This window comes from Mastigoproctus giganteus, chromosome 8 (assembly GCF_048544385.1).
Source record: "Mastigoproctus giganteus isolate SK-2022 chromosome 8, ASM4854438v1, whole genome shotgun sequence".
Classification (NCBI taxonomy): domain Eukaryota; kingdom Metazoa; phylum Arthropoda; class Arachnida; order Uropygi; family Thelyphonidae; genus Mastigoproctus; species Mastigoproctus giganteus.
Window position 1 is genome coordinate 206,390,583 of NC_143582.1, and position 262,981 is coordinate 206,653,563.

Here is a 262,981-nt window from a genome sequence, read left to right on the forward strand (position 1 = left end):
ACATCTGCATAATGTGTTTAATCCTATGAGTTTTATCTGTTCCTGAAGGAGTAATTTGAGCAATTAGTGATTTTCTATTGTAAAGGAGTTGACTAACTTCCCAGCAACTGTTAATTTTAGCTTCCAGCAGTTTTAGGTTACCAGGGATCAAAGTGTTCTGTTCTGGAAGAAGAAAATACTACAATTACATCACATCACCCTTTTTATGCTGGCCATTTTGCACCATATTTAATGTCTGTAAATTGTGTGTTGTATGGTCAATTTGCTGTTTGCTGGATGAAAAATCAAGCTACCCTCGCCAAGACAGACTAACTCAGTTCTGAAAGAGGCCCATAAAAATTCCTCACGTTATTGATGCAGGCTTCTATTGTAAAGAACTTGACTAACTGCCCAGCAACTGTTAATTTCAGCCACATTCTGAGAGGCTCATAAAACTTCCTCAGGTCTACACCCACCTCTTCTATCTGCTCTCCCTCCCCTGCCTAAACACCTGTGTTTAGGCGGGGGGTATTTTCTGTTGTGAAGGGCTTGATTAACTTCCCAGCAGCTGTTAATTTTAGCTTCCCATAGTTTCAAGTTACCAGGGATCAAAGTGTTCTGTTCTGGAAGAAGACAATACTCTTTTTTTCATTTCATGGATAGGTAAGATTTTTTCCTCCAACACTTACATTAGATCTCCCTTTTAACACTGGCCATTTTTCACCATATGTAATGTCTGTAAATTGCACGTTCTGTGGTCAATATGCTGTTTGCTGGATGAAAAACCATGCTACCCTTGCCGAGACTGACTAACTCAGTACCGTTCTGAAAGATGCCTTGTGTCATCAATGGGATTCGAACTTGGGTCTTTTCCATCCAATGTGGGGAAGACCGATTACACCAACTATGCTGCTGTGCACGAGGACTTCTATGTACTTTAGAAACATTTTTGACACTGATACATTGCAAGTATACCAAAAATAATTCAACGTTCCACCAGAAGTTTTTAATTATATGAAAATTCTGATGGTATGTTAGATTATTAGGTGTAGAGCAATTATCTGACACAACTTTTTTGTTTCTTAGCTTTAAGTAAGTGGAAAATGCAACAGTACACAAATTTTTGTTTCTGACCAAAGACATTAGAATTCATAGTAGTCATACAGTGCAAGAAAGCCAAAGGCTTTTGCTGCACCAACCAAAAAATTAAATAAGTATATATCTTGTTACAGTCAATGGTCACTGGGGTTTTCAGAAACTGAAAAATGATATATAGCTTTTTATTTATTTTTATTTTATTAATTAATTAATTAATAAAAAAAATAATTAATAAATTAATAGAATCATGACTCAGACCAGAGCAGCAAAGCAAAAGGCTCAAGCTAATGGAAGCGCTGTGGCTCAGAGCAGAACTGAGGGGTGTAGTTGTCCTCTGACTCACAGCCTTATAAAATGCACTGTTTGCTTGATGTTTGCAGAGCAATCGGGTACGGGACATGATACTGCCAAGGGGGATGTCTTTGTGTGTGCGCGATGCAAGGAGTGTATCGATATCAGGCAACAACTCGGCGTTCTTGTGGGCCTATATGAGAGCTTGAAGGACAGGGTGGATGCCCTCGAAGAAACTAAATTGAGGGGCCCATCAAGCTCTCAGCTGCCCACATCAACGCCAGAGCTTGCACTTGGGCATCGCGTGACACAGAGACAACCCCCAAGGCAGAATGCGCTGGTCCCGAAGGAACTAGTAGTTGTTGGTGACTCTATTGTCAGGGAAACGGGGAACATGCTTTGTAAAAAAGATAGGTGGAACAGGACCAGGGTATGTCTGCCAGGGGCAAAGGTTGATGACGTTGTAGAGCGAATATCATCTTTTAAGCGCACAAAAGGTGATATAGTTGTACACGTTGGCACTAATGATATTAAGAGTAGGAGACCGGCAGAATTACTCAACAAGTACAGGTCACTGTTGAAAAAAAGCCGAGAATTAGGGTTGAATTTGAAAGTGTCTGCAATTCTGCCCAGACACGATAGGAGGGAGTATATGATGAGAGCCTTGTCGATCAATTCGGCCCTGGAAAGATTGTGCAAGGCCCAAGGGGTAGAATTTTTTTCAGCCTGGACTGTACTTGTTAACAGGAGAGATTGCTTCTACAGGGATGGGATACACTTAAATAGAAAGGGTGCAAGAATATTTGCTGATGCTATCGAGGCAGTGTTAGGTGGGTCGGAAAACTGCTAGCTTGGGGGGAGACAAAGACCAATAGATTGACAGTAGCCACTGGCAGAGGTGAAAGAGATTCTTGCACTGCTTCTATTAGAATGAGCAGAAGCCTGAAAAACAAGATGCATGGTATTTCAGAGACTGCTGGGAGCCATTGCGGTACAAGTAAACACATGGGTTGTGTTAGGATAGCTAAGAATAGAAACAGGTGCAGGTATACTTGCGTGTACACCAATGCTAGGAGTTTAGTAAATAAATTTGATGAATTTGAGGTATTGATCAAAACATCAAAGGCAGATATTGTTGGGATATCAGAGACGTGGTGTCACACAGATATAAGGGATGCAGAACTGCAATTTGGGGAGTACAACGTCTACAGAAAGGATAGACAGGATAGGAAGGGGGAGGGGTTATGCTATTAGTTAAGAAACACATAAAAACCAAGGAAGTGAAGCCAGTCGACATCGCTGGACAGTGCAGTGTTGAGTCAGTTTGGTGTGACATAAGCATTGGGAGATCAAAATTGAGAGTAGGAGTGTGCTATAGGCCTAATGACTCTGATGAGTATAATAAGGAACTGTACAGGGAAATAGAGTGGGCCAGTAAATCAGAGAGTCTTATAATGGGAGATTTTAATTTCCCAGATATTGACTGGATTTTGGGGGCTGGTTACTCACACACTAGCAGGGCTTTTGTGGATTTATTGGATGATTGTTTTCTACATCAGCATGTTCGGGAGGCAACTAGAGGGAGTAATACTCTTGATTTGATTATCAGCAGTGATTCTTCATGCATTAAGAATCTGCAGATAAATGAACCACTAGGTGGCAGTGATCACAGTGTGCTGAAGTGGGATTTACTGAAAGAGGTAACTACCATTAGGGGTAAAAGGGAAGGGTTATTGCTTCCGTAAAGGCGACTACGATGGACTGAGACAGTATTTAAATTCTATACAGTGGGACCAACTGATGATGTTACCAACAGCAAATTCAAAATGGGAAGCATTCAAAGAACTTATCTTGGAAGCTACTAAGCTTTACATACCAACTAAGAAATATTGTTCAAGGTTTAGGCCAAAATGGATGTCAGATGAACTAATGAGGCATATGGCAGAGAAGAAAAAGCATGGGATACTTACAAATTAACACATGACACAGAAGCCTATGATAGATACAAGTTGATATGCAACCAAGTTACAAAGGAGGTTAGGTAGGCGAAGGCAGATTACGAGAAATCCTTGGCAAGGGATGCAAAGAAAAACAGCAAAGAGTTCTTTACTTATGTAAACTCTAGAAGGAAGGGGATGAATCAGATTGGTCCACTTGATATTGATGGGTCAACTGTTGATGATCCTGCTCAGGTAGCTAACAAACTAAATGAATATTTTGCATCGACATTCACACATGAGGAGTTATTCAGCAAGGGGAATGCCAGAGGTGTATTCAACTCTAGCAGTAAGCTACAGAATCTTGAAATAACTGGGAGTAAAGTGGAGGAGAAACTGTTGAAGATAAACACAAGAAAGGCACCCGGGGTGGATGGGATCTATCCAGTTATATTAAAGGAGGCAGCAAAGGAAGTAAGCAAACCCTTAGCCATAATTATGAGAGCTTCCTTGGACTCAGGGGAGGTACCCATAGACTGGAAATGTGCAAATGTGACCCCAATTCACAAAGGAGGATCAAAGGCTGACACAAGTAATTATAGACCTGTGAGCTTAACTTCTGTTCCAGGAAAATTAATGGAGGCACTGGTTAAAGAAGCACTGCAGGATCATTTAGACAAGACTTCAGTTATAGCTCAGACACAGCATGGTTTTGTTAAGGGGAAGTCTTGCCTGACCAACTTGATTGGATACTATGATGCAGTCACAAAAGAACTAGATGCAGGGAATAACTGATATTATATACTTGGATCTTAGAAAGGCTTTTGATACTGTTGCACATGGAAGACTGCTACACAAATTGGAGCAGTGTGACATTGGAGGCAAATTGCTGCTATGGATAAAGGGGTGGTTGAGGGGGAGAAGACAGAGAGTGGTAATCAATGGACACTGCTCATCGTGGACTAATGTTATTAGTGGAGTCCCTCAGGGCTCGGTGTTGGGTCCATTGTTGTTTTCTGTATTTATAAATGATATTGATGATGGTGTATCAGGCTTAATGTCCAAGTTTGCAGATGATACAAAGGTTGGCAGGGTTGTCAAGGACACTACTGACACTATGCTGCTGCAACAGGATCTGGAAAGGTTGAGCAGATGGGCTGAGAGGTGGCAAATGAAGTTTAACATTGACAAATGTAAAGTACTACACATGGGAAACAGCAACCCCAGAGCAACGTATCAACTCTGTGGTACTACACTGACAGTGGTAGAGAATGAAAGGGACTTGGGGGTGATTGTGCAGGCAGATATGAAGTTCTCTGAGCAGTGCAGACGGGCTGCAAGAGTAGCTCATGGAGTATTGTCAATGATATACAGGAATTTTTCCAGCAGGGATAAGGAGGTGATTATTCCATTGTATAAGGCAATGGTCAGGCCACACCTAGAGTACTGTATACAGGTCTGGAGGCCTCATTTCAAGAAGGATGTAGAGCTGGCTGGAATGAGTACAGAGAAGGGCAACAAGATTAGTGAATGGAACAAAGGGGTGCTCTTACGAAGAAAGGCTTAAGTTTTGCAAATTACAGTGTCTGGAGACTAGGCACCAGCGAGGTGATCTGATAGAGGTGTATAAAGCCTTGAATGGTTTAAGCATGCTCAATGCTGATGGGATTCTTCCTCTAGCTCAGAAAAATCACCTGAGAGGGCATAAATTCAAATTGAGGAAAGACAGATGTAGGATAGACGTGCGGAAATTTGCCTTTAGCCAGCAGGTGGTTGGTTGGTGGAACAGACTGCCATCCCTTGTGGTGGAGGTTGATAACCTAAATAAGTTTAAGGCTCAGCTGGACAGGTATTTTGAACGAACAGAGGGGTGAAGTGGAAGTGGGTTTTTTTTTTTTTTTTTTTTTTTTGGCTGATGCTGCATAAGCTTGCTTTCTTGCATCAAATGCCTCTACTAATGCTAATGCTAATTTGCCATTTCAATACATGATGGAAATGTTGAAAGAATTATGTTCAGAAATAAATGTTCAGTGTTTAAATGAACATACCAATGATGTAAAAACCAGTAATTCCATTGTGTTATGTAAGTAAACTTAAATTTAATGTGTACAGATTTTTATAAATAATAAAAAGCAATCATCTATAACAATAGAAACTGATTGATCAAATATGGCTTTTGGCCAAGGACGTGTTATACCCTCATGAGGCTCAAGGCAAAATGGAATTTGGCAGCCCCATATAAAGAACATTTTCAATTTCATTTTATTGTGACAAAAAAAAAAAAAAAATGAGATAAGAAAATCTAATCGAGAAGAATAATTCAGAAATTAAACTAATTAATAAACCAATAAGTAATACACTTAAACTAATAAGTATTTTTATACTACTTTATATGGACTTTGTGTTTTGGGCTGAGAAATGGTATATCAGTTCATTATAATCAATCCTGTTTGTGATATTCTCAATACAAATTATTGCCAAATTACTTAATTTTTCTTGTCCAAGTGAATTTCTAATATAATTCTTAACTCTTTTAAGCACAGAGAATGATCGTTCTGCTGGTGCGTTCGAAACAGGAATTGACAAAAATATTTTTAAAATTATGTTCACATTAGGAAAAGTTGATATTAGTCCTACTTGAATTGCTTCATACATTAAAGGTGAATATAAATTTTCATTTTTTGAAAATTGTATAAAATGAATTAATTCTTTAAAAACATTAGTGTCATTCTCATCTGAATAAGCATTTATTAAAATACAGTGGCGGACAAAAAAACTGCATCACTTTTGAATTTTGCAAATAATGTTTTGCGCTGCTTGTCGGTTTCAGAAATGTTCGAATTGCATTTGTTAGATGGGATATATATATCTGTGAATGAAATCCAATAAAAAGACTCCACCTGATATACCTAATTGCCATAAATATCTTTCCAAAGGGTAAAATGCATAATTAATGGAAATATGAGAAATCATGCAAATGGCAATCATGACAACCAAACATACATTTTATTGCATTTACATGTACAAACTGAAATGACAAGTTAACGAAATAGTATTATGTACTGTAAATCAGCAAAATAAGTGCTCAATATTTTGTTGTTCTCCCTGGAGTTGCAATTACAGCCTTGCAACGATTAATCAACTTCTGGATATATCTTCTGGAGTTAATCAACTTCTGGATATATGGTTGCCCAATTTCGTGGTACCACACCCTTACAATGCTCTCCTACAGCTGGATCTTACTTGTTGACTTCTTCTGACCAATTTTAGATGACATTATGTACCAGAATTTTTCAATAGGGTTCAAATCTGCACTGTTGCTGGCTGGGCCAGTCCAACACTGTAATGCCAGCATTTCTGAGGTATAACTGCACCTTAAGGAAGAAAAACAAGGGAAAATATTGGTGTAAACATGTTTTAAGCCTTGTGAGACAAGAAGACAAACTCATCGTTAAATCTAAATAGTAAAAAACTTACCAATTTTGCTGAGTCCTGTTGAAAAATGCAGATTTAGACGTCTGTGTGATTATTCTTAATAATGGATTTCAGGCACTCCAAGATAGCAGTTTAGGTTTCTGCATTCACCGTTCCGTTAATAAAACTTAATTTGCCCGAGCCTCACCCCTTTGCTTGTTATGCATCTCTACAACCATCTGACCAGCGGGGAACTTTACAGTCGGTGTTATGCAGTCAGGATGGTATGCCTCTGATTTTCATCTTATCACATATCGCTTCCCATCCGAGTCATGCAGGTTGAATTTTGTCTGTGCGGGTAGCATAATGGTATCTTCACTTTCCACCGCACACCGGGTGGAAAAGCCCCGGGTTTGAATCCTGTGGATGACACGAGGAATTTTAGTGGACTTCTTTTCACTCCGTAGCTGGGTTAGTCGGTCTCAGGCATACATAGCAAGGTTTTTTTTCCCCAGGAACTGGGATTTTTTAGTCCAGTAAACGAGCAGATCGACCAGAAAACACAAGCAACTTACAGACAAAATAAATATATGGGTAGACTTAATCATTTACGGGGGACCCTAAATATCAATTTTTTTTTTTTTTTTTTTTTGCGGGTTGAATTTCGATTTGTCAGAAAAGATGACAGTGTCCCATTGCTCTTTTGTCCATGAAAGATGGGTTTTAGCCCAAGAAAGTCGCTTCTTCATTTGTTGGGTCAACAAAGGCTTCTTGGGCCAATAGGCATATAGACAACATTCTGAAAGCCGTCTTTGGATAGTTTGTGCACTTGTTTTAACACCATCTCAAAGTCCAGTTTTAGATCAGGAGCACTAGCATGGCGATTACGAAGTTTCAAATATCGATCTTGGAAAGGCGTAGTCACTCTCTTACGGCCTGATCCAGGTCTTCACTTCACATCACCGATTTCACGCTTTAATTTCAGCACCTGGGATACTTTTGACTGGTGGCAGCCTATTTTATCAGTGATAGCACACGTAAAAAGCCCTTCCTGGGACAGAGCAATAGCTACACTCCAACTGAACACATGGAGCCACGCTTACACCTCCGCAAGACAGGATACTAATGAGCGTGTATACCATTCCAATGCCGTATTTATATAAACGGCTGATGCAATACCTTGTAATTACTGTCTGATGCAATAGAAGCATTATCTGACCCAATACCTTTGCTTTGCGACAAACAAAATGACTGTAATCAAAAAATATGTTATGTTCAACTACAAATGTTAAGTTTTTTTTGTCTGCCACTGTATATAATGACGATTTTAAAAGATTTACAGCATGTTGTAAATTTGAATCTTTATTTTGAAGATTTTCAAATTTGTTTGCAAAAATATTTTTCTCTTCCACTTTCAATTATTATCATAGCTTGTGAGAAGCTTTAGCTGAATTTCGCTGCTAGTTACAGATAAGCGTTCACCTGCGTTCTACGTGGGAACACCCTTATGCATAAGGCTGTCAGGGGCACTGGTTCCATACAAGGAAGTCTTTACTTTTTCAATTAATTCAACTATTTAAGGAAGAACTAAATATAAAATTTCATCAAAATCGGTGAAACCATTTTTGAAGAAAATGTAATTTTCAAATTAATCTTCAAGTTAATTGACCTTCAGGTAGAAAGTGAGTTTCTGATAAAAATCAGTTAAAAATATTAGTAAAAAACAGCAATTGGTGCGATGCACTAAAACATTTTTTTATTATTTTATTTTTATTTTTTTGAGCACTGTGTGTGAAGACAGCAGGGGTTTCAAGGAATAGGTACATTAGCTACGACTTGCAAAACATCTGTTTATACCTATTCTAGTTATTACTTGAATTTTATGATTTTTGGTTGATTTTTTTTTTTTTTTTTTTAATTTGGAATCTTGAAGTGTCCTGGTTAATCTGCTTCCTAATGAATCGAGAGTCTGCTGTATATATTTTCAACATCATTTGCTGACTTAATTTAGAACTGATTCCTTTTCTTCTCATTCAAATGGCTTTAGTTTTAATTGTAATAAGTTACCTTTTTTGTGACAGTAAAAAATAATGGGTTTCAGAATTTTTTTTTTTCAATGTCTTTATTTTATACTAAACAAATAAATTATATCATACTAGTTTTATATGGCAGTTCATCATCACAAATTTACTCCAATCCACACTTTTTAACCCTAAAAGGGTATAGATTTTGTTCACAAAGGTATGGATTTTATATAATCTGTACATAGACAGATTTAACTAAGCCAGAACTGCCATACCACATGAAAATTCCATTTTTCATTTTTTTTAAAAAATACATCATTAAATACCCGTATAGACATTCTAAATTTCCCTACATTTTCTGACATATATACTGTGGCTGTGTATATACACACCCTTCCAAATATAACAGCTAAATCTATACAAAAATAAGCTTGAAACAATTAATCACATAAATCATCCCAAACATAATTGCACCCTAGTTATGTACAAGTTCTCATCAGCCTATTTACATATATCTACAAAAAAAAGGAAAAGAAAAACATTTAAGTAAAAACTTACATTGCACTTTTAACAAACATAACATGTTCCATCATTTTTCTTTCAAAAAAGGGAACAGAATATAGTAAACAGCTCTTCTTGCTCAAAATAAAAAATTTACATCACATTAATATTCATATTACATCGAACCTGTAATATGGCTATACAAGCTTAATATTGAACATTATCACAGCAAATATAACATGAAACTGTTTAACAGTAGTGTGCAAGTGTAAATTTATTATCAAGTCGCATTATAACCTTTTTAAAACCAATTACATATAAAAAGCCATTTTGCATCCACTTTTTTTCTCTTTATCACATTAACAAGATAACCTATCATTAAAACTGTATTCTATCCAAAAAGGCTTAGAATATAAAATGTGCAGTTTTCTGTAATTCTAGCTACTACTATAACTTGAATAAATCAAGTTAAGACAGCTAAACTAGGCTAAGTATTTTATGATGGTTACACTGAAAATTTCAAAGTGCATATCCTCCCTTTCTTAAGGAATGAAGAGTTTTTAATGGTCCTACTGTATTTAAACCTAAGTATCGGAGACTATTAAGTTGTAAAATGGGATTGGGCATGTAAGAAAGGGGTGGTGATATAACTGGTGTCATATTTCTGTAGCATTCCTTTTGGGTTACCAACTTTGGCACAAATCCCCAGGGATGCTGAAGGGCAGATGTATCATTTCTGTTAAGAGTAGAACCAGCACACTGTGCATGAATATTTTTATTCTTAATGACATTTGCTTTCATTATTTGTTCATTGATCACAGAAGGTCCTGTGGGAGACATACCAAGGAATGTGTGAACTGCAGATAAAGTATTATTTATAGAACTGTAACTAATTTTGGCTAGTGAAAGTTCAGAATTAGTTTCACATTTGTTCAAGGTACTTCCTGTTTTGCTTCCAGATCCATTATGGAGTTTACCAAAAGCCGATGAGAGACCAATGGAAGATACTGGTCTATAGTAAGAATGCAAAATATTACTTCCCTTTGGAATTCTTAAGTTTCGGAGCAAATTAGGGGCACTATAAGACTTAGGAATAGGTGATAAACTTCTTTCTGGTGAAGGCGGAGGAGTTTTAGGAGTTTCCTAAAATAAAAATAATAATAATAATGAAATAAGTTATTTGATATACAAGGTATTCAAATTTTCCCCATATATTCAGGTGTGCAGAGGCACATGACACTGTATTCATTGTTTCCCCCCCTTTCTTTTACCAGGCAGAGATGGCTTGATGATTTGCGCCACTCTTCTGGGTACAATCCAGAAAGGGAAACTGTGCATGTCTGTAGAAACGTTTGCTCTTGGGGGGGGGGGGGACAGTTTGCATGATGGGACTAGCTAACAATAGCACCCAAAATGTGTGTGGGGGTAAGAGAGAGAGACTTTATAAGGTCTCTCTCTCTCTCAGGAATTAATCTTCAGACATCTTCCAAATGGATAGCAGGGCACCTTTCTGTGTGCAGGCAGAGAAGTGGTGTAAATCATAACCTCATCTTAATTGATGAAAGTGAACATTACAAAATCATGTGACTCTGTACACTTATGATCTATCTGCACCTAAATGTCTAGGTCAAATATGAATCACACTTATGTACTGATTCAAATATTTTTAATTAAATATGTTTCAGATATTAATAGAATTAAAGGAAAAATAGTCTTGCTTATACAGTCGGTCCTCGTATAACACGTGTTTGCATTACACGGATTCGATCATACACGATTTATAAATAGAGGAACGTTATCTTATATAACACGAACCGAATTCGCTTATACACGATTCGCCTTTGTGTTTACAAGAAATGGCAGTCGAATGCGGAATCACCCCAACTGAATGCAACACGACAGGAACGAAGAAGATTCAGAAAATGTATTTATGTGTTTTATATCAGTGAAGGGGAAACACATTTCACCATAATAACGTAAAAACCAACACAATTCCAGCTATTGATATAATCGCAAATGCAATTAGATGAAGTTTACTACCAGTTTATAACAGATTCCACTAGCAGAAACGCAACTGGAAATTGTTTTTATTGTTTTATGGTAGTAACCCCCAGAAATGTGGTTTAGTAAAATGTGAGGTGTTAATAGTGTATCTCAGCCTTTACGGTGTTGTTTATTCAGTTGCTACACGCGCGCAGCTTTGTTTATGTGTATCAAGCGTGCCTCCTCGTTTTGTAATTGTGCTTTATTCCCTAAAAATGAGTAAAATACTTAAAAGGTGTGAAAAGGAAGCTTCCTGGCTAAGACACTGCAGATTCAGAGAGAAAAAAAAAAAAAAAAAAGAAGCAATATCGATAAACAGAGGCAGACTGGGTCAAAAATTCTTACCCGGGAAAATTTATAGTGGCCTCATACTACGGTTTATGGCCAAAATCACACCGGCCTCCGGCCCACCGTGGTTTCCCCCGTAAGGCTTATGGCCAGTCCGCTTCTGTCAATAGAGAAAAAATATGAAATTGTGAAACGCTTTGAGCGAAATGAAAGACCATGTGATATTGCACGTGCTGCAGACCTAAATGAGGCAACGCCGAGAATTACAAAGAATGCGGAGAAAATAAAAACTTTCATAGCGGAAACAACACAAAGTGTAATTAAATTCCATTAGATTAAGACACAAAGAATTGGAAGAGATGGAACGGCTGTCATCTCTTTGGATAGAAAATCAAACAAAAAGCAAGTTTGCTTACGATAGAAGCAAAAGCATTAGCAATATTTTATTACGACTATTTTATTTAATATAATAATTTTTTTACGAATAAAATACGTATTTTATTCGTAAAAAATATTTTTTTAGTATTAAAAAATACTAAAAATACTTTATTATAATATAATATTATTTTTATTACGTATTTTAATCGTTATAAAATACGTAAGTATTTTATAACGATTAAAATTACCCTATTATTTATTGTGTTTGGTAATGTTTTGGTTCCAAATGTGTGTTCAATCTTGGGTGGTCGGCACCTAACCCTACTTTTCCCATAGGGCCTGTTGTTTATATTGCACGATTTTGCACTGCACGAGGATTTCTAGGAACGCAACTATCGTGCTATACGAGGACAGACTGTATTTCTATATTTAATACCCATACTGCTAATATCAATGCTAAAGAGGATATAAGGAAAAAGAGAACTTTCGTATTATTATGATCTCTAGATAAAAAATGAAAAACAAAAATGCATAACAGATGTGTTTCATGTACAGTTCTGTAAATTCTGTGCTCTTTGATCAAATATACTCCCAATAATTTTGTCAATAGTTCTTTTAGTGCTATTTCTCTTAATTTTTTTATTCTCCACCATAGTATTGTGCACTGTATGGCATAAATTTACCTAAGCTTCTGTAATGGAATGATGTTTAATGTAATATCTAATATTTATCTCATGAATACAATGCAAAAATTTTAAATTCATATTCTTCAAACAGCACTGGATAGGAATTTAAGTCTCTATCAGGTGCATTAGTAAATGCATTAATCAATCAGACTTTTTGGGGAAAAAAAAACAAGAAATTGTTTAAAATGGGAATCCACCATTCTTCTAGGTTAAGTAAAAGTAACTCTTAACATTTATAACACACATTCTCAAATATCTTTGAATATAGTCAACAAAACATTTATTATCAAATTAAATTATCACAATTACCAAACCAGTGTACTTTAAATTATACCAATGTACAGGTAAGATTTAAAGTAACACCTTGTTATTATTAATATGATTTAACTACTACCAATTACAGTTGCTCAATCGATTCAAAGCTTTAAATACCTCAATAAGATCACCTCACAAGTACCCAGTCTCCAAACACTGCAGTTTGCAAAATTGAAGCCTTTCCTAGTAAGGGCACCCTTTCATTTCCTTGATTAATCTTATTTATCTGTACCCATTCCAGCAGATTCATGTTTTTCCTAAAATGAGGCCTCCAGATCAGATCTCTATGCAGTACTCAAGATGTGGTCTGACAACAGGATAATCACCTGCTATTCCCTGCTGTCAGAATTCCTGTATATCATTGACAAAACCCAATGAATTGTCCTTGCATCCTGTCTGCAGTGCTCAGAGAACTTCATATCTGAATGCACGATTACTCCCAGGTCTTTTTCATTCTCCACTACCCAGGGTATGAAACGAGTCATAAAAAAAATAAAAAATGAGTTTGAAATGTTAAGGAAGGCTTATGACATGTCCAGTGCTGACAAGATATTGTCTTGTCTAAAATTTTCTTTGTTCCCAAAGGCTGTTACTCAGTTTCTTCCATGCAGAATTATACCTTGTCAAATGATGCAAAGTACCACTACTAAACACTCGACAACTGAGGTAGATGATAAAGGTTAAACTTATAAGCATGTTAAGTGTTCGGATGATATCATTGCAAAATAACGTACTGCTTCACTGATTTTCATTAGAAAGTATCCAAATGTCCACTCCCCCCACCCACTACACCAAGACCTTTCTACTTGTGATTTCTATATTCTTCATTCCTTGAAGAAAATCTCTGAAAGGTAAGCATTTTCACATGGATCAGCTGGTTTAAATTAGCTACTTTATGAGCAAATCATGAAGGGCAGAAAAGAATGTCTGTTGTAATTCACTGGTAGTTAAAACAAATCAGTATTGGGACCAATTTTCAACTATGTCAAACAATATGAAATCTATATTACACTGGTCAACGCATAAAATGTTAAGAAAATTAAAATACCCAATCTTGACTAATTTCATGTTGCTGAACACGAAAATCACATTAAAATTCCTCAATTGGCTCTTGTTTTCAAATTACAGTTAGGGTCTCATATTAGCGAGTTACTCTACATTACTAACTATGGCTCTCTGCAAAATGCATGGCAACACTGCAGTTTCAGTTCCACCATGCTCTTATCATGTGATTGGCAACTGCTGCCTCGCTCTGCATCACATGATAAGTTGTTGCCTCAAATGCATCTTCAACTCTGTTGCAGTAATCCTCGAATAAGGCTAGGTACTGGGTGATTTGTTCTGTTAATGGTTGTTCTCTGTGAGATGCCTATTTTTGCACAGTATTTGTGTCATGTAAGATTAATATGCCCCGTAATTGTGTGAATAGTCCAGATGACTTCTGTTACACATGTGAAGAAGCCACATTAGCTTCAAGAAAGTGTCCCTTAACTGAAGCCATGAAAAAGGCCTACTTCTTGTACTTTGGGTGTAAAGTAGACGACCAGGACAAGAACTGGGCTCCACACATATGCTGCACTACCTGTTCATCAAAACTCAATGTGTGGGTGAATCGAAAGGGACGTTTTATGCCTTTCGCAGTGCCCATGATATGGAGGGGGCCAACAAATCACATCACAGACTGTTACTTCTGTATGGTGCCTCCTATTAGAAAAGGGATGACAATGAAGAAAAAGTGAACAATGACATACCCAAATATACCATCTGCAATTTGTCCCATGCCTCACAGTGAAATATTACCTATTTCTGAACCACCTGACTGTTTTTCTGTACACTTTGATGAAGGTGAAGACACTGATGAACATCAACTTGATATATATGAAGAAGTACAGCAGCCATCTACGTCAAGGGATCCACCATTTTGCCCAAACCTTTACCCTTCTGAACCACATAAGATCATAGAAAGTTAGCTATAATGACCTCATCAGGAATCTCGAATTGCTGAAGAATAACGCAGAGCTTTTGGCTTCCACAATGGAATCATCTAGCACAGACAAGGCCAATAACAACTTCAGTATTATCTGCAAAAAATTCTACACAGACACACTCAAAAAAGAACTGAAAAACAGCGAAACATATAAAATCACCAACTCCACCCACAGCACTATTACCAAAAAACTAATAGCCATGCATAAAAAAGTTAATTTAAAAATCGATAACACCAGATTTCCTTTTGTTTACTGGGTCCCAAAATTCCATAGTTCCAGTAGGCTGCAGAATCATCACCACATGCAGGAACAGCTATATCAAAAACCCCAGTGAAAAACTAGAGGCCAAACTGAACACAATATCCACCAATCTCACCAACGCCAAGTTCATTTCAGACAATAGAAAATACATCAAAAATAATAAAATCAGCAAAGTGTACACCTACGACTTTAAAAACCTATTCACCAGCATTTATGCGTGTATGTATACCAATGCTAGAAGTATAGTAAATAAATTTGATGAATTTGAAGTGTTGGTCAAGACATCAAAGGCGGATATTGTTGGGATAGCAGAGACGTGGTGTCACACAGATATAAGGAATGCTGAACTGGAATTTGGGGAGTACAATGTGTACAGAAAGGATAGACAGGATAGAAAGGGAGAAGGTGTTATGCTGGTAATTAAAAAAAAACATAAAATCAAAAGAAGTGCATCCAGTTGATATAGATGAACAGTGTACTGTTGAGTCAGTTTGGTGTGACATAAGCACTGCGAAAGCAAAAATAAGAGTAGGAGTGTGTTATAGGCCTAATGACTCAAATGAGTACAGTGAAAAATTGTACAGAGAAATAGAGTGGGCTAGTAAATCGGAATGTCTTATAATGGGGGATTTTAACTTCCCAGATATTGACCGGAACTTGTGGGTTGGTCACTCACACACTAGTCAGACTTTTGTGGATTTATTGGATGATTGTTTTCTGCAGTAGCATGTTCGAGAGGCAACCAGAGAAAATAATACTCTTGATCTGGTTATCAGCAGTGATCATTCGTGTATTAAGAATTTGCAGATAAAGGAACCACTAGGTGGCAGTGATCACAGTGTACTGATGTGGGATTTACTTAAAGATTACCATCAGGGGTAAAGGAAAGGGTTTTTGCTTCCATAAAGGTGAGTACAGTGGTCTCCGACAGTTTTTAAATTCTGTACGGTGTGATCAACTGACGATGTTACCAACAGTAAATTCTAAGTGGGAAGCATTCAAGGAATTAATCGTGGATGCTACTAAAAGTTTCATACCTATTAAGAAATACTGTTCAAGGTTTAGGCCTAAATGGTTATCTAATGAACTAATGAGACTCTTAACAGAGAAGAAAAATACATGGGATGCATATAAATTATCAAGCGACTCAGAAGCCCATGGCAGATATAAGCTAGTCTGTAATCAGGTCACAAAGGAGGTTAGGCAGGCGAAGGCAGATTATGAGAAATCCTTGGCAAAAGATGCTAAGAAAAACAGCAAGGATTTCTTTACTTATATAAACTCTAAAAAAAGGGGGATGAATCTGATTGGTCCACTTGACATCGATGGTTCGACTGTTGATGATCCTGCTCAGATAGCAAACAAACTGAATGAGTATTTTGCATCTACATTCACACATGAGGAATTATTAAGGTTTGAAAATGGCAGAAGGTTATCAAATTGTAGCAGGATACTTAATGCTTTTGTAATAACTGAAAGCAAAGTGGAGGAGAAATTGTTGAAGTTAAACATAAGAAAAGCACCTGGGGTGGATGGGATCTATCCAGTTATATTAAAGGAGGCGGCAAAGCAACTAAGCAAACCCTTAGCCATAATTATGAGAGCATCCTTGGACTCAGGGGAGGTTCCCACGGACTGGAGATGTGCAAATGTATCCCCAATTCACAAAGGGGGATCGAAGGGTGACACGAGTAATTACAGACCAGTTAGTTTAACTTCTGTTCCGGGTAAAATAATGGAGTCACTGGTTAAAGATGCATTGCAGGATCATCTAGACAAGACTGCAGCAATAATTCAGACACAGCATGGGTTTGTTAAGGGAAAGTCTTGTCTGACAAATTTGATAGGATATTGTGTGGTTACAAAGGAACTGGATGCAAAAAATAATTTTCATATCATATATTTGGATTTCACGAAAGCTTTTTACACTGTTGCGCATGGAAGACTATTGTACAAATTGGAGCAGAATGGTATTAATGGTAAATTGCTACAATGGATAAAAGGATGGTTAAATGGGAGAAGACAGAGGGTGGTAATCAATGGCTGCTGCTCTTCGTGGACTAATGTTATTAGTGGAGTCCCACAGGGTTCGGTGTTAGGTCCACTGTTATTTTGTATATTTATCAATGATATTGATGAAGGTATATCAGGCTTAATATCGAAGTTTGCAGATGATACAAAGGTTGGCAGGGTTGTTAATTACAGTAATGGCAGTGTGCTACTGCAACAGGATCTAGATAATTTGGGCAGATGGGCTAAGAAGTGGCAACTGAAGTTTAACCTTGACAAATGAAAAGTACTGCATATGGGTAGAAGTAACCCCAGAGAAACGTACCAACTGTGTGGTACTTCACTTAAGGTGGTAGAAAATGAAAAAGACCTGGGAGTAATTGTGCAGTCAGATATGAAGTTTTCTGAGCAATGCAGACAGGCTGCCAGGGCAGGTCATGGGGTTTTGTCAATGATATATAGGAATTTTGCTAGCAGGGAGAAGGAGGTGATTGTCCCTCTGTATAAGGCAATGGTCAGGCCACGCCTTGAGTACTGCGTACAGGTCTGGAGGCCTCATTTTAGGAAGGATGTAGATTTACTTGAAGGTGTACAGAGAAGGGCAACAAGATTGGTGAGGGGAATGAAGGGATCCTCTTATCAAGAGAGGCTTAAGTTCTGCAAATTGCAGTGGCTGGAGACTAGGCACCTGTGCGGTGATCTGATTGAGGTGTATAAGGCCTTGAATGTGTTGAGCACGCTGAATTCTGATGGGATCCTTCCACTTGTTCAGATTACGAACCTAAGGGGACACAAATTCAAATTAAGAAAAGACAGATGTAGAATAGATGTGCGGAAATTTGCCTTTAGCCAGCGGGTGGTTAATTGCTGGAACAAACTTCCATTTGTCGTTGTGGAAGTTGACAGGTTAAATAAATTTAAGGAGGAACTGGACAAGCATTTGGAGGGAATGGTGTGATTTTTTTTTTTTCGCTGATGCTGCATAAGCTCATACACTTGCTTTCTTGCATCACATGCCACTACTACCTACTACTACTATTTCCCACAATAATTTAAAAAGCGTGCTTACAGACTACTATGAAGAAAACTGGGAAGTCTAGGCTGCAGCAAACAGTACTGGCTAGACTTAATAAACTTATGCATTATCAATAATTACCTACTCGTGGGAGACAACATATACATGCAAAGTGGGGGGGTGGCAATGGGAGCAAGCAGCTCGAGTTCCATTGCCAACCTTTACTTTCACCACTACGAAAACAAAATTAAAGATGACATAATCTTCTTCAGATACATTGATCACGTCTTAGTTGTCAACTGTGATAAATTCGACAAATTAGCACTAGAAATATATCCCACAGATCTGACCATCAAACGTACCAACCCCAAAAGCCATCTACAAGCCATATACCTCGACAGCGAAATAACCATCAAAGGAAATAAAATTTACACAAACATTTTGATAAAAGAGACCATTTTAACTTCCAAGCCATTAGACTCACAAAGTGGGAGACCAATTTAGCTAAACAAATACATGTTAATATAATCAGAAATCAGACTAAAAGAATAATACACATCAGTAGTAACCAGGAAAACATACTGGACGCATTACAAAAACTAAAAACTAATTTAATTCAAAAGAAAATGCCTGTCAAGTTCATCAGACACCATGTTAAAACAGCCATTCAAGCCAATTTAACCTTACATCACTCAAACTAATGCTTATAGGGTCACAGATTAATTGTTTGGGTCCCTATTAGACCCCTGGGTTCACTGCACTCAGACAAGGCTCATTGTCTGACCGCACTGAAACCCGTAAGTCCAAATTCAACCCCTAATTACAACAATAACTATAATAGCAATTCTCATGCTGATCCAACTATATTAAACCCCATAACTATCTCTACGCTTCTTAGCACAAACCTCGCTGGATATTTGACATTAGACAACAAAAGCTAACACGCTACACCACACCTACAGCTTATAATAAAATCCAAAGCACCACAAGGTTAAAATCACCGAAGGGGGTATTATAAATATGTATATAGTTATCCCACTGGGCATACACGGGCTATTATGCTGTAGAAAGGTTATACCAGTCCTTGTCCAGTGGATAACATTGCAAAAAAAAAAACTGTAATGTAATCCTTAATCGTAATCACTAAAATGTAATCCTTAAAATCACATTTACCTAAAAATCAATATAGGTATTCACCATAATCCCTAAACATCGATTAAAAATTGAATACAGGTCACCTAAGCACAAATTAACCCTCCCTTAAACACATTTTAAAAATATACCAACCAACAAATCAAACCAGATGACACCCTGGCCTCCTATAAAGCAGCTCCAGGGCGACTTGCACTTCCCGTCTATCACCAACCTACAGCCATACTGATCACAGGTAAACACCTATATACTTTTTATATTAAATCTGATGCATACCCATCGGGCTTTGGGTCTCAATCCCAGTTTGCAGCTAATAATAACTCAAAATTTAAAACTAAAGTTAACCAAAAATTAACAATTACAATTTATATTTATTTCATTTACTTGATTAATTATTTCATTTTATTAACTTAGGACAATCACAACTTAACATGAGTACTTACAAAGCAAAAAACTGTTACTGAGACCACAGAAACGGGTATGCTCATGGCATTCTTTTAGTATGGCTATCTATCTGCTCAAAGCCCCCGAGGAGGTAGCAGAGAGATGGCCATGTGAAAGAAAGTCACCCTCCTATTTTATATTTTTATTAACTTGATCCAATGTTAATAGTTAACATGGACTTATAGGCAATCCAACAACTGCTAGTGCAACTACAGCTAGCCAGTTAATTAGGCCTTAATTACCAGTAATACCTCCCGCCAAAACAAAAAAAAAAAAAAATTCCCCACCACTCGCAAACCAAAATCTATCAGAATCTTGACCTAATATATCAATGCACGTATAATGTTTAATTGTTCATCCTACAACAGCATTAACGCCGCATAAGCGCAATATTGCTAGAAACAAATATAGAACATTGGCTTAAAAGTAATGTTCAAATATATATATAAACCAACCTTCAGAGTGTCTTCTTTTGTGCTGAAAATGAATCAATCCCTGTACGAAGTATTAAATACTTTTAACCTTTTTCAGAGTATGTATGTTAGGCATATTTTGAGTGTATATATATCTTCCTCTGATGAAAATGGATATAGTGGTTGTTTTTATTTGTTCCTTGTGGTTTTGTCTCATGTCTATCTTCTTTAGTAGTAAGTTCATTATGTCTCTTTTATGATATTTCACATTATTTTGGCTTCTGCATTAACAAGTACACACCGGTCTAAATTTAACATTTATTGACATTAATTTGGCTTTATTTGCCCTATATTTAATATTTCAAAATTTTTATACATGTTTTCCTATTACATATCTTCATTTTTTCTCTTCTGTATGTGTTATTTATCTGTTTTTTTTTTTTATTCTTTCATTTTTTTTGTCTAATTTACATTTTATATATATATATATATATATATATATATAAAAATAAAGTGTGTGTGTGTGTGTTTCAAGATTGTTTCTCATTCATTTTAAACAGTGTGTCCATTTATTCACAAACTGTCTTGAAATCTTCCAGTAAGTGCAGTGTCTCTTTATCTGTTGTGTTTCTAATTGTAGATATAGTTTATAACAGATGGCAAAACAAATATAGCTTTTAAAATTGGAGAATATTTTAGCTGTCAGCCATTTTTCTCCAATTCTGACTTAAAAAAGTTGAAATCCTCTGGAATTTATATCCAGAAGTTGATGAAACTGGATTATTTATCTAGGGATAGATAAATATGATAGATAAGTATATGTAGAAGATAACAACATTACATAACAGAAGTGATGATTTTTTTTTTAATTTTCTAATTTGATTACTGAAATAATTTCACCCTAATATTAAGCAATCAAGTTAAAATAAGAAAAAAAAAATATTTTTAATTAATATTTAAGAGCATTTATGTACACATTTTCCATTTTTATGAATTTTCAAAATTTCTCTAATCAAAACACTCCCAGAGGCCATGACCAGAAGAAAATTATTTCTAGAGCACAGATATGTTCAGGAAGCTCCAGGAAAGTTTAATCAAAAATTAAGTTTATTTTAAAGTATGACCTTGAGAAGAAAAACCTGAGATCTGATGAAACAGTCTGCAAATAGAAACATTGCTGCACTTACTGTTAACTATTATATTTACTGTAGAGCCAAAATCTGATAACACCTATTATCTTTTTATTTTCATTATTATTATTTTTTTTTTTTTTCAAACATTTGAACCAATCCCCCTTCACTTTCCTCTGATAAGGCAGAAGAAAGTGAAGAGGAGTGGTTCCAAAATATCACAGTTAATTAATTTGGAAACAAAGTTCCAGAAAGAAGAAAAAGGATGGATATTAATTTGCTAATGCACAATACTTCATAAGAGAACTCAAAATTTCACCTTTAAGTCATATGACCTAGTTGTTGGTACTGCACCATGTATTCCCTGTTCAGCTAGGAGTTTGTTCAATTGAGAGGATAAGCTAAAAATGTTTCCAAGGTGTGAGCTTCGGGAACTGCAACTTAAAAAGAAAACTTATTCAAGCACAAGTATTATATAAATTATTCTCATTATTATACAAAAACATATGTTCATCTTTCCTGTGATATTATTAAACAATGGTTATTACAGTAACATATATAAACAGATATTTAAAAGAGTAAGAGATTACCTCAATCTTTTGTGTAGCATGCTTCCAGTCAATGCTCTCCAAATGTAAACGAATAAAATAAACGGATAAAATAATTTTAATGAATTCTTTCACTCATAGAGACATGACCATTGTTGTTGTTGTTGAGTTTAACGACACATAGGCTGCTGGGGCCATATTGTGTCTTTCTAATGGTGAATATGAAACATAACTATATTTTATGGTATATTCCTATCCGATTTAAGAAAGTAAATAGTTCCTTTTTATTAGGATCATCTCCCAGGATCTGCATTAAATTTACTGATGACTGTGTATTAGAAATTGACTTAAAGATGCCTAAGTGGATGGTTTGAAAGTGGGGACAGTCCACTAGCAAATGGCAAATGGTCAGTTGAACTTGGCATGATGTGTATTGGGGAGAGCTGTCATTATTTAATAGATACAGGTGAGTGAGGTGAGTATACCCAATCCTTAGCCTTCCTAAAATTGTTTTTTCTCGTCTATTTTTCCGGAAACTGGAGAGCCACAGCTTTGGTTCTGGTTTTATTTGGTATAGTTTGTTTCCTGGATAACCTCTCCAGATCAGTGACCATCTATTGTAACATGCTTTACGAATGATATGTTTGAAATCGGAATACGGAACTTGACAATTCTGTAAAATATTGGTATCTGGTTGTTTGGCGGCAAGATCTGCTCTTTCATTTCCAGCTATACCAGAATGCCCTGGTATCCAACAGAATGTCACAGTTTGGTTTGACTCATTGCACACAAGTAATTTGGAATGGATTTGTTTGATAACAGGGTGAGAGGAGGTGGTATTGCTATTTATGGCAGAGACAGCACTGAGCGAGTCAGTGTATATTAAGGCAGAAGAAATCAGAAGTTGAGTGAGTAATGTGATCTAGGGCCAAGTTAATAGCATAAAGCTCTGCAGTGAAGATACTGCATTCTACAGGTAATGAGATAGAAGTAGTGAATGAAGAGAAGATTGCCGCAGCGCCTACTTGGGTCTCAGTTTTTGATCCATCTGTATAGATCTTACAGGCCTGTGAATTAGAAGCAGAATGAGTTTCATGTAACTGTGCGATATTGAAGGGTTTTTTTTTTTTTTTTTTTGATTTGGTAGTTGTTGGCGCATCGGCTTCTGTGGCCATATTGCACCTCCCAAGGTTTTTGCAGTACTTTGATCCAAGTCCGAGGCGGGAATCGAACCCGCGACCTTTGGGTTGCCGGGCAGGTACTTTACCCACTCGGCTAGCCCGGTCGGCACGATATTGAAGGGAGACAAGGTGTTCTTTCCCCACTGTTGGAAATAGTCATCGTAAATTGCACAGATATTTGTCCCTGGTGAATCAGGCGGTGTTATGTCCTGATATAGATTGCTGATTTCAATATTCCACGTTTGAGTTAGTTCTTTAAGTCTAAGTGCAGCAGGTTTGTTTTCATTTGGTTTACTGTTGAAGAATGACTCCCATTCGGTATTGTACAGACATCTCCAATTCGGGTGAGAGGGAAGACTGCGGATTGTTGCAGCATACATCAAAAGCAATGTTTTCCTCCGAAGATGTAAGGGAGGTTCGTGGGCTTCAACGTAAAGGCTCTGAACTGGGGAGGTTCTGAAATCCCCTAGAGAAACTCTCAGAGCACTGTGCTCAATCTTGTTCAATCGCTCTAAAATAGTTTTCCTAGCAGAGTCATACACTGGGGGGCCATAGTCTAAACGGGACCTGATGAGAGCTCGATAGAGATGGATCAGGGTATGTCGATCAGCGCCCCATGACATAGATGACACACACCGGAGGATATTCAATTTCTTCAAGCAGATGGTCCGAAGGTAGGTCACATGTGCTTGAAAGTTTAGTTTCCTATCTAGCACCAGGCCAAAAACACGGACAGTGCAAGTAAGAGGTATTGGCATGTTATTGATCTTTAGCTCAGGATCAGGATGAAGTGATCGTAGTTTGCAGAAGTGAGTAGTGGTGGATTTCTGTTCAGCAAGACGATATCCATTGCATAAGGTCCAGGTTTCTATTTTGAATAGAGCAATTTGCAACTGTCTTTCGATAGTATTCATACTTTGTGATTGGCAGGATATAGTGAGGTCATCTGCATACATATAAATTTGAATGGTTTTTGGAAGATCTTCCAATATTTTGTTGACTAGAATCACAAATAGGGTAGCACTCAGTATTGAACTCTGCGGGACACCCTCTTCTTGAATGTGAGATGCTGACAGCACGTTTTGATATCGAACTTGAAAGGTGCGTAATTTTAAAAAGTTCTGGATGATTTGAGGAAGATAGCCTCTCAACCCCAACTGATGCATATCTTTAATAATGCCATGATGCCAGGTAGTATTGAATGCTTTGTGAATATCTAGGTTGACCATCACTAGGTGCTGTTTCATGACGAAGGCATTTCGTATGTTGCACTCAAGTTTTACAAGTAAATCTAGGGTGGATTTGTTTTCACAGAAGCCATATTGGTGATCAGAGAGAAGATTCTGGGAGTCTAGAAACCAGGTGAGCCTCTTATGTACCATCCTTTCAAAGATTTTGCCTAAACAGCTTGTTAATGATATTGGTCTGTAGTTCTGGACCAGAGTGGGATCTTTGCCTGGTTTTGGAATAGCACAGATATAGGAATGCCGCCAGGACAGAGGATAAGTATTTTCTGAAAAGATACGGTTATAGAATAGTAATAATATGCCAAGGTCAGATTCACATAGATGCTGCAACATACTGTAGTGAATACAGTCTGGTCCTGCTGCACCATTTGACGATTTGGTTAAGCATTCTTTCAGCTCGACTAAAGTAAAAGGCTGGTTATAAGGAAGTGAGAGTCTAGTTTGAAAATTCAATTTTTGACGTTCTTCATTAGTTTTAATGTGTTGAAAGGATGTCACATAAGAGGATGAGGTGGAAATGTTATAAAAAGACTGATAGCGCATTTGCAATATCATTAGGGGAAGATAATTCCTGCCCATTCCATTGTATTATTGGTGATTGCAACGGTAGAAATTTCCCATTGAGTGCTCGTATTTTTTTCCAAATAATTTGAGTGTCAGTATTTTTGTTAATGGATGAGGCGAAGTTAATCCAGGATTCATGTTTTGCTTTTTTTCGAATTTGTCTCGCTTTAGCTCTGAGTTTTTTGTGAACAATTAGGTTGGCAGTAGTTGGGAATTTACGAAAGTGGTTCCAAGCTTGGTTTTTATCACGCTTTGCTTTGGAGCATTCTTCATTCCACCACTGATTTTGGTGTACACTCTTGTGCAGGTTAGATTTTGGAATGAAAATTTCTGCTGCAGATAATACATGGCTGGTAATGTGGTCAGTTACGTTATCAAGATTCTGTTGCTGTACATATTGCTTTTCAAATATAACACAACTGGAATAGGTTTTCCAGTCTGCTTTTTGGAAGTTCCAAGAAGTACGGCCTTTACGGTATGACATGACCTGTGTTTGAATTGAACTGATGATAGGGAAATGGTCACTGTGGAATGGATCATTTAGCACTAACCATTCCATGCTTGGAAAAAGAGATGCTGAACAGATGGATAGGTCTATCGCAGATGTTGTACCAGCAGGTAGTTGAACATGAGTTGGAGAGCCAGAATTTAAAAGAGTCAGGTTATGGTTATCCAGGAATGTTTCGATTAGTTTGCCTCTACCATCCATGGTGGAGGATCCCCACAATGGATGGTGACCATTGAAATCACAAAGTAAACAGACGGGAGGTGGAAGTTGCGTAATAAGACTGTCCAGTTCAGTCTGGGAGCAAGGATAATTCGGTGATATATAGATGGATGCAAGCGATAACGATATTCCCATTGCTATCCAGACTGCTACAACTTCTAAGGAGGTTTTTAGTTGGAGATGTCTTGAGGGAATTGTAGATTTCACAAGTATAGCTACCCCACCATGAGCAGGAGAGTTAGAAACCCTGTCTTGCCTAAACATAGTATAATTTTTGATTTTGACGGAAGCGTGTGGTGATAAAAATGTTTCCTGTAAGCACACACCTACTGCATTAGTTTGAGTTAGTAAATCACTGAGGTCATCTATATTACTGCGTAATCCTCTACAGTTCCATTGTAGGAATTTATTCATTGGTTGGATTTGTTTGAGGAAGATTGATCTGACTGTTTTTTCTAGACGGTTTCTGTCTGCTTGGTTTTGGTTTCTCATTTCTGAGAAAGATTGGGTGTCCTGTATACATGATATCACTAGCATGTAACTCTAATACTGTGTCGTCATCCTCTGATTGAACATCAGTTTCCATGTTGATATTTCGTGGCTTCACCTTTTTCTGATTTTCAACGGTAGTTGATTTTGTTGTTTCGGGCAAGGTTGAGATAGCATCAGTTGGGATGCTGATCGGCGTATTGTTGGTTTCGTTGACTGTAGGTTTCTTATTGCATGATAAAACAGTTTTGGCCCAGGTGGCAAAGGAAATTCTCGGTCCTATGGACACATCTGTTTGAGTTGCAGCTGAGCGGCTGGTTCTGGTAACAGATGCGTATGATCGGCTAGGAATGGTTAGTAGCACTTGCTTTCTTGCTTCAGGGTAAGTGACTTTATGTTCAACTTTATATTTCTGGATTTTTTTTACCTGTTTTCCAAAGGTCACATGCTTTAGAAAATGTAGGGTGGTTTTCCTTACAGTTTGGACAAATAGGAGTGGAAGCTGTACAGTCTTCTTGAGAATGCTCCTTGGAACCACAAAGAGGACACACAGCATCGCCTCGGCATGCTGTTTGAGAATGACCGTACTTCTGACATTTAAAGCAGCGAATGGGGTTTGAGATGTAAGGACGAATCTTGCAATTTAGGTAACCTGCTTTAACAGAAGATGGAAGAGTCGGGGTACTGAAAGTTAAAATGATGGACCTGGTTGGTAGTAGGTTGCCATCTTTTTTAGTCGTGATTCTCCGTGCATGAGTCACTTTTTGTTCACTAAGCACTTGTATTATTTCTTGTTCAGAGACATTTAGTAAGTCCCATTCGCTGATGACACCTTTAGAGGTGTTCAGGGTGTTATGTGGCATAACTGACACTGGAATGCTGTTAAAAGTTGTCAATTTTAACAATTTTTCTGAATGGCTTGGCTTGGAAGCTTCAATTAAAAGGTCTCCAGATTGAAGATGCTTCACCATTTTAGGAGATCCAACAACCGATTCTAAACATTTCTGTATTAGAAACGGCGATAACTTGCCTACAGGTTGTGTGAATAATGAGTGCATTATTAGAAATGCTGGCATATCTGCACTCTGTTTTTCAGTCCGCTGTCTCTTCGGATGATTCAAGTCATGCTCTGAATCAGAGTTGACAGGTCTGGAGCCCGTGGGCTCTGGCGGTGGATATGCATCACAATCCATCGTTGCTCCTTTCAGCCATGGAAGAGGGAATTCCTTCTCCCAGGTTACCGACCCCGCCACGTGGAGGCAGGAGCGGTGCCAACCAGTGACCAAGCGATCAGCAGAAGAGACATGACCGATCCGACGCACAATGGAATTGAAAGCTGAGTGCCCCAACCCAACCCTGAAACACCATCAAACCAACTCAGCAAAAATCATGAGTGCTAGAAGACATTCTGTCAGAATAATTAAAATAAAGTCAGAAAACTGTATACGAGAATAAATAATTAAAATCATGATTATAAAATTTGGATAAACAAATTGATATACAAATTAAATGAAATTCATTGTATTTTCCTCCTTAATTTGATATTTGCAGTTGCTAACACAAGGTTAATGTTTAAGGTAAATGCCAAGGTCAAGCGGCATCACTATATCACTTCTGTAATTGACAGTACATATAGAAAGAAAATAACTTGTGCTTCCAATGCATTAGATTAGCTAAGTGAAAAAAAAAGAGCCTTCATAGGGAATTCCTTCAGTCTAAAATGGGACCCAAACCACTGACCTTTTACAATGAGTGGAAATGTGATATATCTACTGGACTTCGTGAAACACACTTAAGAAAGGTCACAACAATATGCAGTGTAATTTGAACAACATTGAAAAGGATATGATCACAACTTCTCAAAAAATAAATTTGGGAGCTATCGAGAGAGCACAGATGGCAATTTATTCATGTATTCATGTGTAGTATTCATGCAGTAAACATCACTAGGTTATGAGCCCATTGTGCATGACTACTATGGGTACATAACCATCATTAATGACTGCAATGTCAAAAGTTAGGAATGGGATGGTATAATAGTCTTACGAGAAGATACGGTAATCTTTAGACAACGGCTTCAATACCTATGAAATAATACGGAGACTACTCAACTGATCAATCTGTTACAAAAAGTAGCAGCAACGGCCACCAGGACAGCATATCAATCCCACCAGTCCCTCGAAGCATGATGAAGAAATAAAAATTGTCCTCTCACTTGAGCCAAAAATATGTGCTGGTAAATTGGGCTGAGTTTAGTATACAAATTTTTGTTTTTCCTTAATTTATTTAAATACCTTGTAACTTTTAATTTTTGTAATTTTATAAATTTAATTTTCGGTAATTTTGTGAAGTTATTTTCTGTAAATTTAATTTGTACCTTTTCTAAAACTAATTCTGCTAAGTTACATTCTTTCCAGTATCTTTAAGCTTATATTTTTAAGTTCAGTAGTAGATGAAGTTTTGATAACTGCTCAATATTTTGTTAGTTTAATACTTACCTTAATAACATTTGCTAGATCCACTTCAAATATTTCCTCCAAGGTCATGATTCAGATGGCTTAATAATATTTGCTAGATCCACTTCAAATATTTCCTCCAAGGATATCATGATTCAGATGGCAATGGCCATAGGTAATTCCTGTGTGTCATGAGTTCATCACTTGCATAGCCTGTGGTATATATTCAAGTCTAGTAGATAATTCTAGCCCAAATGGCGATTATTTTTTTTTGTTCCTGTTATGAAGAGTGTACTGATCTCAAATTAAAATGGTGCATTTCTTGATCAGTTTGAGCCACAGAAGAAATGAGTAATTGTCTCAGATCCACTGGAGACTCAAGTATCAAGTGACCTGTCAGGTGATGCACCCTTCATTATAGTCCCAGAACATAATAGTCAAGTGCATATTGCTCTGGCTCAAGAGGACTTAGTTTTACTGGGAGACTACCCATGTCAGGGAAACTGGTAATATAATGAGCTAGCTAGTCTCAGAGAGCAGAAAAATGCATAGGAATGTTACAGAGCAATGAAAAATGCTGAAGCTAATAACAGCTACAAAGTGTTCTCTAATAGTACCACAGAACAGGTTAGGCTGACAAAGTAAGAGAAGTCACTGGCTAAGAGAGCAAAGAACTCATTATTTGGTAACAAAAGGAGTTTTTCATATATGCAAATACAAAGAAGAAAACAAATCAGATAGGCCACTCATGTAATGGGCATGAAAAAGTCTTAGACAAACCCAACTGATGTTGCTGATGAACTGAGCAGGTACTTTACATCAATCTGTACTGAAATTATAGCTGTGTTTATTATAAAAACTTTAAACCTTAAAGGCAAGTAAAACTAATGGAGTTGATGGTATATAAACAATAATTTTGAGGGAGGTGGCAAAAGAATGCATTGAACTAAAAGTAAAAAAGTAAAGTGCAGCCATATGAACCCACTGCAGGATGGAAGCCTCCTCAACAATTCATGCTGAGGGAAATGGACCATAATCTGCCACGCTGGTCCAGTGCGGGTTGGCAGATCGACCGTATTCAGCAGTCAGGGGCTTGAACCCCGGTCTACTCAAAGAGCGTGTGCTACTGCACTCCTGCTCCTGCCCACTTGGCTACGGAGGCCTTTTTTTTTTTTTTTTTTTTGCATTGAACTATTAAGGTTAATTATGAGGCCATCACTGGAAAAATTGCTTTGGACTGGAGAAGAAGGCAGTTCTAGAGCAAAGTGGATCATGGAGACAATGATAAAGAGTGCAATGTAGGATCATTTACATAAATATGGAATTCTGAATGATACACAACATGGTTTTGTTACAGGAAAATCATATTTAATTAATCTGGTTAGCTATTTTGACACAGTTACTCATGAGTTGGATTCATGAAATAACTTGGACAATGTTTATTTAGATTTTAGTAAAGCATTTAACTGTCTCTCATGAGTGGTCACTTTATAAACTGAACATGTTGGGATTACATGTCAGTTCCTATGAAGAATTGCAGGGTGGCTACAGGGTAGGAGGCAAAATGGTTACCCTTCACACTGGACTGAAATTAAGAGGTGGGTGTCCACCAAGGATCAGTTCTGGGACCACTACTGCTTGTGATTTTCATAAATGACATTAATGAAGGAGTAGAGAGTATGATGTCAAAGTTTGCAGATAATGTGGAGATTGGGAAAGTGGTAAATGACCAGCAGTAAACTGATGATGAAACTGATAACAATAATTTAAAACCAAAAATAGATCTTCTTATCAAAAACTGGCCTTGTGTATACAATAAAGAGCTTATAAAAAATAGCATTGAAATTGGCAAAAATTAAAAAATTGGCTAGAAGAAAACATTTAAAAAATACAAGAAATAAGAATAGTAAAACAGGGACTAACTTTTGTCGAAATATATAAAACCACCATCCCACGTCAATGGAGATGTTGCTGCATTTACATTGAAAGTATTATAACCTCCTTTCACTCTAGGTTTCAGAAAAGTAAAAGTACATTACATATGGCTTTAAGGAACTACAGTGCTTGATAAACAATAAGTTTAAGTTAGAAATTAGTGCAACTTTGTCTGAAGAGTGGACTCTTCATTCTGTATTCTATATTTCCTTTAATACTGAGGGACACGATATCAACCCCATTTCACTAGCCTGCCCCCCACCCAGGACCTCAAGAGGACAAGTAGTCACATGTGATTTCTGAGTGGGACAACTTTACATTCTTTCTTATAATTGCTTTTTGATTTGCTTATTTTTAAATTGTTTCTCTACCCCAAATTATTAGGAAACAAGGGAGAGGAGATTCTTCTATCATCTTTTTTTACTTATTTCATCTTGACCCCTCATCTTCCCCATTACCTGAAGCAATGCATAAAATGTACCATGGCAATATAAATAGCAGTGGAGCATTGTTCCTTACTTTTTTGAAGAGGGTATTAAAAAATGATTATCTTGCTTCAGATTGCCCCTCATCTGCTTATATGCCTCTTCAAAAAGGAAGGCTTCTTGTTTTTAAGTGCTGATGTTTGTTATTTGGTTTTTAGGAGCATCAGCAACTAAGGCCATATTGCTCCGGGGATATGGCGGTGGTCATTCCATGACCTTTCCGCATCCTCCATATTTGGTGGTCATGGGCTCGAACCCGGTCTAATCAAGAAGCGTGTGCTACGCACTGCTGCTCTTGCCCACCTGGCTACGGAGACGCCGTTTTTAGTGCTGAGAAATGAGATTTAATTCAATTAATTGCAATGAACTGGTTTACTTTGGTTTTGGTCTTTATAATGGAAAGGTTCAAAGAACCTGTTTAATTCAAAAAGGGTGGTTTCTTTGGTTTTAGTTCACATAATGGGATGATAAAATAGTTCCTGTTTTCCCTTGAGAGAAATGTCACCTTTTCGGAAGAAATTTTAGGTATATTTTCTTTCACCTTTTATTTTGTATATTTACTTGGTATTTTTCTCTTTTCCCCTTTTCTTCTTTAATTTCTTAGTTTAAGCATTTTAATATAAGTTTTTGGTTAACAATGTGGCCAAGAATACATTTTCTTCTTTTTTAATGGTGAGCTTGTCTTGGGGATCATATCCTCTAAAGCTTTTCTTCTAATAGTAATGCAGTGCACTGAACTAGATTGAACATGTGTCACTGTCAGTGCACTACATCTCTGCTGCTACACATTACTCCATGCACATGTGCCCTATTGTTCAAGTGGTGTATGATTCAAATTTAAACAATCAAAACCCTATTTTCATTTGGCTCAGCCTTGTATTTAGATTTTTCAAAACAAAACCTTGTAAAATCACTATAACACATATAATTAACATTATAAAATTGAACTCTTCAATTTTTCTTTTAAATAAACTATATAATAAAATATATTTAAAATAAAGAAAGCTTAAATAGAGAAAAGTCAATGCTTACAAAGAGTAGTCAGTTGCATCAGAGGAAGGATGCATGACGGTAGTATCTGTGTAAGTATAGGAGTAATTTGTCTCTGTAAAACTCTTCACCGGTAAAGGCTCTAGAATATCAGAAATTAAGATGATATATACAAGTCTTTTCATAATACAGATTAAGATTAGGCCAATATTATATCTAAATCAATATTAGATCAAACCAGTACTAAGTATTATTAGCATAAAAACATAACACAGTTTTTTATAATTCACTCAATTAAAAAGCTTAATATGAAATTACTGTTACAGTTTGAACTCTATGTAAAATAATATTATTTATATATTATATTTGAGAGATTACATTATGAAAATGTATAATATCAAATAACCATCTTGACACTTTAAGATTGGGCCCAACCATAGGCATCTCTCTGGATTGAATCTCTCTCTCTCTCTCTCTCTCTCTCTCTCTCTCTCTCTCTCTCTCTCTCTCTCTCTCTCTCTCTCTGCGTGCGCATGTGTGTATATGTGGATGACACCAATGTGCATACCACAGGCAGCCAGCCAAACCTTTTTATGTGTAGGAGGCCCCCCCCTCCAGATATAAGAAGTAAAAATGAATGGTAATAGTCCCCAGAGCCTGACCAAAAGGAGGGTGAATTAATGGTATCAAGCAACTACTAAAAGAAAAAGGGCTTGTTTTGGCTAGGGTTAGAGATCTAATGGCAGACAAGCAGTAGGTAACCTACTTACTAATTTCATTTGCAATAAAGTCAGTACCATCATCCATAATAAATGAACAGTAAATTGCAGTATACAATGCAACCTTGATATAACATGCCTCTTTATACTGCAGTTTCGAATATACCACAGGTATGATCATATCCCCCAAAACGAATTATGAAAAAAAGTAGTGTTTAAAGAACCAGCAATTCATATTGGAAACTGGAAAAAGTGAATACTGTATATACCTGTATGTATTGTACATCCTACTAGCTGACCGGGCTAGCCAGGTGGGTAAAGTGCCTGCCTGGCAACCCAAAGGTTGTGGGTTCGAATCCTGCCTCAAGCTTGGATCAGAGTAAAATGCAAAAACTTTGGGAGGTGCATTATGGCCACAGAAGCTGATGCGCCAACAACTAACAAAAAAAAAAAAAAAAAAAAAAACGTCCTACTACTGTATATCCAAGAGGGAAAATTAGCTAAAAACTGGCTGCATATTTGCTTCGATATATTCAGTATTCAAGTTCCAGAGTAATTTTTGTAAACAACAGTACTTGTCAGGGACTAATTACTATAGACACCCAGTTTCTCCTCTCAGCTAGAATGCAAAAAAAAAAAAAAAAAAAAAAAAAGTATATCACTGGAATGCTCATTACAACCAGCTACCTCTGGAGGGAAATATGGCTACCATCCATCAAGTGCATTACATGGGTTAAGTTATAAAATAAATTCTTGTAAACTTGACATACGTTCTTCAACTAGAAGTTACACTCAGGATAGCAAAAATTGCTAAGGGCTAAACTAGACAAAAATATACATGAACTGGCAAGTGATTTATGGAGAATTCATTTGACTTCACTTCAGCACTATGATAGGCTGGACAGTTTGATTTTGATTTGGTTTTCTCAAAACCCTGAAATTCTAAGGCACCAGAAGTAAATATAAGACAAAATTAGTAATTCAACAGGACTGAAGTAATGGCCACCACAATTAAAAATTATACAGTTGAAGAAAAGTTCAAGATTTTCGAAAGAATTAAGAGTGGCAAAACAAAATGCAGTATATTTTGAGTGTGGAATTCCAGAAGGAACAATCCATGATTGGATGAAAGAGGAAGAAAAATTGCATCCATTCATAGACTCCTTAGAAGATAAAGTAGGCCTCCAAAGAAAGAAAACTAGACTTTGTGAAAACAGTGATGTGGACCAATCCTTATACATGTGGTTTCAACGTTAGTGTAGTGAAGGAGTACCAATAAATGGGGTAATTTTGAAAGAATAGGCACTTAAATTTTATAAGCTACTTGGTGGAGATGACACATTTAAAGCTTCTGAAAGGTGGCTTTGGAGTTGGAAAGCTCATCATGGAATATCCCAAGTTAATCAATCTTGTTGGGATTCTGCATTTGGTGACACTGCAGTAGCAGAAGTATTTCTTGAATTTCTGTGTAATATGCTTCAAGATGGTGAATTCACAGATGAACAGTTGTACGACTGTGATGAAACAGCATTGTACTATAAATTTTTTGACAAGTCACTGGATATTAAAATGGCACTCAAAGTGGGCAACTCCACAAGCAAGACTGGAAATCACAAGCTAAAGCCATTGCACATCAATAAAAGTCCCTGTTGTTTTAAGCATGTCAACATGAAATCTCTACTTGTGATTTATAAAAATAGCTTGAATGCTTGGATGATGAGTGATATTTTTGCTTCATGGTTTGAAAGTGAAATTGTACCATCAGTGAAACGGCACTTGCTTTCCAAAAAACTTGCAGAATAGGTTCTGTTACTGTTGGATCACTGCCCAGCTCATCCTTTGGCTGATGTCCTGAAATCAAATGATGGCAATAGCAGAGTCATGTTTCTGCCAAGGAACGCAGCTGCACTAATTCAGCCCATGGATTAGGGCATTATCCGAGCCTTCAAAGCCTACTATCATAGTGAGCTACTTGCTGATGTTGATTCCAAATGAATGGATTAAGTGAAGAATTTTTTTTGTCACCTCAACAAATCTGGTTGCAGTGCACCTAAAGCAAAGGAGGAAGGAAGTCATCAAACAATGATTTAAACAACAAAAATACTTTTATGAGCAGGGCATAAAAAATCTAGTGTACATGTGGGATAAGTGACTAAACTATGATGGATTTTTTTTTAAAAAACAAAATACCAGTTATTGGTAAAATAATGTTTGTTTTCATTTGGTTCACCATATTTTAACTACAGTATGAAAACCACTTAGAGAACAATGCCAAAAAATGGGAGAGTTTTGGGAGAAAATGGGAGATTTTCATTTTATATGAAAATACTGTAAAAGAAACTGAAATTAACCTCCTACAAGAATTCATAAATTTCTTAAAATGAATTGAATAATATTGTATTATAATACCTGTGTGTATACATATGCAACCCGGTGCAGAGGTCTGAATTATGAATGCTACTTTTAACAATAAAACACATTAAAAGAACATAAAAGCATTTAAAATACAATAGAAAAATGAGCATGTTAGTAACTTTATCACTTATCTGCCTAAAGCATTAAATTAAAAAGATAATGAACATAGACTGAAAAACTACAGATGAAAGTTAATTAAAGATTAAAAATCTATCTTACTTATTGTCCTTTTGGGTAATGTGCCTTAATTTACCATCTAGCTATGAACACACAGAAAGAAGCTGACTAACGAGACTTCTCAGTATGTATTAATACATCTCAGTACTACTCAACTGTTGAATCATAATCCCTTTAGCTCTTAATTCGCACTTCCTACAGCAAAAATTTCTGAAATTGCCTAACGGCCAGAGGTGCGAATATGCTGTGTCGGTAAATAGGAAGTCTGTTGCATGCACACTTTATTCTGCTTCATAATTCAGTGCTTTCATGTCAACTTGGATGTGTTTTTCATTCTTCTGCTACTTCTTATATTATCATTGTTTTTAAGAATTAAAAAAATATATATTTTACCATGGACAATTGGGTAATTAGAACAAAACGGTAGAGGAGTGAAGAAAATAATGTTGCTACAGATACTTTTTATGCATGGAGAAAAGTACAGCAACGATTTAAAAACCATTCCCCTATCCAGAGTCTCACAGTTATCGAGGATAACATAAAATTCAGTTTATTAAATCGATTGAGGGAAAGTCCAATTTTTGCAAAATAGTTAGATGAATTCACAGCTTTGTTGGTTTTCTTTTACGCTCTCGGTGTTACTTTTCTTCCAAACAGCTGTTCACTCTGTACAAATCGCAAATTCGCCCTACCATAGAATATTGTTCCCACATCTGGGGTGGTGCCCCCAAAACCTCTCTCAGGCTTCTTGATTCCATTCAGAAGAGGGCAGTTAGGTTGATTAATGATTCGTCTCTAACAGAGTCTCTCCACTCGCTGTCTCATAGACGTACTGTTTATGCTGCATGCCTCTTCTACAGATATTTCCATGGGCACTGTTCTTCTGAATTGGCTTCTATAATGCCCGCTTTCTCTTTCAAAACAGTCCGAACACGTGCTGCCACCAGCCAACATCGATTTACTGTCCAACTTCAAACTCACAGAACCAACTTTTTATCTTCCTCGTTTATTCATTCAACTGCCATTTTCTGGAACAACCTTCCTTCATATGTATTTCCTGAAAATAACAGTCTACAGAAGTTCAAGTCCAATGTCAACAAATATCTTCTTTCGTCTTCTCAACCTCCAACCCAAGCACGGTACCAAGTACTATAGGTTCTAATACCTCTCGTGTTTGGGGTTTACATAAAAAAAGAAAGAAAGAAAAAAAAAATGTAAAACCTTGCTCAACTTATTGTATATGTGAGATACTGCTACGAGGAAGATATTTTAGAGAATTTTCTATTTTGCAAAGCTTTGGAAGGAAGAACGATGGGCAAGAAGATTTTTGATGTTATAAATATTTTCTTTCAAACAAATAATCTAATGTGGAACAACTGCTTTGTGATTTGTACTGATGGTGCAAAAAAGCAAAGTAAAGGAAATTATGTTATGTTATTTGGTTTTTAGGAGCATTAGCAACTAAGGCCATATTACTCCGGTGCGGTGGTCATTCCTTGACCTTTCCGCATGCTCCGTATTTGGTGGTGACGGGCTCGAACCCCGGTCTAATCAAGAAGCGTGTGCTACGCACTGCTGCTCCTTCCCACCTGGCTACGGCGGCACCGTAAAGGAAATTGCTCCAAATATAGTTTTGAATCATTGCATTATACAGTACATAAGAAAGCATTAGTAACGAAGGAAATGCAAACTGATTTGCACAAAGTTTTGAAAGATGTAATAAGTGTGATCAACTTTATTAAAAAAGCAGAAGCTTAAATAGCACTTTTCACAATGTTTTGTAATGAAATGGGATGAAACGCTTCTTTTATATAAGAAAGTGAGGTGATGATAAAGTGTTGTGACATCTTTTTTGACCTGAAACATGAAGTTTTATTGTTTTTATCGGATAAAAATGAGAACCTTGCTCAATTGATTACAAATCAAAAATAGCTTGGTAAACTTAGTTCCCTTGCTGATAAACAGTATTTGAAAAACTTAATGATTTAAATTTAAGTCTTCAAGAGCAGGGAACAAATATATTAATACTCAGTGATAAAATAGAAACTTTCAAAGGGAAGCTTAATCTTTGGAAAACTGAATTTGAGTGTAATACAGTAAACCCTCGTCAATCCAGTTATAGTTAATCCGGATCAAAATATGAAAAATTCTGTTCACAGCTGAGTACTTTGAAAGACTCACAGGATTTAAGAAAGCAGATGAATCACTTTGACTGCGCACAGAGAGAGAGAGAGATGGAGCATACATTACATTGTCTTGTGTGTTGTTAAGTATCATTGTTAACTCTGAGTTGGATAGATATTATTGCTTATATCACTTCATTTGTGTACTTCTTTATACGTATATAGGTACATAAGTTGACATATTTTATACAATTATAGGTTCTAAAGAATTGAAAAGTGGAATAAAAAGAAAACACTTTACTTTAACTATCATTAACAAGCTCAAAGCGATAGAATAACTTGAAAATAGTGTTCCTGGGAAAAAAAAAAAATTGCTGAAGAATTTGGTATTGGCCAACAGACTGTATCAGATATTAAAAAAAAAAAAAAAACAAAAAAATCTATAAAGACATTTCCTTTAAAATTTAATGTGGGGAGTGATAAAAGCGACGTATCAAAGAGACAAACATTAAAAAAGCCAAAAGAAGTGTTGCTGGAAGAAGCTGTATTTAAGTGATATTCACAGCAACAATCAAGTGGTGCCAGAGCCACCTGATAAATGTATAAAAAGACAATACATTTAATCCATCGATAGATGGATAAATGTATTGTCTTTTTATAGTTTTTAAATACAGTGATTTTTTTTAAATTTATTTCATCAGCACTACCTATATTTTATTTATTAAATTCCCATGCTTTTCTGATTTTGTTATAATATTGACATTTTACAATTTAGAGATATCATTGCCACCCACCTAACAATGCTAATTAACATTTTTTTCAAACAATTTAATGTATCTCCAGAAAAAAAGTTGTATTGGATTAGTGATCCCTTTGCTTTTGAAATTTCTTCACATCCCAAAATTATCATTCAGCAAAAGGAAGATCTTATCGACCTGTCGTCTCACAAAGCCATAAGTTCTTGTTTCAAGACCACAACTTGTGAAAAATTTTGGTTTTCTCTTCAAGACAAGTATCCACAATTATCAAAAATATCGAAAACACGAGATTAGTAATTCCAAACATTGCTCAAAATATGGACCAAATATTATCATTTTTCCAGACTCGTCCTTCTTATTAATTGTTTTGATTTATAATTGTTAATTTTTTTATTGTTTTGTAATCTTAATTGAAGAATAAGAATTTGATTTGTTGTTTTTGCTGTATTCAATTAAAATATTAAACAATTATTTTAATGTGTAAATTAAAATGGAAACAATTCTTTTATTCATTTCTCAGTACTCGAATAAAATTTTCTACTATATAATTTATAAAATGCCAGTTTGCTTCTCTAAAAATCTGGTCATCCTACCTCGGGGTTTACATTGAGGGGTCGTGTCAATTTTATGTTTAATAAAGGGTGTCGTGAGAGAAATAAGTTTGTGCGCCACTGGCATATACCACCAATAATTAGATAATATGCTTTAAAAATTCTTAAATAATTAATGAGATCATTACCTTCATCCTCCTCAACATCACTAAGGTTGTAAACCTCATCTAAACATTGAATTTTCTGTTCTCCCTTCACCTGTATACCAGTTCGTTGTTCAAATATTTTGTTCAAATTGGGAACAGCTAGTTTCTGCCAATGATGGAGAGTCTGAGAACCTATAAAGTTTTAATTCATAACTTTATAACATTTTCCAAAACATTAGTACTTGCTAAAGATCAAGTTCATTAGCCAAGATAGTATTATGATAGCAAAATGTAAATTACAGTTGATTTCTAGTTTTTGAACAGGGTATTGCTTTTCTTTTGTTATTGGAAATTTTTTTAATTAATTACCAAATTAGTTCTACCTTAGGCTATGTTAGCTATAATTTCCTCTTCCACAAAGATAATTCCTAATATGCAGTAGTAAAAAACAGTGGATAGTTGTAATTAGGATTATTGAAATTATACAGGCAAATTTTTTTAAATGTAATATGTGCTGTTTCATTATAAATACTATGCACTACTGTGCACTTCCTGCTCAGTACTTTTCTCAATCTATAGTCAATTTCACAGTTCCTCCCTGATGAGAGGAAAGTGTTACTAGGCTGCATTGCTGTACATCATGATGACCATCCCAACACTTCTGACTGGATTTTAACTGTTATATTATTATTTTATTAGTTTCTGATTTTATCTTCAAATAAACAAACCCCTCCAATTCTATCTGCCGTAACCTGTTTTTATATTAATCACACATTATTCTGGGTAAATAACCTAAAGCACAGAAACAAGCTGTTGACATGTAAACAGTATGTGTGGAGCAGGTGATATTAGCAACTTCCAAAGGGCCATATTTATGGGGTTTATGCATCTGAAGCATGTCTATAGGCAACTTCTACATTAGGAGATGTGGTAGTGAAGTGTATGTATGGTGTTCTTTGCCTGGACAAAACAGCAAAAATTCTGGCTGAAAGACAAGAATTCAATAATAAGGGCTGAGGTCTGATACAAACTGCTGCAAGAAATATGTGAGCTGTGGCAGTATTATCACTAAAGAGTTCAACATGAGTCATGAACAGTCTGTTCAATGAAAAAAGTGCATCAAAATCTGCATAACTGAGATATTTACAGCCATGTGCCATGTGGTTATTCAAACACATCAAGATTCCAGCTACTCCACAATGATGGAAGGGCGAAATTTGAAGACAGCTTCATTAAAATTTGAATCCAGCATATACTGCCGGGTGGTGGTGCTTCAACTGTGGTGGATCAGTCATGCTTCAGAGTTTTGTTGTTGCTGATTTTGTTTGGTTTTTGCACCAAAGCAAATAAAAGCCCATAAAAGATCACCTCATCTTAACAAGGCCTTTTCCACACAGTGTGGAAGAACGTCAGTCATAATCACTGTAACATAACTAAGACAAAGTTCATATCGGCAAGTCTATTCCGAAGGTGATGGAGCCTAACAGAATGACAATGCCACTGTCCATCATTCCAGGTAAGCAAATAAAGAAACATTTTTGGATTGAATAAAAAATTAACAAAAAATACAATTGGTGCAAAATCATTACTGAGTATTTAGTATTATTATTAATAGAGCCAACTAAATGATAGGGTCTTTATCTGTGGTCTCATACTGAAGTTAGGATTCTGCAGATGAACTGCAGATACATTTTATAAAAACAAAACATGTATGTGAAAAATCCAAAGTTCATGTTTTTCTGGCAGTCAGAAACTAATCAGTTATATTTTTGGACAAATATGCACTTTTTATTATATAGAACAGCTAATTGAAAACTGAGCAAAAAAAAAATAATAATAATAAATAAATAAATAAAATAAATAAAAATAAAAATAAATTATTTATTTTTATTTTTTTATTTTTTAAAACCAATCCTACAATATGGTTTAACTTCTGAATTTGCAGCTAACTCTGTTATATCCAAAGTTATAATTATAAAATTAATTGTATGAAAAATTCAGAAAAAATAACATGTAAATCTTGTAATAAAAAGCTAGATAGTGCAGACATGGAAGGAAGGACTACACTCTTGTTCTGCTCCCAAAAAAGGCACTGAAAGGTTACTTCATTCTGTGAGCAACATGGATACATCTAAATGTACCCAGCACATGGTGATGTTAGCCTTTTTATTGATACATGAACTAACCAGTGATGTCACAATTAGTGCCCAATACCACATCAAAAACTGGGGTAGTTACATTATAAAGGCAAAGTAGCTGGCCAGCTTAACAAGTGTTATCCCAATACAATGCAAAACCCAACCCAACCCAACCCAGCCCAGCCCTAACCTGTTGGCTTTGCAACTATATCTTCATCCCTCCCCAAAGTAGTAGTAGTGGCATGTGATGCAAGAAACCAAGTGTATGAGCTCATCAGCCAAAAAAAAAAAAAACACACCATTCCCTCCAAATGCCTGTCCAGTTCCTCCTTAAATTTATTTAACCTATCAACTTCCACAACGACAGATGGAAGTTTGTTCCAGCAATTAACCACCCGCTGGCTAAAGGCAAATTTCCGCACATCTATTCTACATCTGTCTTTCAAGGCATTCAAAGGTCACTGCTTTCACTTGAACAATAAGATAAAGGAGACCACAATGATTTCACCAACAGCCAGTGGAGTTCTGTTGTGCCTTACTTAGTAATATAAGGAAACCAATGTCTCAATGTTGCAGGTTCTTACTTTTAATCAGCTACATCTCCAAACAATTCATTCTGTAAGACTGTTTCATTTGAATGATCCTTATATTTAGAATCTCAAATATATGCTTTGGAATATACAATAATACTGATTACCTTCCATAATATTAAATACTTACCTTCCAGTGGTTTAACAATCTGTAACTTTTCAGGGATGCTATAATGTTTAATCATACTTGAAGTTCTAGAACCACTGCCACTCCATACATTTGAGTGCTGAATGTAAGAAAACGATGTTCTACTTTCTGATGGAGTTGTTATACACACATTCTTTAGTCTTTTCAGGGCAATATCTAAATCAGATGTTCCCGGAGTTCCTGGTACACCTAAACTACCTAAAGATCTAACAACAAAATAAAAAAACAAAAGTAAAAAATATTATTACTTAAATTTAAAAAGCCATATTTTATTATTTATTCAGATCAAACAAATAATAAATGTCAATAGTGTTAATTTCTAAGTTTTGTAAACTAAAAGATATACACATTTCTATTTATGCAATTTCATTACAATATTATAAAAATTTTAAAATGTGCCCAAATTATTTATCTGCACAGTGATACAGACTATGTCAATTTGTTGTGCTGCAATGCAGCATTACATGTGGAATAATTATGTACCAGTTCCGACAGTTTGTTATACACTGTAATAGTAACAATATACAAATTGTATATAAATTGCCCAAACCCTGCAGATATTAAAAGAAAATTTTATCATTTTACAAAATTGATGTTAAATTCTTTTAATTAATTTTTAATCGTGTTCAATCGTTTATAATTGTGTTCAACCGATTTTTTAATTGTTTTCAATTTATTTTTTACTGTAATGTTATATTCGTTTTAATTTCTGGAGAGTATCATATGGAAGTGTTCTATGTATCATATTGAGGTAAACTGCTCTTATTCTTTTACAATTAAAAAAAAAAAAAAAAAGAAAAGAAAATTTTATATATGCATTAATGGGAGAGGGGGGAATTACAGAAAGTAATCTGTTTAGCAATTTAGAAGTAGTGGATTCACCAAAACATGATGAAAATGGATCTTCTATTTAACTTGGCAATCTAGTTGACATTTGCACTAAAAACTGCTACCAAACAATTTCAGAGTTACGGCAAGTGGACCAGGGTGTGATTATCATGTTGAATATCATGTATGATTATCACTGCTACCACTGCATCATAAACTAACTGAACACTAGCACAGAGAGTGACATACCTCTCTCTCTCTCTCGGGGTAATTCAGAAATTTTCTTTTTGGCTCGTGCAGCATAAGCTTCGGGCTTCCTTGCACCATATGGCTAATGCTAATAATAATAATATAATGGCCTAATGCAAAATCTCACTGACAGGTCCCATCCAGATGAATATAAAATGTTCATCTAGATGGGACAATGCAAAGTATCAATTTGCCCAAGACATTTTGTAAAACGTCGAAGCTGATGAAAATTACCTTTGGAGATGGAGATTTAGTGATGAAGCAACGTTTTACATATCAGGGAGGGTAAATCGCCATAATTGCAGAATATGGGGATCAGAAAAGCCTCACACCATTCGAGAATTCGAAAGAGATAGTCCAAAGGTCAATGTCTGGTGTGCTTTATCATGTTTGGGGCCCTTTTTCTTTGCAGAAAAAACAGTGACAGCAGTGACCTATCTGGACATGCTACAGCCGTATCTGTCATGGAAAATCATCAGCCAAATGTGGTGCACCGCCACATTGAGCTCTTATTGTCCGAGAATTTCTTGACATGCATTTTCTGGGTTGGGCGTGGTGGACCAATTCTGTGGCCTCCACGCTCACCCGATCTTATGCCACTTGATTTCTTCCTGTGGGGATACGTGAAGGACATTGTGTACAAGACCCCTGTGACTCCCCTCGATGAACTGAAGCTCACAATTGTTGCTGCGATCGAAACAGTTATACCGCTAATGCTGGAGAACACTTGGAGGGAAATTGAATATCACTTGGACGTCTTACATGCCATGAAAGGTGTGCATGTTGAAGTTGTTTAGCATTCTGCAGTATTGATTCTATAAGTAATAAAACTTTGAGTTGCACTTTCATGTTCTGTAAGCAGTTGTATTTTGTTATTTCCAGTTTGAAAATTATAGGCCACGGAAACCCCAACAATTATTTAGAATCACCCTGTATATCCATGATTCCTTGTAATCAAGAGTAATAACTTGTAATAATAACTAATAATAGTAATAACTAATAGTAATAAACAAGAGTAATAACTAATAATCCTTGTAATAACCTGTACATTATTTATATGTATTTGCCAATATTTATCTTTAGGTAGCCAAAATGTATTTCTCTGAGATCTGTTAGTGATGAACCAGACTTGATAAATATGATATATATTTGTTAAACATGAAAACTGTACACGTGTAATAGTTACTTTGGCAACCAGGCATCTCAGAGGTGACCTGATTGAAGTTTATAAGGCTCTGAGAAGGATTAGTAAAATGAATGAAGGTGGAATTCTCAGTGTTATAAATAATTCCAGAACTAGTGATCATAAATTCAAACTACAAGAGTTGAGGTTTAGATTAGATTGTAAGAAGATTTCTTTTAGCCATGAGTTGTTAATTGCTGGAACAAGTTGCCCTCACAGGTGGTTCACAGTTTGAATAAATTCAAAGGTCAACTGGATAGTTATGTATGTGATGTGAGGAGGAAAGCACAATTTATATTTTCTTATCTATTTGTTTATTTTATTTTATTTTTTTGCCAGTGCAGCAAAAGCCTGTGACTTCCTTGTACTATATGGCAAATACTATTACTATTGTCAAGTGCTGACTTTTATTTCCTTAATTCTTATAAATAATTGATGTACTAGGCCTATTTATCAACTAGTAAATAAGCAGTTACATATCTATAAATATTGTAAGTACATTATAATTTACTTACAATATTTATTACATTATATGGTGTCTTTCAAAAAAAAGAAGCTCCAGTTTTGATCATTTATAATATTATCGAAACCATTCTTGAATACATTTTTGTTCATTATTTATCTTTGTGGATGCAAAATTCATTGTCCTCAAGATTTGCATATACAAAGATAAATCATATGTGATTTGAAAAGTCTCAACCAGGAATCGAGTTTATGACAAAAACCAGAATTTAATGAGTTACTTTTAAATAAAATATCCTAATAAAGGAGTGTATTTTATTTTATTTTATTTTTTTTTTTTTTAAATTTTTCAATGCAGTAGTTGAAATAATTCAATAAATAATGCTATCATTGCATTAAAATTCTATCTGTGATGTTATTCAATTGAAAAGGTGGTCTGATTCCCTGGCTAACATAATTCTAGGAGTTAACACCAATGGATTTTTTTCCCCTTTAAGGCTCTTTCATGATTATTTTCTGCTGATCATTACCAGAAAATTTACACAAACTGAAGGAAAAATCAGAATTGTTATTGGTATGGCAGGACATGGACATATCTAGGAATGTATGCTGCATGGCTGTATAGTCACAATGAGATGTTATGGTCACTAATAAAAATATCAAGACCACAGCTTTCATTTAGTTCTCAGTATATTTCACTAAGTTCATAAAGCAAGTTACAAATTTATAAAGTTGTGTGTGTGTGAGAGAGAGAGAGAGAGAGGAAGAGAAACTTTATTGCAGAGAACTTAATGTTGCAACTGTCACAGCACACAGGCCAGGGGTTAACAATGCCAAATCATATAATGTGAAGTTAAAAAAAAAAAAAAAAAAAAAAAACAATCCAACTAACATCACTGAATGAAAGCACCTTCTTTCTATATATTTTATCACATGCAAATTTGTTAAGATCAGCATCAAGATTGTAGACCGGGAAGAGCATCTGAAAAGGGAGGAATCAGCCTGTCAGGAAAAGTCTCGAATTCCGGACAGTCAGTCTAGGGGTTGTCTGCAAGGCAGAGATAGGGATTCTCCAGCAGCATACATTCCATATGGATGGCTCGGAGATAAATCCCACAACCATTTTCACTGCGACAACCAACCTCTGGGAATCAATACGCTCAGAGAGACAGGGAACCCCCATTGCATTTGCTAATGCTGTTGTTCTAGTTTGTGGTGGCAGATTAGATTTCCAATTGGTCCATTTCAGTAGCCAATATTCAGATTCAATGAGGCTTTTTAGTCGTTTGGGTGGCTGAGGCCCAGACTTCCGATGTGTACAGTAAAGGTGGGTAGATAATTGTTCTGATGTATTTCTTGATTATTTTAGGATCTTTAATTTGCAACAAATTTTGTTTTGTTGTCCAACAAGACTCTGAGCCCATGATGGAAGTTTATCCAGCTGCATATTAAAACAGAGTTTAGGGTCAAACATTACACCTGTCAGAATGTGAAGTAACACAACAGGGATTTGGGTGCTACCAAAAGTGGGAGCAATCACAGAAGGATTGGAACATCATCATCTTGGTCTTCCTGGAATCGATCATCAGGCCAAAGTGCTGTAGAAAGGATGCTATTTCCAAAAGACTATTATTAATGTGGTTAGTGGTCATGATGAAGTTGGGACTGGGCCAGATCGGGGTAAGAAACTTAATGTCATTTGTAAGTAAGCATTTACTTACAAATTATGCATATTTGAACCATTACTGTATAATGTTGCTTTCAGTTGAAAGAAACATGTTTCAAAAAAAACCTGCAACCATTACTTTTAGGATAACTGTTGACAACATGATCAGATAGTGTGTATTTTTTTTGATAGTAGATGACCCAAAATTTTGAGCTAACTACTAACTAGCTAGCTAACTCAAAACAATCATGGTCCTTGAGGTTGTCGCAGACATTCTCTCAGATATGCCAGACTAAAATGCTGATAGAACTGATATTTGGGTGACACTCAAGTCAAGTGAACCCAATTTCAGCAAAGTCTGGAAAGTCTGTGACAGTCAAATCCTCTGCTTGTATCTTCAACTTTAATTATATGTGCATGTAAATGATAATATAAAACTTAATACCTTACACTAAAAAGGAGAGAGGGAAGAAATGGCACAAGTCTGAAATGAAAAAACATACACAGTTTGCTTCCAACTCCAACTCTGCACATGTTAAATAAAAATACACTAATTCCCACTGTTTTAAGCTGCAAATGGTATGCATTAAAGGAACAAGGCTCAGGAATGGAGAATTCAGTCACACTGTAACTGAAATAGCATGAAAACAATAATGCATGTGACATGAAAATCAAAACTGTATATCAGGTATACTTTTAATTTTCAATGGCATAATAAATAAATTTTCAATGTCATTCGCAAAGAGGAAGGGAGGGGAGAGAAAGTGATTTATATTGACATATTTTTAATCCTTTCCAACTTTAATTTTTTGGATATACAAGCCAAGCAAAAAAAGATTATGCCAATTATACTTTTTTTTTTTTTTTTTTTTTGGTAGTTGTTGGCGCATAGGCTTCTGTGGCCATAATGCACCTCCCAAGGTTTTTGTAGTACTTTGATCCAAGCCCGAGGCGGGAATCGAACCCGCGACCTTTGGTTTTTTTTTTTTTTTTTTTTTTTTTTTTTTTGATTTGGTAGTTGTTGGCGCATCGGCTTCTGTGGCCATATTGCACCTCCCAAGGTTTTTACAGTACTTTGATCCAAGCCCGAGGCGGGAATCGAACCCGCGACCTTTGGGTTGCCGGGCGCGCCCTTTGGGTTGCAACCAATTATACCTGTGAGCTTCTGATATCAAGTACCTAAAATGTCTTATATTAGAATATCTATTTAACTTTATATGAGGAAAAGAAAAAAAAATAAATAATAATACATACGAATATTGACTATCATCATCATCAGCATGATATGTTTCTTCACAAGCTGGTTCTGTGTCAGAATTTTCAAGTGATAATACTGATGAACAGGATGACAACTGGCTAAGTGAGCCTCTTGGGCTAGAAAACAGAGAAGAACTTGTAACCGAACTCTCTAAGCGAGGCCTGTTACCATACCTCACAGTTTCAAAAATTTTCCTTCTATGAGAGCTATATATAAAAGAAAAGTTACAAAAAAAAAAAAAAAAAAAAAAAAATTATTTATGATTGTGAAGGTGACAAAAAAATTGCTTTCACATAAAACTATGACAATCTATGACCTTGAGAATTTAATATGGCAAAAGCTATACAGTCTGTAAAATAAATTAGACTATCATGTCCTTCTATATATGTAAATAATTTGCTAATTTATGGTACTAGATTTAGCCAAGCTGAAGTGGTTAAAAAAAGCTAAAAAGCTATACTCTTTTTCTCACTCTCTTCAAAATAACTATAAATATATTTAGTATTCATTCTACTTATTATTACTATACAAAATAAGAAAATGCATAAATTAAGTAGATTCATTATATAATTACCAAGGAAAGAAAGAAAAGAAAAAAAAAATCAGATTATTTTAATATAAACTATAAAAAAAAGGTAAGAAATTTTTTCTTACTTTTTATAAGAAAGTGGAACTGGATCCAGTAAAGAACTTTCTAGCTCGGAAGCAAGAGAATCAGGGGATGTATATCGATTATAGATTCCAAGGCCATATTTTGTTACACTGGGAGAATAACTTTGTAGTTTTCTAACTTTTTCTTGAAGTTCTAAAAAGGCATCATGAAGTTCTTTATATTTAATTTTTAAATCCATCATTTCTGTGGCCAATTCATGTTTGCATATCTCAGCTTTTTGAAGTTTAGTTTCAAGGACAGAATTTTCTTCCAAAAGCTAAGTGTTAAATAAAAAAAAATCAGTACTATGCAGAAAAAAGGCAAAAGGGAAGAATTTAAAAAGGAAGAGTTAAAGAAACTGGCCATGAACACTTATATTTAATGTTGGTAAGGCAATAAACATGATTTTAATGAATTACTTACAGATTTAAAACACATATTCATGTTTTCCAGTTGTAAAGCAAGTTCTGAAATTTCCTCTTCTTTGTTTTTGACCTCATCTTCGTTTCTCACTTTTTCCTCTTGAAGGACTTGTATTTGTTCGTTGACTTTGTCTTTATAATGGAAAACATTTGTTTTTAATAGCAGAAGTATTTTTATCCTAAATTTAACTTATGAAATTCATCAAAACTTTACAAACATTTTTTTAAAAATTTTTTAAAGATATTTTACGCTTTCTATGCTAACAGAATGGGATGTGACACACTCAACATGAATTTAATATGGCAAGTTTCAAAGAAATGTTTAATTATTAAGTAATAATAAAAAATATAATTTGGAAATGATACTACATGATGATTATCCATAGATTAATTTTTGTAAGGAACCTATTAATTTTTGTAACCAATTTTTTTTTACTATGTGGATAATACAAAGTTAGTTTATAATTAGTTTATTAAGTGCTCATTTATTAAGATTGCTCATAATAATACAAGGATACCTTCATGTATGGTCTAATGATAGGAACTGTCAAAGATCCTGAAATTTCTTTAAAACAAAAACTGTTGTGTTGTTTGAGAGCTATTGGCACAAGAGCAACTTAGGCTATAATGTACCTGGCTTAAATTAGGAGGGTTTCGTATGATCAGTATAAAGAACTTAATAAACTAACTTTGTGTTATCCACATGGTAAAAGAGTGATTTATTAAAAAAATGAATCGAAGAATAATAAAAAAATAAATTTCCATTTATATTCTGTATGGTTACAAAAACCAGAGGAGCTTAAAACTTCGCGGTGCAGCATGTGGGCATGATCTTATAAACATGCATTCATGTATGAGATGGTGTGCCACACGTGTAGCAAACCATCTTATTTTATTAATTAATGTATCCCATGAAAAAACATTTTGAAAATAATATAAGATAACTTTAAAAAATAAAGAAGATACTAATTTTTAGATAGGGAATAAACTTATTCAGAAAGAAGTAACTTTTCTTTCTACAGCAAAAGGGATCTATATTATAAACACATTTAGGGTCTGCTTTTACAAATTCCAAAAGTTGTGTGTAATTATTTTTGTATTTTTATGAAAGTCCCAAATTTGAAAGGTATTAGAACCTACAATACAGAAGATACTTGTTGACATTAGGCTACCTGAATTTCTGTAGATTACAATTTTTGGGAAATACATGGGAAGATAAAGTTGTTCCAGAAAACAGAAGTAGAAGGGATAAATGAGAAAGAAAAAAAAAAAGTTGATTCTGTGAGTTTGGAGTTGGACAGGGAATGATGCTCGCTGGTTGCAGCATGTGTTCAGGTTGGTTTGGAAGAGAGTGGAGGAATTACAGATGCCAAATTGGAAGAATAACACCCATGGAAAAATATCTATTAGACAGGGAGTGGAGACACTCTGTAAAAGATGAGTCATTAATTAACCTGACTGCACTCTTTTGAATGGAGTCAATAAGCTTAAGAGAGATTTTGAGGGCATCACCCCAAAATCTCTCTCAAACTTCTTGACCCCTCTTAATTAGCATTAGCAGAGGCATATGACAAGAAAGCAAGCTTATATAGCATAAGTCAAGAAAAACCTTCCCATTTCACCCATCTGGTCACTCTAAATGTTTTTATAGTTCAGCCTTAAATTTATTTAAGCTACCAATTTTCACAACAAAAGATGGAAGTCTGTTCCAGCAATCAACTACCTGCTGGCTAAAGGCAAACTTCCGCACACTATTCTACAACTCTCTTTCCTCAATTTGAATCTATGGTCCCTCAGGTTCTTAATCTGAGCAAGCGGAAGTATCCCATCAGCATCAAGCCTGCTCAAACCATTCAAGGCCTTATACACCTCAATCAGATCACCTTGCAGGTGCCTAGTCTCCAGATGCTGCAATTTGCAGAACTTAAGCCTGTCTTGGTAAGAACACGCCTTGTTCCTCTCACCAATCTTGCTGCCCTTCTCTGTATTTGTTCTAGCAACTCTACATCCTTCCTAAAATGAGGCCTCCAGACCTGTATGCAGTATTTAAGGTGTGGCCTGACCATTGCCTTATACAAAGGGATAATTATTAAGCCTCTTCAAAAAATCTCAAGTTGTGGGAACAATATTGCATGGTATGGAAGATTTTAGATTTGTACAGAGTGAGCTGAGAACAGTAACAGTGAGAGCAAAAAAAAATCAATTTTTTTTTTTTTTTTTTTTTTATGTAAAGGAAGCAATATTTGTGATGTTCTTATGGCAAGAGAGATTAGAAGTCAGGATAATCACTAATCAAGATATGTGATCCTGTCTAGAACTAGTACTTATAATAAAATGATAACACTTCATGGCATTATATAACTAGCAGCATTACTTTGTCCATTTATTCATCTGTCTGCATTTTTACCATGGCACTGTTATGGCTGAACAGGTTTTTATGAAATTAAACTTTGCAACCAAATTTAACTTTTATATACAATATATAATTTGGAATACCACTTTCTTGTATATATTTTTATCCAGTTAAAAATAAGAATTCTCATATACGTTACAGTAGTGATTAACATCTAGATGTGTAGAAGTATTGTATATGCTTGGCAAAGTAGAAGTCATTACATTTTTTCAATTTCTAGTACAAGTAGACAATACATCTACTGTATTTACAGTTACTACTTTACTATTAGCATGCTGATTCTATGAAGCAAACAAAGCTGCATGATTTGTTGTGAAATATACCTATTTATTATAAAGAAAAGTACATGTTTACTAAATTGTTCAGTTCTTGTGAATACCGTTGAATAAAATATCATTCAACTATTTTCTGCTCATTTTCTTCATTAAAGCACAATTATGCAAGATATAATGTAAGTCAAAAGCATTTTACTTTCTTTTTTTCAATTCCTACTATTAGTTCACACTCTCCCTATATATATATTTATATATCTTGTTCAAATTTTCAATCGTTAATAAAATACTTTTTATTCATCCACTGAAGTTCAAATAATTTTTTTAAACTTGTAGTGGATGACACTTGATGGTTAATACAGTTTTTTGAAATATTAATTTATTAATTAAATTTAATTAATTAATTTTAGTTTTACATGGGAGAAAAAAATTTCTCTTATATAAGATATTTAGCAGGATATAAATTTAGGAATAAAATTAAAATCAACAGGCAGTAGCTCAATCGGTAAAATGCAAGGATTTCAGTATTTTTCACGTGAAGAATGGGAGTTCAGTTCTTGCGAAAATCAATAATTTTTTGATAAATTTTTCTTATTCATCCACTCAAGTTCAAATACATTTTTTTAAACTTGTAGTGGATGACACTTGATGTTAATACAGTTTTTTCAAATATTAATTCATTAATTTAATTTAATTAATTAATTTTAGTTTTATATGGGAGAAAAAAATTTCTCTTCTATAAGATATTTAGCGGGATATAAATTTAGGAATAAATACCGTCAGTGGCGAAGCGTGTAGATCGCTGGAAAAAAATTTCTTTTTCAGATTCTTTTTTCATTCTGGGTTCTAGTCTGAGTCAAGGAGGGAACAAAATGGAAAATGAAACATGGGAATAAAAATAATAGTCCAACACCATATATAGAAAGGAAAATGGAAAATTGCAAGGAAATTCGCTTTCTATTTTGCCACTTAATATTGTGATTCTGTCATATGTATATACATATTTATATTAATTGTAATTATTTAATAAAAAGTAACTAAAATAAAATTTTTCTTCTTTGTTGACCTAAGTAGGAATTGACTTAATTTTTTTTTTATATTACTTGTTTTAATATTTATTCTCAGTATATGTTTAGAAAAATTATAAATCTTTGAAACAAAAAAAAAAAGTCTTTCTGAAATAAGTCCTTAACTAATATTTTAATCATTTGTTTTTAAAGTAATAAAGTGAAACTATAACTCAAGTAAAACATAATTCCTGCAGATTTCTTAACTGATAACTAAACTTACAATTAACATAAGACAGTACATCATTACTGTGCAAACTGCAAGTTTGTCAATGCCTACATCATTGTCAGAACTTATGAGATCCTGCCTTGACATTTATTAAAATTTTTCCCTTTGTAATTTTTTTGTTTTCCTATTTTAAACATTCTTTTATTTGTATTTTTTTTTAATGTTAAATACATATATTATTACTTACTTAGCTGTTTAATTAAATCACCAACAAGCTGTTTTTCTTTTCTTTCAGCATGTTCCAAATCAACTGCTTGTGAGGCTGTCTATAAAAATTAAATATAAATAGAATGCCTGTCAAAGTTGCTAAGTTAACTCTTCTTTGAGATGATTTTATTAAATGAAACTGGGTAAAACAAATAAAAAGATAAGTAAATATTAAAATTTTTATATTAAATCCCTATGTACAAAAGTATTAAAATTTAATTTCAAAATGCGCTACAGTTAGTTGAGAAAGCATCAGTCTGCAAAGAGTTCCCAGCATTCAATGTAGACATTTTTCACCTTTGTTTTTTTCCTTTATGTATCACAATAAACAAAACTTTTAACATGTATATATCTGTGTATTACTTAGCTCTGACATTTTCAATAGTCTTTGGATTTTATGTGCTCTCATTCCTAAGGAGGCAATGCATTTTACTGACAAAAAAAGAAAAAAAAAAATAGCTTTTTCACTGAAAATGAACTTTTGCTAGGAAATTTATCTTGAAAGCCATCCTGATAAATCACAGAAGCAAATTAACCCTTCTTTCCTGATCAGTCAGCTTGAAGGCTTACTACAAGTGAAATTTGTAATTTCTTGAGGCAAAACATTAAGAATTATTTTTAATCTCACTGTATAGGGTGAGAAGACATTTAGAGTATTGTATCCAGGTATAAAAATCACAGCTGAAACAAGATGTTAAGTTTCTCGAAAAGGTCCAAATATGGGTGATATGCTTGGTGAAATTGGCAAAAGGACACCCACAAGAAATGATTTTGAATATGCTACAGACAAGGCTCTAAGAGGGGATGATAAAATGAATCAAGGAAATATTTTCATGATTATATGATACTAGAACTAGGGGACATAAATTCAAATTTTGGGGAAAGAGATACAAGGCCACATCATAGGAAGTTTTCTTTTAGCTAATGAGTTGTGAATCACTAGAATAAGTTATATCCATGGTAGCTGAGGCTGACAGGTTAGGAAAATTCAGAGATTAGCTGGATCAGCATCTATGTGAGTAATGGAACGTGTAAGAAGGGTTTTTTTAATTATTTTTATTTATTTTATTTTGCTAGTGCAGCAAATGCCTAAACCTTCCTTGCATCACATAGCAAATAATGATGTCTGTGAATCCACATAATACTAATCCTAAATACATTTGCCTAATACTTTTTATTAATATAACCTTTAAGATGGATCATGATACCCAGTCTGTGCCAAAATGTTCACAATTCAAGTATACTATTTTATGAAGCCTAAACTATCATTTATAGTTAATAAGTCTGCTGCAGCCCTTTTATCTCAGTATAAAATAATGTAAAATGCAATTTGCTGGAATATGGTCCTTGTGCACCATTTCAGCTTTCCTGTACCACTGGAACTGATGCAAAGTGCGATTAGAGGCCAGCTGTTGTACAGCATACAAACCCAAAACACAGGGTGGTTATAAACGGCCAATGCTTTTCTTGGACTGATGTTATTAGTGGAGTCTCTCAAGGTTCCGTGCTGGGTCCCTTACTGTTTTCAATATTTATTAGCAATATTGATGAAGACATATCAAGCTTACTGTCTAATTTTGCAGATGATACAAAGGCTGGCAGGGTGGTTAATGACAGAAATCAAAGCAGGTAACTGCAACATAACCTAGAAAAATTGGACAGATAGGCTAAGAAGTAGCAATTGAGGTTTAACACTGGCAGCAATAACCACAGAATAACACCAATTTACTGGTACCACACTTAAGGTGGTGGAGAATGAAAGAGACCTAGGAGTACCTGTACAGTCCAACATGAACTTCTCTGAAAAGTGAAGACAATTTGCTAGGACAGCTCTTGGGATTTTGTCAATGATATACAGGAATTTTGCTAGCAGAAACAAGGAGTGATTGTCCTATTGTATAAGGCATTAGTTAGGCTGCATCTTGAGTACTTCATACAGGTCTAGAAGCCTCATTTTAAGAGGGTTATGGATCTGTTAGAACAGCTGTAGAAAAGAGCAAGATGAGTCAAGAACACAAAAGGACACTCTTACCATAAAATACTTTGGTTTTAAAAACTGCAACTAGAAACTAGGCACCTGTGAGGAGACCGCCTTTATGTTATCCACATGTTTTTAAGGCTTTAAATGGATTGAGTAAACTAAATGCTGATGGCACCCTCTTGTTTCTCAGACAACACATGTAAGAGACATAGATTTAAAGTGAAAAAGAATGGTTGTAGAATATACTTGCAAAAATTTGCTTTCAGCCAGAATTACTGATTGTTAGAGCACACTTCCATCCGGTGTTATGGAAGTGGGAATTAGAGAGAATGGAAAGATAAGGTGGGGTAGTTTTTAAATTCTGAAATATCTGTTCCTCTACACAAGATAAGTCAACTTTTTCTCTTCTGCATCCACATATTATTTTCCATTGGTGCTGATCTTATTTTTGGCAGTCACAGCCACTGTACTTACATGAGAGATGTATTTTTTCCCTCTGTTAAGTTCCATGCATGTTGTTGTTGTGTTCGGATTTAACAACACAACACATAGGCTGCTAGGGCCATACTGTCTTTCTAATGGTTAATAGGAAATGCTAACGTTATTGTGATACCTGTTATATTTTATGGTATATTCCTATGTTATTCGGGAAGGTAAACAGTTCTTTCTTATTAGGGTCATCTCCAAGAATCTGCAATAATGTTAGTGATGACTGTGCATTAGCACATGATTTAAAGCTGTTTGAGCAGATACTGAGAAGGTGAGGACAGTCCACTAATAAATGATAATTAGTCAGTTGCACATGACATGTGCATTGAGGAGTGCTGTCACTCCTTAATAGATAAAGGTGTGTGAGGCAAGTATGTCCAATTCTTAGCCTTCCTAGAATTACTTATTCTCGTTTGCTTTTCCAGAAGCTGGACAGCCACAGCTTTGGATCTGGTTGTATTCAGTAAAGTTTGTTTCCTGGATAACCTCTCCAGATTATTGACCAGCTATTGTAACATGCTTTAAGGTATATGGAACTTGACAAGTCTGTCAAATAAAAGTATCTGGTTGTTTGGCTGCAAGGTCTGCTTTTTCATTTCCTGCTATCCCAGAATGGCCTGGGATAGAAGGAAATGAAACAGAATGCCAGCAGAATGTCAGTTTGGTTTGACTCATTACACGCAAGCAATTTAGAATAGATTTGTTTTATTACGGGGTGAGAGGAGTTGATATTACTATTTATAGCAGAGACAGCACTGAGTGAGTCAGTGTATATTAAAGCAGATGGAATTAGAGGTTCAATAATGTGATCCAGAGCTAAATTTATAGCATAAAGCTCAGCAGTGACGATACTGCATTCTACTGGTAGAGACAGAAATGGTGAATGACAGGAATAGTACTGCAGCACCTACTTGGGTTTCGGTTTTTGATCCATCTGTGTAGATTTCACAGGCCTGTGAAGGAGAAAGAGAGTAAGCTGCATGTAACTGTGTGATATTGGGGGGAGATAAGGTGTTCTTTCCTCACTGTTGAAAATAGTCATCATATATTGCACAGATATTTGTCCAGGGTGGATCTGGTGGTGTCATGTCCTGAAATATATTACCAATTTCTGTATTCCATGATTGAGTCAGTTCCTTAAATCTAAGTGGAGCAGGTCAGTTTTCATTTGGTTTACTATTGTAAAATGACTCCCATTTGGTTTTGTATAGACATCTCCAACTAGGGTGAAAAGGAAGACTGTGAATTTTTGCTCTATACATCAAAAGTAATGTTTTTCTGTGAAGATGTAAGGGAGGTTCATGGGTTTCGACATAGACTCTGGAGGTTCTGAAAGCCCCTAGAGCAACTCTCAGAGCATTGTGCTGGATGGTGTTTAATCACTCTAAAGTACTTTTTCTCACAGAGTCATACATGGAGAACCATAGTCCAAGCAAGACCTGATAAGAGCTCTATAAAGATGGATAAGGATATGTCGATCAGTGTCCCATGACAAGGATGACACACACCGGAGGCTATTCAACTTCTTCAAACAGATAGTTCGAAGATAGGCCACATGTGCTTGAAAGTTCAGTTTCCTATCTAGTATCAGGCCAAGAAATCGGACAGTGTGAGCAAGAGGAACTGGCACATTATTTATCTTTAGCTCTGGATTAGGATGAAGTGACCAAAGTTTGCAGAAATGAGTGGAAGTGGATTTCTGTTCAGCGAGATGGTATCCACTGTATAAGGTCCAGGACTGAATTCTGGTTAGAGCAATTTGTAGCTGTCTTTCGATAGTATTCATACTTTGCGATTGGCAGGATATGATGAGGTCGTCCAGCATACATGTATACTTCAATTGTTTTTGGAAGATCTTTCAATATATTGTTGACCCTAATCGCAAATAGGGTTGGACTCAATATGGAACCCTGTGGGACATCCGCTTCTTGAATGTGAGATGCTGACAGCATGTTTTGATATTGAGCTTGAAATGTGCGCAATTTTAAAAAGTTTTGAATTATTAAAAGGGAGGTAGCCTCTCAGTCCTAACTGATGCATATCTTTAATGATACCATGATGCCATGTGGTGTCAAATGCTCCATGAATATCCAGGTTGACCATCACTAGATGTTGTCTACTGACGAAAGCGTTACATGAATGTGGATTCAATTTTTACAAGTAAATTGAGAGTGGACCTGTTTTTACGGAAGCCATATTGGTGGTCAGAAAGTAGATTTTCGGAGTCTAGAATTCAGGTGAGCCTCTTACGCACCATCCTTTCAAACATTTTGCCCAAACAGCTTGTCAATGATATCAGTCTATAATTCTGAATTTGAGATGGATCTTTGCCAGGTTTTGGTATAGTGCAAATAGAGGAATGATGCCAAGAGAGAGGATATGTATTTTCTGAAAAGATCCAGTTGTAAAAAAGCAATAAAATGCATAGATTGGCTTCACATAGATGCTTCAGCATACTGTAGTGAATGCAGTCTACTGCTGTGCTAGATGGAGATCTGCTCAGGGATTCTTCCAGCTGGTTATATGGAAGTGAGCAAATAGTTGAAAAATTCAATTTAATACATTCTTTATTAGTTTTAATGCATTGAAGGAGGTAACATAAGAGAAAGAAATATTGTAGAAAGATTCTGCTAAAGTATTTGCAATATCAGTAGGAGAGGATAAGTCCTGCCCATTAGATTGTATTTTATTGGAGACTGCAACGGTTGAAATTTCCCATTGAGTGCTTGTATTTTTTTCCAGATAATCCTTGGTTAACATGGCAGGGTTAACAGTATTTGCTTCCTTGCTTCAGGGTATGTGACTTTATGCTCCACTTTATATTTCTGGATTTTTTTTTTTCATGTTTTCCAAAGGTCACATGCTTTAGAAAATGCAGGATCGCTTCCTTTACAGTTTGAGCAAGTGAGAGTGGAGCCTGTACAGCCTCCTTTGGAATTCTCCTTAGAACCACAAATAGGACACACAGCATCCCCTCGGCATGCCATCTGAGAATGGCCATACTTTCGGCACTTAAAGCAGTGAATGGGATTTGGGATGTAGGGCCAAATCTTGCAGTTTAAATAACCTGTTTTAACAGAAGATGGAAGAGTCGGACTGCTAAATGTCAAAATGATGGACCCTGATTGGTAGTAGCTTGCCATCTTTTTTGGTCATTATTCTCCTTACATGAGTCACTTTTGTTGTCTGAGTTCTTGTTGCATTAGCATTAGTTGAGGCATATGATGTAAGAAAGTAAGCTTATACAGCACCATACAAAAAAAAAAAATCCCTTCCCATTTCACCCATCCAGCCACTCGAAATTTTTGTCTAACTCAGCCTTAAATTGATTTAAGCTATCAACTTCCACAACAACAGATGAAAGTATGTTCCTGCAATCAACTAACAGTTGGCTAAAAGCAAACTTCCACACATCCAATCTACAACTGTCTTTCCTCAATTTGAATCTATGCCCCCTCAGGTTCTTAGTCTGAGCAAGCGGAAGTATCTCATCAGCATTGAGACTGCTCAAACCATTCAAGGCCTTATACACCTCAATCAGATCACCTCACAGGTGCCTAGTCTCCAGATGCTGCAACTTGCAGAATTTAAGCACTTTCTTCAAAAGTGCACCCCTTTGTTGCTCTCACCAATCTTGTTGCCCTTCTCTGTACTCGTTCTAGCAACTCTACATTCTTCATAAAATGAGGTCTCTAGACCTATATACAGGTCTGGAAGCCTCACTTTCACGATGCACCTTCTCGATGGTGGGACTGTTAGCAAGTGATCCTGTTAGTATAACCCCCCCATGCGTAAGCACACTGTCGGTGACCACCCAGGTGTGAACCAACATAAGCAGGGGTAGAGGTGTGGCACCCACACCACATGGAGGAATGCTGCCTCTCTGTGTTACTAGGCAATATTATAGGGTAGATGACTCTTATCAACCGGTGCAACACCACCACTTTGCTTATTGGAGGCTTGAAGTGGTGGAACCCATATTTAGTCTCAAGAGCTAAGTTCCGGTCAACCCTTCTCCATCTCTTCCATCATGCAATATGACTGATGTCTTTTGAGGTTATGACTGACATCATGGCTAGATCCAAACTTCCTTACATTTCAAGGGTACAGATCTAAAACGGTGTTTGCAAGCGGGCCACTAGTTACTACACTGGACCAAACCTATTGGTAACTCTCAGGGAGGCTACCGGATCAGCTAGTGTATAATCTTGTTATCTCTACTCTTCCATATAGTGACTGGAGGGAGTCCGAGTAGTGTGTATGCGGGGAGCATTGTCGAGGCCACGTTATGTCAAGGATCTGGGTATATTCTTAGCATGTGTACACCATATCAAAAATTTCATTACTTCATATAGCATGACCCCCCCATTTTTTATTACTATTGAATACACCATGAATTGTCAAACTAATAGAGTAAGCTTGTCTGCGAAAAGATCTAAACCTCCCAAACACTTCCTTGTCCATTTCACAAATATACACAGTCTCAGTTCTAATCTCAACAATGTCCATTTCCACTTGCAGTCTGCCAAACCCCATGTACTTTTTCTGACTGAATCTTTCGTCTCAAAGGTGTTACCTTGTGCATATGTCCATTCCGAAATTACCAGTCAGAGACTTGGTAATTTGGAATCTCCTCTTTTCAATCTTCTCTGGCTTAAAATCTCTCTACCTCATTCTGCCAGATTCATCTGTTGTCTCTACCGTTCTCCCAACTTCACTAATCACTTGGAGCTCTTTGACTTCCTCTCTTTGCAACTTGACTTTCTCCAGTCCAACTTTCCTAACAGTGAGGTAATTTTGCTCAGTGATTTTAATGTTCACAACTCCAACTGGCTTCCGTTCTCTAGTCACCCAGACCCAGCTGGTAGAGATGCTGAGGCTTTTGCAATTACTAATGCCCTCGCACAGATTGTTCATTTACTGACCAGAATACAGTACAATCTTAACCATACAGCCAACACAACACACTTGATCTTTTTCTCACAAACAACCCTTCTAGGTGCACGGTAGAGGTGAGTGGTCCTCTAGTTACCTCAGATCACAACTTGGTGATTGTTGTTGTTGTTATTTGGTTTTTAGGAGTATTAGCAACTAAGGCCATATTGCTCCGAGGATATGTGGTGGCCATTCCCTGACCTTTCCGCACCCTCCGTATTTGGTGGTCATGGGCTCAAACCTCGGTCTAATCAAGAAGCGTGTGCTACGCACTGCCGCTCCTGCCCACCTGGCTACAGAGGTGCAACTTGGTGATTGTCTCTTCTCCAATAGAGCTTTTATCTCATGGCTATTCCCAAACTCATGTTGTTTGGCATTACAAGAATGCAAAACGGGATGACCTCAGAGATTTCTTTTCTTCGGTCAGATTACTGTTTAAAAACTTCTGATGTCAACATTTGCTCAGATTGTGTCAGTTAAATTATTCTTGTAGGAATGGAATTCTTTATTCCACACTCCACTTTAAAATCTCGTCCTTCATGTAAACCTTGGTTTTCCAATGAATATGCTAAGGCTGTTCAAGAGAAGAATGTTGCACATTGTAATTAGCTTGTTCCCAATTCTCCCTACACCAAAGCTCGCAACAATTGTAAAGCAGTTATTAATCAGTCCAAATGGGATTTGAACAGGCTAAGGGTAGAAAACTTGTTTCTTGACTTAATGGTAGCCGAGCATTCTGGTCTCTTGCCAAAGCTATTAGCTGCAACTTTTGCTCATCTCTGCTCCCATCTCTGTCAAAACCAGATGGTTCTGTTGTCACTTCAGCCAAGGATAAAGCTGACCTGCTAGCATCATATTTTTCTTCCAACACAATAGATTAATGATCTTGGTAAAACACCTCCCACCATTCCCAACATGCTCCATTCAATGCCTCCTGTGGTCCTCTGTCAAAAGGATGTCAGAAGGATTTTAACAAAACTTGATGCTCAGAAAGCTCCAGCTACTGATGGTATTTCTCCACTTGTTCTCAAAACCTTTTACTCCTGTTCTTTGCTGCCTTTTTTCACTTCCTTTTTCCAAAAGATGTTTTTCCTTCTTGGAAATTTGCTCATATCCGGCCAGATCCTTAAATGCTGATCTCCAGGTAATTCTCAAGTGGGGCAAAGATGACTTAGTTGATTTCAATCCTTCTAAAACTCAGTCTTGTCTTATATCTCGCAAAAAAGATTCTTCTGCTGCTATGTTTATCTTTGATGACACTCCGATTTCTAGGCAAGATGATATATCTGTTTTGGGGATTAATGTGACTTCTAATCTCTCTTGGCACAAATACATTACAAAATTGCTTCCTGTGCTTCTAAAAAACTTGGTTTTCTCTTTCGCTCTTGGCATTATTTTTCTTTCAAACAGCTGTTCTCTCTGTACAAATCGCAAATCCACCCTACCATGGAATATTGTTCCCACATCTGGGGCAGTGTCCCCAAAACTTCTCACAGGCTGCTAGATTCCATTCAGAAGAGAGCAGTTAGGTTAATTAATGACTCATCTCTAACAGACTCTCTCCAGTCTGTCTCATAGACGTTCTGTTTCTGCTGCATGCCTTTTCTACAGAAACTTCCACGGGCACTGTTCTTCTGAATTCGCTTCTTTAATTCCTGCTCTCTCTCTTTCAAAACAGTCTGAACACGTGCCACCCCAACCAACACCTATTTACTGTTCAACTTCAAATTCAGAGAACCAACCTTTCATCTTCCTAGTTTATTCATTCAACTGCCGTTTTCTGGAAAAATCTTCCTTCATACCCCAGGGGCTCACATTTGGTGAGTGTGGGCTTGGAACACCCAGGGTCCTGAGCTAGATATCATAATTCTTCTCTTCTTGGCGATTCTCTTCTCTCTCTCTCTCGGGGTAATTCATAAATTTTTTTTTGACTGGTGCAGCATAAGCTTCAGGCTTCCTTGCACCATATGGCTAATAATAATAATAATAATAAATAATTTCCTGAAAATTACAGTCTACAGAAGTTCAAGTCTAATGTCAATAAATATCCTCTTTCATCTTCTCAGCCTCCAAACCAAGCATGGTACTAAGTACTATAGGGTCTAATACCTCTCGTGTTTGGGGTTCTCATAAAAAAAATATATATATACAGTACTCAAGGTGTGGCCTGACCACTAGCTTATACAAAGGGATAGTCACCTCCTTGTCTCTGCTAGCAAAATTCCTATATATCATTGACAAAACTCCATGACTTGCTCTGGCAGCCCATCTGCACTGCTCAGAAAACTTCATATCAGACTGCACAATTACCCTCAGGTCTTTTTCATTCTCCACCTCCCTGAGTGTAGTACCACAGAGTTGGTACATTTCTCTTGGGTTACTGCTACCCATGTGCAGTACTTTGCATTTGTCAATGTTAAACTTCAGTTGCCACTTCTCAGCCCATCTCCCTAATTTTTCTAGCTCCTGTTGCAGTAGCATACTGTCTTTAGTGTCATTAATAACCCTGCCAACCTTTGTATTGTCTGCAAACTTGGACATTAAGTCTGATATAACTTCATCGATATCATTGATAAATACACAAAACAACAATGGGCCCAGCACCAAACTCTGGGGGATTTCACTAATAACATTAGTCCACGTAGAGCAGTGTCCATTTATTACCACTCTCTGCCATCTCCCACTCAACCATCCCTTTATCCATTGCAGTAACTTGTCCTTAATGCCATACCACTACAATTTGTAGGGCAGTCTTCCATGTGCAACAGTACCAAAAGCTTTCCTGAAATCCAAGCATATGATACAAAATTATGTTTTGCATCCAGTTCCTTTGTAATCACATCGTAGTATCCAATCAAATTGGTCAGACAAGACTTCCACTTAACAAACCCATGCTGTGTCTGAACTATTGCTGCTGTCTTGTCTAGGTGATCACATATCACCTCTTTCACCAGTGACACCCTTTGAACTCCCTTTGTGAATTGGGGATACATTTGCACATCCAGTCCATGGGGACCTCCCCTGACTCTAAGGATGCTCTCGTAATTATGGCTAAGAGTTTGCTTACTTTCCTTGCTGCCTCCTTCATTATAACTGGACAGATTCCATCTACTCCAGGTGCATTTTTTATGTTTAACTTCAACAATTTCTCCTCCATTTTGTTCTCAGTTATCACAAAATCACTTAGCTCCCTGTTAGAGTTTGATAAACTTCTCTCATTTCTCTCCTTGAATAACTCCTCATGTGTGAATGTAGATGCAGAATACTCATTCAGTTTATCAGCTACTTGAGCAGGATAAATAGTCGAACCATCTATGTTAAGTGGATCAATCTGATTCATCCCCTTCCTTCTAGAGTTTACAGAAATAAAGAACTCTTTGCTGTTTTTCTTTGTGTCCTTTGCCAAAGATTTCTTGTAATCTGCCTTTGCCTGCCTAACCTCCTTTATGACTTAATTACAGATTAGCTTATACCTCTTCAAACAGGCCTACGGATGTGTCACTTAAGGATGTGTTATTGCACTAATAGTACACTGTTGAAGAAGGAGACAGCAGTCTCCGAAAGCTTCAGGTTTTATAGCTTTTAATCTAATTTATTTTAGATAATTTTATTGCTTCGGTATATTTTTAACTATATTTTTAAAGTTTTATCGTAGTTTATTTTATTGTAATTTATTGTGATATTTTAGTTTTCCGATAGTGTATCACAGTATTTCATTATATACTGTATATTTTATTTTTGTAGTAAAATTTTTAATTCCTGGCTGGTGTTGGTCTTAAATTATTGCAGTATAGCTTATATCTGTCGTAGGCTTCTGTGTCGCCTGATAATTTATATGCATTTTTCCTCTCTGCCACAAGCCACATTAATTCATTCGACATCCATTTAGGCCTGAACCTTGAACAGTATTTCTTAGTTGGTATGAAAAGCCTAGTAGCCTCCAAGGTTAAGTCCCTGAAGATTTCCCATTTAGAATTCACTGTTGGTAACATCATCAGTTGATCCCACTCTATAGAATTTAAAAACTGTCTGTCTGAGACCTCTGTAGTCCCCTGTATGAAAAGGAAAAAACCTTTCCTTTACCCTTGATCATAGTTACATCTTTAAGTAAATCCCACATCAGTACACTGTAATCACTGTCACCTAGTGGTTTCTTTATCTCCAAATTCCTAATGCATGCATCACCACTGCTGATAATCAGATCAAGGGTATTACTCCCTCTGGTTGCCTCTCGAACATGTTGCTATAGAAAACAATTCTCCAATAAATCGACAAAAGTCTTTCTATGTATGAGTGACCAACCGCAAGTTCAAGTCAATATCTGGAAAGTTAAAATCCCCCATTACAAGACATTATGATTTACTGTCCCATTCTATTTCTCTGCACAACTGTTCATTGTACTCATTAGCATCGTTAGGCCTATAACATACTCCTACTCTCATTTTCCCTTTCCCAGTGTTTGTCACACCAAACAGACTCAATATTGCACTGTCCACCCATGTCAACTTGATGCACTTCCTTAGATTTTATGTGTTTCTTAACTAACAGCATAACGCCTCTTCCCTTCCTACCATGTCTGTCCTTTCTGTACACATTGTACTCCCCAAATTCCAATTCTGCACTGCTTATATCTATGTGACAGTGTGTCTCTGATATCCCAACAATATCTGCCTTTGATGTCTTGATCAGCACTTCAAATTCTTCAGTTTTATTTACTATACTTCTAGCATTAGTGTACATGCAAGTATACATGCGCTTGTTCTAACTCTTAGTTATCTTAACACAGCACATGTATTTACTTGTTCCATGATGATTCCCAGCAGCTCTTGAAATCCCGCAACTTGTTCTCTAGGCTGCTGCTCATTACAATAGAAGCAGTACAAGAATCACTTTCACTTCTGCCTCTGGCTACTGTTAATCTTTTAGTGTGTGAATCCCCCCTAAACTAGCAGTTTCCCGACTCACCTAACACTGCCTCGATAGCATCAGCAAATATTTTTGCACCCTTTCTATTTAAGTGTATCCCATCCCTGTAGAAGCAGTTTCTCCTGTTAGCAAGCACAGACCACGCTGAAAAATATTCTACCCCGTGAGCCTTGCACAATCTCTCCAGGGCTGAATTGATTGACAAGGCTCTTGTCACATACTCCATCCTATCGTGTCTGTGCAGAATTGCAGACACTTTCAAATTTAACCCTAACTCGCAACTCTTTTTGATTGACAAGGCTCCCATCATATATTCCCTCCTATTGTGTCTGGGCAGAATTGCAGACACTTTCAAATTTAACTCAAACTCAACTTTTTTTCAGCATTGACCTGTACTTGTTAAGTAAATCCACAGATCTCTTAAGGTCATTATTGCCAACGTGTACAACAATATCACCTTTTGTGCCCTTAAAGATGATATCTGCTCTACGTCATCAACTTTTGCCCCTGGCAAACATTTCTGTATTAGAAAAGATGATAGTTTGCCAACATGTTGAGTGCATTATAAGAAATGCTGGCACATCTTTATTCTGATTTTCTGTCCATAGTCGCTTCGGAAGATTGGAGTCATGGTCGATATCAGGAATTTCTGATCTTGAGCTTGAAGGCTCTAAAGGTGGATAATTACTTATATCAATGATGGCTCCTTTTGGCCCTGGGAGTGTTTTTACCACCCAGGTTACCAGCCTTGCCACAGGGAGGCAGGAGCAGTGCCTGGTGTGACCAAGCGTAAAGTAGTAAGGGTTAGTAATAGAATTATCAGAAAAAGAAAGGTGGCTATCCTTTCTTGCCCTGTACAAGTACTTTTGTAACAAGAGCTGTTATTAAATAAACATATTGCTTAACGAGAGGAACATAAAAGAACAATAGATCACTATTAGGAAATCGCACTTAAAGCACAGAAATCACTTAGTCACAATTTCTTGGCACCTGGGGCTTCCATGCATGATTATAAACTCTTTTAACCAAGCTTCTAGACACCATTTTCAAAATTTGTGGGAGTAATTTATTATATATAGCATTAGTTACACCACTCTGCATAACTTTTAATGTTTGTAAACTAATAGCTGATTTGAACTCAGTTTTTTACGCTGATTTCATAAATGACATTCGTTTTTTTTCTATCACATACCATTTTTTCACAAATCACTGAAGTTGATGTCAAGTTAGGAGTAAATGCTGGGAATTTTTAAACTACATTTTCACATGTTGGCAACACTGCGTTCAGTCATTTGTTTCTTGACCTTGAGAGCACCACGCAGCAGTGTTTATCAGTGTGAGCTCAGTTTATCTGAGGTTATCGTGTCAGATTTATGCTGAAAAATTAGTAAAATGTCTTCATGCAAGCATTTCAACAATCCAAACTTATTTTGTTATATTTGTGGAAGTTATGTCATTCTCAATCTAAGGCAAGATATTACAGAATTTGTAAAATGTGTACTTATTTTGGGGTTTTGGAGTGAAACTCGGTGACTAAGATAAACAATGAGCTCCACATAATGTTTGCCAAGCCTGTGTTGAAGCATTGAGATTGTGGAAAAATGGTAAAAAGAAAGCTATGCCATTTTGCAATTCCCATGATTTGGTGGGAGCCTAAAAACCACTGTGATGACTGTTACTTTTGCTTAGTTAATGTAGAGAGATACAATGCAAAGAGTAAGAAGGACATTGTGTATCCTAATATTCCATTTGCCATCAGACCAACATAGAGATAACCTGCCAATTCCATGCCCTCCGCTTATATTGGAGAATGTAGCAGCAGAAAGTGCTGAAAGTGAAGCTTCTGAAGATGAAACTGTACTCTACGCACCTGGAGACATTGAATCCAGCCTCAACTGTTTTCAGAGCATGAACTCAATAAGCTGGTAAGAGGTTTAAATTTACCAAAGGAATCTACAGAACTCCTTGGTTCCAGACTTAAGTCAAAAAAATCTAGCACATGGGATGTTTTTCTCATGGTACAGACACAGAGAATGAGAACTAGCCCCCCTACTTTTCCGAGGACAATTCTATGGTTTTTGCAGCAATATGACTTAATGAACTATTCAGGAATTAGTTTCAATCTTACATAGTGGAGTCCTTTTATTTACTCATCAAAGAGTCTCAAAAGTGTATTGTTCCATAAAGGAAATAAATATGGGTCAATTGCAGTAGTTCACTCTGTGCATTTGAAAGAAACATGTCAGAACTTGAAGTTGTTTGCAAAAGTGTTCCATTCCGCAAAAGTACCGCAATGCATGTTCCCTTCAAAATACGGCGCCTGCGCGTGCGCACTTGCTGGGGGAAAATTTCTTGACTTCCGTGGACTTTTTTACCATGCTGTCATTTCTAAGTGTTTTCAATATGTATTTAAATATAAAAGTCTGATAAAAGTAGCATTTCATTATAATTTCAGTACACAAATTATGCCAAAATTAATAAAAATTTGTGAAAAATCAAATTTTCTTTCATAATTTTTGAAGAAACCTGATATGATGGAAACACGAAGGTTATTTTTGAAATCAGCATTAGAAAATGATTCATAAACATCCTTTTCTGAAATTCAGAAACACACCCTTTTCCCTTTTCTGAAAAAGGGCATTTCTGAATCATCAGTGATTTTTTTTTTTTTTTTTTTTTTCAAAATGTAGAGCAGCTTATCACTGATAATCCCAGTATACCAAAGATTGAATCACGTGCTTTGAGATTCCAAGATAGAAAACTCATGCTTCCAATCTAATGATCCACATGGTGACCAAAACTTAAGTTGCATTCAAAATATGTTCCACTTGAATGTTATATTTAATTTGAGATAACAGATATCGGGACTTAGGTGATTGTGATCACTGTGAACAGACCGTTAGAGAAACTGTCGTTCCTGGATTTGAAAAAGGCATGAAGTAACTAATGAGATTTATCCAATAACATTAAAGGAAACAGCAGAATAGATTGTCAAATCTCTATCTGTTATAATGCACACATCTCTGGGGTCAAGTGGGATTTTAGCAAATTTGAGATGTAAAAATGTCCCTCCAATTTAAAAAAGTGGTTTCAAAAGTGAAATGGGTAATTACAAACCTGTAAGTTTAACCTCAGTGGCAGGGAGAAATGTTGAACAGATGTCCTTGAACTATATATGATACACACAGGAATTTTATTTTATTTAACTTGAGGACAATTTCGTATTGGCAGGATAGCTGATCCTGTAGTGTGAAATCTTTTAACAATGTGTCAAATTAAAAACTGTTGGAATGCCTCTCTGAAAATTTGTCATTAGAGTTACTCTTCCATTCTTAAATTAAGTTAGTTTTAAAATAATATCTGATTTTATAAATAAATCTTTGTTGAACTGAATATACCATCCTTTGTTGGGTCACAAAATATGAAAATAAAAGTAAATTACAAATACATATCACATTTTAACCATTAATAATAGCCGGACCTATCCTACTTGTGATACTCTATAGTACACCATCTATAAGCTTGCTCAAATTCATAAAAATTTTGATTATTATATGAAATTTCTGATTCCAAAACAAAATTTTCCTTTAAAAATACTTACTTTTGACCTTAAGTTGTAATTTTCTTGCTCTATAGTCTGTATTCGTCTATTCAGTTCTTCTAAATTTATGGTGACATTTACAGCTTCACTATGAATCGAGAAAAAAAAAAACAAATTCAGTTATACAATTTGTATTTTTCCTTAAACCATAGGAAAGCAGGAATGAAGAGATTTCAATCTGAGAAGAAATTTTTAAATTTATATAAAAAGTGTATAGCAGAAAGCTTATGCAAAAAAGCTAATAACTATAAATAATTTTATACATAATAAACATATATAAAAGGATAAATTATACCACTATATTAAAAGCTTTGTGTCTGTCTGGCACAATGGGGGAAAAAAAAGTTTATGTAAGTATGATGAACAGTATGGGAAGTTTGTTTGTTATTTGGATTTTGGGAGCATTAGCAACTAAGGCCATATTGCTCCGGGATATGCGGTGGTCATTCCCTGACCTTTCTGCATCCTCTGTATTTGGTGGTGATGGGCTCGAACCCCGGTCTAATCAAGAAGCATGTGCTACGCACTGCTGCTCCTTCCCACCTGGCTATGGAGGCACCTCAGTATGGGAAGTGAGCAGCCAAGTGGTGTGTGTAAGAAACACACAATTGTGTTTCAAAGCAGAATTATTTTCTCAAACTATTTCAATACCTGCATTAAATTGTATTCCATCTGTTTACTAAGGGAAGGGACATTAATAAATTAACACCCAATAAGAGGGGATATATCATACACATAATGAAAGTTACATTTTCAATTTGAATTTTTCTTCTGCACACCACCTGGTTACTAACTTAGATTTGATAAATTTATTTGCTGCTTGACACAACGTCACTAATAGAAGCTAGCTGTTATCTGATTATGAAACCAAAGAGTTCTGAAACCAGTCACAACAGTGACTTGGAGTTTTTAATTAAAAATGTGAATTCACCTTTTTTGGTAATATTATTCAATTAAAAATGATATTAGTAACTTCAGATAGCTCTTGAATAAATGTAGAGAAGCATAATAACCATACAAAACCTAGTCATTTTTAAAGATCATAAGCCCAAGCTCTATCACTGTTGCAGAATGGAAAATAATGTCTCCAGACAGTAAAGACAGAAAACATAACAAAATATTATTTTCTCAGACTCTATGTTAACATCATAGTTTAATTACTAAAATGAAATATAAACAATACTTGATTCATCCATTATATTGTATATAATGGACATTAGCATCATAACCTAATTACTAAAATGAAATGTAAGCAATATTTGATTCATCCATTATATACAATATAATGGATGAACTAAAATAACTACAGTAAAGCAACAGTAACCAGAACAGAAAAGATAATAATTAAAATAATATAACAAAAAAGAAGACTAACAATTCTAACTCTATAGCAGGAAGGCTAGCTAACAAAAGTTCTGCCACATTCAGCTTAAGAAAGATATCTATTTTAATATTAACATTGCATGAAAGCAGCAGACATTGTACTACAGTGTTATTTGTCACTGCTACTGTCAAGTGTTTTCGGGTAGTCCATTAAAAGTAAGACCAGGTCAGTTACAGAAGAACAATTATGGCATTTGTGACTACAGCTTTCACAACAGAAGTTGCCACTCTGCATAAATATACAAAAAAAAAGTTTGGCATACATAAATAAAAATTAAACCTACACTGGATAATCATCCTCCTCCAATTCAGTATGTTCTGTGTACAAATGCAGAAGGCTGGATTTCTGTGCAAGTTCATGTTTTAACTGGGTAACCTAGAAGAAATTAGGGCAATATCAAAAAAAATCTCAATAAATAAGATTTCTGTATGAGAAACTAAATATGTTGAATATTAGAGTAATTTTCATACATTCAGTTCTGATCAACATGTTGTTGACCACTGGAATAAACTACCTACCTGGGTAGTTGATATTGAAAGTAGTGAAATTTAAAAGGTGGCCAGATAATGACCACCTTTTTGCTGATGCAGCAAATATCTGGCTTCCTTACATCTGTTGGCCATTATTAATACCAAAAATAGATATATATAAAGAGTGCCAGGTCCGGGCCTACCTCATTAGAACAATTTCCCGACTTAAAATCCTGCATGCCACACAGTATATAATACCATGCAATGAAAAGGAGAAAACAAGTTAAGAGAAGTACCACACAGAAAATAATAAAATATACTCTTTATGACTGTCTAACCTAAGAGGCTTTTTAATGGTATTATAGTACTGTACTCCAGTGCTTCCCGACCTTTTTCATGACAAGGCACACTTGGAAAATTATAATTTTTGTACATCACATAGAGATAAACTGGGGCAGATTTCGGGGTGTTTATAAGGACTTTGTTAAAAAATTTATTACATTTGTGTTCGTGATTAGAGTTAGCAAAAGCTTAAAATGCCGAAGTTCATGACAAGGAATATGTACTTAGTCAAAGCTTAATAAAAAGATGGCACTCACCTCAATAATCCATTATGGTTATATGAATTATGAAACAGTGGTGTGGGAAATCTTTGATTGAAACTAAAATTGGAAGTTAAGAATCGTGATTAAAAAAACGTAATTTAAAAAACTTAGCCCAGAGGTGGGGGAGGTGCACCACATCATCCTCTAGTTGTCAATAAAATTGACAACTAGAGGATGATGTGGTGATCTAGTTGTCAATTTTGACAACTAAAGTTATGTAGTTGTAATAAAAGATATTTATTTATACAGTATTGTAATTAACAACTAGAGGATGATGTGGTGCATCTCCCCCCCTCCTCTAGGCTAAGTTTTTTAAATTACACTTTTTTTAATCACGATTCTTAACTTCCGATTTTAGTTTCAATCAAAGATTTCCCACACCACTGTTTCATAATTGATATTACCATAACGGATTGAGGTGAGTGCCATCTTTTTATTAAGCTTTAACTAAGAACATATTCCTTGTTGCATTTGTGTTATAATATATATGTAATTATGATAAGAAAAGTAAAATATAAATACTATGGAAGGTATTAAATATTTAATACTAAATTCATACAAAACTTCAAAATAAAATCTTTCCAAATTTTTTTAATGAGAAACTTGTTTGTTATTTGGTTTTTAGGAGCATTAGCAACTAAGGCCATATTGCCCCGGGATATGCAGTGGTCATTCCCTGACCTTTCCGCATCCTCCGTATTTGGTGGCGACGGGCTCGAACCCCGGTCTAATCAAGAAGCGTGTGCTACGCACTGCTGCTCCTTCCCACCTGGCTACGGAGGCTCCAATGAGAAACTTATAATAAGCTTGCTTCTGTGAACATAACATTTTTATATCAGGTTTTATTCTTGAAACGGCTACAGATAACTCCTGAGCCAAGCTTTTTAATGATCTCTTCATATTATTGATAGTCACCATTGACAAGAAACTTTGTTCGCACAGATAGGTGGTAGTAAATGGAAGAAGAGTGTCAATTTCTTTTTCTCCGATTGAAGGGAACTCCTTTCTCACCATTAACCAAAATTCGGAAAAATATTTCTTTAAATTGTATTTGAAGAGTGCAATCATTTCTTAAATTAACAGCTCTTCTTTTTATTTCACTGATAAATGTAATGCTGGAATTTCTAGTGATAATGTGAATGGATTTGAAATACAATCATTTTTTTTACATCAAGTATTTTCAAAACAGTGATGAAGTTCTTTCTCAAACAAACACAAAATGATGCTCTACTAATCCCAATAATTCTTTAGGATTTAAATTATAACACCAATTAAACATCATTAGTGATCAGTTTTTTCTTTGAATCCAAAGACTTTGTCCATATACATTAGTATGTTTTCATGTGATCCTTGCAATTTTTGATTTAGCTTATTCAGATGCTCAAAAATATCAGTTAAGTAAGCTAGTTTTTGGAGCCAATAACTATCCTTCAATTAAATCTGCAAAGTAAGAATTATTCACAAAAAAAATTTAACTCAAACTCTTGATAAAATTCTTCCTTTGGACAGCCAACGTATTTCAGTGTGAAATAGCAGAGAGCGTTATTCCGATCCCACAATTCATTCTAATTAGGCTCATATCTTTTCATATAATAAAATTACAAACCAAAAAAATTTCAGATGGTTGTACAAATTCAATTTGATTTTTTATAACTATGAAAATTTTATAAAATTAAATCTTTCATGATACACCAGTTCGGAAGGTCTGCCGTAGTCAATCAAAACAAATATTTTGTGTTAACTCATCAATTAAAACAATCTGGAAATTCTAAAGCATTTTACTATTCATGGACTACTTTTGTTGACCAATTTTTGGATCATTAGAACCTGAAGCTTATTTAGATAGAGGTATTTATTTTTAGAGGCCCACAAAGTACAGTCAAAAAATTGTTGAATTACCTTATGGCAACATAATAGTATGCACATAACCAACACTATTTCTTTTATATCAAGTAATCTATACTTGCATAAATTGCAGCAGCAGCTCAGCTAGTTTTGGGACCATATATGAAACCAATCCGAGTTTTTTTGAAGCAACATGACCTGGCTGAAATTATTAACCACCCTTCCCACCTTAAAATTGCCAGCAAACTTTGACAATTTACCTTGAATATCCCCATCATTATCATTTATGAAAATTAGAAATAGGAGGAGACCTAATACTAATCTCTGAGGGACCCCCACTTGTTATGCTGGTTCACCCTGAAGAACAACCAATTATGACAACCCTCCTTACCCTATCTTTTAGCCAGCCTACAATCTAACATGGGATCTTACCAGCAACCCCAACTTATTCCAGTTCATAAATGACAGCATTTCAAGAGGGCAGCATCAAAAGCTTTACTGAAGTCCAGATGTTAGAATTGTTACTCGAATCTAACTGCTTAATGACTACAGCACAGCAGTTTACCAGATTGGTCAGGAATGACCTCCCTTAAACAAACCCATGCTGGGATCTATTCAAGATGGCCCTGAATCATAACCATGGGTTTGTAAATAAGTCATGCATCCCAACCCCCAGCATAACAGAATTAAATTCTGGGTGTAATAGTTTTTTTTTTTTTTTTTATCTTAAAATTTAATACTTTGTTGAATTCACATATCTTGTTGTAGTTTGCTATATTTCCTAAGGCCCTCAGAAGAATGGAGTATATCAGTTTCCAAAATACCCCACCCCTATTATTACTTCTTTTGATGTAATGCTTTAATTTGAAAATTCATGTTTTATAAATAATTCTGTGTTCTTGTTTTAGTTAAAAAAAAATAAAAAAACCAAAGTTAGCATGCAAGAGTCAACACTCACTTTGTTTATTATTATTTTTTTTCCATTGTGTAGTTTTTAATTTCTGCTTGTGTGCAAGTTGCAGTTTGCATCAATTCTCATATATAGCATAATAGTGTTATATCATTAGTTGATTCCACTACATTTAAATTTTTAATTAATTCTATATGATCTTATAAAGGGCTGATTCCCACCAGCCAAACTAATATCACCTATTCAAAGTGCCAACATATTTTGTATTTAGAAGAAACTATATACAGAAAAAAAAAAAAAACACACCTTGCTTTCTATGTAGGGATAGTTTCTATGAAGAAAAATTAACAACAATAACCACAATGCTATTCAAGCATAATGAAAGAAAAAATATATTCAAAAGATTTAGTTACCATATCCAAAGCTTCAGCTAATTCATTTTCTATTATTTCATTCTGCTCTTTTAACTTCTTGTTCTGTTCCAATAAGGATAAGCCAATGTGGGCTGCTAATTCACAATCAGTCTCTTTCTGAGGAGGCAAAAGAATTACAAAACATTTTAATATTTATAAAATTCTATTTCTTTTGTTCTTAGTTATTTTCATTCCCAGTTTTCTAAGTACATCAAAAATTTTATTTCAAAAGGAAGACTCGAATCAACTTAGTTTAATATATTCTCATTATATAATTAGTCTTTATACTAGTTCTGTCAAACATGTAGCCCACTGTGTTAGGTTTGCTAATTTTTTAAATGTAATTCTCATTTAATCTGCAAACTACACTATACTTTGAACGTACTGGACATGTTTGCTTGACCTCTTCCCAATCATAGTAAAGCAGTGACAATCAGTCCTATACAAAGTAAGAGTAGCTATAAAAGTTAAGAGCCCTTTGGTCCTTGAGTTTGTCACAGCCATTCTCTCAGATATTCCAGACAAGCTGTACTTGCTACACGGGAGTCTAAAACACTGATGGAACTGATATTCGGGTGACACTCAAGTCAAGTGGACCCAATTTTGGTGACCGGATGGTCTGTGACAGCCAAATCCTCTGCTTGCACCTTCACGATAGTGGAACGGTTAGTAATCTTGAGTATAACCTCCATGCACAAGCACTATGGGTAACCACCCAGGTGTGAACCAACGTAAGCAGGGGTCGAGGTGTGGTGCATACCACCCACATGGAGGAATGCCACCCCTCTGTGTTACCAGGCAATACTAGGTGGTAGATGACTCTCATCAACTGGTGCAATACCACCACTTTGCTTATTGGAAGCTTGATGCGGTGGAACCCATGTTTAGTCTCCAGAACTAAGTTCCGGTCAACCTTTCACCATCTCTTCCATCATGCAGTATGACTGATGACTTTTGAGGTTATGATGAACGTCATGGCGAGATCCAACCTTCCTTAAATTTCGAGGGTACAGATCTAAAACAGTGTTTGCAGGCCGGCCGCTAGTTAGTACACTGGACCAAACCAATTGGTAACTCTTTAGGAGGCTTTCAGATCAGTTAGTGTATAATCTTGCTACCTCTACTCTACCAGATAGTGACTGGAGTGAGTCCGAGTAGTGTGTATGCGGGGAGCATTGTCGAGGCCACGTTATGTCAAGGATCTGGGTATATTCTTACCATGTGTACGCCATATCCAAAAATTTCATTACTTCATACAGCATGTCCACCCCCCCCTCCTCTTTTTCTTACTATTGAATACACCATGAATTGTCAAACTAATAGAGTAAGCTTATCTGCGAAAAGATCTAAACCTCCCAAACACTTCCTAGTTCATTTCACAAATATACGTGGTCTCAATCCTAATCTCAACGATGTCCATTTCCACTTGCAGTCTGCCAAACCCCATGTACTTTTTCTGACAGAATCTCAGTAATTGGTTGATTCAACTACTGCTCATCTCTGCCCAAATTATTCGCTCTATGATTTTTTTCGCCTCAAAGGTGGTACTTGTGCATATGTCTGTTCCGATATTCCCTGTTAGATACTTGGTAATTTGGAATCGCCTCTCTTCAATTTTCTCTGGCTTAAAATCTCTCTACCTCATTGTGTCAAATTCATCTATTGTCTCTACCATTCTCCCAACTCCACTAATCACTTGTAGCTCTTTGACTTCCTCTCTTTGCAAACTTTTTTCTGCAGTCCAACTTTCCTAACAGTGAGGTAATTTTCCTTGGTGATTTTAATGTTCACAACTCCAGCTGGCTTCCATTTCCTAGTCACACTGACCCAGCTGGTCGAGATGCTGAGGCTTTTGCATTTACTAATGACCTTGCACAGATTGTTCATTTACCTACAACGAATACCAGACAATCCTAACCATACAGCCAACATGCTTGATCTTTATCTCATAAACAACCCTTCTAAGTACATGATCGAAGTGAGCAGTCCTTTAGGCACCCCAGATGACAACTTGGTGATTGTCTCTTCTCCAATGGAGCCTTTATCTCATAGCTATTCCAAACCTAGTGTTATTTGGCATTACAAGAATGCAAAATGGGATGACCTGCGAGATTTCTTTTCTTCTTTTCCTTGGTTGGATTACTGTTTCAAAACTTCTGATGTCAATGTTTGCTCAGATCGTGTCAGTGAAATTATTCTTGTACGAATGGAATCCTTTATTCCACACTCCACTTTAAAATCTTATCCTTTATTAAACCTTGGTTTTCCAATAAATGTGCTAAGGCTGTTCAAGAGAAGAACATTGCATATCGTAATTGGCTTATTTCCAATTCTTCAGTTTCATTTTCTGCCTACACCAAAGCTTGCAACAACTATAAAGCAGTTATTAATCAGTTCAAATTAGATTTTGAACAGGCTGAGAGTAGAAAACTTGCTTCTTGCTCTAATGGTAGCCGAGCATTTTGGTCTCTTGCCAAAAGCTATTGGCCGCAACTTTTGCCCATATTTGCTCCCACCTATTTCAAAACCAGATGGGTCTGTTGTCACTTCAGCCAAGGATAAAACTGACCTGTTAGCATCCCGTTTTTCTTCCACTTCATGTATTAATGATCTTGATAAAACACCTCCCACCATTCCCAGCACTCCATTCAATGCCTCCTGTGGTCTTCCGTCAAAAGGATGTCAGAAGGATTTTGATGAATCTTGATGCTAAGAAAGAAAGCTCAAGATCCTGATGGTATTTCTCCACGTGTTCTCAAAACCTGTGCTCCTGAACTTACTCCTGTTCTTTGCTGTCTTTTTTCACTTTCTTATTCCAAAGGTGTTTTTCCTTCTGCTTGGAAATTTGCTCATATCCAGCCAGTTCCTAAAAAGGTTGACAAATCCCACCCATCCAATTATCGTCCCATTGCAAATACTTCTACTCTTTCTAAAGTAATGGAGAAATCAATTAACCGCACACTTAAACTACCTAGAAACCTTCCATCTGATCAACGATCACAAGTATGGATTCCATCAGTGTTGATCCACTGGTGATATTCTCGCTTATGTTACCCATTTATGGACTAATTCAATGGAAAAGTTTGGTGAAACACAAGCAGTTGCTCTTGACATCTCAAAGGCTTTCGATCGTGTTTGGCATAAAGGTCTTCTGAACAAGCTTCCATCTTATGGTTTGCCAACTGTTTTTTGTAATTGGTTATCCAGTTTTCTCTCTGATCGCTCACTGAGGGTGATGGTAGAAGGCTCTGTGTCTTCTAACTTCTCCACTAATGCTGTTGTCCCCCAAGGTTCAGTTCTCTCCCCCACTGTTTTCCTCTTGTATATTAATGACCTTCTTCCATTGACTGGAAATCCTATCCATAGTTTTGCCGATGATAGCACATTGCATTCTACTTTTCATTTTGAGAAACCTTGCCCTGCTCAATCAGCTTCAACTTTTCGAATATCTGCTACCAATTCCTTAAATGCCGATCTCCAGGTAAGTCTCCAATGGGGCAAAGACAACTTAGTTGATTTCAATCCTTCTAAAACTCAGTCCTGTCTTATATCTTGCAAAAAGGATTCTTCTGCTCCTATGCTTACCTTTGGTGACACTCCGATTTCTAGGCAAGATGATATATCTCTTTTGGGGATTACTCTGACTTCTAATCTCTCTTGGCACAAGCACATTACAAATATTGCTTCTTCTGCATCTAAAAAACTTGGTTTTCTCTTTTGCTCTTGGCATTACTTTTTTTCCAAACAGCTGTTCATTCTGTACAAATCGCAAATCCGCCCTACCATGGAATATTGTTCCCACATCTGGGGCGGTGCCCCCAAAACCTCTCTCAGGCTTTTAGATTCCATTCAGAAGACGGCAGTTAGGTTAATTAATGACTCCTCTCTAACAGAGTCTCTCCACTCGCTGTCTCATAGACGTAGTGTTTCTGCTGCATGCCTTTTCTAGAGATACTTCCATGGGCACTGTTCTTCAGAATTGGCTTCTATTATTCCCGCTCTCTCTTTCAAAACAATCCGAACACGTGCTGCAACCATCCAATATCCATTTACTGTCCAACTTCAAACTCAAAGAACCAACTTTTCATCTTTGTTTATTCATTCAACTGCTGTTTTCTGGAACAACCTTCGTTCGTGCATATTTCCTGAAAATTACAGTCTACAGAAGTTCAAGCCTGATGTCAACAAATATCTTAATTTGTCTTCTCAACCTCCAACCCAAGCACGGTACCAAGTACTATAGGTTCTAATATCCCTCATGTTTGGAGTTTTCATAAAAAAAAAAAAAAAAAAAAAAAAAAAAAAGAGGTGGGGGGGGGGGGGAGAGATACCACAAATAACAGCAACAGCCATGGGTCATAGTAGAGAGCCTATGAAGTTTTAAAAAAAGGCTTTCCTGACAGAATTTTTAAAAGGGGTAATATTGTATAGCGGGCACTGTTCTTCAGAATTGGCTTCTATTATTCCCGCTCTCTCTTTCAAAACAATCCGAACACGTGCTGCAACCATCCAATATCCATTTACTGTCCAACTTCAAACTCAAAGAACCAACTTTTCATCTTTGTTTATTCATTCAACTGCTGTTTTCTGGAACAACCTTCGTTCGTGCATATTTCCTGAAAATTACAGTCTACAGAAGTTCAAGCCTGATGTCAACAAATATCTTATTTTGTCTTCTCAACCTCCAACCCAAGCACGGTACCAAGTACTATAGGTTCTAATATCCCTCATGTTTGGAGTTTTCATAAAAAAAAAAAAAAAAAAAGAGGTGGGGGGGGGGGGGGGAGAGATACCACAAATAACAGCAACAGCCATGGGTCATAGTAGAGAGCCTATGAAGTTTTAAAAAAAGGCTTTCCTGCCAGAATTTTTAAAAGGGGTAATATTGTATAGCGTGGAAACCATTTTACCCTTCAAAACTGAATTGTAGCCAATGTTTCTAAAAGGATGGTAATGCAAAAATCAAAGTGTTCAGTATACCACCAAGAATATATATATATAGAGAGAGAGAGAGCAAGCAAATAAGGATCTGCGAATTACTTTATTCTGACAGCTCTCCATTAATGACAAGGCCAGAAGCCTAGATAACAGGGGTGTCTGTAAATGCAACCCTTATCTATAAAAAGTTGCATATCCTCAGTTTCTAAGGTAGAGCTTCAGTTCATAAATCTGACATAAAATTAATATGTTAACTGCATCGACATGTATAAGCAGTGGCATAGGAATGCCTTAGCATTGGGGCAGGTGCCAAGGGCACCGACAGGACAAGGGCGCCACTGACAGACTACATCAGTACAATGTCAAGCTACTTCGACACCCGAGGCTAGCTGATGAAATGGCACCCCTTGATGATGTCGAATCAAGATGACAGCACAAGGAGGGTGAAAATTAATTTTCGCATGGTGATTCAAGCCTGCATGCATCCTTACATCTGAGTACATACTGCATAGCATCATAGATCTATTTGCTGTCCAGAATGTAACTTTGAAGGGATCAATCAGGCGATCGCTTTATCAGCGTATGCTCGAATGCATAGTAGTTCGCAATTCACGCATTGTGTACAAACTGAATAAGTTAGTGTTTTTGTGATTGCTATATAAACAGGTAATCGTGAATACTGTGATTTATAATTTAAATAAAACGATAAAGGCAAAATTAATTTTAGACATGCCACCAAAGAAAAAAGTGGAAAGACTGCATAAAGAGGAAATTATAAAAAAACATTCTGCTAGTTTACAAAACTGGCTTACAATAAGTCACTCCAAATCTGAAAGTGACAAAGAAAACGAACATGATTAGAATGAAGATGAAACAAATGATGATGCCATTGAAATGGAAGTCCAAGAAAAGTTCACAGTTGAAGTTATTTTCAAAGAATTAGAAAGTGTGGACAATACCAACAACAGTTGGCAGAAGAAAATGATGGCAGCAATAATATTAACATGGAACATGTAGGTCTGAATTTTAATGATCCGACCACATGGAACTTGAATACCCACAAAAATAGATCTCTTATGGTGCAACACGGTCCTGAACATATAGTCTTAAATATGTATCCTGTCACTAATGGCCAATGTTTTAATAATTTGTGGGAATACAAAAATGAAGGTATTGAAAAAAAAAAGAGGAAATGGTTATTTTATTGCAAAAACAAAGATGCAATATATTTTTTTCCATGCCTCTTATTTGTATCTGGCACAAATAATGTTCAATTTTGAAGTTCAGATGGATTTAAGGATTGGAAACATCTAAATCCAAACATTCTTTTTCATGAGAATTCATTACAACACAAACAATTTCACAAAATGGAAATTATTAGAAAAGGGTCTTCAAAAAGGATGGACTAATTAACGACGCTGCACAAGCAGCACTAAGAAGCGAAATTTCGAAATGGTGTCATATTTAAAATAATATTGAAATGTATATTGTTCTCTGCTGAAAATAATTTGGCATTTCGTGGACATGCTAGTAATATCGATACCGAAGAAAAAAAATTGTGGCGTATTTTTAAACTTGATAAAATTGTCAGCCAATTTGACGGTGGTTTGAAAAATGCTCTGGAATCGCATATTAAACACCACACTAATTATTTATCTCCAGAAATTCAGAATGGATTTATTAATTTGTTAGCAACAAAAGTATGAAGTGAAATAATTTTAATTTACTAAATGCAACAAGGCATAATATGTTAAGTGTAAGAGTTTTATATCTATATAATATCGGTGTAGATACACCATAGATAACTCTTAAGAAAAAACTACGATAGTAGTGTGGGAGGCATCATTTCCTCTGTATCTCATATTGTGCTCGATAATAGGCCAACAGCTTTGAAACAGTGCCATTTCACTTCCACAAAACAACAGATGATCGCTTGTTGGGATAAAGGGAAACCACTCTCTTCTAAATCTCTAATAGGGTGATTACAATAAACCAAAGCCTATTGTCCGAATGTTTAATACACCTTGGTCTGCCCACTAGCTATGGATACACAGAAAGTAGTTGACCAGCTCGACTTCTCGGTATGTGGGACAGGTTGTCGGATAAGTTTTACAGGTCCCATTGAGTTGCAGATGGTAATCTCTTTATCTTTTAATTCGGGCGTAACAAGAGCACTATTGCTTGCTTGAAGGCAATTGGTGTGAACGATGAGTACTCAGTTAAGTCTCGTAATGCAGTCGTTACATGGAAAATTTTCATTTCCATAAAACGAAGAAATAAAAAAATTCGATAAAGAATAAAATTCTATTTAGCGAATTCTAAAAATATTCGGCAAAAAGAAAACATTTATCACTAAATAGAAAAATTCTCTATAAAGAAGTTTGTTAAACAGAGATCCGACTGTACTTATTATTTATGATTTTACCAATTATCGAAAAAAGCGCATAGCCACAAATTTGCCAAGGGCGCCGAAAACCTAGCTACGCCTCTGTGTATAAGTATTCAACAGTAACCTAAGTGCTGTGCCATAACACATATAAATGTTACAGCACAACACAGCACAGCAACCAATGTGCCATAAAGCAGGGGTTCTTAAACTGTGGGTTGTTGCGACCCCCAAAATCTTTTTGGGGGGGGATCACAACAGACATTAAAAACTTGAGTAAATTAAATATTTATTATAGAACTATTGAAATTATTATACGCCAGTGGTTCTTAAATAGTGGTTGCGGCCCCTCCAGAGGTAATGAAAAAGATTCTGGGCTCCAGTGGCACATTATCCTATAGGAAAAAAAGACATCTGCCTAGGACTCCAATCAGAGAGGATCCCCCAAAATCAGTTTCAAAATCTCATTATTTAAGTGATTTTTTTTTTTAATCGGAAACTGATCTTTCTATCTGCCAAGGTCAATGAACTTTAAAAGGATGTTTCTAGGATGTTGTTACTTTGAAAATTATGTTTTTTTTTTTTTGTTTTTTTTTACCAAAAATGGTTTTGCTGATTTTGATGAATTTTATATTTAGTTCTTATGTAATATAATTTGTTTGTTTTGTTGCCCCAATACAATGAAATTTAAAATGTTCTTTATTAGCTTTTTCTTCAGATGGGGCACCCAAATTCCATTTTGCCTTGGGCCCCATGAAGGTATAACATGCCAATGCTGGGGTCACTAATAATTTCATCTTATGAAAAGGGGGTAGCGATAAAAAAATGTTTAAGAACCTATGCCATAAAGCAGGGGTGGCCAACAAGTCGATCACTGCTTTAATTTCGGTCGATCACAACGAATTTTAAATATATATAAAAACAGATTAGTCAAAATATAAATATTGTTATTATGCGCCCCACTTATATACGCTTATTACAAATCCGCCGAACCACCTGAGTACTCTTGTCGCTGCACTGCCTAGGCTTGTCTAGTGAAAATGCACGCAGTTATGTTGTGGAGAGCATAGTGTATGCGTCGAATTGTTATTTAGCTTATTTATATTAATAACTGGACAGTTCTTATACATTAATTTAATAACCTTTGATTTAAAATTAATACAGTACTACGAAAAAGAGCAAAACGTATCATTTTTCTCAAGAGTGGGAACTAGAATACTTTTTTGTAATGATAAAAGAAAAATGTTTGATTTGCAATGCTTCCGTGGCTCTACCCAAAAAAGGAAATTTAGAAAGGCACGCACTGATTAATAGTATTTCTGCATATCAATATCAATTCTTGGCAATGGCTAAGGATCTCAAAGAAAAAAAAAAAAAAAAACGATCATTTTCAAAAATGTCCTGTTTTTCAATTTAATAGTAAGAAATATGTTTCTGAAATTGAGAAAGTTGTGGATGATTTTGAAACAAGATTCAGTGATTTTAAAACAATTGAAGACATTGTTCAATATATTTCTTATCCAGTGGCGTAGCTACCATGTAAGCAGGCAAGGAAATTGCCTCCGGGCCCGAGCGTCTTTGGCTGTCTCCTGTTTTTGCAATTTTCATTAATTAAATAGGGGCCCGAACATGTTCTTTGCCTCTGGGCTCAAAAAAGGGTAGCTATGCTACTATTCTTATCCATTTAATACTTTAAGACTTAGATACGAAACAAATTGCAGAAAAAAAATCTGCTGAGATTTTTCAGACGGACAAAATATTACTTGAAAATGAAATTATTACATTACGAAATGATATCTGCCTAAAAGCCAGACCATCAGAAGATGACATTTGGAAATATGTTTGCTGAGAGAAGTACCAAAATGTAAAAAAATGCAGTGAACTTTTAAATTCCTGTTTTGGTTCCACATATCTATGTGAATCGGCCTTTTCATATTTGAAACAAACAAAGACGAAGTCGCTCTACTGTTACAGACTTCCATATGGAAGATTCTTTACAGTTGGCCTTATCACGGTATATCCCAGATTTTGAAAGCTTGGCAGATGACACGAAGACACAAACTTCGCATAAATTAAAATTTTAAATACTTATGAATTTAAAATAAGAATTCTGAATGTATTTCATTTCAAAATTTATAAACAATATTTTTTAATATGTGTTGATTAACTTTTTTAACCATGCGCAATGAAATTCTTGAGATGGTAGATCGCGGCACATTTTGAAGAAAAAAAGTAGATCTCATCACAAATTAAGTTGGCCGCCCCTGCCATAAAGCGTACAAGCAGCCTTTCTTAAAGTGGTCAAAGGCACAGCATAAAAGTAAGAGTGCATGAAATGAACTGCTCGATTCTGTCAGCATGCTGATTGAACCCTGGACTATTAGAATGAACAATTCATTTTTATTTACAGCTTGGTAAACTTTGTTTTTTTTTTTTTTTTTTTTTTTTTTTCCTTGTGCTGAGATTAGTTTATGTACATAGAATAAACTTTCGATAAAATTGAGTTTTGTTCTGACTTACAGTGCTCAGCCCAAACATAAGTGTTTGTTTCTAGCTATGAATTTTAGGCTTTCACTTTTCAACTATTATTTACAAGTTTACAGTACATTGTTACCTCTCAACATTCTTAAAATTATGGCACATTGAATGGGCCTCTCAAATATAGGTGGAAGCATATGTGTTAAAGAATTTTGAATGTCACTCACCACATTTTAGCAAGTACTGAACATAGCCATAGCTGACTATGTCTTGACAATTTGTTACTGAATGCAAAGCACCTTGTATTTTGTATCCAGTAACAGTTCCAACTGGATGGTCCCACTTCTTAATTTGCTCTCATGGTATGCCAAAGAGCATGAGTAATGAAAGCTCTGTTACATCAAAATTCATGCTCTTTAACATAACCCTGTGCTTCTAACTCCTCTATTACTTTATCTCATTCAGCTGAATAAAAAAACATATGATTATTATTTTCCCTTAAAATTATTACCAAGAGATGAGAAGAAAACTCTTTACCAAAATTTGTTATTTTTGATCTATCACAGATGTTCAAAATGTTCTCTGATCCATATGCATTGTTCCACACAATTCTTCAATTCATTTCTGACAGATGCTGTGATTTTCTGAAGAACATGAGCACTACAGGTTCAACTATAAACACATGCTGTTTAATGTGAAAAATGCTGTTGCACTAGCTAATTACCTGTATTATAGAGATTTTTTTTGTTCCACCTAAGCTTTCACTGAAGAATTAAAAATGCTTAAGTAATATGTGGGAATAGCTATGAAACAGCAAAACTACTATAATTAGAATATTGTAAGCATGAAAATAATTACAGCATACTCTCTTAGCATGCATCTACTTAAAACTATTAAGGAAATTAAAAAAGAGAAACAAAGAACAGGATACCCTATCTGTTAGAATTTGTGATCATGCTGTGACATTGTGACATTCAAAGGAGCAGCATGCAATATTAATAAGCGGAAACTCGTTTAAAACAAAATTTATAATAATATGAAAAAATAATAATATAGGATAAAAAATCTTAGGCTCTGAAATGCTGTTTGGAGATATGTAGACACCATACTTAAAGGGTTTAATAAACTAATTAATAAAATTTAATTCCACCAGAGAATGTAAAGAAATTGGCAACATACAAATGGAAAAGAAAAAACTTCATAGAATACATTATGTATTAATGTATTCTAGGACAGACTATCACTTTTACATAGTAATATGGCTAAAGGGCAACCAAGCAGGAAGTGACAATGAGTCAGCTCCATCATAATACCACAACTGTGAGGAATGGCTCTGTTGTTGTCTTGAAATCTTACTGGGTAACAAAGTTATAATTTAACAGACTGATTTGTGATATTTGATATTCTTATATAATAAAAGGGACATTGCACAACATGTGAACAAAGACTCAAAAGGTTGGACACATTATGCTATATTACAATTGTTAAAAATGATCACAACATAAGTTTTAACAACACAGTTGTAATTTATACCAATTTTAAGAGGTAATATAGTAAGTGTCAATATTGTTGCATTGATAAAGTAAATGCAAATATTGTGCTCACCTCTCTCAGTAGGTTTTTTATAGCTTCTACATCATTGTAAGTCTTAGTCATCTGGGTTAGCCGATCTCCACATTGAACTATAAAGATATAAATAGTTGATCAAAATATACTATACATTGACATAAAACTTGCTTTAACATATTATATAAATTTCATTGCTCCACAATAATGTTATCTTACTTGGCTAAACAAAATTTATAAGATAGAAATAAATTATTATTAAAAATTCTATCACAGGCCTGAAATTGAATGATTAAACCATTATTATATACTCTTGCTCATTATTAAAGTATAGACACTCCTGTAGCTGTGGTAGTGTTACAAAAGAAAAAAAAGAAAAAAAAAAAAAAAAGTGCCCAACATGAGCAGCATTGAATTGTATGCAAAATACTGCATGCTGTGGTATTAAGTAGGGATAATAATAGGTAAGGACAATAATTTACAGACTTTAGAAGGGACAAGGCTATGGGTACCAAGAGGATGAGTATCACTGTTGTAAATACAGCACAGATAATGGATTGTTTACATACAGCTGCTGTGCAGGTATACAAGGACTAGCAAGCAAAAAGTAAACATGCAGCATCACAAGTAGTGCAGTAAATAATGGAAGATCACTTTATAAAGGAACAAGAAAAAGTTATAGTATATTGTTCAGTTCAACAGGATTGTCACAATGAAAGAAATCTGGAAGAATAAAGTATTTCAGGGAAGCTGTGAAGTGTTCATTTCCATATGGCAAACCCACAACTAATTAGGAGCAATCAGATACTCATGAGCCTCCTCTGCCTGATCCAATATTAGATTTATGTGGCACCAGAGTAATATCAACAAACAACAAAAAATTATTTATGCTGATGGATTGTAATTCTTTTTTTTTTTCTGCACTATACTCCAGAAGATATGTTACGTGGCAGAAAGTGTGAGCCAATGAATAGAATGTGATGAGTGGAGTGTTGCATAGTACCCACTATAACATTAACCCTATGACCTGTTAGAAAAAAGGACAGGTATTTCGAATGAACAGAGGGGTGAAGTGGAAGTGGTTATTTTTTATTTAACTTTATTTTTTTTTTTTTTTGGCTGATGCTGCATAAGCTTGCTTTCTTGCATCAAATGCCTCTACTAATGCTAATGCTAAAAATAAAATTATCATCCCCGAGGATTTTGCCATCAATCACCCTCTAGGGGTTATTTTCTACAAGTCTTTAGTATGACGACTGAAATCTTACTCCATTCCTCCCAAAAGGTCATAGCTAGTTCTTTACTTGAATTAGGACATCTTGTTGTGGCTCTCAATTGTTCAAAAACATTCCAAAGGTGCTGAACTGAATTAAGATCTGAATTGTATATGGCAGATTCAGCACACCATTCTCTTCAAACCACTGTTGTATTAACCGTGTTTTGTGACAAGTGTTGTCACACTGGCACAAAAGTGTCCCACCCCAAAAAAATTTAATCTATAACTGCTGTTTTCTTTACTATAATGCAATATTAGATTATATTAGGGTAAAGTATAATCTTTACTCAAATCTATATTTCTTTACTCTTAACATTCCAATACTTTTTTGATAACATATAACCTTAGCATTCAAATAATATTCTGGTAACAAAGTTAAATATAAACATTCACCTGTTCATATATTTATTAAAGTGATTATACAAACCTAAACTACTTTTAGGTTTATTAAAGTAGTATTATATTGAAAATGTCATAAAAGATGTTTCTTGTGGTAGCATTGTGGTTTCACCATGTATTACTCATTTGAAGAGGTCAGAGTTCAAATTCCATAACCAAATGGAAGAATTCTGAAAGACTTTTTTTTTAATATGGAAAAAAAAAAAAAAAAAAACTTACTGATATTTCATTATTATATTGTGCTTAAAAGGTATTTCAATATTTTTTTAAGTAAAAAAAAAAAAAATGTTTTTGAAGTTACAAACAAGCTGCATCCTGTAACTAGGGATATGATTAATAAAAAAGTTTCTTTATTGCAACGTTCCTAGTAATATTTAATAATTATCATCTAATAACACTATAATCAAATTTCATGACTCTTTTCTCAAAATAAATAGCAAAATATTAATAAGATAGCTCAGTAATAAGGACAATACTACATCTTCTCCAAACAACGCTACATTTAAACATGTAATTTTTAAAAATATATTATATCACTGAACTGTAATGAACAGCAAATATACATTTAAAAAAAAAAGTATCTTTTTTTAGTATTAACCCACATGGAGATTTAAGACAGGAAAAGTCTGCCTATGCTTTAATATTCTTCATCAAATTTTAATTCCGTGTTTCAAGTTCTCTCTCTCTCTCAAGATTTCATTAATAATTCTATCAATACTATCATTTATCTTCTACAGTTCCACCTGCTAGTATCTGCCACGAAAGAAGCACAGGGAAATTTGTACATGTAACCTATCAATCAATTATGAATTCCCGATGTTCACTGGGATTTATGAATATATTAAGAGAGGAAAGTTTAAAAAAAAAATTATCGAGCTGACAAGTTAACAGGTACAAAACTGTTAATCAGAAGAACATCACCATATGTAACAATGTGCTACTAATTTTTAAGACAGATTTGGAGTTCACTGGTGTTGATTAGCACAACCCAGTCTCATAACTTCTTTGATAGTACACTAAACTTTTTAATTTTTGCTCAAAATAGTCTGCTATTCCATGTAATTCCCAACTAATAATTTTTCTAATGATCACTATTAATTTTTCATGATTTTTGTTAACTGTATATCAATTTTTAAAACATAAAAATTAATTTTAAATTTAATGTTATCACTTTCCTAATTATTCTGATAAATAAATATAAAAATTATTCAAGTAAATAAATATAAAAACCCTTTCATTAACAACGATTGTATTATATAGTTCCATCTTTATTGTAATCTTACTCTATATCAAACTATCCATTGTAATACAATCATTACTATAATAATATATTTTGTACAATCATTAAGTTAAAAATTTATTGTAAAAAATTAATAAAAAATTCAGAATCATTGTAATCTATGGTCAAATAACATATCCCTCTCTCATCCAGTAAAGACACAAACTTTTGCAAAAGGTAACAGCAAAATACATTTTGTGAGGCCAAAATCATAAACAAAACAACTTGAGCATGAGCACAGAAGACAAAATCCCTGTTATCCCCTTATTCTGCTAGCAACCCACCCTTCCCTTCACCATTCTTATTACAATAAAAAAAAAATTTTTAAAAATTTCAACTCCCAGACTTCTCTATTTCTGAACAAAGGAGAAGTTACAGAAAGTAAATTAGAACCCAATATGGTTCAGAGCTTCAGTATAGAATGTTCTCAACAAAAAATTATCACTTGGATAAAGTATCAAGTTCACAGCTCAGCGAGTTCATTCTTTTTAATTTTATTAATTTTAAACCAAGTAAGTGGATAAGAAAGCAACTTTATAAACAATTCATAATATATTCTGAATATATTAAGATAAGAATATAATTAAAGAAACATACTCAGTACCAATAACTTACTAAAATAATTGAAAGTTTCCTGGATGTACTCAGAACTAAGATCGCACACAGCATCAGGGTGAACAATTGGGGTCTCTATACACCAGTCTTGATTACAATATCCTGTACGAAAACAATATATGCCAATTAACTTAAAAGGAATCACAAATGATATCTGAAGTTACAAAATTATCTTGAGAAAAATATGATAAACCAAGAATAAACTTAATTCAAAAGTATCATCATAAGAGTTAAATTAGATAATACTAAAGACTTAATAAAATGAAAGCTCTTTAGAAATTATCACTAAAAAGCAAATCAAAATTTAAATCAGAATTTAAAAAAAAAAAAAAAAAAAAAAAAAAAAAATCAAACAGGGTTATATACTTTTAATTTTAGAGTGTTTCCAACCTAATAAGGATAAACTTTTAATTTAAATTGAAGTACACTCTTGAACTTTTTCTCATTTCAGCTGTTTTAAATGTGGGAAAGATGCAATGAGTACATGGAAACCACTCGTATGCTTAATGAGGAGTGAAATTAGAAAAAGAGCAACAGAATTTTACACAAGGAACAAGAATGTTGATAGCTAATCAAAAGTACAATATTATTTAAACATGCATTTAGTTCATTTACCTACTAGAATAACTGAAAATTCTAACCACACACTCCTCTCTTGCTGTGCTTGGTAAATCTCCTATTTTGAAAGAAAGAGATTAAAAGATCTCCAGCTGTTCTTAAAACCTGATCTATACAGTTAATCCTTGCCGCCGTAAAACTTCTGTTGTGTAAGAGGGGGAAACAACAGTCATTAATCTTAAGCCACATTCTGAAACCTCTTAAGTCTCCATATGAAAATAATGATATATTTTGAATTTTATGTACACTTTTAAAATAAAAAATACTTTTAATCATTATACATTTTGCTTCATTAATTCTTCTGATTACGGACAGGGCAAGGAAAATATTTACAAAATATATTATGACATTTAAAGTTCAACAAAATCTATTTTGTATTTGCATTCGTACCTGACAACTCAGTTATAGAATCAACTCTTAATTTGTAATGTGGGATCTTCTCCTCAACTAGGGAAATCAACTCCACTTCATCCTCAAACCTGTTGTATAAATCTGCATCAAACAAAATTTTAAATTATAAATAAATCTAAAATAATCTAATAAATTAAACATCTCAAAAAGAGATGAATGCACAGGTTAGAATAAAATCATTTCTATAACATATGATATTTTTTGCAATGCTAACTGCAAAATAAACGCTGCTGCAACAGGATCTAGAAAAGTTGAGCAGATGGGCTGAGAGGTGGCAAATGAAGTTTAACATTGACAAATGCAAAGTACTACATATGGAAAGCAGTAACCCCAGAGTAATGTATCAACTCTGTGGTACTACACTGACAGTGGTAGAGAATGAAAAGGACCTGGGGGTAATGGTGCAGGCAGATATGAAGGTCTCTGAACAGTGCAGACGGGCTGCAAGAGTAGCTCATGGTGTCTTGTCAATGATATACAGGAATTTTTCTAGCAGGGATAAGGAGGTGATTATCCCCTTGTATACAGCAATTGTCAGGCCACACCTTCAGTACTGTATACAGGTCTGGAGGCCTCATTTTAAGAAGGATGTAGAGCTGTTGGAACGAGTACAGAGAAGGGCAACAAGATTAGTGAATGAAACAAAGGGTTGCTCTTACGAAGAAAGGCTTAAGTTTTGCAAATTACAGTATCTGGAGACTAGGCACCTGCGAGGTGATCTGATTGAGGTGTATAAAGCCTTGAATGGGTTGAGCAAGCTCAGTGCTAATGGGATTCTTCCTCTTGCTCAGAATAATCACCTGAGAGGGCATAAATTCAAATTGAGGAAAGACAGATGTAGGATAGATGTGCGGAAGTTTGCCTTTAGCCAGCGGGTAGTTGGTTGGTAGAACAGGATTCCATCCTTTGCTGTGGAAGTTGATAGCCTAAAAAATTTAAGGCTGAGCTGGACAGGTATTTGGAACAAACGGAGGGGTGAAATGTGAGCGTTGTTTTTTTTTTTGGCTAATGCTGCATAAGCTTGCTTTCTCGTATCATATGCCTCTACTAATGCATATATTCCACTCTGATAATTCTTGATGGAGACTTCATAATCAGAAATCTATTTCTGATCTACTTTAGTTCAAAACATCTTTACTGCAATCTGTTAAATTCAGTATCTCTATTGCTTCCCGAACCTGTAAATAACTCAAAACTTTGACTTTCTTTCTTTGAAACTGTGCTTTTCCAATCCAACTTTGTTGCCAGTAAAGTAGTTTTCCTTGCTGACTTTAATTCATAATATTAGTTGGCTTCAATTTCCTACTTGTACTAACCCAAATAACAGAGACAATGAATGTAAAACATTGAATATAGATTTTGCTATTAATAATGATCATCTTACACAACTTGCTCATTTACCTACTGGAATACCGGACAATCTTAACCACATATCCAACAAAAAATTTTAATATTTTCCTCATCAACAACCCTTAAGTTTATTATTATTAGCCTTATGGTGCAAGTAAGCCTGAGGCTTATGTTGTGCCAGGCAAAAAAAAAAAAAAAAAAAAATCTGAATTACCCTGAGAGAACACACAGAAGCGGACATAAAACACACAGAAGCGAGCATTAAAAATTGTTATAAAAAAATGCATGTCAGAGGGGATTTATTTTTAAAAATTTATTAAAAATATACATTTTTCAATATAAAAAAATGAATTTTTCACAAATGTGCTTATAAAAGATTGAAAATTAAAATGCACCATAAAAGTAAACAATTTTTAATTATTTCATGTCTTTATTCCAAGCATGACAATGGTGGAAAAGTCAGGTGTCTGTTAATGTTACTTTTCACATGCCTGATAAAGGGTTAAGCACATTGAAATCAAATTTATAAAATATAGCGTTTCGAAGTGCAGATTTTCGCGTTGGCTCATGCGCGATTTCATCTGCGGGTAACACCAGGTGAACATAAAACCCAGCACCAAGCTGAATGTAGCGACCTGTGCAGCAATAATAATACATGTTTACGAAGCTTAAAAAATGTCAAACGTCAAATGTGTGAGAGCTATATTTCCCATTTACTGTAACTGTATTGGTCGGAGACATCGTTGTCATTCTCTGTGTTCATAAGACGTTTTGTTCGAACAGAAATTTCATGAGACAGGATAGCATAAATGGAGGAGCACATTTCTGGAGGTCACTACCATAAAACAATAAAAACAATTTGCAGTTCCCAAATTATTGGGCTTCTCTGTTAGCGCAGTCTAATTATAAACTGGTAGTAAACTCTATCTTACTGCATTTGCAATAATAGTGGTAGCTGGAATTCTGTGGGTTTTCACGTTAGGTGAGATGTGTTTCCCTTTCCTCTTCAACAGTGGCGTGTTATCCTATAGGCAAAAAATACATCTGCCTAAGGCTCCGATCAGAGGTGGGGCCCCAAAATCACTGTTTCAAAAACTTATTGCTATTTTTTACTAATATTTTTAAGTGATTTTTTTCAGAAACTGAACTTTCTACCTGCCAAGGTCAATAAACTTGACTCGAAGATTAATTTGAAAATGTTTTTTTTTTTCAAAAATGATTTTACCGATTTTGATGAAATTTTGTATTTAGTTTTTATGTCATTTAATTTGTTTGTTTTGTTGTCACAATAAAATGAAATTGAAAATGTTCTTTATAAGTTTTTTCTTTAGATGGAACCCTCAAATTCCATTTTGCCTTAGTTAGTCCCCATGAAGGTATAATGCGCCACTGCTCTTCAATCATATAAAAAACATAAATAAATTTTCAGAATCTTCTCTTTTGTGTGTGCAGTGTTCGTCTTTATTGATTGCTTATCTTTTTACTGTTTTAAATTTTACAATCAAAAAAAAAAAAAAAAAGAAAAGAAAAGAATCTGTGAACAGAAATATCAATTAGTATGTACAGGGTTGTTAAAATTAAATTATCCCTATTTAGAGGGCTCTTCAGCGTGTTCTAAGGCTCGTACTGAAGAGAAATTTGGACAACAGGTACAATAAAGAATGTGCTCACTATTTATTGGAAAAAAATAATTAGCTACAAAATTTGTCACTGTATGGCATGTAACTATCTTAGTTACAATTATGCAAATAACTTACGTTATTTGCATAATCGTAAGTTATTTCCACAGCGCCACTACTCAGCTCTACTGTACTGCATAAAAGCAAAGCAGGCTCTTCAAAATCATACAGTAGATGTCTGCCTGCACTACAGCAGCAATGCCAACAACATTGCAGGAAAAGCCACTATTAGTGAAGCTGTACTATCAGAACAGCAACAATGCAGCTGCGGCTATCAGACAATTCCAGTGTCAGAAGCGCATAAGATGTGGACCTATGACTGTTTGTGCTGTCCACAAAATGATTGAGAAATTTAAAGCGACAGGACACCTCGATGTTCAACCAGGTAGAGGTCAAAAACGAGTGGACTCCTCTCGTGTTGAAGATGTGGCTATGGCTGTCGTGGATTTATCTAGTCAATCTCCATGTGGTAGTGCAAGTGTGCCAGCTGTTTCTCGTGAAGTGGACATGCCGTATTCCACTGTAAGGCTAGTAATGCGTCAAGTGTTGCGATACTATTCTTACAAGATGCACATGCTACAGCAGCTAAAGTATGGTGATGCAGATATTCATTTCACATACGCACTTCAGTTTCTGGCACGAATGACAGTGGATATCACTTGGCCGTGAAACATCCTTTGGAGTGATGAAGGCCACTTTTGCTTAAATGGACAAGCGAATACGCACAGCTGTCGCATTTGGGCAACAGAAAACCCTCAAGTTATTCAAGAGGTCCCATTGCATTCTCCAAAAGTGACAGTGTGGTGGGATTTACGGCCACATTCATGATTGGGCCATATTTTTTTGAACAGGTAACACCGACTGGACCTTGCACCTGTTCCGTCACTGGACAGCAATATTATGAAATGTTGGCAAATTTCACAATACCAGAGATGCAAAAACGTGTGTGCCTTCAGGATACCATATTCATGCAAGATGGTGCACCACCCCACATCCACCGTTGTGTCCAAAGATTGCTAAGGCAACACTTTACAGACGAACAGGTCATCAGCCATTGTTTCCAGGCATCTTGCCCACCCCATGCGACTTCTGATTGTGGGGTTTTTGAAGAACCAGATGTATCGGGAAGGATGTCAAACTCTGGCAGATCTGATGGACAGTATTAGACGTTATGTGCTGGCTATTCTAGTTGACATGTTACGTTCTGCTGTAGAAAATGCTGTTCTTCGAATGGAAACTGTTGTTGACCAAAATGGAGGACACATTGAACAATTGTAGTGCTGTTCAAGTGATTTATATTGCCATTGTGCCATATAGTGACAAATTTTGTTAAATAATTTTTTTCCCAATAAATGCCAAGCGCATTCTTTATTGTACTTGCTGTTCAAATTTCTCTTCAGTATGAGCCTTAGAACTCATTCCAGAGCCCTCTAAATAGGAATACTTTAATTTTAACAACCCTGTATATATTACAGTAATAATTAAACTATGTAAGTAAACATGCATAGTCTCCGACCAATATAACTAAATGGGAAATATAGCTCTCACACATTTGAAATTTAACATGTTTACACATGCCAGCTCAATGTATGAGGTGGTAAGTGTGTTTCTGCCTTAAAGGCAGAAACATACTACATATTCTCACCTTACACACACACAAACCTCATGTATCTCTTACCTCAGTTCATCCGCGTGCATTATCCTACAAGTGTGTGTCTTGGACTGTTCTCCTGCATTTGTTAACTTTTCTTTATAAAAAGTATATTCATACAGCATCCCAGACATGGGTAAGCATCCTGGTTCCAAGAAGCTAAGCAGTGAGTGCAAAAGGAAAGCATTAAGTATAGAAGAGAAACTTGAAATAATAAAACGTTTGAAAGAAATCAGAGAACATGTGATATCTTTAGAGGAACAGGCTTAAGTTAACCTACATTTCGCACCATCAGAGACATTGCCACAAAAATAAAAGCTACATTTATAGCTGGAACAACTTCAAGTGCCGCAAAGTCAATTAGAACAAGACCTAAAGAAATAGAAAGGCTGCTAAGCATATGGGATTGAAGACCAAACAAAAAAAAAAAAAAAATGGAAGCAAGATTTCTCAGAGTGAAAGAGAAAATACTAGTTATATATGAAGACCTTAAAAAGAAATCGCCAAATCTTGCAGAAGTAGCTCCTTTTAATGCTAGTAGTGGCTAGTTTAGTGGCTTCAAACACCCCTAATCTTTTTCACAACGTTAAGTGGTCTGGCAAAGCCGCAAATGCAGATGAGGAAGCCTCAAAGGCATTTCCACATGTGGTACAGAAAATAATTGAAGACTGAGGCTACACATTGGATCAGATTTTCAACCTGGATGAAACAGGCCTCTATTGGAAACATATGCTTTCAAAGACCTACATCTTTAAAGCAGAAGCACATGCCTCAGGATTTAAGGCTGCAAAAGATCATTTAACTGTGATGGTTTTCCGCCAACACCAGCAGAGACTTGAAGTTAAAACCAGTAGTGGTTCATCACTCTGCCAATCCGTGAGCTTTAAAAGGAATTGTGAAATCCAGCCTTGGTATTCACTATAGATCTAGCAAGAAAGGTTGGATGACTGGGCAAATATTCACTGATATTTTAGTTGAAGCTTACCATAATGCTTTCAAGAATTATTGCAAGAAAAACTTAGATTTTAAAATTCTAATAATTCTTGATAATGCACCAAACCATCCTCAGATGGTTGCTGAACTCTCTCTAAATATCAAATTCATCTTTTTACCTCTGAACACAACTTCTCTACTACAGCCCCTTGACCAGGGTGTGATAGCAGCATTTAAGGCAAACATTCAAGATGTTAATTGCTGCTACTGAAGGTGACAAGGCACAAACTGTTATAGAATTTTAGAAGAGATTTAACATCAAAGTTGCCATTGATATGATTGTAGAAGCCTGGAATGATGTTACAAAACACTGCTTGAATTGTGTGTGGCTGAAACTTATTTATCCCTCATTTAATTCGCAATTTTGAAGGTTTTGAACCTTCAGAGCAACTAAAACAAATCAAAGCAGGTTGTGTTGCTCTTGCAAAAGAAGTTGGTTTTGAGGAAGTAAAAAATGAAGATGTAGAAGAGCTTCTAGTCTCACAATGAGGATCTGTCTACTGAAGACTTAGGCGCCTCCGTAGCCAGGTGGGAAGGAGCAGCAGTGCGTAGCACACGCTTCTTGATTAGACCGGGGTTCGAGCCCGTCACCACCAAATACGGAAGATGCGGAAAGGTCAGGGAATGACCACCGCACCGGAGCAATATGGCCTTAGTTGCTAATGCTCCTAAAAACCAAAAAAAACCAAATAACAACAACTGAAGACTTGCAACAACTTGTTGCAGCCAGTCAAATGGAAAGTCAAGATGAGGATGACACCGAAGTCTAGCAGGTTGCCCCACGAGAACTTAAAACAGGGAGTTATCAGCTGCTTTAAGTGGAATTGAAAAGCACCTGCAGTGGATTGAAGGAGGCAGGAAAAGGAAACAAAAGCTAGATAGCTATTTTAAACCAGTGCAGAAGAAAGAAAATCAGGACAGTGAATCACACCCTTCCACATTGGGTATAACAATATTTCGTCCTAAGTATGATAACCCTCCTTCTACCTCTTTGCTATAACTCACCCGCTACAACCCTTCACCACACCCACTTCAAACAAGCAAACTTCATATCTTGTCAAGGTAAAGTGCTATATTTACTGTAATATTTATTTATTAGGAATTTAAGATGTTTAAACCTGTGTTAGCAATTTTATTGGGTTTCTATCTTTTTTTTTAGTGTTTTACTTACCAGACTGAACATTTGTTTTTGAGTGCTCTGTTCCTATCCCTGTTGTTAATGCACGAAATGCCATAACATGCAGATTTTTAGGAACATGTTCCGCATTATAGCAGAACTGACTGTATTTGTATTTATGTTTTTATTTTTTTTTATTTTTTTATTAATTTTATAATTTTATTAATTTTACCATACAAAACTCCATAGTCATTTTTTAACATGCATAGCTCTGTAAACATTCAAAATTAGACATGTTTATATCACTTTTTTTTTTTTTTTTTTTTTTTTCTTACTTTAAACCACACAATGTTTCAAAAATTTTTTGCATATACTTTTGAAATGCCTTGTATCCTTCAAATACAGAATGAACTGGCATAGATGGGATTATCATACACTTTAAACAAGTTATAGCCTACTGCAAAAACTTGAAGATCTCTCCACAGTTTTTTTTTTCTTTTTTAAATTAATTTCTCCATCAAAGCAAGCAATTTACTAGAATAAATCAATTGTAAAATGCTCGGAATAAATTCTAGAACTCACTACACATTTGTTATCGCTTAATTCAAATGTGACTTTTTTTTTTAGATTAAAATTAGTTTCCTAATACAATATCTAGATTTCATAAATAACTATGACTTAAATGTTTTCATATTCTTACTTGTTTTTCAAAAAAAAAAAAAAAAGCAAGCAATTCATAAACTATTAATAAGTTATTTTGATAAGCCTTAACAATTTTATAGTCTTTTTAACTTGTCTGCACTATTTATTACTGATGAACTTGTATCAATTCTCTGTATTGACATTTTCAGTTGGGATTTGCCCTCGTTATGCAGATTTGTAAATAAATAACAATAATAACATCTTCACCATCTCCAAGCAAATAACTGCCACACTACTTGAAATCATTATAAATTTTAACAGAAGATCCAGAATCAAGTGTTTTTCATTTTGGGACTTAAAAGTGGCCAAGATGAGAAATGTGGTTAAAGTTAAGGTTCATTATCTGTTTTCCCATCCTTGCATGTTTGTTTGTTTAAAGTGGGGTGGGATATACAGTTAGAGGATGAAAATATTTTTTTTTTTTTTTTTTTTTGTGTGAAAACCTCTGATAACTCATGAATAGTAATATATAAAATTAGGAAATTATTGCTTCCTAAATTCAAAGTAGCACAATTTTTTACTGGTAGAAAAACTATGAAATTATCATTTTAATAACAACAGTTTTCCTTTTTAAATTCATATATTCATATGAAAACATGACTTCATTTATACAAATTTAAACTTAATGCAAGCACACAAATATTAATTACATACCTGTTAACGTTGCTACATCACACCATTCTGTTTCATTGCCATTCACTAATGGTTCTAAAAAATCAGAACTCTCACTTACTGATGAACCTAAAACACTATCATCATAATCACTCAATGATTCTTGAAAGCCACAACTATCAGATTCCCAACCGTCTTCAATTATTTTAGGCCAGAATACAGCCTTTGAAGACCAGTCATCATCATCTTTGTGATCCTGAAACAAGAAAAAAAAATTATTTTATCATAACTAAATAAGCATAAAAGAAAATATAAATGCAGTATGATATATAAACATACAATGTAAACAAAACTTGTTATCAAAATATAAAATACTTTAACTTCCATAATGTCTAAAGAGATCTGTTGAAATATTCAGGTTAAAATTCCATGAATGCAAAATTATTTTGGTTCATGCTAATAAGAAAACATGCTTTGCACAGTTTAGACTGTACAAAGTTAGTGGTAAATGATATTAAAACAAGGAGTCTTCCCAAACTAGTTTGACACTTTCTTTAAATGGCATATTGCCAGATATGGCAGGTCATCAAAACAAGTTAAATGTGATGGCACTATCTGGCATCTTTCCTATTCATAGGTGAAGCCCAATATTAATTATTAACAGTAGTTAGTATTAATTGAATATAGTTTATACAAAAAATACCTTGCCAGCTGGGAACCAAACTCAACTTGCTCCATTTGGATTTGTTGATTGTGAAGACCTTTAGGAATGTAATCCCCATAACCATTGAAGTTCTACTGTATTTGATACCAAATTGATGACATTACTATAGAAGAGATAGTAATTAGTATATTCATCAATTAGCATCAAATACAGAAGAGTTTTACTGCATTTGATGATAACTGGTGACTGATTGGCATTAATAATTAATTAGTTGTCTATCTAGACACTATGTGCCTAAAATTAGGCATTTACTATATATACTGGATACTCCCATTACTAAGACATGCTTCTTACATGCATTACTTCAAGTGTCATACCAATTTCAGTGAAAATTAAAAAATCAAAACGTATCTAAAAAAAATATCACCAAAGATCAATTTAATGCCAAAAAATAAGCCTGTTTGTTTTTTTTTTTTGTTTTTTTTTCATTGAAAAAAGGTAAAATTGAACATTACCTTTTAAGCATCAAAAGTTGGTGGCAGATTTTGATTGTCACTAATAATTTCATTTAATTGAATCCTGTCAGTGATACTAGCCATATCACATTTACCACAATTTTGGATAATTTAAATAATATTAATAATTTTATTAAATTTATTATTAATTTTATTAATAATAAAATAATATTAAAAATAATATTTTATTATTTAAATATTTTATTGAATAATATATGTCATTCAGTAAAATATATCTCAAAATGATCCTTTATTTACAAAATATGTAATATACATATTATTATAGTTGTTGCTCTTATAATAAACATTAAAAATATTAGAATAAAACTAACACTCTGGGAAAAGTTTACATGTGATGTTCTCCACATATGGGTTTATGGCAATCCAGCAATTGCAGAATTTCCACAAACCCATTCAGACTATAATGGCCTATTTCACACTAAATCCAAAGTAGAACTTCAATACCTAATGCATGTTTGATAGTTAACTTCAGGTCCCAGTGTAATTTCTTCTTTTTTAGGCTTGTTGTTTTTTCATTTATATGTTAATGTAAATGAAATTGTGATGTTATTTCCTTCACAAGGAAATAACATGTAAACCAAATTGATTAAATCTATGAAGCAAAGTGATTGTGAACTACAAATCAGATTTACATACATCACCATTCTAAGATATATTTATTAATAATTATTTGTTTAATCAAGTTTCTGTTACTCTATCGTGAAATTTAACTGTCTTTTTTTGAGGAATTTGGATGATGCATTTACCTCTAAATATCAAATTATAGCATTTCTGGCATATAAGCAGTTGTTGTTCAAGTTGGGTTTAATGTCTGCTTCAGTGGCATGGGCAATGATAGTCTAAACAAATGTTTAGCATGCTACTGGAGTGTCACAGAACAAAACAAAATAACTTCAGTAATTGGCAAACCTGCAAAGATGTGTAAATAATGAAGGTACATATGGAAAAGACCTACCAATAGTTTGGAATCATAAGATAACATGAATGACTTCTACAATTTATAAAGGCTGAGAAAAAGGTATAAACCAGTAGATGAACAAGATAATGGGTTACTTCTATTGAAAATGCAACAAGACACCATACCACAAAAGAAAACAATAAAGATTAAATTTTGCCTCTCATCTTAACATCAGTGATTCAACTTCCTGAATTGGAAGGAGATCATTATTGTACTGATAAGATGCACAGTCATCACAGACTAACTAGTTTCAAAGGCTGAATTGTGAAATAACATTGGACAGCTTTCCAAACATATCTTTTGTTAGATGCAGTTGTGGCTAAGTAGCACTTAACAAATCATTCAAAGCACTATTGTTAAATACCATACTTTCTACAAGTCATGGGAAGAAAAACTTTCAATTAACAAGAAGATAGGTGCCTGCCTGTTTCACTGTTCAAGAACCCCACTTATTCTTTAACATAACTTTAAACAGAGTTTTTTTTTTTTTTTTTCATTTTTATATTTGTTTGACACCCTGATTAGAAAATATATATATTGCTGAGGGCAAAGATATATTTAGGCACTGCTATGGCCCAAGGAATGGATAAAGAAGATACTATTTAAGATAAAAGATTAAGAAATTGCACAATGAGTGACCTAGTAAGAAGACCCCTCATATATTTCAAATGGCCTTAATACCAGTCCAGGGCTTGCTATGTTATGCAAAGCAAAAAAAAAAAAAAAAAACCCCAAACATCCCTGGTAGCACTACCTTTTAAATGGTTTGCTGCGATGAGCAATTAATATGAGTTAGCAAGTTAATTATCAATTTGCTCACCTAATTAGTACTAACCATATTGTGCAAGGAAGCCACAGGCTTTTGCTGCACTGGTAAAAAAAAAAAAAGAAAAAAAGTAGATAAGAAAAATAAAAATTATGCACTTCCTTCACATAGCTAACTATTCAGTTGAGGTAACTCATTCCAGTAATCAACAACTCACTGGCTAAAAGAAAACTGACAATCTAGTCTAAACCTCTTCCCCTGTAATTTGAATTTAGGACCCCTAGTTCTGAAATTCTTTATAACAGTGAAGTAATTTTCAGGGATCTTCACATCTCCCTTTCAACATTACCATATAACAGAGGTTCTCAAACTATGCATCGCGACACCCTGGGGAGGTGTCATAATTTACCAGGGGCATCGCAGACAATGTAATAGTTTATGTACGATCTCCATAGCAAATATTAAAAATGTATTAAGAATGATTTTTTTTACTATTAGATATCTACTACTATTTGATCTGTATTATTAATGTAAATAATTATAGAAAATATTTGGGGTATTTTTTACGAATAGAACTGCATCAACACTTATTAATAATTATTGTATTGACATATTAAAAATAAGAAATTGCACAATTATAGATGTTTTACTTCAGAGGAGGTGCCGGGAAAATTTTACATGTCAAGAGAGGTGTGGGCTCAGAAAGTTTGAGAACCGCTGTGGTAAGGGAGATATGAAAATAGTTTTTTAACATAAAAGTGCAGTATAAAATGAAATGTATAGTTAAAACAATATTTAACAGCATATTCAAAATAACCAATTCATAGTTATTTCCATGATTTCTGAGGAAAGGGGGAGAATTACAGCACCAAATAATGCCAGTGACCATATGTACTGGCCATTTTATATTGTACATAAACATAGCCAGTACATTTAATTTTAGATTACTTTTCCACTTTGCCCTGTACATTTATTCTCAAGTACACTTCAGCATAATTAGATTAATTTCTGATTAATAGCAGATTATTCATTGTTATATACCTTGTACACTAAATGAAGTAACAGAATTTATTTTATACAGTATACTACAAGTATATACTTAAAATTTTAAAATAAACTTTTATCACTGTGGTGCAGAAATTTTGGTCGATCGTTTGTAGATATACATATATCTTTATCCTGCATACTTTTCTAAATCATTGTATGTATATCTTCCTGTTCAAATTTCTACAACGCCCCTGACATCTTTACACTTTTATAGTTTTTCCGCCAGGAAAGAATACGCTATGGTTCTCGCTATCAATCATTACTAGACAAAGACCTCCAATGACGTCTTATTCTTCCCGCCTATTCCATGTAACATTTTAATAAATAAGTGTCATCGTCTCCGTATATCGTTCAACATCACGTTAAAGCGACTATGAACACTGTAATCACTGATCTTATCACGGCCTATCTATGAACACTGTAATCACTGATCTTATCACGGCCTATCTATCTCATGCGTTTTAGGATTACGCCCGTCTTCATAAACTCGATTGGAACTGCCAAAGCGTACTGGTCAACGATCCCATTCGCTTTTTTACAAACCGAATTTCTCCTAATAAAATGTAAAATCTGTGTTCATCAGTTTATGGGTGGTTTTCTTTATCGAAGTGGTTTTTTCCATCGGTGAATTTTAATATATATGTATATAAAATGGTTTTTCTCTATAGATATAATTCTCAGTTGCTTTTGTTTCCGCTATGATGAGAATAGGTTATTACAAAAAAAAAAACGTAATCGGCACACGTTATGTTTCAATACTGTATAACGTTTTCATGGCACCTGTTATTTTCACTCCTTGGCGTTCACGAGAGCAGCTGGAAAACGTATAGGTCATAATATAATAGATAAATTATATGCTTTTTTTAAAGTAGTGATATGATTACTATATTATATTATTATCAGTTTATTTATCTAACACCCCTGTACAGACATTATCTAGGAGGATGGCTAATACAGACATCCTACAACAAATTCGACGGCAACATTGAAAATCAGAAAATATATAAGCATAAATCAATCAATAATATTACTAGTAATATTATATTATATTACTATAATATAATATTACTAGTAATATTATATTATATTACTATAATATTACTAGTAATATGATTTCAATTATTTTTTGTTTTACGCTTTCTTTGCAAAGAAAAAATTGTTCGAATTTAATAGTGATAAAAAATAAACATATCCAAAATGACGGTGGGTCAACTCAAATAGACATGCTAATATGTATAAAACATCTGTAGCTCAGCAATGCTATCTAGTCGGTTTTTACTCGTTCCCTAAGGAAATCAGTCGACCGTCGGGATGACAAAACACCAGGGGAAGTCTGTTACAGGTATTTTAATTTCTGATTCATTGCGAGGGAGAGTTTTAGATATCTTTAAAAAATATAAATAAAACTGAAAATAACAGAAAGGTACGCGTGAGTACCATAAGAACAGCATCAATAATAAACATGTGACTCGAATGTATGGTTTTAATATATCGAAAATATGTTCACAGTGAATATGTCAGCATTCTCATTTCATGCATGATAAATGGCATAATGTTAGCACAAAGATGAATCGGGTAATTATTCTTCTTCCGCCCCCCCTCCCCCATTCACACTTTCCATAATATCCCACAAGCATTATCTGCTTCTAACAAGAATGATTTCCTGTGCTGCTATCAATATTCCCCTCCCCGAAAAAAAAATTTGCTCCGCCCATGCTAGCTAAAGAAACCTTGTGGCCTCTAGTAAGTTACTAATCTTGCGTGTATCAAACTCCACTCGGCTCAAGTGTTTTGATGAATGCCTAAAATGAAAGTTTTAAATTGTGTTTTATTCTAACTAAGCTGGATCAAAAAATAGTATTCTTATTTATACTGATATATGTTTTATTAAAAGAAAGAAATGTAGATCGCAATGATGAATGCCTATCGTCATGGGAGGATTAGACTATAAATTAAAAAAACTTACAAACACATCAACTACAAAAAATAATAATAATAATAATAATAATAATAATAACACATTAATTACACCACGATATAAATTATTTTCTAAAAATAATTCATAAAACGAGACTCACCTGCATTTAACACAGTTTAAACTATGTACTTGAATTTATAGAATAAATAAACCAGGGGTTAAAAACAAAACTATTCTGGGAAGGTCGAATTTCGTTACTTAATGAATCACTCCCTCGGCGAAAAGTGTAGATTATATTCCCACCTACCTATTAGTAAGCTTTTAATCCTCTTAATTGGTAGACTACATTTATAGATTATTAATTTTCAATTGCTTTTTATTGATTGGTTGGCAATTTTTTTTAAATATTGTGAATTAAAATGGAAAATAACTTTGTGTACAGCGAAAAGGGAGAAAAATTTAGATCGCAAATAATGTTTAACAATGGCAAAATCAGAAAAGGCACAAACAAATTGAGATAAAAATATATATTTACCCGCAATCACATCGTAAATAGCTGTTCCTGCCTAGGGCAAAATAAATATTTTGCGCCCCCTATCACCATTAATAAACATTATAAATTAATAATTAATAAAATAAATAATTAAAATTATATATATATTAAATCATACTTTTTTTCTTTTTTTTTTTTGCCCTGTCCTACTGAAGGGTCTACCCGTGATGAACAGGAGCACAAAACTGTAAAGAAAATTGCAACATAGCGAAAAAGATACTATGGGATTTTCGCGATGTTGCATATCCTGCACTGGCGCAAAAATAAATGATAAATATGATTCTATGGAAAGACCTTTAAAAATTATTCATCGTGAATAGCATAATAATCTCTTTATTGTGAAGATCAATATCCACTTGGGCAGCATATCCAAAAGTGACATGTTCAGCTGAGACAATTTATGTTTACGGAACTTTTGAATACCAAATTTTTTCTGCAACTATTTTACATACAGTGCACAATTTTAAATATGACCACATTGTATCACTGGTGTTTTGTTTATTGTCAGATATACTTTTTTTAATAAAATCAAAAAAAAAAACCAAAAAAAAAAAACCCGATTAAATCATTACTAATCTTCATCGATAAAATGTGCAGACAGGCCATGAATTTCGAGAAATAGTTATGGATTATGAACTAGTAGCTCACAATGCAGTAAAAACGTTTCTGGCCATTATGGGATGTAGGTTTGATCCAATTTAACCCCAGAAGGGATATATCCAGAACTCGAGTTCAGTGAAATGTTATAATAATAAAAATTAAAGTGTCTGAATGTTTAGTTATTTTAGATTATAATCCCTAAAGCTTAAAGATGCGGGCAAATTTTTTCTCCTTTGAATCATCTGAAAACATTTCCAAAAATAAATTTTATCCTAAAACTTTCTCATATCGTGTGACATCTTGTGCGGACGAATTCCTTTCTTCTTCATTCTATCCTAATCTCTTGCCCCTTATCTAAACCAGTTCTTCCAAAAAATGTGATGATGGACAGGATAAGATTAAGGCATATCTCCTGTTAGATTTTTAGCCCTAGCTAGAATAAATCCTCTTTCTTTTAATGCTTACCACTGAGCTCCTTTGATTTCAGTCTGTCTATGGGACTATCAAATTTCAGTTTTAGCTAATCTCCCTTCTCTAATACTTTCTATATTACCATGCCATCTTAAGTTTGTCTCACTTACTTTTGACTGGATACTCCGCGATTTTTATTTCCTTATTTAATATAGTCATTGCTGCCACCAGTTAGTTCCACTTATTTTTTTTTTTATTTATTATTATTTTTTGCACTAAATTCTGAACATTACTGTTTCATAAATTCCTTTATTTCTTACTCAGCTTATTAATTTAAAATAGGCTGCTTAAAAACTGTATTATTAAACAGCTTATTTTTGTTTTGGGCTAATTTCTCTTTTGCTCCAAATGTATTCATTTAACTAGCTTCCAACACATTACCACCATAGGAAGAAAAAAAAAAAAAAAAAAACTGCACTATAGGGCTTCACTCTCGGCGTTATTTATTTTTATTTTTTTCTAAACAGGTGCTAACTCTGTACAAATTCGCCCTGAAACGCACTATTCCACATCTGGGGTCGTATTTCCTCTTAGGATCCATTTCTTTCTTTATCTCCGAAAGATAGCAGGCAGGTTAATTAATGACACCTCTCTTACAAAAATCACATTATTACACAGACGCTTAGTTTTTTTGCTGCATGTCTTTTCTAAGGATATTTCCATGGGCACTGTTCATCATGAAAATATACTGTACGGCCATGCGCATTAGCACTAATCACAATGATTCCGGCCTCACCGAACTTACTCTTTTTTTTTTTTTCTAATACAATTTCCTTCTAATTATTTCCTAAAATTTATAATCTACAGAAATTAAAGTCCAACTTTAACAATTATCTTCTGTCTTCGCAATCCAAAGACTATACACTGCAGTACTAGAGATTTCAATAACCTTTCGATTAATAGTGAAAAAAGATATTACAAGGTTTTTGCGATTATTTAATTCAAATTTATAATAGTAACGAAGAACTGTTTCCTTGTATATGTGAGTTTGTGCGTCTGATTCAGTGAAGATAATAATGAGCAGTTGTGATTTTTTTCACTCTAGATCGGGGGGGGGGGTTACCAAGTCGCGGTCCGCATTCGAACTGTCAAAGATTTTAAGGACCGTGAGTAATTTGAACCTAAGAACTGGGTTCCATTCTAATCAGACGACTACAGAATTTCGATCCTCTTCGTTCGAGGCTGCAGTCAGCAGAAGGCATAGGGTTTTCATCCTGCACAACATGCACTGTGTTTGTAAAAGTGAGTGAACACAAGGTACTTAGCGACGCGTTTAAGTGCTAAAAAGCTTCCTTGTATGTCTTTTTATTAAGGAAGTTTAAAAAACAGTAAAGGTAAACACTGAATTTTCATTCTATGAATAGTGGAACAACTGGCTAAATAGCCCAACTTTTAAAAGTTCCGTCAACATTATAGTTTAACTTTCCGAGCAGTTCCAAATTTATATGCAGGAAAATGCTATGGTTTTTGTGTGATCATTGACAAATGGAACGTTCGCCACGGTTGGTTTCTAGGTTTAACTTGCACCCCACAAAGCGTAATTCACCTAAAGTTCTTGTCAGCGTAGGAGGATGAACGATGGTAGTGAATAATTTTCCTAATTCAAGGCATATCAAACGACGTTGTGTCAAATCTCCCCCCCCCCCGAACTTCTGTTTGTCAAGAAGATCGGCCGCTCACAAATTTTTCTTATGCTTTTCTTTTTAATTTATTACTTACATTTTGCTTAATCAGAACCGCATTCCCTCTGTATTGTGACTATTATTTCCAAAATACTGCTACTTCTGTATAATTTAATGAGAGAATTGCATGTATCTTTCATTCAGCACCAACGTTTAGTATCTTTGACTAATATTTCGCGAAAGCAAAATTTGAGGTTGTCAATAACGAACAGAGGTATATTTTCTTCGTTGATAATTTGCTCCATTTCATTTACTTGGCACTGCATTGATGATGACTCTGTGACAGATAACTTAACATTACAGGTGGTGTTGGTGGAGCGTTATTCGTGAATACTGATCAGGTAAATTTTGGAAACGAGATTTCATTCAATAGTGAAAACCCCCTACGCCCAGAAGAGCAAACCAATAAGGGCTATTGAAAATAAGTAAAAATTGCAATGCGGCAATCAAGAGGATTAAAAGTACTGGCGAGTTCCAGGTGCCGGACCTGAAGGCACTCAATATCTATTATTATTAATAATAATAAATTATTATTATTATTTCCCCAAAAAACTTTGGGTCACCCCGGGACGGCACTGTGCCAGAATGGTGTGAATATTTACAGACTAAGGTGCGAGGATCACATGTACAATAATATACAAGAGTACATGTGTGCTCGACCAGAGAAATTTACAGGATTAAATATACAAATGCATGGAGACAGAAACAAAGTCTTTGTCATATACAAATAGGCAAGTAAAAAAAAAAAAAAAAAAAAAAATCAGTCAGTCCAGTCATGTTCAGGTAAATATCACAGATTCATTATCTAGTAGCAGTTCTTGAGGATTTCGTTACTGTAGAGCAGCGTTTCCCAACCGAGGTCCACATGGATCCCCAGAAGCTTTGAGGGGGTCCACAAGAAAAAAATTGTATTTCGGGGGCCAATAATATGAGCTAAGGGGTTCATAATAAAATATTATAAATAAAATAATTTGTTAAATAAAAATAAATAAAAAATAAAATAATAAAATAAACTAATGTCATAGAAAAGTCCAGAAATTCGCAGTTAGAAGATACTCGTATTTTCTGAAACCTTCTTTAGTTGACGCAAAAAAAAATTTCTTTCCATAGAAAATTATTGAAGAAGAAAACATTAAGCACCGACTAATCTAGAAAGAGTCAGTCAGAGGCAGTCATTTCATTCTTTAGTGAGTAATCGGCGTCGTCGTGGTAAAATCTATTGTTTGTGTTATTAAACGTTATTGTTCTAGTGAACTATATTTCCATTAGTACCTACAAGCATTTCCAACATTAATTATTATAGGTTAATAATATTATTGTTTTCAGATTACCAATGGCTCATGCAAAGAAGAAAACAAGACAATATTGGACTGAATATCTGTCGTATGGTTTTATTGAATCACCAGAGAATATCATAAAACCAATGTGTCTTATATGTATGACTGTGCTGTCTAATGATAGCATGAAGCCAAGGAAGCTTCGTCACCATTTGGAGTCAAGGCACAGCGAAATGAAAAATAAATCAGTGGAGTATTTCCGAAAACTACGAGACAATTTTTAAGGAAGAAACAAATTGGATCAGATTTTTAGTAAACAAGCAAGCAATACAGATAGCGGTTTATTAGCACCATATGAAATCAGTAAAATAATAGCAAAATCTGGAAAGCCACATAGCATTGGTGAAACTGTCATCTTGCCTTCGATATCAGTTGTAATTTCAACAAGGTTAAATAAAAATGCACGTGAAATTACCGATTACCTTCCTTTGAGCAATAACACAATATCCAGATGCACTGATGAAATGTCTGAAGATGTAGAAAATCAACTTATTGCTCAATTACGAGTGAAACAGTTTTCAATGAAACTCGATGAATCAACTTTGATGGGCAATGAAGCACTTTTATTGGCATATGTAAGATATATGGATGATAATCAACTCAAGAGAGGAAATGCTTTTTGCAAGATTCCTCAAAACAGATATTAAAGGTGAAACAATATTTAAGGAAGTCAGTCTTATTTTAGAGAAAAAAATATTCCCCTCGAAAATTTAATGGCTTGTGCTACTGATGGCGCTTCCATGGTCGGTAGGTACAGAGGGTTTATCATTCATTTAAAAAATGCATTGCCAAAAGTATTTTGCATACATTGCGTGATTCACCGTCAACCTCATTAAGGATAATGCTCTTCAAGATCGTCTCTTTCGCAAATTTTGTGATGAAAATGAAGGATTTGACCGTCTTGTACTGCATACAGAGGTGCGATGGTTGTCTAAAGGCAATTGTCTTCGTCGCCATTTGGGACAGTATTCTATCATTTCTGAACGAAAAGGAGATTGGAAAACAGTTGGTTGCCATGAAAACAGACATATTTTACCTCTCATATGTGTTTGAAAAACTGAATTCTCTTAATAAGCTTCAGCAAGGACATAATTGTGATTTAATATTTAGCAAAGAAGCCATTAATGCATTCCTGGGAAAAGTCAAATTATACAGTCTTAATATCTAACGGCGTGCGTTTGACCAGTTTCCAAACCTTGCTTCAGTTAGCAGCGATTTAAAAGATGATGATTGTGTTGTGCATGTTGATCATTTAAAAAAAAAAAAAATTATGAAGACATGCAAGTTCGGTTCAAGGACCTACTAGAACTGAACTTCCTAGATTGGGTGCTGATTCCATTTGAGGTAAATGTTGCTGATGTTGAAATTGATTTACAAGAGGAACTTGTTGAATTGTGGTCTGATGAGACAGTCCGAAATCTATTGAAAAAAGGAAAGCATGATATATGGAAGAATAGTGACATTGCACGTAAATATCCGCTTTTATGGGAGAAAGCTAAAATGTATGTCATTGTTTTCCCACCATCTTATCTTGTGGAATCTGGCTTTAGTCGTGTAACACAGTTGTTAACAAAAAAATCGTAATCGACTTGATAAAAAGAGGTGATCTTCGTCTGACTCTCACAAAATTGGAGACAGATATTAAAATGCTAATATCAAAACATCAGCCACAAGGATCTCATTAGTAGGGCTATTTAATGAGATCCTATTTAATAGCCTTAGGAATAAATTTATATATGTTGTTTGAAATAGTATTTTTTTAATTTTTTTTTACTAATTCTGTCATTACAAGTAAAAATATGTTTCAGTTTTATCAATTAAAATTTTCAAAATTTGTAATTTACATTTTTTATATTATATTGGAATTGATTAATTATTAGCTTTTACTAACCTAGAAATAAATATTTCATTTAGGAATATTACATATGCGTATATGGGGAGGTCCACATACGTAAAGTTAGGACTCAGGGGGTCCACAAGCAAAAAAAGGTTGGGAACCCTTGCTGTAGAGCTTGCCTTCACAGAACCTAAATTTATTGAAATGTATCCTAAATTTATTGAAGATCCGAAGACAATTGGCTGGAAACATGTCCCTCAGGGAATCAATGCTTGACAATGTAAGACGCACCCTGCCTCTTGTCTCCCTCTGCGTCTTACACTGTCAATGCTTGACAGTGTAAGACGCAGAGGGAGACAAGAAGCAGGGTGCTCCCCTCTTGCCTTCTTCGGGCCAGAGATTAACGTGAATACCGATGGAGAATCAATTCGCCTCGTTATAAGTCATGCAAGCGTGATGACATTTTTTGTCATGGTGAAGCTGAACACAGATTTCTTTGAATAGACTAAGGCGCATTTAGGGCTAGAGCCTCAAGCTGCGAACAAATTTGGACTATGTATATATACATAGTCCAATGTATATATACATAGTGCTTTAGCATCATAATACACAGCCATTTCTGAATAAACAGAAATGAATAGATTATTTAATGTTATGGTTCCTGTACCGGCTTACGAATTAACAGATATATATATAAAATTTTTTTTTTTTTTTTTTTTATACTACAGGACGGCAGTATGGTCAAATAATTTTACTTCACCGTATTTAGAGGTCACGTGAGTTCGAACCATGGTCAATTCAAACACACATAATATCGCACTCGCACGCTAACCATTCCGCTATGACAATTAAGATATTGCGAAAACTAACCACGATCAAATATTGCGTGTTTGTATACAATATCATATTAATGCATTGTGTCGTGATGTTTTGTCCGCCCCGCCATAATTCTTAAATTTAATATGAACCTGAAATGCACGCTTAGTGAAAAACAGGAAACGAAACACACACACACGTCATCTTCAGCCATTGTCGATTCAGTGCAGGATGAAGGCTTTCTCAACAAATTTCCAACAACTGCGGTCCTGTGTTTTCTGTTGCCATTGGACACCAGCAAATTTCATCGATCCACATCATCTTTGGTTTTTTTCTTAGGCGTTTAGAGTCAAGCGGTATCCATTACAAAATTCGTTTGGTCCACTATTGTCAGTTCTTGATATGTGACTGCCCATTTCCATTTTAAGCGCTTTGTTTTTTCAATGATGTCACAGACTTTGGTCTTTTGGTGAATCCATGCACATGTTTTCGGTTGTGTTCAAAATTCGGCGCTCCATACTTCTCTGTGTGACTCGCAGTCTCTGTAAAGCTTTGGAATTCAATGTCCACGTTTCACAACCATACGTTAGCAAAGGAAGGATACACTGATCAAACACTTTTCGTTTGAGACAGAGTGGCAAGTTAGTCTTGAAGGCTATATTAAGCTTTCCAAATACTTGCTATCCCAATTTTATGCGGCATTCAGTTTCCATCATGATGTTTCCATCCGTTGAAATTTCTTGTCCACGGTAAACATACGAGGGGTTCCCGAAAAGTAAGATTAACACATTTTTTCTCTCGATGATGTTTAATAATACCAAGTAATAAGTGAACATGCACTACTTCTCCACAAAGTCTCCAGTTTTATTGATGCACTTGTCCCAACGATGGATCAGTTTATCAATACCAGTACTAAAGAAGTCCGTGCCCACACGCAGTAACCAACATCGCACCGCCTGATGAACTTCCTCATCCGTGGTGAAATCCTTTCCTGAAAGGTGTTTTTTCAGAGTGGAGTTGCATTGTCGTGCAACAAAATCACGCCGCTTGTCAGGAGTCCTGGTCGTTTGCGTTGAATGTTGGCTTTCAGTTTTTCCAACGTTGCACAGTAAATCTGTGCATTGATTGTTCCTTCCTGCGGCAAGAAATCCACCAACAGAACGCCTTGGCGATCCCAGAACACTGTGGCCATGATGTCGATCTTCAATGTCAACACGGCCCATTTTAAATTCATTGCACCAAAAACACACCTGTTTCTTTGTCATCACCTTTTCGCCATACACAGCAACCAGTTCACGGTGAATGTCACTTGTTGAAGATCCTTTGGCTTGTAAAAAAGCGAATAACTTCACGAACACCCGTTTTGGACCACACTCGCACGGTAGCCGCCATTTTGCAACTGGAATCTGCTGTGAGGCGACAGTACCGCAACACTGCACTGGCGGTCTTTTTGAACGTTATTAACGGGTCTATCTGTCCACCGCGCTTCATCTCATTCCCTTTTACCATTATTAAGGGGGGGGGATGTGTTACCTTACTTTTCGGAAACCCCTCGTACCTTTCAACTTCTTACAATTCTTATCCATCGGCCATGATTTTCTTTGGTCTGGTAAATTTATTGAACGTAACCTGTTTTCTTGGTATTCATCTTCAGACCAAACTTCTTGCTTTCATGCTGCAATTCCTCTTCACTGGCAAAGAGAATGATATCATCTGCAAAGCGTAAGTGATTTCAGTAAATGGGACAGTCATCTTGCTCCATTTATCTTTAGCCCTTTATTTTATTCCAATTTAGAATTTCTTCTAAACAGGCAGAAAATAGTTTTCGGGAGATTGTCGGACGCCTTTTTCTGTGTTGATCTGAACTTTATCATTGTTGACCCATATTGATGCAGTAGCCTTTTCACATATCAATTACAAAATATTGCCGTAAGCTCTGTCTACAAGCTTATTGGTCAGTAGTTTTTCAATCTGCCTTCTCACTTTTTCTGTGCAGTAGAATCTGCCTTTGCTACATGCTACAGATACTTCAAGTAGAAGGCATTTTGAAAATAGTTTGGCTAGAGCTTTACAAACCGGCTGGCGTCCAGCTTTCAAATGTTGGTATGTAGCTCCTGCTGCTTTGCCATTTTCATTGATTTTATAGCATCTTCTACATCCACTTATTGTCCTTTATCCATATAAACATTTGAATAAAATTCTTCCACTCGTTTCAGTATTTATTGTTGCGCAATCGTCGAACTTCAAAGCAAACATTTGGCTGTGTCTAACCATTTTTTTCCTTTTCCTTTCTTTAGCCCTTGATTTTCTCCTAGTTTTCTTCTGACCAGATCAACATTGAACTTGCTCATTTCTTCTTTTATGCGCTTTCTTATGGTGCTATGTCCACATTGTTAAGTATTCTACCTTGTTTCTTATGTTGCAACTTGGTTTCATTTCTCGTCGCTTTTTCATCACGGCAATAGTTTCGATATTCTGGTTAGTTTTACCTTGTTCAACTGTAGGCGCAAGGGCACAGACTGTGTCTACAGTAATTTCAATTATTTTGTTATTATCAGTTGAAATATCTGTGTCATGAAGGTCTTGCAGTAAACGAAAACGATTAGTTAGTGCCGATCTTCTTCAATTTAGTTGATTTGCCCAACTTCTTTCGTTCTTTCTTCTAATCAATTTTGTTGCTCTCAGTAACCAATGAACACTTCCAACATTGAAATGGTTCAAGCTTGAGGAGTCAGTGAATATCGTTTTATTGTTTGTCATTTTGAAGTCAGCCTCAGTAGTATTTCCAAAAGGGCTCTTCCACGTCCATTTTCGTTGGCTTTTTTTTTTTTTTTTTTTTTGATGAATGAATTCATGACCAACAAATTTTGTTCCTACAAATTCAATTAGTAGACTGCCTCTATCATCTCCTTTTCAATATGGGCCGACAGATCTTCCCAATTTTGGATCCTACCAATTCTCGCATTGAGATCTCCTATTACAATTTTATAGTGGTTGTCTTCCTGCTTGTAAAAGGTACAATACATCTTTATAAAATTCAACTTCATCACTATGGCACTTGTATGAGAATAAGCTTGAATAATTTGGAGAATAGCGATTATTTAGCTTAATAGCACAGTAAGCAATTCTTTCGGTAATACTTTCTACTTTTATGATTGAATCTCCTAGTCTTTTGTTGATCAGGAACCCAATTCCATCACACTGTCCAATGTTTGTTACTTTGTGTTACAGCCAATGTCCATCTTATAGTTCGACCAAATCTGCACCTTTTCTTCGAATCACACAAACTGATGATGTCCTGATTTTTGTTTTTCATCTCTTGTAGTAGTTCTAGACGTGAGAGTGTACTCAGGCCGAATGTTAAGTGTTCCAATGTCTAAAATCCAAAAGATCGAGCTGGGTGATTCTTAGTACCCTTTGCCATTGAGCTAGTCTTCTTGTTGCCGTAGGTAGTAGCTTGCACGCCTCCTGGGAACGAGGGTCGTTTATTTTGTTGAGAAGCATATTGAAGGTTTGTTTGTTTGTTATTTGGTTTTTAGGAGCGTTAGCAACTAAGGCCATATTGCTCCGAGAATATGCGGTGGTCATTCCCTGACCTTTTCGCATCTGGTGGGCACGGGCTCGAACCCCGGTCTAATAAGAAGCTTGTGCTACGCACTGCTGCTCCTGCCCACCTGGCTACGGAGGCGCCGCATGTTGAAGGAATGGACCATAATCTGCCATGCTGGTCCAGTGTGGGTTGGCCGATTTTGGATCGATTTAGTCTGGTGTCTTAGCTTTGACCTGTTCATCATGGATGAACAGGTCAAATTAGGAGCATACGCTCCCGATGGCATAGTTCTCAGCTTCACTGACATGCGCAAACACTCCCGCCACGATAAGGGATAGATTCATGGGATCCATGTGTGTATATACACATATGTGCAGAGGTGGACTGGGTCAAAAATTCTTACCAGGGAAAACTTTGTAGCGGCCTCACAGCAGTGTTTATGGCCATATATATAGCCAAAATCATACCGGCCTCCAGCCCGCCGGAGGAAGTCCTATGGCCAGTCCACCCGTGCGTGCGTGTGTGTGAAGTTATTCTCATTACAAATACATAATACTGATAACGTGAACAGAAAATAATGTTAGTATCCCATCATATAAAAAACTGACCACTTATAATAATTTTGAGCAGTGATATGATGCAGACCTCACAATTAAGCCATTATGAAATCTTTGATATTCGTCAAAATTTTGAAGTGAAACTTCTTTAGGCGCGCCCCAGACAGTTTTCAGATGGGAGTAACTTGCGTCCGTGGATTGACAAAAATCGTCACGAAAATGCGACATGAAATGATTCATCGCCCCCACCCCACCATTGTACCATAACGTACCAGTCACGAGTGACGCGGCGCCGCATGACGCAATCAGTACCCCCTACAGCGCGGCCACGGTGTAATTAGCACGTGTGTCGCGTTTGTTTTATATCGCTTTATCTTAGCTTCTAGCAGTCCGATTTTAAAAATTTAAAAACCAAACTATTTCTTTCGTCATTCTCTACAGTCTTTCATAAAAAATTTCGACGAAAAAAAAAAAAAAAAAAATTATAATTCAACATGCCAAAGACTAATAGTGAGCGCTGTAAGGCGTATAGAGCACGTATACGTGCATTGCGACCACCGAAACCACCTCCATTGAGTACAAAGGAGAAATTTAAGCTATTTCGATTATAATAAACGTTTCAAAAACTACAATAAACGTTTCAAAAGATTCTAAAAAGTTTCACTTAACTTTCGCTATGCGTGCACAGCACACACACTATATATTTTAAAGAGAAATTGAAGACTCTTTTCTAGGTTTTGTGGTTGATTTTTGAAGAAAATTAAATGGCATTCATTAATGAAATTTTTCATTTTAAAATTCTTTTATGACATCGTTAAATTTAAAAATACTTGATGAGGGGAAAGTAAAGTAAAGTTTGATTGCATTCGAAGTGCAAAGAGCAATTTGTGATTCTTTCTGATGTAGCACAAAGCACTAGCCCCCCCCCTTTTTTTTTTTTTTTTTTTTTTTAGTAAATTGGTAGTTTTCCAATAGGTAATCTAAAAACGAAATTAATACGTAGTTTTTCAGTTGAACCTTGTGACTGTTTTGCAAATCGAATGCAAAACAGTCACATACTTTCTTCGGTTTTGTAAACATGATTCAAATATCCAACGTAAAAAATTACCAATTTGAGAATTACTTTTTTTATACATTTTTTTTTTATTTATTTGAAATAAATGTGTGCATTTGTACATCAATTTTTGTACGCATTTCCATCCCAACCTTAGATCTTAGATTTTTTGGCCCACCTCGACTGTCCAAATTAGATACCACTTATTCGAAAGGCGTCCATTATTGAAGAAATATTTTGATTAAAACTCGCGCTAGTCCCCCCCTTTTGTTTTTTTCTGTTCCACTCTCACCGGCTTCGGAAGTAAGCAACGGTTTCTCAGATTGCGTGTAAATAACTCCCCCCCCCCGCCACTCACAGAAAATACAGAGGTAAAAAATTATAAGATATAGAGACTTACGTAAGCGGAAACTCCAATTTTCCTCCAGACTTGCGTGCTGCAAAATCATCATACGACCTTTAAACTTGAATTTTTTCATTCCAGATATATGCTCAAAATTCTTGAAATACATGTAGAAAATACAGTCAAAAACAATACAATCAATACAAAAATATCCAACATACCAAAGCAGGAGGTTGTTGTGACAATACATTTGTAAACGACCATGAAAAGGATCAATGTTTATCTGGTGTTTGCTCAAACGGGCACCACCGAAGGTCTCTAAGAATACTTAAAAATAAGTCCTGAAATTTTGAAATCATTAGATCATCCACTGTATTAATGCAATTTTCTCTGTTTATGTTCTTTTTTTTTTTTTTTTTGAATGGGACTATGGAATCTGAACTAGGCCAAAATCTTATCGGAACCTTGCAGAATATGCTGAAAATTAGTTCTGATCTGGCTTTTCCATCTCGTGTAATGTGCGAACATTAGAAACACTTTTTATATATACAGATGTAATGTTTAATATGTTTACCGGCTTCATCTACCGTAGCGATTATGTAATGAAATAGTATTAGAAATGGTATTGTGCTGAAATCACCACTAAAATTGTCTCTGAAGAGACAATTTTAGTGGTGATTTCATCAAACGGTGCCCGAATAAACAAGACATATTTTGTAAGACTGATGTCGCGCCTTCAGAAGACGAAGCATTTATTTCAGGCTATAAAACAGGCAGGAGACGCAACCAATCTCAAATATTTACCACGAAGTACCATGTAATAGTAGTTGCAAATTTGAAACCACAATCCCCGTATTTTCTTCCGTTAAATACAGTTTGTCAGAGGCGAGACAAAATAAATCGAATTTTGTATTGCCTAAATATAAATATGAGATTGTTCTTGTTTTATGACTGCTGATGAAGAGCACAGATTTCTAGTGTTTATCAGTAGATGGAAAAGAAACTCAAATAATACACAACTTTCTTGTTGGATTGTACATTTATGTACAGCCCAACAAGATAGTACGTTTATTAAAAGCAGCGGTTAACGGGGTTTGTCACCTTTTATATCATTTATTCCTAATAGAAGAAATTTCCTGCATTCCTGTGGTTTAACACTTTTCTTCACAACTGTGTAAAATTGACATAGCTGAGACTTCACAATTATATGTAAAATATCACTGGCTGGAATCGTCAACTGCTTTCGAACAGGCAATCATTATTGTTCTGAGAATTTGGTTTTCTGTTGGTAAGACTGGAGCACAACTTTTCAAGTCTGTCCTGTGGCAGTAAATCAGACAACTGGGATTAACAAGCGACTACAAGAGTGAAGCCAAAATCAGAATGTTATCCGTTTGTATCCTCTTTTGGATGAAAAACCTCTGTGAATTACATGTATTCTACTCTATTGCTTTACAGAATCCAGAGTTTCTGGGAAAAAAACACTTTGCAACTTTTGTTCAAGACCGATTAACTTGGCTACGTGTGTGAAAAAAAAGCCATAAAATTTCCTCACGTCTAGATGGTATCTCGAATCGAAGCCTTTTCCACACGATGTGGAAACAGCAGATTTATGCACATGGGATATGAGGTGTTAGCTGGGACAGAGACCCTTTTGAAGGGATCCTCAGGAAGTGTTTCGGAGTGGGTTCTCCTTAAGAAGATGATTGTGGGGGGTACATAATGACGCTGCGCCTCGGTGCCAGACGGCCTAAATCCGACCCTGCATGGGAGCTTAGTGATCGTAACCATAATACTAATAGTAGAGGTTAAAAAAAAAAAAGAAAAAAAGTGTAACAATCGAATGAAAGTAGAAAATTGATTTCAGTATTCAACCTTTCAACGCTGAACCAGACACTGGCAAACAAGATAACCGGATAAATAAATATTCTTTATTGTACAACGATAAAAATGAACACTACTCTTGTACAAGCCCTTCGCAGCATGAAGGCAACGTGTTAAAAGTAAAGCCAACTATATTCAGTGTTCCCAAGTGGTCACACTCCCAAGTACTAACTGGACTTAATGTCGCTTAACTTCTGTGATCTAAATTAGTGGTTCCCAAACTACTGAAATCTACGGACCCTTTCAAATATCAGAAACCATTTCGCGGACCCCCCTGGAACTGGTCTACGGACTCCCAGGGGTTCGAGGACCCCAGTTTGGGAAACGTTGATCTAAATAATTAATATTTATTATCTAAACTAGAATACCCATAGCCAATATTTCGCCAAAACTGTTTCAGAGAAGTAAAGATTAATATTGAAGTAATTACAAAAACCTTTTCCTCGGCTCCCTTCGCTGCTGGTTAGTAATTGGTTTCGTACTAATTGTCTAATTTGACAAACTAAGGTGTCAGTGGACATGTATGACTAGACTACATCGTCCTTAAAAAAAAAAATTAAAATTATTGCCCAAAAATTATCTGGACCTGGAAACTGTATGTAAAGTTGTCCATGAGCAAAAGCGGCAATTTGTTGAAGGTCTTTGTTGAAGATCCCTGAGATTTGTTGATTGTGATGGCAAAAGCTAAGAAATTGTCTGTTCACTGGGAATTAAATCAATTCTTGTAATTTGAAAATCGGTCGGGAAATTTTTTAGATTCCCCCCTCCCCAATTTTACTACTAAATAAAACCTATTGCAAAAAGAATCAGGTCAAAAGCTTGTTTACTCTTTGAGTTATTAATATTCAAACAGCGTTCCGGGCAGAACGATGAGCAAATTATTATGTAAATAATTCAGTGATCTAAATAACACTAGTCCTCTTTAATAAGAATAAATGAAGTGTTGATACATTTTCCAGAATAAAGTAATTAAAGCTTTCTTCAACGTATTTTTTATTTTCATATTTAAAGTATAAATCTAAGATAATATCGATATGCCGAGTGGTACCTAGACTACATCGATATGCTGGGGGAGAGGGACCATGTTCGACTAAAAATGAGGATCCCCAAGTTGCTTAAGGGTAAAGAACCAGCAACTCTAGAATGTTTGGTTGCTGGGCATCTGATGTTGAGTAGGTAGTCTGAGTGACTTTTGTAGTATCCTCTCTTCATTTCTGGTATCCTGGTTTTCTAGTTTCCGTTTTCAGATCTAATTACAAAAACTTTTCACTCATTCACAAAAGGGGTCCCTAGTCTTACTTCTAAAAACTTCTTCTAGCTAAAAACAGCGGAAATTTCAAGTAGAATTATCGATTATAAGGCTCTAGAGCAAAGTTTCCGGCATCTCCCCCATACTTCTCCTTCAACCCATGCATGGTATAAGTACTATAGGTTTTGATACCTTTCGTGTTTGGGGTTTTCATAAAAAAAAAAAAAAAAAAAAAGACATTTCGAATATTATTATGAATTTTTTATGTAAAAAAAAAATGAGAGAAATGTAATAAACAGAACATTGGTTGTATACTTCTAATTTCACCAGCAACATTACAAACTTTAACTAGGCAAGAAAGGGTTTATGCACCAAGTTCAAAAGAACGTTTTCCCCAACCCTCTCCCTAAGTTTAGCAGTAGAGTTCTAAACCTTCCTGTATTATTGTAATACCCTGCATATCCTTTCCAACATATACAGGGTATTTTAATTTTAATACCCTGTATATGTTGGAAATAAAGTGACAATGAAAAAATTCCGTTTTGTATAGTAGTTACTAATGCGAAAAATAAGAAGGGTTAAAAAATACAAGTCTGGACATAGACAAAACTTTTTTATCATAAGAAAAAAATTAACTACAGCATCATTTCACCAATCATTTCTTGCCAAAAATTTAAACCTAAAGAGATGTCAAAAGTATACTTCGCATAATATTCACCATTGGGCTGTCGTTGATAGTTTTTCTGTCTGTCCGTACTACCTTTTTGTAGGATGGCATCTAGCGTATTACAATATTCTTCTCCACTATTATTCTAGAGAAATTAATTAAATTTCTGACCATTGATTTTCATCCTACTAATGAAGTACAACACATCCTGACAATAACAATGTTAAAAAGCGGATAGTTTGAATAAACGGTAATTTAGAAAACTAAAAATTCATCTCAAGAAGACAATCCGTACGAAGAATAACTCATTTCGTACACATATGGTAAGGATGTACAACAGACGCTTCTAGTTCATGTATCACCTTACAGGAATACCGAAGCGTGCTGCCTGGCTGCAGCCCACTTAGGTGGCAGAGCAGCAAGAGGGGTGTACGTGACTCCATGCACGCTCTACGTAGGCCACCAACAGAGCTCAAAGAAATTCCATTTTAAAAACACTACACTGCAAGTATCTGTAGGTCAGGGCAGTAAGAGAATCTTGTACGTTTTCTGATTAAAAAACGTACAAAATTCAATGAGACTCTATCATGCTTCTGGATCCAAGGGGGGGAGGAAAGAAATTAGAATAGTAAAAACTGATGTATTAATAGTCTACACAATAACTATTTTTTTAGGAGTCGGCAGTAATGCAGACTGCCAATATGATCACCTCTGAAAACAGATAGGTAACAGTGCATTACAGTAGTGATTCTTAGCCAATGGCATGCCTATAGCATTTATAGAAAAAACAAGGTAGTTAATGGACGCAGTGCTTTACATTTCAGGAGCGTTGGCTAATAGTAATAATTCATGATTTAAAATAAAATTAGTCAACCCATCGATATGAAAATTTGTTACAAAGATTCCTAAAATATTCTAAGCAAGCACTGAAATTTTGAAATGGATCAGGGTTTCTGTTCCAAATTTAGAGTAATATTTCTGTAGGAGAAACTATCGTGAAATTGGAATTGAACTTAGAAGACCATCCCAAAGGCAAACAGAATAGATGTTGAAAATTTAGTAGCAATTCGCATTTTTCTTGTTGTTTAATGCGAAAACATACTGACATTATGCCGATTTTTGTAGGTGGGAATAAAACGAGGGCTGTGAAAGCATAACTGGACCTGAAATTTTTCCAAGGGACTAAGAGAACATAGGTTCAAAATCTGGCCTCCAGCAGACTTTTGTTTCACAGTAATAAGCGAAATATGCTTTCATTTATATGAATAGATTTCTTAAACGCTTTCCAGGGACCAAAGAAACATATGCTGCAATGTGTCATCGATTGAACTTTTTCTTGTTATGTAATGTCTAAACACCCGATAACATACTTCCATTGCAAGTTAGGTAATGCAAGCAGTGCATTACATTTCAGTTAATCTTTCTATAAATTAATTACTAAGATTGTTTCTCTCTGTTTATACTCCGGGACGACCAAACAGTCAGAGGAGTTAACAAGATAGACAGAATACAAGAAACAGCACCGTATTCAGCAGTCACGGGCTTGAACCCCGGTCACTCAAGACACGTGTACTTATGCACCCGCGCGTCTGACCACTAGGCTACGGCGATCCAGAATTACTAAGATTGTAAAACTTTATAGAAAGCTTAATAAAACTCAATAGTTTTCGTTCTCGAAACTAACTGTATAATATTTATTGTTTTTTCCCCATATACTTTTAAGATATTTTCTTGCTGCATATAGAGTACCTGTTCAAGTATATAGAGTACCTGTTCACGAGTCTTACATAACGATACTAGAGAAGCGTGCACGGATGTCTAAAGCGAATAATGTTGCATTAAATTACATTTAATGTACGAATTTCTGTTTTTCATACAAATTGTATGAAACATCTGATAACATCCGATTATTAATAATAATGATGATTGCCGGATTTCTATTTGTCCGATTTTTAATGATATTTGGGATGGCTCGACAAATCTTTCTATAAGAACTAAATATAAAATTTCATGAAAATTCTTCCGTTGGGAGTCCCTCTGTTACGTACATGCGGGCGGACGGACAGACATGGTGAATACAATAGATGCTTATGCATATATACTAACGTGACTAAAAACGCATCAGAGCTCACTACTATATGAACATTATTATGTTACAAACCCAGAGAAACTAAAATGTCATAGGACTCCTACAATCAAATAACATTCTATAGGGATATACATTACACAAACAAATATAAATACTAAGACAACTTAACTACCATGCGTTATATCCAAGGATGGAGTGGCTGAAAATCAAAGAACGATCCTGAAACGCTTCCATTCTCTCTCTCCCAATTTTGTTTTTATTTGATATATTATTGATATATACATAAATTATTTATTTCCTCTTTTCTTTTAATTTAAGACGGACTGCAGACTCGCCTTTTTAGTTCAAAGGGTTATCAAAAATTCTATCCAATTACTGAGGTTAATCATACCCTAATAATGATTAAGGTTGAATTAATTAGTAATAATTAAACCGTAATGTTTACAGTTATATTCTCGGAATAAAATCTAAATAAAACAACCAAGACGATTACGTAAGACTGATTAAAAACCAGTAATGCACATGCGTTACATAACATATTTATGTTGACTATTGTCAGAGCACGTAGAATGAATGAACTTTGTATTCAACATACGACTACTTGTCCTGAAATATTCAATTGATTTTTTACTTATTAGTGAACTGTGCCATACTGTATTTATTAACAGTATTCCACATCGAAATAATTATGAAAAACGTAAAATCATTGTAAATGAGTATATTATTAATTACAATATGGGATTTCTCCCATCCACATTTGAAATATAAGTATAAAATAGATCTACAAAAATGTTTTCAATCAGTTGATACTCTTCTCACTGACCTTAATCATTCTCAGTAATAAAAACTGTATTTGCCAATTTCTTTATGAATTTTTTTTAAATACACAGTATCGTATATTTAAAAGATTGGATTTTTTTTTTAAGTTAGTCGAAGATAAGGAAATATGAATTTAATTTCTTAAATTTAAGAGTTGCAGAACGTAAATTTACTCAAAATAGTTTTTCTTTTTCTTTCGAAGATGGCGCTGCTAATGTGTAACTACAAGCAATACAATAGTTGGGTGCATCAGTATTGCTCATGGACAAGCGGTATGTTTTATTTTGCAATTTTTTTAACATGATGGTTTTGTGATGTTTTATTTATTACAAAAATATTTCTATAAATTCTCAAATTTTGTTTCAGTAATCTTTCGCTTAATATACAGCTAATATTAACTTAACATTAGTTTTAAAAGCAATTTGCAATATTTTAATCCGACAGACAATCGGAATGAAATTACTATTATTTTTATTTCCAGGAATAAAACTCGAAGTATTCTGAAAGCTCAAAAGTTTAATATTTTTTAATAGTTCTTTTCCAGTGTTTATTTTAGCTAATTTCAAATTCCAGAAAGCAGTCGAAATGTTTAACTCAGATTATGCATTCCAGGAGGAAGCAGTGCAATCTGTTGCTTTAAACACAGCAATAATTTGCCAATGAACTTGCTATTCTCTACTACTTAAAAGTATTTTCCAGGACAACGTATAGCTTGGAGACTAACAGGCTCTAGTTCCATATTTAGCAGGCCAAGGTCTGTTTCATTAGTTGTATTTAATAAATGAGAATAGGAATTCTCATTTCCTATAACAGAGGCATGTATTCAACACAAACCCGTGGATTGGAAAGGAAAAGATCATCTTTTCCAGTGTAAACCACACTGTGCAAGAATACCAACGTTATAGCAAATAGAATTCTAATTAGTATATGTAGTTCTACTTGCACAGACTTGAATCATTTATTATAGCCCCTTTCTCAATTATCATTGGATTCCAATTAATGATAAATATTTAATTAAACTTTAACCAGTAAATTTATTTTTCCACCCGTTGGTTTTAAAAGTGTAAATGTTTCTACAGTTACTTTCCTCGTCATTAAAAACGTATACTCAAATAGTCTTAAGACTGTCACGAACTACGAAGGAGGAAATGAAACAATGAAGAGGAACAGAAAAACTTACGGGAAAAGTTTCCATTTCCATTCAAAATATTATTATTAAAATATCTTCGGAAATATCAGAAATCACCAACATCACAGTAGTGGGATAGGAAGAATAGCCAAACATGTAGCATCCTTGTTATCGGTGAAGTGACTGAGAGAACGAATGCCTGACCAGAAATATGCCGTAGCCGTTGATAGATTAAACTTTATTTGTGCTGACTAGGCATGTACGCGTGCTAGTGACACTGGGTCAAGCGCGTTTAACAAGTCAGCCAATCTACAGAACCGGAGAAAGTATAGTACTGTACCTGCTATAAATCTGTTAGTGAACATGATGCATTGTCTCCACCCAGAAACCTGTTATGAATTCTGTACACATTTATGCAAACTACATTCGTTTTCAAAGGGCCATCTTTACGAATACCAAAACATGCTTAAATATTACCTTAGGATCATTTTTAACTACGCGCAAGTATATTGAATAATAAAAACCTCAGAGGGGAAGCAAAATACAGTGAGATTTTTAAGAATAATTGTAGAGGTTCTTTACTATTTGAGCAATGCCTAGATTCTATAAATTCTAAAATTTTGTTTCAGAAATCTTTCGCTTAATATACAGCTAATATTACACTGATAAAGTTCAATAATACGATTTTATTTGTTTTCTGTTATAGCAGATGCAGTCTACAGATATTCAAATGAATCGAGGGGCAACTTTTCAGATAAGGTAATTACGGTTCGAAAATTTTGTTAAAACTGCGCCAAATATATAAAAAAAAAAAGAGGGGGGATTAATTCTTATTGATTATTATTTTTATCTTTATTTATTTATTTATTTTTGCGAGAAATATGACAGAATTCAGCACGAGAATAACAAGGTTACCAGACCTTAGAAAAACAATCGTTTTTGTTTTGGTCTGTGATTTTATAGAACAGCAATGAATAAAGCAGTTTAATAATTTGTAACTTTTTTTTTTTTTGTCAGATTCTAATCTAAATTCATAACGATAAACGAATTACAAAATCAACTTGTCCTAAAATATCCAACCGATTTTTTACTTATATAGTTTAGTAGACTCACTCCCATGGATCGATGTCTTATCGTGGCGGGGGTGTTTGCGCGTGTCAATGAAGCTGAGAACTATGCCATCGGGGGCGTATACTCCTATCAGGGTCACCCATGATGCACAAATCAAAACTAAGACACCAAATACATTGAATAATAAAAACAGACTAAATCCAAATTCTGCCAAATCGCACTGGACCAGCGTGGCGGATTATGGTCCATGCCCTCAACATGGCTTCACAACAAAATAAATGGACCTCGTTTCTGGGAGGCCTGCGAGCTCTACAGCAACAGAAAGACTAGCTCAATGGCAGAGGGTACTAAGAATGAATCACTGGGCTCGATCAGGCGGCCTTTGGACTTTAGAACGCTTGATATTCTGTCTATGAGTAGACTCAAGCCTAGAAGAACTATTACAAGAGTGGAAAAACAAAATTAGGACATCATCGGTTTGTGATATTCCAAAAAAAGGTGAAAATTTGGTCAAACTAGAAGATGGACAATGGCTGTACTACAAAGGAACAAATAATGGAAGGTGTGGGGAATTGGGTTCCTGATCGACAAAAGACTAACAGATTCAACCATAAAAGTAGAAAGTATTACCGAAAGAATTGCTTGCTGTTCTATTAAGTTAAATAATCGCTATTATCTTCAAACTATTCAAGCTCTTACAAGTAGTCATAGTGATGATGAAAGTTGAAGAATTTTATGTATATTGCACTTTTACAAACAGGATGACTACCACTCTAAAATTGTAATGGGAGATTTCAATGCGAGAATTGGTAAGATTTAAAAATTAACTCATTCTTCAAGAAAAAGACCCAACGAAAATGGACGGGGAATCAAATAATTTGCACATTAATCGATTATTTTGAGTATTATTCATTTGATTATGACCCTAATTCTGTCCTGAACTGGTGTTTATTGAAAAGAATTAAATTTTTTTGCTGTTTTCATAGCCATTAGAACTTATTGTATCTTAAAATTTCTACTGTCATATCTGAATTTTAATTTCCAAAATTATGACACTTTAATGTTATTTATTTAATATGCAATATGATTTACAGTGTACAGGAATCCCTCGATTAGCGCAATTAATTGGTTCCGCAAAAATGGGGGGGGGGGGAGTATTCTAGTTAATAATCAATACAAAATAGCCTAATTCGTTCCAAGACCTACAATATACCAATCAATATTTTTAAAAATACGTATTTTTTATGGCAATTTAATGTACAGCAGTATAAAAGCAAAGGATAGTTATAAATATTTGCAGTTGAGTAATCAAAAGTTAATTGAAATTAAAAAAAATTGCAAATATAACTCACTTTATTTCTTTGTAAAATATTTCAAAAGGCTGGTTTGCGTAGACTTTTCTTTCTTCCTTTCATTATAAATTTGTTTGTATGGATACACATCTTTTTCAATGTTCCTGCGAATTTGCATACTGCGCTCGATATCTGGGTCTGCATCAATGATTAGTTGTTTCAAATTTTTAGCTTCGCGAAATATTCCTTCAAGTTCTTTTAATGTCAACTTCTTTTCTTGAACATTTTCTTCCTCGCAAATTTCCACCTCGTCATATGCTCGTTGTTCATCAATAGGATCACTTAATTGTTCTGAATGTGATTCCAGCAATTCGCGAACATTACTGTTGTCGACTTCATCAAAGCCTAGATCTCTTCCAATATTTGCTATTTCATCAATAACAGTGTTATTGATGAAACTACAGAAGTCATTTGCGCAATGTGGTAAAATATGCTTCCAAACTGCTCTCATATTGCTGGATGTTACTTCAGACCATGACTCATGAATATTGTCTGTTGCTTTCCTGATGTAATTTCTCCAAAATTCAACTAAAGAAACTGCACCATCTCCAGTTGTTGTTTCAATTGCTTGCCCAAATGTTCTGCGTAAATAATAGGTCTTAAAAGTAGCGATTATGCCTTGATCCATAGGCTGTAAAAGACTTGTCGTATTTGGAGGTAAAAAAATAAATAAAAATAGCTTTCACATTTTCGCACAAATCAGAAAGTGTTGGTGGGTGGCCCGGGACATTGCCTAAAATTAATGAAATTTTGAATGCAAGATTTTCTTCACAGTAGGCCTTAACTTTCGGACAAAAATAGCTAGCGAACCACTCTTCAAATAAAGCTTTCGTGACCCAAGCTTTTCTATTAGAACGCCACACAACAGATTGGCTTGCTTTATTAAAACCTTTACCGAAAGATCTGGGAGTTCCATTTCTATAGATAACCATGGGTTTTAATTTCAAATCGCCTTCTGCATTGCCTCCCAATAAAAGTATTATTCTATCTTTGGAAACTTTATAGCCTGGTTTGAGCCTTTTCTTTTTTTGCTAGAAAGGTTTTTTTTGGCATTCGTTTCCAAAAAAGGCCTGTTTCATCAACATTAAATATTTGTTGATCTGCATAGCCGCCGTCATCAACAATCTGTACTTGCCGCTTCTCCAGTCAATGCAACGTTATGCAGTCCTGTTCTTTTCTTAAAACGTTCAAACCAGCCTTTACTGGCAGTGAAATTTTCTTCCGTTTCCGCTTCAATCACTTTTTCTTTTGAAGAACTTGCTTGAACATTTTCTTCAGTTACCGCTCTACCCAAGTTTTCTATTGTTGACTTTTCCTTTGACATTGCAAAAATACTCAAGGTTTTTGTTTTTATGGTCATTGTGCAGATTGCAATTCTTTTTTTTATTGCAGTCTTCTATCCAAATGGCTAAAAGACATTCCATCTCAATCATCGTAGCACTTCTATTTCTTGTGGTTTGTGTGCGTGCTGATGATGAAGCACGCTTACTTTTTTCCTTATATGCACTGGCTTCACTTAAAATCATCCGAACCGTTGATTCAGGCATTCCAAGATGTCGACAAATTTGTATTTTACTATCACCATCTTCAAATCTTTTTATGACTTCAATTTTTTCATCGAACGTTATCACTTTTCTTTTTACCAGAGGCACTATCAGATACACTTTTCCTTTTATCCATAGTTAATAATTACGTAATACATAAAAAATTTAATAGAAATTAATGTAATTAATTAGTATGCACAGTAATTAATGTAAACAACACGTAATGGCAGGAAATAACACGGGAGTCTGCACGTTAACACCAACGCAAGAACTGATCTGCATGCACACGATAAATGGGGTGAGGACGGTGTTGTCCTTCAGAGTGCATAATGTTAGAAAATATTTAGATTGTTGTAATAAACACCTTTGAAATAATCAGTTACTTTTTATTTTCTTATGGTAGAAAAACAAATTAGCTTCCCACACTGTATCTTGCGTTCGTTTTTATTTATTTCTCGATGAAGAAGGTATGACATGACGCGACGCGAAATAACAGTAAACCTTTTTTGTGAACAGAGCCGCGCGCTCACTAGAAAACAAGCAATGTGTTTCTACAGGGTGTCTCAAAAATATTGATACAAACGTTAAGGGGAGGTAGGTAACATCTAAAGGAATGTGAATTACATAGGAACCCATAACCGGAAAAGTCACTGTAAGTCGGTACACGGCGCTGTTCATCAGTTCGCGAGAGGGAAATTTTCTGGTTTACTCATTCAAGCAGTAGTCGCCGCACGAAGAGCATGCATCGATATACGAACTGTGAGCTGGCAGACATGCACCTAGCGTATGGATTAGCAGAGGGCAATGGACGAGCAGCTCAACGAATTTATGGAGAACGCTTTCCAGACAGACACGTACCGGACCACCGTTTGTTTGCGCGTGTGCATCAAAATTTGTGCGATTATGGGTCATTTAGAAGTAACAGGAGTAGTGCGGGCAGACCACCTTCGACGCGAACTCCCGCCATGGAAGAAAGTGTGTTGAATGCCGTCCAGAATAACCTACTACCAGCACACGTGCCGTTGCCTTAGGAGTGTCTCGTTGCAGTGTACAGCGTGTCTGGCACGACTATTCCTTACACTCCTTTCATCTCCAAAGGGTTTAGTTACTGCTGCCCCAAGATCATCCTGCACGTGTGGCTTTTGCGCAGTGGTTTCTCCAAGAAAGTGTTCAAGACTTGAATTTTCCAGCCTATGTTTTGGTCACGGATGAGGCTTATTTCACTCGGGAAGGCTTATTCAATCAGCACAATGCTCATGCGTGGGCTCACGACAACCCACACGGTGTGCGCCCCCATGCGGCACAACATCGCTTCGCAATAAATGTGTGGGCAGGTATGGTCGGTGACTGCTTAGTCGACCCATACCTGTTACCATCCCACATGAACTCCGCTAAATATCTGATCTTTCTTGAACAAGTTCTACCAGGGTTACTTGACGATGTTCCAGCAAATGTGAGACGCAACATTTGGTTTCAATATGACGGGGCGCCTGCCCATTATGGAAGGTGTGTTCTTGACCATTTGAACAGGCGTTTTGGGGGTCGATGGATTGGCCGTGGTGGACCCGTTGCCTGGCCCCCACGCTCACCTGATTTATCGAGCCTTGATTTCTTTCTGTGGGGGCCCCTCAAATCTATCGTATATGAATCGCCTGTGGAGACGGAAACGGATCTCGTGGCGAGACTCGTCTGCGCTGCTACTACTGTCAAAGAAACTCCAGGTGTGTTCGACCGTGTCCGCCAATCCATGCTGCGTCAGTGTCACGCACGCATCGCGTATCATGGTGGAACCTTCGAGCATCTGTTGTAACATCATGAAATGCATCCATCTCGTACTCCATTGTTAATATTATGTCAAATAAATGTTTGCCACTAATTACTATCTTGTGTCATTCCTGCTTCTTATGCCTCTGCTACTACTTTCCCGTGACGTTTCCGGTTACGGGTTCCTATGCGATTCACATTCCTTGAGATGTTACCTACCTCCCCTAAACGTTTGTACCAATATTTTTGAGACACCCTGTATAATGTTATGCATACTTTAGCAGTGTATTTACATTCGTAGCTTAGCACTGCGTTCAGTCCTGAACAATCTTAGTAGCCTGCAAAGATTCTTCCCATCAAATGCAGCGAGAATATTTAACTCACTACAGATAGATGCCGAAAAACTGTGTGAGGATGCAACATACCGGAAAGAGATCTTCCAGGATTCGTACAGGCTTACTGAAATATGAATCGGCTGCAAAGTACTAAAGAATTGTGAATAAAAGTGAAGCTTTCTGCTTTAAGAACAATAATCTGTTGACTGTAAAAATATACCTTCTGTAACAGTTATGTTAATATGTAAGTTATATGTGCTGTATAATGTATGTACAGAATCATTAATGTGTAAATACTGTATATATTAAACATAAAATGTGTATATAATATTTCGGGACGAGACTACGTGTTCAGTATATGTAACCCACTGCACGTAGTATCTCGTACCCTGATATGTACTTAGCACCCTCCTGGCACTTTGCCGTCCCGGGGTGGTTTCCTTATGGAAATAAACAGATAATAATAATAATAATAATAATAATACTGACTTTCGTAGCATCACCAGCTTCAGTTTCTTTAGTCCAAGCCAAAATACAAGCGCTAAATCGAAATTTTGATTCGTGCTAATCGAAAATTGGTAGCTAAATATAAACCACGCTAATTCGAGTCTCGCGCTAATCGAGGGATTCCTGTATTTATTTGTACACAGTTACCGAACATATACTGTTATGTGCTATATAAAAAAATAAATAAATTTATCAGTCTGATTCACTTCGAAGGAGTTCTGAAAAACATACAGAATAGAATATTACTTTCATTTTCTACCGCCCAGCAGTACAAAATGCCTTTTAGCTCATAAGAATAATTACTGATTGTGCGTATGTTAAGCGCAAAAGAATTAAAGCTATGAGGGTTCAGTATATCGTGCCTGTAAAGTGCGTGTATTTTACGGTCAAATTGCCTTTTGTTGGACAAAACACCCAAGCTTCCTGGAGATAAAACCATGTAACTGATGTCTGAGACCGACTAACTCAGTCAGGTTGTGAAAAAAGCCCATAAAAATTCCTTAGGTCATTGACAGAATTCGAACCCTGGCCTTTTCCAGACGGTGTAGGAAGATCGGTGATTATATAATATTTAGGGGACCTCAGGATGTGCGTTTAAATTTTCTAATGAATATCTACAAGAAGGCGCCATTATCGACTAACATGTAACAACACTCTTGGTGAATGAATCAACTCATTTTGCCATAGATTAAAGAATTTCATTTCATCAGAGATGAAATACATACTCGGTCATGTCTATATATGAGAAGAAAGATATACAAGTAAACTATGGGAAATTTGGCAGGCCAGATTTACGGACGCGAATAGGATACAAATTTGTATAATATCATTTTGAAAAGAACATAGCGGGCAAAGTGGACATCTCAGCTGCTACATGTTCTCCTCCCCGCCGGTACGGTTCTCGCAGATTAATGGCCTGGGAGTCTAAACATATTTTTAAACTTCTTTTCATCTGGCCCTGTAAATGAATTTAAACAAATATGACAGATCAGTAATTGTGGCTCCTTCGTTGCTGGTCTATTATTTGTTTACACTCCTATTCAAGGCCATATGAATTTTTATAGTGGTGGAAAACCTTCATACTTTTAGTCCTCGACCCCTTACAAAAAAAAAAAAAATTTAAAAAGTAAATATGATCAGTGTCCGCTATTAAGATATGCCAACTGTGGCATTCACATAAGTTGACATTGTGACAAGTGCAGGGACGGCCAACCTTTTTTCAGCTGAGGGGCCAAAACGTAAAATGCTGACGGTCGTAGGCAGCATAGGTTCTTGCGGGTAGCGGTCCGGGGCCTTACGAACAGTCATTTTCACTATTTACCCATTTTTCGAAGTGGAATTTAATTTTTTTTTTACCAACTATTATATATTTACAGTTTAATTTTTTACATTTAATAATTACCGTATTTTCCAGATCATAATGCTCACTTTTTTTTAATTGAAAACGCGCAAAATTTCTTTGCGTCTTATGGTTCGAAGGTACATTAGGTGCACATACGGATCTTTTGTCTCTAGCCGTGGCTAGAGAAAGTATGGTCAAAACGTCTAGAAGGCCTGAAGAAGCTAGCTTTTGTAGTGTATGACCATTTTTAGAGACCATTTTTAGAGCCGCACACATAAAGGAGGCAACAAAAACGGGTGGTTGCTGAATTAAACATTGAGTTAGCAGTCTATTGGTATAGGGATTTATTAGGCGCATCGGCAACTATGGCCATAGTGCGCCAAGTTAGCAGTAGTTGCAGGAGGTCTTAGCTAGCAGCCACTGGATATCTCAAATAAAATCCCTTTAAAGAATTCATGATTGAGGAGTGTTCCAACCAATATGATGGAAGGACCCAAATTAGAAGAAACTTAGTTAAACTGCAATCCATCCAAAATCCAGTCCTGTGTTATATCTCGCGAAAAGGATTCTTCTGCTGAACGAAACCTACCTTTCACGATTTCTAGACAAGATCACATATCTCCATTTGGAAATACCCTGACTTGCTAATCTCTCTTGGCATAAGCACATCACGAATATTGCTTCCTCTGTATCTAAAAATCTGGGTTTTCTCTTTCACTCTCGGCGTTACTTTTCTTCTAAACTCTAGTCAACTCTGTACAAATTTCAAATCAGCCCTACCATGGAACATTGTTCCCACATTTGGGGGCGGTGCTCCCATTAACCTCTCTCAGGCTTTACACTTCATTCAAAAGAGGACAGTTAGGTTAATTAACGACTCATCTCTTACAAAGTCTCTCCGCTCTGTCTCACAGACGATCTGTTTCTGCTGCATACCTTTTCTATAGATACTTCCATGGGCACTGTTCTTCTGAATTGGCTTCTATAATTCCTGCTCTCTCTCTTTCAAACCAGTCAGCATCATTTTACTGTTCAACTTCAAACTCACAGAACCAACTTTTCTTCTTCCTCATTTACTCCTTCAACTTCCGTTTTCTGGAGCAACCTCTCTTCTTGCGTATTTCCTGAAAATTGCAATCTACAGAAATTCAAGTCAAGAGGTATATTTTTCAACTTTCAACATACGCACGGTACTAAGCAACGTACTAAGTATACGTTTTAATACTTTTCGTGTTTGTGGTTTTCATATAATTTAAAAAAAAAATAAATAAATAAATAAATTACGAATTGACACTAACAGGTTGAATGAAGCGACTAACAACTTCCACAAGTTTGAATGGATTAAAAAAAAAAAAAAAAAAAACAAATCGTGAGAGTTAGTGAAACATAAAACAGCTGCCATCTATCAAGATAGCTGAAGTCGCCAATGGCCTTTATGGCATGAAAACAATTCACTTTTGATGATTGAGAACTTTCATCCATAATGAATGACAAGGTTTTGGCATTTTACGAAGACTAAAATTTCGGTGTACATATATTGACATTTTGTTCAGTAAGCACTTGTGAATCTGCGCTTCAAATATATGCAATAAAATCATTTTCCCCAAAATTGTTCTAAAACATGAGTACGTCTTATTGTCTGTAAAATACGGTAAGGTATCTTATAGTTAGTTAGCAGATTTTTAGCGAAGTTTGGTGGGGGAAGGTAATGCTTTTTCCCAAACAACCAGCTAGCCATATTAAGCATGATCAACTCGACTACTCATATGGGGCAGTGACGATAAATAATCATATGTTTAAGTGGTCTTATGACACCGTCAGTAACAGGCTCGTCCTTATTAAAATTTGGAAAATCCATAATATGGATTTTCCAAATTACTAAATTTCCTTCTGGTTCAAAGCAGCGGACTGATTATCTCAGCTCGGTATACAAATAGGAAAAGAACTGAACAAAAGATCTTTATTTAATACGGAAAATCTGCGTATATTAATATAAAGTACTAATACTCTGGCAGTGATATAAGCCATCAATGGCTTAATGTATCAAAAAGGTGAATTTTTGACTCATGGAAATGAGTCAAAAAAGGTTCATCTCCTGCCTAGGCTAACTGTTCCTGTAAAAAAAAAAATAACTATGGTTTCGGGTGATTGGGTCATGGAAAGTATATTCTTATAGCCATATTCTTTAGAGAAAAGAAATGGGATAGGTCATGAGTGAAAAATGGTTGTTCTAACTGGGAAAGACTCCACTTCCGTAAATAGAGACATCTGTTTCAGCGCTGTCAGCTGAGGTATTTGAGGCTTTCAAAAATTTAAAATTTGTTGTCTATTCGTTTTGTTAAGGAGATGCCCATAGTGTATATCCATGGTATTTGCGATATACAAGTCTCATTGTATTTATGTTAATTTTATGTGGTGTTGCGAGTATATATTTATTCTCTCCGATGTAGATCATCCAGATGGCAGCCTTTGTTGGACAGGATTCATCTTTTTTCTTTGTGAGCTTCTAGTCTTTTTGGCCGTAAAGAATGGTTTTGTAGCATGAAGTAAGTTTTGTAGTACGGCCATCTACATAAAAAATAAAAATAATTTATTATGTTAACGGCTCCGACGCGTAACTTAGACAGGGTGATCCAAAAGTCAGTAAACAATTAAAGAATCGATATTTCAGTGAATTTTTGACGTATGGTAACGAGATTAGCGCAGAAATGCATAGAATTACGTGGGGGTTTTCCGAAAGAATGTCAAAATTATTTTCAACTATGTCCACCAGGAGGGGCTTTGATCTGTAACACCACAAAGCACCTCATTATAGTAAATGTTCAATGTGGCGGCCTTCGTTGTCGAGCACTGCCTGAAGACGAGTAACGACGTTATAGAGAGCATGAAACAGCATTTCTGGAGGTATCATTGATACCTGCAGTCGTATAGAGACTTTTAGCATTACCAATGACGTTGGGTGATCTCTGTAAACCCGTGACTTCAGGTAGCCCCATAACCAAAAATCGCAGGGCGTCAGGTCTGGAGACCTTGGTGGCAATTCATGCTGAAAGTGACGGCTTATCACTCGATTCTCTCCAAACGCTGAGAGTAACAGTTGTTTCACAGGAGAAGCAATATGGGGTGGTGCTCCATCCTGCATGAATGTCACAACATCCAAAGCTTGCCTTTCCCCCAGGCTAGGGATAACGCAGTTTCGTAACAGGTCAGCATAACGCTGACCTGTGACAGTAACAGTTTCAAAACCACAGCCACTGATTTCCTGAAAGAAAAATGGCCGTATAACAAAAGAAGAGGTGAATCCACACCACACCGTTACTTTTGACTGATGCAATGGAGTTTCCGTGTAAGCTCGAGGGTTTTCCGTCGCCCAAATTCTGCAATTGTGTGCGTTTACAGTGCCATTGAGAGTGAAATGGGCTTCATCCCTCCACAAAACATTTGACAGCCAGTTGTCACGTTCCTCAATTCGCTGAAAGAACCATAACGCAAATCGGGACGCCTAAGTTCTTGAAGGTGTTGAATTTTGTACGGATATCTAAGGAGGACTACTCTTAGTGCTCTCCACACACTCCCATATGGGACGCCAGTTCTACGTGAAACTTCACGAGAGCTTGCTTCTCCATTAGTGTCCATGTCTTCCGCAACTGCAGCCGTAGCACATGATGGTTTTCCACTTCGTGGACAATCTTGTAACGAACCAGCTGTCTCAAATTTCTTAATCATCATCTTTAGTCCTTTACCACGTCGCGTACCCTTCAGCTGACGGAAGGATCGCAAAGCTGCAGTTGCAGATTCAGCGTTAAGTTAATAACATTTCACCAACAGTGCTTTATCCAGTAATGATAACATGACTGCTAATATAGCTTCTTTTCTTTTTCATTCCCACACGTTCACTGAACTGCTTAGCTGTTGTTCTTGCAGTGCCTTTATAGCAGACACTTGCGCGACGTCATTCATGGCACAGTGCCATCTGGTGGACATATTTGGAACTAATTTTGACATTCTTTCGGTAAAAAACCCACATAATTCTATGCATTTTTGCACTAATCTCGTTACCATACGTCAAATTTTCACTGAAATACCGATTCTTTAATTGTTTACTGACTTTTGAATCACCCTGTATATTACGTCTGTAGAAGTATGAGTCCATGAGCCGATTTGCATGTTGCGCAGGCTGAAAAGCCATACACTCTCAGCCTGAGAATGGCTAACTACAGCTTTGAATGAAAAGGACTTTAGTAATTTTTCCATTCCGGAATCGAATCCAGACCTCTCCAGGTCTAGACTGGAATTAAGAATGACTGACAATGGGCGAAACCACTATACTGCCATGGAGTTGCATTTGGCACTTGCATGCTTTAAATAAACCGCTGTATCGTTTTCTCTTTCTCAGACACAACAGAGATTTAAGTCCTGGAATTAACAGCCTATGTGATGTTGGATTAGTTAACAGCGTAACTTCAATCTTGATATTAAATGCAATTAAAAGTGGAACTGGAAAGCTTCATATAAACCACGAAGGATAACAGATTATATTTAGCAGTATGAGCATTTTTATAACTATTTTTTATTTATATATAGATTAAATTTTTAGTTTTTATAGTGCGTCACACTATCACGAAGTGCAGTTTAAATTAACTTCGTACAAAGGAAGGCAAGGTGTCCTGGTACAACTCATGGCTGTCTCTATATTACTTAACATCTAATATGCAATTAGTCCAACACTAATATTTAACCTGTCAAAATATGAGAAGTAAAACGTGCAAAAGTTCGGTAGTATTCCAAATCGTACCCACGCCTGCCCGTTAAAGTGAATCAAAAAGAAATGGCTGTCAAGCAAATACAGTACTTCTCCCGATCTACTCTCCAGTTAGTCTCTCTTGTCAATGTGTTTTTTTAATTAATCCACAAAAAGTTGATTTATGATGCTGTCAAGTAGAAGACAAGTCATTCCATGATAAAATACAATGCACATTGATTATATTCAGTGACAGAGTCAAAATCCCTATTGACAGCTGAAGCCAACTTGCACTTAGATGAACAATCAATGTCAAGAAAGTTGCCAAATCTCATGAATAAAAGAGGAAATTATTTCGTTTTAACTTATCCTTTTGTCTTCTTTTATCTGCACGTAACTTCCTTCGTTTTTACTTTTTAAATGCATAATACAACATGAATCTGACGATGCTGTTAATAAAAAATCAAACAAAGTGAAAAAAAAAAAAATTAAGTTTCTGCATGATTAATATATATATAGAATATATGGAGAGTTAGATTTTATGAGCACGTACGGGTATTCCAAACAATGTGTTGTAGATAACGTGTGTTGTAGATGCTTGTGCCCAGCAAATATTAAAGCTCTAAAAGAAGCAAAAGAAAGAAAAACATCTATTCTACAACTTCTTCCTCAATTTGAATTTATTATATCTTTATTGCATTCAGTGAATAGTTACATGGATGCCTGATGCAATACCGGTTACCGGTTCATAATCTGAGCAAGAGGAAGAATCTCATCAGCATTGAGCCTGCTCAAACCATTCAAGGCCTTATACGCCTCAATCAGATCACCTCGCAAGTACCTAGCCTCCAGACGCTGCAATTTACAGAACTTAAAGCCTTTCTTGGTAAGAGAACCCCTACGTTACCCTCAGTATTTAGTTCCCCTCGGAGTTGAATGAGCAATTTTATCGACAGAACATACTGAAGCTTCATGGCCATCTGGGCGCTTAACACACACCAAAACTCTTGATTTTTGATTTTCATCATTATCAAGCAAATTTTTAACTCCTTTCCACTTAATGTGAGAAGGGTTGAGTAACAATAGAGTTCTAATTTGACATTTTATTCAGAGAGAGAATTTTTCATGAGGGGGAGGATGAAAAATGCTCTTACGACTCTTGACACGGTGAAACAAGTGCCCGAACAGCTAAATGGAAAATAATGCACCTTCATTTGTGTCATCTTTTCATAAAAACATGTCACCTTACTTTTCAGTCATTGAAATTTTAATTAAAAGTTTATTAATAACTACAAAGTACGTACATGAGTTCTTGACGCTAATAATGAAATTATATGGTGGTGCCGTACAGGCCAATATTCTGAACTACTGGCTTTAATACAGATAATAAAGTGATTTAAATACAAAATCATTAATTTAAATACAAAAGATGTCATATGGTTGTATCAATCCAATATCAACAAAAATGCAAACAGCTTTTGTTCTGTTTGAGTGCAATGAGGAAATGCCCATCTATGTCCCATAATTCTGCAATGAACAGGCAAGTCATGGTACTGAGAAAGTATTCATCTTTAGTTCAGGAAATGTTGAATATAATCATAGTTACCAAGCCATGTAAAATACTGTAATAATATCGAAATGGCAAAGATATAGCTCTAAAATGGCAGAGTTATAGCTCTTAGGAGTCGTTATAAGTGTGAGAATTGTAGTCGGCAAAAAAAAAAAAAAAAATTACAATTTCATTCGAGGATTCCCATAAATCATACAATTTTATCAAAGCGTGCACACCCTAGCAGCTGTTTTCTCCTTTTATGGCTAGCTCTGCAATTGCTTGGCCAAGGGCCGCCATTCATTAAAAGCCTACCAATTCTGATGATAGATTTCAGGCAGAAATGTGCTAACCCAACTGTCAGAAAGCTGGACTTGACTATAAATGAAATATGTGGTAAAATCCACAGGACTAAGATACTGCAGGAAATGCCTGAAGAGCTATTTTTAGCCGGTCGCTTTAAAATGTAAAATTTCAAGCCCAGTGACACTGAAATGAAACAAAAATTTCTTTTTTTTTTTTTGCTATTGAACGAGTGACGTTTATTTTACCTCGAAAGATAGGCTTTAATGGGTTGTGAAGCATGTCTAAAGGTCTCGGAGAAAAGTGACACGAACCATCTATTAAGGTGTAAGAGAAATTAACCGGCCAGTTGCCCCCATTCAAGGAGAGGTCAGTGGACCGAGGCTAAAAAACCAAAAATAAGACTTAAGGCTAGGCAGGCATTTTAGCAACTGAATCGTCGGCGCAGTGTGTGGTAGCGCGAGACAGAGACGGGAAGAGAAAGGTTCTTCGTAGTTCAAATCTCTATACTGTAATGGCGTGTTGGAATGAAAAATAGAAGTTACTATAGGATGTACACTATTTTGTGTGTTTAAATGCAAAAATAGTATCCTTGATAGACCGGAAGTCGTGTGGTAAGGAAGGTCACAACCTATTCTGTTTGTGTGACGAAATTTCACACAATTTGGGGAATTGTTCCGTACTGCTTTAAATAAATTTTCCGGGACGACCAAACGGTCAGAGGAGTTGTTGAGTTTACTGTTCCAGTGTTATTAGGCGCGTTAGCATATACAGTATGTGAAAAGAGCACATTGTCTTCACCATTTCCGTCCGTCCGCATGTAATAACATGATCCACAGTGGATCGATTTCATAAAATGTTATATTTGGTTCTTGTTGAAAAATTTGTCGAGGCATTCCAAATTTCATTAGAAGTGAACCAATAGAAATTCGGCAATTGTTGTTCCTTTGTTATTCCGTATGCATGTATCAGTGAATGAACGTTCATGAAATTTTATATTCACTTTTAGAATGATTTGAGTGCCTTCACAAATTTAATTAAAGTTGCACCTATAGAAATCCAGTAATGATGATAATTATTAGCCTAGTGGTCAGGCGCGCGGGTGTATAAGTACACGTGCCTTGAGTGACCGGGGTTCAAGCCCGTGACTACTGAATACGGTGCTGTTTCTTGTATTCTGTTTATCTTGTGAACTCCTCTGACCGTTTGGTCGTCCCGGAGTATAAACAGAAAATTTATTTATTTATTATTTATTGTTTTCATACATATCATATAGGCCAAGCGGTTTTCAAACTTTAGTGACATAAGCACCTCTTTTAGTTTGAAAACTTTTCGCGGAACCCTTTTAGCGAATTTCAATGTCCGCTTAATGATTATTCTTTCTGTGCTCTAATTTTTTTTCTACAGCTTTTAAATATTGATAACAAATTTCGGACATTATTCGTCCCCTGAAATATCTCTATGGATCAACAAGAGTCCACGGACCACAATATGAGAAACGTTAACACAGGCTATTATAGCTGAAGCACTAAATATTGTTCGTTGCCATGTGCAGATAGGAGGAATGAACAGGCAATATGGCAGATGCGTGGAAACAAAATATTAACTAACTTGTTTCTTTACAATAATAATCACATACCTTTTAACTTGTGTATAGCATCAGAAGTATGAAGTCGGAATCTATGCAGGAAGCCTAAAGCGCAAAAAGATTGACGGCACCAAACAAGCTCCGCGCTTTCCAATGGGTTCGGTTATTTAGAATTAGCACTGAGACAGCTAAGGTCACTAAGTGTCGGCAAGTGGTATCTGTAAACTGCGTGCATTCTGTGGCCAGTCTGCCTGTTTGAGGGTTTAAAAAGTATGAAACCCAAGCAAGGGACAGTGGCCATGGTGTGAAATGTGCCCATAAAAATACCTCCCGTATTGATGGCGAGATTTTACCATAATTATCAAATGTTCAATCATTATAACAATATGGATTTTTCTTTTTTTAAATTTATACAGTTTACGGAAAAAAAATTAACTTTTAATTTCCAGCTGTGTTTCATAACAGTTTTCAAGTCTGCAATTTAATTGAACATTTGATATTATCCGCAACAAACTGCACAAGCAGAAACGATAGATTCATCCCACGCAGGTTGAACATTGCTCATTAAGCTAATTATTCCAGGACGATGATTTACAACTGGGTAACGGAAGCTTCTTAAAGGGGTGCCAAGACAGGAAATAATATGTTCGGATCAATGGCAATCACTCTTTAGGGGTGTCACGGATACAGCCTATCGCTTAACCCCAAGGGAGTATCAAGAAATAAAATTTTTGAACCACTGTTCTAGAAAATACAGTCATCACCTGGAACTGTGATTTTTGCATCACATAATTATCTTAGCCAACACAGATGTATTTAACATACTTATTATCAGGGCTGTGCAGGGCAGGGCAGGGAAAGAAGTGCCTGCTGTACTTAGTTGCCCAACTGCGTACGCTGGTATATCTGCTTCATTGAAACAATTAAAATAAAGTTTTGAATTCCTTTGGCCGTACCCAGTATACAGTAAACTCTGTAAAATCGGGGACCCCTCAATCCTGTATTCTTTAAAACCTAGCACATTTTACAAAACAAAAGGGGGGGGGGGGCATTATACAATCCGAAATATTAAAAAAGAAATCCGGCACGCTTATCAACGATTGGATTTGTCATTAAGAAATTAATTTGTCCTTTAATCTGTTTTTGAGGCCAACAGGATTTATACTGCATATACTGCAATGGCCTTAATTCTGACAAAAGAACAAACAACTTTACGAGTTGCCCAGGTATTGCATCACTTTCAAACAGATGGCCATTTGTTTAAAAGATGAGCTTCTATGGCAGCCTGTTTCAGAACTAGCTGGTTCTTCATTAGGTAGCAGATGATCTCTAGTGAAAACACATATACAAAACAGTAGTAAAAGAAATTGTTCGATGTCAGCTGCCATGCGGTATATGAAATCAATTTCCAAAGTTGTAATACAGCTAAAGCTATCTGTTGAAAGTACTACTAAACCAGGGTAACTCGTTATAAAGGCACGTTTGTACTGCTGTTAAAATTAAGACAAACATGCACTTTAAATCCTGCTAGCCGCAAAAAAAAAAAAAATAAAAATAATAATAATAATAATAAATAAATAAAAGTACACCATCATCAGAAAAGTTTACAGATGTAAATAAGTTCAACTGTTTGTGCGTAATAGTAATCGAAATTTGCTTCCCCAAAACAGCTGAACCACTAGGTATACCTCTCTAAAATCCGAAAAATATTAAAATCCGCAACTAATAATCTGCTATTAGGGGTATTAACTCCAAGGCTAATCTCCTCTCCCAGCAGGCTTTCTGGAACACCATGACTTTAGCAGCTGAAACACCATTAAAATCCAAGCCAAACCAAGGCCAGTACTGTAGTCGACACTGTTAACTTAAACTTACCCACAATGTAAGGAGGCTTGGACTATCTTTTCATGATCGTTGGTGGAAAAGAGAGCCTGCAATCAGCACTTGTTAAAGGTAAACATGTCGAGAGTGATGCAAAACTCACGTCCTTCACGACGAAATTCCGCGTGTTGTTTATAGAAGTACTGTACTTTACAAATTGCTACTGGCAGCGCACCACCCACCTGCCATTGCCTGCCAATCTCACATACAACAGTTTGAAAAATAGGTTCAGGGATCAAAAGCCTACATTTTCAAAGTCTGGTTTGTTGTAGACAGGAAGTATTAATACATTTTTTTTTTTCACTCAGAGCCGAGTTATTGTCTCAGATTATAAAGCGTTTAGGGCTGAAGCCTCAAGATATGAAAAAGTCTAGACTATGTATAAGTATAGTGCAAAAGCATCAATAATACATAGCCAAATCTGAATTAACAGAATATTAGCAAAGCGGCATCGTTTTAAGTTATATCTCATATTGTGAATACCTTCACAACGAGTTGCCATGATATTGCACTACTTCGAATAAGTAACGCTTCACCTAAGGAGAAGACTATACTTACACATAGTTTAGACTTTTTCATAGCTTGAGGCTTTAGCCCTAAACGCTTTATAGTCTAAACACATCAGGCATTTCTCATATTGTGGAGTTATACTTCATAACTGTTTTGCCATCATTGCATCACTCGGGTACCTACCCACCCACCGAGGAAGGACCAAATAGCCCTGAAACGGTGCCGTCTGGGGGGGGGGGGGTCTGATGGCCACTGAGTTTCCTTGAATAGGTAACAACAATCTTCTCTACTGGGAAAGCATTGCCTATTCGAGGAATATATGAGCTTTGTGTGTGTGAGTCGAAGGAGCTGAGTTTCCTCGAATAGGTAACAGCAGGCTTCTCTACTGGGGAAGCGTTGCCTATTCGAGGAATATATGAGCTTTGAGTGTGAGTTGAAGGAGCAACTGTCCCTTTCTTCCTTCTACGGCATTTCCTTCCTCTACCTCTCCTACTATCACCTTCCTATATCTTTATCTCTTTTCTAAGTCTAATAGGGATAGTATGAGGATAACCGAGAACTTTATTCCATACCATATTTCAAAACGGTGCCGTCTGGGTGGTGGTATCCATCTGAGAATAAGTAACATTAGTCTTCTCCTTAGGTGAAGCGTTACTTATTCGAAGTAGTGCAATATCATGGCAACTTGTTGTGAAGGTATTCACACAATATGAGATATAACTTAAAACGATGCCGCTTTGATAATAGTATGTTCATTCAGATTTGGCTATGTATTATCATCTGAGACTGACTATGTACTATACTTATACATAGTCAGTCTCAGATGATAATGTGGATTTTTTTTTTTTTTTTTAAATGCAGACATGTAAACCGGTCCGTGAACACAATTTACACATCGGTTTTTTTGGAGTGCGGTAGAGGAGTAATTTATAGAAATAGGAGTTGGCTTCACCTATACGTTTAGATCGCCATAATGCACAAGTCTAATTTTCATATCAATGTAAAAAGAAATGTAGTTTATATTATTTTTCATGATTACTTAATTAGCATTCAAAATTTTTAAAACACAATATAAATATTTTTTTTTCTGTGTATTAAAACGAAATTAAGATCGCAATACATGACGAAATTTTAATGCGTCCCAACAGATTAGTTCGAGGGTCCAGGCAGAAACGAATGGCCGTAATTGTGCTGCCAGTTTTTTATTCATCTGAAGCGCTAGATGGGAAACCACAGGGTTCATCGTTATTCTTAATTTATATTAAGATTTACTGATGATATTAAGGGATTATCAAATTGAATACAATGAAATTAATATAATGAATTATCCAATTAAAATAAACTAAGAGTCCCTTCAAAGCGGCTGCTAGTTTATTGGATCCTTTAAGAAATTGATCAACTACAGTCCCCCAAGAAGGAAGCTCCAAAGGAATTCCTCTCGCCTGAAATCGGAATCAAACCTCAACTTTTCGAAACGAATGACAGAGCAGCGTATCTACCATGTTGCCACAGAAAAAAATTCCGCAAGTAGCAACGTTATCATACTGGTGCATGCAGTATTTAAACGGCTCCTTATCAAAATTCCTACATTTCCAAACGTATGCCAAGTGCCTTAGTCACTTGGCATACATTTGGAAAGGTCTGGGTTCGAGAACCGTTCCGAAGAGGAGGAATATCTAACGGTCTTTTCACAGAGGTTTGAGTAGCCGATCTGACGAAAAGGCGAGGAAGTTTTCAGTCTTGAGCACAAGCAGCAAATAGACCTGTAACACACAGGTGCAGAAAGTACTATGAAAACACTCAGAGTCCATATACTTCCACGGTAGTTAAGGACTTGCCTTTGGGCAGAACTGTTACAATGAATGAATGAACCAAACAGAGTATCCGATTTGAGAAAAAAGATACTGCTGAACTGGCCTAACCAGCGCAGGATTATAGATTTAAATCTCAAAAAATATAATAATCCACTTTGAGCACATTGAAACAACTGGGATAATCCCCAGAATAGGAAAGGTAACGAAAGACTTTTGAAGCACAATTCACAGTTTTTATGTGAACACATTTCAATTAAATCTGTTTATTCTTGGATGTGTATCGGAAAACCTTTATCTTGATTCAGGTTGATGTATATACATCAACCTGAATCGGGATCAAGGTTATTTATTAGCCTGATTCCAGAGGTTGGTGAATGATGATCAAATTTCAGCACTCTAGCCAAGCCTGAAGATGAATACGCGAAACAGGCTGGAAGTCTAACACTACCAACGAAATTCCAAATATTAGTGTGATCTAATTCTGGTGTCAGTTATTTCGCCATAAAATTAATCTTAGTTACTGCGAGTAAGAAGGGGTGGGGGATAAATTCCTCAAATGAAATTGGGCATGTTTCTATTTAAGGATCTAGGATTCTATAGAAAATATGCGTCTACTGATCAGAACACTTCTCATCTCCTAACAGCACCTGCTTCCGCAGATGCTGTTAGGAGATGAGAAGTGTAGGGTCCAGAAAGTATATAAATATTTATGTATTTAAAATGATCTTCATATTTTTAATTATTACTAAAACTAACTTCATGAGTCAGAAGCTCTTTAATAATCTTTTGCTAAGATACGAGTTTTTTTTTTTTTTTTGTTGGAATATTTTTAGATTTTTAAAAATATCTTAAGAAACTTAAATACTGGAACTGTAGTTAGGTTAACTCTGGACTTCTTGTCCAGGGTCAACTGAAATTACGCAGGAAGAGCCCTACATCGATGTAGTTGGTGTATTCAGTTTAACCGATTTCAGTTTCAGGATAAAGAAGGAGGAAGAACTTTAACGCCTCTTTGGCTATTATTGACGAGAATTTCCAGTTTGTGGGAATAAGCCATGTGAGATATCATCGTATATGAGAAGAAAGCAAAGGTTTTTATTTAAAAACATAAAAGCGTATAAAGATGAAAGCGAAGAGCGGGGCTAATAAGGAACTACCTTGGAGAATTCCTTTACTAGACTCTCTCGTTAATAATTGATCCTCAAATTTTAAATGAAGTACTCTGATAGAATAACTTAATGAAGAAGGAAAGGAATTATTGGAAATAGAGTCACATGGATTGGGCTGGAATCAGAACATGAAGGTTCATGGTCCTGTTCTCATTCCATAATGGGTATGGGTTGTTTTTTTAAATGAAGATCTGGGCCAATAAGGTAGTGAAACATCCATTTTTCTAATAATTTAAGCCAATGGAAGAGACCGAGATGATCGAAAATCCGATAGACCGACTGGGCTGTTCATTTTAGGCACGTAATCGCTCTGTACTCAAGCCAAGAAGAAGAAAACAAGATTTCTGAAAACGTTCTTTAAATCACGGCTTAAGGGATATCAGTGCAATAGTAACCAGTCATTTTAAGGGTATATCTTGAAAATTAATCTATTAGGCTAGAACGGTTAAGTAACTGATTTATAAATACTATGAGCTACTTTTAGAAACTGGCATATTAATTGAGTCATCGCTTCGAGCAAAAAGAACTAAGGGTGTGGTTCACCTATTCCACTGGGTGTAGCAGGATTGTTATGATGTGTGAGGAATAGCTGAATATATTCTTTTTCCTTGCTTAGGCATTCTTATCTATAGGCTAAGAGAGTGCGATCTGCTTCAGCTATTGAACGAGTTTCCAACCAACTCACTGATCGTGTGGATCGATGTGTCGTTTATAAGTGAAAACAGATTATTTCTCCTTAAACCTTTTCTACTTAATAACCATGGTGTTATTCCACCATGTGCATGAACGATGTGAAATTCCACACGTCTTCGACGTTGTAGTTGAAATAACGAAAGTGAACTGGTAAAGCCAACTCGGAAGAACTCACCTTCAGAGGGCGACTTATGAAAGAGTTCCAGAGATACGTGTGTAAATAAAACTTCAGCCATTGGGATGATGACAAATTTGAGTTCAAAATGTTTGAGATGAGCCAGAACACTTAAAACACAGTTCCAAATGATGGGGAGGGAGAGATTTATAATTTGAGGTGTTTAAGGGTCAGAGAGGCATAAGTAAAATGAATGAGGACGAAATTTAAACCGTTATAAATGATTCTAGAATTAGGGACCATAAATTCAAGTTACGGGGGCAAGTGTTTAGACTGGACTGCAGAAAGTTTTATTTTAGCCAGCGAGTTATAAATTACTGGAATAAGTTATCTACATGGGTGGCAGAGGCTGACAATTTGGGTAAATTCAAAGGTCATCTGGATAATTACGTACGGGAGGAGGGAAATGCATAGGTTGTCTATTTCCTTTTCTGTTATTAATTAATTATTTATTTTTTTAAATTTTCTTCTTATTATTTTATTCCTTTTTTTTTTTTTTTTTTTTTTTTTTTGGCTAGTGCAGCATAAGCCATAGGCTTCCTTGCACCATGTGGCCATTGCTAATACTAATTTGGTTGGTGGCTATTTTATTATTATATATAAATAAAAATACCCCATCAGTGTACCCTAGAAAACCCCTCACATGTACTGTAAATTTAAAATGGATCGGATTGTAACAAAGTCATTAGAACTCAATGCGAATAGCTAATCACACACAATTTGTATTGTATCGGACCCATTGTGTGCTCATAACCATAAGTGAATCATATCTGTAGAAGTGTGTGTTCACAGGTAGAGATGAATGTTTTGCGGGCTGAAAAACCCACGATAACGCACAGACAAAACGTAACATCCTTCACCTCAGACCGACCAACTACATTCTCGAATTAAAAGGACTTTTAAAAATTCCTCCAGCCATAGACGAGAATCAAACTCAGACCTCTCCAAAACGAATATTCGTCGTTCATTTAAAAATACTGTACATTAGTATTATGTAAGTTGACTCATTTCGCAGACAAGGTCATATAAGCCATGATTCGTTCTGGACCTAATTAGCCAAAAGCGGAATTCACTCTCACGTTTTTCTACTTGTGTCTCAGAGTAATATCAGTCACATTTGCGAAGTAAGTCAAGCCGTTTAAAATCATATAAATAACGCAATGCGTAAATAGCAAGATGATCCGCAAGAAGTGAATACTTTAGAACAAAGATTCTATGATGAAATATAATATGATACGATAAGTGGGTGTCATCTACACAAGCAGTGAGGGTTGAATCCAAATAACAACTAGAGTGGCCATAAAAATACGTTTGCTATCTGTAAGAGTACGCAAGGTTGTGTACAATTGTCTAATTTATCTTCATTTGAACTATTCGCGCTTAGCAACGTGAGACATGTTTGATGATCAAAATTATATCTAAATACTCTATGAACAGATACATTTGTTAGTAAGTTATATCAACATTACCCTATCATTATCGAATGCCACGCTCACAAAAATACCCATAAATCTTTAATAATCAAACAATTTCTTTAATAATCAATTTCTTAAAAAAATTTCTTCTTTTAAATGTGCATAAAAGCATTTCTCAACCACGTATCTAAAGTTTTAGTTAACGCACACACAAAATTTCATTAAAAACTAAGAAAAAAAATTATATACAGTACTTTCAAACTTTATGAAGCATAAATATTATTGAATGCGAAAAATTTAGTCCTTTTTTTTATTTAGTAGCGTACTAATTCATTAATTGAAGTTCTAATGTGTAAATAATTTGGCAGAAACAAGGCTGTGGAGAAGGCCATGTTTCTGATAGGGCGGATGTGGTGCCACCTGGGGGAATGAAAGAGACACAGATGCATGTAAATAACCAGTTTTTATGAACTACGTTATATATATATTTGAAGTACGATGTGTGGCAGTACAAGGTTTCAATAGGTGTTTTAATTCCCGTTCCCATATTTTAAGGAACTACGTTTCCAAGTTATCACATTCAGGGCTCAGGCAACAACCAATTTAGAGACAGCTTGGAGGCGGAAGACACGTGTTCCTAAAACTGACAAAGTTTTTGTTTTTGGTTCTTGTAAATAAAACGATGAGAAGTATGCATGAAGTGTCTCATGAGATAACCATCAGTAAATACGTAGTTAACAATTTATTGTGTCAACTGCGTGTATCCTGAAGGTTGGTTTGTCTGTTTAGCAGAATGGAACACCACAGTACAGTATTCAGTGAAAAGCTGCTGCCCTGGCAGTTTCATAGAAAATAGTAACCATTTGTACTCTCTCCTCTCTTTTTAACAGTATCAACTGATTACGATAGGCGAAAAAGGTTATTATGAGGCTCAATTATTGTTTTTTATTTTATCGTAAAAACAGTTTGCAGCATTTAATAAAGCAACTCAAAAAATTTATCACAATTGCTTATCACACAACCGACCTTCAGTAAACCTTAACATGGGCACCTTTGGTAGCACGTAGAATGTCAAGACGGTAGCCAATTTCATTCCAAGTATTTGAAGCAGCTTTTGAGAAATGAAAGTCACTGCCTGTTCAATCTGGTCTTTTAACTGTGTGACGTTGTTAACTTTTTTTTTTTGCATACACTTTGTCCTTTATGTAGTTACATACAAAGAAATCCACAGGTGTGATATCCGAAGGAGGCGGCCATGGAATGGGACCATTCCGGCAGATCCATCGGTTAAGAAATTTTTTATTGAGGAAATCGCGCACATGCAAGCTCCAGTGTAGTGTTGCTTGCATCTTGCGCCGACAGAACACGTATGGCTGCATATTTTCCAGCTGAAGTGCAACACACAATTCGAGCATACATACATAATTTGCGGAATTCGCGGTGTTTTCGTGGAAGAAAAATGGCCCAGTCTGGCTGAAGGACAGTGAGATTACCACTTTAGTTACCTTGAGATTACCACTTTAGTGTTCACGAACTGAACAGGCATTTTCAGATCCCCATTTGCAATAATTGTCTGTTAACTTTACCAGACAGGTGGAATTCGATTCATCGCTGAAAACTAAATTTTCCAGAAAATGCTCCTCTTCGTCTATGCGGTTGAGAATGTAAATAGTGAATTCATCTCGTTGTGGTTTGACATGGGCTTAATTTCCTGGAAGATTTGCACTTTGTAAGCATAAAGTTTCAATCTCTTTCGAACTATCCTGTGCAACGTTGCTCGTGGTATTCGCAGCTCTAGGCTTGCCCTGTGGATATATTTCGTATTCACAGGACTTCGGTAAACACTTCCTGAATGTCCAAAATTTTATCTGCAGATACACCAAGGCCTATCTGCTTCTCTCTGGTGCAGCACACTGCCGGTTTCTTGAAGCTGTTTCAACCATCGCCTCATTGATTGTTCAGTAGGTAGATATTTCTGGAATCCCCGTTGGGGTTGTTGTTGTAGAGTTTTAGGAGCATCAGCGACTAAGGCCATATTGCTCCGTGCATACTGTCTGTAAATTGCGTGTGGAATTCCTGTTGAAAACGTCTCTTTACAGTCACTGGAGATTTGGTATCCCACAGCGACAACACGCACACTGGTTTCTCTTGCACTGACTGCCGCTATTTTAATGCTGTCCTGCCGCAATGCTTGCTGGGATCAACAACATGAGAAAAATCTCATTGAGTTGCTTTGATAACTGCAGCAAACCTTTTTAAGATACCTATTACAATAGGTATCTTAATCGAGCTTCATAATCAGGTGAATAATTCACAGACACTACAATAAATCGATTTTAAAACACTTTCGCCTACTTTTGACTGATGTGGTCAACATTTTTTTAGTAAATTATGTAAGGATATCACAGAAATCTTTTAAAAAATTACTAACAATTTAATTTAGTGTGTTTAGTAAGAAACCTGTATAAAGAATAGGTAATTCATTTATTGGTTTAAAAGCTTAAGTAAAAATATAAAACAATAAGAATTATTTATTGGAGGATTTATTTTTGATTTTTCAGACTGCATTTGCCCTTGACCTCGTAAAAGTTCAAGTCAGGGTTGGTGGTGCACCATTCTGTATGAATATTGGTTTATGGATGGCACCCTGCTCCCAAGAGTCAAGGGCAGTGGGAAGGATCCAGTGAATAGGACTCTGAAAGTTTGTGTCCTTCCTACTGAGACAACATGGTTTTGAAGATAACATTAATTATAACATACTTATCGATGCCAATGGTGAACCCAGTGGGTACTGGCTCAATGCTTGTTAATTATTTATTTATTTTTTTTTAATGTTTATTGCTTGGATACAGATTACGGTAGCACCTTACAAGTATTAACTTGTTGCAGCTGCAGCAACTTCCCACAAGTGGCATAATACGTAGTGGTTTAATTCGGTAACTCATTTTTTAACTTAATTTCGTATTTCAACTTTATCAATTCCCTTCCCCATTAAAATTCCTTTTGCTGTAGCCGAATTTCTTGGTCTAATGTAAATTTTCAGATCTCCAAATGTCAGACAACTGGACGAACCTGACAGGCTAAAAGTTGTTTCGTCTGCCTGCAAAACATTCAACAAAAAATCCAAATCATCTGCAATTTTCGAGAAAACCCAGAGTACATAATTAATGAACTTTTGAGTCACACTTCCAGAGAGTTTGGTGTTAACTCCTACCGTTGTTATTTAAAAAAATCCTCGCAACTCGGAATTGTTTAAAATTCGGCACAACACACACACACACACACCTGAATTTTACAATTCGGAAATAAAAACAATCCGGCCCTCGAATGTTCCATCGCATTTGTCTTTAAGAATCCATACAAAACAAAAACTATTTTAATACTTTCTTTTCAAGGCTATCTTAATACAAATGCAATGCAGACAATGCAATGGTCTTAATTCTCACAAAAGAACAAACTTGCCTTTGCAATAAGTTGCCATAGTACCGTGCTACCTTCAGATGGCCTCTCTAAAAAGGTTAACTGACCATTTGTTTAAAATATGAGATTGTTATGACAGCTAGTTTCAGCACTAACTGGTCGCTCATCAGATAGCTTGTGGTCTCCAATGACAACACTCAGACAAAACAGTCGTAAAGAATTTGTTCAATGTGAACTGTAATGGGTTACACGAAATTAGTTTTCAAAGTTGTAATACAGCGAAAGGTATCTTGAAAGTACTACAAAACCAGGGCAACTCGTCACAAAGGCAACATTATTCTGCTGTTAGAATTACGACCATTGTATTAAAAATGTTTACAGATGTAAATAATTTAATTTGTTAACGTTAATATCCATCGAAATGTGCTTCTCCAAGACTGCTTACTAGGTGTACCTCCTACACTTCGCGACAGCACTGTGAGGGAGAGGTTAAGTTCAGTTGTCTCTACACAAGACAATATACTTAAAACTTTTGTATCTGCTGAGGCGATTTGGAATAAACAATACTACCATTTATAAATATTTGATCACATAAAACCTTATCAAAAATTAATAACTGATTTATTAACGAGATCAATTAACTACATCGCAAATATATTGACTTATACACACTATACATTAAATAATTAAATTTATATATGCCCCTTAAATACACTGGTGTTCAAAGAAAGTGCATCATCCCTTAAATTGCAATTGTCGTCCGAATAACGTAAGTATATGGCAATATTTCTTACAGATTGCATCAGATAAGATTTACACGCATAGCTGATGACGTAATATTGCATCAGCTGTTACTTTCGACTATATAAGAACGCTCTGCAAGACTTGCAGTCATTTCTTGCTTGTGTCAGGATGGCGAGTTACGTGCAGTTGACGCCATGAAGAAAGAGTGTTATTGTTGCTTTACGTGAGGAAGGATGTTCTTCCCGTTATATTGCTTATAGTGTCTTGTAATCAGTCGGCAGTGAGCAGATTTCTTTCAAACTTAAGAATACTGGTTATGCTGATAGGAAAAAAGAACGCAAACGAGTCTCTACGCCAAAACAGGACCGCCTTTTGAAGCGCTTAAGCATTAAGAACCGTAAAGCTTCTTCGTCTGAGCTGAAAAGAGATTGGGAAGAACATACAGAAGTGGTAGCAAGTGCAGTAACAGTCAGAAGACGCCTCTTCAAAATTGGACGTGCAGCCCATCATCCGAAGAAGCCCTTCCTCACACAAAAAATGAAAAAGGCCCGATTAATTTGGTGTAAGGAGCATGTCAAATGGACCCCCCGAGCAGTGGAAGTCAGTTATTTTCTTGGATGAGAAGAAATTCAACCTGCATGGCTCTGATGGGAGCCAAACTATTCTCCGTAGACGTGGTGAAGAATGCCATCCAGACTGTATGGCGCCGCCGTAGCCTAGTGGTCAGGCGCGCGGGTGCATAAGTACACGTGCCTTGAGTGACCGGGGTTCAAGCCGGTGACTGCTGAATACGGTGCTGTTTCTTGTATTCTGTCTATCTTGTTAACTCCTCTGACTGTTTGGTCGTCCCGGAGTATAAACAGAAAATTTATTTTATTTTTACAGTGAAAGTCCCTACCAGTCAAATGATATGGGGATGCATTTCGTATCGCGGAGTAGATCACCTGCAGTTTATAAAAGGTTCCGTAAATGCCAATGGATATCTGGCTATATTGGAAGGCAAACTGCTGCAAACCATTAGAGACCATTTCAACCTGCCAAGTAACTGCATCTTTCAGGACGACTTTGCTCCTTGTCATCGGGCAAAAAGTGTAAGTAGGCACTCCTGTAGTTACTTTAGTTTCGTTGCTGCTTTAGAGGTTCGACAGTAATGTGTTTACATTTGTTACAGGTGAAAAAATGGTTGGAAGGACAGTCTATTACAACCCTTAGCTGGTCAGGAAACAGCACGGACCTGAATCGTGTAGAATCTGCAGTTGCCAGAAAGAAACCAAAGAGCCTTCGTGAACTTCAGGAAGCCATAATTCGTGTTTGGAACCACGAACTATCAGTTGATTATCTTCAGAAATTGATCTTATCAATGCCTCGACGGTGTGCTGCTGTCATCAGGACCTGAGGTGGTTCAACTAAATATTAGTTTGCACCTGGTGAACTTTTTATTTTGTTTTACATTTAAAATGATAAACCGAAACAAATTGAAGGCTTCTGATAACATTTCAGTCATAATTGTCGTGTTTACCAAAACTGTTGTATAAAGGTTGCAAATGTTCATTTTGGAATATTTTGAGAGCACCTGTCAAATATTACTTAGCTTTACCTTAACTATTAATAAATATCTTTTGTTTATATTTCTGTTTGTGATGCTAGTCATTAATGTAACATGCCATCGCGAAAAAGGGTCAGAAATGTGAAATTCCTAGGTGATGCACTTTCTTTGAACCAGCGTATTTCCATTTGAAAAATCCCATCAAACAGGTCTGAACGGCCTACCAGTTGCCGCAGAAATAGCCTTCCGTGCACATTAATATGTTTGAAACTAGGTAAATAAGATACTGTCTCGAAGAAAAATATCAGTAAAATTTTAAAATCCGGCATCTCTCAAACCCGAGGGGTCGGATTTTAAAGAGTTTACTGTAGCATGGAGGCAACGATTTATAAAATTTTCATCTGGCCTGCAGTTAATTAACAAAGGTTGTCCACCCTTGTTCAAGGTGACAGGTTACGCCCCCACAGTCTGCCATTTAAAAGGTTGTGAAGCGCCCTCTCTCTCTCTGGAGAGCCTTACATAAAATGAAACGAACCGACAACAGTGTCCATTTACACGATCCTCCTTTATTTCTACAATACAGACTTTGCTCGTGTTTAATACAAAAGCTCATTACTAGTTCTGATGCGTGGCGTATGCGTCGGTCTTTTCATCTTTTTAGCAACTAAAGCAGTCTATCTTATACGAATGAATCCATTCGAGTAGCCAGGGCCGGCTTAAGACACGATCGAGCGGTTCCCCTATAAACGGCACCAAAATTTAGGGGGCACAAAATGTCCTGAAAATTCACTGATTTGCTGTACATTTCAAGTCGGAGAGGGCGCACCAAAAAATCTTCAGTAGCAGATCACTCTTTGACACTAGGCAGAGCATGAAAATACTATGCCTCACAATTCGAATTTTCTGCTGGCTTTCCACTAAAGCAGAAAGTCGGCAGAAAATTCAAATTGTGATGCGTCCTAAACAGAGCACAATTAAAATTTTGTGCTCTGAACATAAGACTTGATTTCATTACCATGAACGTGTGGGTGTCCTTAAGCAATTTATACGTCTATAGAATGAATACAACTTTATCTATATTACTGTAAGCGGTAAGCTCTATTTTTCCATAAATTAAAACTTTTTTTGTTAGTACAGTACAGTATTTAAATGTTTGCCAAGTTAGATCAGAATCTTGCTTAGTAGCTCCATCTATTGGCAATGAATAGAAATATATAAGTATCTAAAAAATGCGAACAACTGATTAAATTCAATTATGCTAAAATTGGTTATGTTGAAATCGGAAAATGAAGTCCAAATTGAAAAATACAGTAATATCATTTTTAAGCTTCAGTATAGCTTGAGTGAGCTAGAGACCTTCCTAGATAATCTTATATTACAAACAGCCTTTAAAATCATTCCAGAATCATGCCACTAAGTTGTTAGTGTCAATAATCACCTGTAATTAACCTATATTCATCTGAATTTAAGTTTACAGCTAACTTACTCGTTATGTTATTTGTACTTTTGTCTGTTGTTTTAAGAAGTTTCATTCATGCTCAATTTAAATCGACATTTATTCATTTAACGAAGAGTTTAAATGGCAAGCATATACAGGCTGTTTCCAAAATTGTCTGATGCAAAAGTAAAAAAAAGTAACATACTGGTCCTTAAGTTAAGCAGATTTTAGCTTCAGAAGAACTGTAATATAAAATTACTGATGCTAAGTGATATGCATGGTAATCGTTTTGCCTTGTAATGGCAAATGGGTTTCTTGGTAATACTGTATTAAGAAAAAATTAGCAAGATTGGGATTAAATAACTAGTTTATAAGTTGATTGAAAATTAAGGAAAACAGAATGTAGAATGCTAATCAAGCTACAATGCTTGCAGTCTCACCAGGATTTTTTAGACCCAATCTGCGCGATGTTAATGAACAGCATGGAAAGAGCTTATACCAGGACATACAGTCAATAGAGAAGAGGTACTAAGGATGGTGGGATGAAGCTGTGATGGGCGACGAATGACATATGGGGAGTGGCCAAAATAATGGAAACACCTGTTATAAGAATACCATATTAGTGCATACCTGTATGGGCCACCCTTTTCTTTAAAACATCTTGTATTCTAGGTGGAATAGAATCAAATAAATTTTGAACTGTCCTAAAAGGAATAAATATTCGACTATTCTTCATGGAGGAATATTCAAAGCTCTGAGTGGGAGCAAATTTGCTTCTCACTCTCCTCTCCAAATATGCCCACAGTGGTTCAATAACGTTTAAGTTTAGCGATTGTGCAGGTCAATACATATAGGCCAAGATTATGCATCTGCCTATATGCATTGGAGCATTACATCTTGAAACACGGCATCGTTTGTGAGAAACAATGTTTGCACTACAGGATGAACCTGGTCACTCAGAATATCAAGGTAATCAGTGGCAGTAATTCGCCCGTTCAAGGCGATGATAGGACTTAAAGAACACCAAGATATTACTGCCCGAACCATTGTTGATCCTCCTCTATATTCGACGGTTGGCACCAGTCAGCCAGGATAATGTGCTTCCTTTGGCATTCGCCAAACGTAAACTCTCTCTCTCTCTCTCTCTCTCTCTCTCTCTCTCTCTCTCTCTCTGATGTTGGAAAAGGTGTAAATGATGATTCGTCTGAAAATATGACACTTTTACAATCAAATGTCCAGTTTTTGTGATCCTTACAACTTTGCATCCTCTTTTTAGCATTACCAGCAGTAACGAGCGGCTTGGAAATAATGGCTCTGACACAATTTCAGCTTTATGAAGAGAGTTTGAAGTTTGGCGAGAACTTTCTTTCACCAAACTTTTGCTAAAAACTGTATAGCTGAAACACATTAATTCTGCAGTTATTTTTGAGGTAGTAGTTTTGTTTTCGGACTGCAGTCCTTTACAGTGTCCAGCAGTCTCTTTCAGTCAGCTTCCATTTTCTGTCACTTTTCATCCTATCAGATTTTGTTTTTCTATACACTTGTACTTGGTGAATGCAGACATCACTTGCGATACAGATGCTCTGCACATATTAAACACAAATCGGCAGTTTTAGTTACCGATGCCACTGCTAAATGTGCACCAACAATTTGACCTCTTTGGAATTCAGACAGTGGTCATTTTCTTCATGTACCTTTTTATAACATCTCTAAATAAGCATCAGCTTTTATCGTCTTTCCTTTAATATCTGCAGGAAACAAACGAACAAAAAATCATCACTGCACGTTCATAAATGTCATAGAGCCATTACAAAAACTATACTTTCATATTAGCTTATTATTTTGTCCATCCCCTATATCTCGTTCTTGGTTCAGGATGATTACCGTAACCACAAAAGGCAAAGATTGAAATATAATTTAAGATTTTTTTTTTTTTTTTTTTTTTGATTAACTTAAAGGGTTTCTACTTTTTAATTTGTGAATGTTTAGCGTGTTGCTTACTTGTAGAAAAGATTAATAGAATATTCTGTACAGAAGTTAAACACTGTTAATAATTATGATATAGAATTATTACATTTACTTTTCTTTTATTTCTGGATAAATCATTGATGCTATGCAAAGTAAAGTCATATTCGGAATTAGCCTACTCAAATTTATAAAAAAACACCAAGAGATGCAGATATAGCTTATTATTTTGTCCATCCCCTATATCTCGTTCTTGGTTCAGGATGATTACCGTAACCACAAAAGGCAAAGATTGAAATATAATTTAAGATTTTTTTTTTTTTTTTTGATTAACTTAAAGGGTTTCTACTTTTTAATTTGTGAATGTTTAGCGTGTTGCTTACTTGTAGAAAAGATTAATAGAATATTCTGTACAGAAGTTAAACACTGTTAATAATTATGATATAGAATTATTACATTTACTTTTCTTTTATTTCTGGATAAATCATTGATGCTATGCAAAGTAAAGTCATATTCGGAATTAGCCTACTCAAATTTATAAAAAAACACCAAGAGATGCAGATATAGCTTATTATTTTGTCCATCCCCTATATCTCGTTCTTGGTTCAGGATGATTACCGTAACCACAAAAGGCAAAGATTGAAATATAATTTAAGATTTTTTTTTTTTTTTTTGATTAACTTAAAGGGTTTCTACTTTTTAATTTGTGAATGTTTAGCGTGTTGCTTACTTGTAGAAAAGATTAATAGAATATTCTGTACAGAAGTTAAACACTGTTAATAATTATGATATAGAATTATTACATTTACTTTTCTTTTATTTCTGGATAAATCATTGATGCTATGCAAAGTAAAGTCATATTCGGAATTAGCCTACTCAAATTTATAAAAAAACACCAAGAGATGCAGATATAGCTTATTATTTTGTCCATCCCCTATATCTCGTTCTTGGTTCAGGATGATTACCGTAACCACAAAAGGCAAAGATTGAAATATAATTTAAGATTTTTTTTTTTTTTTTTGATTAACTTAAAGGGTTTCTACTTTTTAATTTGTGAATGTTTAGCGTGTTGCTTACTTGTAGAAAAGATTAATAGAATATTCTGTACAGAAGTTAAACACTGTTAATAATTATGATATAGAATTATTACATTTACTTTTCTTTTATTTCTGGATAAATCATTGATGCTATGCAAAGTAAAGTCATATTCGGAATTAGCCTACTCAAATTTATAAAAAAACACCAAGAGATGCAGATAAACAGAACTTTTAAGTGTTAAAGGTTATTTACGGGACTTAATTTTCACTATAAAAAAAAATACTGCTTGTCTGAAAAACAGGTTTCAATTTGGTTCTTTTAGACTACATCATTATTCTCTATAAAAAAAAAAAAAAGCCTTTTTTTATATCTAAAATGAATTCATCTGGCATGCGCCTCTTCTTCAGCATGAATATGCGTGCTGAGCATACACAATATGTTTCACGGTTCACTTTTTCATGAATGCGCATGTTATCACCTGCCTCAAAGATTTTTCTCTTGGACTTGCTTAACAACCTAAATATCACCCCTCTCTTCGTATGGTAGAAGTGAAAAGTAATAAACAATTTTAACACTCAAAATTACATTTTTATATGTGGATCACGTTTCTAATGATCATTTTACTCGTAATATAGGGCGTAAACATAATTTTACGCACTACGTTGATCACTGTGAACAGTCAAGTGAAGTGGTGCGAGGTGTAACAAGCGATTTTTAACTTTGAACCGAAAATGCAGAAAAAAGTAGAGAAAGAAAAAGGACTAATGAGAGAACTAGACTGTTGAATAATTGGTCTTGGAATAATCAATAATTTTAATAAGCAGTAATCCTCGTTCTTGAAGCACGAATTAATGATTAGACTGATAACAGAAGAATTTAATAATTGCAAATGTCCTATAAGAATCTTAAATCTCTTTAAGCTATAATAAGTTTAATGTCTTGCGCGGTGGTCACGAAGGTACCAAACAGGCTTCATTCAGTATTAGCATTCCGAGACAAGCTTTAAGCGAAGACATTCCGAATTTGATAAAACACCTGCGCGAGGATCAGAAATCATTAATGCTCATGAACATTGTATAACCATTCATATATGATTCAAACAAATCACAAGGAGCCTACCAAATGTAGATTTTTAATTGGAGAATCGAGACTGCGAGGGGAAAGAAAGGAAATTAACGATCCAAAATTCAAAGAATTTTGAGAGGATGTAGCAGATGATCCTCGAAGTGGGGCAGTTTAATAGCAAGTGACCGCTGATTAACACTGAGAATGCTAGCAAGTGAGTTAAATGTGAATATGGAATCGTTAAGGTCCATAATTACCACAGACTTGGGAAAAAGAGAATTTTGCGTGAAGTTTTTTTTTGTACTGTTTGCGTGGTGAGGAAAAACTCAGACGATTCGATGCTTGCAAAAATTTTGTTCAAACAGCTTATAGTGAACCTGGTTTCCTAAACAGCGTTATTACGAGAGGACAGGAGTTGGTGTTTCCAGTATAATCCTGAGACCAAAAGACAAAGTGCTGAATGATGATCATAAAGCTCAACAAGAGTAAAAGAGGTCCGTTTCCAGAAATCATATCAAAACCATGCGAATAGCAGTCTTCTGTCACAAAGGGATAATACATAAGGAATTTGTTCCAGGAGAAGAACTGTTACTAGCGATTACTACTTAGAAGTAATGAAACGTTTGTTGAAGAGAATCAAGCACGTGCGGCCAGATTTGGAACAGTCCGATTGGGGGATGTTGCATGGTAACGCGCATTCTCACACAGCAATCAATGTGCATACATTTATGGCTCACAAGACGGTTGCAGTGCTCCCTTACTCGGCTACAGCCTATTTTTCTCTGTTTCCCATGTTGAAATTGAGATTGAAAGGACGCCCATTCGATAGTGTTTATGATTTCAGGAAAATGTGGCAGCAGAACTAAATACCATCACAGCTGAGGAGTTTTCCATGTCTTTCCAGATCTTGCATGAACGGTGTAATGAGTATAATTCGGCTCGTTGGGAACTATTTTGCTTTATTTGAATTATGTCTCACTACTTTGTCTCTGCAGTGCATTTGGTATCATTATAGAAACAAAAAAAAAAAAAAAAAAAGCAATTATAAACGCAGACAAAATAAAACAAAATACCTTATACACAGGAACTTGTGTTAATCTTTTGGACAAACCAGAAAACTGGGTTTAATCATAACCATTGCGAAAGAGCTTCATGGATAAGACTTTCGTTGAAATCAAACGGTTAAAATCGATCGCTCTATAATTTTCATTAAGAGCGAAGGACCGAGTGCGAAGCAGCCCTTACATCCGCCTAGACTAACTGGCCCTGACTGTGTTAATGAAACCACCAATGGCGCCCTACTGTTAGTACTGGGGCTCTGGCTGACGATGCATTATGAACAAGAAGTCTACATACTACGTGGGCGTAATTAATTCATCTGTTACGTTGGATTGTTTATACTGTGTACTTACTGTCTGAAAATAGCGGGTGTTCTGAAGATATGTTTGTCCGTTTTAGCGAAAAAGAAAAACTGGCCTACGACGGAGTTTCTCCTGTCCAGAATGAGAATCGAATCCATACCTTTCCACCCGCTATGGAAGAACAACCTCCTTAGCGACTGTATTAGACGCTATGATTATTCTGAGAAGCCTACCAAAGGCAAGTGCCCACCGTACCTCTCTGAAACCACACCCACACACCAACTAACGAAGCAGAGCCTTTGGCTAATTGCCAGATCTCATCCAACACACATGCTTACCCACGTGCAACAGCTGGACGAAGAACTCATCCGCTTCGCTAAAGACTTGTAACCCCCCTCCCCCAGAGTGTCAATAAAGATGCCTGAGCAGGTAACACTAGGGCCAAGGACACTTAGTACCAGTCATGTCAGTGCTCCATTCGAAGCAGTGCTAGTGACAGACTACAGTATTAGGTGTAACCTTATACGTAATTATCTGTAAATAAGTCATGCGAAACGTAGTGCAATATTGCCAAATTTAATACTCGTGTTCTGGTTAGCACAACCGCATTTACATGGTTGCCAACTAATTTTAATCAGATTATTTATAGAGATTTTCACTTTGATTTATTAATATACTTATCAGCTACTCATATTGTATATGACCTCTGGTATTAAAAATTCTTGGTCTTAATTAAGCGTTACAGATTGTAACAATTGAACCACTGTAATGAGATAAGTTCTACTTCATCCCTTGAGGATGAACAATCTCCTATATTTATCACTTTACTTTTCCATTTATATTGCTTAGACATTGCAAATGTAATTATTTACCAAAGATTTAAAAGTTCTTGGCTTCGATTAAGAAAATATAAATACAGATCCTTTGATTTATTGCAGTTCGTTAGTAAACGAAATACATATCCCAAATAATAACACTAATAAATTGAACAAGTGACTTGAATTATCCAAATACTGCGCCATAAAACTAATTAAAACAGAGGATAACGTTTAGGAACCTATACTGGTTTCTTCAATCCTGTGTTCTGTCTTTAAAAGAAACCCTAAGAATGTGTTGTTCCTGCTAGTTGCAAAGAAGTGAGTTATTTGGTCAGTCAGAGTTTTTTTATTTATTTTAAAAAATTGTTCCTCGCCACCTTCACCAAAATCAATCAATTTCTATCTATCTGTCGGTTTTATCAATAGTCGGGTTATTAACACCAATATTAATACAGAGACCGTCAGCCCATGTGATTTTTTTACACTGTTCCACAGTCCAGTGTTAGCAGCATCAGTGGACTGGAAAAAATTCGATTTGGATAGTAAAAAATTCAACTGAACAGTAAAAAATCAAACCTTTCGATTTTTCACAGAAGGAAGTGCTTTCGTATAAGCACACGACTACGAAATCCTACATTCTTCAACTCCCGCAGCATAGTCCGACTGGAAATGGATCTTGATTTACTTAAATTCAATTATTCATTCATTTTCTGTAAGCTGGACTTTCTATTCTGACGCTCAATTCGCTTAAATTCCCGCATCTCGTTCTTGGAGTACCAACTTTCTGCCGTATTTCTTCCGTTTAGAGCTGCATTCTCCTTTTGGTCTTCCGGGCGTTGTACTTCTGAGATGGTTGCTTTCAACACGCTACTGATTTCCTTTGTTTTTCCAATTACGGCTCCTGCTAAACGTGCTCCCAACAATAATACTTTTTTAAAAATCGAAGAGATCATATGTCTTTCCCGATGACCGGATCGACTAAGCCTCAGGAACACGTAAAGTATTTATCTGATAGGCAGTAGGGCAGTAATTTGTGATCATACCACATGACAACTTATATTTGCATACCGTAGCTTTTAATTATACGCGACGCCAATTGCAAAAGGTTTCTAATTTTTTGGCCAGTGAGTGTACTAAGGCTCTTCGTGATTTTTTTTTTTTTTTAAATAATGCATTCATTATGACGTTGATGGAATGGATTAAAGACAGATCTAAAGTATTTTTTTAATCGAAATTAAATCTAACATTAACAATCTTTACTGTAATTGCACTACCAGAGAATTGCAAGTGTACGGTACGAGATTCTTCTAACTTTGAATATCGTTAATATTGGCACCAAAGATAGCTAAGACCACGAGGCATCATCATGTCAACAAATTGTATTCCGTTGTCGGTGTGCAGGATGAAAAAGCAGATTTTTCAGGAGGAAACAAAAAAAAAAAAAAAAACCACCAAAACCTTCCTAGGTGTTGATGTATTTTTTGAAACGTTCTTCATCTGGTTATCAGTAGTGCTTCATCGTGTATTAAGAATCTTCAAGTAAAGGAGCCTTTAAGTGGCAGTGTACCTTCGCGGATAGCACAGTTGGTATAATCTCCATCCTCTCTACACAGGGTGAAAAAGACGTGAGGAAGTTTAATGGGTCTTTTTCACAACGTTGTTGAGTTAGTTGGTCTCAGGCAAGGATAGCATAGTTTTTTTTTTTCCTGGAAACTCGGGATTTTCGTCCAACAAACAGAAAATCGACCTCAGCACATGCGAAATTTACACAGTATACATGGACAAATATGGCCTTAATCACTGATGCTCCTAAAACCCTATAACAAAAAGAACAGAACATATACGATTTACAGATATATTATATATGGCTTAAGTTGCTGATGCGCCTAAAACTCTACAAAAATACGCTAGTGACAGTATGATACTGCTATGATCATTTGCCACTTGGCAGTATGATCATAGCATAGCATGTTTACCTCAATTGCCTAGAAAACGGCAATTGAGGTAAACAGCAACAAATACAGGGTATTGAATTTGGGTAGCAGTAATCCCGGAATTGTATACCATTTTGGATAGTATCTAGAGGTGTGCAGCGAATTTGTTAACAAGGGACTCTCTCAGAGGCGTTATTAGGGTTGATGGCGCCCAGGAAAAGAAAAAAAAAAAAAAAAAAGGGACGCCCCTTGAAAACTGTTCTTTAAAATTCCGGCTGAATTCTTATATTAGTACTCAAACTGGTTACTCGTTATAATACCGGTTACAAAATAATAAAAACAAAATATCTTTTATGGTAAAAAAAATGAAATTTACATTTGGCGCCCAGAGCACGTGCCCCACTTGCCTCACCCTAATTACCCCTCTGGACTCGCTCCATAATTTCAAACTAAAGGTCATCCCCGGATAAAACAATTATTAAACTAATTTTTTGAACATGGGGCTTACGCCAGCCGCTTCTCTGAACTCCCTCCAGAACATCTCTCCTCCTGGTGGTGTCAAACTCAAGGTAGTGGAGTATGAAAAAGATCTAGATGTTAACTGTACAGCCCAGCATGAAATTCTCTGAGCAGTGCTACCAAGCTGCTAGAAATGCTCATGGCATTCTGTCAATGATATATACAGGAACTTTGCCAAAAGGGACAAAGAGGCGATTATCTCGTTGTATAAGGCAATGGTTAGGCCGCATCTGGTATACTGCATACAGGTTTGAATTCTCAGTTTAAGGACAGAGATCTGTTGTTGTAGGATTTTAGGAGCAACAGCAACTAAGGCCATATTGTTCCGTATATAATGTCTGTAAACTGCGTATGTTCTGTTAGCTGGACGAAAAACCATGCTGCCCGAGACCGACTAACTCAGCCATGTTGTGAAAAAGGCTTAAAAAAATCGTCACGTTATCGACGGGACTCGAACTCAGGTCTTTTTCACCCTAGTGTGGGGAGGACGGCGATCTATCAACTGTGCCACCCACGTGGGCCACAGATCTGGTGGAAAGGGTTCAGAGAAGAGCAACAAGGTTAGCTGGGTGTACGAAACAAGGCCAGACGTAACCGAGTGGTCAGGAGAAAGAGTGCAGTAGCACACGCCCTTTAAGTTGACCAGGAGTCAAGCTGTGACTGCTAAATACGATTAACGATTGTATTCATGATTTATTATAAACTTCTTGTGGGAGTATAAACAAGAAATTCTTACCAAGAAAGACTGGAATTCTGTAAATTGCATTCCTTGGATATTACGCATCCGCATGGTGAGCTAATGGAAGTGTAAAAGGTTTTAAAATGGCTAAGCAATCAAGTGCTAACAGCATTTTTACCCTATTTTAGCATTAAATCAGATCACACACCAACCATAAGCGTAAGTATTTACTGTAACTAAAATAATGTCTGTTATTTTAGTTACAGTAAATACTAACGCTTATGGTTGGTGTGTGATCTGATTTAATGCTAAAATATGAATTTTCCCAACCTCAGAGGCCTTTTTCAGGATAGCATTTTTACCCTTTTTAGGACGAAACACACAGGGGGACATAAAGTTAAAGCGGAAAAGAATGTTTCAGAAAGATGTGCCCAAATTCACATTTAGTCAATGAGTAACCAAATTTAGAATAAACTTTCACCTACTATCTCAGAGGTGAATATAAATTTAAGGAAGGTTTGAACAAATTGAAGTTTTTTTTTTTTTTTTTTGTGGTGCTGTATAAGCTTTACTCCCTTGCAAGAAATACTAATGCTCATAAAGATAAACCAAGAAGAAAAAGTCCAATAAAACTTTTCTTGTTGAGGAATCTGCACCTGAAGTGTGTATTCCGTTCAAACGAGGACCTTTCAAACAGGTGACAAGTGATAGACAGGATTTTTATGTGGTTTAATATAGCGGCTAACTTCCTGGAAAGGCTATGCTTTTGAAATTCAGTCAAGCAACGTCATCATATAAACTAATGTTTCGAGTTTTCGTTTACTCAAGGTCTAACAGGTGTGCAAAACACTCCCCCACAGCGTGGCCTCCGTCTTAAGTCCTTCTCCATAACCTCTTTACGCATGAAAAGTCTAAAAGGAAAAACTGAAGTCCAAAATATGTGTATTTACATTTTGCAATTATGAGAGCACTGGTGGCTAAGTGGGAGATTAAGGACCTTGAATTGCTACAGAATTATACGTTCTTCATAGTTTTTATTTGACGTAATATAAAACTACATACTGTTTTCCTGATCTGATGTTCTCAGGAAGAAAGAAAGAGAATATGTACGTGTCAACTGATTACACACCATAAATCGGTACTTTTTATATCTAATCTGAAATGATGTCACTGTGAATGCAGTTTCTTTAACATTAATTATATTCGCGTGAATTAAACTTTGGCCAGAAGCATGCCAATATCAAATGATATCGCGAATATTTAGATTAAAATGGGAGATTGATTACAACATCGTGTATCTTTGCAGTGTAACACCTACGCTTCGTGAACTTCACATACAAAGTACAGACAATAATATTTATTTATTTATTTTTTTTTTTGTTCTCAATCCTGCAGTTCACTATACAGCCATTCGAAGTTCACTTACCTCACACAAAAGTTTCAAATCTTCTGTTTACAAAGATGCTACAAGGCATAAATTCAAGTACACTGTAAAATAACCTCCACCCATGCCAGTGATCCCTGAATAGGGAATGGAATATGAAATCAGACGATCTCAAAAACAGGATTATATAGAGGAAAACACGAGAAATAATGAACTTATTTACAATGGAAACCGTGCATCAATATAGGGCATTGATCTGATGAGGGATCGTCTCTTGAAAATACATCAGGTCACTGTTTTCTAGTGGACTTGCTTTTGTATAAAGTAAACACAGTATGACTCACTAATTATAGCCTTTATGATCTCAGTACTGAGTATGTCGGAAACGAAGCTCAAGGTCACCGAGGAAGTCTATATTTATGATAATCAAGTGTCCTAATTCTGAACCACAATATAACTACAGTATCTCGCCTACTCTTAAACCTATTTTTGTATTCTACTGCCAGTGCTGCCCTGTTGGTCACTTGCTTAGAAGGGCTGTCAGACTTCGTGACAAATTGGTTTCCATCTTGTAGAACTTAATATTCACAGTATATAACAATGGGGGGAGGTGAATCACTTGGCACGCTCTTAATATAGGACAAAGCAAGTGGCTGCTGCGGATATGATGCTCAAAACACTGTTTATTATATATCAATAAGTAGTGTCTCCCAATTTACGAACACCATGATAAGATCAGAAACAATTTTCCGGTACATAAAATGATTTATCGGGAGGATGAGTGCATTTTTTTTTTTTTTTTTCACAGTATGGTGTATTCTTTATTTAATGTACGCATTAAGCTTTATTTTATATGGGGTATTTCTTAACGTGTGGCCCGTACTTTCAGGGTCGATTCAGGAACTGAAAACGTTCATGTAAACATGTTTCCGATTCTGAATAGTTATTGAGCCATGTTTGAATTTAAAAACAAATGACTATGGCCTCTTCAATGATAAAAAACAATAATATAATAAATAGGAATAAACAGACACATATCTGGTGAAATATTCATTCATAATAGGTATATGTTTGCGTATTCTTATTTGTTATTATTTTTACTACTGACGACTACATAACTATTTTTTTAAAATTCAGACATCCATTACCTGCGTAACTGTTCAGAATCGGACATGTTATGAAACACCCTATGTATACCGTGCAGTATTTCTGCTGCTGCAGTAGGGTCTTAGAAGCATCGGTGACTAAGGCCATATTACCCCAGTTTCCGGAAGGACAAAACCACGCAACCATCGCCTGAGCCCGACTAACTCTGCTACGCTGTGAAAAAGGCCCATAAAAATTCCTCTCGTCATCGACGGGACTCGAACTCGGGTCTTTTCCACCCGGTGTGGAGAGGATGGCGATCCTGCCAACTGTGCCACGACGGCCCGTGCAGTGTGTATAATGCAGTAAGAATACAGTATACTATAAGTTTAGTACTAAACTTATATAAGGTATACTTTATGAATGTTACGAAAAGCAGAGAGTATACTGTGCATATTAATCGAATTCCAGAGGGTATACGGCGTATACCCGTATTTCAGTCTTTCAAAAACCAGAAGGTATATGCTATTCACCTTAAAAAATAATCCAGATGGTATACAATCCACTACAGCCCTGCGTCTAGTATAGGCACCATTCTCTGCAGTGAAGTTCTTTTCATGTTCGGTCCTTTCACAATATGGTCCTGACTTTTCTTTGCAGAATGTACTTTTTTCAAAGACCATTCACGTAGACGTTGTGTTATTGACACTTCGTTTCTCTTCAGAGTGGCTTTCGCGCTGTCTCAACACGCTGCCAATGGAATTTTGGTCAGCAGCATCTATTCTGTACGCTCTGATGAAAGTTGTTTTCGAAACTCATTAGGATACGCAGTCCAGTTTTATTGCATTCAGACAAACAGTATATAAAAAGATATAACAGATTTTCTTTTACAAAATAGTCCTACTTAGATTATGCGCATTCGCACTGAGATGCAAGCTGTCACCTTCCAGCTACTTTATTCTGAGACATTATACGCTACAAAAGTAAAACTACTTTCTAAGAAGGCGATCACTATTGAGAAGAATGAAGATGCTTTCCAACCAAGAAGTATCTCAGAACAATATCCAAATATCAAAAGTCTGCCCTGTAAAATATTAATAACCAATTCATCGGGCTTAGTAGTTTGTTAACAAAGTTTACCTTCAACGATCAGTTACCGTTCGCTCATGCTTCAGGAAAAATTATCCCATATTTTCTCGTAGATTCGTAAAGATGTTGTGCCAATGAGAGCAGAACAGCTACTGAAAAGCAGCAGAGATTCTAGCACCTGTCAAGTCTTCATCTCAGGTCAATGAACTGATAATCAATCTATCACAGACATGTAATAAACATATATGTGGTAAATACTGAAATATTAAATTAAGATCGAAAGAGCGATAAAGCTCAATATGTCCTACTAATTTTATTATTATAAACTATAAAAGGAAACCTCATACCTTTATATAGGAACAGAATTCTCTCAACACTCACGTTAGAAGGATTATGCAATTATATAATTATACGAATAAATGTCCCATATTCAATATTAAATAAAATCAATTCTGAAAATTACATTAAAATTATATAAATAAATACTTGTTAAAAACTGTCATGCATTCAATTCTCATCCCCAACATAACGCATCAGGAAAAGCCAGGAGAAGTCGACAGCCATCAACACCCTCAAAAAACCCAAACCAATACCGCATGTTAACATGAGAATTGAAAACAATTGTCGAATTTTTCCTTAAGCAACTTAAGTTAAAATATTTAAAATATAAAATTGTCTAAACTTCTTAAACTCCTTTTCATTGTCTAAACTCTTTTATGAGAACTGAAAACAATTGTTTTCAGTTCTCATCATAACATGCGGTATTGGTTTGGGTTTTTGGGGGGGTGTTGATGGCTGTCGACTTCTCCTGATGCGTTATGTTGGGGATGAGAATTTAATGCATGACAGTTTTTAACAAGTATTTATTTATATAATTTTAATGTAATTTTCAGAATTTATTTTATTTAATACGGGACTTTTATTCGTATAATTATATAACCGCATAATCCTTCTAACGTGGGTGTTGAGAGAATTCTGTTCCTACATAGGTATGAGGTTTCCTTTTATAGTTTATAATGAAATATTAAAGTAATTCATTAAAGATGTTACACCTTCGCTTCTTTTGAAGTACATTTATTTTAATCAAGCTTAACTGGCAAACAATTTCCACCACTTTAATGTAGTACAGACATCTCACGTTTCATTGAACTATAACAGCCGAACGTTTCATCAATTGGAAACTGAAAATAAAGTTTAGAGTTGGAAATGAAAAAAAAAAAAAAAAAAAGAAGACCATGACCTATCACTCGTAATTGGATGGTTTACATTAAGCACAGGCAGATAAGGTCACGAGGACTCACTATGCGTATCGCACTTCCGTTTGCTTTTTATTCGGGATGAAACACCATGCAACCTTTCACCCTGGACCGATTAACCTAACCACGATGTGAAAGGGCTAAAATAAAATCGTATTCGTCTCGACTGGGACTGAACCTAGGCATTTCCCCTACGATGCAGTAGAATAGCAGCCTTAGCTAATGTGTTAGTCTGGAGGGCTATCTCAAAAGGGAAGTTTATAAATTCGATGTTTTATGAACTTCCGCTACCCGAGTATATGGTACTCAATCGATTAAAAAGAAATCATTCACCGCCTCTTAATGAACTTTAAGCTGAGACCATATCTGTTCGAAATGTTTTGTAAAGATGCGCAAACATACTTCACTTATAGTACAGGAAAGTGAAGAATACGTTTTCTCTTTTCTCTTAGGGTACGTCTCTACAAGATAAAATGACCCTTTTCTGATGGTAAGCCTTGATAAGTGTGCAGTAAAGTGATAAAGAGAAAGTAGCGTCGTGCATTAAACAGGACGTAAAAGAATTCCTTGGAATATTTACGTGACCTCGAGTGCAATGGTGCTTTTGACCCACTTATTGCGTGTTTATAGTAATCAGCCAACTGTAAGATATACGGTATGTACTATATTCACTGAGTAGTAAGGCCCTCTGTATAAACCATCAACAAGAAACGATCTTATACATCAGATCTGATTAAGAGAAGAAAAAAAATGTCCCGAGAAAATAAGATGAGAATATATATATTAAATCTGATGGTAACAAGTATAAAACATATCAATGCAATAGTTTTCGGCTGATGATGTATAAGCTTGCTTTCTTGCATGATATGTCTCTACTAATGCTAAAATCTACGGTCACTGGAAATAACTATTATGACACTAGCGCCATTGGTGGCAGTAATATAAGTGAAATTACCAAACGAACGAACTTAACTGTATTATACAAAGTAAATATTTCTATACGTTAAACATATCGCTCTTTTATTAATGGCGAAAAAAATTTTTAATATAAACAGTAACTCCTTTCCAATGATGCCCTACTTACCCAAATTTATTCAAAAGTCTGTTTCAGCTCACAACAACAACAAAAAACTTCCTCAACCTTTACCACATTTAACTGTAATGCCTCACTTAGCTTAATAGCTTGGACAATACTTTTCTATAGCTCACGTAAACGCGCCTCCTACGAAATTAGTAAACGTCTGAATTTGGGGGCGTCCAGATGACGAAATACGAATTTTTCCCATCTATCCCTTCAGACGCATTTCCTGTATAGGACGATCTTCATTAAAATGCGCTGTTTTCACAGAGAACACAGCTTGGCAACATTCCACTTCTTGTATCAGTAACTGCAAAGATGGTACATGCATTCACGGCTCCGGCACTGCGCTAACAGCAACCTTGCGACACTTCAACTGACACAGACGTTGAAAACTCCTCTTTTCGGCGAGAGTTAGCGACGCGTGAGACGGGAATAAAAAATGGATGGTCATGATTACTCTTCATGGCGAACATGCTCTCCCAGCAGCATAATGATGACCTACATGCAATTGTTCATAAAAACAGTTATAAAAATCGTCTGATCCAAAAACTTGTTCGTGAACAATCGTGACATACAATTAACGCACACAAAGATATATTACGCTAAACTAGTATTTCTCACATAGAGTTCAGCCGAATCCCAGCGTTCAGCAGAAAAAAATTTACAGGTTGCCCACAAAAAAATGTGTGATGGAAAGCAGTGTTGGTCATACAGGTAAACGAATATTACTTGGATAATCCATCATATAGTTATTTATTTTTCACAAACTTCAAGGTAGTAAGTTTTTTGCATAGTGGCGGTGGTAAAAAAAAAACCCGATGAAATAAAATAATTGAAGTAAACAAGACAATAATTTTTTTTTTTTTTTTATGTGAACCCCAAACACGAGAGGTATTAGAACCTATAGTACTTAGTACAGTGTTTGGGTTGGAGATTGAGAAGACGACAGAAGATATTTGTTGACATTGGACTTGAACTTCTGTAGATTGTAATTTTCAGGAAATACGTATGAAGGAAGGTTGTTCCAGAAAACGGCAATTGAATGAATAAATGGGGAAGATGAAAAGTTGGACGGTAAATGGATGCTGGCTGGTGGCGGAACGTGTTCGGACTGTTTTGAAAGAGAGAGCGGGAATTATAGAAGCTAATTCAGAAGAACAGTGCCCATGGAAGTATCTGTAGAAGAGGCATGCAGCAGAAACAGTACATCTATGAGACAGCGAGTGGAGAGACTCTGTTAGAGATGAATCATTAATTAACCTAACTGCCCTCTTCTGAATGGAATCAAGAAGCCTGAGAGAGGTTTTGGGGGCACCACCCCAGATGTGGGAACAATATTCCATGGCAGGGCGGATTTGCGATTTATACAGAGTGAGCAGCTGTTTGGAAGAAAAGTAACGCTGAGAGCGAAAGAGAAAACCAAGTTTTTTAGATGCAGAGAAGCAATATTTGTAATGTCCTTGTGCCAAGAGAGATTAGAAGTCAGGGTAATCCCCATAAGAGATATATCCTTTTGCCTAGAAATTGGAGTGTCACTAAAGATAAGCATAGGAGCAGAAGAATCCTTTTTGCGAGATATAAGACAAGACTGAGTTTTAGAAGGGTTGAAATCAACTAAGTTGTCTTTGCCCCACTGGAGAATTACCTGAAGATCGGCATTTAAGGAATTGGTAGCAGATTTTCGAGAAGTTGAAGCTGATTGAGCAGGACAAGGTTTCTCAAAATGGAAAGTTGAATGCAATGTGCTATCATCGGCAAAACTATGGATAGGATTTCCAGTCAATGGAAGAAGGTCATTAATATACAAGAGGAAAAGAGTGGGGGAAAGAACTGAACCTTGGGGGACACCGGCATTAGTGGAGAAGTTAGAAGACAGAGAGCCATCAACCATCACCCTCAGTGAGCGATCAGAGAGAAAACTGGATAACCAATTACTAAAAACAGTTGGCAAACCATAAGATGGAAGCTTGTTTAGAAGACCTTTATGCCAAACACGATCAAAAGCCTTTGAGATGTCAAGAGCAACTACTTGTGTTTCACCGAACCTTTCCATTGAATTAGTCCATAAATGGGTAACATAAGCCAGAATATCACCAGTGGATCGACACTGACGGAATCCATACTGGTGATCGTTGATCAGACGGAAGGTTTCTAGGTAGTTTAAGAGTTGGCGGTTAATTGATTTCTCCATTACTTTAGAAAGAGTAGAAGTAATTGCAATGCGACGATAATTGGATGGGAGGGATTTGTCACCCTTTTTAGGAACTGGCTGGATATGAGCAAATTTCCAAGCAGAAGGAAAAACACCTTTAGAATAAGAAAGTGAAAAAAGGCGGCAAAGAATAGGAGTAAGTTCAGGAGCACAGGTTTTGAGAACAAGTGGAGAAATACCATCAGGACCTGGAGCTTTCTTAGCATCGAGATTCGTCAAAATCCTTCTGATATCCTTTTGACGGAAGACCACAAGAGGCATTGAATGGAGTGTGTTTGGAATGGTGGGAGGTGTTTTACCAAGATCGTTAATACATGAGCTGGAAGAAAAATGGGATGCTAGCAGGTCAGCTTTATCCTTGGCTGAAGTGACAACAGAACCATCTGGTTTGGACAGAGGTGGGAGCAGAGATGGGCAAAAGTTGCGGCCAACAGCTTTGGCAAGAGACTAGAATGCTCGGCTACCATTAGGGCAAGAAGCAAGTTTTCTACTCTTAGCCTGTTCAAACTCTAGTTTGGACTGATTAATAACTGCTTTACAATTGTTGCGAGCTTTGGTGTAGGCAGAAAATGAAACTGAAGAATTAGAAACAAGCCAATTACGATATGCAACATTCTTCTCTTGGACAGCCTTAGCACATTTATTGGAAAACCAAGGTTTAGATAAAGGACGAGATTTTAAAGTGGAGTGTGGGATAAAGGATTCCATTCCTGCAAGAATAATTTCACTGACACGATCTGAGCAAACGTTGACATCAGAACTTTTGAAACAGTAATCCGACCAAGGAAAAGAAGTCTCGCAGGTCATCCCATTTTGCATTCTTGTAATGCCAAACAACACGAGGTTGGGAATAGCCATAAGATAAAGGTTCCATTGGAGAAGAGACAATCACCAAGTTGTGATCTGAAGTGCCTAAAGGAGCTCTCACTTCGACCGTGTACTTAGAAGGGTTGTTTGTGAGAAAAAGATCAAGCGTATTGGCTGTATGATTAGGATTGTCAGGTATTCTTGTAGGTAAATGAACAATCTGTGCTAGGTCATTAGTAATTGCAAAAGCCTCAGCATCTCGACCTGCTGGGTCGGTGTGACTAGAAAACGGAAGCCAGCTGGGGTTGTGAACATTAAAATCACCAAGGAAAATTACCTCACTGTTAGGAGAGTTGGACTGGAGAAAGTCAAGTTGCAACGAGAGGAAGTCAAAGAGCTCCAAGTGATTAGTCGAGTTGGGAGAACGGTAGAGACAACAGATGAATTTGACACAATGAGGTAGAGAGATTTTAAGCCAGAGAAGATCAAAGAGAGGAGATTCCAAATTGCCAAGTCTCTGACAGGGAATATCAGAACGGACATATGCACAAGTACCACCTTTGAGGCGAAAGGAAACATACAGCGAATAATTTGGGCATCTGAGATGAGCAGTAGTTGAATCAACCGATAACTGAGATTCTGTCAGAAAAAGTACATGAGGTTTGGCAGACTGCAAGTGGAAATGGACATACTTATTTTTGACTTGCTTACCCAAAAAAATATTCAGATTATTATTTTGATGGCACCAGAGTTTGTCGCTTGTATCCACATAATAGTTTTTCTGTACAAGTGTTCAGGGCCTATCTGCATGTTTTGTGGGCTGGAAAATTCGAAATAACTCACGGTTGAGGGGCTCTACTACATCTGCCTGAGATAAGCTAACTACAGCTCGATTGAAGAGGACGTTAAAAATTCCGAGAATCAAACAAAAACAACTTCAACCAGTGGCAGACAACGATGTATTGTGCCACCTAAGATGCCAAGGACTGTCCATTATGAGTCAAGTTTTTTTGGACGAGTTTTTTTTTTTTTTTTTTTTCATTATTATTTCATCCTCTACGATATGAAAATCACCCTCTGAACATTCTAACATAGATAAATATACGACGAATCATATGAACTGACAAACTATAAACAAAGTGATCGAAACAAAAAAAAAAAAAAAGTAATATGCTATAATGATTCCTCATTAACTATATTTACATACTGCAACACGTAGGATTACATTTACAATATATATACGAATGGTATTCATACGGTCTATGTGAGTATACATCGATGCGCTAGGGTTTAGAGAAGCACGGTACGACTTCATCCCTCACACACGGCAAACGAATTTTGTCTACTGGAGGAATAATAATGTCTTTTTAGCGTGGGTCATTCATCAGAATAAGGCGAAGTGCCATCCAGTATTCAATGTCTAACGCACCACAATACGGCACATTGGTAACAAAGCGGAGCACTCTTATCCATAGACAACAGTATGGTTAACAGGTGGGTCTAGTATCACTGACTGATGGTTTTGGCAACTGAAAATAGTAAACACACACACACACACACACACACACAGGAGAGCTTGGCAGATGGTATGGAGGGGAGCAGGGCCTTGCTCTTACTTCTGGAACGCGAGCGAGATGCTTAGGCTTCTTTCCTACAGATTTCATTAGTGGGAAACTTAAGTCGGCATCGAGGTGCTGTACTTCATATAGCATTTGATTTAGGAGGAAGCGATCTGACAGAAAGTCTCCGAGACTTCTTAAAGAGCATCGGGATTGACGGAAGTTCTGGCCTGGATATTCGCCAATAACATGAAACCTAAATGGTGGTACTGAGATTTGGTTTGTGACCATTTTAACTGTGGCTACTGGTCGTTGAATTTCAATAATATCAGGTAGTCTCTACATTCCCATTGAACTAGCTAAGGTTGTAGTTCTGTCCTGTAGTGGGAGAAAAGCTTTTCAGTTGGCACATTTAAGGAGCCAGAATTCTGCAAGAATTGGCTTCTTCGTTGTGTTCTTAATCCTTTATAAGGATTGTGAAATTGTTATAAAATTAATTAATTACAAAATTAAAACTGTAATTAAACTTCATTTACAATTTCAACTACTAAACATGACGCAGGAATATTTTACAGTGTCTCCTAAAGAAAAGGTTTCATCGGTGACTCTGCGGTTCTCAAATCTGAGTCGCTGATGAAACAGTGACTCAGTTTCTTTTCTATTATCAACAGAAAATGATACTTTGTTTTCATAACAGCAACAAATACAGCTACACACAATTATGAAATCAAGCAATATAAAATACTTTAATTTGACTGTCCACTTCGAGAAATTCGTCAATAAAAATGAAGCTGCCATAATGTTTCTGGAAATCCACACAACCATTAAAAACAAAGAAAATATTAAAATTAGAAAAGGGTTGATGCTCCTACTAATCGCTGTAAGACAGTCAGATTAGTAGGAGCAGGATGTTATGTAATCACTTCCACTACACATGCGAAAATTGCAATAAGCAAGAAAGCGATTACATAAACAGAAGTGCTGATTAGGACTTTGTAAAAGTGATAAAATTATGCGATTTTTTATTTTTTTTTGACATATTGACAATTGATTGCCAAAATATATTCTGTCATACGCAAATCAGGCGAATCATCTTAAGCTTCAATACGTCCTCCATGATCGCAACCACCGGACTGCTATAAATGGGCTTTCCATAAACCCCGTCATGCTTGTGAGCTTCACCTCTCCTAGAGCCAGCATCAAATCGGAAACTATTTGCTACATTGAATCCACACTTATTCAAAAAGTTCAATAGGTCTTCTCAAGCTCCAGCAAATTTGACAAGCATATCTCTCATAACACTAGTCAGGTCTACAAAGCGATTAGAGTCATTAAGAGAAATAAATATCATTTTAAAGATTGTATGCATTCTTTCCTTCTCTACAAAACTACTGTTATATCCCAACTTTATTATGCCTCCTTCATTCGGAACTCTTACCACAAAGTCTACTCACAACAAAACTGAAGTAAATCCTCATTTTTATCACTGAATCCTGTAAGTCTCTCTGCACCCACTTTCAATTTTTACCATAAGATAACAGAAGAACTTGAAGTCTCAGATTACTCTACAAGATACCCCTGTACATTAAGTTTTCGACCTAATCCAATTCTTTAACTTTCATAGTTACGAGGAATACAACTTTTCAAATTAAACCTTGAAAAATTGCACTCCTGAAAGCCTTGAAAACAAAAAAAAAAAAAAAAAAAAAAAAGGCAGTGTATTTGGAAGTGCTGCACAAAACGTTACTTCTGATGGGCGCCACCAAAGTAGCAAGAAGCAATGTTATGGAAAGGATGGAAAACTTTAGCCATCTGGATTGCGAATATGAATCAACAAGATACTGTATGCCCATTAGAATGAGGATAATTATGGACAAGGTACAGACTTTACAAACACGTGTTGCGTTTGTAAACGTGTGTAAGGGAAGAATTCGCGAAAGTGCGAATGAAGAAGCTTTTAACATTAATCATGGATGGTTTTGTAGCTTTAGATGCAATTTCCTGCTACAAAGAACTTAAATTAAAATAGAAATAAAACAATAAGAAACAGAATTAAAATGCCTTTTTTGTTTATTTATAGCTTACATTACATTAAGTTTACACTAAGGAGAAAAACAGTTGGCGACTCTATTGTTGTTGGATTTTAGACGCATCAGCAACTTAGACCATACTGCGCCGTATATATATATATATATATATATGTTTGTAAACTGCGAGTGTTCTGTGGTCGATGTGCCTGTTTTCTGGGAAAAAAACAGTTTACGAGAGGGAAAAGCCATGCTATCCTCGCCTGATGTCGACTAACTAAGCCACGTTGTGAGAAAGGCACATAAAAATTCCTCGCGTCACTAACGCGATTCGAAGTCAGGTCTTTTCCACCCGGTGCAGGGTAGACCTTGATTATATCCGCTGTGCTACGCACGAAGATCGCTGGGAACTCGAGAGCACGAATTATGTGGACGGGTAATATATACAAAGAGTAGGAAGGGAGTTCAGCCGCCAATTATTTTTCTACTTAATGACATTTTTATGCTTTGGTGATCTTAAAAAATATCCTTGCCAGAAAGTAATAAATGTGAGATCCCCCTCCCTTTGGAAGATACCTTTTGTGCAAGCCAATAGCTATGGAGGCTAATAAGCTCTGCTATTCGCCATAGTTTCAAGAAGGTTACTTTGACGAACAACGAGAACTTCTTGTATTTGATGACATCCCAGTCGGTTAATTATACTAATTTGTTCATCGCGATGTTATTTTTCACAAATTTTTAATATTTTTTGCTCCACATACACTGTAATTGAGTGATTATTTTGTTGAAAAAAAAAATAAAATAAAATTTTGGGCATGACAATAAATAAGCAGACACGGAGATCTACATCTTGCGTAACTTTTTCGCTTAAAGTGCATGCGTAGGTACTGTACTGTACTGTACAATATGAAACCTAAAGTCAAACACAATGAACAGATCAGGGAGCCCTGGAAACAGTCAGTATGACTTAGATTTAATGACCTGTCGAATACTAATATACTTCATTTGTCTTTAAGGCTACCAGCCTTAAAGCACGCCCATGGTTCGGCGTTTTGGGCGTTTTAAAAAACGCCCACGGTTGTTGCTGAAAAGTGGGTAAATGAAGAGGAAATCACAGGAACTCAGGGAAAAAAAACAAGTTAAACTTCAAGAAAACAATAGTTATGGTGATCAGTAAGAAAGAAGTGCACACAAAAATTACAATCAATAATGAAGAAATTGAAAGGGTTAAAAGTTATCGCTATCTTGGATGTATGCTGAGCGAGGATTGGGACCATTCTATTGAAGTTCGCTCAAGAATTGAACAAGCACGTGCAGTCTTCCTTAAAATGAAGAATCTATGCCACAGTGATCTTATGCTTACTTTAAGAACAAGAACCTTGAGATGTTTTGTCTTTTATATCCTCCTTTAAGGAGCTGAGGCCTGGACACTAACAAAGAATACCCAGAATAAGGTAAATGATTTTGAGATGCGGTGTTATTGACGAACGTTAAGAGCGTCATGGACTGATAAGATAAAGAATGATGAGATCACGAGAAGAATGAAGTAAAAAACAGAAATAACAACATTAAGGAGAGGAAACTAAAATATTTAGGACATCTGTGAGGAATGACAAATATAAGACGTTGCAATCCAGGAAAATGAAGTCGAGGGGAAAAGAAGGAAATCTTGCAACCTCAGAGAGTGTGATCAGAGTAACGAGGATTCGTTTAGGGCTTCTATCTCAAGTTCGTCCATTGCAAAGATGACAACAGTCTCTTTTCAACCTTTGCAAAGAGACGGCACACTGAAGATGTAGCGCTACTATGCAAATACTAACTCTAGGCAACGTAACTTAAGTGGGAGAAGCACTTTAAACTTTCATCTCAAAGGCAGCAATAATATTTATTTACATTTCATTTGCTCTTTTAAGATAATTTATAAAAGCAAATTAAAGAATCATATCTTGAATAATCATGATATGATGACTAATGTACGCGATACAAAACAGATGGCGGGGCATCGTGAAACAGCTGTAAACAAATCACATGTGACCGGCCTTATTAAATAAAATAAACAATAAAAGCACAGCGATAGCTTATCTTGCTAACAGTTGGGTGTCGTGCTGGTACTACAACCGAGCGTTAGCTCTAGGCACGAAAGTAGAAATACGGGTTCGACTTCGCAGCTACGTCAAGAGATGTGCATTTGGCCTCAATTTGAAACTTGTTAGAATACCATGTATGAGACGACCTGGCTTATTTACCTTAAACAATCTGCCAAGATAAACAGAAAATCACTGATTCGATAAATTATATATTTACACTCCTGTATAATTTCCATTTCAGCAACTCCTGTTACTTGAATAATTCCTGTTTCTCGTGTTTTTTTTTTTTTTTTTTTGTTCCTGACTAGAACAAATTATTTTACTCCACCACAAGAAATTTAAATAACATTTATTCAGTTTTTTCAGGAAGGGCTACTTATCAAGAGCGAAACGGATGGCTGATCAAAGCATTAGTCGCTGTAGCGCTCTTAATCAACCATCCGTCTATTAAAAAACAAATAAAAACAGCTCTAGTAGCTTTAACTACTACAGCTGCTCACTCAACTTCAGTTTATTTTCAGTCAACGTGTTTCACTCCGAGTGGTCAAACGCGAGGGTATAGCAACACACGCGTTTGAGTTGACAGTGGGTTATACAGCCACGCGACTGCTAAATAAGATGATGTTCTTGTATACTCTATCCTGAAAAACTCCTCTGAGCCTATGTGGCCGTCACGGAGTATAAGCAAATTTTATTTTTGATTTATTTAGAACATGAGATTATCAAAGAGATCATCTGTTTCTCCATGAAATTTAGATTGAAATAACAAATTTAAATGTTTGGTGTTTATACACTACTCAACCACATAAGGTCAGAGGAGGATAATGATTTATCAAAGATGCAGGACGGTCAAGAAACCGCTGGACTGTGCCAAGGAACAACGTTTTGTCAAGGAACTGTTTGACCTATCTATGCCGCAGGCATCTGCTGAGATAATGTTTTCACGCATGATGGCATTCTTCTTAACAGCGCCCTGAGCAACATTCAATGGACGGACTTGCAGGCTATCGCTACCCTCACAACATAACCACAATACAGTTACCGGAATTCTATAAAACGAACTGTAACCAAAGGGTTGTTTATCTTCCTCCACATTAAAGTATAGAAATATATTACTTAAATTCGATGTATAAAATGCTCATATCAGGGCATTGAGAGGCAAACGGCACTGGATGAGACTCACATCCAGTAGGTACTTAAATCATAAACTGTGAAAATTTTACTCCAGCATCGTAAATGACTTGGGGTTTTATTTCATGCATCGATTTCTTTGACAATAATACGTTAGTTCATATAAATAAAATTTGTTTCTACACTGATACGGCCCAATGTGTAAGTAGGTGCCATGTGAAGCCCGAACAACCCAATGATGATATATAACTAAATATGTGAGAGTAAGATAGTATTAATTACTTCAAGTAACTTCTTCGAATTACTTTGCTCTCGGCGTTACTTTTCTTCCAAACAGCTGTTCACTCTGTACAAATTGTAAATCTGTCCTACCATGGAATATTATCTGGGGCGGTGCCCCCAAAACCTCTCTCAGGCTTCTAAATTCCATTCAAAAGAGGGCAGTTAGGTTAATTAATGACTCATCTCTAACAGAGTCCCTCCACTCTCTGTCTCATAGAAATTCAGTTTCTGCTGCTGCATGCCTTTTCTACAGATACTTCCATGGGCGCTGTTCTTCTGAATTGGCTTCTATAATTCCTGCTCTCTCTTCCAAACCAGTCCGAATTTGTGCCGCAGCCAATCAACATCCTTTTGCTGTCTAACTTCAAACTCACAGAACCAACTTTTCTTCTTTCTCATTTATTCATTCAACTTCCGCTTTCTGGAACAACTTTCCTTCATACGTATTTCCTAAAAATTACAATCTACAGAAATTCAAGTCTAATGTCAACAAGTAATTAATATCCCCGAATTATAAAATACAGTAGTCGGTTTTTAAGAAATCGTTTGTAGAAAAATCAATATGCGAATTTACTTCTACGAGCCGTACATATTCACATATATATTTCGCATTATTCTGCCCGAACCATTAATAAAGGTGGATTTATCCGGAAGTTAAGTCTAAATCCAATCAACCCGCCCCCGCGTTTGTAGCTCAATGTGCACCACAAATTTTGATGGGTGATGGGTAAGAGAACGCTATTCAAAACCAAAGAATAGCTTTGAGAAACCTATATTGTTTTTCCATTCTATATATGTCCTTCAATCAGTTTTTTTTTTTTTTTTTAATTAATCCAAGATCACCAATCTTAGTACAAACACATTGTGGAGCCTCTCAATAGGCTGTAACAGAGCCTCATATAAATTCTGCATGTTGCTTGTATGTTTTATCGATCCAGTGACGTCCGTTGTATGGACTTACTGACCTAATACCACAACTACGAGTATGAGAGCAGGTACTGGTTACACACTAGCTGTCTTTCACTGTGAGTGTTTTCTGGTAGAGAGCATCCAGTCATTTATAATAATTTAACATGGAAACTGGGATACATTTTTATTGAAGCGAAGCAAATAGAAAAAAAAAATAATAATAAAGACATTGAATTCAACCCTATCTATTACGCTAATAATACAAGAATACACTGTATGGCTAGTTTTAGGACAATTCTTTTCAAGAATTTTTTTGGGGGTTTTAAAAAGAAAAGTTACATCGTATGTAAGTGTTTATAAGATATGTATGATAAATAAAATAACATTTTACGGTTACTTCGTGAACATTAAATTACTGTACACAAAATTCCAAACGCAAAGGAAATAATCTCTAATCTTTAGTGGTGATTATTCCCATCCCTAAAATTTCTCCAGAATATTAAGAATATATCCTTAAATGTTAGTCAATACGCATCGAATTATTTTTTACAGCCATAGACTGAAACTTTACTGGTACATATACTGCAGGAGGCTATTTCAAATGTTATATTTATTTATTTATTTATCGCGTCCGTGAAATATCTTCTATAAGTGTGTACATTGAATGATCGGCTTACATGGCGAAAATAATCTCTGATGAAGTCACCTTTTATGCCAATGGTTAACGTGCATTCCTTACGAACTCAAACAAAATAAGAATAAAATATCACAAAACTTCTGACGTGTACGTTTAGCATAAGGATTTGAATAAGCATGTCCTGAAAATGGCAGAAACCACGATGTCGTATTGTGTTGTTACGTAATACAGTAAAATCTCGGTATAACGAACTACTCGTTCTTGTAACGGGCATGATTCATATAACTGTACCGAAATTATGCTCTAATAAAAATCACTAAAAATTGTTTTAAAAGAACTGTTATTTGGGTAGGTTCTTCTTGCTGGCACTCCCCTAGACTGTAGGGTGATACTTCTTTCCCATGCCTGAGTTAGAACAACCAATCTTGTAGACCCTCAAACAAGGATAGAATTTTTCGCCGACCGTAAAGTGGGTCAGGTGCCACTGACACCTTCGGGTGTAGAATGCCAAATGGCACTCCTCTTTGAAGGGTTCTCTGTTCTGCAAACTTTTAGTTCCCCTGGGCTTGTGTGGCTTCTCGACCCAGAGGTGTCCAACCCTTCGTTCTTTTTCTGCCTCCCTCATCTGGAGGACGCCTTTTTTCCTCCTCCTTCCATCTTCCTCCCCGCTTTGACTCCCACTCTTCTACTATCACCCTTCATCACTTTTTTTTTTTTTTTTTTTTCTTTTTTTGGACTCCACCCGGGAAAAGCTCATGCGACCCTGGAAGAGCACAGCCAGAAAATGATCGGCAGCCTGGCTGACCTCCTAGTGATGGTGCCGGGCAACGTACAAACCCAATAGGGGTCCTGCAGCCAAGTACTACCCAGAGAAACAACAGAACCCAATACAATACAGTACTATAGACATAACACGGCATTTAGAGTTTTGTATACTTCAAGAGTACTGATGGCGCAGTTGTGGGAGGCCACCGGTGGCGCCTTACACACAAACACTATGCTATCCATATACCGCATATTTTAGCTGAAGCACTACGTACTGATTGGAGGTATGAATCAACAATATGGTGGATGCGCAGAAACGAAATGTTCTAGGTTGGCGCACAAAAGCCGTTTCGTTTTGTTCGTTATATATATATATATATATATACACACTGAATTATTACTATTTGCTAAAGCGCCCGAAATGTAATGCCTTGCGTATATTAAATATAGTAAAAATTCAGTATAATTAAAACTCCATACTGTATTTGCTCTTCATATCACGTATTTCTGCTGATAACAAGAGCGACAGTTTCCGCTATATTAGAACATGTTTAACCAGCTGCATGGCAAGTGAAATGTTTAAAGATAAAGAGAAGGATTTTAATCTCATATTAATGTTGAATAACAGTGTCAAGAAAAGAACTGATAAAGCAGTAAAAATAACTGAACAGTTAAATACAAAGATACAATGTTACTATCTTCAGCAAGACTTAAGTTAGACATTTCCAATAATGCTAACTTGCTCAGTTATGTAAGATACAATTAAAAATAATAATAAAGAAAAAATAAAGAAAGCTTTGCTGCGTTTAAGTTCGCATGATCCCATTGAATGAAATGAATGGAATAGTCGAAGTCTTCCATCCCATTTAAGCAGACAAAGTTACAAAACACTTCCAATATGAGTTTATTTCTTAGATATCTATTTACATATTTGAGGAATTGAAATACCCTGATAGCTTTCTGCGAAGCATGATCAAAAAGTTCGGGGACTGACACTATACCTTGAAACTCAACAGTGTAGCAAGTAATGCATGAATCACCCGCAGTATCTGCAGCCAGTTTGAATTAGCGCGCATTTAACAGGTGTTTCTCCCAAATCGCATTTTAAAATCAATTATTTTAATGCGAAGCGAATCTGGAAATTTTGTTTCAAAATGTTATGAATTTGTCAGGCACAGTCAAACAGTGATCCAAGAATAATACAAACGAGTTCTACGGCGACTGTGCGATAATGTTCAAAGAAAATGGCGGTAAAAGCGGGAATCGACACTGCCTCATGTCAATGTCCCTGCACACTCAACACTTTCCATTCAAGGATTTCTTGGTAAACACCCCATCGCTGTGGTCCTCTCAAGAGCCAATACTGGCCGAATTTATTTACCTGCGATTTTTTTTCTTAAAATTAATTCACGTATATTTGAAAATCTTTGTCGAAAAATGTGCAGTGAACATAAGCAACTCTTGATGAATTCTAGGTAGTTTGGTAACCAAGGGGTAAAGTGCTTACACGCTTGTTACAAGTTCGAGAAGCAAAACAAATAACACGCAATCATGAAAAATATTTTTCATCATTATGCCACCTCAGTTGAGCGAGCATTGAGACAGCTTTTTTCATGAAGTCATAGCCGATATTTTCACACATGTGCCAAATTTGAATCTTCAAGGAGTGGCTATAACTGTTTTTCAAGTAGAAACGAAGTTAAAGCGATTATTAATAAGTTGGTTAATGTGCATAGTGGGTTACATTTCAGGCGAATTTGATATTATATATTTGAATATTTTTTTGATTTTTCTGTGATTAATAGAAGTGAAAAGTAAATATAGTTATCTCCTTATCAATTAATTACTAAGATTATAACGTTACAGAACACTTAATAAAAGTCTACAGTTCCATATTCTCTAAACTTAGCCGTTCAGTTTAATTATTACTGTATATTTATTACTCTCCTCCCGTATACTTTTTTAAGTCTTTTCTCTCTATATCACAAGCGATACTGCTTTCAGGAGTCTTAGATAATAATAATCGCCAAGCATGTATGGACTGTCTAAAGCTAATGATACTGCATTAAAACTACTTTTAATCTACGAATTTTTTTTTTTTTTTCATACAATTTGTATGGAAAAAAGAAATAAAAATTGCTGGATTTTAGTTTATCCGATTTTAATGAAATTTGGAATGGATTCCCGCTGTTACACGCCGCGAGCGGATGGACATGGTGAAGACAATTAAGGCATATTTCATATTCTGTATTACCATTTTAGTACAGGCATATGGTGCAAGAAAGCAAGTTTATACAACATAAAAAAAAAACCTCCCCATTTCATCCATCCATTCACTGTAAAAGTTTGTCTAGTTCTGCCATAATTTATTTAAGCTGTAAACATCCACAAAGATGGGTGGAAGTTTGTCCCAGCAATCCACCACCCGCTGGCTAAAAGCAAATTTCCGATTAACTAGACTGTTTTCCTTCTTTTTATATATACCGCATATATATTATATATATGCGGTATATATAAATATTCTACATACATACATATTCTACATTCTCTAATATCACAGTCTATCTCATCCTTCATTTACATGGCTTTGCTCTATTTTTTTGAACTACTGGTTCAAGATCTGTTTCAAAACAGATTAGACATATTTCATTCCCAAAACTCGTGGACTTCCTCAACTTTCTGGAAAAGACCCGAATGTGCTGGAGGAGATCGGGCAGAACGGTCTCAAACGAGCCACTTGTTTGAAAAAAAAAAAAGTTTGATAAATTTTCACAGACTACTTTAACGGAAGAGGCGTGACACATAGCTAAAATTCTTCTCGAGCAAGCCCCTTGTTAACAAATTGGCAGCGCACCCATGGAAAAGACCTATTAAGAATTAGCGGTTTTCTTCCAGTGATACAACGCGTAAAATGTTACAAAAACGAAAATATCCAATCTTGACTAATTTCATGCTGTTGAACGTGAAAATCACACTAAGATTTTTCGATGGGGGTCTCATATTAACGAGTTACCCCACATTATCAACTATTGCTCTCGGCAAAACGCATGGCAACACCACAGTTTCAGTACCACCACGCTCTTATCAAGTGACAAGTTGTCGCCACAAATCAACGCCACTTTAAGAATATTCTTAAGACGCATTTGAGCAACATCACCTTAAGAATATTCTTATTCTTAAGGTGACGTTGCTCAAATGCGTCTTCAACTTTGTTGCAGTAATCCTCGAATACGGCTAGGTAATGGGTGATTTGTTCTCAGTTAACGGTTATTCTCTGTGAGATTCCTACTTTTTGCGCAATATGTGTCGTGTAAGATTAATATGCCCCGTAATTGTGTGAATAGTCCGCATGACTTCTGTTACATATGTGTAGAAGTCGCGTTAGCTTCAAGAAAGCGTCCCTTAACTAGACCCATAAAAAAGACCCACTTCTTGTACTTTGTGTAAAGTAGGCGACCAGGACAAGAACTGGGCTCCACACATGCTGCACTACTGTTCGTCAAAACTCAACGTGTGGGTGAATCGAAATGGATGTTTTATGCCTTTCGCAGTGCCCAATGATATGGAGGGAAGCCAACAAATCACGTCACAGACTGTTACTTTTGTGTAGTGCCTCCTATTAGAAAAGGGATGACAATGAAGAAAAAGTGGACAGTGACGTACCCAAATATACCATCTGCAATTCGCCCCGTTCCTCACGGTGAAGTACTACCTATTCCTGAACCACCCGACCATTTCTCTGTACACTGATGATGACACTGATGAACATCAACTTGATATATACGAAGTACAGCAGCCGTTTCAGTCAAGGGATCCACCAATTTGTCCAAACCTTGATCCCTCTGAACCATATAAGATCACAGAAAGTGAGCTTAATGACCTTTGGTCCACAAATAAGGCAACTTTTCAAAGATGAACAGTTCGAATGTGAGCTTAGTGACAGCAAGAAATCAGCATGGAAAGACTTGCGAAGTGTTTCGACTGGTTTTCTATTAAAGCGCCGGCAACTACAGGCAGCTTGTGGAAGATCTCAATACTTCTTATGAAAAACTGAGATGCAACATGTCATTGAAGATGCATTTCTTGCACTCACACCTGGATTTCTTCCCGCCCAAATGTGGTGCCGTCAGCGACGAACATAGTGAGAGCTTCTATCACGACATCGCAACGATGGAACAAAGATATAAAAGTAAATGGAGTGCGGCCATGTTAGTCGATTATTGTTGGATGATAAAAAGGGATGCTCCTGAAGCTCAATACAAGCGAAATGCGAAAAGGTCCCGTGTTTGATACAGGTATGTTCGTAGCCACATCTTACTGACATATAAATAAAAAATACCTTGTATAAATATAAAAAATTACTTTTTTCGAAAACAAGAGCCAATCTGCTATTTTAAGCATCCCAAAATCTATAAAGTAAACTTACTTTCATGCCCATAACAAGATTAGAACCAAATTTTGTTGTTCAGTGTAATGCATTTGTATTTTCCAAAATAAATGTAAAGCTTTTCCAGTACCTCTGCGTGCGTGCGTTTTTTTCAAGCTAGTTTTCTTGGGAGTTCGCAAACACCTTAGACTTCACCCACTATGCTCATTCAATGTAACATAAAAAAGCTTTTTCTTCCGAAATTGTGTAAAGGACAGGGTGTCGCTTCACTAGTTCAGACCCCCAGATGAGCTGAGAAACAACCACCCATTCTGTGGAAATAATTACGTCACATATATGTATTCCTCTCTTTTAGCTCACAGCCATCTAACTCTTTCTATAAATATTTCTATTTTATAAGCCTCTACCTGATATCTTCGGATAAATTAATGAGGCACGAATTAATTTAACTGTTCTCATCATTTTAAAAAACAAATCTTTAGCTTATGTCTATGAAAATTTGTATTCTGAACGTGACTGGACTCTCAACAACTAGTTACAGCTACCTTCTGTAGGAAAGACGTCAATATAAGCACCAGATGTGTGCCTTAATGCACACGTCCAGAAAATGAATAAAAATCTCTACGCCAACACACCCTAAACACTGCCTCCTCGTTTTATTTTCCCCAAACTGGTATCGCGTGAGCGCCAGACACTTGGGTGGGATGAATCACACAATTTGTCCTTCGTGATAAAAGTAATGTACAGCTAAGGCAAAAGCTGTAGCACTTGGATTCGAAGTAAACACGCCTATTCACATTGACGTGTATATTTTCCTTGCTACCAAGAGAAATACAGTCGGGTACACGCTACAGTATTTAACTCACAAAGGATATGCATACATCTTTTGTTTAAGATCTTCAATCAGATGGTCATGCGAAAATCTTAAACCAGTGGGCTCCCACCAACGTTGCAATTTTTTTTTTTTTTTCTTGTATTCGTTACTAGAGTCAGATGTATTCAAAGGCCCTTGAATAAATGTTAAAAAAAGAAAAGAAAAAAAAAGGACAATAATTGCAAGAAAAGCAAACTTAACGTAAGTTTTGATTTCGGATGTCTTATTGCCAGGTGGGTGGAACGATTTCATAGCCACTATGATCACTCAATGTAATATAAATTCTTCAGATTTTGTTACACTAAGTGATCATAGGGAATATGAAACGAATTTCCTATTTTTCGCATTGGTTCCCAAGTGGGGAACACCAACCTGGGAAATGGCAAATTGAGTCTACCTCTTGAGCATTTAGCTCTTCCATCAACAAATCATTCCTATCATCTTCCAGTGTCTCAAGTCTTTTAGGATTACTGGCATGTTAAACACTCATGTACTTTCATATGTATACGCTAAATTGGCTCTGCGTTAGCAACACCTTTTGTCCTTAATACAACCCGTAACGTCTTGGCATGGCTTCCACAAAGTGTTGCAGGGTGTTGTGTGGTAGTGCTACCCTTGCATTGCACAACGTATCCAGTAACGTCCGCACATTTATCAGGTGGATGGTCGTAGCACTGAATGTCTTTTTTTTCCAGTAGGTCCCAAAATGCTCAACTGGGCTGCGATCAGCTGAGATTGGGGTGCATGTTCCTGAAACCATGACATGTAGACATGTATGGTATCTTATGTAGGACGGCACCTGAACGTCAATTCATCTTCGCCTTTCTACACTGTGATGATTACAGAAAGCACTGTAAAAGGCCAGAAATGTGTGTAACGTTATGTTCGTGCAGTGTGTGTGTTGTTTAGTTGTTTCTGGCCGTTTTGTCACCAGCAGGCGATCACCTGGAAAGCCTGCTCAGTGTCCGTCTACACCACGGGGAGGTAGGCCACAACTACGCATGTATCGCGACCTACCTGGTTTACCAGCTCTTACTGCCCTAATATCAGAGCAAAAAAAAAAAAAAAAAAAAAAAAATATATATATATATATATATATATATATATATAAAATAAATAAATAATAATAGTAAAAAAATAATAATAATAATAATGTTCCTGAAACCAGGAACCTTGCAGCACGGGGCACTGTCTTGTTGACGTGGACATGTGTTTTTGTAAAGGGCGGCTCCTAGAACGTCGGTTCAACTCCGCCTCGTATCTCTGTGAACCTGGAGAGACGATGTGTTTGGTCGGCGACGATAGAAAGGTAGGCGTTCCCATTGCGCAGTTGATTAACGGTGATCAGAGAACCCAGAATATGCCATGAAAACAGTCCCCAAACCATAATACCTCCGCCTCAGTTTGGCGCACAATAGCCTTAGATGCTGATGTGCCATAAAACTCCTAAAAACGAACCAAACGCCGCCACCTCAGCCTGCCGAACACCAACAGTGCATTCAGGTACAAGAAAGCAGGAACAGCAGTGAATAAAAGGATACTGGACACGATCCAACGCAACATATTATTAACAATAACATGTAACACGGTTAGTACGAGTGCCCTACAGGTCCTTGCGGGGACCCTACCCTTTGATTTAGAGGTAACCCGCTGCGGGCATATGTATCTACTAGTCAAAGGAATCAAAACCACCTACAACGGTCTTACCATTGACATCACCAATAATAGAAAAAACGAGAAACAAAAAATAGTGGACCACCTCGTACAAATTTGGCAGAGAAGATGGACAGATGCGGAAAAAGGAGCGATAACAAAAAAATTTATTCCCCAAGTAACCAAGCTGTATCCCAAGGCTCCCGCATGGCTCTACCCGGGCCTAAACACTACTTTTCTACTCACCAGCCACGGGCCTTTCAAGGCCAAATTAAATGCCTTGGGCATAATCGAAGAATCACACTAAAAGATCTTCTCCAACCCATTCTTCCTCGCAGGCACTCAAACTGATCAGTATGTGTGAGAACTACAATTATATATCAACCGGACCCAACTTTGTTCTTTAACCAGCGTCACAGACTAGTTCATTCCTACATAAAAGAGTGCTTCTAATGTAAAGACAACTCTGTGTATAATTCACATTACTAATTTTTCCTATTTCTATTGCTTAAATATTGCATCGAACTCCCCTTTACCCATTACTTTTTCCATTAGTTTAGCTGATGGCGAGGGTTTGCCGATTCATTCCTGCCCTCATTCTTCCTCTTTCTGAGACTACACACACATGAGATGGAGCATAAATTCAAGTTGAGGAAGGATGGTTGCAGGACATGTGCGGAAGTTTGCCCTCAATCAGCGGGTGGTTGATCATTGGAACAAACTTCTATCTGTTGTTGTGGAAGTGGGTGGTCTGAATAAATTCAAGGAAGAACTAGACAAATTCTTAGAGGGCATGTATGGAATAGCGAAGTGTGTAGTTTTCATTTTTTCTTTTTTTGGTTGATGCTTTCTTAAACATGCTTTCTTGCAATTTGCCTAATGCCAATAATTATATATTTGTTGTATTTATTCGTAAGATTTTATAATCACCCTATCATCCTCAGGCCTTGCGCTGCAAAGCTTGCAAAAGCTGATAAACATAGATTGTTAGGCATCTTTACGCTCAAGGAGTACCGTTCAGTTTTATACAGTTTGAGGTATAACTGAAGTAAAATGGATGAAAAATAAATAAATAAATAAAATACTCGTCTTGTGCGTCCATAACATTGATATGTATTACTTAAAGCGGTCCCAGCCAACCAATGGCAACCCCGCTGTCAGTTACACATAATTTAGCAGTACTCTTATATACTCCCTCTCCTGTTTGCCCAAGTACAAGGAGGGAAAAAACCTGCCATGACCAAAAAAGATTGATATGAACAAATCGAAAAATAATCAAATTACATAAAAAATAAATATTCATATAATTCAATTTCAGACAAAGTCCAAACTTCATTGGAAAGATCTCCATCTGTTCACAGTCTATTGGAAAGCCAGCAGCGCTAGGAGCTGCAGAGAAGAGAAATACCAGCGCCAGGAGCTGCCGAGAGCAGAAATACCAGCACAAGGAGCTGGAGTTGCAGTGGATATAGCAGACTCAAGCCTCCACGATTTCACAACACTTTAGGTAATTGAGCACAAGGAGCTGGAGTTGCAGTGGATATAGCAGACTGAAGTCTGCACAATTTCACAGAACCCTAGGTAATTCGGCATACACCATACCGCATTACAAATCCAAGGCTTCCAGATGCAGAAGAGTCTTCCGCCTAAGAAATATTGCAGTTGCAAAGGCTTGGAAAGCCAAGAAGTTCTCTTGTTTATCAACTAGAATTGCCTGGAGCCTTCTGCCATAAAATTGAGATTACTAACCCGAGATACCAATTCAATTTGTAGATCGCTGTTCTCCTCACAGTTATACATATGTTCCCATGATTCTCTTTCGCCCCAATGGCAACTAGATCTTTCATTAATTCCTAAATCATGCAACTTTGCATTAATCGAACCAGTTAAGAGATAGCTCTGATTATTTAAATCACCTAAAATTACAGAGGTGGTTGTTGTAGGGTAGTGGTTCCCAACCTGTGCTCCGCGGAGCCCTAAGGGCTCCGTGTACTCTTCTCAGGGGCTCCGCGGCTGCGCCAGGAAAATAAATTAGCTAAAAATTGAATGAAATTAAAGAATTAGAAACATAAATTAGAAACTAGAAATCACATTCTGAATAAAAATTTGCCAAGTTGAATTTTGCGCATTCTCTAGCAGACGACGTTCAGTCATTTTGCAGCTATTAGCTTCAAAATTATTGTAGTACGAGACGGACAGACGACGAGGCAGAGAGGAGCACCGGCATGTCGCGCACATTCTGTCGCATGCCGCGTTTTAATGACCCTTCCTGGAACTGAATATCTGTGTGATTTCAGAATTCAAAATCTTGTCAGAAAGCAAATTTAGTATTGCTGCCTTTCTCAACTACATATCTCTGAAGCGGGATTTTCTGCCTACATGCGTACCAAAACAAAATACAGAAGTCGCTGAAATGCAGAACCAGACATTCGCCTGCAATTATCATCAATTGAAGCTGAAATAAGAAAACTGTGCAAAAAACATACAATCACAGGTGTCTCATTAAATATTTATACGTTATTTTATGTTATGTCTTAATTTAAGCTTACTGTAAAATATAATTTTATTGAATGGGCATTGTACAATTGTTTAAATATCTCTTTACTTTACACTCCCTTATTATCTATCCCCTCTTCCGCCCCCAAGTAACACTACTCTTAAATACCATTAGATTGAAAACATAGGGTAAGCCTAAGGAGCTCCTCCATAGAAATTGATTCTAAAAAGGGCTCCGCGGGTCAAAAAGGTTTCGAATCGCTGTTGTAGGGTTTTAGGTGCATCAGCAACTTGGCCATATGCGCCGTATATAACATATCTGTAAATTGCGTGTGTCCTGCGGTCGATTTGCTGGTTTGTCCTCTCAAGTTTCTGGGAGGACAAACCATGCTAACCTCGCCTTAGACCGACTAATTCAGCCAAGTTATGAAAAAGGTCCATAAATATTCCTCGCGTTATTGATGGGATTCGAACTCAATTCAAATAAATGACTATGTACTTCTGAAACTCCACGTCATACTCATTTGCAGCTCCACGGTTGCTGCTAGAATCCAAGAATGTGGTTTTACTGGGCCTTTTTCACAACGTGGCTGAGTTAGTCAGTCTCCGGCGAGGGTAGCGTGGTTTTTACTCTGGGAAACTTGGGTTTTTCGTCCAGAAACTGATCACAGACCACACAATTTACAAAAGTATTATATACGGCGCAATATGGCCTAAATTACTGATGCGCCTAAAACCCAATAACAACAACCAAGCATGTAGCACCCCTAGCGGAAACCAAAGGAATTCGGAAAAGTGACATAACTACCTCATTCTGACGGTATTTAATCATACAGTTAAAATATTTTTTAAAATAAAGAAGAGTACTAGCAATTCAGTATTTTCCTCACCACTACCTTCCAACGAGCGTGTCAGACATCAATAGTCAACTTGAATGTACGGTCGTACTCGGGAGCTCTTCAGATCTGAATATTAGTCAGAATTTCGCTACCGCTATAAATTTCAAGCTTTTCTACTCCATACAAATAAGTGCAGTAAAATACAGTATTTATGTTTTTTTATTTCATAGTACAGCGATTATTTCTTCCGAGTTTAATGGATAATCAGATTTAGCTGACAAGCCCCCATATACGCACGATCTATATGAGAGTAAATCTCAAATAGATCGTTAGAGCGAGGTTTTATACAGAAAGATATCGTACTTGTACCATTTTACTATTATTATTATTATTATTTATTTATTTTTATTTATTTATTATTATTATTATTTTTTTATTTTTTTTTTTTTTTTGTCATAACAGATTCGCACTTTGGAAGAATTCGGATGAAAATGCAGAGAATGTGAAAAAAAAAAAAAAAAAAAAGTTGAGCTTTTAATGTTGTCCCTAAGAAGTTTAGTTTTCTTATTTCGGCTTAAGTTTTGTCCCTATCAGGATAAATTTTTGCTGTTGTTTTAAAGATGGGAAACAGTAAAGCGTATCCACATTTATGAAATCTTAAAGTATGGTAAGTTTCACTTGGTAAGTGAAAGTATGTTATTAAATTCCACATAAAAAGAAAACAGTTCACTAATAAACCACGTAGTGAACACTGACGATAAGTTTATACATTCACTAGCAAATAATCTCGCCTTAAACGATCTTAATTTTTTTATCGCCTCAGACCAACCTAATCATGCATCCAGTCTTCGGAAATGCAATGAGAAAAATCTGTCGATAGGAATACTGATAAATCCCTCAAAATATATACAGATGGCCTGTATGAAAGGAGGAAGATCCCTTATCTATAAACTATAAACGGAGTCTTCAATCAGAATTTTGCTATTATCATAATATCTCGGCTTGACAGAAACCCTTCCTTTCAACATCATTTTATGAAGGCTAAGAATAAATCACACTTGCTGCACTGTGATTTCTCGACAAGAGAAATCAAGATTTCGCAGAGTGAAACTAATCAGGAGATATTCATGGGCTTTTTTCACTCCCTGGATGAGTTAGTTGGTCTCGGGCGCGGATAGCAAAGTTCCCCCCACCCCACGGAAAAACCTTGCAATCCAAGGTTTTTTCGTCCAGAAAAACAGGTAAATTCACCAGAGAACACGCAATTTATGGAACTAATATACATGGGCTTACAAAGTACGTTCTGGATGGCCCTAATATGGCAGGATTTTTTTTTTTTTTTAACAGAAGAATCATCAACCAGCATATAAAGCGGTTACGCCCATCCCTTGATCGGTTACAACATGTTGTTTGTCAAACATGTTCCCGAATGGCACGATCAAAATTGTCAAGGACATGAATACTGACCGTCAGAGGATATGCAATGAAAACGTGTACTGGACAATGTTTTTAGCGAAGCGTTATGCGACTTTGCAATTATGAAACAACTGGGAAGAAATCTGATGTGCTATCATCTCCCTACGTCTTCTGAGTATTTCTTAAAATATATTTTGTAAACTCCTCAGCAGTGTGCCTATCGAGTATTAGAAAATTTATCATTTATTTATTTATTATTATTATCCATATTCTAGGTGCAATCATTCTGTTGACGGACTTGCTTAGTATAGTAATTGATCTCGAATGGATTGTTACTATACTTGCATTTTATGCATCTTCAAATATTTCGCTAATTAAGTCGGAACACGAGAAATTCCTTAGCATTATGTTTAATAAAGTCGTGTTGTTTTAAATGTTTAATTATACACTCACTGGACATTTTTTTTTGAAACCTTTATACAGTGCCTAATAGGACCACTTTTTTTTTTCCGAATTACAGACCGTATACATAGTGGCATGGATTCCACCAAGTGTCTGAGGGAGTGTAGCTCCATATTTCACCATTCTTCCATCAGGATATTTGTCAGCTACTGTACTGTGATAGTGGTCGATTGAGAACTGCGAGGGCGAACTGCCCTTTCCAACATAACCCAGACATTCTCAACTGGATTCAGATCTGGAGAATTAGGCGGCCAGAACAGACATTGGAAATCTTGGGAATGTTCCTCGAACCATTCAGATATAACTTTTTGCACGGTGGATAGTTATGTTGTCCGTGTCAAAAAAAGAAACACTGAAGGGTGAAGTTGGTTCGATAAGACAGAAAAATATTCATTAGAGGTGATACGACCTTCTAACGGTATGGGTGGACCCAGTCTGTACCAACAGAACATACCCCCATTCCACCTCTAGTCAAGTTGAGTGGTGAACACGAGACAATCTGGATGCACGGCTTCATGAGGTTCACGCCACACTTTCACCCTACTATTGGTGAAAAAGCGTAAATCGAGATTCGTTAAACCACATGATATTTTTCCACAGTCTAGTCTAGGTGTTGATGGTATCACTCCAGTCGAATCTTTCGATTTTTTGGAGAAAAGTGTTTTCGTATACGCACAGATTCTTTGTAGTATGGGTCTTTCTTTTCTTAAATTCAGTTTTTCTGGACCTTCTATTCTGACACACAGTTCGCTTCCTGCGGTGTCGTTCTTGGAGATCGACTTTCTGCAGTGCTCCAACAACACCACCTTTCTGAAATTCGGAAAGATCAATGGTCTTCCACATGACCGTATTAACTAAGAAGCCCAGAAAGCGTACAATATTTATCTGATACCAAGGAACTTGTGATCATATCATGTAACAACTCACATTTGCATACCCTACATTTAATTATCTGTTGACGCAATTACAAAAGGTTTCTAACTTTTGGCCAATGAGTGTATGTAATGCTTTATATGGTTTCCGTTGTAAAATTATTCAATTATTCATCCTTTTATAAAACTGCAAACACATAACCAGTCCTAAACAGAGCAATTTTACAGGGAAATTGCTAAAATATCTTGAAACAAACGTGGTACAATTTAAAAGTGTATATTAAAATAGGTTAGCTTTCACAACAGGAAATTACATCTAATTATATCGATCCCGCATAAACTTATGCCTGAGTTTCAACAGCTTCTAGTGCGCACCACGTATACATAACTGTAAATGTTCCATCCTTAAAGGCCTCAATTTATGATCAACATGCTTACTTGCTTCTCACGACTTGCAGAACCTATTAACGTACTAGATACATGTGTCAGCCAATTTTCCAGACCACAACACACCTCAGCAGTTCCCTAGCATGATGATAATAAAATAGCAATATTAGTAACAGGTCGCTACAGTAATTTTCTTAACTATCTCAGTTGTTTTGACTGTCACGTTGTCCTTTAATGGTTTTAGATGGCAATTACCTTATTATTCTATTATAATGGTTTTATATGGCAATTACCTTATTATTCTATTACTTTGCTGGTGAAGGAAAAAAAAAAAAAAAAAGTCTCTTTGGACTTTTTACTAAACACAATAATCGGTCTTACTCCTGAAAAGGTGGATAATTCTCTCAGACCGAGTAATAAGAGGATGTTGTTGTTGTTATTTGGTTTTTAGGAGCATTAGCAACTAAGGCCATATTGCTCCAGGATATGCGGTGGTCATTCCCTGACCTTTCCGCATCCTCCGTATTTGGTGGTGACGGGCTCGAACCCCGGTCTAATCAAGAAGCGTGTGCTACGCACTGCTGCTGCTGCTCCTTCCCACCTGGCTACGGAGGCGCCGTAATAAGAGGAAAATACAGAATACTTATATATTAAAAAAATAATAAAGATAATAAAAACAAAGTATAACTAAGCAACCATTCCAATTCTGAGTTCTGTGTGAATTTTTTTTTTTTTTTTTTTTTGTCCGTGAGTGTTTTGCCAAACACAACAAGAACTGTTCAAGTTTCGTTAAATTTTTCCACTGGATTTGTCCATTAATGAATAACGTGAAGTTCCGCCAGTGGAATGATACCGACGGAATTCATATTAAGGTAGTGTATGAACTGGCGGTTGATGGATTTCTCCATTACTTTGGAAGGAGTTGCGGACTGATTGGTTGATTTTTATGACGCATGAACGACTAAGGCCATGATGAGCCAAGTGAGAGAGTGTCATAGGGTACGATAACTGGAAGGCAGGGATTTTTTTACTCTTTTTAGGAAATGGCTGGGTATGAGCAAATTTCCATGCAATAAGAAAAACGCGAATAGAATAGCAGAGTAAAAAAAGCGACACAAAATAGAAACAAATTCTGGAGAGCCAGGTTTTGAGAACAAGTGGAGAAATGCGTCATGTCTTGGAGACTTCTTGGCATCAAGATTGTTAAAGATTCTTCTTCTGTCGAAAGACCACGGAGGTATTGAACAGACGTAGCCCAGTGGTCAGGAGCGAGAATGCATAGCACGCGTTCCTTGAGTGCACTGGGGTTCAAGCCCGTGACTACTAAATACGTTAAATATTTGTATTGGCGATTTATTGTAAACTCTACTGACTTGGTTGTCGTGCCGGAGTATAAACAGGAAATTTATTATTATTTTTTTTTTTTTTTTTTTATTTAATATGCTTGGTGTGGTTTCACAAGGTTTTCGAAAAATATACATCGTGCTGGACTGGATCAGCACGGACGAGAATATAGCGACCGACGAAACTGCCTCGGGTCATAGATGCCAAGAATTCAAATTTTGCCTTCCTAAATATTATTAATATTATGATTATTAATTCAGTTTTAACTCCTGTACAACGTTTGCAATAGGAGGGTAATATTATCCAATGGGCTATGTGGTTACCTGGGCCACGTGCTGCGTTGCTACTGTGTTTACGAAACGAGACACGACGCTCGCATGTGTGACCTTTCACTAGATTGTTCAACCTCCGTTGAACCAGTCACGGTAAACTAGTGACACCATAGAACGAGAGTACTTAACCATGCTGGCTATTGTCTAAATACTGGCACCTGCACGTCTTACGCTTACAATCATTTCATTTTCGAAGTCGAAAAGATCTCAACGCTGACCCATTCTTCCTCGCAGAGACTCAAACTGATCACCACGCGTGCGAACTGCAATCTTATATCAGCCGTTCTCACTTTGGGCCTTCGCTAGTGTCACAGACCAGTCCACTCGTACAAGGGGTGATGCCATTGCAAAGTCAACTCAGTGCATGAAGACAAACCGTGACGTTAAGGGTCCAATTATAAGGATGACTATTACTGGTTCTGTATTATAATAGAGCAAGTGGTGGTTCCCTGCATATACATACCACGATGCGCAGTAGCAGAGGAATGATGAGGTTCATAGAGCCCAAAACATCCACGATTCAGCGTAGCACAAATGTGCCACCGGTAGAAATTTAATGGAATATGTACCAAAGGTCCACATCGGCATCTGCATTACACATGAAGATCTCAAAGAATGGGTACCCAAAATGTCTCGACGACAGCCAGAAACAACTGCGAGCGGAGCAGTCTGCAACACCTAATACGTTATGAAACAGACAAATACAGTACATAATTCTACCTCATCGTGACCGCGGATGGGGCACGCTGTTGCTGCCTGCCACTGCAACTAGACGAAACAATACTGTGTACCGTGGAGTAGAGTTGAATATGGAAGTTGAAGAGTTAAGTCGAAGCTTGGAAGCCACGGCTTTGGCTAAGTATGTTAAGCGCCAAAGCAACTAAGGCAATGAGATGTCAGCATAATTCTATCTATAGTTGTGTGTATTCTTCGGAATGTTTAGACGGCGACAGCTAACCGGCTTCCCCACTATCAGGATATCTGCCTTATAACTGAATTTTTTATTTATTTATTTTATTTTACTTATTTATTTTTTTTTTTTATTTGCTGGTACAATCGGTTTGGATTCCCAATAGTACGGGATGCTGGTATCCAATGGAATTGATTTTTCCTTCAGGGGATGCGAGATCCTTACCTTGTCACTTTCGTTTGACAGTACGCGTATCGTTGTGGCCCGCCTTCTCGTGGCGTGGACGGTTACTAGGGAGCAGCCATCCTGGTGATCGCTAAGTGGCCAGATAAAACAAAACAAGACAAGACACACTTCGCAGACATAACACCATACTCGTATCTGGCCATTTCACAGAGCTCTGTAATCATAGTGTACCATGGCGAAGTTGAACTAACGTTTAGGTGCCCCCATACATAAGACACAGCACATGTCCACCCACATCTCCCCAAGTGTCCGGGAGATAAACATTCGTCCGAGAGCGAGTAACTCGGCCACATTGCGATAAAACTCATACGCGCCAGGAAAATTAAGCTCAATCTACTCGAACTCCGGATCCATAGTTTTTGCAGTTTATTCATCAAAATAGATTCTACAGAAGTAGTGTTTAAGCACTCACCAAAAGTTTCGTAAATATTCAACAGCACGCGAAACTATACAAAAAGTTTAAGTTAAACGACCAGCTGTTGTACCTGTCAGATGAGCAAGTTTTTATGAACCATTTAAAATTAATTAATCAAAATGTGGCTTGCCGCCAGCTCTGTCTTTGACGGACAGAGCTGGCGGCAAGTTAAAAAAAAAAACAGAACTCACAGACATCATGACATATGTACAAGTGGCTGAATCGTTCAATCAAAATTAATCATACGCTTTATTCTTACATTTAGAATTATGATTGACATTAATTATTAATTTCTAAAAATAAATTGAAAACCCCAACGTTGTATCGAACTGAGCACACTGTCAACATTCACTTATGAAACACCCTTGAAAACAGGTGCCTGTCGCTGTCATGAAAATATTACCTAACACCACCACACTGCAGTCATTTCAGTTGTAAAAAGAGTTTAATTGTGACAGTATAAAGTGATGAAAAGCACTATAAAGTCTAAGGATAGTTTTGCTGCCGAGTATTAGTTTCGATTTTATTTCCTTAGTATTTCTAATATTCAAGTTATACAGTTGGTTAGTTCAATTCGTATTGTACTACTTTGTTTTTTTTTTATTTCTTTCCTTTTTTTTTTTTTTTTTTTTTCCTCTGATCAGCTAGCTTGGATAATCAGGGTCCTATTATACAATACATCAATTAATGGTAAAAAATAAAAATAAACTCTTCTCAGTGTTTTACTAATAAACTTACGAACAATAGACTCTTTCCTGCATCTCGTGCGTTACCCATCACACGCATCTAAAAAATAAATAAATTTTCTGTTTATACTCCGGGACGACCAAACGGTCAGAGGAGTTCACAAGATATACAGAATACAAGAAACAGCACCGTATTCAGTAGTCACGGGCTTGAACCCCGGTCACTCAAGGCACGTGTACTTATGCACCCGCGCGCCTGACCACTAGGCTACGGCGGCCTCTGATTCTTAATTTCTTAAATTAATGGAATGCTTTCTTTTTCTGTGATGAATAGAAGTGAAAAGTAAAGAATTATCTTGTTATCATTAATAGTAACTGTTTTCACTTTACATATCTCAACAACGAAATATTCTGCAATATATATTTCCTCCTGGATTTATTTTTTTTTTTTTTAAACTGAAATGCAACTCGTATTTCAGGGATCTTCTCGGGTTTAATAAAATAAACAAATAGCAACACATACCTCGGATTGTAGCATGCAGTCAACATTTTTTTAAAATAAAGTTTACTTATTTTTTTCTGGATTTTCATAACTGAAAGAATGCGTATTTCACAAATTCTGCTGTGATTAATATAATAAGAAAAATATTAATAATTTTAATAATCCATGATTTATATATTCAGTACACTGATAACAAAAAAACGAAATCCGCGAGTTTTATATGCCCAAATCGACAGCATTTCTTTTCAGTGTAACTACCATATTTCCCATTCATTCCTCCAAGGAGCTCACGGAAACAAACATAATATTAGTGCTTCAACTACAATAAAGAGTATATGTTGGGGGAAACTATCATACCGCCAGGCTCAACAACTGGTTTGGTAAGATTGTTAAAGATCGCATGGGGCTGTTCAATCATCCGGCGGGAAGGTGAGAGGACAGAATTTATAGTTTCTGCTACTGAGTAAATGGATAGCCTAAGTGAGATGCAAAAGAAATAATTGCCGAATTTCTATTGGTCCGATATCAGCAAAATCTGGGATGGCTTGACAAATATTTCTAGAAGAGCAAGTATAAAATTTCATTAAAATCCTTTTCACTGAAATCGAATTATTCAGAACAACTACCAGACAAACGGATATGAAGGTAATATAGGCGCAGGCGTTTTATGCATATATATGCTAACTCTGTGACGCACTTAAAGTACCAATCTAATCTGGTATCGTCTTAGTTTGATTTTCATTTCGATAGGATTTTTTATTGCAATTTTATTATCTAAATTTTCAGTGTTACTGTACTTCATGGTAACATTGTACAGTAATATATTATTCAATTATTCGTATTCGGTGATCCGAATTCAGGACAGTTTCTGCACAGAAAAAGTTTTATATTCCCTTGTTGACTCGGAATTTCCAACATGATCATGTTGGAAATTGCGAGTGCCACACATAGTGGTATTATCGCTTTTCTGAGAAAGATGGAAAGATTGCCAGTCTGTTTTCGCCAGCGACGGTAAACTCGGATATCCTTGTTCTTTGCGATAGTTTTAAGTGAACTGTTCGCTTTAATGCACATTAGCTCTTAGGACTACACTGTCCGACTGCATTACGTTTGTAATGCAGTCGGACAGTAATTAGCACCATGTTAAACATGGTGCTAATTTAAACAAGTTTTATTGCATAACTTTCACATGAGCAAAAAAAATTATATATATATATATATATATATATTTTTTTTTTTTTTTAAATCCAGCAATTTCTTCAAATCTTCAGTACATCAATAAATAAATTTTCTGTTTATACTCCGTCACGACAACCAAGTCAGTACAGTTTACAATAAATCGTCAATACAAATATTTATCGTATTTAGTAGTCACGGACTTGAACCCCGATCCACTCAAGGAACGCGTGTAATGCACCCTCGCTCCTGACCACTGGATCAACATTTCAATGTATTCATAGGTGACTTTTTATCTTGAAACCTGTCGCTGCTGTTTTTAATCAACACTGACCTGGCAGATCGAGACAGACCTCTCTGTCGAGAATTTTTTTTTTTTAACTTGCAAAATTTCTTCTAGCATTTCTGCTGTACCTATATTTTTGTTTTAAGATCAGTGAAACGCTTATTTTCCTAAGAACAGCTTCCCACTCTTTTCCTCTTGTACATTAATGACCTCCTTCTTCCATTGACTGGAAATTCTATCCATAGTTTGCTGATAACAGTACATTGCATTCCCCGTTACAGTTTAAGAAACCTTGCTCTGCAGAAACAGCTTCAACTTCTTATACTCGTATGCTGAGCTACAAGTAATTCTCCAATGGGGAAAAGATAACCCAGTTAATTTCAATCCTTCTAAATCTCAGTAGTCTATGTCGCAAAAAGGATTCTTCTGCTCCAATGTTTATCTTTGATGAACATTCTGATTTCTAAACATGGTCACACATCACTATTGGGGATTACCCTGACTTCTAATCTCTACTGGCATAAACACATCACAAATACTGCTTCCTCTACAGCTAAAAAAAACCGGGTTTTCTCTTTCGCCCTCGGGGCTACTTTTGTTTTAAACAGCTATTCAATCTGTACAAATTTCAAATCTGTCTTACCATGGAATATTGCTTCCATCTGGAGCGAAGCCTTCATAACCACTCTCAGGCTTCTAGACTACTGAAAAGAAGGCAGGTAGGTTAATCAACGACCCACCTCTTACAAAGACTCTCCACTCTGTTGCATGCCTTTTCTATAAATACTTCCATGGGCACTGCTCTTCTGAACTGGCTGCTATAATCCCTCCCATAAACAAGTCCGAAAACGTGCCGCAGCTAGTCAACATCCACTTACTCTCTTACTTCAAATTTACTTTTATTCTTCCTCATTTATCCCTTCAACTTCCATTTTTTAGAACAACCTCCCTTCGCACGTATTTCCTGAAAATTACAATCTACAGAAATTTAAGTCTAATGTCAACAAGTATCTTCTTTCATATTCTAAACCTTCAAATCCACGTACGGTACTAAGTATAATAGGTTCTAATACATTTAGTGTTCGTGGTTTTCATTAAAAAAAGTCGTTGGTAAAAGATAAAACAAAAAAGTAAAAAAAAAAAAAAAAAAACATAGCTCACCTTCCAGGAATGCTCTGCACTTTTTAAATAAAAGAGATTATACCAGAGTTATAGCTCTGATACATTTTAATACAGAAAACTGCGATGTTCCGAACAGCAGATTGGTGACGCATGCACCGTCCATTTGAGCATCTAGTACGTATACGAGTTTAATTTTCGACACAGCATTCATTGTTCTTGATATGAGCGACAGGAACATTGACCCTTCGTCGTGAACAATTTAAAACAGATTAATTTTTTTTTATTTTGTTTCTTCCAATAAGCAAGTATTTGGTTAGAAAAATACTTTGAGCTGTATTATTTTCATACGATAATTTTTGCAACAGAAATGTGATTTTAGAGATAACAAATCTGCTTATAATTCACAACTGCTGAAATGAAAAATCAAAAATGGTTCAAAGACGAAAAACATTTAGCTGTTATAATTCAAATTGACATGAAATTTTACATGTAGTGTAAATAGGCGGCTAAAAATGCACCTGGTGTCTTGACCATCATTTATAGAACCTTAGCTAGCAGGGTGAAGAACGTCATTACCCGTCTATACAAGATGATAGTTAGACAGCATTTGGAAAAGCGTGTTTAGGTCTGGAGACCACACCAAAATAAGACATAAAACTTTTTCAGAGGGTTCAAATAAGGGAGAACAGATTACGATGAATGCAAATCGATGCACATATGAATAACGGCTTAGAAAGTGTAGACAGCAAAGTTTGACAAATAGATATCTACAGCGAGGTCCCAATGAAGTGAAGGGGTAGTTGGGTAAGTTCAATGTGGAAGGTCTTTTCCCCTAGGTGAGACAAAAAAAAACAGGGGAAAGCACAAATATAAAATATCAGGGATAACCAGATGTCATGAAGCTCACTTTCAAATTCAGCAATTACACTTGTTAATCACTGGGTGACACCTACCTAATACCATGCTGGGCCACCGTTTCCACGGATAATAGCCGCTTTTCGAATAAGCATTGACTCCATTAGATATCTGAAGACGTCCGAAGGGATCTGCAGCCATGTTGGAGGCAAGGCACAGTATCAGAATAGATGACGGTTGCGTGTCCAATTGCTTCATTTCCCGTTCCAAAACATCCCACAAAATTGGATTGAGATCAGGCAAATCAAGATGGGTGATATCTTCACTTTGTTCCTCGAACAACTCATGCACAGTGTGGGCTCGATGGCACGGCGAATTATCGTCTTGGAAGTTTCCTTTTCTGTCCAGGAAAAAATGGAACATGATAAAGTGCATAAGGTCTCCTAAGAGCTGCCGGTAGACCTCACCAGTGAAACGCTGGTCCATACACACCAGGAGTCCTAGTTCTTGCCAGCAAAACATAACCCATATTAAGTAACCACCATGTTAGTGGGCACCATGCACGATGAGTCCATGGACCAGTGTTGATTACGCCATGCACACGAAGGCATCCGTCGGCGTGTTGCACCAGGTATTTGGACTCATCCGACCAGCACACTCGTTTCCATTCCCCTAGTGTTCAACTAGCTTATTGACAACGCAGCATTTGCCGTCGATGATGATCAGTGGTGAGGAGAAGGTGTCTCTCAAATCGCCTGCTTTCTTTTTTTTTTTTTTCTTTTTTTGGTAGTTGTTGGCGCATCGGCTTCTGTGGCCATAATGCACCTCCCAAGGTTTTTGCAGTACTTTGATCCAAGCCCGAGGCGGGATTCGAACCCGCGACCTTTGGGTTGCTAGGCAGGTACTTTACCCACCCGGCTAGCCCGGTCGGCAATCGCCTGCTGTGGAACCCCATACGGCTGAGTGTGCAGTGCATCGTCATTTGGGATATTGTTTTTGCATTCCTCATATTGTATTGCGATGTCAACTGTCGCACACTGCCACTTTCAGCCCGTACAACGCGCTGCACCCTTCACTCACCAAAAACATCCACCTTGCGTAATCTTTTACAGTTCTGTCGGCAGAAGGTGATTTGATCCGTTCGACACCATTCTTTTGTAAAGCTTAATCACAGGGGACCAAGAACAACCAACAAGAAGCACCCGGCGCACGAGCTCCCACAATCATGCCCTTTTGAAACTCCCTGATATCTTTACTACGTCCCATAACTGCTACTTTTTCACTTGGACTTGCACGACCTGATGAAAATTATCACTTCTCTAGCGTACGAAGCCATTCGGCTTTTCATACTGCGAGCTATGCGGCATAGTCCATTACAGATGGGGTGGTCACAACTGAGTGCATGCTGTTTGTGGAGTCGTTTAACGGGCTCTCCTGTTTGTCTTCACAACCCATTCCCACAAGGCAACCGTCTATTGAAACTAGAATCGGATGGTTGCCTTGTACAGGCATTTGGATAGTTGCCTGCTTTATTTTATTATATTTATTTATTTTTGGCTGATACAGAAAAAAATCAGCTTCCTTGCATCATTTGGCTTTAGTAAAGATGCGTAGTGGCTACAGTACTTAAGTAAATAATTTATGGTTGATACGATCCTCGATGTTGTGGGGGGTTGGGGGAATGTTCGTTATTCGAACACAGTAATCGCTTGTTCATCAGATATTTTTTGGGTGAACGACATCTAAGGAATGGATCGAACACGAACAAAATATTTAGGTGACGACTCTACAAAGGTCGAAAATTATCTTGAAGCTCCCAAAACGTGTTCCCCGTATTCTCCTTTCATGCACAATAGTGTGACGAAGCCCGAGAGAAATTTAGTAACTCAGCCGCAGGCGTTCTTACGAGATGGAAAATAATGACGTTCGATTGAAGCCTTTATCTCATTTAATGCACAGATTTTCCGGATAGAAATTGCCCTTAAGGGAATTCCAAAGAAAAAAAATTACGGGACTTCAGGAGGCAACTGCGCATATCTTGAAAACATAAATGCGTTAATTAAGGTGGATAAAAATGGGGATCGGGTGGATAAAAAATGACGATATTAGTTGCCCCTTCCTGATTCAAAATAAAGAATTCTTAAAACTTTTCATACTGATCTGTGGGGGGGGTCGTATTTATGGTCCCAAAAGAAGAAGAAATCCATAAGTTATCCGCAACAAACTGACTGGTCGTGGAGACAAACATGAGAGCAAGTTGAATGGCTCTCTGCAGAAAAACATAATTGCGCAATTTAAGATGCAAGAGGTCATAAGCAACAAACTCGAAGTTATTTCATATACGGATGTTGACAACACGGAGCTCTAAAGGGCATTGGATAAAAACAACGCAAAGAATAGTAAGACTTTTCATGGTTGATCTACCTCTGACAAAGACATGCTATTGTAGAGAGAGAGACTCTGAAGTCTAAGTAAACACAGAATTCTGAAAGGCTTTGTTGGCAAATGCTTTAAGAATGGAGAGAGATTTGTTGCTGATGATGCTAGATATTAAGTATCCTCCCTTCTTACGGGCAGAAGTTAATTTGGTATTTCTTTAATGTCACAGAAATACTCGTATATTTGAAGTACAAAAACTTGTTTGAACGATGTAAAGAAGTTCATGTATAACCAACGGTCCCCTTAACCTTTGACAGGGCTCGACGCTGCTTTTCGGTACCTGAAGATAACTGTGAATTTCAAAAGCAAACATGTATTATTAAATTACTGTTGAAATCAGATTATGGAATCTGCCACGCCGGTTCAGTGCGGGTTGGCAGATTATGGTCCATTTCCCTCAACATGAATCGTTCAGGAGGCTTCCATCCTGAAGTGGATTGATAATAGCTGCAGTTTATCTTACCTTTATGGACTGAAAGATATATGCAGGCTGTTAATGATACGAGTGCATTTTGAAAATCGAATACTTCGCCTAGTAATATACAGGTGGAGTTACTTACATGCCAAATATCGCGTGTAATGATGAAAATGTACCGCAGTTGCACGTACAATTTAATACAAAGCGTCTAGCGTCCCCAGTTGTTAAATTATGACACAATGTCCATCACACCAAAGGCAAGGTTTTGAATAGTTTCTTATATTATTATTCAAAGACAAAGTTTTTTTTAAAATGAAAAAGGATAATGAGCAAGTCGTTTTAAAGATGATTTATAAAACCTAAAGATTGAGATATGAGATTTTTAACAAGCATTTCTGGTCATTTATGAATCAAGAAGGAAAAAGCATCCCACATCTTTCTTTCACAGCTTTTAAATAACAGTTCTGTTACTTTCCCAACTGCCAGAAAACATTCCACTAATAAAACAGGAAGTTTCTAATCAATATGAAAAGTTTTGTAGTACGAATCGTACTGGGCGGATAATTGCGTTACGATGGGAAATCAGCGAGAGGAGCACAGATCTACTATGGATTATGCAGACGTAAGAGACAAGGGTCAAATGAATGTCCCCCACGTTCGAAAATTACACATTTACACAAAAATTCATGATGTTTATGTAATTACTGGAGCCATGATTGGTGGTACAGTAATCAGATATCTAAGGAAACTCTGGGTTAAATGAAATCGCTGCACACCACACTGTTAAACTGCAAAGAAAGTGTGCCCCCGAGGGAAAAAAAATAAAATAAAAGTATTTTTATTGGATCAATGAATAAATGATGTTCTAGAGAAGATTGTTACTCCCCTCCACTTCGGTTCTTTTTTTTTTTTTTTTTTTTGTATTTTCCTGGTTTACGCCGACTATGATATAATGTACAATAAAAGAAAAGATTTACTTCCTTAACGAAATCATGAATGAAAGTCCCTAACTGAGGAATTATTGAACAATAGTTGCATTCTGGAAAATGTGTGCACCTGTCAACAGCGCTTCTATTTTAGAATCGCAGCAGCTAAACACCATAACAGTAAGCCTAATTGCTAATCTCAGTCTCTGTTACACTATCCGAAGACATGAACCTATCTCCCCTTTCCCCTCTCTAGCCAATGTAAAAGGCAATAAATTGCCAGAAGCATGTTACCGTTACGGTGCCAGCTGTGAATGTAGCACACTCGCATGGTACTTTACCTAAATTAAAAGGTGGCAAACACCTCACTTAGTAGCGCGTGATTGATCTGATAACTCGGAAAAGAAATCAAAATTGCGACTGCAAACGCACTTCGTCTTTTCTAACTGACCAGTAAAGAATAATTTTAAAAAAAGACGTTTCCTGTTTATGGAAATTTTGATAATGTTAAGAAATTGTATAATCGTTTTATTCTGCTCTACAAAGAACAAGGTTATTACATCTTTAGACAAACCTACCTAAAGCAACAAGTTTATAACAGCAATTCTGTCTTACGTTTGAGGTCGTCACGACCGTGCAAGCATTCCATGCTACTACAAAACGTAGCGAGCTTTGAAGGTCAGCTTAACAACTGGAAGAAAATACTATGCATTACCTTTTCTAGAGCTGCAAGAGTATCTGGAATCCCCCCCCCCCCCGTTTTAAATAAATTATTATGATGTGTGTGTCTACACAGTACAATAAATATAGAATAATAATAATAGAAAATAAATTAATACTAAATAAAGCAAATAAAAATAAATATAGATAAATTTTGGTTTATTTTTCTTTCTTTCTAGCTTAAATAAATAAGTATACAGTATCTGTATTTATTTATTTATACATGTGTATGCTTAGTGTCGTTACTGTCCAAATTCGGACAGCGAAATATATCTTATTATTAATCGCTGTGGCCACGTTCTGTATCAGTTTACGTTTGACTTTTGTGAATTATTAATTATAGTTTAATTATTTTACAGCTGATTTTGAACTGTAACAATTTTTTCTACGGGAACTGTTTCTCCCAGCATTCGTGGTCAACACTTTACTGATCGTCAGTTAAGTGTTTTTATCTTGATTACACCGGATTTATATTCGTTAGGCATAGTTGCCTTCCACGTCATTTACATGACTGGATTGTATTTTTATTTGTAGTTATTAGAAATTGTCAAATCACTTTGTGTGAAATATTATAAGGCTGCACGTACCTTTCAGTATTTACTGAACATTTCCTAGTATATCATTATTTTGTATAAATGAAGCCGCAGATTTGTATTATCTGTGACTCTATGTGCGATGAATACCTATGTTTTAGCATCTGTTCGCATTATTACTGTTTTAGCTGCATTCCCTCCAATCGCAAGTTAACTAGAAAAGTCCGCAACCGTTGGAAGTGTGGGGACTGCCTCCCCATCTCTAAATCTTCCACCTACTCTTCCAGTTTTCGTTCATCTAATACTAATATCACTTCTAATGATAGTTCTAAAAGATGTTTAGTCATTCGCATTGATGATCTGAAGCTTGTCTTTAATGAACTTAATTCTGTCAGAGAACGTTGTGAGGCTATAAAATGCTGCATCCAGCAAACAATTTCTAAACTTGCAAGATCAACTAACAGAAACGTCATCTGAAATGCAATCCTTACAGCGTAGTAATTCTTTGTTATCTAGCCTTCTCGAACGGCAAATTGCTGTAACAAGTAATCTCTTGAGATCAATGAATAGTCTAAAAGTAGAAAACCTATTCCAAATGCACAGTAAGGATTCTACGCATGATGTTTTGACTTACCCACAACTTATTTCCAGTTCTACTGTAACTGAAGACTGTACATTTGTTATTTCATCTCGGCGTTTGTGTCTGCTGTTCTGACAATGTTTTTACTGCATTCCAGTGCACACTCTGTAAAAACTATACAGGGCGTCTCAAAAATATTCGTACAAACGTTTAGGGGAGGTAGGTAACATCATAATGTGAATCGCATAGGAACCCATAACGGGAAACGTCACCGTAAGTCGGTACACGGCGCTGTTCATCAGTTCGGGAGAGAGAAAATTTCAGGTTTACTCATTCAAGCAGTAGTAGCCACACGAAGAGCAATATACGAACTGTGAGCTGGTAGACATGCACCTAGTGCATGGATTAGCACACTCCAGTGCACACTCTGTAAAAACTATACAGGGCGTCTCAAAAATATTCGTACAAACGTTTAGGGGAGGTAGGTAACATCATAATGTGAATCGCATAGGAACCCATAACGGGAAACGTCACCGTAAGTCGGTACACGGCGCTGTTCATCAGTTCGGGAGAGAGAAAATTTCAGGTTTACTCATTCAAGCAGTAGTAGCCACACGAAGAGCAATATACGAACTGTGAGCTGGTAGACATGCACCTAGTGCATGGATTAGCACACTCCAGTGCACACTCTGTAAAAACTATACAGGGCGTCTCAAAAATATTCGTACAAACGTTTAGGGGAGGTAGGTAACATCATAATGTGAATCGCATAGGAACCCATAACGGGAAACGTCACCGTAAGTCGGTACACGGCGCTGTTCATCAGTTCGGGAGAGAGAAAATTTCAGGTTTACTCATTCAAGCAGTAGTAGCCACACGAAGAGCAATATACGAACTGTGAGCTGGTAGACATGCACCTAGTGCATGGATTAGCAGAGGGCCCACACGGTGTGTGCCCCCATACGGCACAACATCGCTTCGCAATAAATGTGTGGGCAGGTATGGTCGGTGACTGCTTAGTCGGCCCATACCTGTTACTATCCAGCATGAACTCCGCTAAATATCGGATCTTTCTTGAACAAGTGCTACCAGGGTTACTTGACGATGTTCCAGCAAATGTGAGATGCAACATTTGGTTTCAATATGACGGGGCGCCTGCCCATTATGGAAGGTGTGTTCGTGACCATTTGAACAGGCATTTTGGGCGTCGATGGATTGGCCGTGGTGGACCCGTTGCCTGGCCCCAACGCTCACCTGATTTATTGAGCCTTGATTTCTTTCTGTGGGGGGCCCTCAAATCTATCGTGTATGAATCGCCTGTGGAGATGGAAATGGATCTCGTGGCGAGACTCGTCTGCGCTGCTGCTACTTTCAAAGAAACTCCAGGTGTGTTCGACCGTGTCCGCCAATCCATGCTGCGTCCGTGTCACGCATGCATCGCGTCTCATGGTGGAACCTTCGAGCATCTGTTGTAACATCATGAAATGCATCCATCCCTTACTCCATGTAAATATTATGTCAAATAAATGTTTGCCACTAATTACTGTCTTGTGTCATTTCTGCTTCTTGTGCCTCTGCTACTACTTTCCCGTGACGTTTCCGGTTTGGGTTCCTATGCAGTTCACATTCCTTTAGATGTTACCTACCTCCCCTAAACGTTTATACCAATATTTTTGAGACACCCTGTATATGTCAGCGTTGCCTAAACTTTCTGCCTGACGATGTTCGTACAAACCAGAACCCTGGATCTCACATTTGCCTTAACAGCTACTTTACTTCTTCGTCTACTGTTGGCACTCTGAGTGTCTCCCATTCGGCACCAATCTCTAATCAATCGTAGTCTTATCTTCAATCTGTATCAAGTTCTAATGGGTCCCCTGTCTCTACAATGTCATCAGTCTCACCCCAGCTTAAAAGAATTGAGTATCTCTGCAAAATTCTTCTTTCCAGTGCTCCTAGTAATGAACCAGCAACCAATCCTGAAATTACGCAGGCTTCGGTCTCATCCTCTTCCTGCACAAACTGTCACCCTTCAGATTCTTCTAACACCTTACCCACTGGAAAATCCCAAGGCCTTTCTCCACTTCATGACGTACAACGTAGCGTTCCAAGCTCGTTCTTCACATCCTTCAACTGTGGGACTACTGAAGTTCCTAAGCCTCACCCAACAAATACTATCAATCAATCTTCCATTGCTGATGCTTCTGATTGTGAGAGTTCATCCAGAATGATCGAACAGAACCTATTCCATTTCCTCCTGTCTTGCATCCTAAGCAGGTTCCCTTCAGTGATTCTCATCAGTCAGCTGAATCTATAAGTCCTGTCACGTCATTATCATTGCATTTTGATGGTAAAGCTACTTCCAATCAAGTTGCTCACCTGTCTATGGATGCTGCACAGTTACTTAGTCCTCTTTCTGACAATGTCAAGTTCTCCACTACGCCTTCAAATATATTTCTCGATTCTACTTGCTCTTCTGGAGTACTCATGCCGAATAATGTGAATGGCCCTATAAAAGCACCTCAGCCCGTCGCTTTGATAGATCAGTTCTTGTCCTCAGAGCCTGCGAACAGTCTTCGTCCCACCAATTTTAATCAGCGTCTATATAATAAAAAGTCCACAATATCAGCTGACGTATCTCGTTCTTCATCTAACGGAAGTAAAACGCACCTATTTGCTTTCGGAACTAATAAGAGCTCAAGATTTGCTGTTCCTCGCCAGGCTTTCATCAGTCGGCTTGCCCCTTCCGCAGATCCTTCAGGTATTGAGGATTTTCTCAACATCGAATTAGGTCTTCACACCTCTGTGACGAAGTTATCCACCTGTTATCCAGACTATGCGTCGTTTCTAATCTTAAGTAAATCATCTGAGCAAGCACGTATATTAGATGCTGATATTTGGCCAGTCGATGCTATTAAGCCGTACAGGTCGTCTTCTGGCACTGCTGCCTATCTTGACAGACCTAATCATACTAGCTAGCAGTTATCTTACCGATGTTTATCAAAGTCATCATCATTATCGTTACTATTTTATGTAAATTGTAGAAGTGTTGTAAAAATATCACTGCTTTTCGTCTCTTCCTTATGCAACAAACTTTTGCCACAGTCGCCCTTATTCAAACCTGGTTACATCCACACGCACGTGACAGTGAAATTTCACCTCTCTCCTATTCTGTCTATCGTTTGGATCGAGACTCGAAGGGTGGTGGCGTTGCTATCTTTACCCATCACTTGGTCAAAGTGCTGCAGTTCACAAAACATTCTTCCATTGAAGGTATCTCTTTATTAGATAATCATACAGGAAAGCTTCTCCTGCTTATGCTTTTTTACCTTGCTCTCCCAGTTTCTTTAGCTACCATTCAACAATTAAGAGGATATTATAGATGCAGCGATCTTTTTGAAACCACTTATTCTGGGTGATTTTAATGTCCCAACTGCTTTTGACCCCACCGTTCATCAAATTCACTGGCTAGGCAAATCTGCAGCATTTGGCTTAGTAATGTCCTAACTCAAATCTGTAACTTTCCCACCCGGAATTCCTCTTACCTTGATTTAGCTTTTACTCATGAATCAATTCTCTTCTCAATTTCTAAGGGTGATAATTTCATCCGATCAGTTCACTTCCCTATTGTCGTAGATTTCCTTTCTTTTAATTCTGAACCTTCCTTTGACAGATACTTTTTAGCTTTAGGCACACAGACTGGACTTCGTTACATCAATTTCTGGGCAATCTTGACTGGATTCCAATCCATAATTTTGAATAGCTACTTTTCCTTTTCTTCCCTTAGACGCAACGTTAAGAGAATTACTAAATCTCAATATCTTCACTCAGTTGAAGCCGAACTTACTCGGAATTTCAATTCGAGACCATTGTGGTCCTATCTCAAACGGCTATCGAGATCTAGAATTTCTATGCTAATTAATGATTCAAATATCTCTATCAACTGTCCTCTTGGTATTGCTAATATTTTTGCTACCCACTTTTCGAAACTTTTATCATCCGAACAGCAACGTTCTATTCCCTGTTATCCGTTTGAATATAATAGTAATGATAGATTAGTTCTCATTACTGATGACGTTCAATCAGCCATTTCTCGGATGAAAGATTTCATTTCTCCTGGTCCCGATACCCTTCCTGCTCTTTTCTTCAAGAAAAGTAGTTCGTCTTTAGCTCCAGTTCTTATGAATCTCTTCAATTACTGTCTTCTACATGGCTGTTGCCCTTCATCGTTCAAAAAAGCTTATATCATCCCGATTTATAAAAAACAGAGTGATAAAGCTAAGCCTAATAACTACCGACCTATACTATACGGAATACAATTGCGAAAACTTTTGAACTCCTACTTTATAAATATCTTAGTTCCTATCTTCACCCTTTTATCAATAACCATTAGTATGCTTTTCTTCCCAGGAAATCAACTGTTTCAAATCTTGACCTGTTTTCTCATTTCCTACAAACTAATTTGGACAGAGGAAATCAAATTGATTCGCTTTTCCTTGATATTTCACATGCATTTGACTCTGTCCACATCGATCTTTTGCTGTTCCAGCTGTCATCTTATGGTCTACGATCCCCTTTACTAGATTTGCTTGATTCACTGCTTCCAAATCGTAAACTATCTGTAATAATCGATGGTACTTCAACTCCGTTTACTGTTTCGCATTGGGTCCGCTCTTCTTATTGTTTATACTAATGATCTGTCAACCTTATTTCAGTCCGTTAATGGTGAGTGGAAACTCTATGTAGATGATATTAAACTTTACAAAGTTATTTGTTCTTCAAGTGACAGCGATGAACTCCAGTCCCGTCTTGATTCCCTCTTACTCTAGCTCAATAAAAATAACTTGTTTCTAAATCCGTTAAAATGTAAATTATGTCGCTTTCGCTCGAATCGTGTAGTTAGACCCTCCGTCCTTACTGATTATTATATTGGAAACTCTTTAATTGCAAGTACTGATACGTTCAAGGATTTAGGTGTCCTATTTCGATTTGACCTTCATCCCTCTTCCCACGTCGATCACGTAATATCTCACACTTCTAAACTTCTTGGATTAATCAAGCGTTCTTCCTCTGTTTTCAAGAGTGACAAAGTTATAATTCTTCTCTACAAGCAGTTTATACTTCCCATTTTTGATTATCGTGATATTATCTGGTGCCCACAACTGGAATATCTTTCTCACAGACTTGAGAGAATTCAAATTAAATTCATTAAATTCTTATGCTATCGAAATCACATTGCCTTTCACCGTCGGAATTATGAAGCTCTTTGTAATCGTTCAGAATCATTCCTCTTCACTCTAGACGACAACTCCATGGGTCCCTTTTTGTCTACAATATCATAAACTCTGTTATCGATTCTCCATCTCTCCTTGAACTCTCCTTTTGCTATACCCCGTTTGAATTTTCGTTATAAAATTTATTTCTCACTGCCTGTTCCTCGTACTCATCACTTACTTGGTAGTACTCTGTTTCGTTTCCTTCAGGTAATGACAATACTGATTTTACTCTTAATCCAACTATCATAAGAATTTGCTCCTTACTCTGTTTTCTTAATGTAAATTTTGTATATATTTTAAATTTAGTTCTGTATTGATTTTTACTGTTTTGTATTTTCTGTAATTGCTAGCGTTCACCTTTATTTTGGGTCTGCGTGCACTGTGTGTGAGAAACGTGTATGTATGTATGTATGTATATATATATATATATATATATATATATATATATATAAATAAATAAATCCATCAGAGTGCTAGTATAGCAAAATTTAAGCCAACACTAACGATAATTTGGCCAACGGCCACGTTAAATGCTTTGTACTGCCTATGAATAAACTTGTACAAATGAATTTTCAAACAACAAAAATAAATTAATAAAGTTATATTGTTTTATTATTAATTTAACATTAAAGAAATAATAATAATAACAAATTTATTTATTTATAATAAATACAAATAAATTTTATTTATTTAGTTTTTTTGTCCATTAACGTGTTAGCACTAGTAGAGGAATATGATGCAAGAAAGCAAGCTTATATAGCATCAACCAAAAAAAAAAAAAAAAAAAAAAACAAACTTCCCATTTCACCCATCCATCACTCCAAATGCTTGTCTAGTTCTGCTTTGAACTTATTTAAATTATCGGCCTCCACTACGTCAGATGGAAGTTTGTTCCAACCATCAACCACCCACTGGCTAAAGACAAATTTCCGCACATCTATTCTACAACTTCTTTTCTCAATTTGAATTTATGTCGCCTTAGGTGAGTAATCTGAGCAAGAGGAAGAATCCCATCAGCACTGAGCTTGTTCAAACCATTAATAGAATGTACATATATAAAAAACATTTATACATATTATTTTTAATGGATCTGAATGGTGTCATAAAATTAATTTAAAGTTTGTTAATATTAATTCTTAACTAGCAGTTATGACGACAACGCGTAAATGGAGATAATTAAACCTGCAAATTAAACTGAAAATTCTAGGGTAGAAAGAAGTAAATTGAACAATTGAAATGAATAAAAAAATAATAATAATAAATAAATAAAAAGAAAAAAAAGTGAAATTTGTGGCGTAAAACTTGAGACTAAAACAAAACTCTTCTATTGGCGCCAACAAATCCGTCATTTATAAATAAATAACATTCTTTATATATACAGGGTTGTTAAAATTAAATTATTCTTATGTAGAGGGCTCTGGAGCGAGTTCTAAGGCTCGCACTGCAGAAAAATTTGAACAACAAAAGGTACAATAAAGAATGCGCTCGCCATTTTTTGGGGGAAAAATTAGTTACAAAATTTGCACTGTATGGCGCGTAACTATCTTAGTTACGATTATGCAAATAACGTAAGTTATTTGCATAATCGTAACTAAGCAAATAACGTAATTATGCAAAATAACGATTATGCAAATAACGTAAGTTATTTGCATAATCGTAAGTTATTGCCACAGCGCCACTACTCAGCTCTACTGGAATTTTTTTTTTTTTTTTTTTTTTTTTTTTTTTTGTAGTTTTTGGCGCATCGGCTTCTGTGGCCATAATGCACCTCCCAAGGATTTTGCAGTACTTTGATCCAAGCCCGAGGCGGGATTCGAACCCGCGACCTTTGGGTTTCTCTACTGAAAAGCAGTCTCTTCAACATCATACAGTAGATGTTTGCCTGCTCTACAGCAGCCATGCCAACAACGTTGCACGAAAAGGCGTTCTTTGTGACACTGTACTATCAGAATAGCAACAGTGCAGCTATCAGAAAATTCCGGCGTCAGAAGCGCATAAGGCGTGGACCTTTGTTTATGCTGTCCGCAAAATGATTGATAAATAATTTGAAGCGACAGGACATCTTGATGTTCAACCACATAGAGGTCAAAAACGAGTGGACTCCTCTCGTGTTGAAGATGTGGCTATGGCTGTCGTGGATTTATCAAGTCAATCTCCATGTGGTAGTGCAAGTGTGCCAGCTGTTTCTCGTGAAGTGGATATGCCGTATTCCACTGTAAGGCTAGTAATACGTCAGGTGTTGCGATACTATTCTTACAAGATGCACATGCTACAGTAGCTAAAGCATGGTGATGCAGATTTTCGTTTCACATACACACTTCAGTTTCTGACGCGAATGACAGTGGATATCACTTGGCCATGGAACATCCTTTGGAGTGATGAAGCCCACTTTTGCTTAAATGGACAAGTGAATACGCACAACTGTCGCATTTGGGCAACAGAAAACCCTCGAGTTATTCAAGAGGTCCCGTTGCATTCTCTAAAAGTTACAGTATGGTGGGATTTACGGCTACATTCATGATTGGGCGATATTTTTTTGAACAGGTAACACCGACTGGACCTCGCACCTGTTCCGTCACTGGACAGCGATATTATGAAATGCTGGCAAATTTCGCAATACCAGAGCTGCAACAACGTGGGTGTCTTCAGGATACTATATTCATGCAAGATGGTGTGCCACCCCACATCCACCGTTGTGTCCAAAGATTGCTAAGGCAACACTTTACAGAAACGGGTCATCAGCTGTTGTTTCCAGACATCTTGGTCAACCCGATCACCGGACCTCACCCCATGCGACTTCTGGTTGTGGGTTTTTTGAAGAAACAGGTGTAGCGGGAAGGATGTCAAACTCTGGCAGATCTGAAGGGCAGAATTAGACTCATGTGCTGACTATTCTAGTTGATATGTTACGTTCTGCTGTAGAAAATGCTGTTCTTCGAATGGAAACTGTTGCTGACCAAAATGGAGTACACATTGAACAATTGTAGCACTGTTCAAGTGATTTGTATTGCCATAGCGCCATATAGTGACAAATTTTGTAACTAATTTTTTTTTCCAATAAATGGCGAGCGCATTTTTTATTGTACCTGTTGTACAAATTTCTCTTCAGTACGAGCCTTAGAACTCGCTCCAGAGCCCTATACATAGGGATACTTTAATTTTAACAACCCTGTATATATATTATCTGTTCGTTATACTCATTGCCGCAAGTAACATTAAACATGACTATTTTTAAGAAAATTATTATGAGTACAATTAGTATACAAGCATTTTAGTTTTTGAATTTAAAAAAAGCAAGTAGCTTTGAGGCCCTCACCTTTTATTTTTTTCAGGTGCATTTTCTTTCTATGTGGTCTACTAAGGCAGACAAGTATGAAGTAGCGGTGTACATGGTAGCGGCCAATCTGGGTAGTAATATGCATTTATCGTAGTATAGTGTCATGTTATTTTGTTCGTATTGACAGGCCATTTAGCCCAGAGGAAGTAACAATTTCCGTTCCTGCCACGAGGAGGTGGCCCATTTCGGCTAATGTCCTCGTGAACTGTTGAACAATCACCATTTATACCACTTTGAACAAATGTAGAACCTACCCACGGGGTGTTTTAATAAAACAGGAAGGGAAAAGAAAACAGATTAAGATAGCTCAGTGGCTGAAGGCCAGCCCACTAAAAATAAATTTAAAAAAAGGAGACTAAAAGAAAATCCTACCCTAAATAAAAGTCAATTTAGTTCACATTTTATCCATGAAGCAGCAAGACGGTTCATAAGCCAAGTATGGAATGGAGAAAGAGTACAAGGAGCAGGAAGAGGTGAGGAGTTATGCTTTTGGTTAAAAAAAAACAGAATCTAAGGCAGCACACAAAGTTGACGTACGTGGCCAGTGTAATGTTTGGCCAATTTGGTGTGACAAACTGTGGGACACCCGCACAAAAAAAAAATGGAAGAGAATAGGAGTACATTACTGGCCAAATAACAGTGAGAGTATACGTAGTTAATAACTGCACAGACAAATAGAGTGGGACAGTAAATCAATCAAAATGTTTTATAATCGGGAATTTAACTTTCCAGATATTGCCTGGAAATTGTGGGTTGATAGGTCTGCGAAAATTTGTAAGGCTTAGCAATTGATTTTTGGAACAGACTTCCATCCGACGTTCTGCAAGAAGTGGGGAGTTTGAATATATTTAAGGAGGGATTACATAAATTACTATTACTAAAGGAGGACAGGCAGGTTTGTTTGTTTTGTTTGTGTGAGCATCTGTGCAATTATTTCCAATGAATTCTCTAGAACAAATTACACGAGAGAATGTTAACTGCTACTAGATAATATTCATCCCAAACTACTAAGTATTTCAGGTAACAGAAATGAACTTACCAGGAAGTCATATGCTACTTCTTGCATGCAAAATTCTTCCTTCAAATACAAAAGATGTAGTTTTTTTAGCCTTGCTTTCAATAATGAAATCACCATATGTTATACTCATATTACATATGTTATAGTGTTTCAAATCCTTGAATATAAACGGGCATTGTACGAATTCTTCCAAACGTAACCGCCACGAAACACGTGGAAGTGCTAAAAACAAAACCTAATGACACACTGAAAGTGCATCATCACATGGTAAGCTATGTTTTTAAATACAAATAAATAAATGACTCAGTTCGAAAACTTTCAGAAATTTAAAAACATCCGCTACTTAAACAAAAAAAACAGAACTTCAAGCATCTCAAACACACTTCAAAAGGTTAAGCTTCGTTCAATTTCACCTGATGAAGAAAAAATCCTGAACTGTCCGGTAAAAACAGCTCGTTAACCAGATGCTTTCATTTTGTTACTGAATACTAGAAACAGGTTTTAACAGCTTCCTGCTCCCTTTCGGATCGCGAAAAGCTATTGCAAAGCGTAGCTAGCGGTCATTCTTTTTAACTGGAATAACGAGTCCAAAAAAAAAAAAAAAAACGCAGAAAAGTCAAGTCCGAGATGATTAACAAAATACAAAAACAAGTTTTCTACTAGAGGTCATTATCTCTTTCAAAGTTAAGGATAGAAAGATATTCCAGTTCCATGTGGGTTGACAAAATTAAGTTTTCCAAAGAGTGCACACCATACTGAAAAAAGAAATTAGGTTTTCCTAAAGTGGGATACCTTCCCACGTTTCCAGATACGTGACCTCAGTTGCATGGTCCAAAAATGTTTCATACAAAACATATTTTAAACCTTTCTTTCTTCTCTTTTGTTCCATTCAAAACACCTTTTGCCTTAGCCGTGACCTCTAGTTGCGGGTACTCCGATTGGAGGAAACAGTATTACATATTTAAAGGTGTCTTTGTAACCTTTAGAAACTGACCTATGCCCGCAACCCGCGTACAGTTCCACGTTTTGATGATAAAGAATTGCTTGCATCGTTTCTTTCTTAATCAGTGTGAAGTTTTAGAGGAAAATTTGCCTACATAAGCTTCCTGATTCAAGGGCATTTCGTTTACCCATATAGAAAAATGATACATTATTGTGAAACAGAATGTAAACAAGGTACGGCCTACAATGAATAGCAAATACTTTACTGGTTGGTCAGTCAACCAACACAGTTTCTTTTAACAGCGATATATAAATTTTTCATCCAAGAACTTGATAGGTGTAGCAGATGGCGAAACACTGCTATAAGATGGATGATTTCAATGAAACTTGCCGAGATCCCATGGTTAATGCATAGGTCAATCAGCTGTCTCAAACTCACTCCGTTATGAAAATTTGTTGTAGGGATTTGTTGCCCGATAAGTCAGACTGTGAAAAATGTTCACGACCATTTTGGGCATGTCATCGACAATTACAAAACTGAAAGACGTAGCAGACTGTGAGGTACACAACAATGGTTTCGAAGATAAATTTTGGTTGAAATCGAAAACTGAGCGATATATCGGAAAAAGAACAAGCAGTTGTCTCAATATACAATGAACTGGGTTGCAAGAACGAATGTTTCAAGTATGTCAGATGCAGCCGACCTCTATGCTTAAAGAAGATTTTACCAAAGAGTTATCTCCCCCTGATATGAAAACTCGATGAAGTAGTAATGGAACAAGTCCTGTATAAATTCAATATAGGCCTATTTAAGATGCTGTTTTATTAGATTATTATGAATTACTAGTCATCGATAAGAAGCAACGTAACATTTGAAAGTTGGGCTGTTTTAGTGTTTGTGCCGAGGCAACAGTAAGGGGCGTGAAAATTACGTTACAGTGTAGATCTAATGTGAAATATCAGATACCCTTTCTCTAATAGGGCAGACTGGATTGCGAAGGCCCTAGTCATTATAAATCAAAAATTTCTTTCAGAACTCATGGTATCTATTTATAATCTCAACTATACACAACACTTAAGTAGTAAGCCAAATCGTAATCAGTCAAAAGCGATATTATGTTCTGAACTACTAAGCAACAATGCGCTAAACCAGTGCTATTCAATCTTTTCTGGGGCTATCTACCTTTTCTAAACAATTCAGAATTTTTTTGTCCTTTGACTGAAAACACTCATCTGTGCCTCTCTGAATTTTCTATAAAACCAAAAGTATAAGAGCTGTTGTATTTTGGTCAGCACACTGCGGCCCTCTTCAGCCAACGGATAAAAAAGAGGCGTATGAAAAAGGAACAAAAGATTCGGGCAACATGACCAGAAATCTAGGATTGTGTTGGTCCCACAGCGGCGGTCCCAGGAACTTCTGAAGGGAGAGGACTAAACACTATTTTCATTCATGAAAAGATCTGATAATTATACGACAGCACAATATAATAAGAATATTTCCTTCATCGTCTCCTGATGGGACGATCACAACCAGATTTCTCGCATACTCACTCATTTCAACTGCTGATCTTATTATTTTCACGGTACCGGGGGGAAGCACTATAGAGGTCGACAAAAGAAGAGATGGTGCGACGAGTTGAGAGTTTACAGGAGGAAACTACCAACCATGACGCGGGCCAGAAAAAAGTGAGACTTTGCGAGAGGCCTTTGCACAGCAGTGGCGAAGAGTAAATAGTAATAAAGTCTGAGATTGTGGTGGTTACATCTTTACGAAGAATCAGTGGCGTAGCAAGTGGAGGGCGGCGGGGCGCCCGTCCCCCGGGTGTATTTTCACTTGAAAATACTTTAACAAAATAATTTCAACTTTTTTTTTAAAATTTATCTTTCTTCACTTAAATTTACAGTCGTTCGCTGAAATTTCTATTTGACAATTTAATTAACGACAAGATACTTTGATGTTTATATTAACCGACAGCGACTGTAATACTTACGTTTAAATTTTTGGTATGTTATTAAGACACAAAACTGGGAATCAAAACAATATTCAGCCTTTACAAACGCGTTTAGTTTAACTAAATTTTTTTTTTTTTTTTTTACAAAGTTCGTCTTACAAGTCATTAAGTCAGCACCACATTTTTGGTTAGCGGATTTATACGAAGTATACAGGCAAGCCTTTATTTCCTGAAAACTAATTTTTCATTTCTACTTATTTTACAGATATTTTTCGTTTTTTAATGAATTTCTTTATATAAATACACTGGTGTGCAAAATTTAAGGACCAGTCAAGTTTTCACCTGTAGCTTCTCATAGGAGTGGCCTGGATACGGAAAAAGCATACCAAAGGAACCTCGTGAGGTACAGAAATGAAGGAAACAACACCGACACAACAACGGAAACAAAACGGTACAGAGGTACTTTATTCAAAAATGGCAACATAGCACTGGCTGCCATGATACTGATGCATCACTGCCAAAGATGGAACAAAGGGAAGAGGTGGTTCTCAGCAGGAGATATGGCCACCCCTAATGTCGATGCAGGCTTTGCACCGCCTGCCCATACTTAGAACAATGTTGTTGATAAGTTCTTGCGGTAACATCGTCCATTCATTTAGCGCCATCTTCAGCTGGTGAGCATTTTCTGGTGAGTGTGGACGTGCCACTAGGCGTCTCCCCAGAACGTCCCATATTTGTTCGATGGTATTCAGATCGGCGGAACGGGCAGGTCAATCCATACGAACGATGTCCTCACTTTCCAAAAGCATATCAACAACAGCTGCAGTGTGATGGGGTGTGGTGTTATCATCCATTAACACGATCTCGGGGCCAATGGCACCTCGCAACAGACGCGCATGGAGAAGGATAACTTCAGTACAGTAACGTGCACCGGTTACAGTACCGCCTTCCAGTATCTGGAATTGTGTACGTCCATCCAAGATAAGGCCTCTCCAGACGAGAACACTTCGATCGCCATATCGATCCCTTTCAGTGATGTTTGCGGAATGATACCGTGTACCAACCTCACACCAGATTAGCTGACGTCCAGAATCGCTGCTGAGACTAAATCTACTCTCATCAGTAAAGAGTACCTTAAGTAAAGATTTTGTGGTTGTAACCTTTAGAAACAGTGTTGGTCCTTAAGTTTTGCCAACCAATGTACAAAATGAAGCAAAATCGACCCAGCGGATTTCAACAGAGAAAAGCAAAGAAAGCATGAGAAGTTATTCAAGCAATGTCTGGATCATTGTTGAAATATGTTACACCATCAACATCCAGGGCAATAGATATTCAGCATGATAAATCAGAAGAGCAAGTACAAGAGTCATCTTCTCAAGAGGATCTAACAGAGAAAGCTATTCATCCACTAATGGAGAAGAATCTAGAAGATGTCTATTCATCCACTAGTGGAGAAGAATCTAGTGAAAATACACAAGAGCAGAGAGAAGATGCTGAAAAGGGAAAGGAAATAAACATATTTTTAAAGTATTCCGACGTCGCTTTCTGGCCTATCCCGGTACCAGATAACTTGAGAATTTATTTTATTAAGAAAAGCAATGACTATTTTCGAAATAAGGACGGACCCTTTTGACACTGTTGAAAGAGCAGGAGAAAAAATTAAAGGCAAGTGTCGACAGCTAACAACTACCTGGTTTTATAATACACTGCCAAACGGAGAAAAAAAAATTTAAGAACATGGATGGTTTATTCACCATCATCAGAAAATTTATTTTATTTCTGCTGCAAACTATTTTCATTGGAGCATAAAGAAACCGGAACATCCAACTTTATCACGGAATTTAAAATTTGGTGGAAATTAAACCCAAAGGTTTCTGCCCGTGAAACTAGTGAACAGCATCACTGGTGCTTGAAGAAGTGGAAAACCTTAAGCGCGGGGTTGAAGTTTCAACAAACTACTGACCATAATCATCAGAAGCTGGATAAAGAAAGAAAGAAAGAAATGGAGAGATGTTTTACATCGGCTTTTAGATGTAATATTATTTCTGGCTAGTCAGAATCTTCGTTTTCGTGGACATGATGAATCCATATTTTCACCAAATAAAGGAAATTTTAGAGAAATGGTAGAGTTTTAGAGAAATTATGACCCCATTTCTGATAGGAAAGAACCTTCATATTTATCGCCAGAGATTCAAAATGAGTTTATTAACATTTTAGGAAATTATGTGAGAGAAAAAAATAGTAGCCGATAATATAAAACAAGCTAAATATTTTGGAATTCTATTTGACAGTACACCAGACGTATCCCACACTGACCAAATGTGTGAAGTAATTAGATATGTTCACGTTGTCGGTGACAAGGTTGAAGTGAAGGAATCATTTTTAGGCTACTTCCCCATAGTTGGGAAGACTGCTGCCGAACTCACAACAGAAAAAGAAATCTTGAATAATTTAGAAAAGGATGGGCTGAATATAAATCTGTGCCTTGGCCCAGGCTAAGTCAATGCGGCAACCATGGCAGGAATTCATGATGGTGTTCAATCTAAAATCAAGGAAATTAAACTCAAAGCATTGTTTTATACACTGTGTAAACCACTCGTTATAATTTATGTGGAGTGCATTCATTTGCAAGCGTTTCGTCATACGTAACCTTCTTTGGAACTTAGAAAAATCTTTATTCTTTCTTTCTTTTCAGTCTCTCCACACCGTTGGGAAATAATGAAAAAAAAAAAAAAAAAACATACAGGAATGACAGTTAGACTTGCCCAGACAAGGTAGAGTGTGCATTATAAATCTGTAAATATGGTCAAAAGGAATTTTAAAAAAATAATTTCTGCTCTACATACATTGTGCAAATCTCAAGAGAATATAGATACCAGTGGGACCGCTAAAATTTCCATATGTGAAAATCATCCATATATGATTTTTCTTTTCTAAGTTATCTTTCTTTCACGAAATTCGACAAGAAGCTAACCTTACATAAAAATATTTACAAACAGTCGAAATAAGCTTGGGAAAATGCGTTGTAAAGTTAGACCTTAAAATTATTAATGAAGAAAGAAATAAAATTATAGTGGGCTCTTCAATTAGCAAATACAACTTGTGAGAAAATGGGCATTTCAATAGGAAGAATAAGGATAAAAAAAAAACATTGTTTTTTTATTATATTGTTCTATTATATCCAGGATAAAAAAAAAAATAATTTAAATAGAATTCAACGATTTTATTCCAACAATAAAATTCTACAAACTAATTTCTAAACAGATTTCTGAGATGAATTCTTTCGTCGGCTTTTTCTGTTAGAAAAAACCATTGACAACGTCAAGTTCCCGTATTGCAAGTCTTGGAATAATTGTTGTGGAAATAACGAAAAAAACAATATAGAAGCGCTTTCGAATTTCTTTTTTAAAAAAATTCAACACAAGGACATTTTAATAAGTTTAATATAAAGTGCCTACGAACACAAAAAGACGACCCTGCGAAATTTTACTTTAGCCGAGGTTATAAATATTGCGTGCAAAGCACGCAATATTTATAACCTCGGCTAAAGTAAAATAGACAGAGGATGGGATTCAGTTTTTGGATTTTTCCCCCATCTGATTAGACAGGTAATAGTCTACAATGGCCCATCACTTATTAAGCAGCCTGTTGGGCTGCATAACGAGTGATGGGACGATCTAAGACCTGCTGAGATAAGGGCCGTAAGCATGTGTCCTAGATGTTTGGCAGTAATAATTGACTAAATATTTCTGAAGCAAGCAAAGTCCTCTCCCTTTAACTGTGCTGGTAGCTCGTTGTGCTGTAGAAAAAATGTAATTTGTCCATTCACGAGTCAACATTCTTCGGCAAAATTCACTTCACATTAGTGTGGACATCTAGTAGGTATGTGTGTGGTTTAATGGCGCACAAGCTGCTGTGCGCCAACATCTAGTAGGTACGTACTAATGTTAGCTCATGGACTTGAGGTTGGCACTTTGCCAGCCAGCATACTGAGCAGAATTTATGGTTTTTTTTCCGATGCAACTGTAGAGTCGTAGCATAGGATTGAAAATGATGCCAAGGTTTGTGTGCATGGGCACATTTTATATCAGAGACACTCCATTATTTACTAGAGCTTGGGTCAGATTTTTTTTTTTTTTTTTTTTTGAGGGAGAAGAGATTTGCAGATGCAAATGATGTTTGTCACCTGGCTAATCCTTGTTGGCATCTTTATATCAGTGGCAAAGCATATGATGTCAGGTTTGTTCTCAATAAATGGTAGAATGATAACAGTGAATAACATTCCTGTGCCTCTCCCCCTCTAGTTGTGATGGCTCTCGAGACAGCCACTGATTTGCATTGAGGATTATGGATGTTGAGGATGTTAAGTGTTAGGATGTGGATGGCGTTGAAGGCTACTTGAAAATTAATTTAGATAATGTCTATCTTGATGTTACTGAGGATTACGACTCTCTTATGAAGAAGAGCACTGAGTTACCATATAGTGTATCCGGCAACTTTCAAGGTATTGTTCAAGGAGGTTGACAAGTGTTAGGATGTGGATGGCATCGAAGGCTACTTGGAGATTAATTTAGATAATGTCTATCTTGATGTTACCCTCAAAGGCCCAAAGAATGACAGTTATAGTTTGATTGTGTAGCAGTTCCACAGTGGGGAGAAAGTGCCACTTGAAAGAGATCTTGTTAAATAATAAAGTATCAACAAGATAAGGGCTGATGCACTTTAGCATAAATTGGAGAACCTTGTTATTTCTCCCTAGTAGCAGTTGTGAGTGGGGAGATTATTAACTATTGTAATCAGTTCTTGCTTGGATAATTTCAAAGTAGCTAGTGGGCCCATCAGAAGTTCATTATCTAGGGGGAATCTGATTGGTCAGAAAATCTGGCTATGGAATCTATTCATATGTAAAGATCAAGCCTGTGGGATGCTAGTGGTGTATGGGCATTATACACTGATTTACCTTTCTTGATGGTTGCTTCTAGATGTTCCTTGATTGCTAAACTCTTTTGTCTACTGAAAATGGCTGTAGACAACAGTAAGGTCTCTCTTTTTTTCTAATGGGGAACAGGAGGGAGAAGAATATAAAGAATATAATAATTATATATGTAAATGACAGTAAATGAAAATTAAGCTTGAATTTTTAACTGGCTTTTATATAACATACATACAACCTCATCATAAAACTCAGTATTTGTTCAGTTTACCTAGGCTCTTGGGAAAACAATCTCCCTGATCACTTCTAGATCCACCACTGGCCCTGGATCATGAGAAGGCAATCATAATTTACACATTACTAGCTCATTTCCACTTGGCATGAAGAAGTTGGTTGGTGTGGAAACTACTATTTAACACTTTCACTGTTGCCTTTTACGATGACCTTTCTGACTGAGGATTGAGTCAATCTGGATTGGGAAAGACAGAGACATTTTTGGGCTTTCTTCTCACTATGGCTGAATTAATCAGCTGCTGGTAAAGGTTGATTGACAAAAATATCTGGTTTTTCTTCTGTCAAGTCAGAAGAAAAAGTTCTTAAAGTCAGGTGGTTTTCCCTCCAAGTGGATTAAAAACCACGGTCACATCACTACACTGTAAACTGTTCATGACATTATCTACTAGGCTTTGCTATGTGCAGTAATGACGACTTCCTTGGAGACTGCATAGTTGGATAGTGTTTGGATCCATTTTGTTAGAAGGTTAATTGTTAAGCTTACACAACAACACTGGAAAGATGTCACACAGAATGAAAGGGGCCACTTCAAGACAGCATACCAAGTTCAGGTATTTATTATGGTTTTCACTATTCTTGACTGGGTTCGTTGAAGTAAGGCACAGGTATATTAAAACGAATAATCAGACTGGAACTGTTCACCTTAAAAAGGTATTTAAGGGAATTAGGCAGTTATGCAGTACACAGGTAGAAACTGAGCAAATCACTGCATATGAAAGCATTCGAATTTTATTATAGTTTTGTTTTTTTGTACAAAGTTAAATTAAAGTGAAGTAAAATAAAATAAAATTATATTTGATTCTACTTTAATATTATTCAATTAAAATGGAGCTGATGTTTTGAAGGTAATCTTCTTCCTCTGGCCAAACAAATATAAAAATAAAAATTTGTATTTTTCAAATCTATCAACAGAAAATTTCAGCTTTCTAGATTTTTATATTTATGATAAAGTTCACAAATGATATGGCTACTTGCTGGTGCATGTGTGTACACACATGTGTAAGTGACTGATCAGCTAATTACTCTGTTAGGGATGAGTAGAGCATAGATGAATCAACTTCTACTAGGGTGCCATGGCATTTAAGGGTGAAGCATACAGCACAGAACTGTTATGAGTCGCTTTCAGCAGACTGGACAAAAAGATTAAATTCATATCCTTACCACCTTCACAGTATATAGTGCAATTCACTACCCTCTAGAAATTCTTTCCATCATTCCCAAGTCTAGGAATGATGGAAATACACTGCTCTAAGCTATATTTCGCTTTTGCTGCCTTATGCGCTGCAGCTGCATAATGAAACCAAACTCATGCAACTTCCTATAAAGATTCGAAAATATCATCAAAGAGGTGAAAAATAAGCACTGGTCATCCTGGATTTTAGACAACATTACTTTATTCATTATATTATATGCCAGTATGATATAAGTATTGCCTTCATCAGTGTTCATAGCCTACCATATCATTTTATTTCTTCACTACTGTATGTTTTTTTTTTGTTAAAAATGAAAAAAATTCAAAGAATGCAGTAGCACAAAATGACAAGTGACTGATAAGGCATCTAACAATCAACTATTCAAGTTTCAGAAGCTCTACACTGTGAATCATAATGGCTACTGCTTATACAGGATGAGTCGAAGTTATGTACATAAACTTTAAAAGCCACATTTTATAACATAATGATCAATTTGAATAAAAATTTATTCATTTTAAAACTAAAATAAGCAATTAGGTTTTAATAAGTTTTCATAACATTGCAGATAAACCCATTCAATGCTTCCTGAACACAAATATATAGCTTTGGATTTTAATCCACTTAGAGGGAAATTTACCCTACTCTTAGAAAAACAATCTAACCAGAGGCTGATTAATTCATAATGAGAAGAAAGCCCTAAAATGTTTCTGCCCTTTCCAATTCAGATTGATTCAATCCTGGGTCAAAAAATATTGTTGGAAAAGCCAGCAGTGAAAGTGTTAACTGGTGGTCAACTGAGCATGGAGAATAATCAACTAATATTTGAAGAAAAGAAGTGAATTCTAAAATGATACTGCAAGTATGAAAATGTTAAAGATGTTCAGCATGCATGGGAAAGTGCTTACTTGGATGGCTAAGAAAGATGTTAAACCTGCCAGAAATCAGTGCGTATGGATGAGGCTCTCCTCTTTTGGGATAATTAGACCGTTAAAATTCAATGATACTGGGTAGAGTTATATTTAAATCATTAATGAACAATGCAGTTCCCAATAAGAAACAAGTTCCTGGATATATTAGTGTACTTTCAACAAAATGGTGCATCTTCACATTTTCACTCTGATGTTTGTGCATATCTGGATAATGATTTTCCTCAAGATCTCCACTCCCTCAAGATCTACAGAACTTACACCCCTAGACTTTTTTTGCATAGGGATAGCTGAACAATAACATGTACACTCAAACCACAAACACCGCAGGATTTGTACAACAGGAAGTGAAAATTACAACTAACATGAGGACCATTGTATGGTGGGTTGTTGAGAAATGGTGACATTCATGTATGCATGCTGGTGGCTGCCATTTTGAACATGTGACAAATTATGCAATGAATCAAATTTTTATGTATCTAATGCATTTGAAACCCTTTTTGGTTCACATTTACTCAATAAACTTTCTGAGATACAGTATATCAAAGTGTTTATACATAATTTTTACTTATCCTATATGTAGTTTCCTATATAGCCACTTCTATTTTGTACACAATGTAAAAGAGTGCACAATGTTCAACTTATAAATGTTCCCACTGTAAACTATTTCAAATAATTTAAAGAAATTATTCTACTCATTAAATCAATGATGTTGGAAAGTAACCAAGAAAAAATAAATTCCATATTATTAGTAAAAAACCAAATTATCTAAATGTTATTATCCCATTCCACCTTCAATTTTGCTAATTTATGGAGGCAATCTGATAGGAGATAATTTATCTCAATGTTTTAAAAGATGCTGCATCTTCATGTGATGTAACCTTCCGTAACTTTCTAAGATTTTATATTATTGCAACCTAGTTCTTGTCTCACTTATTAGTAAGAACATAACCCCACTCATTTCACTTGTAAAGGTCCAATAAATTATAAACAGGATACCATGTACCTCCTAGCCACTTGTATGGCAAATGTTATATCTGAATGTATCATAATTGAACAGATTTTTCAAACAAACTGAATGGTATTTTGCATCTACATTCACACATGAGAATGTTTTTTGGGATGGAGATGCCAAAAGGGAGTCAAATTCTGGTTGGGAGCTGAAGGTTTTGTGATAACCAAGAAGAAAGTGGTGGAGAAATTGTTGAAGCTAAATGTAAAAAAGATGGCACCTGAGGTAGGTGGGTTCTAACCAATTATACTGAAGGAAGCTGCAAAGGGGTAAACAAACCTTTAGCCATGATTATGAGAGCATCCCTGGATTCAGAAGAGGTCCCTATGGACCAGAGATGTGCAAATGAATCCCTCAATTCACAAAGGTGAGGATCAAAAGGGAGATATGGTGATTACAGACCTGTTATCTTGACTGATGTTCTAAGGAAAATAATGAAGTCACTGTTTACAGAAATAATATAGGGTCATCAAGTAAGGAATGAAGTTATACTGTAGTCACAGCATGGGTTCATTAAGGGAAGAGCTTGTCTGACTAATCTGAATGGATACTATGATGCAGTAACAAAGGAACTGGATGCAAAAAATAATTTTGATATCATATACTTGGATTTTAGGAAAGCTTTTGATACTGTTACACATAAAAGACTGCTGCACAACTGGAGCAATGTGACACTAAGGGCAAGTTACAGCTATGGATAAAGAGATGGCTGAATGGGAGAGGACCAAGAGTGATTATCAATGAGCACTGCTCTTTGTGGACTAATGTTATTAGGGTTCATTGCTGGCCCCATTGTTCTCTATATTTATTAATGATATTGATTAAGGTATATCAGAATTAATGTCTAAATTTGCTGATGATACATAGGTTGGTAGGGTAGTTAATCACTGTAATCAGGGTATGCTACTACAACAAGATCCATACAAATTAGGAAAATGTGTTGAGAAGTGACAATTGAAGTTTAATATTGACAAATGCAAGGTACTTCATATAGTGAACAGTAATCCCAAAATAAAGTACCATCTGTATGCTACACACTCGGGGCAGTGGAGAATGAAAAGGATCTGTGGGTAATTGGGCAGTCATATATGAAGTTCTCTAAGAAGTGCCGACAGGCTACCATGACAGCTCATGGGGTTCTGTCAATGGTATACAGGAATTTTGTCAGCAGGAATAAGGAGGTGATTATCACAATTGTAAAAGGCAATGATTAGGTCACACCTTAAATACTGTATACAGGTCTGAAAGTCTAATATGAATGAGGAAGGATGTGGATCTGTTGGAACAGTGCGGAGAAGCACAACAAGATTGGTGAGGATTGCAAAAGGGCGCCTTTACCAGAAAAGCTTCAGTTTTGCAAATTGCAGTGTCTGGATACTAGGCACCTGCAAAGAGATCTAAATGAGGTGTTTAAGGCCTTGAATGGAATGAATAAGCTCAATACTGATGGAATCCTTTGCTTGCTCAGTCTACACACTAGGGGGCATAAATTCAAATTGAGGAATGATGGTTTCAGGTTGGATGTGAAGAAACTCCAATCTAATGTTGTAGAGGTGGGTAGTTTGAATAGATTCAAGAAAGAACTAGATATTATAAACAGTAAGAGGGGATGAGCTGGTGAAATAGAAAATGGGTTGAGTGGAAGAAGAGTAGTAATCAATGGACACTGCTCTTTGTGGACTAATGTCATTAGTGGAGTCCCCTGGGGTTGTGTTGGGACCATTGTTGTTTTCTATATTTATCAATGATATTGATGAAGGTATATCAAGCTTCATGTCAAAGTTTGCAGATGATACAAAGGTTGGCAGGGTTATTAATGACAGTAATGATGGTATGCTGCTGTAACAGGATCTACGTTCAGGGTAATGAAATATGAAAAAGACCTGGGGGTAATTGTGCAGTCAGATATAAAGTTTCCTGAGCAGTGCAGACCGGCTGCTAGAGCAGCTCATGGGATCTTGTCAATGATATACAGGAACTTTGCTACCAGGGATAAGGAGATGATTATCCCTTTGTATAAGGCAATAGTCAGGCCACACCTTGTGTACTGCATACAAGTCCGGAGGACTAATTTTAGAAGGATGTAGAACTGCTGGAACGAGTACAGAGAAGGGCAACGATCAGAAAACTGCGATCCCTGCTCTCAAGAGTAAAAACACCGATCCCCTCCCTGTTACGGAGCAGCTCGATGTATCACATTTCCTGCCGTGTTGTTATTGTTATTGTTATTTGGATTTTTAGGAGCATTAGCAACTAAGGCCATATTGCTCCGGGATATGCGGTGGTCATTCCCTGACCTTCCCGCATCCTCCATATTTGGTGGTGACGGGCTCGAACCCTGGTCTAATCAAGAAGCGTGTGCTAGGCACTGCTGCTCCTTCCCACCTGGCTACGGAGGCGCCTTCCTGCCGTGACTGCTGTGGTTGTTACATTGGGGAATTCAGCAGCTGACTCTGAGACCGGATCTCAAGCATGAAAGGGCAATCCAATCTGCTGATTCGGAGCACTCTGAAGTCGCAGAGCATTAATAGTCATCTCATCACGATCTTGACATCGAAGTCATTGACCACTCACGAAATTACCACCAACGATTATGACTAGAATCACTCCACATATCCGGTTGCCATGGTGCTTTTAATTGCAATAAAGGAGCATGTATTCATCCTATTATGGAGGTAGTTATCCTCCAGTGTAATGAACATTGGTGGTGTACCCCATGTACGCACTTTGCAGTCAAAACTACAAACATCTAGCTCCAACCATACCTTTATCATGAATACTGGAGGCAGAGGCCTTTTTTTTTTTTAACCTTGAAGGGCAACGAGATTGGTGAGGGAAACAAAGGGGTGCTCTTATCAAGAAAGGCTTAAGTTCTGCTAATTGCAGCATCTGGAGACTAGGCATCTGCAAGGATCTGATTGAGGTGTATAAGGCGTTGAATGGCTTGAGAGCTCAATGCTGATGGGATTCTTTCTCTTGCTCGCTTGAGGGGGCATAAATTTAAATTGAAGAAAGAGTTTCAGAATAGATGTGTGGAAATTTGCCTTTAGCCAGCGAGTGGTTGATTTCTGGAACAAACTTCCATCTGTTGTTGTGGAAGTTGATAGCTTAAATAGATTCAAGGAAGAACTGGACAAACCTTTGGAGTGAATGGATAGGTGAAATGGGATGTTTTTCTTTTTTGGCTGATGCTATATAAGCTTGCTTTCTTGCATCATTTGCCATAGCCACTACTACTACTTATAATAATAATAAGCTCTAATTTTTTTTTTTTTTTTTTTTTTCATTCTGAACCACTTTTAGTTTCCCTTAACTCCTATCCTTTCAACTTAAAACTATTGATTTCTGTTCCCCAGGTGCAAAACATTTAGAAGCATTACACTTCAACTTCCATTTTTCCGGCCATACCTAGAAGTGATTCAAGTCATTTTGAAGCAAAGATCTCATTCTAGTTAACTACCATTTCTACCTTCAAATCATCATCAACAAACTGGGACCGATTCTCCTGCACTCCCTGGCCAATGCCAGGAAGATTAGAAATAGGAATCCTTCCAGTGATCCTGAGGGAGTCCACTTGTTACACTAGTCTTGAAGAGTGTCCATTTATGACTATCCTTTATCTCCATCTTTCTACCAGCCCCTGATCTAAAGAAGAGTCTTATCAGTAATCTTAATTTGCTCCAGTTTATATAATAGACTTTCATTTAGAACCAAACCAAAAGCAAAGATGGATAATGCTGAAGTTGTGTTTTGCCTCCAACTATTCTATAAATTCATCATAATAATTTACCTTATTGATCAGAAAAAGACTTCCCCAAACCAATTCTCTAGTTCATCAAGGATACCACTGTTATTGAGATGGTTCTGTATCATATCTTTAACAATAGACCACATAATCTCACCCACCACAAAGTCAAACTTACTGTTCTATAACTGATGTCACCTTTTTTGCACTGTGGTGTCTAACGATGATCTTGTTAACAATCCCAGTGGGATGATAAATTTGCATGCAGCCCTTTTTTAATATACCATTATGTTCTGCTAGAGTTGCTAATAATATTACTAACTACAAAGTAGCCATTATATTTTATATATAAACGAATTTAGTACTATTATCTTTCTGTTCAAGCTTTGATGAGGAAAGAACTACCAGCCAACATGTCTTCTCTGACACATTCACAAAATCATGACCAAAACTACATTATACAGAATCCAGACCATCCTGAAAGAGGAAAGGCTGGATTTAGAAGAGGATTCTCTACCATCAACTGCATCCAAAATCATACAGCTCACAGAATAATGTACAAAATATAGTATACCATACTACTTTCTCTTCACAGACTTCAAAAAAGCTTTTGGTACTGTGGAACACAGTGCAGTCCTCCAAGCATTTCAAGAACAAGGCCTCAGCCCAGTATATGCCTGGCTAATAAAGACATCAATAATGGGAGATCACAATACAAATCATTTATTCAAGAAACCCTGATCATTGTATCAAATTAAACAGTGGAGATGCTTGAAAGGATGAAAATTTACAAGTAGCTTAGAGAAGAAGTGCAAACAGATAATTACATAAAAGCAGAGATTGTAGATGGAAGAGCAATATGGATATCTTTTCCCTGGATCATGATCACCATCACTGACATTAGCATCAACCTACATGTTAATCTTTTCAGCCACATCCTGCAATCATTAATCTATGGCTGCAAGATGTGGTACACTATGAAGGAGGAACAAAGAAGCTGCAGCACCACCCAGCAAGAAATGGAAAGATGCTTTTATAGCATTATCAAAATGGACCATATTGGGAATGAAAGCATCCATAAAATGGGAAAATTGTTATCCATTTTGTTTACAAAAGCAAGATATGGACAAAAACAACATATGGACATCTATGGGCACCACATGGCATTCCAGAGATATCAACAAGAAATGCAGATCTCCATTGAGGTGAGACGATCTATTGATGAAAATCATTGGCAATGGCTGGAGAATAGCCTATGACAGCATATATCAGAAGCTTTGCAACCTGCATCTGACCGCACAGCTGGATGACAACACTGGCCCATCAAGAGTAGTATTATCAAGAATAAATGTACACAAGTATCTCTTGGTTAACAAAGGTTTGTTTAACAAAATTTTTAAATTAAAAATCTTATAAAGTGAGGGACAAATCTAATGCATGAATAGTTAAATTTGAAGTTGTGAATCTTTGGCTATGAAAAATTCCACATTACCTAAGTATAAATAATATATTATATATGATATAATTTATTCCTGGTGTATATTTTATACAAACTTCTGCACTATTCATATGGTTTGCTGAGTATTGTCTGTACAAGTGGGTATTCACTGATCAATATGCACATTGTGCAGGCTGGAAAATCTACACTAATGCATAGCAGGAATACTCTATTCTGTTTCAGGTCAGCTAACTACGGTCGTGACAGAGGTCTCAAGAATTTCTACAATCTCAAATGTTCAAACGAGTCATAAGTGGAAAACTACCATACTATCACAGACAATTTATACACAGAAGTGCGGGTATGTAGGCCTACATTTCACTACTAAATTATAAGCTTAAAATATAAAACAGATTTGGGATATAAATTATCCCAGATGAACTGTCTGCCAGTCAACTACCAAGCTTTCTTTGCTTGACAAAACATTTATTTTTCTCACTCTACAATCAAATATGTTATACTAGATTTAATTATTTGTTTTCAGTTTTATTTCAAGACTTAAGTGGTGTACATGGAGAGATTATAAGTTTATGTTTACTCTGTGACAACTGTGCACCTCCTGTAATATCACTATTCTGGAGTAGAAATAAAGCATTGCTGTCCTAGTTGAACTTCTTTATTATGGCATCTACACAATTATTTTTTATAAAATTATTGGTTGTATGTTAAATATAAATTTAATAATTTTGGTTTGTTGTCATTTCATTATGTCCTTAGGAAATGAAAATTTCTCCTATAAGAATATACTTTGAATTATATAATGGAAGCATATTTCATAACTCTTCAAGAACATAACCATTTTGCTAACTGAGGAGTTAATAGGCTTGATCTCTCTCTCTCTCTCTCTCTCTCTCTCTCTCTCTCTCTCTCTCTCTCTCTCTCTCTCTCTCTCTCTCTCTCTCTCTCTCTCTCTCTCTCTCTCTCTCTCTCTCTCTCTCTCTCTCTCTCTCTCTCTCTCTCTCTCTCTCTCTGTGTGTGTGTCTGTGCACGCATGCACAAACTCATGTCTACAGACATTACCCTAAAACCACAATCAGTCCGAATTTTCATCTAATTTTCAAATAATAATTTTAAGTACTGAAAATGTCTAACTGGCTTTCTTTTCCAATGGTACTGATCCAACTTGGTCAGATAATAAAGCACTTGCTACCAAAGTTATAGTTATCCATGTTTATAGCTTGCATAAAATCCCTATTTGAAATGGAACACAACTTTTGCACCCTCTTGTTAACTTTGAGAATTGGTCACAATGCTCATGCATTCTGTTGCTGTAATTAGGTCTCTCAAAAGCAAAGGAAACACCAGATAATCTTAACCACCTCCCGAACAACTCCTCATCACATTATCCATTCTCTAGTTCAGTGTTCTAACTAGTGCATCAACATAAGGTGACAGGTGTGCTTCAAAATTCTATAATGAAAGAAAAACAATTTTTTTTTATTAATTGCTCATATCTGTGCCAGTATGCTATAGTTCCCATTTTACCAGCTTTCAATATCAAAGAACACTTGCCTCTGTCTCCTTTCATAGGCAACCTGCTTTAATTCCTTAAGTATCTGAGCATGATTTTGTTTCAAATGGCAGTATTTATTATTAAATTAAGTTAAACTAAATTAATAATTGATATCATGTTTAATGATGAAAATTAAGTTTATTTGCTATTCCCTGTGAAGAGACAAAGCCCCTACATTTAGTACAACAAATCACTATATATTCATATATAAATAACCATAATTTGATGTGCTGGTGAAAAGGTTTTGTATCTTCAAAGGATAGCTACACTTTGCTTTCACCATTAAACATGGTATCAAGTGCTTTTTTAATTTAATTTCATTTTAATAATGCATGCCCTTCCAGCTTATAAGCAAGTATTATTTATTGTTTATTTTGAAACAATCAATTGTGTTTAACCAGCAGCCATGAATGATGGTGTAATTTTCAAACTGATCATTATAAATAACGGTAACAGTAAGGAGAAATTAGTGGCATTTAAATGTTTTTGCTAAATATTTGTCAATATAGACAAATGAGGCAAGAAAGCATACTTATTTTTCATATGCAAAAAAAAAAAAAAAAAATCCCCCAACTGCTCAACCAAAACACTTCCAGTTTTATCTTGATCTTATAATGTTATTTCTAAGGATCTATAGAACTCTTCCTGAAGATAAACTTCATACGATTTGACCCTCTGTTACTCCCCAAGATTTTATATTTGTGTCCTCTTGGTTTTCGTCTAGCCTACCAGAAAGGATTAAAAAAAAAAAAAAAAAAAAAGGTATATTAGAAAGGATATACTTCCCTAATTTCGGCTTATATACTTCAATTGGGTTCTCCCTTAAGGTGTTTAAGTTGGCAAGCTTTGCAATCAACACCTTTTAAGCTGCTCCTTACAAATCTGTTTGTCCTTTTTTGAACTGTCTCTAAAAGTATTGTTTTTTTTTTTTTAATGTAGCTTCCAGACCATATATATTCCAAGTATAGTCTCACCACTGACTGATATAAAGACTTTCTCCATACTAGCAAAGGTATGATAAATTATTGATAGGACAACATGTGCCTTCCTGATCACTTACTTACACTTTGGGTCTTTTTTCCCCTTAACTCCTTTCTCTTCCTCGAACCCCTTCAGGCTCGAACCCCGGTCTAATCAAGAAGCGTGTGCTATGCACTGCTGCTCCTTCCCACCTGGCTACGGAGGTGCCTCTTCTCTGATGTGGCTTGTTTTCCATGATTCATAGCATTATGTTTCTTGGCACTATAACAATGATAAATGGAATGATCTATGTGATTTATATTCTCTTCTTTGGCCATGTTCAGCCTGATGGATGTGCAGCATTACACTACTAGGTAATTACCTCCAGTGCTTCCATCAATTCTGCAGAGTGATAATTGGCAACTTCCTCTCCATTGTTTTTTATTATCTATAGTTCAGCCACTTTGCTGAGTTAATAACCAATAACAATTAATCTGTATTGGTGCAACCATTCTTTGTGTAACATTCATTATGTAAGGCCTAATCAATGCTTTATCTTTCAGAAATAAAGGATGACAGTTTACAGTTATTCAGTAATGTTAATGGGTTAAAAATTTTGTAATTTCTGAATTAAGCAGATAATACAAATAAGAACTGTCAAGGGCTTCAAAACTAACATATTCTATATTTTAATAGTGACAATTACTAATGTTAGAAACCATGCTTTGATTAACAGTAATAGCATGAGGCTTAGCATTTGTAATGACAACAAACATCTTTACAAAACAGCCACAAATGACTAAGAATAAATATAATGTATATAAATATTCAATGGTCTCTGTTGATACTTAAAGTTCATTCTAATACTTCTTCCATAATATCACACTAGAAGTTACTATTAATGTATAGTGGAAGAACAACATGATGGATGGAGTATTACAGAATTACAGTTTATTTAGCATATGGAGTGAGAAGTGGCAATTTAACATTCACAAATACAAGGAGAGAACAAAAAAGACCTGATATTAATTGTGCAGTCAGATATGAAATTCTCTGAGCAGTGCAGACAGACAGAGGGATTTTGTCAATGATATAGAAGAATTTTTCCAACAGAGATAAGGAGGTATTTATTCTGCTGCATAAGGTGATAAACAGCCATATCTTGAGTATTGCATACATCTGGAAACCTCATTTTTGGCAGAATGTGGATCTGCTGGAACAGGTGCAGAAAAGAACAAGATTAGCAATGGGGAACAAAAGGGTACTCTCACAAAGAAAGACTTTCATTCTGCCAATTGCTGCATCTGGAGCCAAGGCACTGGCAAGGAGATCTGATTGAGATGTTTAAGGCTTTGAATGGATTGAGCAAGCTAAACGTTTATGGTATCCTTACTCTTGCTTAGACAATACAAATAAGGTTATAAATTTAAACTGAGGAAGGATGGTTGCAAGACGGATGTGAAGAAATTTGCTTTCAGCAAGATGGAAGTTTGTTGGAACAAACTTCCACCTGGTGTTGTGGAAGTGGGTAGTCTTTATAAATTAACAAAAGAATTAACAAAATTATTACACAGAAATAAAATTATTCTATTTTACAAAAATATCATGCAAGATAGGAACCAAACCCGTATTTTTCTATGCATATCTAAAATGAGGCTAAGAGCCTGTGGAAAAAGAGGGGTGTGGTTTCTAGTTTGCATGATATTTTTGTAAAACAGAATAATTTTATTTATAATATATATATATATAGACAGAGAGAGAGAGAGAGAGAGAGAGAAGACATTAATATTGTCAGGTGTTCACTGAACAGAAAGAGAGCTCACATAAGTAGTATATTTTTTATTTTTAATGTTGTTATTAGTCAGAACTTTGTGAGATTCCCGTTTTAATAAATAAATATAGAATTGTACCTATAAAGCAATCACTTGTATTTGTTGTTTCATATGTTTAAACTATTTTTATGCAAGTGTCAAAAAGTAAACTTCACTAATAATTGAATATGAGTATCTTATTGTTAGGAAGGCAACTTTCTGTAGGATACACACAATAAATAACTAAATATATTAAAACATTAATTCGTACATGCTGTGTAGTGTAATTTAAAATAATTAATAAATAATATAATTTAGAATATGTAGATAAAAGGAATAATATGTATGTTTGTTTATGTATATAATATGTATGTTTTTGTATGAATAATTGGATGGAGTTCCACAGGGGTTGGTATTTGGACCCCTTAATGTTGTAATATTTATTACTGATGTTGATGTAGGTGTTTAAAGTTGATGTCTAAGTTTGCTGGTGATACAAAGATAAGCAAAGTGGCTAGTGAGAGTAATCAGGATATGCTACTTCAAGAGGATTTAGACAAACTCCACAGATGGGCTGGAAAATGGCAATTGAGGTTTAATAGTGATAAATGCAAGATAATGCATTTGGTTAGTAGTAATCCCAGAATAACACATAATTTTGGTGGTACCAAATGCAAGGCAATGCAGTACACAAAAAAAAAAAAAGATCTAGGGGTAATTGTATAGTAGTCTTGAAATTCTCTGAACAGTACAAACAAGCTGCTAGAACAGCTCACTGAGTTCTACAGGGGCAAAGAGTGGCCCATCCCACTGTATAAGGCAATGGTTAGGCCACATTAGCATATGATGCAAGAAAGCATGCTTATACAGGATCAGTCAAAAAATAAAAAAAAAAACCCTTCCCATTTCACCTCTGGAATACTGTGTACAGGTTTCGAAACCTCATTTTAAGAAGGGCAGAGATTTGTTGGAAAGGGTACTGAGAAGAGCACACGATTATGTGGGGACACAAAAGAATGTTCTTACAGAAAAAAAAATCTGTCAACTACTGAGTGCCGGGCAATCAGGATGAAGAGTTCGTAGTCACGAATGGTCATTAGTGTAGTATCTCAAATAGAGAGCTTTATGGCAACTGAAAAAAAGTTTCTAGTACCCCGGCTTGGCCTAAAACTGAGGATCTAACAAAACGTTGTCTATTTGAGTCTTTCCAGTTGTTGTGAATGACAACAGTGGGAGAAGCGACTCCAACTTCTTCCTGGAGAAGCTATTAAAGTCTTGGGGGAGAAGCGACTGGCAGGTGAAGGCCATGCAAGACTCCGTGCAGGCACCTCCCCACCACCGCTACCTCAACACTGGCTCTCTGAGTACCTTGCCGTCTGGGTCCTTGCCGGGACAACTCCAGCTTTGAAAATTGTTAAAAAATACTTCTTGTTGCAAAATTTATAAATGACCTTTATAGAATTATTAACTAACTATTTAGCAACCTTTTTGTCACCAAAAGGAGAGTTACTTAGTACAAAGAATTGCGCTATGGAAGTGCGATAAAAAATTGTTTTTTTAATTTTAACACAAAAAGTAAATGATAGATTTCAATCAGAATAGTTTTCCCTTGATAAGCAATGAATAACTCATAGCTAATGTGATTTTTAAATTTTTAGCTCCATTAGCTACAGAAATAGAGGGGGACACGAAAATTACTCACATTTTTCGGTCTAGTGCCACCATTTTTAATTTAAAAATTATATTTTAAACCTACTCGTTGAGCTCTTTTCAACAGTGTATAATAAGTTATAGATTGTCTACAACATTTTTGTCCCCCCACATTTTACCTCCCCCCATTTCTCAGACATATTTTTGTCAGAAACGATCAATATGTCATTATGTTGGCCCACAATGTACAAACCCATGCAAAATTTCAAGTCAATAGGTTGAGTTGTTCCAGAGACAATGCTGTGACAGATGGACAGACGGACGGATAGACAAACAACTGAGTGATGTTATAAGGGTCCTTCATTAAACTACGGACCCTAAAAAACTGAGGTTGTGTAAATTGCAGCATCTGGAAACTATGCATCTGTGTCACGATGTAATTGAAATGTTCAAAAGAATTAAGTAAAAGGTTTTAAAAGGGTTAAGTAAACTAAATGCTGATAGCATCGTTACTCTTTTTCAAATGGAACATAAAAGAGAAATTTTAACTGAAAAAAGGATGGATGGTTGCAGAATAGATGTGCAGAAATTTGTATTCAGCCAAAGAGTAATCAATTGTTAGAATAAACTTCCACCTAGTGTTGTAGAGGTGGGTAGTTTGAATAAATTTACAGAAGGTTTGAACAAATTATAATTTATTCAAACCTTCCCTATCCTTTCCAATAATTATTGGAAGGAATAGGGAAATGAAGTGTTTTATTTTTCTGATTGTTGCCAACAATAAATGACTTGCATATATATTCTCCTATTGAGATTTCACATGCATATTACAGTTGGTCCAATAGCATTCTGTGATCAGCATATCTACAAACAAGGTTTTTTATGAAAATGATCAAACAAGAAATAGTGAGGTGTAAGCACATATTACACAATGAGCTTCTCTCAAATTCCAACCTTTCCATACAAAATAACTGCAGTAATTGAAAACATACAAAATACCTGCAGTAATTGAGTTATTAGACAATTTCAAAAGAAGAAAACTTGTCTCATTCCCAAATGGCAGTTATATTTTTTGGATGCTCTAAAAACTGTTTGCAGCTTCTATCCATCCATACTTAATGTGCTAACTACATCCAGGTAATTCTTAGATACAAATATTACCTGAAGATGAAACAACTATTGGTATCCTGTTCTTTCTTTTTTTCCAGGAGGTTGCTATTGCCTTATTTCTGCACCAAATAAACTAAGGAAGTGAGGTCAGTGTATTCTGTCTATAAATTGTGTGTATTCTCTGGCTGGTTTGCTGAATGAAACACTCAAGTTTCAAGGGAGAAAACTTATGAAACTCTCACCCACAACCAGCTAACTTAGTTATGGTATGGGGGATGAAATTTAGGAAATGTTTTAAGGGGATGCAAAGTATAAAAGTTTAAGAAGCTCTGAGTTAAATGGTAACTGTTAATAAAATAAAACATTTTTTAACCAACGTAATGAAGTGTTTCCTTTGCAAGTTATCTTCATCATGCATTAAACTATGCCTTTCAACGAACATGAGTCAAATCTTTCCTATCTGATTATTAACTGATATCGCAAACTCTATGAACAGCTAATTTTTAAACTACTTTTAAACCTTAATAATTAACAATTGCCAATATAAATGTTACCACTGTTCATCGATAGTGAATTTTCTTCCTTATGTTAATTATCTTACCAATAAATGAAAAGTTTGGAAAAACTTAAGCAATTCTTGACATTTCAAAAGCATTTTATTAAGTTTTCTACAGTTACATTAAGTGGCTGTCTTCTGCCCTTGAACTTCGGTGACTCTGCCCATGCACTGGGTTTGATGGGAAATGACAATCATGTTCAAACCTCTCAAATAATGCTTGAGTACTTCCAAGATTCTGTTTTTCATTTATTCTTCTCCTTTTACGTACAAATGAAATTTTTCCTATAGGTTCATCATCATATGGATATCTTATTCAATTTGGCTGAAGATAATGCAATACACTATTCTTTGGTAAATCTTATTCTGTAGAAAGTAATAATCCTTAAATATCCTCTGACAGTCTCTTGCATGTTAATCTCTAAAATTTTCTTCTATATGGTTCTATTAATATTAATTTAAATGATAGAGAAACTCATTTGTCCTATTTTACATAATTTTTTTTTTTTTTTTTTTCATTTATGCTTACCTTCAGTAATACTGAAGAAAGAAACCGACTATAGGCTAAATAAACATTAGCCTATAGCCTCTTGAGCATCCTAAAGGCTAGGTTCTCTCTCTCTTTCACCCACGTTGCCCGATTTATGCTGAACTATTAACCTACAAAATTCTCAAATTCATTATACCATTATACCAGAAAGTTTATTCTTCCATATTTGGGAAGAACAAACTTTCTGGTTCTCTTCTTCCAAAAATGCACATCTCTACTAATATTATATTTAACAAGGCTACAATTATTGATCTATTTTGTAATGATTTATTTTACTTCCTACCATGCTGATATTTTCACAGGTGCTAATTGGCAACCTAAAATTTGAATAAATGATTATTAATTGCATACTGCAAATTCTAAAAAAAAAGTGTGAAACTACATGTAATGCTCACGTATAGTTTTACACATGAGCATCCATGGCTTTGCCATGTGTTAATTATTTGGAAGGGTTTGCATTCTGTTGTTGACTAGAGGAATTTTATAGACTTTTTCACTTCTGTGGGGGGGGGAGAAATATCCAGTAGGTACCAACCATGAATTTATGAGCACAATTACAAATCCATATTCACCCCCACAAAAAAAGTAATCTTAGCATTAGGTTTGCTTTCAAGGGGGAATTTTTTTCTACCAGGCCAGGAAGTGGTCCTCTTTTTTCATCCCATAATTGGGCCATTATGAGGAAACACCAATAACTACTAATACAGTATGAACAAAACTGTATTATAAGAAGACATATTATCAGCTGGTCTTAAATAATCATATCCATATACTTTCAGGAGGTACCTATTCACAGTGGGGAATCATGGATGAAAAGGCAAATAATCTTAATCCTATATATTGCATCTGTCTGCCATGAATTTAAGTACCCACTAATCAAGAAACCTGTCACAAACTGGGGAGATATTTCTAATGCCAAAGGAGAGTGATTTATAAATCAGAAATAAGTTTATTTCATTATATTACTAACTCTTATCCATAAACAAAGAAAGGGTTCAGTCCTTCAAATTACAGTCTAGATACTATGTATCTGTGAGGAGATCTGATTGAGGTGTTTAAGGCCTTAAATGGATTCAGTAAGTTCAATGCTGATGACATTCTTCCTCTCACTCAGACTCATGAGGAGGCATAAATTCAAATTGAGGAAGGATAATTGCATGACAGATGTGCAGAAGTTTGTCTTTAGCCAGCAAGTGGTTGACTGTTGGAACAAATTTCTATCTTATTGTAGAAGTGGGTAGTTTGAATAAATTTAAGAAACAACTAGACATTATTGAAAGCAATAGACAGGTTATGTTGGAAGGTTTTTTTTTTTTTTTTTTTGGCTGATGCTTTATAAGCTTGCTTTCATCTGATAAGTGTCAAAAAAAGTTATAAAGTTAGATTTAAAACTATTATTTTGCAAAACCATTCCCTCTAAAAGGATTTTAAAATCATTGAAAACTAATCTGAAATAATAGAGGCAATATACTAAAGAGAAAGGCCTCCATAGCCGAGTGGTCGGGAGCGGGAGTGCAGTAGCATATGCTCTTTGAGTAGACCGGGGTTCAAGCCCCTGAATACGGTCGATCTGCCAACCCGCACTGGACCAGCGTGGCAGATTATGGTCCATTTCCCTCAGCACGAATTGTTGAGGAGGCTTCCATCCTGCAGTGGGTTGATAATGGCTGCACTTTACCTTTTTTTTTTTTTTACTAAAGAGAACAAAACCTCAAGAGTTTCCTAAAAAATAAAAACTGTTTAGCTTCTTTAAGTTAATAGATGAATATGTCTCTGGTAGAATTTTAATAATCCACAAAAGTAGCATTTGTGTTTCCAAATCACATAAATATTTACTACATTTATAATTGTCAGGCAATCCTTGTCAGAGATTACAATATTTGACATACTCCTGTTTCAAAGTTTTTTTTTTTTAAATAAGTAATCTTTTCATAAATTAACCACTGCAAAGTGGAATTGAGCAATCTATATGGTTGCCTTAAACACTTAAGAAATCCTACTCCAAATGTGCTCTGAAGCAGAACCGAGAAAAATGTTTTCTGATCTGTCCCAATTTATCCTAACACCCTTCCATATTCTATTTCACAGAACCCATAAACACATTTCTTTACAGTTATATAGTAATGTAAGGTAATCTAAAATGCATTTGTTGCATTCATTAGTGTACTATACTATGCATCAACTTATTTTGAAATGCAAGACTTGGTAGCCTCTATACATGAGTTTTTAAAGCTTCAAATAAGAAATATGAATTTTAAACCTCTGAAATGACGAATGCAACGTGGAAGCGGCCCCTCAGTTTACCTCTAGGGCAGTAACGTTATAAATAAAATCAGTATCTCATAATTCACTTTATACAAAACTTTTAGATGTAGAATACTAAAATTTCGGGCGTTTATTACTATATGTAGTTACAAAAATTAACTTGTATGGTTATAAAGTGGAAAAGGGGATGCTATTGATTTAAATGTGGGGGAACACTACTGTTTGATCCCAAAAGGGCGGGAAGCGATGTGGGGGGGAGAGCACACTGTGATCTAACTTGATAAAACATTCAAGTTTACCCATTGAAACTGGGTAATGATAGGCAATAAGTTTCATGAGAGTTCGCCGGCCGATAGCTAACATCCTCATGTTTGCCCATCTTTTTTATTTATTTTTTTCGCTAAGTCAAACATCCTATTCGAAGTAAAAAAAAAAAAAAAAAAAAAGCCCACATCAGAAACTGAAATATAAAAATAAGTGATTACTCCTAACGTTATTCCAAACAGCGGCATCTTCAGCCGTTCTGAATCCAAGTAGGCAACATAATTTATCACAAATATAATTTTTTTTTGATAATTTAAGACGTACACTGTTTGCCCTTTAAATTTGTCACCGTTCCATTTCAAAAATTACAAAATAGCACATGATTATTCCATATTTTCCAGAAGAGGTGGTCTGCAATAGATATATAAAACACTAATCATGTCAACAATATCTTAAAAATAAAACAAATTCTCTCCAGAAATACTCTTTTAGTTTCCAATTCATTTACTTTTGTCAAAACTACAAAAAGAAGCACTTACCGGTAAATTTTGCTCTTGTTACTCTCTTTGCGTCCAATGTACACTACAACTGTCAACGAACGACCGCAACATCCGTTTTTTCCTTACCATCATTTTTTTCATTTTAACAGCAACTACCGACTTCTCAGTACACATGCTCAAGAGATAGCGATAGCACTGCCCTCTTCCAGAAAATACACACATCACAAAAATCTAAGAATAATTAAATCGAAATTCCAAAACCAGAAATTTCATGAAAGAAAGTAAGGTAACAGGATATACGTACATACATTAACAACTGGAACGCTAATATTGTGCTTGGAAACAAAAAAAAATAGGGTTAAATGGTTTAACCAACAGATGCAATTGATTATAATAAGTATTCTGCGACAACCGTTCCTGGGAATTTTTGCTGACTATATGCTGGACTCCCATTGTGTTCCACACTTACGTGTAGGCGCACTATAGCCATAGCAGCTAATGCGCCAATAAACAACCATAACACACAAACACACACACACTTATGTGTATAGGTCGGTAGCTGCGTGCGTTTGAGGCTGGTTTGTCTCTGTGGAGAAGGCAGGTCAGACGATAGGGCGATTACGGGACTAAAGTACTAGACTATACTCGGGCTCGCATTTTTCCATGGACGTGGCCATGACATAATATAGTGTTTTTCAGTAACTGAATTAATTTTTAGTAACAATCGGAAAAATGTTTATTTTATTAATATTTTTTATCTTATTTATTTATTACATATTAAAATTGACTTGTTGCTTTTTAATCCAGACATCTGCATGTAGACACACACTGGCATATACAAAAACAAAAATCGATTTGCCTCTTCTGCTGAACGAAATATCTGAGTTTCCGGAGTGGGAGGAATATTACTGTTCACATGTTAGACCATGAGATCACAACTTAGCCACGAGTGGGGGGGAAAAAAGGCGATAAAAGTCCTTCGCGTCATTGACGTGATTCGAACCCAGGCCTTTTCCATCTGGTCGGGAAGGACGGTGATTATAACCACTGTACTACCCATCAGGTCCCTATAGAGAAAAACAGGGAGGGAAATAAGGAATGAAGGAGGATGGGTAAAATAGAGAAAAACAAGGAAGGGTATAATACATTTTGCATCGAGGCCTGCTTTAGCTTTCGACTTTCTGTGGGAAGAAAAACCCTTGAAGAACTCGCAGTCGAATCAATAACAAAAGAAAATATAATCAAAATTCCTCTGGTCTAAGAGGGGAACAGAACTTAGGTCTTTCCAGGCGAGTAGCATATTCGCCTGGAAAGATCTAGGTATATTATAAATTATATTTACAAATGTACTCCACCTTGTAACTAGCTATGACTACCTTAACATTTTGGGAATCTTGAAAAACTTGTATTTTTCCAGCTTAAGTTTCACAAGTAAAGTAATCAATTGGAACAGCATGCCCTATTCAGGAACTACACTGACCTATCATTAATATCCGGACACCCCTCCATTCCCTCCATAGATGGGGAAACAGGTCCTATGCATGCAACATGTCACAGAACCAGTGGTGTATTCGGGCCGGAACGACGGTTCGGTACGTTTTTCTAAATGTCATAATAGAAAATCATAAAATTTATACATTTAATATTATGAAACAATGGCATAGTCAAAGGGGAGGGAGAAATATCTATTTTACCCATTGCTACTAAAAATATATATTAATAGTAATCTTTAAAATTAATAGATTTCTTTAAAAATTTATTTAAAAACAAAAATATAAATTTCGCAATGAAACTTGAACGTTTCTTACTAAAGTACAATGTGTTAGATAAAGAGAGCCAACGAATGAGATATACTGTGATGCGTGCGAACGCTGCATTCTGATTCGCCATGAGCTGAACGCTAGAACTGGTTGTTCTATGAGTCTGAAGTCTAATACAGTTACTGTACAGTCGATGTGGCGTTATCATATAGTCTTCTCTAGAACAAGTGTTCCGGTACTATATTTTTTTTTAGCAATATACCTCTGCACAGAACCTGTTATAAATATGCACACTGGGCTTCGAACAGACAATTGCAAAAGTGGGTATGCAAGATGACACGTTCAGCAGAATTACTTCAACAGTTCAACAGAATTCAACAGATCAGCTCAACAAATACTATACGCCATTAACATGGTGTAAGGAGCGCAAATCCTGGACAGTAGAGCAGTGGAAAACAGTCAGTCCTATGGACAAACGAGTCGAGGTTCGCACTGTATCAGTCTGATTGCCGTTCCTGGGTGTGGCGAATACCAGGGCAACAGTTCCTTCTTGATTGCATCCTCCCAACAATGAAGTTTGGTGAAGGCAGTGTCATCACCAAAATGTCATCGTACGGGGCTGTTTTTCCTGGTTTGGCTTGTGCCCATTACTCATCATCGACAAAACCATGAATGCTATGCAATACCAGGACAGCCTGGACAATTATGCACTTCCAAAATTATGGCTATACTTCGGGGAAGGCCCATACCTGTATCAGCAAGACAATGCGCCATGCCGTATTGCTGAGGTCGTAACAGAGTGGTTTGAGGACATGGGTGTGGAAAAGTTGGATTGGCAAGCCCAGAGAGCTGATCTGATCCCTATCGACCATCTTTGAGATGTATTAGATCGTCGGGTACGTGAACGTCGAGATCGCCCAAAGAACAAGACCGAACTGGTGGCTGCGTTAAAGCCGGTCGAGAGTATGCCGCGAAGATTGAAGGCCGTCATAGAAGCAAAAGGTTTCATCACGAAATATTAAATGGCACAATAAAAGCTCTTTTTTTGTCTAAAGGTAGGTATCCGGATTTAATGGTAGGGCAGTGTATAAGTAAGTGACATTTGCTGGAACTACACTACAACAGAAATGTATTTTGTGCAAAGTGCGCCCAAGTATGCGAGTTATAATGAAGTAAAGTTAGGTTATTAAATAAATCGAAGAGCAGTAATAAAAAAACTATTAAGAAAGCTGTTTCGTCAAATTAAATCTTCCGTTTAGACTTAGGAGATGTATTGCACACAGTGTAGTGGGGCACTCAGTTTGGGGTATGACTCTTCGTTAGTAGGTATTACACATATAACTTATTCATGTAATTATTTAACTAATTTGTATAACTAAGGATTAAACACAACCCAATTTATAAAAGATGTGAGAAAAGACTTAGAGATTCTCGATTTGGCTTTCGACAAACACTGGGTATCAGAAAAGCCCTGTTTGCAGTTCGGACTATAATAAAAAGATGTCGAGATGTAAACTAAGAGGTATTCATTTGCTTCTTGGATTATGAAAAAGCCTTTGATCGGATAAGACATGAAAAATGTTTCAAATATTAGAAAAGATTGGAATTGATAGTAAGGACATCTGAATAATGGCGAATTTTTATTGGGCACAATCAGCAAAAGTATACACAGAAGGAGAATTGGAAGAGATAGAAATTAAAAGAGGAGTTCATCAAGGTTGTATTCTTTCACCTATATCAACGTGTATTCTTTCACCTATATCAACGTGTATTCTTTCACCTATGTCAACGTGTATGCTGAAGATATTTTTAAAGAAGCTTTAGAGGAATGTACAGAAGGGATAAAGATTAATGGCAATACAATAAATATGATCAGTTATGCAGATGATACTATATTGCTGGCCAGCTCTGAAAAGGATTTACAAACATTAATGGATAGAGTAAATAGAATAAGTAAAAATTTTGATCTGATCGGAAGTTAAATATCAAATTCATCATCATCATGAACTTGGTCCGGCTTAAGTCTTTTAAGACCTGTTCCGTTGTAGCTCTTGGAGGTGGTCTTGATCTCGCCATCTTTGTCTTGGTCGACCAACATCTCTCTTGCTTGTAAGTGTGTAGTTAAAGGCTAAATTTGGGATCCGGTCTGGGTTCATTCTTTCTATGTGGCTGATCCATTTTTCCTAATACCGTTTTATGTCATTTACTACGTTATCTGCTTTTAATTTCTCGCGGATATCTAAATTTCTTTGGTGGTCTAGTCTTGTAAAGCCTAATAATGGTCTTAAAAATCTAATTTGTGCTGCTTCTAGATTGTGTGCATCTTTCTTATTTATGACCCAAGTCTCACAGCTGTAGAAGAGCGCTGATTTTGAAGTGATGTTGTGCAGTCGTAATTTTGTTTCGGTTGTCATTTGTTTTCCGAAGTGGCGTTTAATCGTTCCATTCATTTTATTATATTTTTGTAGTTTAGTGTGGATGTCTTTCCCTTCATTTGATATTAAATTTCCCAAATAGGTGAAGTCAGATAATTGTTCTATTATTTTATCACCAGTAACAATTTTGACCCTTTGTATGTTTTTTCCACATAATCCCATTGATTTTGTTTTTGAGGTGAAGATTTTCATCTCGTACTTTTTACCTATTTTATTCAGTTCATTTGCTGCTATCTGTAGTTCCTCTTCGGATTTTGTAATTATAACTTGATCATCAGCATATAATATAGTTTGGATTTTATTCCTGTTGTTCAACTGTATTCCGTTGGTAATTGTTTGTTTCCATTGTTTAAGAATTTTATGGATGTAGATATTAAATAAATTTGGTGATAGGCCACATCCCAGTTTGACTCCTTTATTGGTGTTAATTGGGTCTGATAGTTGGCCATTAGAATATTTTATACAGACTTTTGAGTTTTTAAATAGGCTTTGCATCGCTTTCCGGAGTTGGGTTGGGATATTTTCTTCACGTAGAACTGCCAAAGTTTTTCCCGGTTTACATTGTCATATGCTTTTTCATAATCAATAAACAGCAGAAATGTTGGCAGATTGAATTCTTTTCTTTTCTCCAAAATTTGTTGTAATGAGAAAATGGCATCTATTGTGCTTCTCCTGAACCCACATTGTTCTTCTTCTAAGAATTGTTCGCTGTATTTATTACAGTTTATTCTTTAGTATAAGTTTATTCTTTATTATATTAGAGTATAGCTTTGCAGCAGTTGACAGCAGTGTTATCCCTCTGTAGTTGTTAGGGTTATTTCTGGAGCCTTTTTTTGTGTAAATTGATTATTATTCCTATTTCCCATCATATATCTGTTGCTTATGCTATATAATGTTAAATAATTTTAGTAGTACGTTTTTTAGTAAGGTGCCCCCATATTTAAATACATTGTAGTTCTACATTCAAATTGTCTATGCCTAGGCTTTTTCGGTTTTTTGATTTTTGTAATATTAACTCTAGTTCCTCCATTGTTATATTTTCTTCATCTTTGGTTACCACAGATTCATCTTCCAGTTTCCTAGTGCCAGGGTTATACCATAGTTTGGAATAGTGTTGTTTCCATTCTGCTTCGGAGATGGAGTTGGTTTTTATTTGATCATTTGTATCTAGCTGAATACCGTGCTGTTTCTTGTATTCTGACCATTTGGTCGTCCCGGAGTATAAACAGAAAATTTATTTATTATTATTTAGTTGTCATTTCTTAAAAATTTTAAAACCTCTTCTCTGTGGGCCCGTGATATCACGTTCTAAAGATTTAACAAATTTATCCCAGTCATCTCGTCGGATTCTTCTGGTTAGTTTTCTGACTTCTGCTCTAAGATTTTTTATATTTTATGTGTAAATGTAAGTCTTTAGTTTGTAGGAACAGTTTATAGGTCTTTTTTTTCTCATATTGTTTTTTTCAATTCTTCATTCCAAGTTCTTAGCCAGTTTTTATTTTTTATAGGTTTATATCCAAAACTTTCTTCAGCAGCTCCCAGAATTGATTTTTTCATGTTTGACCAGATTTCCTCAACATTATCACTTTCATCTGATTTGAGTTTATCTTTCAATCGACTTTCATACAGGAATTTAGTGCTTTCATCTTCCAACAAATGTATTTTTAATTTCTTAGTAGTTTTTGTTGGTGTTTTCTTCTTTTTATTAAGATAATTTCTTTTTATTTTGTAAATGCTTTCTACTTGGTAGTGATCACTATTTATTTCACTGCCTCTGACTACTCTAGTGTCTCTAATTTTGTCATTTAAATTTTCATTACTAATAATATAATCTATTATAGACTGTGTTTCTTGCTTTCCATGAGAATTTATGGATATTCTTGTTTCTGAAAAAAGTATTTGTAATTTTAAGTTTATTAAAAATGTAGAAGTCTATCAGGCATCTTCCATTATTGTTGACCACTGGTTCTCCTTCTGATCCTATACATTCAAGAAAACAAAATTTATGGTGATCAGTAAGAAAGAAGTGCAAACAAAAATTATAATCAATAATGAAGGAATTGAAAGAGTTAAAAGTTATCGCTATCTTGGATGTATGCTGAGCGAGGACTGGAACTATTCTGTTGAAGTACGCTCAAGAATTGAACAAGCACATGCAGTCTTCCTTAAAATGAAAAATTTTCTATGCCACAGTGATTTTACGCTTCCTTTGAGAACAAGAATATCGAGATGTTTTGTCTTTTCTGTCCTCCTTTATGGAGCTGAGGCCTGGACACTGACAAAAAAGACCCAGAATAAGTTAAATGCTTTTGAGATGTGGTGTTACAGACGAATGTTAAGAGTGTCATGAACTCATAAGATAAAGAATGATGAGATCATGAGACAAATGAAGAAAAAGACAGAAATAACTAACACCATTAAAGAGGGGAAACTAAAATATTTAGGACATATGATGAGGAATGACAAATATGAGATGTTGCAATTGATAATCCAGGCAAGATCAATGGAAAAAGAGTCGAAGGAAAAAAAGGAAATCTTGGTTAGCAAACCTCAAAGAGTGGTATAATCAGAGTAATGAGGGTTTGTTTAGGGCTTCCATCTCACGTTCTTCCATTGAGAAGATGACAGTCAACCTGTGCAAAGAGATAGCACACTGAAGAAGAAGAAGTGTAACTGTCCATGTTTACAAAATAAGAAATTGTAATAATTTTTTTCTTCTCTTTATTGTAGCATATGAATAGAAATTTCAAATGTTATGTAACATTTTTACTTCATTTTACTATTATGTTTTTTGTGAAGAAAGCAAAAAAAAAAAAAAAAAAAATGTATTCTTTTAACATTCCCGACGACCTGGCGACCAACACTTCGTCATTAGCCTGACGTTTTTCCTATCGAGCACTGAGGAATATTGCCTTAGTTCTGATCGCATTTAAGATTCCTACTACTACACTCACTGACCAAAAAACCAGAAACCTTATTTAATGTCCTGTAGGGCCACCACAATTTGCCTAATTATAGCCAGTGTTGAATCTACAGTGTTTGCGCTGGGGGGAAGGGAAGAATATAAACTTCGTGGGTACATGTAGTATATGCGTATATTTTAATCAGACATGCAAGTATTATAATAATCTCAATCTTCTTTGCATATGTGTCAATCGCTTCATTTATTAATTTTTCCGATAACTCATTCTGGTATTCAACGCCTATCTTCATGCAATCTTGCAATGTTTCCTGTCCCATTCAGTTTCTTATCGATTGATGACCGATTCATTGTGCTGAAAGAACGTTCAGCCTAGCAGTTGAAACAGGAATACTGCATAGCTTGATACATGTCTTTAGCTCAACATATCCAAAATTTGATTCTAAAATTAAATGTATAAGATTGTTGTTGACTGTGGCGCGTGATCTTATAGGCAAAAATGGTATCTGTCTAGGGCCCCCGATTAGAGGAAGGCTCCAAAATCACTATTTCAAAAACTCATTGCTATTTTTTATTATTTTTTAAGTGATTTTTATAGGAAGCTGAACTTTCTACCGGCCACGGTCAATGAACTTTAGTTGAAGCTTAATTTAAAAATTACGTTTTTTTCAAAAATGGTTTTACCATTTTTTGATGAAATTTTATATTTAGTTCTTATGTTATATAATTTGTTTGTTTTGTTGTAACAATAAAATGAAATTGAAAATTTTCTTTATTAGTTTTTGATTTAGATGTGATCACCAAAATCCATTTTGCCTTGGGCCCCATGAAGGTATAACGCGCCACCAGTTGTTGAATTGGTTTTCTGTTTTTGTCACATATTTAAAAGAGCGAATGTTATTTCACAAAGGATCAAAGTTCAAGTTTAGGCAAGGCGAGATTATGTTCATGTCATCTGTTAGTTCGCAGAAAGATTTCGATGATTTAAACTTTGCAGTAACGTAGACGACCGACATTGCTTTGTCATTAAAATGATCCTTAATTTGACTGACCATAACATCAATAAATTTTTTTGCCGTTTTGTAACTTGTACTAAGAAAATTTCAATTAAAATTAAACAAAAAATTTTGCGAAAATTTCAAAGTCCGAGGTCTTTAATCGAATAAAAATGACTGTTTTTCGCCGGGGAGGAATTTTATTTCACCAGGGTGAAACTCACTCCCCTTGATTCAACACTGATTACAGCCCATAGACTTTGTGGCATGGATTCCATAATGTATCTGAGGAAGTCTAGCTCCAAATTCGTTCATCGATCAGGATCGTCTGCTGCTATATAGTCAGGCCATGTCTTGGCCTGACCAATTTATACAGGTTGGAGGTCTCATTTTAGGAAGGAAGTCGATCTGTTAGAACGGGTGCAGAGAAGAGCAACGAGGTTAGTAAGAGGAGCAAGTCTTCTTAGCAGGAAAGTTTTCAGTTCTGCAAACTGCAGCGTCTGGAGACCAGGCACCTGTGAGGATACGTGAATGAGGTGTTTAAGGCTTTGAATGGATTGGGTAAGCTGAAAGCTGATGGATTCCTTCCTCTTGCTCAAACTACAGGCGTAAATTAAAACTGAAGAATGATTGCAGAGATTTTCAGAAATTCGCTTCACCCAGTAGGTGGTCGATTGGAACAAACTCCCATCTAGTGTTGTAGAATTGGAATAAATTCAAGGAAGAACTAGACAAACTGTTAAAAGGAAGAGACAAATGATATTGGGAAGTGTCGGCTCTTTTTTTTTTGCCTGATCAAACCTCAGGGGCTCACATCTGGTCAGTATGGGCTTGGCACACCCAGGGTTCTGAGCTGGATATCATCATTCTTCTCTTTCTTGGTGATTTTCCCTCTCTCTCTCTCTCTCTCTTGGTGATTCCCCTCTCTCTCTCTCTCTCTCTCTCTCTCTCTCTCTCTCTCTCTCTCTCTCTCTCTCTCTCTCTCTCTCTCAGGATAACTTGGAATTTTTTTTTAGCTAGTGCAGCATAAGCCTCAGGCTTCCTTGAACTATATGGCTAGTAATAATAATAATAATAATATTAAATAAAGATGCTGTGTAAGTTTGCGTTCTTGCGTCATTTGCTCCCACTATTACTAAATCATTATTCCTCTCTATAAGATGATGGGGCGACTATACTTGGAACATTTTATCCAGGTGTTGAGGCCACATCTGAAGAAAGACAGAACTTGAACTAGAACAACTATAAAATCTTAGGGAAGAACAGTAGACTAGATCTTATGAAACTTTTCGAGCATTGTGTTCTGGAATGTTGGAATACGTTAGATGCAATGGCGGTCAAGGCCAAGAATTTGGAAAAATTCAGGGCAGAATGGGATGGGCTCTTTTTGACCTTGAAAGGGGGGGGGTTGTTTTATATTATACATTTTGGTAGATTCAGGATTCGCTGGCTTCCTTGCATCATTATGACCTTTTAATACTAAATAATGGGGATTCAAAAATGATAGAATGTTGAAACAAACGCATATATTACTTTCCAACATAGTTATCAGACAAAATGACACGCTTTTTCCACCTCGCAATTGACTTCTGCACGCCAGTTTTGAATATGTCCTTTTGAACTCCTTCACACCACGGCAGCAGAAATCACCTCATCATCAGCAGCAAAGTGTTTTCCATGAAGAGAGGACTTCAGGGAATGAAAGAGGGAGAAATCCGAGAGGGAAAAGTCGGGGGAATAAGCAAGATGCGATATTTCAAACTCACCTTCGTGGGCAATGCAGCACGCGAGGAAGGTGCAGGAGCACTCGTGGAGTAGAGAGTGTAGAGTGTTTAGTGTCAAACGGCACCTGGGGTTCCCCCCATCTCCGCGTAGTATACATTGTGGTTGTGAAACAGAACACTGTCAATGCCAGAAGTTTAAAAGTGTATGGATTATGTATACAGTATGTGTAGTGTCGTTCCTCTTGGTCATTTAGCCACTGGGCCCCTAATGGGACCCAACATTGTCTACACTCTGCCCCGTGGAGGCAGACCAGGTACACAGTAGTTCAGATATAATTTAACCCCATGACCTGCCAGGGCAGGTCATGGGGTTAAATTATATCTGGTTAAATTATATATTATTCCTATATATCATTGACAAAACCCCATGACCTGCCAGGGCAGGTCATGGGGTTTTGTCAATGATATATAGGAATCTTGCTAGCAGGGAAAAGGAGGTGATTGTCCCTCTGTATAAGGCAATGGTTGGGCCACGCCTTGAGTACTGCGTACAGGTCTGGAGGCCTCATTTTAGGAAGGATGTAGATTTGCTTGAGCATGTACAGAGAAGGGCAACAAGATTGGTGTGGGAAATTAAGGGATCCTCTTACCAAGAGAGGCTTAAATTCTGCAAATTGCAGTGGCTGGAGACTAGGCACCTGCGCGGTGATCTGATTGAGGTGTACAAGGCCTTGAATGGATTGAGCACGCTGAATTCTGATGGGATCCTTCCACTTGTTCAGAGGGGCATAAATTCAAATTAAGAAAAGAGATGTAGAATAGATGTGCGGAAATTTGCCTTTAGCCAGCGGATGGTTAATTGCTCGAACAAACTTCCATCTGTCGTTGTGGAAATTGATAGGTTAAATAAATTTAAGGAAGAACTGGACAGGCATTTGGAGGGAATGGTGTGATTTTTTTTTTGGCTGATAGTGCATAAGCTCATACACTTGCTTTCTTGCATTACATGCCACTATTACTACTACTACCCTGGGAGGTCCTGCCACCTTGTTTCCGGAGATTTAAGTGGGTAGGACCTTAAAAAAAATAAAAAATAAATAAATAAAATAATAATAAAATAAAATAAAAAATAAAAAGGGGGAAAACGCAAGTTATTCCACCTTTTGTGGACTCCATCCAATGTTGTTGCCATACGGATTGGAAATAGTTTGTACTCGTTTCTTTTCTGCAGATCAATTACCAGCGGGGTCCGTGATGTGGTCCCTGTATGTCGTGCTCTTTCCTCGTCCAAGCTGGTACAGCATGCTCCATTTGCTGTTGTTTCCATCTGAGCCCTTGAGTCAGCTTTCAAGATCAGGGTTAAGACATCCGCAAAAGCTAGCCCCCAGACGTCCCCAAGGTCCATGGAGAGGAATTCATCCAATACATAGTTCCAAAGGAGCGGTCCAAGCACAGAGCCTTGAAGGCATCCTCTGTAGATCTGTCTTTCAACTCTAGAGTAAGGTGCCTGGATTACCACGCTTTCTCAATGAGATAACTCTGCAGGCAGTTGTATAGGTTCATGGGAAGATTTGAGCAGCTGAGTCGCGTAAGGACGCTGGGCAACCAGAGGGTATCGAATGCCCCCACAAAATCGACTGAGATGATGAGGAGGTATTTTCTTTGGCAGTTTTTCAGCTGCAGTGATGATTCTTTCAATTGCGTCAGTCGTGGATCGGTCTCTCCTAAATCCAAATTGGTTCTGTGCAGGAAGCTGTGCTGAGTTGTAGTAGGTTTCTATCCTTTGACGTAGGAGCTGCTCAAAGACTTTGCTTAGTACAGAGATAAGAGCGATTGGGCGGTATGAATCAGGCATGTCTTGTGGCTTGGTTGGACTTTTCAAAATCAGTTTAATGTTGGCAGTTTTCCAGTCTGTGGGAAAGTGGCCGCTTTGGAGAGTGGTTGTATAGGTCCAGGAGATTTGGGGCAAGCTCTGCCACCTTTTTGACTATTTCAGGTTCTATCATATCCATTCCTGGAGATTTCTTGTTTCTTAGTTTTCCGACTGCGGATATTAGGTGCAGCTGCACGAAGGGTGCGATATGTCATTCTCCTGGCAGATTTGCTCTTGCTCAGGGGAGTTTTGGCTGTCCAGTGTTTTGAATATGGCATTTAGGATGTTGTTAACCGATTCATTCCAATTTTTCGTCATGCTTCCTTGGGGCGTCCTGGTAGAGGGTGTCACCTCACCTCTGGGCAGTTTGTTGATAGTGATTTTATAGACTATGCCCCAGGGGTCTGAGTTTCCCACCATGGAGACCAGGTACTTCCAGGACAGCTTTTTCTGCTGCCTGATCATTGCAGTGTAAGCATTTCTGGTTTCCTGGTATTAAGTGTAGTGTGTTTAGGGTCAAACGGCACCAAGGGTTACCCCCATCTCCGCTTAGTTTACATTGTGGTGTGATACAGTTCACTGTAAAGGTCAGAGATTTAAAAGTATATGGATCTTCAGGTGTGTGATGTCGTGTACCGTTTTTCTTCTGGCCATTTAGCCACCAGACCCCTGCTGAGGACCGACGTTGCCCACACTTCGCCCCATAGAGGCAGACCAGGTACCCAGTAGTTGTAGTTTACTCTGGCAGGTCCTGCCACCTAGTTTCCCGAGATTTCAGTGGCTAGGACCTAAAAAAAAAATTAAGTTTGCATGGGTTGATCGCTAGATTGAAAGACTGAAATGTGAGCAAACTTAATTTGAAACTATTAAATTTTGACCTGTGGGGTATACACTGGCGAGCAGATAGAGAGGGAGAGGAGACTGAAGACTTGGGGGAAAAAGACAAAGAAATGGGGTCAACAGAGGAGAAGACCCCATTAAGTCAGTGAGGCATGCCCATGCCCCACCAGGAGGAAATCTGGGTTGATGAGTAGGGGAGGAGGCAGGAGGGACAGCCTCCTACCTCCTTCCCTACTGCCGAGGGAGGGGGAAAGAAAGATTGGTCCAGCAAGAGCACTGGCACCAATTGCCATTATGGCTGGCATATGCAGAAAGCTCTGCGGTCTCATTGGAATTCAGCTGAGTAGAAAGTCACTCACGAGGCTGTGTCCGGTATTGTTGCCTGAGGACCTCGACCTCTGGGTCTGCTGAAAAGATATGGGGCAGGAACGCCTAGCTCTTTGGAATACTCGTCTCTTTTGGTTGAGTTCTCTGCACAGGGCATCCAGTTCCTTAGACCACCAGGAACTACCCCTGGTCATGGGAATTTTCTCTTGATGGCCTGGTTTGCTGCGTCTACAATTGCATTGGTGACTGCACGCTGGTGGAGATCAGGGGTTGGTTCTGGTAGTGCTCAGTCGACAGTCTCTCTGCATTTGTAATGATCACTTTCTCACATTCCACTCTGCCTTCTCCACAGCATCTCTGAAACTTATAGCTGGTAATGGGCTCTTGAAAGTGATAGCACAGTGGTCGGATGTGGTCCAACACTCCAGGACCTTCCAGTCCGTTATATAATGGGCGAGAGATCTTGTTGATAGGGTAACATCTAGAGTTGCCTTCCAGAGTGTAGAGGCAAAAGTTGGAAGGTTGTTTAGACTGTTTAGTATGACAATGCCACTGTTTGCCAAGAATTTCTCCATTTTTTGTCCATTCCTGGATCCTTTGTGCTCTGGGGGTTAGAATTCTGGAGCCTGGGAGCTTTGCCAGAACTTGATTCAGGTACTGTGTTGCCAGGAGAATGTCCTACCCCAGTCGACAGTAGAGATATGACAGAAATCACCAAGGGCAGAGATGATGTGTGTGCAGGAGGCCCACGTCGAGCCTAACTGTGAGATCTTTGTGACCGTTAGGTTCGGGTTCCTAACCAGAATAGCTGTCCAGGGTCTTTAGCCATCCACCTGGACGGTTTTATAGGATATCGGGTATCCCCACACTTCGATAGCTACTGCATAGGGTTCTTGTACGAGTATGATATCGTAGTTTTCTTCATCTGCCTTTTTTCGTATCTGGCCTGCCACAGCTTTGGCCTGCTGCGCATTGATCTGCATGAGCCTGATGCACTTGTGGTTATATTGTTTAGGCACAGTCCCCATATTCAATTCTCTGGTGGTGGGTACTCTTGGCTTTAAGGTATACTGGGCATTTACTGTCACGAATGGAATGGGTGTGGGAGTTTCAGGCTTTTGCAGTTTGCACATGTTGGTTCTTGTTCCTTGTTGGGGCAGTTTGCAAAGTTGTGCCCCTTCTGTGCACAATGGCCGCAGGTCAAGATTTGGGCACACGTGTGGGTTGTGTCCGAAGCACTTGGGTATTGCTACATACTCTGTACTGCTACAATCCCCAGTTTATGAATATTCTTGTCTGCCGTGTGAGAATCTTCCATGCGTCTGGAGTAAGCTCTACAACCCAGTTTAAGGGGTAATGTATAATGACAAAAACAATTGTTTCTTCAAATAATTTATCAAAACACCCATGCTTAAAAAAAATTAGAATTTTACAAAAATTCCCGTGATAGATATTTTAAGAATGTCACTGAAAACTGCTGGAGTCACTTGTGCTATGTTACAGATATACATCCTTGACTTCATAGTGATTGTTAGGAGTCACAATGCAACATTCAGACTGTTACACACACACTGCATATTTGCTAGAATTAGTAGCAAATAATGCAAGAAAGCAAGTTTAAAGCATCAACAAAAAAAAAACCCACATCTATTCATTCCCTCTAAAAATTTGTTCAGTTCTTCCTTAAATTTATTCCAACTACGTATCTACTTCCACAACAGATGAAAGTTTGTTCCAACAATCAACCACCAACTGGTTGAAGGTGCAAACACTTCCAAACATCTATCCTACAACCATCCTTCCACAATTAAATTTTATCCCCTCCCCCAGTAGCCTGAGCAAAAGGAAAAATGTCATCAGTATTGAGCTTGCTCAATCCATTCAAAGCCATTAAACACCTTAATCAGATCATCTCATAAGTATTGGTCCCCAGACTAATCTGCAGAACTGAAGTCTCTTTGTAAGACCACCCTTTTGTTCTTGTCACCAATCTCTCTGCCCTTCTCTGCACCCATTCCATCAGTTCTACTTCCCTCCTGAAATGACGTCTCCAGATCTGTATACAGTACCTGTCATCTCATCAAATTCTTGATGAGGTGACAAGCAATTCTATGTCAGTTAGATATCTCTATAAAAAGTGAACTTCCAGATGAAATCAAACCATCCACTTGAAATGGGTGATGGAGGAAGCTGTTGCCTGATACAGTGAAACTGAAAGGAAGAAGAGCTATACAGGATTATGAGTTTTGTACATATGGGAGTACAGAGGTTTCAAAGATTACAAAGAAAGAAAAATGAAAGCTGTGAGGAAGAAGAGTAATGAGATTCAAAAGCCTCACTGTCACTTAAGCAAATGGAGATTTTGGACATATCTAAGATGCTGGCTGTGAAGGCGTTTGAAATAAATCCTTTTGTGGTATAAAATTTAAGTGGACTGGATGCTCCTTTAACTCATTAGAAGACTTAAGGCATTTGCAATGAAAGACAAATTAAACATCCATTAGGATGCTTAAGAAC

General features: G+C 36.4%; 1 protein-coding gene and 1 pseudogene across 1 annotated transcript; one reads left to right on the plus strand and one right to left on the minus strand.

Moving 5' to 3' along the window:
• Positions 1-9,735: 9,735 nt before the first annotated feature.
• On the minus strand, positions 9,736-220,008 carry LOC150082225 (trafficking kinesin-binding protein 1-like). Its single transcript, XM_090380064.1, has 17 exons — positions 219,938-220,008; positions 98,334-98,547; positions 90,167-90,268; positions 89,159-89,260; positions 85,629-85,705; positions 74,222-74,338; positions 70,262-70,353; positions 68,595-68,682; positions 52,643-52,721; positions 48,476-48,606; positions 48,055-48,329; positions 47,397-47,606; positions 41,737-41,960; positions 38,921-39,070; positions 32,032-32,131; positions 21,687-21,807; positions 9,736-10,387 (listed from the first exon to the last, which is right to left on the minus strand). The coding sequence occupies exons 1-17, from the start codon at positions 219,962-219,964 to the stop codon at positions 9,764-9,766; spliced, it is 2,733 nt and encodes a 910-aa protein (XP_090236190.1). The 5' UTR covers positions 219,965-220,008; the 3' UTR covers positions 9,736-9,763.
• A 4,078-nt stretch (positions 220,009-224,086) lies between these two features.
• On the plus strand, positions 224,087-225,459 carry LOC150082226 (zinc finger MYM-type protein 1-like; annotated as a pseudogene).
• The last annotated feature ends 37,522 nt before the right edge of the window (positions 225,460-262,981 follow it).

Excerpts from the sequence above, each read along its gene's own strand:
- LOC150082225 (XM_090380064.1), bottom strand. The coding sequence starts at position 219,964 with ATGCAAGAAGTAGCATATGACTTCCTG. Across the intron at positions 90,269-98,333 it reads TGATGTAGCAACGTTAACAG|ATTTATACAACAGGTTTGAG; the intron begins GTATGTAATTAA and ends TGTTTGATGCAG. Across the intron at positions 21,808-32,031 it reads GATGCAACTGACTACTCTTT|TTGCAGTTCCCGAAGCTCAC; the intron begins GTAAGCATTGAC and ends TTTCTTTTTAAG.